This window comes from Canis lupus, chromosome 13 (genome assembly GCF_011100685.1).
Source record: "Canis lupus familiaris isolate Mischka breed German Shepherd chromosome 13, alternate assembly UU_Cfam_GSD_1.0, whole genome shotgun sequence".
Lineage (NCBI taxonomy): Eukaryota > Metazoa > Chordata > Mammalia > Carnivora > Canidae > Canis > Canis lupus.
This window is the reverse complement of record NC_049234.1, coordinates 63240453-63524438: the sequence shown is the minus strand read 5'-3', so window position 1 is coordinate 63524438 and position 283986 is coordinate 63240453. Positions and strand designations below refer to the sequence as shown.

At 38.7% G+C, this 283986-nt stretch overlaps 5 protein-coding genes across 11 annotated transcripts in view; 1 reads left to right on the top strand and 4 right to left on the bottom strand.

Annotated features, from left to right (window-relative positions):
- Positions 1-35589: 35589 nt before the first annotated feature.
- On the bottom strand, positions 35590-38901 carry CXCL8 (C-X-C motif chemokine ligand 8). The gene is given in 4 exon segments (NM_001003200.1): positions 35590-36730; positions 37165-37248; positions 37528-37663; positions 38832-38901. Coding segments are annotated over 4 exon segments (306 nt in total). The 5' UTR covers positions 38896-38901; the 3' UTR covers positions 35590-36708.
- A 90301-nt stretch (positions 38902-129202) lies between these two features.
- On the top strand, positions 129203-174329 carry RASSF6 (Ras association domain family member 6). 4 transcript variants are annotated; one of them, XM_038556314.1, is made up of 12 exons: positions 129203-129426; positions 140933-141031; positions 151775-151837; positions 153019-153097; positions 157381-157520; positions 162771-162868; positions 164549-164733; positions 167447-167548; positions 167883-167934; positions 172674-172792; positions 172897-172994; positions 173098-174329. In XM_038556314.1, exons 2-12 carry the CDS (start codon positions 140973-140975, stop codon positions 173171-173173), a joined length of 1071 nt encoding a protein of 356 aa, XP_038412242.1. In that variant the 5' UTR covers positions 129203-129426; positions 140933-140972; the 3' UTR covers positions 173174-174329. The 4 variants fall into 4 exon arrangements, with proteins under 4 accessions (XP_038412242.1, XP_038412244.1, XP_038412243.1 ...); XM_038556315.1 differs by lacking the exon at positions 129203-129426 and adding an exon at positions 129433-129633 and having other exon boundaries at positions 140931-141031; XM_038556316.1 differs by lacking the exon at positions 151775-151837 and having other exon boundaries at positions 129205-129426.
- Positions 174330-175967: 1638 nt separating this feature from the next.
- On the bottom strand, positions 175968-229292 carry LOC482194 (alpha-fetoprotein-like). 4 transcript variants are annotated; one of them, XM_038556311.1, is made up of 14 exons: positions 229179-229292; positions 227794-227845; positions 227508-227649; positions 225676-225887; positions 220852-220984; positions 217938-218035; positions 216774-216903; positions 207022-207236; positions 205419-205551; positions 203715-203812; positions 201178-201316; positions 198323-198549; positions 189168-189300; positions 175968-180554 (listed from the first exon to the last, which is right to left on the bottom strand). In XM_038556311.1, exons 1-14 carry the CDS (start codon positions 229261-229263, stop codon positions 180507-180509), a joined length of 1845 nt encoding a protein of 614 aa, XP_038412239.1. In that variant the 5' UTR covers positions 229264-229292; the 3' UTR covers positions 175968-180506. The 4 variants fall into 4 exon arrangements, 3 of the variants coding, with proteins under 3 accessions (XP_038412239.1, XP_038412240.1, XP_038412241.1); XM_038556312.1 differs by having other exon boundaries at positions 227508-227662; positions 229179-229265; XR_005369090.1 differs by lacking the exon at positions 175968-180554 and adding an exon at positions 193322-193379.
- Positions 229293-238985: 9693 nt separating this feature from the next.
- Positions 238986-261883, bottom strand: AFM (afamin). Its single transcript, XM_038556310.1, has 15 exons — positions 261695-261883; positions 257886-257934; positions 257445-257577; positions 256531-256742; positions 255413-255545; positions 254510-254607; positions 253590-253719; positions 250693-250907; positions 247043-247175; positions 244354-244451; positions 243196-243328; positions 242191-242414; positions 241230-241362; positions 239962-240023; positions 238986-239152 (listed from the first exon to the last, which is right to left on the bottom strand). Exons 1-14 carry the CDS (start codon positions 261780-261782, stop codon positions 239988-239990), a joined length of 1815 nt encoding a protein of 604 aa, XP_038412238.1. The 5' UTR covers positions 261783-261883; the 3' UTR covers positions 238986-239152; positions 239962-239987.
- An 8868-nt stretch (positions 261884-270751) lies between these two features.
- Positions 270752-283986, bottom strand: part of AFP (alpha fetoprotein) — a 20787-nt gene continuing 7552 nt past the window's right edge. Inside the window, 9 exon segments of the mRNA NM_001003027.1 lie at positions 270752-270843; positions 271366-271420; positions 272692-272824; positions 273927-274150; positions 276866-277004; positions 277588-277685; positions 278213-278345; positions 279935-280149; positions 282085-282214. Of these exon segments, the coding sequence (NP_001003027.1) occupies positions 271376-271420; positions 272692-272824; positions 273927-274150; positions 276866-277004; positions 277588-277685; positions 278213-278345; positions 279935-280149; positions 282085-282214 (1117 nt within the window). The 3' untranslated portion in view covers positions 270752-270843; positions 271366-271375.

Sequence of the window (283986 nt, the reverse complement as noted above, 5' to 3'; positions counted from 1 at the left end):
ACAGTACTTAAAATTGTATCCTAGGGACACCTGGGTGGCTCAGTGGTTGAGTGTCTGCCTTCACTTAGGGCGTGACCCCAGGGTCCTGGGGTCATAGGGAGCCTGCTTCTCCCTCTGCTTGTGTCTCTGCCTCTCTCTCTGTGGGTCTCTCATGAATAAATAAATAAAATCTTTCCAAAAAAAAAAAAAAAAAAAAAAAAAACGACTGTATCCTAGGTGACAAAATTGGTTACCATTACAGGTTAACAATTCTAAAACCACAAGATTAAGTAAAAAGATAGTGGGCACTGTCTTTGTGCTGGAGTTTTCCAGACTGGTACATGATCTTGAAATCATACAAATAACATCATGAATATTACAGAAGATGGTGTATGTAAAGAATTAAACCCTATTAATGAGGGAGCTAAAGGTAAGCTGAACCCTCTACAACACCCCACCTCCTGAGTAGTTATGTGTGACATACCTCAGGCACTCCTGGCTGCCCTAAAGCTAAGGGAAGGAAAAACAAGTTACAGTCCTGCAAGATCTGAGTCTCCCTCAGTTTACAGATATCTTAGTGATTTATAAGAAAAAAGCATTCTTATCAATAACTTAACTTCCAGAAGGAAATGTAGATAAAATTAAATGTCCTTATAACCTGCAGCCCATTGACGAATACTTGAGGCAGGCAGAGTATAATGTTCTTCTAGGAAGCTCCCAACTGCCTTTATGTTAATGCTTTACTAGAGGGAAAAACAACTTGACAATGGCAAGGCCTCCAATATCTTGTATATCCTCTTTAGTATATAAAAGTTTTTTGAAAACCTCCCTTTTTCCTTACCTCCCCCAATTCCAAGTGTATAATCAATTGCTCCTCACTACACCAGTGTAGCTCTTTCTGCCCATGAGTCCTGTCCCCATGCTTTAATAAAACCACCATTTTGCATGAAAGGAGTCTCAAGAATTCTTTCTTGGCCATTGGCTCTGGACCTCACCCCACCAAACTTCACCTCCATTTCAAAACTACATCACTATTGTGCAGTTAGCCCACAGTAGCTACTCAGTAAGAGTGGAGTAATTGGTGTTTTGGGTTTTTAAAAATCATTTTCCCAGTGCTACAAGTTTACTGCTTAACATTTGTCTTTTTTTTTTTTTTTAAGATTTTATGTATTTATTCATGAGAGACACAGAGAAAGATGCAGAGACATAGGCAGAGGGAGAAGTAGGCTTCCTGCAGGGAGCCCCACATGGACTCAGCCCTGGAGATCCAGGATCACGCCCTGAGCTGAAAGCAGAAGCTCAATCACTGAGCCACCCAGGTGCCCCTAATGTATGAAATTTAATACTCTAGATGTAAAGAAAATGTGTACATTGGCCGCCTAATGGCCACTTGGAAATACTGTGAACAAAGGTCATTTGGGTGCCAGAAAAAAACCTTCTGATCATTTAGCACATGAAATTTCTGATGATATTACAAGTTAATTACTCATAGATTTGTCAAAGGGGTCTGAAAATTTAGGAAAGGAATGAGTCATCCAAATCAAATGAATGTAATGCCTGTTGATGTGGGAAACAAAGGCAGAAGAAAAATTGATAAATTTCCTTACTACATATAGCCCATTGACAAGTCCTTGAGTCAAGAGAGTGAAATTCCTCTAGGGACTAAACTGCCTTGATCTTAATACTTTGCTAAGGGCAAAGGCAATCTTAGACTGACCCCTGTAAGTCTACTATAAAAATTCCTTTAGAAATTTCCTTTATCTCTAAATCCCCCAAGATACATGTTGGCAATCATTCCCCAAGCATTGGCCCACCAATATGGCCATCAGCTTTGAACCCTAATGTCTTTCCTACATCACCTATGAACTTCATGGTAAATGAACTTCATGGTAATGAAATGTGTGGCAATACAGATAATGTGATAAATGCTATATTTCTTGTTTATATAGTTACAATCTATAAAACAAATTATTAATTGTAAAATTAATGTAATGACAATTCTTTTATAAAACTATATGTAAAAAAAAACAAAAAAAAATAAAACTATATGTAAGTTGTTAGGTGGGAAGTTAGAGATAAGCAAGGGGAGAAGGCTTGTGGATCCACATGGTAGAATTAAAAACATTAGTGAGAACTCATGTTTAGCTTAATATAGATATAGATGGTTACACACAGAGTTAGTTATTTATAGGTTCGTGTATTTACATTGGTTAGTATTCACAAATACGTTTTCTCACTTTGTCAGGTGAATGGATCAATAACCAACAATGCCTTGAGAATAATGAGATTATCAGATTATCTAGTGTTCAAATCTTAGTTTCTGATACCGTTCCCCCCCACCACCCCCCGCACCAAAAAAAAAAAAAAAAAAAAGAAGAAGAACCAAGAATCCTTGAGAAAATGGTTGATTCTAAGGTTGGAGCACAACATGTATTATGTGATCCTGGAGCATCTTGTAGTTCCAGAAAATAAGAAAGTCTTAAAAGGAGATGGTTGGGTGGCTCAGCAGTTGAGCATCTGCCTTCTGCTCAAGGTGTGATCCTGGGGTTCGGGGATCGAGTCCCATATTGGGCTCCTTGCGTGGAGCATGCTTCCCCCTCTGCCTCTCTCTCTGGGTCTCTTATGAATAAGTAAATATTTTTTTTTTTTTTAAAGAAAGTCTTAAAAGGAAACACACAATGATGGGGTATAACAAAATGACACGGAAGCTATGAAAGTGTTCCCAATGGCCAAAGCTGGAACAATTTGAGCAATAAAATAAAGCAATGTTGGATTTTAGACCAAAGTATAAAGTAAATATTCACGAGTTCATACTGCTATAAATAAATGATTGAATTAATAAATAAATAAGAGAGACTAAACAAATCTTCCCTGCAGAAGAATTCCAAATAATTTATGTAGATACTCTATCTTCAAGGAGGCTCAGCATAAGCATGAGCTGTATATAGTGACTTCTTTCTACAGTGTACAGAATACAAAGGACAAAAATAAATCTTTACAGAAGAGAAGCCTAACAGACTACTTCAGCCAGATGACCAAGGTTAACATCAATAGCGATGTCATGTTGATATGATAAAGTTGACATGATACACTTGATATAATGTGAGGAGAAATATTACTTTTGTGGGCTTCCTCCCCCAAACCAATAATTCCACTATTTTCATGAGAAAATATCAGACAAATTCTATTTGAGAGACATTCTGCAAAATGTCTGACCAATACTTCTCAAAACTGACAAGGTCATCAAAAACAAGGGAAGTCTGAAGAAATTGTCACAACCAAGAGTTGTCCTAGAAAACTTGACAACTAAATGTAATGTGATAATCAAGATAGGATCCTGAGACAGGGAAAGTTGAATGAGGGAGGAAAAGGATAAGATAAGAACTAGTAAGGAATAGAAAAGGAAAAGTGCATTGAATCTCAAGATAATCCAAAATCTGTACCTATTCTGCATCAATTATTAATTAATTTCATCTATTTGTTCTGAAGCTTTGATCATCTGAAGCTATTTTGAGCTGATTATCTTTATTAAGGAAATATGACAAACAGAAGAGATACCTGAAGTGAATATTTAAATTATAAGAATACTACTTTGGGACTTCTAATGAGTTTTTTGGTTGGAAGAATTTTACAGGAATTATGGAGTAATATTTTATTCCCATAAAACTGTGAGTGGCTTGGTAGATTTCTTGCTTTTCTCTCACAGGTAAGTATATGAAAAGTCAACTTATTAAAGTGTGAATATTTTCCCAAACTTATGGAAAGAATTCAGAGTTGTGCTTTTTAAGAAAGTCATTGTAGAGGTGACATTAGCAAAATAACAGCCTAGGAGACCCCAGCTTCAGTCTCCCCACGAAGACCAATAATTAGGTAGATAGTCACAAACCAAACATCTCTGGGAGAGCTCCTTAGTCCTCTTAAGAAATTGCAGCAAAACAAAAAATCTGAGAATACCACACACAAAAAGGAAGGAAGACAGTTTCATTTTGCCTGCACTATCCCACCCCCCCCAAGCCAGCATTGCTCAGTGCTAACAGGGAACTCTCAGAAAAGTTCGCCTTACCAGGAAAGTAAGAACACAGTGGATGAACAACTTCTCTAGCCTTGAGGGGCCTTGTAACAAAGGATTCATTTCACTTTCACCCAACCCAGACCAGCAAAATTGAAACATGTAGAGATGGCAAGGAACAAGGAAGAAAAGCAGGGGCTACCAGTAGCCACAGAGACAGCAATCACACTTCACATTGGCCTGTTCAGCAGACAAATCCAGCATCTTTTGCCACTGAAAAAAAACAAAGGCCAGCATTCCTGCCATAGACTACCTGCTGCAGATTTCACTAGCTTTTACCCCACAGGCATTCATATTCACTAATGTCTATCACCTAAATTCCTCCCTGATTTCCCCCCAGCTGCCCCACTAGAGCCAGGAACCACACTGGCAGTAAGTACAGGTCTCTTCTGTTGTAGTTTGCAAGATACTGGATGAGATCCCTCTGACTGACTCCACCATGTACCCTCTCATCAGCTGTGTTACTTGTGTGCTGCTGGCTTGACATCTGTCATCAAACTCCACTGCCATGTGCATAGCTAGGGAGAGACTGTGCTGTCAGAGGAGAACACACCAATGGCTAGGGCCTTTAGATGTTTCTGAGCTTGGATCAAGCCCTATCTTCTATCATTGCATATGATCATACACAGTGATCAAGCAGGATTTATCCCTGAAGTGCAAGAATGGTTCACCATATTCAAGTCAACAAATGACTCTATACTATATTAATGGAAAGAGAGGTAAAAATCATATGATCATCCCAGTAGATGGGTAAAACACAACGGACAAAATATAACATCTTTCATGATAAAAAAAAAAAGATAAAACAAACTGAGTGTGGAAGGAAGATATCTTAACATGATAAAGGCCGTATTTGATAAGCACTCAGCAAACATCATACCTAATGGTGGAAGGTTGAAAGCGATTTTCCTAACATTAGGAACAAGACAAAGGTGCCCACTCTCACCAGTTCTATTTCTTCTATTTCACTGAAGTCCTAGACAGAGAAGTCAGATAAGAAAAAGAAATAAAAGACATTCAATCAGAAAAGAAGTAAAATTTTCTTTGTTTGTAGATGCTATGGTCTTATCTATAGGAAATTCTAGACACCACCAAAGAACTCTTAGAAGTAATAAGCAAATTCAGTAAAGTTATGGGATACAAAGTCAGCACACAGAAATCAGTTGTGTTTTTATACATTAATAAAGAAATATCTAAATAAGAAAGAAAACAATCCTATTCTATTAGCATCAAAAAGAATAAAATACTTGGGAATAAACTTAATCAGGAAGGTGAAAGATCTGTATAGAAAATGCTGAGACTTCAAAGAAAGAGATTAGAGAAGACACAAACAAATGGAAAGAGATCTTGTGTTCATGGATTAGGTGAATTAATATTGCTAAAATGTCCATACTATCCAAAGCCATCCACAGATTCAATGCAATCCCTATCAAAATTCCAATGGCATTTTTCATAGAAATAGAAAAAAATCTTAAAATTTTTATGGAGCCTCGAAGATCCTTAAATAGTCAAAGCAATCCTAGAAAGAAAAATAAAACAGGAGGCATCACACCTTCTGATTTCAAACTATACTACAAAGCTATAAGAATATAGCTTTATACTATAAGAACAGTATGATAGTGGCATAAAATAGACCAATAGAACAGACCGATGGAATGAGAGCCCTCTCAGAATCTAGAGTCCAGAAATAAACCCTTGGATATACAGTCACTGAATATTTGAAAAGGGAGCCAAGAATACTCTATGGAGGAAAAGTAGTCTCTTCAATAAATGGTGTTAGGAAAACTGGAAAACCACAGGCAAAAGGATGAAATTGGACCCTATCTTATGCTGCTCACAAAAACTTACTCAAAATGGATTAAAGAGTTAAACATAAGAGCTGAAACCATAAAACTTCTGGAAGATAATAGAAGAAAGCTCCTTGACATTTGTCTTGGCCATGATATTTTGGAGATGACACCAAAAGCAAAAGCAACAAAAGCGACAGTTAAGTGGGACTATATCAATATAAAAAGCGTCTGCACAGCAAAGGAAATTATCAAGAAACAGAATAGGTGACCTACAGAATGGGAGAAAATATTTGCAAATCATGTATCTGATAATGGGTCAATGTCCAATACATATATAAAAAAACTCATATAACTCAATAAAAAAATAAACAATGTAATTAAAGTAGGCCAACAACTTGAATAGACATTTTTGCAAAGACGTACAAATGACTAAAAAGTAAGTGAAAAAGTATTTAACATCATTAATTATCAAGGAAAAACAAATCATGACCATAATGAAATATCACCTCACACTTGTTAGTATGGTTACCATTAAAAAGGGATAGTCTAAAAAAAAAAGAAAGGGGATAGTCTCCCACAAACGGTGTTGCGAAAACTGGACAGCAACACACAGAAGAATGAAACTGGACCATTTTCTTACACCATACACAAAAATAAATTCAAAATGGATGAAAGACCTAAATGTGAGACAGGAAACCATCGAAATCCTAGAAGGGAACACAGGCAGCAACCTCTCTGACCTTGGCCATAGCAACTTCTTACTAGACACATCTCCAGAGACAAGGGAAACAAAAACAAAAAAGTTCATTTTTGTAATAGTTCAATTATAACTTTGTCAAGACAAAAAGCTTCTGCACAGTGAAGGAAACAATCAACAAAACTAAAAGGCAACCTATGGAATGGGAGAAGATATTTGCAAATAACTTATCTGAAAAAAGGTTAGAATCCAAAATCTATAAAGAACTTATCAAACTCCACACCCCAAAAATAAATAATTCAGTTAGGAAATGAGCATAAGACATGAATAGACGTTTTTCCAAAAAAGACATCCAGATGGCTAACAGACACATGAAAAGATGTTCAACATCACTCGTCATCAAGGAAATACAAATCAAAACCATAATAATACCTCACACCTGTCAGAATGGGTAAAATTAACAACACAGGAAACAACAGATGTTGGCGAGGATGTGGAGAACAGGAAACCTTGCACTGTTGGTGGGAATGCAAACTGATGCAGCCACTGTGGAGAACAGTATGGAGGTTCCTCAGAAAATTGAAAATAGAGCTGCCCTATGACCCAGCAATTACACTACTAGGTATTCACCCAAAGGATACAAAACTAGATTCAAAGGCCCAAGTGCACCTTCGTGTTTACAGCATCATTATCTACAAGAGCCAAACTAAGGAGAGAGCCCAAATGTCCATCGACTGATGAATGGATAAAGAAGATGTGAAATATATACAGTGGAATATCATTCAGCCATCAAAAAGAATGAAATCTTGCCATTTGAAATGACGTGGACGAGCCAGTGTATTATGCTCTGTGAAATGAATAAGTCAAAAAGACAAATGCCACCATATGATTTCACTTACATGTGGACTTTAAGAAATGAAACAGAAGAACGTAGGCGGGGAAAAAAAGAGAGGCAAACCATAAAAACAGACTCTTAACTACAGAGAAGAAACTGAAGGTCGCTGGAGGGGAGGTGGGAAGGGGGATGGGTTAAATAGGTGATGGGGATTAAGGAGGACACTTGTGATGAGCACTGGGTGTTGTATGTAAGTGATGAATCACTAAATTCTATACCTGAGATCAATTTTACCATATATGTTAAAGTAGAATTTAAATAAAAACTTGGAAAAGAAAGAAAAAAGGAGATAACATGTTGCCAAGGCTGGAGAAAAGGGAACTGTTTTGCTTTGTTTATGGGAATGTAAATTGTTGCATCCACAGGGGAAAACAATATAAAACTTCCTCACAAAACTAGTAAAACTACCCTGTGATCCAGTAATCTCACTTCTGGGTATGTATCTGAAGGAAATGAGAACAGAATCTCATCTAGATATTACACTCTCATGTTCATCACAAGATTATTCACAATAGCCAAAATATGGGAACAGCTAAAGTGTCTGACTATGGGTGAATAAATAAAAATGCTATGGTGTATGCATATAATATGGAATATTATTCAGCCATAAGAAAGAAGGAAATCTTTCCATTTGCAACAACATGTATGGTACTTGAGGGCAGTGTGTTAAGTCGGATAAGGAAAGACAAATACTGTATGATATCACTCGTATGTGGAATCCAAAAAAGCAGAGAATACGATGGTGGTTATCAGGGGCTGGGCATGAGGCAAATGAGAGGATGTTGGTCAAAGGTACAAACTTCTAGTTACAAGATGAATAATTTTTGGAGGTGTGATAGAGCATGGTGATTATAGTTTTGTTTTTTTTATTTTTAAGATTTTATTTATTTACTTGAGAGAGCACAAGCAGAGGGAAGGACAGAGGGAGAGAACAAGCAGACTTCTGCTGAATGGGAACCCTGACTTGGGGCTTGATCCCAGGAACCTGAGATCATGACCTGAGCCAAAGTCAGATACTTAATAGACTGAGCCATTCAGGGACTCTTATTATAGTTATTAATACTGTGTTATATTCTTGAAAATTGCTAAGAGAGTAGATCTAATAGAGTAAATGCTATAGTAAATTTTCTCAGTACAAAAAAGAAATAGTTATTACATGATGCGATGAAACTATTAGCTAATGCTATGATGGTAATCATTTTGCAATATAATCAGTAGATCAACAGCATTTACACCTTAAACTGACACTATACTATATGTTGATTATATCTCAATAAAATTGGAAAAAAATAAGAAACTCAATGTACTAGGGCCAGTAAGTTATGAAGAGAAGGTCAAATAATTTGGGTTCAAATCATCTCTGCCTCTAACTTGCATGTGTAACCTTGGACAAGTCATGTTACCAAGGGCCTCCTGACTTCAGCTCTTCCCCATATTTCTACTTGGAATAAGATGAGTGACCTGGAGCTTTTCATGGTTAAGTAGTTTGCTGAAGGTTACCAAACACTGATTGAGACAGGATTTAAATTCAGAAAGTCTACTCCCAGGGGCTGAGTTCTCAAACAACAACCAAAGAACCTTTGCGGAAAATCAATGGCCAGTTGATTTTCCGCAAAGCTGCCAAGATAGTTCCCTGGGGGAAAGATAGTCTTTTTAATAAATGGTTCTGGAACAAGTTAATATCCACATGGAATAAAATGAATCTTGATCTTTGTTTCACATCAAACACAAAAATTAACTTAAAATGTATCATATATCTAAACATAGAAAACTATCAGATTTCTGGAAGAAAACACATGAGAAAATTTTGTGACCTTGCAAAGGGTTTTCTTGCAAGATAGTAAAAGTACTAGCCATAAACGAAAAAAAATTGTTGAATTTGACTTCACCAAAATGAAAACCAGCTGCTTTTCAAACAACACTGTTAAGAAAGTGAAGTCAAGTCACAAAAAGGGAAAAGATATTTGCAACACATATATCTGACAAGATTCATTCGTAATATATAATAATCATTCATAATATATAACAACTCATACAGCTCAAAAACAGAGAAACAAAGCAGTTAATAATAAGTAGGGAAAAGTTTTAAACAGGTACTTTATTTAAAAAAAGTGTGTTGATTGGCCAATAAGCATATGAGAAACTGCTCGGGATCATTCATGGTTAGAGTTTTGTCAAAACTCGTCAAACACTACACTATAAAAAGATGCTTTTATTGTACACGAGATAAACCTGGGTATGTCTACTCTTTGTACCCTTATTGAAACAGAATGGCAGCTCCTGGAGTTTTTCACAAATGGGAAACATGATGTCATCTTCATGCCAAAATTGTAGGTCTTAGATCTGGAGAAGAAAGCCAACACCCTTTGAAGCCAGGAATATTGTCCCGACTCCATCTGGGGCCCTGATTGGAATTCCAGCAGCTTTTCGGACACAGCCCTCCTATGGGCGATGCTGTGGCATTCCTCTGTTGATTCATTCAGTCGCTTGTAAAATATGGGGCACGTTCTATCACTCTGCTTCATCATCTGCTATTTCTGAGGCTCAGATGACGCCAAACCCATCTGAAATTTTTATTCCAGCAAGTGAGTATCAGCAAATTGTATGAAAAATTTCAAAGACAATGAACGCAGAGCCTTTTCTTCTGAAAAACATAATCTGCTTTTTTTTTTTTTTTTAAGATTTATTTATTGAGAGAGAGAGAGAGAGGCAGAGACACAGGCAGAGGGAGAAGCAGGCTCCATGCACCGGGAGCCCTGTCTCCAGGATCACACCCCGGGCTGCAGGCAGTGCTAAACCGCTGTGCCACTGGGGCTGCCCTAAATAAAATAATTTTAAAAGGCTCTTAACTTGTCATATTTTAAATAACACAATTTATGAGTGGGAAACAATCTGAAAAGCCCAGAAGATGAAGACTAATTTTAAAAAGTATTAGTGACTGTACATATTATTAAAATGCAATTTTATAAATTAAAATATGGAAAAGTGAAAAAAATGTCATCATTTATGACATTTTTTCCTTAAGCTTAAAATATTTTTCAGAAGAAAAGGTTTTATTTGTTTTGGCTCAAATGCATTATATACTTAAAATTACCTATAATCAAAAAGTGATGTTTTTAGTGTTCCTCTAGGGATTGAAAACATTGTCAAATGTTGTGGTTTTACAATGATTTACCAGAGTAGTTGACAAAATCAGCTACATCCAGCTTCTATATGTAAAATATATGCTTGATATATTTGGAAATAATTGGAAAATAATTGCCAGAAGCATTTCTTTGGATTAGAAGAACTTCAAATAATACAACTTGGATATCATTTTTTATATTTGCAAAATCATACATTTTCATTGAGGTGGCCACTCTAAGTTTTAAAACAATTCTGAGATTTTTGCAAGTAAGTAGAAACAGTGCATTAAGTATTAATCCCAGAAGAGTATCATGCACGTTTTCAGAATTTTTCCATTCTGCTCTGAACACCCTTGCACCAAGTGAGGGGTGAGATGGCATAGTTTTAAGGCCCACATGGCAGACTCCAATGACTTGGTGATCTTTATAACATTTCACCAGAAGTTGTGTCAGCATCAAAATGTTTTGACTTTTTCCTACAGCCCTGCCAAAGAAAATAATTTCCTTTTAGAACCTCCAGCTTAGAATCTAGGTCAATGGAAGGCTTTATCTAAACCAGCCAAATTTTCTTTTTCAGAATGAAACCACAGAAGTAAATATAATTTGAGATTACGAATTCCCATAACAAGGAAGAAGGAAGTTTGTCAGATAAAACCTCTAAGGGATTTTTGATGAAAGAAATATTTAAATCCCCTTCTTTTTCCCATTACAAGAAAAAAAAATCCACAAATATTGTCTTTTAACAGTTGATTTTAAAGCTTTTTTTTTTTTAAAGATTTTATTTATTTACTCATGAGTGACACAGAGAGAGAGTGAGGCAGAGACATAGACAGAGGGAGAAGCAGGCTCCCTGCAGGGAGCCTGATGTGGGACTCAATCCGGGCCTCCAGGATCACACCCTGGGCAGAAGGCAGGCACTAAACCTTAGGCAACCACCTAAGAATCCGGATTTTAAAACCTTTTAAACAAAAAGTAAAATGCATATGCACATGGCACTTACCTATCTATCCACTTCTAAGACTAAGCAATATAACGTATTATTATACTTGCTTTTTTTTTTTAACAGATTTTATTTATTTATTCATGAGAGACACACAGAGAGAGGCAGAGACACAGGCAGAGGGAGAAGCAGGCTCCATGCAGGGAGCCTGATGTGGGACTTGATCCCAAAACCTGGAGATCACGACCTGAGCCAAAGGCAGAGGCTGAACACTGAGCCACTCAGTTCCCCTATACTTACATTTTTATTTTTTTTATTTTTTTTTAATATTTTATTTATTTATTCATGACAGACACACAGAGAGGGAAAGAGAGGCAGAGACACAGGCAGGGGGAGAAGCAGGCTCCATGCAGGGAGCCCGACGTGGGACTCCATCCAGGGTCTCCTGGATCCGGCCCTGGGCTGAAGACGGCACTAAACCGCTGCGCCACCGGGGCTGCCCCAATATACTTACATTTTTAAAGAAAAAATAATATAGATACTAAAGTCCTATTGAACATTCCTTTTCCCCCTTCAACGCCCAAATCCTAGAATGATAGTGTTATTCTCATTAATGTTCTAAATCTTTGCTTTGCATGCAAAGTTTCTTTCTTTTCTTTTCTTTTTTTAAAGATTTTATTTATTTATCAATGAGAAGCAGAGCAAGAGGCTGAGACACAAGCAGAGGGAGAAGCAGGTCCCTGCAAGGAGCCTGATGCAGGACTTGATGCCAAGACCCCAGGATCAGGCCCTGAGCCAAAAGCAGACGCTCAAACAGTGAGTCACCCAGGTGCCCCAGTATGCAACATTTCTATAACTAATAGGTACAATACCATTATTTGGTGGCTTAACATTTACGTGAATAGTATACCGAAAGTACCATTTTTTAAAATCCAAAGTATGTTTTAAAGTCTTACTGATATTAACCTAAGTAGGCTGAGTTGTTTCATGTTAACTTTGTATCATGGCACTGTTCATCAATTCAACTACTGAGGGACAGGCATTTCTGCATCTTGCTATTACCAAGAGCTTTTCTTTCTTTTTTTTTTTTTTTTAAGATTTATTTACTTATTTATTTATTCATTCATTCATTCATGATACACACATAGAGAGAGAGAGAGAGAGAGAGAGGCAGAGACACAGGTGGAGGGAGAAGCAGGCTCCATGCACCGGGGGCCCGTCTTGGGACTCGATCCCGGGACCCCAGGATCGCGCCCTGGGCCAAAGGCAGGTGCTAAACCCCTGAGCCACCCAGGGATCCCCCAGCAAGAGCTTTTCATGAGCATCTTTATACAAGACTTTTCTTTTTTTTTTTTTTTTTTTTTTATACAAGACTTTTCATGTACACGACTGAGAATTTCTCTACGACAGACACTTAAAAGGGATAAAGTGCAGAGTAACATGTACATTTCTTCAACTGCAACCAGGTATTGCCAAGCTGTTTCCCAGGTACTTATGTGCATTTTTATATTTCCTCTAGCCATGTCCAAGTTCCCATTTCCCCTGTAAACACACCAAACGTCAGTGTCATCAGATTACCAATTGTTGGATATGAGATACTATCTCACTGTATTTTAAATTTTATTTTCTTTGAAAACTAATGAAACTAAGTATCTATTAAGTTCTGAAAATCACCTACTCATGTTCTTGTTAATTCTTCTATTGGATTGTTTTTCTGGGTCTTTCAATATACAGCAGTTTATAATATATTCAGGACACCAATTGCAGAAGACTGAGATTCTCATTGTTTAAAATTAATCTGTTAGGCCATTTATATGTGCCAATTTAATTCCAATTTCACTGGGTCTCAGTAGAACAGTTTTATATTTATTTTACACCTATCCTGAGTCTAAAGCCTCACTCCTTGATACTGTATGCAAATTCTCTTATGTATACAAATTCTTTAATATTCTTTGATCTGTTTCTCTATATATCTATTTGTCTCATGGAGACCAATACAGCATCATGTTTAAGAGGACAAAGCAGGCTCTGAGTCAGATTGACACTTTCTAGATTTTAATCTCAGATCTGTACTTACCAGCCATTTAACAATGAGTACATCATATAACTTCTTTGTGTCTCAGTATTTTCATCTGTTGAATGTAGAAAATAATAGTACTTACCTCATCGAGTTATAATATAGATAGAACACTTAGCAACCTGCCTGGCTCAGAGTAACACTCTATGTTAGCTATGATTACCATTCTATAAATATTTTTAAATTACAATGTTATTGACAACTTTTAAAACTTTAGTTTGATATAAATTATACTTAATAGAGTATCAAAAAGTAATCAAAAGTAAATGCCTATAGCCTCAAAGTAGCTCTTTCCTTTAGATATTTAAATATTTAATTACTGTGCTGTTTTTGACATATGACCACAAATTCTTTGATAGTCCTGTTCCAGGAGATGGAACTTAATATCCTTCCCCTTAAATATGGGATGGACTTAGTGACTCCTTTCTAACAAAGAGGATGCTAAGGAAAACACTTTACAGTGGAGCAACCTGGATAATAACACTTTAAACAGGTAATCAAAGTTAACATTATCAGTAATAAATAATGTAGATAGCATGTGCCCCAATATTAAGCAATAAGAAGGGCACTTACGTGATGGTTTTCACAAAAATTCACAAGTCCAGTCTATTCATGAGCAAACATTAGGTAAATTCAAACTGAGAGATATTCTACAAAATATCTGACCAATACTCATCAAAGTGTCAAGGTCATAAAAGACTGGGAAATGATCACAGATTGGAGGATTCCATGGAGACATGACAGCTAAATGTAGTATAGTATCCTGGCTTGAATCCCGAAACAGAAAAAAAAGTGGAAAAAAAGATTGTAGTTTAGTTCATAGTGTTTTACTAATGTTAATTTCTTAGTCTTGATAATATACCACAGTTATAAAAGATATTAACATTAGAGGAAGCTAAGTGGAGGTGTATGAGATGATTGTAGGATCTTTGCAACTCTTCTGCAAATCTAAAATTGTTTTAAGGTAAAAAGTTTAAGAAATGAATACCCATATAATTTTGCTACAGTTATGATGAACCAAGACCATTTATAATTAGACAAAAATATATAGATAGCTTATACAATGAGATTATATATCTTTATTTTCTTTGCTTGGGGGCCCAATATATTTATAATTAAATTTACTGGGTGTATGTTTCAATGATCTGTAACACAATATGAATTGTCTAGAAAGATGTATCCTTTGGAGGATAATTAACATTTAGTTAGATTTAATTCTAGGTGATGAGAGAGTGTACGGACAGACAGAAGTGGATTTTTTTCTACATTCTGTTTAAATATTATCTATGCCCCCAAATGCCCCATACACATTAAAATTAACTTAAGTATTAGTTTAATTTTCTTTCATTCCTGGCTGTTAGGATACTAGAACTTTTAATTTCTTCAAAGATGTTTACATAAATACATATAATCTATTACTTTGGAGTTGTATTAGTCCAAACTAACAAAAATCAATTAAAGAATCCAGAAAATCTGAGTTAATTTAACAGCAAAGTAAAAATTACATGGATACCAGGATATTTAACAGAATTTTAAAAATCTACCTAGAAAATTTAAGTGGAATAATTTTTATAGGGCCATATAATTTGCAATCTTATCTGAGATTCATAGAAACCAATTTTATCTATCTATCTATCTATCTATCTATCTATCTATCTATCATCTATCTATCATCTATCTATCTATCTATCATCTATTTATTTATTTTTAAAAGATTTTATTTATTTGAGAGAGAGAGCTTGAGCAGAGGGAGGAGCAGGGGAAAAGCAGACTCCGTGCTGAGCAGCAACCCCGATGCAGGGCTGGATCACAGGATCCCAGGATCATGACTTAAGCCAAAGGCAGATGTTTAACTGGCTAAGCCACTCAAGCACCCCCATAGAAATCAATTTTAAAAGACTTTAATCATTGACAAATAATTTAGTTACAAACCTATGCTTATATTCATATACTTTCAATGTCAATTTGGGTAATGATGAATTACATAAGGAAATAAAAGAAATTTAGAAAATTTTTACCATTTTGGTCTTTGTGCAAAATTCAGAATTTTTCACTAATTAAAGTTTCATATTTGTAACCAGATTTTGAATAGTTGTAATTCACTATCATCATAGGAATAAGAACATATATTCAAATATTTTAAACCTAAACCTGTAAAATAATTGAATCAGCTAAATATGTTGTCTTAATTAAAATTAGTGGAGAAAAATCAACTACACTTTATTTTTTTTGGTTTAAAATTTCTAGTAATAAAAGATTCTCAAATGGAAAGGATTTTCAGTTTGTAATCTTAAGATTAATTTTTCTTAAAAGTGTGGCAATTGGAACGGGCTTCTTTCAGGCTCCCTTATTTCTAGCTAGCAAGGGCTTCAAGCGAAAGAAAAATCTTTCTGTTTTTTATTTTATTTTATTTTATTTATTTGAGAGAGAGAAAGCATGAGTTGGGGTTGGGCTTTGGGGCAAGTGTAGAAGGAGAAGAGGAGCAGACTCATCACTGAGCATAGAGCCCTAGTGGGATTGGGTTGGGGACAGGGCTGAGATCATGACCTGGGCTGAAGTCAGATACTTAACGGAGTCACCCATGTATCCCTCTTTCTGGTTTTAATATGTAAAACTTTTAGCCTTTTAATGAGTACTATTTTTGACATGATATCAGTTTTAATATATCTGTTTATTGTCTCTGATTAAGCTTACATTAAACAAGCTACTGTTTCTAAGTCAGATCTTTTTCTACCTTTTTCTCATTAGAATGCTTCTTTCAGTATAACACCTTTTCTTATAGATAAGAAAAGAAGTTATACCTAAAACTAGGATTATTAGTTTAAAATAGAATTCATTCTAACAATCCTGATTTGTTTTCCATATTTATATTTATTCACATTTGTCTTTACTAAATTTCATGTGTTATTTTATTTTTTAAAGATTTTATTTTTTTATTTTTTAAATTTTTTATTTATTTATGATAGTCACACACACAGAGAGAGAGAGAGAGGCAGAGACATAGGCAGAGGGAGAAGCAGGCTCCATGCACCGGGAGCCCAATGTGGGACTCGATCCCAGGACAAACCCAGGATTACATCCTGAGCCAAAGGGAGACGCTCAATCACTGAGCCATCCAGGCATCCCCAAAAAGTAAAAGTATTTAAAAGCCATTATCTTTAGCCAATATCCAAGTGAGCAAACTGTCAAAAGCGGGGAGAAAGAAATCATAATGAGGAAAACAGTGCAGACATGGCCTAACTCAGCTGGAGATGCAAACATAAGGACGCAGAGATCCTCAGCTCATGTATATGCCACAAATCACAAGGTTTCTCAGAAAGACCACAAGAAGTAAAACTGCCTTCCCTAATAATTGTTAGCCTACTCAGGGAGCATTCCCTTTTTGATTTTAGCCAATTATCGTACGTTAGAAAAAAAGAAAACACGAGATTTTATTTTGAAAGTTGTTTGAGTTTTTTTCTCTTGTAGCTATGACTTTGCCTTTGTAGAAACAAACTTTATAGGCAATGGTGTGCTAGCTGATCCTGGCTCTTAAGAGCAGATTTTCAGTTAATCAGAAATTTTACCAGCCAGTTGTGAAAACATTGGTAGCTTGAAAAGAGCTACGATGAAAGTATTTACACCTTAGAAATTGGCAAATGCTACAAAATAGGGCTCTTATTGTGAAGAGCTTTTGCCAGCACACTACTGTCACAGTTTTTGTCTTCCTCTGGTGGTGGTCGTGGAAGTGTGCCTCTCAGATCTCCAACTGCAAGGAGCCTAATGGACTCCGGCCCTAAAAACCTACCATTGCTTTTGTCTTAATGCCAGCATTCTTAATACCGACAATAAATCAGGGGGCCAGGATGCTAAGGTAGATCCCCTTCCTAGAAGATGTAGATTCCCTCTGACAGGTCACTTTTGTGGAGGCCGAGAAAATTAAGGCCATTCCACCTTAAGTTCAGCGTTAGCACAAGTACAGCCATCCCAGGCCCCTGTGAGTAAGAGCTGAACTTCACATTACTTCAGTTACAGGAAGAAAACAGCTTACAGCTTAACGCTAGAAAGCCCCATATTAGAATGAGAACAGAGCTCAACACCCGTGGTAGAAAGTCCCATATCAGAATGGGAACAGAGCTCAATGCCCTTGAAGGCCCCATATCAGAATGTGAACAGAACTTGAGGAATTGCTCCCCCCCTTCTGGAGGTCCCCGAGACCAGCCCTTAAAACTAAGCTGAAACCCACCTGGGTCCAAGTCCCTGCTCCGCTGTGTCGTGTCGGGTGCACTTGCACCCAACTCGAGCTTGTAAATCAACCCTCATGTGCTTGCATCGGTGTCGGCTCCTTGGGGGTTTCTCAGATACATAATCTTGGGCACAACAACTTTGCCTTTACAATTCCCGGATGACCTTACCAAACTTCCCTTTGAACTGCACTGCAGTCCAAAATGCCACCATCCAACTTTTCACCCCTACCATGACCCTAGCTCAGACCTGCACCACGGTCTGATGCCTCTCACAGTCATCTCCGGCTCCCTCCCCATTGTCACTCACAGGCATCTACTCTAGTAAATCTCTTGCATGTCCAAACCTGACATCTGCTCTTTAGAAGATTTGGACTAACTCGCACCTACACAAATGCATCTTGAGCTGCACCCTAGCAATTATTCATTGCTAATTCAGAGATATTAATAGATGAAATATGAACTGATGAGATATGAACAGATGAATCCATATTTCATTATCACCAGTCTATTTTTCCACATGCAATCCTATCCTCTAGGTCCATATTCCATGATGAAGTCTTCCAGTTCATTCAAATTCTACTTTTCTACCTTACACAGAATATTTACTCATTTTTTAAACAGATTTCTATTGAAGTATAACACACATACTAGAAAGTGCACGTTTTAGACTCACTGAATTTTAACAAACTGAACTAGCTTCCAGATAAAGAAGCCGAATATTACCAGTACCCCAGAATCTTCTTTCATGTTCCTTTCTAATCACATCCTGTGTCCCAGGGATTACCATGATTCTGAATTCTGAAAGCGTACTTTGCTTTTTTACCTTTTTTTTCTTCATCACATAATATGTAAGTTTTTGTGTCTGGCTTTTTAAACTCAACAATACACTTGTGAGATCCGTCCATATATAATTGTGTATAACTAGAGAGTATTCTCAATGTTGAATGCTGTAGAATATTCTACTATGTAAATATATCATAATTGATTTATACATGCTATTGCTGATAGACTTTTCTGTAATTTTCAATTTAACACCACAACAAAACAGTACTGCTATGTACATTCTCTTTTTTGTAAGTTTTTATTTAAATTCCAGTTAGTTGACCTACAGTATAATGTTAGTTTCAAGTGTGCAATATATTGATTCAGCACTTCCATTCAACACTCTATGCTTATCACAGCAAGTGCACTCCTTAAGCCTCATAATCTGTTTAACCCATCCCCCAACCTACTGCCCCTCTGGTGACCATCAATTTGTCAATAGTTAAGAGTCTGTTTCTTGGTTAGCCCTCCCGCCCCCTCTCTGCCCTTTACTCATTTGTTTTGTTTCTTAGATTCCACATATGAATGAAGTCATTTGTCTCTCTCTGACTGACTTGTTTCACTTAGCATAATACATTCTAGCTCCATCCATGTTATTGGTTTTTTAAAAAAGATTTTATTTATTTCTTCATGGGAGACACAGAGATAGAGAGGCAGAGACACAGGCAGAGGGAGAAGCATCTCCCTCTGGGAAGCCTGATGCAGAACTGGATCCTAGGACCCTGGGATCACAACCTAAGCCAAAGGCAGACACTTCACCCACTGAGCCACACAGGTGCTCCTCCATCCATGTCATTGTAAATGGCAAGATTTCATTCTTTTTTATGACTGAGGAATATTTCATTATATATCTCATATCTTCCATTATATATATATATATATATATATATATATATATATATATATATAAAATGTATATATATGAAATATAATGTTGGGCTGGCTGAGAGACATGGGCCCCCCAAATGGTGGACATCTCAGATTGGGTCAAAATGGCTGATCTTCCTGCCAAAGCAGCCATGACCACCACATCATCTCCAGTAAATCAAAGCCTAGACGAGAAACTGAAACTTTCCAGCCAGGGACCACCCCCCATCGTCTGTACTATCCCTACCCCCAGCCAATCACCTAGGGACACGGTGTTCCCTTGTCTAATTTGGCAAGGGACCCACCTGGATCCAGACCCTGAACCAATAAGGCTTAAAAACCCCACACTCCCCAACCCCAGTGCGACTTCCCTGACTCGGGCCACCTCTCCCAGTCATGGAACCTCGCCCAGGAGCACTCTCCATTAAAAGCACTCTCGAACCTATTGCCTGGCTCTACTGTTTTTTTTTTTTTTTTTTTTTTTTTTCTCCACCGTTCATTTTGGAAAAAATCTAACATATACTACATCTTCTAAATTCAACATCAAAGGAATAACAGGCATTGGTGAGGATGTTGAGAAAAGAGAACCTTCTTGCACTGTTAGAGGGAACACAAACTGGTGCAACCACACTGGAAAACAGTATGGAGTTTCCTTAAAAAGATAAAATGATAACTCCCTATAATCCGGCAATTGCACTACTAGGTATTTACCCAAAGAGCACAAAAATACTAATTCAAAGAGATATATGCACCCTGATGTTTATAGCAGCATTACCTATAATAACTAAGTTATGGAAACAGCCCAAGTGTCCATAGACTAGTGAGTGGATAAAGAAGTGGTATACTTATTGATGAAATATTACTCAGCTATGTACCCTCTATTACATGTCTTTTAAGGAATATGTACACATGTACACTTATATTGAGTTTATATTTACATTGAGTTTGCCTAAGAAAAGATTTACTGGGTTATAAGCAATGTGTATGTCAGCTTAAATAGATGCTGCCAGTTTTCCAAACTATAGCATTTATACTCCTATCAGAAGAGATTAAGAATTCTTATCGTTCCACATCCTGATCTACTCTTAAATATTGTCTTTTTATTTTAGCCTTTCTGATGGGTGCTTCATCGTTCATCTGCAGTTGTGTTAGTACTTAGATGGATCTCTAATTGTTTTGTTTCTGAACCATTACATCACAAAGAATTATTACTATTGATTTTTATTTTACTTCTTTATTACATCTACTTGTTCTTTGAATCAGAAATGTTTGCTAATCTTGTATCTTTCTGATATGAATAGAATAATATTTGTCTTCCATTTCTCCCCAAGCTTTTCTTAGTCATTGATAAATATGTAGCACTTTATTTATGGATTGGTGATGCAAATTTTAGGAACTACAATTGGTACCTGAATGTGTTCCTTGGAAAAGCTCTACTAAGACAGGTCCTTATACTTATCAAATTGCTACTACACACAGGGGTGGCAGAAATGCTGGATTTCTCCTACTGTTCTGCCCCGAGGCTTATCAAGATAAAAGGCCTGTCCAAGTGTTTCCCAATTCTGTTGGCTTTGCAAGGGCAAGTGGTCTCTCTTTCCTTTCTAACCAGACCCCATAAGATTTTTGCTATCCTAGAATGTAGAATTTAGTCATTTATACAGTAAAAGTACCTAACTTTGTTTCCAAAGGGATACAAATTTATTTTTTCAAACAAATCAGATATCAATAGTACTTTTATTTGGAAGCATGGATATTATCATCCCTGGCAGTAATTTTATCTTCAGAATTGAAAGACTCTCAGAAATAGGTTTCTGAAATCTCTTAAGCATGCCAGTTCTGCTTTTACTTAGTATCCAACTGATCTCTAATTCTATATGCCTTGATTTTTATTTTTTATTTTTGTTGTTGTTGTTTTTTAAAGATTTTATTTATTTATTCATGATAGACACACACAGAGAGAGGCAGAGGGAGAAGCAGGCTCCATGCAGGGAGCCTGATGTGGGACTCGATCCCGGGACTCCAGGATCATGCCTGAACCGAAGGCAGGTGCCAAACCGCTGAGCCACCTAGGGATCCCTATGCCTTGATTTTTAAACTGATGAATGCAAATTCTGCATTCTGGCCAGAGCTAGCAAAATAATAATTATATATATTATAGAATATTATATATAATTAAATATATATAAATTATATAATAATATAATTATATAATAATCATATATATAACTGAGCCTTGAAAACAAAAACAAGTTATACAATAAACATGTTATACAATCATCAGAAACACCTACACTTCCTTAGGAAGTGATTGTATAACTTGTTTTCAAGGCTTAAGGCAATACGTATACTAATACATTACTACAGATTACATTCTTCTCCCATCCAGATATATTTTTAACCACAGTCATCTTTATTACTGGAGTAAATGCAAACTACTTGCTTGGAGAAGATTTTTGCAACCATACTGGAGGAATTATTTTAGCAGGCTGACACATGTCACTCTTTTCAAGCAAGGACCGATGAATTTGCAACTTTCAGAGTTTCATTTCTTCAGATTGTTTTCCCTGGAATAAGTGACTTGATGATTATTAACAGCCCTTCCAGCTCTGCATTTTCATGATTCAGTGCTTGGCAAAATTTCAAAAGAATGCAAACATATATCTTGTTTATTTCATATATTTTATAGTCCTTAAAACATTTGGCCATGTGATGGGCTCTTAATATATTTATTTTAGTTTTTGTTTTTGAGAAAAAAATTATTAATGCCTAACAATTGAAGAATGAGAGACTAAAAATTGTCTTTAAAAATAACATTTAGGGGAACCTTGGCAGCTTAGTCAGTTGAACGTCTCTTGATCTCAGCTTAGTTCTTGATCTCAGGGTCGTGGGTTGGAGCCCTATGTTGGGCTCCACATTGGGCATACACCTATTAAAAAAAAAAAAAAACGTTTAAAGCTCTAGTAAAAGGAAACAAACTTTTAAAGTGATGGGAGTTGTAATAGATAATAATCATCACCACCATCACCCCACTACTACTGTAAAATATGATCTTGACCTATCTAACACATTAGCATTTCTAGTAATCATACCAATTCCTACTGATAATTCATCATAGTCAATTCAAGTTCTTTTCCACAGTTAATAGCTATAGTTTATTCAGTATGATTATGCTGCAGTTAAGTTAAATACTAATCCTTTCAGTTGATCTTAATGCAATGTCCTCAGATAATGGAGATCAAGGAGAAAGAGAGGAAAACATAATGAAAGCAAAGTATTTTATTTGCCAGAATTCCTCATAAAAATAAAATTGTAATTTTTGAAAAAATACTGTAATGGCAAGTAAGGAGAAAGGCAGATTTCCTAAAGGGTGATAAATGTGATCTGAAATGTGAGAAAACAGAAGGACTTGAGAGTAGAAAGAGAAAGAGAGTGAAGAATAATTAGTAAGATACAAAAGACCATAGGATTTTCAATGGGCCTCTTTCCTCCCCAACTAGTATTTCTTTTAAAGGTTTTGCTTAATTGATTTATTTCTTTGAGAGAGAAAGCATGCAGAAGGGCATAGTGGAAGAGAGAGGGATAAGCAGGCTCCATGCTGAGTCTGACGGGCCCTCAATCTCGGGACACTGAGATCATGACCTAAGCTGAAATTGTGAGTCCGGTGCTTAACCTACCAAGCCACCCAGATGCTCCTCCTCCTCAACTAGTATTATGATAGATTTCTAAATGCATAGACTGTCTAGAATTAGTCTCGTTTGGAGATGTAATCTAATGAAGATTTGGGATTTGCACCTGTTGATCATAGAAGAATGAGTAAATTCTGGAATCTCACAGGATTTGTACAGCAGGATTCTGGATTCTTACAAAGCCTTGGACATGGTGCTCAGGTCAAGTTCAATCAAATCCCCAAGGGAAGGAGGGCTCCAGCTGACATCTGTGTTATAAAGTAGTGACAAAAGTACTAATACGTAGAGATGGAACTTATCTATGAGGATTCAGAGTTGCAGAGAATTTGCCAATTCCTGTAGGATATAGCACATTTGACTGTACCTCTGTCAGATGATAATAGCAATGATTACTACATTTTCTACCCAATACTTAAGGAAAATAAGTGTGGTTTACTCACTCATATCTATTACCCAAAGTTTCCATCACAGAAATGAACACGTTTGATAATGTATTCTTATGAAATTAATTTAAGAGAGCCTGACAAAAATCTTGTGATATAATGGAAAAAGAAGATTGATTTTGGGACTGGAAGACCTAAATCCAAATCATGGCTCAAGGTAGCCTTAAGCAAGTTCCTTAAATGTTCTGAATTTTAGTCTTACTAATTGCAAAATGAGATTATATTACCTTTCTCAAAGTCTTGTACTAAAATGAAAGAATATAAAAGTACCAATTAAATAATAGGCGTATTAATGCAACATGTGTGTGTGTAAAAAATATATTTTATTGCCAGGTCTTCAAAGATTATAGGCCTTTTACATTAAAATTTGGTAGAGTAAGGATTATTTTTCTAAAATTTAGAACAATTTTTTGCTTAATATTGTATGGCCATGGGCCCCTGTGAAAAGAGTTTCCATTAAGCATTTTTGTGAGATTTTAATTATAGTTTTTAGTATATCTATGTGTAAATTCTAGTGACAATGCTCTATCTCTGAATGTCAAAATAACTATAAATACATTTAGTTCTTTTTCTATATAAAATGAAATATGACTATTGTTATCTTTCAGAAGAGAAAATAGGTCTTTACATTAAAAGTAAGGAAACATTTTATTAAAAATGTCTTGTCACTATTTGTTGTAATATAGTGCTTTTATAAAATATCTGTCATTATTTACTCACTATTTTCACAAAAATTCGGAGTTTAGAAATAATTTTACTGTTGCTATTAGCGTTATAACCCCTTGGTGACTGTGACCTCCATAAGCTTCTAGAGGAAGCTTAATATAGCAAGGAGACAAACTAGTCAGCATTGCAGAATTTTGGGAAGTTTGAAAGGCCTCATGATGACTGTTGCACCATGGAGTTAGGAAATGGTACATACCAAGCCCAACTCAAAACTTTAAGTTTTTTCAAATCTTTATGTAGAATAAAATCCATTTTTCCATGGCAGTATTCTTTCATACTCTCCTCCATACCATAACAACCCATCCCAGTGATTGCTGGCAGGGGAATTTCCAGAGAGAGAGAGAGGGAAAAAAAAAATTGAGCCTCCTCAGAGAGCTCATTCAGTAATTGTTTTTCTTATGAGTTCTTGGTCCCTGTAACATAAAACAAGCACCCACAAGCGAGACAACAAGCCTCAGATGGATCCAAGAACTAATTGTATTTTGGCTCTCAAGATCTTGCTTTCTTGTAAAGATATGCCTTTTTTAGAGTTTAGAACATCAGATAATACAAGTCATACAGATCAAATTGTGGAAATATCTAATGCTACAAAAGTTTTTTTTTTGATTATTTTATTTTTTTCATTTTTATTTTATTTATGATAGTCACAGAGAGAGAGAGAGAGGCAGAGACACAGGCAGAGGGAGAAGCAGGCTCCATGCACTGGGAGCCCGATGTGGGATTCGATCCCGGGTCTCCGGGATCACGCCCTGGGTCAAAGGCATGTGCCAAACCGCTGCGCCACCCAGGGATCCCTAATGCTACAAAAGTTTTAACACATATGATACAAAAAGCACAGGCAACAGAAGAAAAAAGCTAGATAAATTTAACTTCATAAAAATTAAACATTTTTGCACATCGAGCAGACACTATCAACAGAGTGAAAGGTAACCCATAGAATAGGAGAGAATATTTGCAAATCAATACCTGACAAGGGATTAATATCTACGTTAAATAAAGAACTCCTACAACTCAACAATTAAAAAACCCAAATGACTCAGTTTAAAAAGGATTCAGATAGACATTTCTTCAAAGAAGATATACAGTGCTAATAACCACATGTAAAAATGTCCAACACTACTAATTGTTAGTAATGGAAATTCAAATAGGAATAGTATAATAATAGGAATAAGAATATTGAAATCAAATTATTTTGAGATACCATTTCATATCCATTGGGATGGGTAATATCTTTAAAAAGGAAGAGAAACTAACAAGTACTGACAAGAATATGGAAAAATCAGAAATCTTGTGCATTCTTGGAGGGAATGTAAAATGGTGCAGCTGCTATGGAAAACAGCATGGTGTTTGCTCAAAAAATAGAATCGCCATATGATCCAGAAATTTCACTTCAGGGTATATACTTCAAAGAATTGAAAGCAGGGGCTTGAACAGATACTTGTACGCTAATGTTCATATTTTTCACAATTCACATTCATAGCATTATTCACAACTGCCAAAAGGTAAAAACAACCCAAATGTCCATTGATGGTTAAATGGTTAAACAAAATGTGATCTATATGCATAAGGGAATACTATTCAACTTCAAAAATGTAAGAAATTCTGGGATGCCTGGGTGGCTCAGCAGTTGGGCATCTGCCTTTGGCTCAAGGCGTGATCCCAGTCCTGGGATTGAGTCCCGCACCAGGCTCCCTGGGGGGTGCCTGCTTCTCCCTCTGCCTGTTTCTGCCTCTCTCTGTGTCTCTCATGATTAAATGAATAAAATATTTAAAAAAATGAAAATAAAAATGTAAGAAATTCTGACACATGATACAACATGGATAAACTTTGAAGACATTATGCTAAGTGAAATAAGACAATGACAGAAGGACAAAAATTATGTAGTTCCACTTATGGTAGGTACCTAGAGTGATCAGGTTCATAGCTACAGAAAAACAGGAATGGTAGTTGACAGGAACTGGAGGAAAGGGGGTATGGTAATAAGAGTTATTGTCTAATGGGTACAGATTTACAGTTTGGGAATATGAAAAAGTTCTGGAGATGCATAGTGTGATAGTTGTACAATGATGTGAATATACCACTAATATGCCACTAAACTGTGAACCTAAGAATTGCTAAAATGGCATACTTTGTTGTGATATTTTATCACAATAAAGAATCATAACACAATAGGAAATGCCAGTGATCCTTATAGATGAATGATAGATGATAGATAGATGGGATAGCTAGCTAGCTAGATGATAGATAGAACAAATAGATAATGGATGGAAACTTTTGAGAATTATTTAAAGAATTTTTAACTTGAGTAAAAGTGGTAAAGAAATACAGATAGAGCAGGCTTGACTTCAGACTTAGATGCTTAAGTTGGGAATCCAGTATAGCTTGTCCAAATTTCATTCATTATTCTTAACCTATCTCTATTCAACATATAAGACTTCTAGAATATCTCTGTCTTAGGCTGCCAAGTTCCTTGTTTTTAGAGCTAAATAAAAGGATCCCAAGGTTATATTAGAATTAAGCTGGAGGACATTCTGAATAGTCAGAGGCAAACACAGTGCAAGGGGCAGGTACAGATAACAGTCAAGGAGGGGAGCCAAAGGTCAGTACTGGAAATCTAATCTCAGTTATTACATCTAAAGACCAAGTTGGGGGGATAGTTAGGAGGAAAAAGAAATGATCAGAATCTGGGGTTGCCAAAACAGAGTGCAAGGCAATAAAATACTACATGGTTCAAGAAAAAGCCATTAGCTTTACTTTTACAGAATGCTAGCCAAGTCTTACTAAGTTGTAGATCAGTCCAAAGAAAGCCTTACTAAGAGGAACTTTGTTTTCATATTTTATTCTCTATGTCCAGATCTCATATTTACTGCATTTTTTTTCCATCTCCATATGTCTCTCTTTCTATCTTCTGGTTTCATTTCTTTCATCATCACAATTCAGATTATACTAGGATCTTATCAACATTGGACAAGGAAGAAGAGTAGGAAGTTAAAATTGCGTGGAGAACAGATGGTGGCTGAGAAGTGCACTTGAGCTCAGACAGGACTGGAGACAACTAAATAACTGCAGCAACAAAGTCTCAGTCAAGGCACTTCTATGGTTTATCCTGTGTCCAAAGAACAGTAGGATCTCAGACAGTCAGTAGTATCAGAAGGTCCAATGAAGTGGGCAGGAAATTCCAAGTGATGGCTCAGTTTGTTCTGGGACTGAGAAGATGTCCAGATGTAGTAAGATTTCTATTAGGGGGATGGGGACAGGAAGATGAAGAATTGTCTCTAGACTCGAAGGGTGGAATTGCTTGGAACTAGACCAGGCAATGTTTCATGTCTGAGATTAAAGCAAGAGGAGAGGACAGAGGTAAATGGTAGAGTAGCTACAGAGAAAACTCACAGTAATGCATACACAAGTAAAGAAGTCCTGTTTTTTGACCAAGGCCAGTACAGAACACAGATACAAGGAGATATTAATTCAAAGACTAATTAGGACAAATTATTGGGAACATGGTTAGATAGAAGATTGTGGGAGCTAATGGCCTATTGATTGGTTTGCTGAAACCTGCTCCTGAGAATAGTGCTTCTACGTTTATTCATCCTGTCAGTGTAAACTTAAGAACCAGGGAAAACTGCATGCAGTTCAGGCTTAGCCAATCTGTTGAGCCAGGGTGAAAAGGAGACCGTCATTAACACTTGATTTCTTTCCTCCCTTATTTCTCTTTTGTTGCTGCGTTTCTTTTTAATTGGATAAAGTGAAGAAGAATAATTAGACTTTTAAGTCATGTTTATTGAGTGGCATTTTTTTTTTCATATATCTCAACTCTGCTGTTCCAAAGCAAAACAAAATGAAACTACAACCCTAAAATTACTGTGTTCTAATATATGTGGTCCTAGCATAGATCTAATCTAAGGCAAGTAGACATAAATGAAACTCTGGAATTCATAATAGAGGAGTATCTGTAGTGCCAGATTTTACTATTAGGTAAAAAATTTATTTGAGATTTTAGTTTTTTAATCAGTCAGTTCTTATACAAACTAGCAGCCAGAAGAGTTTGGCTTAGCAAGTTCTGTGTTTTAAGAGAATTTAAATTATTATGTTTCCAGGCAGACCATGTGTTTCCCAGTTCACCACAATATCTATGACCTCCTGCTGATGATACTTAGCTGTTATTTACGTTTTTCTAACCTGTTTGGTCACAGAATATGATTATTATTTTTAAAGAAGAACCTTGATATATTTTGAGAAATATATTTAGTGATTTGGCAAGTTTTCAAAGCCCAGCATAATTTTAGTAGCAAACCTCAAGAAAGGAAAGACAAAGCTGTACAGATGTGATTAATGATAAGCTTAGCTCTATCTCTGCCTAAGGGACATACTCCCTACAGACCAGTTTCATAGTCCATGTACCAAGTTTACTGTTATTGGCAGAAAACTACAAGTTACTACATGATGTAGGTTATTTATTTACTTTGTTCCCATCTCCCTACTTATTTTTTAAAATAGACTTATTTTTTAAAAAACAGTTTTTGATTTATAGAAAAATTGAGATAATACTATAGAGAGTTTCCATATGTCCTATACCCAGTTTCTCCAATTATTAACATCTTACATTAGTGGGGTACCAATACTGTGACATTATTGTTATGGACTGAACGTTCTGTCCCCCACCACCAAATTTATATGTTGAAATTCTAACCCCCAAAGTAATGGTATTTAGAGGCAAGTCCTTTAGGATGAAATTAGGCCATGAGAGTAGAAGCCTCTTGAAAGGGATTAGTGCTCTCATGAGAAGACATGAGAGTGATGTGGGATGACAAAGCAGGACTCAGAAGACTTCGAGTGAGGAAAGAATCCTTAATAGAACCCAGGCTGGCTGACATGAATTTCCAACCTCCAGAACTGCGAGAAATAAAGTCTGTTGTTTACAAGCCACCCAGTCTATGGTACTTTTTTTATAGCAACCTAAATTGACTAAGACAATATTAACTGAAGCCCATACTTTATTCAGATTTTCATGGGTTTTACCTAACGTTCTTTTTCTGTTCCAAAATTAATCCAGGATACATTACACTTAGTTGTCTTTTAGACTCATTTTAGATATAGCAGTTTCTCAGAACTTCCTTGTTTAAGATAACCTTGACAGTTTTGAGGAGCACCGGTCAGAAATACTATAGACTGTCTCTCTACTGGAATTTATCTCATGCTTTCCTTATGATTAGAATGAGATCATGGGTTTTCAGGAGGAAGACCAGGGGGGTGAGGTGCCATTTTCATTACCTCATTGCATTCTATCAATATAATTTGTCACTGTTGATGTTTGACATAACATTTTTCAGGTTTCTCTGCTGTAAAGTCACTCTTCCTCCCCTTCCATAAGGTACTCTTTTGGGGGTGAAGTCATTATGCCCAGCCCACACCCAGGAGTACATAGTTACATTTCATCTCCTTGAGAAAGGAGTATCTGTGTAAATTATTTGGAATTCTTCTGCATGGGAGATTTGTCTCTTCTCCATTTATTTATTCACTCAACCATTTATTTACATCAGTATGGACTCATGACTATTTTTGTTATGTTTGGGGTTTACAATATTTATTTTGTTCTCAATTTGTTCAAACTTTGGGCATAGTTCCAGCTTTCAGTTGGCTCCTGTTCTTCTTTGACATGCCCTCATGGGTTTTTTTGGAGGGAGGCACTTCCTTACTTCCTAGAGCTGGATGCTTAAGACTTCTTGTATAGTCTTGACCCAGTCCCCTGACCAAACATTTCTCAAAAAAATCCTTGCTTCATTTTATTGGAAAATGGTGTGCTTGTTGCTACTGGAGTGTCGTCACATCTAGGTCCTATCAGTAGATGAAAGAAGGAAATATATCTGTATTTACTAACCTCTTTATAAGTATTTCCTTTTTTAAATTTTTTCTTTATTTGTTCATGAGAGACACACAGAGAGAGGCAGAGACATAGGCAGAGGGAGAAGCAGGCTCCCTGCAGGGAGCCTGCTGTGGGACTTGATCCCAGGACTCTGGGATCATGCCCTGAGCCAAAGGCAGATGCTCAACCACTGTGCCACCCAGGTGCACGTCTTTATAAGTCTTTATTTATGCATCCATCTATATCTATACTAAGCTAACTATGAATTCATATTGATATCTCTAATTCTAATCCATCACTACATAGACAATTTTAATCTCTTCCTCTTGCTTATCTGAGAGCAGCTACTCCAACAGTGAGGACTGGCTTTCAACATGCATTCATTTATTTAGCTGTTCAATTACATTTTTCAGTTATATATGTAGCAGCATCAAATTGTCAATCCATATTCTCTTATACCACAGATTTTTTTCAAGAGTCAAAATTTCAAACTTAAATCTGTAAGAACTAATGTATTATATTTAAGGCAAGTATAAAAATGGCATTCATTCTAATCCTAATAAATGCTACACAGAGCATACCATATTTAAATCAGAGTTCATCTATTTTTGTTCACTATAAAATCTGATCAAAATTTTAAGTGATTGGGGAAGGTATGGATTGAAACATAAAACACATAGCTTACATAAAATCTATGCAATATTACTTGTACTTCTCTTTTGAGATTAAAGAAAATGATAGTAACCTGGGAGAGTGAAAAGAAACCGTCAGGAAAAAATTTAGTAATAGAAAAGGACTTATAAATAGAAGTCAGCGTCCATTTCACATCAGAGTAGAGGCCTCATTCAAGCTTTGCAGGAGGATTCCATAAACAAGAGATTTTTTTTAAACATCCAAATATATTTTAAATAGAATCAGTAATAACAAACTTTAAGACAAGTTTCAAATGAGCTGTTTACTAAATGTGACTGGTGTATAGTCAGAAAAGAATAAAACTAGTGTAGAAAGTCAGTAGCAGGCTAACTCACATAAGTCATACTCAGGCTGCTGAAGACCAGTAGAGACCTGAGCAGAAACAGGTTGTCGCTTTAATAAAACATGTCTCTATATGGGATTCCTACAAGGGGCATAGTGAAAACCTTTGGAAGCATAAGGAAAAAGTAAATCCTGGCAGAGGTATCTCTTAGCTTGCTTTCCCATAAGCATTTAATTTAGGGAAACACTAAAAATATAGATGTGAAGGTATTTTGAACAGCAGGGGATAAATGGCAGATTAATTTAAGAAGCAGACAGTGAAAAGAACCGCATCATATCATGATAAAAACATGAGCAAAATTGTGCCCTATGAAATCGAATTGCTAGATACATTAAGATAGGCCTTCAGCCCCAGCACCATGATTTTTTACAAAGCTGTTGGAACATTCCTCTAGATAGGTCTGAAGCAGACTTTACGTGGAAATATCTGCAAATATTTTCCCCGTCGTAGTTTTCCAATATACTCTTAAGTCTATCAGCTTACTAAATGATGTTGGAAAGTCTTGTAACAATAATATTTATCTAACTTGATTTTTATTTATGGGAATGCAAAAAGTGTAGAAAGTCCTCTTTCTTAACTCACTGGGAGTTGGGTTCTTTGACCCTTAAGTAATCTTTTGGAGAATTCCTGATTGCTCCATGTGTAAATCTTGTGGGAACAAACAGCCTGGTATTTACTGTGTTACATCAAAAATTTCCCTATCTGTTGTCTGTGATGTCTGCAAATTCAGCTGATGGTTACTAAATGTCGGGCAATTGCTGGCTTCTGTTTTTTTTTTTTTTTTTTTTTAAGTGAGTAATGGAGAAATTATTGCTTTTTAAGCTTTTTTTCGTTATGCAGGGTTAATGCAGTCTTAAGCAATTTTTGTTTGCTGTATTACTACCACAAGCCAAAAGCAAAATGGTTTTCCATCTTTTTTTCTGAAGTTTTCAAACCTAGCCTGGATGGCAAAACAAATGTATTATAGTAAGAAATTATTTTCTGCTGATTTGCCAAAATCTTGATAATAAAAGATTTTGCTTAGGTAACCTTAACCTATGAATCTATGTCTTGGTCCATTTCTAGCAAACAAATAAATAGCAGTTATGAAAATTATTTGTATGTTGTACATATGATGTATTATGCATTATAGTATTTTACATTTAATGCAGTTTTAAGGTGAGCACTTTATTATTATCTCTCTATCCCTTTTTATTTTGCGCATGTGTATTTGTATTTTTACATTTATGTTTCTACTTGGTAAAATTGGATTTTTAAATTGTATTCCATACGAATGGATTAAAGTTATAGAGTAATAGATTGCAAGTTCAAGTTTGTGTCAAAGTCTGTGTCTATATAAATAAAACCCATGTCTAGGGATCCCTGGGCGGCTCAGCGGTTTAGCACCTGCCTTCTGACCACCGCGTGATCCTGGAGTCCCGAGGTCCAGCACCACGTCGGGCTCCCTGCATGGAGCCTGCTTCTCCCTCTGCCTGTGTCCCTGCCTCTCTCTCTCTTTATGTCTCTCATGAATAAATAAATAAAATCTTTTAAAAATTGTTTAAAAAAAACAAAAAAGCAAAACAAAACCCATGACTACACACATAATTTTACTAATATCACTTCTGCAAAATAAAACAAAAATTTTCAGTTCAGCAAATTGACTGGCTTTTCCTTTTCTCTCGCTCTTGCTCTCTCATGATTCTCTTATTCTTTTACATTGTTCCTTTTTGGCTTGTTTACATGATGCCTAATCTCTAGTTTGATCTATGAATTGCCTTTTTGATAGAATACTTTGCTGTCCTATAGCACTGACAACATAAACGAGAAAGTGGGGGAAAATCTGTTAGCACATTTTAAAGGCGCTAAGGATGAAAATAAGTAGATTTTTAAGGAAATAGTCATTGTTAAGATTTACCAGATTGGTGCAGTTGTTTTCACCTGGCTTCCAATGTTAGACACTGATCATATTAACAATGTGTAATTATCACAGGAAAAGGTTTTGTATAAAGTTGGGAGTTCTTTGATGTTTCAAATTATCTACTTATTTATCAAAATCTTGAGAATAAAAGATTCTGCTTAGGTAACTTTAACCTATGAATCTATTTCTTGATGCATTTTTAGCAAAAACAAACAACAACAACAACAAAAATCCCGTATCTTAACATAGCAATTACGAAAACTAGTCAGTTTTGCTTGTTGAATGTACTATGTGTGTATTTTATAATTAATGCAATTTTAAGGTGAACACTGTTATTGTCTCTAATAAAAATAATAATACAAATGGCAATAAAAATCCCCCAAGATCAGACTGTTCTTTTTTATGGCTTCTCACTTCCTTTCGGGAGGAGACCCAAGAAGAATAGCCTATTAGCTTCACAATTTAAAATGAGGGTAACTGGAATCTACCAGAAGTTTTCAATCCCAAATCTAAGCCCATTAGTGAGTCCATAGTCCATTTAACATAGCTTGATCTATTAATATTTGTTCTCCTTCATGCCAAACTCTAGCCACACTGAAATTATTTCACTTCTCGATTTGTGTCATGCGCTTGCCTGCAAATTACTTCTCCCCTGATGTCTAGACCACCCTTTCTCACACATCCTTCTTCCCTTTGTGGGCTAACTCCTACTCATCCTTCAGACTCTCGTTTACATTTTCTCAGTGAAGCCGAGTCTAGTTAGGTAAGATAACTCTTTGCTACCTGCTTATGAACAATCCTGTATCTTTCCTATGAACATTTTGTTAAAATTACTTGTTTGCTCTCTGTTTTGTTCATTATGTATAAGATCCACAAGATGGGAGACTGCAAAGAGTAGTAAGACAAGGGAACTTGAATCTGAAGAGGAGAATGTGGAAATGAAACTTAGGCAGAACTCTGAGGAAGAAGACACCCTATATAACAGGGTCTGAGAAGAAATATAGGCAGGAAGAACTCACCTTGAGAGGGAAACAATGATTTTAGGAACAGTGAGTACCAGGGTTGAATTTCCAGTTGGTTCCTGCTTGTGCTTTATTCATAAATCTTTCATTAATGTTATTGGGCTGCACATTTTTGTGCTAAAGCATATTGGGAATTAGAGGAGAGAAAGAATTAGCTTTGTGTTCCGCACCACAGATAATGTAGACCCATAGAGGAAATGGCACCTACAGGTACCTGAGTAGTTATAAGGAGCTACATGACATTGGAAAAGCAGGTTGCAATATGAACCAATGAGTGAGAAAAATAGGAGAGGACTCTCTTCCTCTCAACTTTGTAGAGCTTTAAAAGAAAGTGGACTTAAAATAACTAAAAGCATTAGGAAATGAGCTGGGAGGTGGATTAAAGTGAATCAGAGTTCTAAGATCCATCTTTCTTGACCAGAAATGTAAAGTTAGGCATTGATAAGTTGGATTTCTTGAAACTATGAGTTGTTATTCTTCTTCACGTGGTACGTTTTTAGCCATTGTCACTTCAAATGTTCCTAACCCTTTCCTCTCTCCTCTGCCTGGAAAAATCCAACTAGATATAGTAAGACCTTATCCCTAAATCTCCCATGTCTTCTCATTGTTTTTCTCTATTCATTACATCTATATCTCTCTGATGTGAACTCCAGATAAAGTTCTTTGGTTTTAGTTCCTGGATCTCTGATTTTTTTTTTTTTTTCAGCAGTGTCTACTCTGTTATAAAACTTCTCCACTGAGTATTTTAGTCAAATTATTGCATTTTTACTTTTAAGAGTTTTGTTTGACTTATTTATAAATATACTTGGTCTTTAATCATATTTAAAATTCCTTATCTCATAGGTGTCAGTTTTACTCCCCAATTAGTTGAGAAGTGCCTTATAATGAGTATCAGCTTCCCTCTTTCACAGAGTGCTCAGATGTACTAAGCTGTACAAATACCTGGGTTGGTTAATTAAAAATCGTAAGTCACTCTTATTAGCAAAATGGAATACAATTGGGGAGTTGAGAAAATTTCCATCACTCTATGGAAAGGACTACTGTTTGTAACCCATCTCTGAAAAAAATTTGTTTTTTTACAAAGGTTTATAATTTTCCACATAATATAAAAAACACTAAAGAGAAGCATTTTTGTTTGTTTATTAGACTTTATTTACTTATTTGAGAGAGACAGAGAGAGAACAGGAGAGGGGATAGAGACCAAGGGAGAGTGAGAATCCCAAGCAGCCTCCATGCCAAGTGTGGAAATCTATGCAGGGCTGGGTCTCAGGATTCTGAGATCGTGGCCTGAGCTGAAACCAAGAGTCAGACACTTAACTGACTAAGCCACCCAGGAACCCCAAGCATCTATGCTTTTCAACTCAAAATATTATTTTTAAAGTAAAAAAATAAATCAATAACTACCAAAGAAAGACAAACACCTGATGACTTTGACAATAAGTTTTATTTTAAATATTTTACATTTTTATTTCCATAGCATCAAAAATAGGAGGAAAAAAAAATCTCTTGGGGAAACATATAAAAGCATCTTAAAGTCAAAAAAGTCAGTGTTTAAGAACACAATAAGTAAAATTATAAGAATCTATTTGTATATTATAAATATACAAATTTTAACTGGCAAGAAATTACTTCATTAATATTGCTTGTCGAGTTTTTGCTCTTTGGAGAAACAATTCTAACTCAGGGTTCTGATCATTCAACCCAGCATTGAACAAGGCTGTCAGTGAATAGACAAGACTAGGAGTATCAAAAGTAGGATTGTGGTTCAATTGAAATTTCAGATAAATAATAATATAATAAAAAATTATTGTTTGAAATAAAAATTAAATGAGTATCTCATTTTTAATTTTGCTAAATCTAGCAACCTTGTTCAAAATAGTTCTTTAATATAACATCACTAAATACCAAAATAAATATAAATTCACTACCATCATTATATTAACTTATCAACAATGCTTCCTTTCCTATTTTTCCAAATTTATGCACAGATATTCCCATATTTGTTTCTTAAATAAATACATAAATAATAAATAGGCAAACAAGTTTCACTTGAACATAATTTAGACAACATGAGAAAAAGTTAAAGTGCTTCCATTGTCCTCATATTTCTGTGAGGTAGGATGCTTGCTGACACCTTTTCTCCAGTTGAGGAATAAAGAAGAGACCAAGGCAAGGTTGAAAAGGGACTCATGCATCCTGGCCTGTAGGTGAGGTGGAAAGATGTAACAACAACAAAATATATCCAGGATTTCCAGCTACATTTGAATTTACAGCAAACAATGAATAATATGTTTAATGTAAGTGTGCCTAGACATTGAATAGGGCAACATATATGAGACTTTAGAAAAAAACTATTCATTGTTTTACTTAATATTCAAATCTAAAAAAAAAAATATTCAAATCTAACTGGGCATACTGTATTTTTATCTGGCAATCCTACACCAGGTCTACACGGGATATGAAGTACTGAAATAGATTTTTTTGAAGTCTCATTGGCATCTTTCCTGAGGAATTCTTGGAAACCACAGAGAATGTGTTTGTTGTTTCACGGATCTTGTTTCTCAGCCCTGAAAATAAATAAAATAAAACAAATTTTAATTAAATGTCTAATAAGGAGGAAAGTATCATTCTTGAAAATATATATACTATGGAAATAAATAATCTCAGATATTCATGTGTTAGAAATACTCTAATTTTCAATTATGAGTAGAAAGATAAATTATCATCTAAACCAGAACACTTCTGAGAATGAAAGGGAACCATATCACTGATACAGGGCACAGGCATAAGCCCAGACTTCACTGGACAAACTGACATGTATGGTCTTCCCAGTTATGAGTACAACAAACTCACTATTGCTACTATTTTTTTGTTTTTTAATTAAAGAGGCAAATTTCCAAAAGAGTAGACTTCCAGCAGCAAGAGGAAATTTATAGGCTAACATTTAGACTATATGTCTCAGGGTAAATGAAGAATCTAAAGTTAAAAAAAAAAAACTTACTTCTTTAGAAATATCTGCACAACCTTTTGTACCCATTTTTCCTTGGGGTCCAGGCACACCTCATTTCCATTGAAAAGCTTTACACTGAAATAAAAGAGATATGACTAAATCAGTATTTAGCAGGTTTCAGACATCCCTTTGCCCTTCAAGTTGTAGTTCCTGTAGTATAACCATAAAATGTGGGTCCAAGACATTTTTAACTATGGTGAATGGAAGGTACCATATTTAAATGTCATAGAGACAAAGAATCTTTCCTTTCTGTTCTGCCCACTATTGTATTCCTACACCTAGAATTTTGTTGGATATTTCCACCTTCCTCAATTATGGATTTGCCGAAGTAAAATATCTTTTGAAAGTACTTACATGATTTCTGAGTTTTCACAATGTGGGCCACTGTCAATCACTCTCAGTTCTTTAATATATTTGGGATGGAAAGGTGTGGAGTGTGTTTTTATACACTGGCATCGAAGTTCTGAACTGACTCTTGACAGAACTGCAGCTGTGAAAAAATAATAAAAGCTAGGATTAATTTCATCACAAACATGACTCTGCTGGTCACTTACTTTCTCTCCTTAATTCCAAGTTGATAATTTGGTAACTGTATGTTTGGTAAACATCACATCTTTAGTAAACTAATTCTTGAAGGAGAAGGCTGGATATTCTCCTAGCCCCTAAATTCAGTTAAAAAAAAAATGCTGTCATTAATGACAACATTGATTGACTTCCTGCATAAGACTTGGAGTTGACTTTGTGAAATGTTGACATCCTTATGGTACTTTTTTTTCTACTTGATATTGTGTAATCTTCTATGATACCACAATGCTATTTATAGGATATAACCTAAAATTCAGTAACAGAAAAATTGCCTTTGGAAAGAATTAATAGCAATAGAAATTGCACAAAGATGTCTCAGATCTTAGCAAAATCTTTAATGCTTAGCAGAAAAAAGAAAAATGTAAGAACTCTAAGCTATAAACATTTCTAACTGTATTTCTTTCATGGGAGGGATTCCAAGAAGATTTACAATTTGTTAGGGTGTTGTCTTTAAACCAAACAGGAAATGATAGTTGTCTGAAGTTCGTCAATAAAACAGTACATGTAGTAAAATTACCTGAGTTATCTGCTCAATATTAATAAATAATATGAGTAATTGTGGCCCTAATAAGATATACTCTAGGGCGCTCAGTTGGTTAAGCATCTCACACCTGATTTAGGCTCAGGTCATGATCTCAGGGTGGTTAGATTGGGCCCCACATTGGGCTCCACACTCAGCTGGGAGTCTGCTTGAAATTCTCTCTCTCTCTCTCTCTCTCTCTCTCTCTCCGTCTCTACCCCCCCACCTTTCTCTCACTCTCTAAAAATAAATAAATATATCTTTTTAAAAAGATACGCTCTATAGATTTATATTAATGCATTTATATGTAAACATCCTATAGAGCACGGAAAATAGGAACAAGATGTCTATATTAATTAAACTTTATACTTTTCTAAGTGTTGTAGAGATAAAATCTAAACAAAGCTTCAATTTAATGTTAAGTGACTGCAAATATTATTTCCTTTACTTGAATAAAAAGGATATTTGTTATTAAAGCATTAAGGGTAATCTTGCTATCTGAGGATCACATTCAGACACAGGAAAACTCTGTAAACCAGAAAAGTCTGCTTACCTTCACAGAGAGCTGCAGAAAGGACAAAAGCTGCCAAGAGAGCAACAGCCAGCTTGGAAGTCATGTTTACACAAGGTGCCTTCGTTCTGGTTTCTTTCTGGCTCTTGTCCCAGACGCTTGTGAGCTCTGCTGTCCCAAAGGACTTCTGTTGGATGGAGAGCTTCTGTGGCATTTTATATTATTCAGAGCAGCAGAGAATATGCAGCCTCATTCTTCAATTATGTCAGAGGAAATTCCACAATATGCAACCAACCTCCTGCCCTTTGAGGGCAGAAGTGAGTCATCATCAAATTTGTCTCATCAGAATTTTGGCATGTTCGAAGTTCTATTTGATCTTTAACATGATTTAATTCATTTTATTTAAAACATATGTGTTTTAAAACATGTTTAAAAATATTTGTTAAATATTCAAGCTTCTTTGATACATTATCAGTTGTACTTTTCCATGTATAAATAAATTTATTGTTGTACTATCTGACGGTTGTTAGAGTAAGGTCATTTATGATTACTTTTTTAGGGCAAGGTCATTTCTTTAGGTAAATTACATGTGTTGCAATGATAGAGAAGGCAATCTTGTCAACCACTTTTATTGAAGACAGATAAGTGGCTCTAATAGATTAATTTCAACAAGGGCATAAGGACAGAATATTCCATAAGCAGTGTGAGCAAAATGTTGAAGAATGAGAAAATGGAGAAAAACAGCACATTCTACATAAAGACATTGCTCAAGGACAGGTGAATGAAGATATGTCTATGCTCCAGGAAGTGGTTCCCTAGGACTACTTGGTTGGGGTGGGATGAAGTGGTATTTAATGGGAAAGTAAGCAGTGTATGTGTAGTAGATAAAAGCATCTAGGTTCAAACTCTGGTTCAGCCACCTAATTTTTGTATGACTTTTAAACTTCCTGAGTTAAAGCTTCTGTATCTACAAAATGAGTTTAATAATACCCCCCATCTCTTAAGGTTAATATCTGTAAACTTCCTGGCTTAATTTTTAAACTGGTAAATTCTCACCTATTCCAAATGCTATAACTTATATTTCTCATTTTTATCAGATATTGATTTCCATGCTGCAAGGATAGTCAATCACTAATTATTTCCTGAAAATCTCATTTGCTGTAGAGGCATTCTTGATAAAAGATCAGTTTCTGAAATACCAGTTAAGCCAGCTTACATCCTGCAATGTAACAATATAATGAAATAGAAACATCATCAGTTATAGTTATAGTATGCTAAAATTAAAGTTCCAAATAAAAATGTGACTGCATTAGCATGCAAGTTGCCCTTTCAGGTAACTGGTTGTATATGTTTTTCCCTTTTGCATTTTCTATCACCGAAGTGGGTAACTGGTTCAAGTTGCCCTTTCAAATGAAAATCTAGAATATGGAGAGTTTCAAAATCTGTAGAATTCCAGAACACTTGAGGAAGTAACTCATTTAAACATTGATATAAGATTTAAATTAAATTCTTTGACAAAAAATGATTGAAAATTAGGGCAGGAGTAACAATTTTCAGAATCTGAGCATTTGTGGTTTGGGGAGAAAAGTTTCTTTGCTGAAAGATTTGTGTGGTGGCCACAGCTTAACTTTTTATATATCACTTAAATTTTCTTGATGTCAGGGACTATGTGCACGGGTGTAGTAATTATCCTCACAGCAATGCCTTAGGTGATCATGTTCATTTATGAACATTTACAGATGAGGAAACATAACAATGTCTCCAAGTTCGTATATCTAAGTAACAATGGTGATGGTTCAAAAACTTACTTTTATTAACCCTACTCTAAAAGCATTCACAAAGGGGACTAGAAAGAACTTCTCATGAGGATACTATGATACAAAGACATCTTTTTATGACTCAGTGAAGATTGTGAAGTTTCTTATTCTCTCCTTGGATCCTCAGAGATTAGTTTGAGGTTTTTTTGTTTTTTTGTTTTTTTTTTTTTTTTTTTTCAGATAGAAAACACTGAGAGAAGGACTAAGACTCTGTTCACCTCTGGGCAATTACACAATTTATAAATAATTCGGTTGATTCACATCTTATTTCCTAGGAAGCTCAATAAAGCAGTAGCTTGTCCACACTAGTGTATGGGGAGACAAATGTCATGTTTGAGTCTTTTACAAAGAGGTTATACAGTTTCTTAGTAGAGGCATACATCATTTTACTGTGCTTTGTTTTATTGCACTTTGCAGGTATTGCGTTTTTTATAAACAGATTTGTGGCAACCCTTTGATGAGCAAGTCTATAGCTATTGTCTAACAACATTTACTCACTTTGCATCTTTGTGTCACATTTTGGTAATTCTGACAATATTTCAGATGTTTTCATTAGTATCATATTTACTATGGTGATCTGTGATCACTCATCTTTGATGTCACTATTGTAATTGTTTTGGAATGCCACAAACTACACTCATAGAAGATGACAAACTTAATCAATAAAGGTATGTATTCTGACTGCTGCACCCACCAGCTGTTTCCCATGTTTCTCTCTCTTCTCAGGACTCTCTATTCTCTGAGACACAACAATATTTAAATTAGGCTAATTAATAATACTACAATGACCTTTAAATATTCACGTGAAAAGAAGGTTGCACATCTCTCATTTTATTTTATCAAAAACAAGAAATGATTAAGATTAGTAAAGAAGACATGTCAAAAGCCAAGACAGGCCTAAAACTAGGCTTCTTAGGCTAAACAGCCAAGTTGTAATGTAAAGTAAAAGCTCTTGAAGATATTTAGAAATGCTACTCCAGTGAACACAGGAATGATAAGAAGGAAAACAGCCTTATTACTGATATGGAGAGAGTTCAAGGGATCTGGATGACCTATCAAACCAGTCACAACATTCACTTAAGCCAAAGGGTAATCCAGAGCAAGGCTTTAACTCTCTTCAATTCCATGATGGCTGAGAGAGGTACGTAAGCTGCAGAAAGAAAAGTTTGGAGCTAGCAGTAGTTGATTCATGAGATTTGAGGAAAGAAGGAATCTCCACAACATCAAAGGGCAAGTTGAAGCAGGAAGTGCTGATGAAGAAATTGCAGGAAGTGATCCAGAAGATCTAGCTAAGATTATTCATGAAGGTGACTACACTAAGTAACAGATTTTCAGTGTAGACAAAATAGCCTTCCATTGGAAGAGATGCCATCTAGGGCTTTCATAGTGGAAGAGGAAAAGTCAATGCCTGGCTTCAAAGCTTCAAAAGACAGGCTGATTTGCTTGTTAGGTGCTAACAGAGCTGATGACCTTAAGTTGAAGACAATGCTTATTTGCCATCTCAAAAAGCCTAGGGTTTTTAAGAATTATGCCAAATATACTCTGTCTGTGGTGTCTAAAAGGAACAGGGAAGCCTGGATGACAGCACATTTATTTACAACATGGCTTACTGAATTTTTCAAGGCCACTATCTAATGCTCAGAAAAAAAAAGATTCCTTTCAAAATATTACTGCTAATTGACAAAGAAACTTGTCCCCCAAAAGCTCTGATGGAGATGTACAATGAGATTAGTGTTGTTTGCATGCCTGCTTAACATAACACAGCATCCATTCTGTAGCCCATAGATCAAGGATTAATTTCAACTTTCAAGGCATATTATTCAAGAAATACATTTCATAAGGCTATAGCTGCCATAGATAATGATTCCTCTGATGGATCTGAGCAAAGTAAATTGAAAACCTTCTGGAAAGGATTCATCATCATTTTAGATGCCATTAGGGACAATTGTGATTAATGGGAAGAGTTCAAAATATTAATATTTTCACAAGAATTCAAAGAAGTTGAATCCAACCCTCATGGATGACTTTGAGGAGTTAAGACTTTAGTGGAGGCAGCAACTGCAGATGTAGTGGAAATAGCAAGAGAATGAGAATTAGAAGTGGAGTCTGAAGATATGATTGAATTGCTGCAATTTCATTGATAAAACTTGAATGGATAAGGAGTTAGTTCTTATGGATGAACAAAGAAAGTGGTTTCTTGAGATGGAATCCACATCTGGCAAAGATGCTATGGTGAATGATAAAATGATTTGGAATACTACATAAACTTAGTTGATAGCAGCATCAGGGTTTGAGAAGAATGTTTCCAGCTCTGAAAGAAGTTCTACTGTGGGTAAAATGCTATCAAACAGTACTTCATGCTACAGAGAAATTGTTCATAAAAGAATCAACCAATGTGGCAAACTTCATTGTTGTCTTATTTTAAGAGACTGTGACAGCCACCTCAGTCTTCAGCAAACACCACCCTGACTGGTCAACAGAGCAACTTGGAGGCAGGACCCTCCATCAGTAAAAAGATTATAACTCACTGAAAGTTCAGATGATGATTAGCATTTTTTAGCAATAAAGTATTTGTAATTAAGGTATGTATATTTTTCTTTAGCCATAATGTTACAGCACATTGAATAGACTGACATGTAGTGTAAACATAGCTTTTATAGGCACTGGAAAACCAAAACATTTATTTGACTTGCATTATTGCGGTGATCTGGAACCAAACTCAAAATATCTTTGAGGTATTCCTGTAATTGTGTTTCTTTTTCTTCCTTCAAATAACCTAAGACTTGAGGAATAAGTAGTACAGGAGCTACATTGCCTTTTGTAGGAAAGTAAGTGTTTATATATAATACAGTTCTTATTGTTTTTAACTCTACTTAATTTCAGGAACGTGATTGTTCATCTATTCATTTAATATACATTGGTTATTTGCTAATGCTAGATACTGTAGTGGGAGATGTAAATACTATGTAAATAAGATACAGTCTCTGACTTAAAGGAGTTTCCAGTCTAGTGCAGATTATGGATAGTCATACAAACAAGTACAATACAGTGATGGGGAGCAAGTAAGCAGGACCTCTGATGCAGTTTTGATGAATAGAGATTTTCTGAAGAAATGACCTCAAAACTGACCTAATGTTGGTGTTGAGAAGACGAGTGGGGTGGGGAAAAGGAATGACTAAATTGCCAGTGGAGGGAATAGCAAGTACAAGGTAATGGGATGTAAAAGAATGTGGCCACTGGGTTTCAGATATTATAGAGCACAGTATGAAAAACAGAATCTGAAGTGAGGAGTGGAAAAAGTTGGGGCCAGACATGTTAGCAAGACCTACATATTATTTTTTAAAAAGATTTTATTTATTTATCCATGAGAGACACAGAGAGAGAGAGAGAGAGACATAGGCAGAGAGAAAAGCAGGCTCCATGCAGGGAGCCCGATATGGGACTCGATCCCGGGACTCCAGGACCATGCCCGGGGCCGAAGGCAGGTGCTAAACCACTGAGCCACCCTCCCCCTGGGCGTGGCTCAGATCTACATCTTAAAGAAAATTCCCAGTCTCTGCTTCAGTCATGATGGTTTGTCCAGTGAAGACATATTCTCACAAGGCCAGATTCTGACATGACTGAACCAGTTCATTATGATTGGGACCCGATCACACTAGTGACACCGCCAAGATGATCAGAGTTCCAAGGATTTGCAGATACTCTTCTACTTTTCCCTCATGGTTGCCTTCGTACTTCTGCTGAATCTTTCTTATAGAAGGACCTCATTTCCCTCCGTTCCATGTCCTTATCTCATTCCTTAGATTATCTCATTCCACATCTCCTTACCCTCATTCCTTCATTGTCTAAGAACATCATCCTTAGATGTTGAGCTAACAAGTTCTCTTTAACCTAGATACTCACTTTTTTTTAAATGGAGGATTTATTTATAAGGTGAAATGACCTCTTTGCAAATGTTGTTCATCTCTCACAATGTAACCTTGATGCATTATGTCCTTGGATTCCTCTCTCCATCAAAAAGATGGACAAAGACAAAGTGACTAGAGGCGGAATAATTGGGGCCTTGTTTCATCTCTGTGAAGGAATCCTTGTGAGGCATTTCATAATAACTAGGACTAAGTGAGGTTAAGTAGGGGGAAACGGGATAATTAGCATGTTTGAGGAAATGCCACTTTGAAATAGAGCAGAGAGAAAATTTTAGCTGAATAACAAAGCTGCACACAATTACAAATGTTTTGTTACCCTCTAGGGATGAATGCAGAGTTCTTGGATCTATCAACCATTGAGCTGTTCATTTAAGTTTCAACCAGTTCCTGAGACATAAGAAGTACTTAACAAAGAGAGAAGAGTATCCAGAGAGCTTCACCATAGCCATGGGACCAAGTCTATCATTCAAGAAAGAGTAAAGTTCAAAAAAGCACCAATATGGGGATCCCTGGGTGGCTCAGCGGTTAAGCGTCTGCCTTCGGCCCAGGGTGTGATCCTGGAATCCTGGAATCCTGGAATCCTGGAATCCTGGAATCCTGGAATCCTGGGATCAAGTCCCACATCGGGCTCTCTGCATGAGGCCTGCTTCTCCCTCTGCCTGTGTCTCTGCCTTTCTCTTTCTCTCTGTCTCTCATGAATAAATAAAATCTTAAAAAAAAAAAGCAGCCAATATAAAGATGGGTATTTAATTTTCTGCATTGATACATAACTTCTTTCATCAAACTCCCCATGGGAAAGGTGAGTATCTTTTTGGTATATTAAATCATCTAAGTCCTTCTGCCCCCACAGCAAATAGGTATTTTAGGGTAGGGGCTATTTTTAACTATTCCCCAAAGTTGGATTTACATAATAAAGCAGAATGTGGTGGGGAAACATGGGCTTTGAAGTGATATGAATCTGGGCTTGAATCTTGTCCCACAGTTATTAAGGAAGAGACCTTGAGCGAGCTGACGCTATGCTGGTGTTGCTGCTGCTAGTATTTGAGCTACTTTCCCAATCCTGATAGCAAAGTCTTAACTGGCACCTGGAATTTTTTCTCCATTTGAGAAAATTAGTTTAAGCTTAGCAGTCCTCAAGATTAAGAGAACCTTCGACAGATGCTAAACATATATCATGGAATTGACTTACAATGTTATTAATGCTAAATCATAAATATAAAATATCTAGCCCCAGAATTTTTTTTAAAAGATTTTATTTATTTATTCATGAGAGAGAGAGAGAGAGAGAGAGAAAGAGGCAGAGACACAGGCAGAGGGAGAAGCAGGCTCCATGCAGGGAGCCCAACGCAGACTCGATCCCGGGTCTCCAGGATTAGGCCCTGGGCTGAAGGCAGGCGCTAAACCGCTGAGCCACTCAAGATGCCCTACCCCCTGAAATTTTAATCAGTGAAACTCAGCCGAAAGATGTAAAACACGTTCTTACTTTTGACAGATCATAAACACGTATATTTACCTTGTTAATAGCATAACTTATCTGCTCTAATGCCTCAAGGACATTTCAGCTCCATTTCCAAGTTCAAATATCTCCAGTTTACAATTTGTAAAAATGCTAAGTTAAGTTGGCTCATGCTGCTAAAAGTGTTCTCTACCTTGAGATAAAAGGCATTTTCCAGTCTTGACAAGTTGGAGAATCAAACAGCTAAACGCATTGGTTTTGGGCAATGGCAAGTCAGAATAACTAAATTTTAAATGTATGCAGCATAGGTGTTGGATTAAGACAAACCTACCTTCAGGCCTAGTTCCCCACTTAGCAGCTTAACAACCATGAGGAGTTTTTTAACCTCTGAGTGTCAGTTTGTTCATCTCTAAAATGATCTTAACATCAGTTCCAGAGAGTTAAATGAGGAAATAACTAAATTATGCCAAGAGTGGTGCCGGGCACATAGGAGATACTCAGTAAATGTCAGTTTTCTTCCCCTCTGATCTGTCACATGAACCACACTTTGCCTGGAGTGGGAGAACCACATTGCTTTGTAAAAGTTTGCCAATCAGGGGCACCTGGGTGGCTCCATTGGTTAAGCATCTGCCTTTGGCTCAGGTCATGTCCAGGTGATGTGATGACCCCACATCAAGCCTGCATCAAGTCCTAACCTGGCTCCTTGCTCAACAGGTTGCCTGCTTTTCCCTCTCCCTCTACCACTCCCCTTGCTTGTTCTCTTTCTCTCTCTCAAATAAATAAATAAATAAATAAATAAATAAATAAATAAATATTTTAAAAATAAAAGTTCACTAATCAAAAAGTAAAGATACATCAACACAACAAATCTCTTCAAGCTTCTATCTGGCTGCTTTTTTTCCCTTCCACTTGTAGAACTTTGTTTATACCTAATGATTAAATTTATTTGTTTGTGTGTTTTAAAAAAGTACTGTTGACACACACAAAAACTGAGTACAGTTTCAGTTCTATCTCCCAAATCCATGGAGATTTTGAGAGGATGTTTAAAGAATGGGATTGGAGGGAGAGGCTGGTTGTAGAAATAGGCATTTATAATGAACTTGGGATATCTGTCTTAAATATGGGAAAAAATCAAATGAAAATATCTACTTGTAGTCGTTTCTTTGTTAAACCTATAAAACAAAAGTTTGTACACATATTCTCTTTAGAAAATAGATTTATACTAAATTTATATAGATTTGTGCTAAATTTATATAATTTATAAAATAGATTTATATAAACCATACTAGATTTATACTAAAACCACTTAGAGATTATTTACTTCAATGTTCGCAGTAAAATATATCTTCAAAATAACAACAATTATATATTATTTGTCACTAGAGTTTCTTTCGTGTGAAGTAAAGCCCATAGGAAATGAAATCACTTGGCAGAAAAGGAAGTTGCTATGTTAGAAATGACTGGACTTATGCATGTGTTTATGTCTGGAGGTAAACAAGAGTCACAGAAACAACTGAGTCAAGTAACAGAAGAAAAAAAAGTTGTGAAAATGTTGAAGCAAGGTGATATGATTTCTTAAGGATAGTTTTCTTCTTTTCTCAAAAGTTCTTTTATTATTTTTATCGTTTGCTTGTTCCAGACGTGATACTTTAAAAAGCTGTGTTGAGAATGAAACTCAGCAAGTGGTTTAAGAAAGTAGCTTAAGCAGAAAACAAGTCTTATGTTGTAATTCCTTTATTTTGTTTCTCACAACTCTCCTTAAAGTTTTGATTGTCTTAAAGTGTTGCCTTTCATAACATGAGCTTCACCTTAACTAGTTCTTTTCCCAACCTTGGCATTGGGGATTGCTGAAATATTTAAGACACCATTTGTCACCATTTGTACACCATGTTGGTAGATTTTGTTAAAATGAAGAACACTCAACCCATTTGTGTAATTGTTTGTTTTTATATCTCACTCACTTGACTGGAAATTCCACGAGGTCAGAGGCCACATCTATCTTATTTATACTGTGTGCCAGCACCTGGCTCAGTACTTGCAATTAACAGGTGCCCTGGAAACATTTCTTGGGTGAAAGTACAATTCCCAGAACCTTCCCCAACAGGAGCAATATCAACAAAAGGAAGAAAAAATGTTTATCTTTGTCTATTGTTTTATTCACATGAACCCAGAAGAATCTAACATGGAAACTACAGTTTTAGTCCATGCTGTCTTTTAGTGGCAGATAAAACAATAACCAGCTCAACCAGGCAGCGATTTCCTCCCTGGGTGAATTAGCCTTCTAAACTCTTTTAGTATGCTTCCGGACTGGGGCGAGAGGCAAAATACAACAGGCAGGGTAAGAAATGGAGAGCAGCGCACAGGGAATTCCAGTGACCTCGTGGACTTTCCGCATTGAGGGAGGAGAGCTCCACTGCTTCCTTCTGCCCATTGCCTGTCTTCTGCGGACTGGAGAGTCCAGAAGACTACACACAATCTTTCCAGAGGTCAGCAAGTGAACATGAATGGTGTCTCACAGGTTTAGTCTACTTAACTTTAAATGTGCTAAGACTAAACAGATTAGCTTTCTTTTTAGGTATTACCTCAGTGGTTCCTAACTTTTACTTTTTAATTTTAACCAGTTAATCCTTTGAACATATAATGAAAGCTATATGCCCTTTGCTTACCTAAACCCAAAGGTACAAAGTTGTACATTAAGTTTCAGGAAGTTTACTGACCATCGAAAACTCCTAAGGAGTAAGATCAATGAAGAGTAAATTGAAGGTATAACACTTGGACGATAGTTGATGAATCTCAAGTTTACTATTTCTAGATCATGTCAACTGAAAGATAAACAGTATTTTCTGAATGCTGCTTGCTGTCTCTAGATATCTCCCGGACAGAGATTTAAGAACAAAAATTCCTGAAGTTCAAAAGAGAAGGTGGAGATGGATTAAAACAAGAATGAGGAGGGGGACACCTGAGTGGCTCACCGGTTGAATGTCTGCCTTTGGCTCAGGACCTGATTCCAGGTCCGGGAATCGAGTCCCACATCAGGCTCCCTGCGAGGAGCCTGCTGCCCCCTCTGCCTATGTTTCTGCCTCTTTCTGTGTGTCTCTATGAATAAATAAATAAAATCTTTAGAACAAACAAACAATACAAGAATGAGCAGGAGGAAGAAAATCTTCATATTATATGAATTCAAGGTATGAATGACCTTTGGTTTTTTTACTGTCCATGGGAGTAAACTCCAAATCCATCAAAAAAAGATGAAAACTGAGCAGTACTTTCAAATGACGCAACCTCCTTAGATAATCTGCTAAAAGACAATGTCAGTGGCAAAACGTGTCTGAGGTGGGGGGTAAAATTTTAATCCTTTCACGATTTCCTTCAACTTGCCCAAGAGATATGTAATTCAAGAAAAAAAAAAAGATTGTGATGGTTTAACATAAAAAGAAAACAAAGTTGGGAAATAATTCAGATTGTGTATGGGCTCAGAGATGTGGCCACATCTCTCAGAATTCTCCAAAATGATGCAAAAGAAAGATATAAAACTTCTTTTATCAACTCTACTTAATCTGGTGCCCTATGTTGTCTGATTTCTAGATGTAAGCCCCTTTTGTTTCTAGGTAGTATATTTTCCTATGTAGCAAAATTTCCTATTTGCCACATCTAGAGTGTTCTTTTTCCTGACTGTATCACATGACTCAAGAAAAATAAATCCTTCCATGTGGTCCCCAAAACAGAAAAGAAGAAATCACCACCCACAAAATCTAGTTGAGTTTTTGGAACTTAGGAAAAGCTGTCCACTCCAAATCTGTTGGATGAACTTTCTGTGCACTTCTCTTTCCACAGTGGTGGAAATGCACCTGGAAAACACCACTAGCACCATCTCCTACAAAGCTGGAGATAAAAGCAAAATGGACAGGAAAGAGGAGAAATAACACACCCAGCCAGAGATAGCAAGACATGGAAGAAACCCAAAGAGAAATGAAGCAGGTATTGGAAAGCCAAGTTTAATGAGAAAAATTAAAATGGCACATTTCTTCTCTGGACTTAATGTACTTACACCTCAGCAATGAGTGCAGAGTCTTAACACAAGAAGTAATTGCACTAACAGGATCTTGCTAGGTGAGTCAGAGGTTTTATTTGTTATAACATTCATAATAACTTACATTTTGATCTCATTTATTCTCATTTAACCAATGAGGTAACAGACTCAGAGAGATTAAGGAATTTACGGATGGTCACCTGGCAAGTAGCAGATAGGGTTGGGGTTTGAACCTAAACAGAGACTCTGTTTTGCCTCAGGAAGTTTCTCTCACATGTCTTTGAGTCTCAAGACTTGGTTTGGAGCACACTTCGGTTCTTTCTCCCATCATCTGCTGCCTGAGAACATTTAGAAGGTTGGAAAAGATGGTCTCAGTCTTGATTCAGTGTAGGGAGAGGACAACATAATTTGATAGGACTAGTTCCTCTTCCTGTCGAGGCCTCAGGTTTTTCATTTGTACAATGAGGGAATTTGCCTATACTGTCCTTTCTGTCTGATGTATTATTCTAAGAAGCACAGAATATATAGAATAGATGGAGAACTTCCTCTGGGAAATTTGACCACTTATGTCAGGAGAGGATACTTGCCCAAACCTCAGATTCAGCAAAACTTTAATTAGTACTGCCCTTAAATGTAGCTAACTAATAAGTATCATTTTCAAGGCTCTCATCATCTGAGAAGAAAAGAACTTTAATGTGAATGGATTTAATGAAGAAAGAACCCAGAATCAGAAGTCAGGAGGATGATGTGAGTTACCATCCAATGCTTGTCCACCACCCATTCCCACCCAGAATGAGAGGAGATGCTTCCTGTATGTGAACTTCTTTTCCTGACAACCATTTCCTCTAACTTGGTTTCCTTATGACTTAGATAAGTTGCAACTGTTGGCTCTTTATTGTGAAACAACTAATGTGGTTGGGGTTGGAAAAATTGTTCAGAGAAATCAAGCCTACATGGTTTGCTGGAAAGCAAAACCATCAAACTTTAGGAATATCATTTGAAAAATACAGGTCAAGAGGCTTCACTTTTCCATTTTCATGTATTCAACAAATATTTACAGAGCACTTTCTATATTTCAAGCACTTTTGTAGTTGCTTGGGAAATGTTAGTGATTGAGAAATCAAAATGGCTACCCTTGAGGAGTATCTTAGGTGGATAAATGTTACAGAAAAAAAACATCAAAGCATGGTAAGGGGATTAAGGGGTCAGATGGATAGGAGTGTGAGAAAATTATAGCACTGGGGAGTTGGGAGCCTCCTAGAGAGGTTGAAGTTGAACTAAGAATTGAAGGCTATAGGAACTGACTAAGTGGCTACCTGGGTAAGTATTCTTTTTTATTTTTTTTTTAAAGATTTTATTTTTTGATTCATGAGAGACATAGAGAGAGAGAGAGAGAGGCAGAGACATAGGTAGAGGGAGAAGCACGTTCCACACGGGGAGGCCCGATGTGGGACTCGATCCCAGGTCTCCAGGATCACACCCTGGGCTGAAGGTGGTGCTAAACCGCTGAGCCACCCGGGCTGCCCCTGGGTAAGTATTTAAGCAAAAAGACAACCAGCGATAACAGTTGTGAGAATGGCTGTGCGTGTGAGGGGCAATGAGAAGGCTGGTGCGGTTGGAGCAGAGAGGGAATGAGTAGGACAAGAGGACAGAGAGTTAGGGGCCAGATCAAATAGGCTTTGTAGGTCATTATAGGGATTTCGGCTTTTACTTTGAGTGGAGAGTCATTTCAAGGTCTAAAGCAAATCAGTGACATGATGACACTCCAGCTGCTAGGGGGAAAAAGAATTCATAGTGGAGACAAAGGCAAATCGAGATGACCACTTACGGGTTATTGTGGAATACAAGAGAGAGATGATAATGTTTATGCCAGACCATGATGGTAACAGCAGAAGTGGTAACTAGTGGTCAGTTTCTGGCTATTTATTTATTTATTTATTTATTTATTTATTTATTTACTTATTTATTTTTGTTTCTGGCTATTTTAAAGATAGCACAAAATCCTGAAGGACTGGGTAGGAAATGTGAGAAAAAAACTGATTGGTCATGAAAAATTTAAGTGTATGCAATTGGAAGGATGGCTTCTCTATGAACTTAGACACTTGAGAAAGTGTTTAAACTAACGTTGCAGAATTATTGGGAAATGAGTCAATTGTTGTTTAATAGAGCTCTTTCAACTATATCCTGAATAGAGCTCCTTAATTACATTCTATAGTTGCATGAAGTGGTGGCTAATGGCTGGTGGTGCAAGAAGACCAAGAGAGGAAGGGAGATAAGGAAGTGAGCGGTAGATTGATATCTGTGTTCCAGTCACTGTGCTAGGTTTTTTATATATAAAAATTGTATCTGTGTAAGCTGTAAAACCTGATGATTTGATATACACATAGATAGTGAAATGATTACTATAGCCAAGCTAATTATCTCCTACCATTTTTTTTTTTTTTGGTGTGTGATGAAATTACCCAAATTCTACTATCTTAGCAAATTTCCAATATTCAATACGGTATTATTAACTATAGTCACCATGGTGTACATTATATCTTTAGACCCTATACACCCTATATATCTGCAACTTTGTACCATTTGACTAATACCTCCTACCTTCCTACCACCTCTTCACCACCGTTCTACTCTGCTTCTGTGCATTCAGCTTTTTAAGATTCCACATATAAGAGAGATTATGCAGTTGTTCTTCTTTCTGTGTCTGGCTTATTTCATTTAGAATAATATCCTCCACGTTTATCCATGTTGTTGCAAATGGCAAGATATCCTTCTTTTTTTATTTTTTTTAAAGATTTTATTTATTTCTTTGAGAGAGAGAGAGCAAGCCTGAGAGAGAGAGCATGAACATGGGGTCGAGGGAGGGACAGAGGGAGAGGAAGAAGCCGACTCCTGGCTGAGCAGGAAGCCCAACACAGGGCTCCATCCCAGGACCTCAGGATCATGACCTGAGCCATCCAGGTACCCCAAGATACCCTTCTTTTTTTTTTTGATACCCTTCTTTTTTATATTCCATATCACAATTTCTTTTTTTCTTCCAATTTTATTGAGATATAATTGGCATATAACATTGTATAAGTTTAAGGTATACAATGTGTTGATTGCCCCATTCAACCATGAATGGACACTTGATTTTTTTCCCCATATTTTGGCTATTGTGAATAATCCTGCAGTGAACATGGGAATGCAGATATCTCTTCAAGGCACTTATTTCATTTTTTGGGTGGTATATGCCCAGAAATGGGATTGCCGAATCAGCTGGTAGTTCTATTTTCAGTTTTTTGAGGAACCTTCATACTGTTTTCCATAGTGGCTACATCAATTAATATCACCAGTACTGTACAAAGATTTCCTTTTCTCCACACCCTGGCCAACATTTGTTATATTTTAGTTTTTTTTTTTTATTTATAATAGTCATACTAACAGGTGTGAGATGATATTTCACTATGGTTTTGATTTCTATTTTTATGATAATTAGTGATGTTGAACATCTTTTCATATACCTGTTGGCCAAGTATATGTCTTCTTTGGAAAAATGTTAATTCAAGTCTTTTGCCCAGTTTTATTTAAAAAAAAAAATGAGAAAGAGTCAAAGATAGCAAGAGAGAGCACCAATGGGGAGGAGAGGGAGAAGCAGACTCCTCACTGAGTTGGGAGCCTGACACGGGGCTCAATCCCAGAACCCTGGGATCATGACTGGAGCCCTAGGCATATGCTTAACCAACTGAGACACCCAGGCGCCCCAAGTCTTTTGCCCATTTTAAAATCAGGTCGGGTTTTCTCTTTTGTTTTATTTTGTGCTATTGAGTTGTATGAGTTCCTTATGTATTTTGCACATTAACTCCTTATCACTTACTCGTCTGAAAATATCTTCTTCCAATTTGTAGGTTGCCTTTTCATTTTATTAATTGTTTCTTTTGCTGTGCAGAGGCATTTTGCTTTATTGTAATCCCACTTGTTTATTTTTGCTTTTGTTGCCTCCACTTTTGGTGTCATCTCCTAAAATTCATGACCGAGGCCAATGTCAAGAGCTTTTTCCCGATAACTTCTTCCAGAAGTGTTGTAGTTTTAGGTCTTACATTTAAGTCTTTAATTCATTTTCAGTTAATTTTTTATATGGTATAATATATGGGTCCAGTTTCATTATTTTGTATGTGGATATCCAGTTTTCTCAGCAGCATTTATTGAAAAGATTATGGTTTCTCCATTGTGTATTTTTGGCACCCTTGTTGAAAATTAGTTGGTCATGTACACTCGGTTTTATTTCTGAGCTCTCTATTCTGTTCCATTGTTCTATGTGTCTATTTTTATGCTATTACTGTACAATTTTGGTTACTATGGCTTTCTAATATAATTTGAAATAAAGAAGTGTGATATTCCCAACTCTGTTGTTTGATCTCAAGGCTGTTCTGGCTATTTGGATTCTTTGATGGCTCCATAAGAATTTTAGAATTGTAATTTTCTATTTCTACAAGAAATGCCATTGGAATTTTGATAGGGTTTGTGTTGGATCTGTCTATAGCTTTGAGTGTAGTAGGTTCTTTACATAAGTTAACTCATTTGTTTTCACCACAAATTTAAGTGTTTGGTGCTGTTATCTCCATTTACCAATGAGAAAACTGAGACTTAAAGAGTAAAAATGGTGCACATATCGCTAGCAAACACCTGGATTCAAATCTGAATTCAGTTCTGAACCCTGAAGCCTGGGCTCTTTCCTCTCGATAGAATGAGGTTCAGGCTGGATATAGAGAGTTTATATCATGGTCTCCTAAGTCCTAAAACTGTATTTCAAAAGATCATTTTAAGCTTAGAAATGAAAGGAAAAGCTTCTGGTAGATGGAAAGTTGCTTACAAGAGCAATGTGTGTCCCATCACCACCGCCTCCATTAAACCTGTTCAGTAACATCTGTAGTTTGTAAACAGTTTGTCAAAGGGGTGGGGAAGAGGGGCAGGAGTATAGTTGCCCAGGATCTTGCATTCACAAAAAGTGTTAAAGCTTGTCTTTGATATTATCATTTAATTAAGTTATACCCTCAGTCACAGAGATATATTGATAGAATATTTAATATTCAACTTTGAACTGTTTATCCCATCATGGACACAGTCTGAATGCACTACACAGTAGGACATATGTACATATTTTTAGATTTAGTTCCTCTTTCCTTTTGTAGAAAGACCACAGCACTACTTTGGGATTCAATTATTTCATTTTTATTTTTTATTTAAAAAAGTTTTTTTAAAGAATTTATTTATTTATTCGAGAGAGAAGACAAGCAGTGAGGATGGGCAGAGGGAGAGAGAGAGAGCAAGAAGCTGACTCCCTGATGAGCAGGAAGCCCCATGAAATGAGGCACTCAATCCCAGGATCCAGAGATCATGACCTGAGCCAAAGGCAGACACTTAACTAACTGAGCTACTCAGTCACCTCTATTTTTATTTTTTATTCTCCTTATTCTCTTTATTTATTTATTTATTTTAAATTCCAGTATATGTAACTGCATTATAATAAAACTAATATTCTATCAGTTTCAGATGTACAGTATAGTGCTTCAGCAATTCTATGTATTACTCAGTGTTCATCATAGTAAGTGTACCCTTAATCCCCTTCATATATTTCAAGAAGTGCTTTTTTTAAAATAACACCAATATATTGCAATCTTAACATAAATATATTGCAATATATTTATGCAGTCTTAAAAGTGTAATTTATTAAACATAGGCGATGAGTTTATTTTAAGAAGTCTTATAATCTTGTTATAACACTTTTTTTTTCTTCTTCCTCTTCTCCCCCTTACTATCTTTAATACACTGCATTTAATATACTGAATTCCAGATTTAGTGTCTTGGGCTTATTTTGACTTCTCTGGGGCTTTGTGAGGGAATCCTGTAGCACAGCAAAGCCTTATCTACCTCCACAAATATACCATGGCAAGGGAAAAAGAATTCTGAGAAAATAAGATATTTTATCTTTCCTATGATAAATAAGTGTTCCAGATGCAGGGTTTAAGCTGTGCACTAATTCCATTCTGGGTGCTTTTGGAATCCCGCAACCCAGTAAGGGAATGTGTAGTAAGCTACTGCAGGTTGCCCTCAATCATATCTACGTGACAACATAAAAAGTGTTCTAAATGGAAAAGGCTAACACAAACAATCTTTAATGTTCAGTATGTTCCAATACAAGCCCCACCCTGGGTCAGAAAGCAGCAATACCACACTCCTGTCTACAAAAAATTTGCCAAAAGGTGGGGCTTGGGAAAGTTTCAGGAAATGCAGCCAGGATTGTAGGCAAGCACGTAGCCTTCTATTCTTCATATTTCTCATTTCTCTGGAACTATATTGGTTCACCTGTTCATTTCCTATGTGCGTGTGTGCGTGCATGCACTGTTCATGTACACATCTGGGCTTGGCATCTGTTCTAGCTACTTTCTTCCAGTTTCATCTTCATCAGATTTCCACACTTCTTGGAAATTTGGCCTTTCAGATGTCTCTTTTTCCATTGACAGTGTTGGTGTGAAGTTTGTTCTGAGTCACCTCCATTCTGAAACACGATGAGGACCAAGGTGTAGCCTCCACAACAGTGGCTGGTCAGTGTGTGTGGCTATGGACTGTGTGTGTAGGTGGGAGTTGGGGAAGGGGCAGTCTGTCCATCCATCTGTTTAGAGAGAGGAAGGAGTGAGAGGAGGAGAAAGGAGTGAGAAAGAAAGAAATGAGCAGGGGTGTTAGGATACATGTTCTTCTCTCCAAAAAGCAACATTTCCTTCACACCAAGGACGGTTAAAACGGTCACATCAAAATATCTTTGGAATATGTACCAATGTAATGTATAACAGTACTTTTATTTATTTATTTATTTATTCATTTATTTATTTATTTATTTATTCATGAGAGACACACAGAGAGAGAGAGAGAGAGAGAGAGAGAGGCAGAGACACAGGCAGGGGGAGAAGCAGGCTCCATGCAGGAGCCCGATGTGGGACTCGATCCCATGTCTCCAGGATCATGCCCTGGGCTGCAGGCGGTGCCAAACCGCTGCGCCACCGGGGCCACCCTATAACAGTACTTAAAAAAAAAAAAAAAAAAAACACTGCAATGAAATACACATAACATACAATTCGCCATCTTAACTTTTTTTTTTTTAAAGATTTTATTTATTTATTCATGAGAGACACACCAAACCGCTGAGCCCCCCGGGCTGCCCCATCTTAACTATTTTTTTTTTTTTCATCTTAACTATTTTTAAGGGTACAGTTCAGTGATGTCAAGAAGTACATTCTCATTGTGGGGCTGCCATCAATATTGCCCCTCTTCTGGACTGTTAGCACTGACTTTTGAGGATAAATGACCTTACCTTAAATTGAGACTCTGACACTTAATGGAATCACTTTTGTCTGAGGCTTCTGTCTGTCTCACCTATAAATTTTTTTTAAGCAAACTTACAGGATTGTTGTGAGGATTAAATAATTAATGTTTGTAAAAGTTTACTATAGTGATAGATGATAGTATCCTTTTGTTTTTGTTTTTGAGAGAGAGAGTGCTCACAAATACCTGTGTGAGGGGGTGGAGGGGTAAAGGGAGAGAGAGAATCTTAAGCAGGCCCCACATCCAGTGAGGAGCCCGATGCAGGGCTCAGTCTCACAACCCTGAGATCATGACCTGAGCTGAAATTAAGTCGACACTCAACCGGCTGAACCAGCCAGGTGCCCCTAAATGATATTCTTACTGTTATTATTATGACTTCCTGGAATTCTAGCCACTTGTTACTTCTCTGTGAATGAGATGATCCCAAAGCTTTCTACAATCGTCTACTGACATCTTGTCCCTCACTCCTAGATCTTTGGCAAACATTCCCTGTTGCTCCACAGATTTTTTACATCATCATTATTATTATTATTATTATTATTATTATTTTAGAACTGTGGGTCATTTCCTATAGCAGGGAAATGGGCCCAGAGGGGGGAAAGAAAAAGAAAAAAAGTAGCTGCCAAAGCAATCAAAGAACAGTTGTTAGCACAACTCTGTTCCAATACATTCAAATTATCAAATTATCTCAACAACTAGAGCAGCAAATGCTCTGAAACAGTGGGGCGGGGCCAAGGTCTGGGCAGCCAGTTCCTAGCACAGCTTTGGCAGGGCAACCTCCATCCAAAAAGTCAGACTCAAAGACTGTGCCTTGGTTTCCAAGACACAGTATGCATGCCTCACTGAGGATAAAAGTCCTGCTCCAGTGGACCCGAACTCTTCAAACTCCTCTCTGGCTCTGTCTGTGTCCTCTCCCACCCTCAGGTTCAGTCTTTCCATTCTTGGCTCTTGAGCCTAGTGCAAGCTCTATTTGGGACATCCTTTCTCCACCAACCCCTTCCCCCCCCCCCCTTTTTTTTTTTTTTTTTTTTTGCTCAACAAACTTATTGATCCTTTGCAAGGTCTGGGCAGAAGCATTCTCTTTCCCTTGCATTCAGTCTGCCCCCGTCTGGGTTCCAGTCTCCTGATCTACCCTCCCCTAAATCTGCGGGCCTACCTGCACATTAGAATCACCTGGAAAGTTTGTTGATACACAAATCACAAGACTCTACTTTCAGACTATCTATTTCAGAAGACTTAGGAGGCCCAAGAATTTGCATTTCTACGGGTTCCTAGATGAGGTTGATGCTGTTTTTCTAGGGAACAGAATTTAAGGCCTACTGCCGTAGTCTAATATACTGTATCTAAGTAATTTTGTTTGTTTCTCCCTTCTGGACAGTGACTTCTGTATAACAGGGTGTAAGCAGAGTCCCAAGACTATAGTACATAGTGAAGGCATAAAAACATTTCCTGATACAGGAGCCCTTCCAGGCTCAGCAGTCACACAGTAACCATGACCATCCACAGTCCACTTCCTCTGTAGGCTCCATTATGAGAGATTTCTGAAGCATGACTCAATATATATTTCTGTCCAATCCCTCTAACTGACATGCTGCAGGAGTCATGGTATGAGTCCATTGACCACGTGTGGGATTTCCCAAGGATTTTGGAAATCTCCCTTCAAATCCCCTTGCTTCAGTGAATTTTCCATCACATGTGCCTCAAAGATAAGAACAATAAAACACTGTTTTCCTGTGGATAAATCACCAATTGTGTAAATGTCTGTCATTGACTTTGCTATTAGGAGCCACAAAAAGAGAGGGGAAGCTACACAAGGTTTATCTTAAAATTTTGGTAAAATATTTTCCATATATAAATTATTTATATTTCTGGTAAAGGATAGGGAGCAAGAAAGGCAGAATTCTATGTCAAGGAAAATATAGTGTTATGGAAAGAAAAGCCCCTTTGAATGTGACCTAATGGTAGTTTTTCATGGGACTAATTCTCTTCCACCTACTACTCTACTATCCATATCTGCTTTCATACAGATGACATGACAATTTAAAATCTAAATCTACCAAATTCGGGGGAAAAAATGGCTTGTTCAACTTCCGTTAAACACTTGAAGCTGGGAACCAAAGTGCTGCTTCCCAAAAGTGTTCTGGTTTCATTTTCACATATGAAACATGTAGGAGTTAAGATAGTCTTTTAAACTGTGCCGATAATTTCTATTAAGAAATTGCTAATAATTTCTACAGTGGTAGCTGATTAAACTTATCCTGGCTCTGTATTTTCCAAGACCTCTGTAAAAGAAATTTCAGTTTCCTCAAGCGAGGTTAGAAGTCAGCTTTTCTGTCTAGTACTAAAAAAGATGAAGCAAGGCAATAGGAGTGATCCAGCTCCCTCATTACATATTTTATTTTTATTTTTTTTGCAAATGTTGCCCAGTTCCTTATGGGGTCACCCAATTCAATTTCTTTTATTTCTTTATTAATATCATAATTACCAGGTCACCAATTACTTAATACTTAGTACATGAACACATGTGCAAGGAGCTAAGTTCAAAATGAATGATTCCAGTTCATACCTCATGAATGATCAACAGTTAACTTACAGATACTTAGTCAGAAAAAAAATATAGTGAACAACACTATCTTTCAAGTGTTGACTGTATTTCAAGTCATTTTTACCTATGAACAAGTCATAGCTTTTAACGGTAACTAAGGTTGACAAATGGAGGCATAAACACAGGAGAGATTGTGGGTGTTAAGTTGCATGCTTTCATACCTCCAAGCACCGGACCGGAGCATGCTAGACCTCGGGATTACACATGTTTATACCAGATTCTACAAGAAGCCCTTAGACAAAGCTGGGCATCTCCCTGGGGTGTTAGTTTAACGGTATGTTGAAATATTAGTTTTATGGTGCACTAAAATAATCAAGAAAAAACTATTCGGTAGGAAGTGCTGTTTAAATCTTTACATTAAAACAAATGCTTTCAAAAGAATTGTACCCTTGTATGGGCCATCGGGCTTCTACTGGTGGTCCCCCGTCCCTAGGCCCCAAATGCTCTCCTATGCCATTAGAGGTACTCTGGTTGCAAGAGTGAGAAGTGTCGGTGTACCATGATTTCTGCTGACTTCTACTCACTCCTGTCAGCTCTGCTGTGTCTAACAATATGTTGCTGATAAGTGTGTGTTTATATTTTGTCTCCTGCTAGAGGAGGCACTCTGTGAGGACACACACAGTGTCGTTTAAATCTACCCCTTTCACTGTGCTCAGCACATGGCTTACTGCACTACAAACAGAGTAAGACCCATTAACTCCGGGGCAGATGTTACTTTGGGAATATTCCAGTACAGAACTGATGACAAGAAAATTGTGGAGGAGTTGCTGTCAAAGTTCTCTCACCCAGAGAATACACTGTTAGAGAATACAGAGAAAACACCCAGAGAATACGAAGTTCTCAAACCACCCACTTCCGCACTCTGCTTCCAGGGCCCAAGACCCTCATTGTCTTTTCTCCCTTCCCCTTTCCAAAACTCCTCTTCTGATTTGTCTTTTATGACATCACATAAATGATTAATAAAACCTGGAGTGTTTCCCCCAAGAGAAAAATACATATTTGAAGAGGGAACAAATTTTTAGACCAAAGAAAATGGCAGGCATCAGTCATTCATTGGAGAGAAATTATTTTTGTCATGGAGCATTCCCAGTTCTCTTAACTCAGAGACAATTACATATTCCGATGACTTATACGGCCAGACTTGAAGTAATCCTTTGCTGGATCACATGAGTCAGACTGAACTTACTTTTTCATGGAAAAAAAAAAAAGAGAGAGAAAAAGATTTTCAAAGTCCAAAATAAGCAGTCTGTAACAGATAGCACTGTAGAAACCTTTGGGATTAATTACATCAATGTAAGCCTTATGGCAGATAAAGTTCCATTCTCTGATATTTAAAGAAAGCCTCTTTATCCTGATGAGTCTCATTTTCCTTGTCTATTAAATGAGTATCTTAGGCAGTTATAACAGAGATTATTTAACAGTGTATTCTCTGGGTGCCAGGAACTTTCCTTAGTGCTTTCCATGAAGTAAAGTCATTTAATTCTTGCATCAACCCTAAAAAGTAGCTACTATTATTTTTTTTATTTAAATTGAATTTGCCAACATACCATACATCATGAGTTTCAGATGTAGTTTTCAGTAATTCATCAGTACTATTATTTTTTTAAGATTTTATTTATTTATTCATGAAAAACAAAGAGAGAGGCAGAGACATGGACAGAGGGAGAAGCAGTCTCCTTGCTGGAAGCCCAATGCAGGACTCGATCCCCAGACTGGGATCATATCCTTAGCCAAGGCAGCTCAACCACTGAGCCACCCAGGGGTCCAATAGTATTCTCTTTTTTTTTTTTTTTAAGTTTTAAAGTTTTAAGTTTTTAAGTTTTATTTATTTGTTTGAGAGAGAGTGAGCACGGGGAGGGGCAGAGAGAGAGAGGGAGAGAGGACAGTCTCCTTGCTGAGCCCGGAGCCTGACTCAGGGCTGGAGACCACAACTCATGTCTCTGAGTTCATGGCCTGAGCTGAAACCAAGAGTTGGAGGCTTAGCCAACTGAGCCACCCAGGAGCCCCAGAAGTTGGTACTGTTATTATCCTCAGTTTACAGATGAGGACACTGAGGCAGAAGAGGTTATACAGCTTATCCAAGGTCCCACCTGGACTAATGGCAGAGCAAGATTCAAACTCTGATATCAAATTCCAGAGCCTACATTCTTGCCACCTCCCATTAACTACAAAGCTCTTCTAGAACTAAGAATCTGTGACTCTTTTTTTTTTTTAAAGATTTTATTTATTTATTCATGAGACACAGAGAGAAAGAGAGAGAGAGAGAGAGGCAGAGACACAGGCAGAGGGAGAAACAGGCTCCATGCAGGGAGCCCGATGTGGGACTCGATCCCCCTTCTCCAGGATCACACCCTGGGCTGAAGGCAGCGCTAAAACACTTAGCCACCCGGGCTGCCTGTGAATCTTTTCCATTCACCCTTGCTACCTGTCTAATGTCACAGCAAAAGCTTATAAAGGGTCATAACAAAGAATCTTCACGATATGAAACACCTGCATAATGAAGAAATTACCATGATCATATGTGCCTTGTTTGTCCAACTTTCTCAGTCTATAGTAATGATTTGAGAAAGAGTTATCTGAACCTCTTTGTTTTCAGGCTATTTCAAAGTTGTATAGTATGTGGATCGTGGAGGAATACAAAGGCCACTAATATATAATCATTGATGTCAAAATTTTTTTCCCCTTCTTTGTTGATGTTGGTGGAATGGATGAGTTTGTTGCACGTAATCCCAGTGCACATGCAGGTTGGCAACTGCCAGGGTACTCAAGGTCATACCTAGAATTGGAGAGCTGTAAGTGTCCTTGGAAGTTATCTAGCCCAAATTCTACATTACAAATTAGATCTAGTTTTCACTTGGGAAGACTTTTCATAAGTCCTTCATTGGTGCTTCTGAAATGTATTTTCAGAATAGATTCACATTAGCAGGCCCCATCTTGTTTGAGCACCGTCCTTGAAGGAAAAAATGATCAACATTCTCTAAACAGAAACCAATTTGGGGAAACATTTGGGGAAACTGAAAAAAGAGTGCCAAAAATATTTCATGGGAGACTTGAAGTATTTCTGTTTAGCAATAACATTCTTACCTAGCTTCCTCAACTTGGGTTAGCCTGATCCCACTATTGATAGCATATGTTTATCTTTGCAGCTACCAAGTCTGCCAAACCCATCAACTACCCACATCTTCTTCCTACTTTTGAACCATGTACTCTCAGTGACACTGAAACTTTGAGCAATCCTGCACACAGGATTGGGAGGATATCATTTCCCAAGCCGTGAAATATGTGTCAAAGACAATCTCTTACATTAGCCCCATTCTCATATGAAATAATTGTACCACTCAATTTCTCACTTATGATTCCCCAATGAATAATGGCCCTTCCTTAGTAACTCCCTGGGTGGTTCTTCTAAAATATTTAAGCTAAGAAAAGTTTATACTATGATACTTACCCACCTTCCACATTCTAGTGTTTAGGCCTAGGTTTAACTTATAAAATAAAAACGTGAACATGGACTTACTTTACCTTCATGCAGCCCTAATTCAGATAAACTGTGGTCAGATAAATCTGGCTTCCATCCCTAAGTCTGAAGGTATAACCTTCAGCAAGTTGTTAAATAAAGGAGTTTCTAGTTCCTCCTGTGCAAATTCGGGCTAATTATAACTACCTTGAAGAATTAACCAATATAATGGGTGTATGAAGAGTAATCAACACACAATAGACATTCAATAAATAGTACAATTGTTATCACTACCATTTGCTGAAAGAATTACTCAGAGTTGTTTATTGTGAAGACCTAAATTAGCTTCCAATAGGTCGAGAGTAGCAATGAGCTATGTCAAACATTCTAATTATTTGAAAGTATGAATATTTGTAGTTTGTAGGGAAGTTGATAAGGAAGACAACCTGACATGGAGGACAACATCCTATCTCACATGTTATTGGCACTGCCATAAGACAGCATTTCTTCTAATGATTTAGGAAGCTGTATCATGTATGAGAACATAAATGCTGTCATTTAGATATTCCAACCATTCCACCAGGGTTCTGACCCAGAAAATGTAAGAAGTTATGACTACTCTTTCATGTCATGAGTCTAACTTTATATATTAGTAATACAAGACTATAGTTTTCTTAGTTCTGTTCTTTTTTCTTTTTCTTTTTTTTTTTAATTTCAACACTTAGCTTATCATTTTCATGTGTGCTATCTTATTTAATCCTAACAACTGTAAGATTGGCATTATTACTCCCCATCAGCATTGTCAGCTACTTACTGGCTGTCAGCTATCAGAGGAAGGAAGTGTTCTGTATAAACACTGCAGACAAAGGCATTTTTTCTGGCAATGGGGCAGCTATGAGTTGTTATCAGCCAGCACTTCTAGCAGCTGAGGGATAGGTGCATGGCCTGGGAGAAAGGGGATAGGGATGGGCACCAGCAGGATCTACTATAATCCCATTTTGCAGGGGGAAAATGAGAATCAGAACATTTACATGACTTTACTATGCTCACATATCTGATAATGGAAAGCCAGATCCCAAATCAAACTGCCTGATTCCAAGTCAGGTTCTTTTTCTACCATACCACAGCTGGTTTACTGAAGGATCCTGGAGGGGCAGTTATGAACTTATATGAATCTATTATGAAGTGGTAAGTTAGGAGAATGACTTAAGTGCATTACTCACTGTAAAAAGTAGTAGTTCCTTTAGATTTCCCTACAGTAGCCCTTATCAACTTCAGCTATTATCCCCTTTACTTTTGTTTTATGGGAATTAGAAAAATCCATGGACATTCTGTCCATGTAATGCATGATTGTATGCACCTTGATCTCAAGTCTTCTCAGAAATTCATTCCATGGGATGCCTGGGTGGCTCAGCGGTTGAACGCCTGCCTTCAGCCCAGGGTGTGATCCTGGAGTCCCGGGATCGAGTCCCACGTCGGGCTCCCTGCATGGAGCCTGCTTCTCCCTCTGCCTGTGTCTCTGCCTCTCTGTCTCTCTCTGTGTCTCTCATGAATAAATAAAGAAAATATATTTTTTTAAAAAAAGAAATTCATTCCAGACTTGAGTCTTGTTCCTTGTCTGACCTGATAGAGTAGTTTTTCATTTCCTTGGAATAAAATTCAAGTTTGAAGTCTGACCACAGAAAGCCTGATGTTCAACAAGTCTGTTCTTGTATGCTTTATGTCTTATAGATTAGTTTGGATGACATCCACAGTGAGCACTTGAACTGTGACCTCTATAAGGCATCACAATGATTGAATGGCCAGCACCTAAATTCAGTAAATTAAGGATGCTATTTTGTCTAAGGCATTACACAGGCATAGGCTTGCAAGGAAATCCTTACTCTCATACAATTTCACATTTAAGACAAAAGTGGAGAAATGCCTGAGATATAGAAAACACTGGAGCTAAGAGGAAAGAAGTTTATTCTAATTGAGAGGATTGGGAAAGGTTTCTTGGAAAGGAATGCAAATAAATTAAATTTTGAATATTGAAGAAAATTTGAAAGACAAATATTTCCTTCCCAAAATCAAAGGTGAGAACTGAAATCAGGAACTAAAGCAAGCAGATAAATAATTGGAACCAAGATCTAACAACACTAAGTTCAGAAATACAATAAGGGTCAGATTTAGGACCCAGAGGATAAACAAATCTAAAATCAAAACCAAAACCTGGAGTCACAACTAAAGACTGATAGATAACCAAAACAAAACCCAGAAAAATGACTAAAGCAAAATGAAAACTGAAGATAATATGGAAAGTTTGACACAGAGTCTTTTATTGAAAGAGTTTTCTAGAACTTAAGTTACCTTGGCATCATCTGGTCCAAAGTCACCTTGAGGCTTCTAATCGGGACCTGACCACAACCACTTTTAGGGATGGTGGCTTATGAAGACTTTCTGTCCAAGAATCGCTTTGGAGGAGCAAAACATCTTACTTGCTCACATTCCTAGAACAAGTCCACCGATCAGAGAACAAGATCCTCTTAGCCCAGTCTGGGTTCTGGAAAGTGCAAAAAGAAAAAGTCATCTTCTCTGATATCTTAGGTCTAATATCACAAGTTAGCAATGGCCCATAACATCATAGGGTTTTTCCTCCTTCCTTCTTTTTTCTCTCCCTCCCTCCCTATCTTCCTTCCTCTCTCCCTGTCTTGTTTCCTCCCTCTCTCTCTCCCTGTCTCCCTCACCCCTCACCTTTCTTTTTTTCTTCCTTTTTAACTGTCCCTTATCATCTCTTTTGTGCCTAGTGGCCTCGGTATTATCACATTGAAACTAATCTCAACTACTTGAGTGTCCTAATTTGTAGTAAAAAAAAAAGAGGAGATATGGGGGAAAAGAGTAAGAAGGGAGATACTTAGGGTCAAATCTGAAAGCATTCCTTTCAGAGAGCCAAGGAGTCAGGACACCTTACGCATAATGTAGCTGAAGTCAAGATTCAGGGCTCTCCAGGTGAAGCAGGAGAAAGAGAGAGGAGTGGGAAATAGTATTTCCAAGTGCCTATTTGAACCATTATTTTGCATGGATCATCTCCCTTTAATCCTCTTCATGTTGTAAGTTGGTAAGTTTCCAAAAGTAAATTTACTCAGAATGAAGAACATGCTTCCTTTAACTATATGAATCCAACCTGAAGTGTAGCTCAGTTTGGTATTTTGGACCAAGTAGAGGATCTTTACTGACCTTTCTTTACTTCCAGATAAATTAAGAATCTTTGCTCTGGGGCACCTGGATGGCTCAGTTGGTTAAGCATTTGCCTTCTGCTCAGGTCATGATCCCAGAGTCCTGGGATAGAACCCCATATCATATTCCCTGTAAAGAGGGGAACCTGCTTCTCCCTCTTCCTCTCCCTCTGCCACTCTCTTGCGCTCTCTCTCTCTCTCTCTTAAATAAATAAATGAAATCTTAAAAAAAAATCTCTGCTCTTATGAGATTAAAAATCTAATTTGTTTGATTTTTACACAACTGAATAGCAGATATAGCCTAATTCATGAATGGAGAAGGAATAAGAAGTATATCATATGTTTCTGTTTTTATTGGACTATTTCCCCTAACTGATATCACAGTTCTAAGAAAACCACTGGTATAACAAAGTATAACCATATACAGTCCCTGGGGATGAAAACCATTACTGATAGTATTGCTTCTTCAACATTGAGGGATACTAATTTCATATAAAGATCTAAACAGTTTAGCTTTTGCTTATCCACTGTTTAGAACATTTAATTCAACAAAGATTTGAGTATTTGAGTATTTCAAGATGTTATTGAAGTAGCTAGAGTTTCACAAGACTGTTTTCAAAACATTTCGCATACAGATTCAAGATAACATTAAGGGGCACCTGGGTGGCTCATTTGGTTCTTCTGGATGAGGTGATGATCTGGATGAGGTGATGATCAATCGGGCTCTGTGCTCAGCAGGGAGGCTGCCTGAGGTTTCTCTCTCCCTGTTCCTCTGCCCCTCCCCTGCTCACCCACTCTCTCAAATAAATAAATAAGTAAAATATTTTTAAAAAGATAACAATAAATAAAAATATATTAGATAATCAGATTCTGAACACAATTTTTTTACATTAACTGTCCCATTGACTTAGCCAGTTTTCTATTAATTGAAGAGCTTTCTTTTTTTGACATCTCTTGTTTTCTTTGAGTAAAATCTATCTTAACATAATATTTCTTGGGTGCTTAGCCCTAAGAAGTTATTCATTACACAAAAAAGATGATGAGAAATTCATCCAGTGGAACTCATCACAAGACCTTCATGAGTACCTTTACTTTAGCACTTGACATTGGTTTAGTCCATTTTCATCATTGCTATTCATCAAATATCTTTTTTGATAAACTGATTGTGTAAAAACTAATTATTAATAGTGATAATATAGGCCACGTACTAGGAAGTCTCTTGGGATCAAACAGTGAATGAGATAAACACAGTTCCTACTCTCACAGAGTATACAGTCCGGGGGGCTCAACAGTTCCCTTCCCTGCTAGTTGAAGATTCTGAATTTCTAAGTATGTAGTTCTACATTTTCCTGAGCAATTATTCACATCTCTCTATCCCCTGGTCTAAATTGGTGATATTAAAAGCAGTCTATGTGGGCATCTCTTCAACCTATGATAGAATTGAGAGGTGGCAGGCCTGTGAAATCAAGCAGACCTCATTCATACAGCAAATGTTTATTGTGTACTAACTGTAAACTAGTTGGTGAGGGTTACAAATTTGGCAACCGCAGACATGTTTTAGATCTCTCTGAAGATGACACATAGCAAGTATACTCCATGATAGTCTGGGATCGCCTGCTCACAGGCGTTGTGAGCAGGCATCATAAGCCCAAAGCTGAGATCTGGTACTCTTGGCTGTGCCTCCCAAAATGTTTCCTGTCATCTGGTAATGTGATTGGGAGAAAGTCATTTGGCTTTCTTTATCTTCAACTAAGAAGTAACGAATTTGGGTCAGAAAAAAGAGAAAATTCTGATTCTGCATTTACTTAGCCGCATCATTCCAAAACTTTGATGAGTTAAAGACACCACTTGGCACAAATGCCCATCTCCATCCTTTGGTCATTTCACTTTTTAGTGTAAATAATACAGCTTCTCCCTTAGGATAAATGTTTCTTAGCATTTGGAGAAAACACTTAGATGGCAGGCCTCAGCCTATACCTCTCATGGCAGGTATCACCACAGCAGATACATGCAGGCACTCTATTTCCACTGTTTGGGAAGAACCATTTTCAATCTACAGGGTTAATGTGTTGAGGAAGATGTACTTATAAAGCACCAAGTAGAGTATCACACAGAGTAATCATGGAGATTGTCTTATTTTATTCCATTTTCCTTTCATCTCTCCCTCCTTTTAGCTGTCCCTTAATGCATAAAATGAATTATCCTTAAAAAGTCATTTAGGAAGCAAAATTCTATAAATCAAATCTGATTCTTCACTGTTATAATTTATTAAAGTATAAATTTTATAGGTAAAAGAATTTGTCTTACTTAAGATTTTATGAAATACCTCTCATTTTAAGTTTCACTGTCTTTGGAGATATAAAGCCATGCTTTCTATTAGCAGATAAAATATCTTCATGAAATTATGAATGGGATTAAATTTTACTTTGGGAAGTCCCAAGTAGATTCTTTTTTAATTGAATAAAGCATTAGCTAAAGTCTTTGCCAGGCATTGTGATAGGTATTATGCTATGTTGTACGAATATTGTTTTTATTTAATTCAAACCAGTTCTGTTTGACTCTTTTTTTGTTTGTTTGACTCTTAATAGTTTCTGATCCTGAGCTATCAGGCTTTGATATTTATTTATTTATTTGTTCTACTTGGCATCAAGTAGCTCCAGACTTGAGTATCTAACTGTCTATTTGATTATCTCCTTTGGGAAGTGATAGGAACCTCAAACATAACTTGTACAAAATGAAAAATGATCATTTTCATCAGCAGACCAACAGTTCTGATAACTAGGAACTTGGTTTCCCTCTTGGAAATGTCAGGATTCCTGTTCTGGGAAAAGGAAAAGACAGATCAGAGCTCCTTTCTCACAGAGCCAGGTGAAGTGGTCCTTCCCTTGCACTCTCGCATCAAGCTCAAGGCTGTATGTGTCACATACCCTATTTCTCCATGCTTTAAGGCAATGATGGACAAATTAAATTTAATATGGAAATTAAATTCTAGGAAGAAAAGGTCTATGAATTATAGAGTTTATTGAGTTATAATTTTCAGCAGTGCTTGGAAAACCTTCCTCTTTGTATGACTATGACCATATGGGACATTCTATTTCCATTCTTTTTAAGATCTCAGATGAAAAAGAACAAAGTCATCAATGGAAAACCTGGAAAACTGATAAAAGCTTGATATGCATGTATGTATTTTTGAATTATACAGAAAATTGCACACATATTTAGTTCATTTTAATTAAATTAATAATCCAGAAGAATAGAATAGAATTATGGTTAAGAATATATGGCTTTTGGAGATTCAAATTTGAATCCCAGCTCTACTATCAGTTTGTGATCTTGAATGAGTTATTTAACCTCTCTGCATTCAGTAGCTACTCCATAAAATTGAAATAAAAAGACTACTTGTCCAACAGTGTTGTTGTAAGGAAGATTCAGTGTGTTAACAAAGGTGCTCTGAAAGTATTCTTATTATGGGGCACCTGGGTGGCTCAGTTGGTTATGAGTCTGACCCTTGGTTTTGGCTCAGGTTCATGATCTCAGGGTCCTGTGATCCAGCCAGATGCTCAGTGTGGAGTCTACCTGAGATTCTTTCTCCTCCCCCCACCCCGCACCCTTCTTCCTCCTATTCTTGCACTCTTGCTCTCTCTCTCTCTCAAGTAAATTAATTAATTAAATATTTTAAAAAGAAATCTATCATTATTATTATTGACCGTGATCTCCACTTATAACAATGTGACTGGAAATTTGTCTCAGTGCCAAAATGGAGAGGCTGCTTAAAACTTACAGGATAGTACTGAAGAACACATGTCTACAGTCAATTAACACTGGGTTGAACACTCAAACCACCAAACATTACCACAGATTATTGTTTTATGGACCTGTGGCACATTTCATTCTTTCTACATCTTCTTTCTCAGTCTAAAACATATGGCAGGGCATCCCAGGTGGTTCAGTGGTTTAGTGCCGCCTTCAGCCCAGGGTATGATCCTGAAGACCCGGGATCGAGTCCTGATTCAGGCTCCCTGCATGGAGCCTGCTTCTCCCTCTGCCTGTGTCTCTGCCTCTCTCTCTGTGTCTCATGAATAAATAAATAAATAAGATCTTTAAAAAATATATATGGTAAAGAATTTGGTTAGGAAAGAATTAAGTTAATATCCTAAAGCCTTCAGATAGAACTTAGTGCAAAATTAATGCTGAATAATTGGAAGAATTCATTTTTACCACAGATAAATGAAATTAAATTACCAGGTGGAAATTAAAAAATTTAGTACAAAAAAGTAGCTAATATATGCAGACTTGCATTCCTTTCTCCTGGGGCTCCTGGCACTTCCATTTCTTACAAGTCTGCTCTGTCATTCCATACTAAATGAGGCCAGTTGCCCAACGAACCGATCACAAGTGGAGTTCAAAAACTCTTGATAGTTTCTAAGTGTGGTCCATAGACCACTTCATCAAATTTGGCAGGGGGTGATTGTTTAAAACAAGCAGGAACTCGAGCCCACCCTCTGTCTGCTGTGTCCAAAAGAGGGCAGTGGATTGGGAGGTGTCTACATTTTGAGTAATTTCTCATGTGTGTTGTGGTATTCATTCAAGTTAGAAAGTCACTATTGTGAATTGTGACAAGGTGTTCTTCAAACTTTGGAAACAAAACAAAACAAAACCTCCTGATATTCTGAGCAGATTGTTCCTCAAATCTCATCAGAGAACTCATTTCCTTTTTTACAATGACGCAAACCCCATTCAGAGTCCTGGCAAGAAAACAGAATGTTCTTGTATTGGTTACTGGTGTCATACTTATTCACCTAAACATGGGGATGTACATTTTGGGATAAACTTAAGCAATGACAGAAGTTAGAAAGACCAGACCTTCGTCAGAGTGGACCCAATCCTTAGAAATGTTGCCTAATATACATTTTTTTCATCATCATTCCTCTGTTGATATCCTGAGTCAGGAAGAGAAGCAGCAGAGCATTACCTAGCAGTTCAGGCATCTGTTCCTGGGCTGACCTTTACCTCTCCGTTCGCTCCTTTTCTTCACCTCTCAAGGAAGTAGAACTCCAGACCCCAGTCTATCTGGAAAGACTGAGATAAATGTAAAGCCCTTAGTCAGCACAGGGCCACATAACAAATACCATTATGTGATACTTATTATTATAAAAGTTGTCTGAAATCCAACTAATCTTCTTAGATAAATAATCCACCAATTTTTGTTGAACTATAATCTAAATAAATGCAATGTTCCAAACTAAATCTTTAATCCTCCACTGAAGTGTTCTATTGTACTTTCCCACTTTCGGAAAGAATGATGGTAAATTTCCTATCAGAAGAATATTTTTTAAAAAAGATAAATGATCCATGTAAATTTTTATACTTTCAAAAAGTCTCCTCTGACCAAAAGATGCTATCATTCTTTCTTTTAGGAAAATTGCATTTTGGTAAAAACACGTATGTAGTAGGTTCTTTGATGGTATTATTTATTGGATAAGAACAGACACTTAGCTCAGTTAAAACATGAGTTATAAAGTCAAATTGTTCAGAACTAGAGTCTCCCAGCCACTCAGCTCATGGCCTATGGGACTTTCGATACCTCTCTCAGTCTCAGTTATTTATCTATAAAATAAACTAATGATGTCTTTTCATAAGATTGGTATAAAAAGTAAGTAACTGGAACCACATAAAGGTCAGTACATTGCCTAGCCCAAAGCCGATTCTCAATGTAAATTTGACTTTTCACCCTCTTTGTAACCTTTGCTCTACCATAGTCTCAAAATTCAATAGTCTGACATGATACACATATTTATAATGACTCAGAGTAACAATTTAGAGTTTGTGAATTGTTTGCATTTAGACCATTGGAAACTGAAGTCCTGGGAACCTTATTGTATTTGCAAGGTTGCTGAAGTGCGGAGCTGAGAAATCAGGGCTCAGATCCCCAGGCCTGGAACCCAGCAGACAGCCCACTTCCCCTTCCCTCCTTCAGGGGCTCTTAGGTAGCCAGTACCAGAGTGATCTATTCTTTACTAAGCAGTTTTCATAGAATGTACCCTATGTCTGCGAATTATTACTCTGGCTTAGGAAATTTCAAGTAGAAACACTTAAAGTAAGATTTTAAATCACAAGAGGAAGTCATATGTGCTTTCCTTACTTTCCCGAAGAGGATTTTCCACATAGTTCAGGTGACTCAGCTCCGTTGCTGCAGACATCTGGCCTATCCTGAGTGCTGTGAAGCATCATGGTATTTGAACTCTGATGAGGTCTCTCAAAGGAATTAACCAAGCCTCTGCTAAAATGTAAGTTCTCACAGTGTAGGGAATTAGGTCGGTTTGTTGGCATGGGTGTTGTAATTGTCTAGATTAGTACCTGGTACATAGTGGTGTATCAGGTACTAATGTAACTCAATATACATTGTTTTAATGAGGGAATTCTCCTTCATATGAATGGATTCTGACTATAACTTCCCATGAAATCCCAGACAGCCACGATGTGGTGCTCATCTCAACTGCTCTTAAGCTTTGAATAATTGACCAGGAGTTGTCATGATGTCTTTCCAGCACAACTGTAAACTGTTCTAGGGCAAGGGCTGGATCTTGCCTCTTGGGGAAAGAATACTTAGCATGGCATGTATTGAATACACAAATAATTTCTCTTTGAGGAATTACTTTTGTCTAAATAATCAAGTCACTTGTATAGACACAATTCCTTTCTAGAAGAATTCAGACAATTTGGTCCACATGCAGTGCCATAGGTAATATTTTCTTTAAAAAATCTAGAATGCTGGTATCCTAATCTGTAATCTAGTCAGCAGAATGCTGAGGTGGAGGGTCAGAGAACTCTTTCAGCCAGGTTAGGGGGAGGCCTCTCCACAGAGAACCACCTGCCAGTGACTTCACTGCTGGAATCTCCTCCTGGTTTCCCTAACTCCTTCTTTATTTATATTTCAGGAGGTAATTAATGTTTTTCAAAGCAGCATTTGTATACAGAAATATTCATAGAAACTCTGACAGTATCACCCCTAAGTAGGGAAAAAATAGTAATTAATGTATAACAAACTTCCCGTTTTGGGTAAACTCCTGTTTTAGCTTTTTGTAGTTGTTCCTCTGATGATTGCCTTTCTAGCAGGCCTTCTAAGTAGCCCACATTCCTACTATGATTATTGTGGCCACAACTTCAGAACAGGGCAGCTAACCCCAGACCTGTGCTCATACAACCAGAAAGCTTTAGCCTGGAAAGGCAACAGATGCCAAACATGCACAAACATTTCTAGGACAGCATTGCAGCTAACCACTTTGAGTGGAAATGACCTCATTGTACTCTGTGGCTACTAAAGGTCGTAACCATAATGTAAATAGTGTTTTTCTTTTTCTTTTTCTTTTTTTTTTTAAGATTTTATTCATTTATTTCAGAGACAGAGTGAGAGCATGGGGGAGGGGAGGTTTGCAGAGACAGAAACAGACTCTTTACTGAGCAGGGAGCCCAACATGGGGTTCGATCCCAGGATCCTAGGATCATGACCTGAGCCAAAGGCAGATGCTTAACAGACTGAGCAACCCAGGTTCCCCCAAACAGTGTTTTTCTTGCAATCTATTCTCCAGTAAATGTGAAATCCAAGAGAGTAGGATATTTGTAGGTGTAGGTAGCACCTAGGTCTTTGATTAGCACATGGTAAGCCGTAATAGTACATGGTGCAGAGCTTATATCCTTTTTTTGGATTGAGTGCACTTTATTGTGGTCCTTATAATAATGCTAACATAGTGGATGTCATGGTATAATTAACAGTGCCCAGAAGTGGAAATCAGGGACCTGACTACCACCAACAAGCGACTTTGAATGAGCAACCTCTCTGAACCTCTCCTTGCTCATCACAAAATTAAGAGTTGGGGTAGGTTATTTTTTAGGCCCTTCATATTTATAAAATGTTCTCTCTCTCCATCTTCATCTGGGATAATTAAGCACCTTCCACCAGGGCAAGGAGACTTTCTTTGGTCATCTCTTGGAACGGTGTTCCCAGGGGAAATGGGGGTGGGAATAATAAAAGTGGAACCAAGGCTAGTCACTGAGAATTTGTACTTGGAATCTACACAAGGTAATTTGGGGCTACAGAATGCTTCACCAGTTCAGGACATTTAGGAAGAGATATTTAATCTATGAGAAATAAGTTCTGATCTTTTAACACTCCATTTCTAGGCCTTTGGTTGGCATCAAAGAACATCTTCACCACTTAGTCCAATGAGGGCAAACTCTTAGGACAAACATCCTCCACCACAAGAGCTACCTGGACATATAAAACTAGACAACTGAAAGCTAAGGGAGAAAATGGAGCCACCCAGTAGAAAACAGTGCAGGTGGACGACAGAGTCCCCAAGGGACAATATGTTCATACTGGGGAGAGGTAGAACTCAGGGGCTGTACATGATGTCTGGAAACACTTGCAGACCAACAATTAATCCTACAGGATCAAGAGACTATAATTCCTCTATCAAAGAATACTTACTCTTTCTGGATATTTATTTTATTTCAGTGAAACTTCTTTCTGATATATTAATGACTACTGCATTTTCACTTTAGGGAATCAGTGTACATATCCTATTAGTCAAGAGGAGACCAGGTTTTGTTTTGTTTTGTTTTGTTTTGTTTTGTTTTGTTTTGTTTGAGTGGGAGTTGGAATAAAGATGTGGTTTCACCCTCAAGGGCCAGGCACCTCTACTCCCAGGATTAGATGGTAATTACTATTCCTTTAACGAAACCTAACTACTCTGAGGTGGGAGAGGGTAGGAGACAAAGAATTAGAATGTCAGTGAAACTGCCTAGTGCTGTCTCCCTGCTCCAGAGCCTCCCACTCCTAGACCTGCTTGTAGGGCCTTGGCCTTTCTGTGAAATAAACACCCCTTAGCCCTAACTTGTAGGAAAATTCAAAGAGCTAGACTCTAAAATAAACTAATATAAGCTATAGTCTAGATGAAGAAAAAAGAAAAAGAAACACTTGGCAAAAAGAAATTGCCTTCAAGAAATTATTTTCCATGTTGTATTTGCATAAATTTGTCATGGGCTTACCATTTCAAAAGAAGGGGTAAACAGTCTGACCTTGAGTCTGCTGGCATCCTGTTGCTCTTTGCAGCCAAGGTCAGACTATGTCACCTCTTACTTCATTTCTGCTCCTCTTCAGGCTCTCAAAGCTGGCACACGATCATATTTAAAATCGTATGCAGTATGAGTGAGCAGCCTGAATTGTGCAACATTTCGTTTGGCTAATATTTCAGTTTCTTGAGTCATAGCCTGACAAGCAGCTACCCAGCATGAAGCAGCATTTCCTGAGTCAGTGCACACTAGAAAGAAGTTAGGGATGAAGGTTACACACAGCAGACACTCTTGGGACCACCATCGGACTCCTTATTTTACAACGTAGATTCCTCTCCACTTAATTCAATGACATTCACGCCTATAAATTTATAATAAACGTCAGACCTTTGGAAACATATCCCAAGACACAAGATGAACAGCACTGGGTATTCAGTCTCCTCTTGCCCTAATGGTGAAAGTTCCCCACCAGGAAACGACAGTAGCTGTCCGCTTATTAATTCGTGAGCTATTTGATGTCTCTGACGTGCTAAGTGCCAGTTGGGAAATGAATTTCCCGCCACTGAAATTCCAATGCTTTAGAAACCTTTCAAGGAATAAATATAATTTTGTTCTCTACATTAACAGCAATAATTTTTTTTCTTAAAACTAAAAAAATTAAGAGACTTAACAAATGTCAGCCTGCTGAATTAGGTTCCTAAACCATCAAACAGTGGGTCTACTTCATGTTGCATCATTTTCTAAAGATCCATTGAGGATTCATGAAATGCAAGACCATGATTCTCAATTTTTCCTAATTATGGCCCGTTGTTCTGTTATTATAACATGACATAATTAAAATGTTCTTTCACTAATTGTTAAAGAACTTTTACTTGAAAGGAATATATGTTTGTACCCTGGAATATATGTATGTGTCATCTGGAAGCCTTAAGCATTGAAGCTATATCCCAGTGCCTTCCAGGAAAGTTTTCCTCCAATTCATTATGCACTTACTGGGTTCAAAATATCATACTATGAAACGTGACAGAGGAAAAAATATAAATATAAAGAAATTTTTTTTCAAAAAGATAACAAAATGTAGAATAATCATAATAACTACTCAGTTTTGAAACTCAGGTTTTCATTTCTTCTAGAATTCCTTTCTATAATTCTTCCTGCAAATTTAACATTCTCTGTAGAGTGTTATACATGATATGCCACACTCTTTCTCTGCCTTGACTACTCATTATAACTTATAGGTATACTCCGTAAAGAGAGAGCCCACGTGTACTCCTTTCTTTCAGCCCTAGGGTCTAATCCAGAGCCTGAATAAGGCCTGGCACCATCCTCACCTACTGACCTGTCTATCTCTTCATTTATAGTGTGAGCTCCTTGATAGAAAAAACTGTTTTAGCGGCACTTGGGTGGCTCAGCGAGTTAAATGCCTGCTTTCGGCATAAAAACTGCTATATCATAGCTTTCAGAGTCCTTCTTAGAAATTTAATGTTTAACATATGCTTATAGAGTTGGTAAACTGAATATACGTGGAGCCTCTAGAACTGTTGCAATTGAAGACATGCAGGAATAGCACAGTCCTTATCCCACGTGGCTTAAATGTTGGTCTGACAAATAGCTTAAAAAAATTACAAAGAAAATATAAGTTCGGAATAGCTTGGGAGTCCAAAGTAGCTTCTGGGCCCTATTCCACTCCTTAGTGATACATTTCTCTTATTGTTGCAAGGTTGCAGTTGTTGATCTTTGGTTCACCCAAGTGGTCATCTCCTTAGAGTTGGGGTGAGGGACCTTATACTCCTTCCTCCTGCCATTTTTCCTTTCCCAGTCCTGTTGTCCTTGTATATTCCTTCTCAGAACTTATAGTGGCTCCTTTCTTTTTGGCCTCATTTTTAGCCCTTCAGCTCCAACTCCTCCCTGCCCAATCACAGAGGAGTAAAGGGAGACCAAGAGCTATGCTGGAGGGAAGTGGTACCAGCAAGATAATTAAATCCTTCACATTACTCAAACTGACAATCTTGTCATCTGCCTTCCTTAGTCATCTCAGCCAATATGAACTTAATCTCAGGAGCGAAAAAAAAAGAAGTTAAAAAACTCATCCTGCTACGTATGAGTTATGTTTCAGATAAGTTGACTTTGAGGTGCTAAAGGCATGTAGGAGAGAAAAGTGTCCAAGCAGATTAAAACATGAGCCTCAAAGCTCCAGATGGAGGTGGGTGGTTCAGCTCTCCATGGCTCTATAGCAGGGGAGATCAGAAGCAACACCTCTCTGTCTAGACCACTAGGAAGGACTCCAGAGGTCTTTGTTTAAAAACAGATAACTTAGAAAGACTTCTGCAAAATTTCATGGTTAATGACTGAAAAACATATTAACACTCATACACAGAATTCTGTGACCCTTGCCTCTGGCAGCTCTTTCACAGGGCTCTCCCATGCAGTCGATTCCTCTGCCACTATGGTTTTCTGTATTCCCTCTTACTTAAAAAAATTGTGAGAATTGTCATATTCATAGAATAAATGAATAAGAATATATAACTATAGTTTAAAACATTATTATAAATCATCTCTCTGTACCTTCATTTCACCTGACCGGGAATTGGTTTCGGGTATGGCATGTGTTAGGAGCCTATCATAGGCGGACCTCCCTGGGAAACAATCTTTGAGCTGGTGAGTTGCATACTTGTGGTTTATTGGAGAATGCTCTTAGGAAAAACACCCAGAAGAAAGTGAAGGAAGCAGAGTTGGACAGAGGGAGGGCTTGAATTTGAATTTGAATGGAGTAGTAGATGTATCAGAGCCTTCAGAAGATCCCATGGGGAGCTATGGAGCTGCGATAACCTTCTTAAATGCCTCAATTGATAGATTTGTACCCAACACCCACCAGTCTTTGAATATGGGCTTCCCTCAGCAAGAGAGGTACAGCCTTGAGCAAGGTAGCTTTCTTAGGCCAAGGGAAATTCCTGAGGAGGGATTCTGCTATGAGCTGTCAGCTCGCAATACTCCTGGCAGCTGGAGAATTAGTCCTACTACCCCGAAAAGGAGATCTGAGAAGGCATGCCAGCATCCAATACAGAGTCAATCTAATTTTCTCAAATACAAATACTCAGTTGTCCTAGCACCTTTCTCCACTGCATGCCCTATGTATGCAATACTGCCTTTTTTGTACTAAATGTTCACAAAGGAGTCTATTTCTGAGGGTTTTTTTTTTTTCAATTCTGTTTCCTTGGTCAATTATCTAACTATGATAGAGTGATATCAACACATGTATTGACCAGTGGAACTGGAACAAGAAAAGATTTGAACTATAAATTATTAAGACTTTCTATGTTTTTCTTAGCTGCTAGACCATCTCTCTCTCCCTCTTTGCTGTACATGAAATATCCACACATATCTTTTTCATCTGGGATGCACAGTTTACTACTCATCCTTCAAGACTAAGGTGAAATATGATTTCCCCTCAGAATCTCCCATTAGCCTCAGGTCCTTCTTCCCTTGTGATTCTTCAGAACCTCAAGAGCTGTCTCATAAGCTGTGTAAGGTTCAAATTTTGACTTAAGTCCTATTGCTGTATGATCTCAAACTAGCTATTTAATGTCTACATGTTTTTGTTTCCTCATGATTTTTGAGCATTCATTTTTAAAGATTTTATATATTTATTTGAGAGAAGAGAGAGAGAGCACCAATTGTGGGGAAAGGGGCAGAGGAAGAGGGAGTAGACTCCCTGCTGACCAGGAAGTCCAACTCAGGGCTCCATCCCAGGACCCTGCTGCCATGACCTGAGCTGAAGGCAGACGCTTAACCAACTGAGCTACCCAAGCACCCTTGAATTATTTTTATTTTCCATTCTATGTGATGAGTTTAAGCACTTGTAGGTATACAGATTGTTCATCTTTGTATCCTTGTCTCCTGGCACACAGTTTCAGTGTATGGACACCACAGAAATTCCAGATAGTATGGTTCATAATCTAGAATCCAAGAGGCACATGGGCCCACCAGAAAGAATGGTCAAGGATATTAATACACAAGTCACTTCTTTCTGGCAATAAAACTCCAAGACTGGAGAAATTAGTTTAAAACTGTGAAACTAGTAATATTTTCTTTAATTCTAAGCTCCATATCCTACTTCTTCCTTTCCCATAGTAAAGGATGCCCCATTCACCACTATCACTGCCCTGCACAGCACCATAGATTTCCATGTAGGTTAGGAGAAACTGACAGACTGAAGAATAAGAAGGAGAATGAGGGGGAGAGGGAAAATGGGAGAAGGAGAAGAAAAGGAGAAAGGGGAAGAGAAGGAAAAATAAGAAGGGGAGTGGGAAAAAAGAAGGAGGATAAAGAGGGGGAGAAGAAACGGAAGAAGAAGCAGCAGCAGGAAGAGGGGGAAGAGAAAAATAGGAAGGAGAATAATCAACAACAACAACAGGAGGAGGAGGAGAAATAAGAAGAACATACAGAATACGGCAATATGTTTATATACCATTCCCAATAAAGCAAACTTTTAAAGATGTTTAATAGGATATCACAAAAAAATAAATAGGATATCACTAAATATTCTAGTTTGATATCTGTGAATCACTTTTCTAAATGTCGGAGCTATCCCAATGAGAAAGAATAAGTAAGTCCCAGAAATCAGATGAACTATCTAGAGGATATACCACTTAGGACAACGAAGGATTATGCCAAAAGCAAAAAATTCTGCTTTTACCCTAGAAGTTCAGGAAGTAAGTTTCTATTGAGCCACACAGAGTGGGTACAGTAGAAAACAAACTTACTAGAGTAAAATGGAACCAACAAAGTTTCTTCTTATTTCTGGACATTTCCTCAGGAAAGTGGATGTGAAATTAAACCAGTAAATTTGGATTCCAGAGCCTTATTCCTTGCCTAGACCGTAGAAAGAGGAGCCAGATGGCAAGTGACAGGGCTGTCTTCAAGGTAGGTAATGGGGCTCAAAAATGAGTAGAGTCAAAGAAACTTAAGAGCCAGAGAGTTTTTAGGGCCTATTTACAAAGGGTAAAAGATTTTTTTCTTTGTTATAAGGTTTGTATTGTGAGATCCATGAATTAGGAGGTTTTTCTTTCCCAGAACTACCTTTGTCTTCATTCTAAGTACCAATACACTGAGATCACATACAACTCAGTGAAGCGGAAACCTCTGTCCTTTTTTGGGGTATAATCTTTTGGGTAGTCTGTTACTTAGGTGATGGTATGACTAGGCTCAGAAGCTCAGGAATGTTAGTAGATCAGTAAGGCATTTGGAAAGTAGGCCATATGGGCTGCAGACATGCACGAACAGATCTCGGTTTGTTTGCTGTTGTTTCTTCCAGTTGAGAGAGAGAGAGAGAGAGAGAGTATTGTTACCATGTGCAACTGGTTGCCACTGTTAATTTTGGTGGCGAACCTCTAACTAGAAAAGATATTGCACTAATTAGGTACATAACCGTGAGGACTAAGAATATCTGAGGATTCCAAAGGGTTCTGTATTTGTGGCTATCCCTCGGCACATGTATGACTGAGTAATAAGTAGGTCAGGGCCAAGGTTGGTCAGCATGGCAATGGGCTTTTCAAGGGTGTGGGATGCTTATGGGATTATATGTTTTAATTCCCTGTACCCCTTTGTAGTCTCTTGCCTTGGGGGAGCTCTAGATTTATTGGATCTAAAGGAGATGTCTAAAGACTTCTTATTTTCTTTTGCATAAGAGTCTAAAGTAATTGAGATTATCCCAGCCATCCTGCTAGAGGAGAAGAAAGAGGAGAATGTCTTTAAAAAGAAAGAGGCCTGAGAAGGGGAGAGAAATTACATTATCCAAGACTAGGAAAGGCAATACGATCTGAATTTCTGCTAGGAATGAAAAGCCTGAACTTCTCTCAGATGCCCAGAAAGGACACAGGACGTTGGGACAACGGTTATATCTCATATCTAGGAAAGTTAGACACAAGATCTGGAGTTTCCATCTTGGCAAAGATTTTTGTGCTCCAGGCATGGTTTCTTGATCTGTGCTCCAAGCTTAAAGCTTTCTGTGCTCCAAGCATGCAGCTCTGCAGTTAAACAAGCCATGCAGGCTTGGAAAATGGGTCTTTCAGGGATTGCAAGACCAGAGGAATGTTCTTTAAATATTCTCTTTTGCATGTGTCTTCTAGGATCATAGTATATCTGGGAGACGGGTGGTGAAAATTAAGAAGCCCCATTAATGGCTGAAATTAAATCTCATGAAACTCTGGGGGAATAAAGAATATGGTCAGATTTATATTCTTTACTTTTTTTTTTAAGGAATGTGAATTTTCCCACATACTTAAGTTTGTAGTGTAAGATTCATACTTGCTACACAAGGCTTGACAGTAACAAAAGGCCCTGGGTAAACAGCATTAAGTGTTTGAGAAATAGTAGATAATAGATGGGCTCCTCTTAGAAGGGTAGGTTGGGAACCCAGAATTTAAATTTATTCTACTGATTTTGCTATTAGTCCTAATGTTAAATGCAAAAGGTATAAAACAGAGCTACTGACTGCTTCTTATCTCACAGAGCTTTATCTACGTGTGTTTTTATGACTCAAACAATGCAAGAGAGGGAAAGCTGTCTGCATGTGAGTGTGTCAGGAAAGGGTTACATTCCAGATACATATAAGAAAACAGAGAGGAGCTCTGTACAAGTCAAAGATTTTCAAATAACTTATTTATATAGAATAATGTTGATTTAAACAAGATATTATCATCAAAGGATGTGGGTCTTCCTTGGTAATGTCTCCTCTGGGTACTACTCTTACAGTAAGTAGCACAATTCTTCAAAAGGGAATCTACAGTTGGCTGTCTTAACTTTTGTTTCTCTTTTGAGCTCAATTAAGACTTTCATCTTCACTATCCTATATAAAATTTTTTGTCAAAGACACCAAAGACCTGTTACTAATCCCAACTGCCAAACAGTCCTGGCCTTAATCAACCAGAAACCCTGAACACGAGTGATCTGAAGTATGTTTCTTCATTTAATTTCCAAGACATCTCTCTCTCTTGATTCCCTTTCTACTTCTGGGCTACCCTCCTCAATGTCCATGAAGAGATCTACTTCGTTAACTTCAGGACTCCATCTTCTAACTTCTTTTTTCTCTCTGGATCCATTGCCTTAATAATCTCATGCAGTTTCTTTGCTTTAGATACCATCTTTACACTGACAAATCCAGAATTTCTATCTCCAGACTAGACTTCTTTCTTGACTCCATATTCCTTTATCTAATTGCTTCTTTGCATTCACCATTTGAATGCCTAAAAGGCATCTCAGATGCAGCATTCCCAAAATTAAACTCCTGACACACAGCCTGTTTCTCCTTAAGCCTTCCCATTTCAGTAAATAGCTAATCTGTTCTTTAAACTGCTCAAGCATATAACTAGAATTCAGCCACTTCTTAATTCATCTTCTGCTACCACTAAAACACCACCATCATCTGTCTCTCTCCTGAAGTATTGCCAAAGCCTCCCACTCAGTCTAATTGGTCTACCTATTTTTCTTTTAATCCTACACTCAATTTTCAATTGGAACATATTCATTCTGAATGAGTGAATGAATGAAAAGCTTGTATTAAAATACAAATCTTATCATGTTACTTCTCAGCACAGTATTTTCAGTGGTTCCCCATGTAAGATAACAGTCAGACGTTCTTGTTGTGGCTTTCAAGCCCTTGTGTTACCTCTTCCTGTGTGGCATGTCTCTAACCTCATCCTCTGCCACTTCTAACCTTTGCCCTACACGTTGTGCTGCAACCTTCTGAGGCTGGGCTTCTCACAGGCACGGACACATTTCAAGCACGCTCCCTCAGGCTCCTCTGCCTTCCATGATCTTTCTTGCTTCCTTTTGTTCTCTTTGTAACTGCAAAAACTTCAGGGAAGTCTCCTGACTACCCTAAGAAACAGGCACCCCTTAGCACTCTCTATTCCCTTCACCTCCCCTTGGTATTTAAATTAACAATTTGCTCATTCTGCCAACACCCTTCTTTTTTTTTTTTCTTTTTTCTTTTTTTTCTTTCTAGATTTCCTTTATTTATTCATGAGAGACATATATAGAGAGAGGCAGAGACATAGGCAGAGGGAGAAACAGGCTCCATGCAGGGAGCCTGACATGGACTCCAGGATCACGCCCTGGGCCAAAGGCGGTGCTAAACCTCTGAGCCACCTGGGCTTCCCTGCCAACACTCTTCTGTTTCTAAATTAAGCAGTGAAATCATGAAGATTAAATAAACATTTTACAAAGAAACAGCAAATAAAGCTGTCAAAGAAGTGTCATACTATATTATTTTCTCCATTCCCTCTCTTCTTTTATTACCTACAAATCAGCCTGTTCTGTTATTACTTATTCTAACATTGTTTTTTATTCTAGTGTCCACACCCTGACTCCAGGGCTCTCACCTCTGTGTACTTCTTATATGGAATTGCTTCTGAACTACTCTCAAATATGAACTTACTCATTATAAGCAGGTACAAGCTTCTGCTGGCTTCACTATGTCTTCTAGTGTATCTATGCCAGAACATTATATAAAACACATTATTAAATCATACATTGATTTCTCTTTTTTTCTGCCTTATATTATGGATAGGATATTGAGTTCCACTAAATTATGTTTGCAAAGAGATTATACTGCTTCTGCATTTCATTTTTGGACAGTGGGGAATAGTATAAGGTATTTAGTATAATAAGAAAGAGTTTATATCTATATGGTTGTAGACACTTAACCTAATCCCACTCCCTCATTTAACAGATGTGGAAACAGAAGCAAAGACTCCCAAAGACCATGATGCTGGTTGGCACAGGGCAAATGTACAATGACTTTCATTCATTCTTTTCCCATAAAACATTGCTTCAAAATGGTTCCAATTCTAAAATAATTTAACAGAAATACCTGTTAAATCACCCTTCTTACCTAAGAATTTTTCTTTTAAAGGGAAATTTTAACCCTAATTGGATTATCTGAAATCACTTCAACACTTCATCTTTTTTACAGAAGTCCATCATTTAAGAGACGTGGCCTCTTATAAAAAAATAAAGAATACAAGTTTGTAAATGTAACCTTTCAAAGAGCCATCATGCACAATTATATTATTATGCTGTTGGTTTTAAGTATAAGTTTCTATTGATTGTTCGGTGAAGTCACCCCAAGTCACTCTTGTATTTCAGTACCAAATACACACAAAACGCTTATGTTGTAAGAATGTCTTTAATTCCATGGAATCATTCAATATTCAAACGTGAAATCAAACATTGCACAGAGGTCTGCCGAATAGCAGCTTTTCAAATTTAACATGTAAATATGAAATTTCTGGCAGACAAAAGTAACAAACTAATTCCCAGATTGTGAATTAAAATCTATTTTGCTTATAAAAATGGTTTTAAGGCCCTACATCATGTGCAATACATGGCAGTCAGCTTTGAAACCAGAATTTGTCTTGGATGACCTCAAAGTTATCTTAGAGGGCAGCCTGGGTGGCTCAGCGGTTTAGCGCTGCCTTCAGTCCAGGGCCTTCCTAGAGACCCGGGATTGAGTCCCACGTCGGGCTCCCTGCATGGAACCTGCTTCTCCCTCTGCCTGTGTCTCTGCCTCTCTCTTTCTCTATCTCTTATGAATAAACAGATAAAATCTTTAAAAAAAAAAGTTATCTTAGAGCTTCACTTCATGTAAATCTATAATTTTTTTTATTATTATCAACTAGATTGTGTGCTATGTCTGCGATCAGATACAAGTGTTTCCCACAAATATGGTCAGCAATATTTATGTTTCTGCCATAGCATGAACCACAGTGCTCTACATTAAAGTTACTTGGATATGTGCCTGGCCTCGTTGCAACACTCATGTTTATTAAGCAAATGTGTTTTGAGCACCTGCTAGATACTAGGTGCCAGGAATATGGATATAAGTATGATGGTTTTTGATTCTGCCATCACGGAATTGTCTGCTCCTAAAGAAGAGAAATCCATGTCTTTCATCTGTGTTCACCCATATGATGGCTCGGTAAGATGCTTTGCACAACATATGTTTATAAAGTTGAGCAAAAGAGAATAACAAGTTAAGAAGGAAATAAACATGCCTTTGATAGCAGGATCCGGAATACAGATGGGGAGGAGGCAAGATGGTGGAAGACTAGGGGTCCTTACTTCATCTGGTCCCCTCAAATTAGGTAGGTAACTTTCAAACCATCCTGAGCACCTGTGAGTTCAACCTGAGATGTAAAGAAAGAACAGCTGGAATCCTACAGATAGCAGGATCCAGCAGCTTAGCCCAGCCTGGAAGCCCAAAGGCTTTGGATCTCTTTTGTCTTCTGTATTTCAGTTTCTCATACTTTTTACAAAAATAATGTTCTGAATAGGAGTGGGAGATTCTCCTTCCTTCTTTGAGGGCTATCAAAAGAGGCAGAAAAATGTTTCCGTTTTAGACCATTAACACTCTGGCTTGAACCAAGTCAAAAACATTATCTAAATAAACCTGTCTACACCAAAACACTCTAGATCCTCATTTGTACTGATTACCGCTCAAAAACACTGGATCAGGAGTGTGTTTCTTTTCCTCCCAAGGATGATTGATGATAAGAGCACACAAATCAACCAATGTAAAACATCAGGATGTAATTTAAAAGTCATCTCTGGTTTCTCCTCCAGAATGAAATCCTCCCACTTCCTTAATCTCATTCAAATAAAGTCCAAACATGAGCATTCCTTTTCACCTCCTGCTGGTGGTCACTCCCAGGAGATGAGCTCAGAAGCCTATCATCCTTTTCTCCCTTTGAGCCCTCTAAATTGGCTTCAACAGGAGTTCAGAGGTTAGGGGCATCCCATACCTCTCTAGACCCTCACTCGAGTGCTTTGGGTCCAGCCAGCCCATCCTTTCATTGCCCCTCAATTCTTGACATTTACTCAGGAAAACAGCCTGTTTGACCTCTACTTTCTCACAACATATTTGGAATCCTCACCACCTATGTAGTGGTAGTAAAACTGCTCTCAGTCAGCATTTGAGAAACTTACACTTCCAGAGATCTGTGAGTATTCATAATGATTAAAATAGGTAGGCAGATCTAGGGAGGCGTGTCGGCAGATCTAGGTCTTCTCTTTTCCTTTTTTCTTTCCATGTGCCCACTCAGGAGTACTTGATCCTGCGGCCTGCTCCCTTCTTCCTGAAACTCTTTCTTCCCTTGGACTCCCTGACATTACACAATTTCAAATCTATATTTTCTCTATGGTCATACCACATCAGTTTATTTTGTAGTCTCTTTAATTCCATGTTTTAATATATTGTTATTTCTCTCTCTTGTCTTTCTTCTTTCATTAGAATTCTCCTTATCCAAGTTACTACTGATTTGCTAATCACTCCCAATCTGTATTTTTAACCTAGATCTCTCTCCTGAAGGGCTAAGCCATTTGGATGCTTCTGGTTCACACCAGCTGAGTAAATCCAAAACTAACTCATCATCTCCTTCTTGACTCTGGATCTCCTCTTCTCTTGTTTGTGACTAGAACCACCAATTCCTTAGTTGTCCAAGCAATTGGAATCTCTCTTTGACTTGTCTGTCTCTCTTATCCCTCCACATCCTATCAATAACTAAGACTTCTCCACTGACATCTCACCAATCCATAAGCTTGCCTGGATTCCCTCTCCTAGGTTACTAGAAAATCTTATTTCTTGACTAAGTCTTGCTTCATTTAGTCCACTCTTCCCACTGCAGGCAGAGATGATGTTTCTAAAACACAAAGCTAATTATGCTATTTCTCATCTTAAAATTCTAGGATGGGTTTTCCATTGCTATTAGGATAAAGACCAAATTTAACATGGGAGCTATAATGCCCTCCATTCATGAGCCCCTACAGCATTCTCCATAGTCTTCTCCACACTGTTTGCTTATACTTTAAGATCCAGCCACACTGAATTTCCCTGAGTTCTTAAAAGTGATACGTTCTCTGTTACATTGGACTTCTATACAAGCTTGTCTCTCTTCTGGGAACACTCTCCCTTCACCCACATAGGAAAATTTTACACATAAGTTTTTATGTATAAAAAAATTTTATGTTACTTATATCTCAGTTTTGGGTCACAGGTAATTTAAATGTTTTGTATTTTCCTTTTTTTCTATTTTATTTTTTAAATGTTCATTTAAAATACAATGAACGTGTATTAGTTTTGTAATTCAAAACTCAACAATTAACATATGCATACTTATGAGCCAGTAATTCCATTCTATATATGCAACAAAAATGCAAATATATTTTTTTCTACCAAAGATCCAATTACTTGTGATAGAATTGTTGCCCTTTCAAATTAATTAAACGCAAATATATTATAATTTTTTAAATGATAGTTACTATTAGGTGAAGTGTACAGTGGACCACTCCATACTATCTTTGCAATTCCTATTAATCGATTCAAAATAAAAAATTAAAAATATAATAGTCATTGACATTAATATTATACAGTAACTATAAATAACATTCCTCTGACAACTAAAATTCAATTGGCAACTGAATGTATGAAACACAATGAATCATTGATAAGACCTATTTTCCATGTTACTTTATGATTAAAAAAGTATTCCTGTAAATGAGTCATTTGAATTAGTTTTATTTATACAAATATAAATATCAAAGAGATATTCTACAAATGTAGAACCATTGTTCAATAAAACTTTGTATTTTCCTTTCCTGGTTCCTAAAACTCAGTAAATCCAAAAGTTCATAGATTAGAGAGACTTAATGTTAAAACTAGAATGAAAAATAAATGAAGAAAAGTATGATAGAGTTTCAATGATAAATGAGGATTGCAAAACATAGAATGTAGAGTCAATTGCTATTTTTCTTTTTCTGGGAAGTGCCTCATCTCAGCCCCCCAGAAAGATGGTACGTGGAAGGCATGGGAGAGGAAAAGGGAGTGAGCTTCTCAGGAGCACATGGCAGAGCCAAGACTGGATTGCCAAGTGTGGCCATCAACAACAACTACCACAACAGGAAGCACCCTCTCCTCCATGCTTCTGTGTCCACTTCCTGTCTTCACACGTCTTCATCTTGCCCAGCTCTTCCCATCTGATTGACCCATCAGTCATGCAAATGAAAAACTTAAAATTTCCCCCAGGATCCTATGGCCAGAACAGAGCTACTGATACTCCCTCCACAAACTAGCTCAATCATAAGTTTATCATAATTTTACAAATGGTACATTACTCACCTAGTAGCTCAAGTAAAAACTCAAAAACTTACCCCTGATTTCTTTATTTTTGGCTGCATTGCCATTTAAACCATCAATAAGATATCTTTTATATCCAAAACGCTTTTTAAATACCTGCATTTCCCCATCTTCACGTCTACTACCTGGGTCCAAACATCTCTTACCTGGATAAAACAGCTGGGGTGATCATTTAAGAAACAAGTCCAATCAAATTATTGCTTTGTTTAAAAACTTCCAATGACTTCCCACTGTAACTAGAATAAAATACTGACTCTTTATCGTGGCTCCTCAGTGGCCCATCTCTTCTCAGGCGGTATCACTCTGTCCCAGCTGCCTGTGCCTTTTCCTGATCCTCAAACAAGCCAAGTTCAGTATTATTTTAGGGTCTTGCACTCTCCCTGGAAAACTCTGTCCCCAGAGGTGTGCATTGCTCAAGTCAGAGCTCAAATATCATTGCCATCTAACTGAGGCTTATTTTGAACCCCCAAACTAAATTAATCCTCTCAATGTGAAATAATTATTGTGTTCAACTATTCATTATTTATTATTATGCCAATTTTCAATCCCATGTAAGTTCTAGGTGAGCAGAGATCACTGATATTGGGGGGTCTAGAGTAGTCTGACACATGGTAGCCTCTTTAAAAGAACGTGTTGGCAAACTTTTGGCCCATTTTTCTCCTCCATCGTCTTTCATCAAGATGACTAAAATATAATGGAAAAAGAGAATAATAAAAAAAAAGAAATTGTAGGGACCAAGAGCGGGCCACCCAAAATGTGCCACTTTGGCAAAGTGATTACTTTAAATGAAAGTTAAGAGACAGCTTATTTGCAAGAAAGGCACTCAGACAGAACATGCTCCCTAAAAGTAGGAAATAAATACGTCATGAAATGTACACTCCCTATGCCAACAGGGAGACAGATACTTATCACCAGAGATAGGAAATTTAGAGCTAAAGGCTATATAAACAAACCTTGTTACCTTTAACTAATCTATGACATTAGCCCAAATTGTGCTTAGAACTGCTTACTAATTGGAGCTCCCAAAGTTAAGTTTTCTTTGGACCTGTCAATTCCTCTTTTTTTGTCTCTTTGTATAAAAAGTATAAAAACTGCCTGCCTTGGTCATTTCATTAGGTCTTAAGGTCATTTTTGGCCCTCTGTGTGCATGTAATATAACTCTGGTTTTTCCTCGTGTTACTCTGTCTTATGTAAATCTAACTCTTAGTCTAGCTATAAGAACTTTGGACAGAAGAAAATTTCTTCCTCCTCTTTAAGATCAAGAAATAACAACATCAAGGGAAATAGAACAATTCCTCCAGATTGTTCAACACAAAATGAAAAAAAAAAAAAAGAGATAGACAAGCTCTATCTAGGATAGATACCTATGCAAACTGTGTGCAGGCAGAGTCCAGTGGAGTTTCTCTTGACTTTGGTTAGTACACCATAATAGCAATACTTCTGCTTGCTTTTATTTTAGTGAACATTATTTTCCACCATAGGTTCTGGGTAGAGTAATCATTGTGTTTCAAAGATATTAGTATACTATCCTTGAGTAAGAAAAAAATGAAATCAAAACACTGTCACTCTGTAACGACTGCCACACGGCTCCGCATCCCCCAGTTGTCATAAGTCTCTTTCCATCTGAGGCATCAAAACCTTTTTTTTTTTTTTATTTTAAAAGAGAGTGAGGGAGAAGGAGAGGTGGAGATTTGTATAATCATCCATTGAATTTTGCATATAAAATAGCCACATATATATATATATATGTGACCAAGACGCATTGAACAGCTGGGGGATTTGTCACTAAGTTATGACCCACAGGTCTAGGAAAAACCTACCTGTTACCTGCAGAATTCCAGGTTTCTTGCAGTGTATTTTATCTCTATTCTTGCTGCTTGAGGACAGGGAAGACGCTTCCATGATATGAACCAATAATGGGAAGCCATGAGAAGCAGAATGTTGTCATAGAAAAAAACCCTCACCTCAGAACCAGGAACCTCAGGATTTGATTTCTCAGGACCTCATATCCCAGAATGCAAAATAAGCATGGACATCTTTTAGGTTTCATTAAACTCTAACGGAATAAAAATAAAAATAATTAGTCATTGCAGTAAAGCTTTCCTTAGGCAATCAATGATTAAGATTATATCTGCACTGAGATAGCAGGAGAATAATAATGAAGACATTGTATTATTAAGGAGAATCATTAACAAAATAATCCCTAAAGAAACTGGGTTTTTTTTTGGGGAGGGGAATACTTACTAAAAATGTCATCTGCCAAGGATGATTTCAACACAAAGAACAGTAAATCTGTCTAGATTAGGTGTGTTCTAGATGACGTGTTTCCAGTTCAGTTCAATTAGTATTTATTGAGATTCTAATTTTCTAATTTCCAATTCTAATAAAAAACCTTAGCTTGACCTAAACATCACAAATACTCTCACCATTGAGAATTTGTACTTTGTAGGTTGTTGTTTTTTTTTTTTTTTTCACAAGTAGGAACGGGTTTCCATCATTGTTGAAGAAGATACATTGAGTATTTATTTATTTATTTATTTATTTATTTATTTATTTGCAGGGTGAGTGGGGGACAAGGGTGGTGGGGCGGGGGAAATGGTGAGAAAAGACACAGCCTGTAGACAACCTAAACTTTCCCAGTTGTAACCTTGGAGTCAAGAGCTTTGCCTTCATCAAATCCTCACTATCTTTAATGTTTGGATGTGAAGAAAGCCTTGGAGAAGCAGAGCTGGTTCATAGAGAGAGACTCTTTGCACCAAGGTCAGAGCAACTGAAAGAAAAAATAATGTGGAAAGTAAGCATCTATGAGGAGCCTGCAGCCAGTGACATGGCCAGAGCCCAGAGAACATGTTCAAGTCTGAGAGTCTGAAACCTGGGCTAGCACAGAGAGCTCCTGGCAATTAGGTTAATGGGAGAAACAGCAGTTTCTCAGCGTACATGATGTGTGCAAATGACGGTGCTCCCTTTTTAATTCCACCCAGGTTTCCATCTAGTACCCGGGGTGCTGCTCTCTCTACCAGTCCCTGGCTAGTCCAACAGTACTGCTACCAGATACTACCACATAGGTGGAAATGAGTGCCCAATTCCTTGTGTTACCAGGTCATTAATGCACACAGAATGGCTGAAAGGCCTTTGCACTTGCTGCCCTCCCCAAAGATATACATATATATGCCTTGCTCGCTCTCACATCCTCCAAGTGTCAGCTCAAATGTGGCACTATCAAAGAGGCCTCCCTTCTCCTCAGACGAGATCGGGCGCGTTCAGGGTGGTATGGCCGTAGACCTCCCTTCTCCTCATTTGAAATGCCATTCCCCTACTGATCTCTATCCACTCATATATTTTTTTTCATAGCCCTGATAACCCCCTGACATATATTTTCATGTAAATATATTCATTTGTTTCTATGCTTTATAGGTGTCCATGACTAGAAAGTAAGCTCCATGAGAGTAGAGATTCCATGTGCCCATTGCTGAATCCTAGTACCTATAACAATGTGAGTCTCAGTGTAGGTGCCTAACAGACACTTGTGGACTGCATTAATTAAATGCAATCATACATTTGATCATCCTCAGAACAAGTCAAACCCCTGGGCAGGTAGAAAACGAAATTGTCAAAGCCGTTTCCTACCACCTGTTTTTCCAAGTTTAGCTCTTCCAAAGGCTTGATGATGGCTTCCTCTCAAGAGAGGAATTAACAGATCATGGGCAGTGTGGAAGCTCATTTGTTGCTTATTTTCTAGATATGACCATAAAACTATAATTTCCCTAGAGGAAATACTTACAATGCATGTTTTAAACACTCATTTGTTCTGATAACAAAGCAGTGGCTCAAGTTTAAGGATAGGACCCTAGTGGGGATGTAGATGATACATAAGGTAACCTATATTTACCCCCACCTTTTAAAAATATTCCTAGCCTTGGTTTGGTTGATTTGGTTTAACTGGTCAGACTCAGGAATTCTTTGAGCTTTAAAAACACTAAAAAAAAAAAAAAAAAAAGGTCTAGCAATGCTATAGACACTTTTCTCTTTCTTAGTCTTTGTGGGAGGACACACACACACACACACACACACACACACACGTGCAGTATAATTTCTTAGCTTGACATATCCTAAAGAGAATAAAGAGAGAGGAGGAAGGAGATGTTTACTTTCTCTTTCTCTCTTGGTTTTGGATGGCAAGTCACTAACATTTTGGGGACATTTATAAGTTTTAGCATCTTGAGTGAACCTAGATAAAGAACATCCTTGAAGGAGGTTTCACGTGATATTTTATTGAGTTCCTGCTTTGTATCAGAAAGTATGATCGATTCAGATGACTCAAAGCCATTATTTCCACTTCCACCCCCAGTTTCTAGACAGCCCATTGGGCTTGTCTGTTTGAATGTCCATGGACATTTTAAGAACTCTCTGAATTAAAGGATAGTGGGACTGCACGTACTTACTGAGTCTCTGTGTTAAATAATGCTGACGCCAAGCAAAACAACTTAGCTTCTTGATCCAGGAAATATCTTTACTGAAAGCTAAGACTATGAGCCAATTGGACAGCTTATTTATCGAGGTTTGTGCCTTGCTGTGCCCACTGATCCCTACCACCCTCCTCCTCCTCTTTGCAAAACTCACCTTAAAATTCCCTAGCCAAGGCCCTGAAATGCTACAGCTTCCCTCCCTTAACATTTTGAGATATCACTAAAATTATGCACCATTCTAATAAACTTAGCATTGCTTGATCAACAAGTTTTTCTGTAACCTTTTGGGGTTACAGAAATCTAAGTACAATTGTCTGAATCTGACCTCATTATTTCCTTCCCAAACATATTGTTTCTCCTTTGATGACATGTTAGAAGCAGAATTATCTTTACCTATGTTTCCTCACCCCCAATAAATAATCAATTCCAAAGTCAATAATTTTGTCTTCAAAAACTTTTCAATTTTCCTCTTTCAATTTATTGCGCTGTCATCTTACTTTTTTCCTTCCCCACCCTGAGTATTCTAGGTAATTAATTCCACCTACCTGGTTGGAATGCCTGCAGACTGGCATCATGTATGCTGTTTAAATCTCACCAATGCTAAAATTCACATCTCCCAAAGAGGGGGTTTAGGAGCCTTCCACCCCTTCCCTTTTCCTCACAGATCAGGAAGCAAGATTTGTCAAGCTCTCTTTCCTATCTAACAAAAGATCCCCTTTTATACTACAGTACCATCCCCTTGCCCTTACTCGCATGGTTACTGTTACTGTTGCTTGTTAACTTGGTTGTTACACAAGGAATTTTCCTTGGACTATTCTGGAAAAAATGAGTTTGAAGCCATGAAGATGATTTAGAAAGGAGATAATTTTGAAGGAGAATGCTTTGCCTGTCCAGAGTCCAACATTCCTTCAGAGAAAGGAGCAGGTTCTTATCCTACAAATTCCATGGTTGTAGCCTCAGGAATGAAAAAGAGATGGTATTATTAATTTACAGTTCCAGGTACACCCCATTATCTCATGGGCCACAAATTTTAACATTTTTTGCCAAATAATTGACATCCTTTGATTGTCTTCTTTTGTTTCCCAAACTGGCTAAATGCTAAGTCAATGGTTCAAAGCTGAAGTATGTGGGTCTTGACTTGCAGGGTTCTCAGAGCAACTGAGAAGGATGTCTTCAGTTGTTTACCTATGGAGGTCGGCCTGCCACAGGGCTTTCTCATGGAAGAAAATGTGAATTTTCCAGGTCAGGAAAACTCAGAATTATAGACTTACAACATGAGCTTCCTATATGCTGGAAAATGTGCGTATAGACCCCAGTTACCATATAAGGAACTTCTTGCTGCCCTTAATGCTTTCATGGGTCAATGATACCTTTAGCTGCATCAAGAGGTCAGCAACATAGCCTACCACAAGGCAATGATGAAGTTTTGGACTTTTGCTTTTGGGCCCCCATCCAGGTCGGCAGATGACCACTAAAGAGGAAATGAGATGAAGTTACTTGAGGGTGTGGAAACTAACTCAAAAATTCAAAACTGAACTGACCCTTTTCAAAGATAACAGTTTACATTTATTAAATATAAGCAAAACCATAGTTATAAAACCCCATGAGGTAGATATCATTATTATATTAATTCTACTGATGAAGAAAGAACAGTGTAGGTACGGAGAGTTTAAATAACTTACCTAGGTGGTAGAGCTTGAATTTGACCTCAGCCTGCGCATGTCATCAATTTTACCAGGACTCTCAAAATGTGCTCTACAGGAAAACAGCCTTACAAGATCATCCATAAAATTGTTTTTAGCGTCACTTAGGTATCTTCATTCCTGGCAATTTACTACAAACATCATCAATAAAAGCTCTGAAAAGACAAAGACTTGGTTTTTTCTTTCTTTCTTTTTTTTTTTTTTTTGAAAAGACTTGTTTAATTTAGTATTATATTAACTTTCACAAACTTGCTAAAGCACAACATACTTTTCTGCATAACTACCACTAACAACACTCTAGTAAGCAAAAAGAAACACCATAGGATACTAGAGGATAGAATCTGAGATTCTCTTCACGTCCTTTCTAGATTCGGACACAGCATATCACAAAGAGATTTGTTCCATATTTCCCAAGCGAGTTAAAAAATAGAAATTCTTGTACATGAATCTCAACATTTCTGGCACATCTGTGTGTGTGTGTGTGTGTGTGTGTGTGTGTGTGTGTGTGTGTGCGTGCTTAGTCTTTAGCTTTTACTGGTAGATGATCCAGGACAGGCTTATCTAAGTCCAGTGTGTAAGATCACTAACTAAAGTGCAGGCCATGAGTTGTACCGTCTCTGCGGTTTCCTAAAAATGAAAAAATAAAATTACAATGTACCAAGACCAGCTGGCTGCCCTCTGAGGTCAGCCAGAATTTCTATAGGTAGGTGACTGTGAAAAGATCATCTGGTGAATTCATAAAAGGAAACAGTCATCCAGAAATAAAGAAAAGGGAAAAGTTCAACAGAAGCTAACATCTCCCCTTCCAAAAAAATATATGCAGTCTATAGGACTCATAGGGACAAAGATTTTCAGACACGAAGTCCATATATATCTGACATTGTATAGTGTGCAGAGCATAGCCTGGCTCTGAACAGATGACATAGCTCTCTTTAATTTCCTTACCTGAAAATGAGATAAGGAAAGTGCCATTCCGAAAAGTTGTTATGATTAAGCAAGATAACGCGTGTGAAGCGCTTCACGCAGTGCCAGCGCATAGTAAATGCTCATTCAAGTTGGCTATTATGAAGACAGTAGGAGGATTTCTACAGAAACTTGGCCTAAGGCAAGTTACTTCCTCTTTCTAGGAGCCTACTTTCCCGTGTTGACAGTTCTCTCAATAGTTCCTTGGCATACCAAAAAACAAAGAGGTGGGAGAGAAAGGGACCTCATTGGATGGAAACTGTAAGAAGGTGTTCCTGGTCTCAGTCTGACTCACAGCTTCTGACAGAAACAGGATGAGTATCCACTTCCAGGACCTCTGGTCTTACCAGTATTAAAATCATTTCTTGAAACACAAATTAGAGTTCCCTGACTAGAGCGGGACTTGCTACTAATCAGGAAGAACCTTTTTTAAATCATTTTGTTGTTCACCAATGCAGGGTTAAGCTGGGAAGTATCTTCAAATGATACTAAAAAAGAACTAAAATGTATTGAGCTCTTACCATAAATTTTCTGGGCTAAGCACTTTGTAAACTTTCTTAAATTTGATACTCATAGTAAACTAATGATTCAGGCACTATTTTTATGTCAATTGTCTGAATAAGGAAATAGATCCTTAGACTGATCAAGGAACCAGCCTGAGGTCACAACCAAGGTAAGTGCTTTCATCTGATCCCAAGGAGTCCATTTCCAGTGCCAATCCATTTAATGACTCTGCGGCGTTGCCTACCTGGGCCGAACCCACTGCCCTGCTGAGACGATCCATTCTAAGTCACCTACGAGAAGCTGTAATGTAGATGCAGCTCTTCATTGATCAGAGAATTGACCAAAATGTTATCTTTTAGACTAGGACGAACTGCCATCATGTTTTGTCAAAATTTTGTCCACCACTGCGTGGTTTGCAATCATCAGAAACTCTTGTGTTACCTGAATAATGCTAACTGGATATTTCTCTGGTTAAAAAACATACTAATTGCATATGACCTGTTCATGAATCTTCCTAATCTCTAAGTAGCAATTGGTCCTCAATATCACAACCTCTATCTTCAGTTAAGCCATTAGCAATCCCAGCATACAAACCTCCTAAGATGAAAGACAATAGTGAGGCCTACGTACGCATCCTAAAGTCATATGGACGTTGAGTGGAGAGATTATGTGAGAAAGACCATTTTGTCATCAGATTATTGCACACAAAATGAAACCAATCCTAGAATTTAACTCTTCTGAAACTAAGAGCCTTGTGACTGAACTGGTTGGTTATTTGTTTTGGTATTGTGAAGGGCTTGCCTTTCAAAAGATTTTTTTTTTTTAATTTTTTAAAACAGTCCATTTTTTTTCTTTGTTTGACCGTATATAGTACTTTTGCTTTGGGTATATACAGAAACTAATAAAGAAAGTCCTAGTCCTTAAATATTGTTTTAACTTGAAAATAAATTATAAGAAAGATATTTAAGAAAATCTAAAACAAAAATATTGATGCAAAATGGTGATTATAATCTAGTCACTCTACAGATTATTTTGGCACAAATTTTGTGGAGCTAACCAATTTTCTAAATTGATGCCACGGGTGTACGGGCTGCTTGCAAATCGCAAATGCTGCTGTATGTCTGAATTGGAAGGGACACAAATGACGATAATCTTACTTCCTTACCTAATATTTTCTCTGTGGCAGACAATATTCTCATTTAATCTTCATTAAAGCCTTATAACAAAAGTGAGAAAAGTGAGCCAAAGAGGCCAGGAGAGGCCAAGAGAGGTTCAGTGACTCACTTGAGGTCACATAGCTTGCAAGTGGCAGAGCTGGGATTTAAACTGAGAAAATGAGGCTTCAGAGTATGGGGTCTTCACAACCATACTCTGACTCTATGTTATTCCCAAGATGTGAGCTTCAGTCACAATTCATAGGGGCTCTTGGTGAGGAAGGTCATGTTCTAGCTTTCCATTCAGAAAAGTCTGCAAGAGCTACCCAGACTGGGAGTGACTGGAAAAGCACAAACTGACTGGCGTAGCCAGGGCCTGCTACAAAGGCCAGCCCCACAGGACTGCCTCCTACTGAGAGACACTAGGTCAGGAGGACCGCCTCGAAATGCTGATGGGTGCAGTGCCCCTCTGGCCTGCTGCACTATGTTTCAAGAGGGAAAAAGGGTCTCTGCCATATATGAATTCCCCTGAAGATTTCCCCTATAGAATGTGGATTGTCACATCAGGTGACTAATAGGGACCAAGGAGAGAGAAGTCATAGATGAATGCCCTCCAGAAAATCATGTTCTAAAGGTCTTTATCGGCAGCTACTCTTCTTCTTTTTTTTTTTTTTTAAGATTTAATTTTTTTATTCATGAGAGAGAGAGAGGGGGGCAGACACACAGAGGGAGAAGCAGGCCCCATGCAGGGAGCCCGATGCGGGACTCCATCCTGGGACTCCAGGATCACGCCCGGGGCTGAAGGCAGGCGCCCAATCGCTGAGCCACCCAGGGATCCCGGCAGCTACTCTTCGTTCTCATTTCCCCCTCAGACTTTCTTCAGGTGTATGTATTTAATTTTCAAGAAAGTTTTAGCATTTTTTTAAAGATGTTTATTTTTTAAAGTAATCTCTATACCCAATGTGGGGCAGAAACTCACAACCCTGAGTTGTGAGATCAAGTATCATATGCTCTACTGACTGAGCCAGCCCAGCACCCCAAGAAAGCTTTAGTAACACATAGGTTCCGTCTTTATCAAACTGAGAAATGAATTGACTGTCAAAGTTAATCCATCGGCTCTTACAAACCAGCCAAACAAGTTAGGGTGAATCCTGCACACTCATGCCTTCCTCTGATTCAGACATACTTGTTAGTGAGGCGGAGGTTGCAATGAGCTGACTCCCGGCACTACTGATATCCTTTAGCTATGGACTCTGGGACTGAGAGACACTAACAAGCTTGGTTCAGACAGGACTTTGTGCTACAAAAACAACTTAATCCCATATCTACTATATATATGCCGAGCAACAACAAATCCTGACTTAATTGACAATGCTAACCCCTTTTGGTGCATTCACAGCAAACGGGAAGGCCATCTCCAAACTGCTTGAAGTATGGTAAGAGGAAATTAGAAGTGCTTGTTGATGCTAAAACAAGAAGCTTGTGTTATAGCTTTGCCAAGTAACTTGTATGAAATCATGTGTTTTGAGATTATTTTCAACACAACATTTACTTAAAGTCTATCATGAGCCAGGAAATGTGTCAGCTTTTTGAAACACAAAGATAAATAAGACATGGCCACATCTAGTGCCAAACATGTAATGCAGCAGTGGAAGCAGTAATGTCCATGATATATTAATACAGAGGAGCAAAATTTGTCTTCTTTCCTTTTTGAGGTAAACTTAATTTGATGCTATCTTAGAGTCTAGTTATAAATAGTTTGTCTTCTTAGTTTTGGACTTTGAGCAGAGGAGCAAAGGTTCCCAATTGCTAGGCAAAGACTTTTTTACAAGTTTTTTTGAGGGTGACAAAATAAGAATCACTCTTCTTACTAGAAACAGAATTTACATAATGCAAACTAAGACATTCTCATGTAAATAAATAAACCAATCTGGGGCTCACAAGCCTATTGACATTCCCCCATGGGTCAATGTCTAAATGCAGAGATCCTTTGAACAGGGAAAAACATTTACCAATACTGTGATAGAGACTAATAGTTGTCAATCCAATAGACTGTTCCCTTTTCTCCTGCTGAGAAAATCCTGATTTGACTATCTGTTCTCCACAATGTGACAGTGTGAATTCTGTCCCCGCCCCCCCCCCCCTCCCCAGAGATGAACTATGACTGTTCTAAATCCATTTTCCTTTGCTAGTCATTGGTTTAGGGGTTGACCTGTGACCTATTTCTGGCCAGTTGGATGATAGAGCAATATACAAGAAAGGCCCCTGGAAAGGACTTTCTTCTCTAATAAGATAGAAGGATATGATAAATATGTTCTCTTTCTACTAAGGGCATTGTCCTGTGCAAGTATGATGTTTGGAGATACCACCCCCATCTTATAACTATGATGAAAGACATCGTCAATGTGATAGGATCGCAAGAGCCTTGATAACATGGTCAATCTGCTGACTCATTCTCAAAACCAACCATTTCATGACTTTCTGTTATATGAAACCATAACAAACAATTACTTATAAATGAACAAAGTACATTTTCCCAGGCTTAAAGATAAATAAGAGGAGATATATCAAACATAGATATATCTGATTCAAAAGCCTGATTGGCCTGGTCCTCTATGGCCGGGCTAAAGAAGTAAAACACTAAGAAAGTAAGGAATGAATATTAAATATCCTGGTTCTTTCCCTTTACACAGTGGATATACTTGTAGCATATACTGGGCAAGTACCAGATTTGTTCAGGAATTATTGCTTTCTTTGCCCTAAGTTAAGGTCAGCTGTAGAGCAGATAATACAATTCTGACTGGTGAAATTTAGTTAAATCATTCAGAACAAGACAGTTTGGTTTAAAACTGCTTTAGTGTTTCTAATCTATATGTTAGAAGTATCAACTATTTTTTTAAAGATTTTATTTACTTATTCATGAGAGACACAGAGAGAGGCAGAGAGAGAAGCAGAGACAGGAAAAGCAGGCTCCACGCAAGGAGCCCAAAATGGGACTCCATCCTGGGACTCCGGGATCACATCCTGAGCCATAGGCAGACGCTCAACAGCTGAGCCACCCAGGCGTCCTGAAGTATCAACAATTTTTGATAGTTTTCAGTCTAAACAAATATTCCCTGAATAAGCATTCTTTTTGACTTTTAGTTGTGCACAAATTATCTTCTTTAAAAACTTCCCAGAACAACCAAATAAATTTCTGAAGGTGTCCATATTAGGTCAAAGACTTAAACAATTTCTTTTTTCTGATAAAATTATGAGTCATTTGGTACTGAAAACAGAGGCATATGTGTCTCACAAGTCAAAATTAATTTAAGAAGGCCAGAGCAATTTGGAACACTCCTGGAGAAAGAATAACATTCTACTGTCATGGATAAAAATGTCAGTAGCCTCAGGAGAAGAAGCAATTCCTAGGAGAAGTGCAAATCAAAACCACGAATGAGACATCATCTCATGCTTGTCAGAATGGCCATATCAAAAAGGCTAGAGGTGACAGGTGTTGGTGAAGATGTGGAGAAAAGGAAACCCTCATGTACTGTTGGTGGGAATGTAAATTGATACAGTCACTGTGGAAAACACCATGGAGTTAAAATTTTAAATAGAACTACCATAGGGTCCACCAATTCCACTTCTTTTTCTGAAGGAAACAAAAACACTAACTCAAAAAGAGATACGCACTGCCATGCTAATTGCAGCATTATTTATGATAGCTAAGATAAGGAAACAGCCCAAGTGTCTACCAATAGATGAGTGGATAAAGAAAATGTGGGAGGTGTGTGTGTGTGTATAGTATATATATAATAATTATTTATGCAAATGAATAAAGTGTGTGTATATATAAACAAATATATATAATGAAGTATAATTCAGCCATCAAAAAGGATGAAATCCTGCCATTTGCAATGACATGGATGGACTTTGAGGGCATTATACTAAGTGAAAAAAGACAGAGAAAGACAAATACTGCATAATATCACTTATACGGGGAACCCCAAGAAAATCAAATTCATAGAAAAAGAGAATAGATTTGTGATTACCTAAGGCAGTGGGTTAGAAGATAGAGAAACGGAGTAAAGGTGGTCAAAAGATACAAACTTCCATTTATAAGATAAATATGTCCTGGAGTATAAGGTACAATATGATGACTATAGTTAACGATGCCGTGTGATAGATTGAAATGTGCTAAGAGAGCAAATCCTAAAAGTTCTCCTTACAAGGAAAAAAATTACATGAGGTGCTGTTAGCTGAACATTGTGGTATCATTTTGCAATATATGTACATCAAGTCACTATGCTGAACACCTTAAAATTTACATGGTGTTGTGTCAATTATATTTCAATAAAACTGAAAGGGAAAAAAAGCAATTCCTGGGACAGAGAATGATCTTCTATAAAAGGCTCCCCTCGCCCCCCAAACTGGGCAGTGGTAGGAAGAGAGAGGGGAATAAGGATCTTAGAGCCTTGCCACTCAAAGTGCAGTCCAGGAGCCAGTAGCAATGGCAACGCCCAGGAACATGTTGGAAATGCAGGAGCTCAGGCCCCATCCTAGACCTAGAGGATCAGAAGCTGTGAGTTAATAAGTTAATAAGAGGCCCAGGTGATTTGTATGCACCTCACAGTTTGAGAAGCGATGGCTTAGAGCAGTGATCCTCCACCTTGGCAGCACTTTGAATTTTCTCCAGAGCTTTAAAAAACACTACCAGCTAGGCACAAACCTCAGAACTTCTGAGTTAGCTGTTCTGGGGTACAGGTCGTGGGTGCACTGAGGTTTTTAAAAGTTCTCTGGTGATTACAGTATGCAGCCAAGGCTGAGACCACGGATTTAGTGAGCTGATGGTGGCAGCTTCAGCATATTTGTTTGTCCTCCTCAGTGATGCTAGGGAGTAGGTAAGTTTCTCAGTTTTAGACCTGAGGCCATGAGATCCCGCGCCAGGAGAGAGCTTTGTCCTCAGATGTGGGACATCAACAAGAAGTCAGGGAACTCTAGTGCAGTCGTGCTTTAGTTCAGGTAATAGATCTTTCCTTACAGCTGTACATGTTCAATGAGTCTTTAAAAAGAAGAATAATCTTTGCACTCTTCCTATCATACACTGTACTAGACAATTATGTCTATTCTTCTAACCATCCCATAAACTGTACAAAGAAGGTATTATTGTCCTTCTCTCACAGATTTGGAAACTGAGGCTCAGAGATATTAAGGTACTCACCAAGTTTGTGCATCTGATAAACAGTGCTGTCAGGGTTTGAGGGACAGATCCTTCTGTCTCCCAAGCTGACGCTTTCCCTTGAGCTAATTGCTTTCATATGAACACAAACCATATTTCAGATTCACCAAGTTTATCACTTCTGAAAATACACAAGATAAATCATTTTTTTTAAAGATGTATTTATTTGTGATAGACATAGAGAGAGAGAGAGGCAGAGACACAGGAGGAGGGAGAAGCAGGCTCCATGCCAGGAGCCCGACGCGGGACTCGATCCCGGGACTCCAGGATTGCGCCCTGGGCCAAAGGCAGGTGCCAAACCGCTGAGCCACCCAGGGATCCCCAAGATAAATCATTTTGAAAAGCAAAGAGTTATTTGATGCAATCACTCCTAATTTACCTACTTTATATATTACAAAGTTTACATAGATTTCCCAAAGGATATATATATATATATATATATATATATATTCTAAGCTCCGATTTTATCCCTCACCTGGGTGCGATTTAAAACAAATAGCTAGGCTTACTTCCTCTCCTTTCTCCTGGCCTGCACTCTCCCCCACCTCACCTCCTAGCCTCAATGAAAATGAGAGTTGCAGGCCAAAAGAAAATCGCTTCATTATTGCCATGTAAGTATATTTAGCTTCCTAATTACTTGAGCTAAAGGAGGTAAGGAAGGAATAATCAAAACTTTATTGCCCTGGATGGGCTTAGCAGGCCTTAATGTGATCATTTTCCTAACAAGAAACTATAGAGGCCCAGTAAGATAACCCTGGTACCCTATTCTCAACCACGTAAGAATAATATCTAGCCTGTGAAGGAAACTCCCCATCAGAAACACCTGGTCAGGCTTGTTTTTAAACATTTGTGCCACTATATGCCACAAGGCATCGCTTCAGTATCAGAGCACTCACTCTCTATCTCAGGGTCAAAGAGCGGACTCTGCCTAAAATGAATTCAGTAACTGACAAAAATGATCTGGGAGGGGAAGAGAAGCTTCCAAAATATGTTGGGCAGCACACAGATGCCTAAGCAGATAAAAAGGATGTCTTTAAGGGTCCATCAAATGGCTACTTTATGTGCAAATATATTGTCTCCGGTACTTAGAAATCAACATGTGCTATGCTAAGTGCTCTGTGTGCATCCTCGTTGAGTTCTCGTAGCAGCTCTCAAGAGCGAATGTACTGATTGCATTTTGCAAATGAAGATGCTGAGGCAGGCAGAGTTTGGGTGACTTTCCTAAAACCGGACTGCTTGCAACTGTGTTAGACCTAGGAATTGAATGGCTGCAACCGAAGTCCAGAGCCCATGTTTCGTAGCCCAATCTTGCCACCTACAGGTAAAATGGGATAACACTTCATATAGGGATAAGGTTTAAAACAGAAAGCCCTGGATAGGCCAGGCAGACCGGCATCTCTTTTCTCGCTTCCCCTTACCCAACAGAACTCTGATTTCCTTTAAGGAAATACCTGTAGTGACCATGCATTAATCATGATGTTTCAGTGGACTACCCATTTCGGGCTCCAAGTGGTGATCAGTTGTTTGGTTCTCGTACTTCTTGCGGCAACCGTCACTGTACTTTGGTTTAATCTGCATGAAGAACTGGAAATATCATGTGATATTGAGAGAAATGCCACCTTCTACCCTGGAAATGAACAGGTAGCAGTCTCTGCTGATAGACGTCTTTTTGACCAGGGAGTCACATCCTGGCTAATAATAAAGCCAGAATTAAGAGATAGAGACAAGACCTTGACCAAAACATGTCTGATGCTGGATCTCCCTTTGGTTTTCAGTTACTTGAGCTAATTAATTTGTATTATTAAGTCTCATTGACTCAGGTGTTCTGCAACAAAAGCTCTTAGCTGTCATGTAGAAACCAATAGTGTATACTTTGGTGCTTGAAATGACTTCAAATGAGGGATTTACTTTCTACACAGTATAGTTTTTTTTAAAAAATATTTTATTTATTCATGAAAGACACACAGAGAGAGGCAGAGACACAGGGTCCCTGTGGAAAGCCTGATATGGGACTGGATCCCAGGACCCCGGAATCGTGACCTGAGCCAAAGGCAGATGCTTAACCACAAAGCCGCCCAGGTGCCCCTACACAGTATAGTTTTAGTGAGAGCTTCATTGTAGACCTCTCCCTGGAGATAAAAGAATTATCTCTAGACCAAAGCAGTGATTAGGTGATTGCTACGCAGCTCATCTAGACTTAGTAACTTGAAATTCATCATGATAGGTTCATAAAAATTAAGACATTCACACTGAGTCAATTATATTACTATTCACCAACTTGTGTAACGGTGTGAAACACAATGTATCTCAAACTCAAGGAAAACAAGCCTTGTTTTCTGAGAATTAGGAGGAAATGTTATCAGGCATACGTGGCTTTTAGTCGAAGAACAGGAAATGATGTTGAGAAATAAAACATGACCAAACTGATTTTCCCGTTTTATTCAAAACCATTTCCGCCATGAGGTTTTCCTTAGGACTTCAAAGAATTACACATATGGAACATGACTCAGTCTCTCCACTGACCTGACTTATTGACAGTTGCAAAATTTGGCCTCCTCATATTGGATCTGATACCCTACCATAGCCCTTACATGCAAAACAGACCCTTCTCCAAACTACATCCTATGTACCTCTCTGCCTGGTTCCTGTCTCACCAGTGTTTCTCCTTACCCTCAGGTAGTTGGATCCATTCTGCTCAAGTCAGGAGGAAGCCGCAAAATTTCAAAATGCCATTGCAACCAAACGACAAGTGCATCAGCCAAACACAAACTGAATTGTCATCTCTCCATAAGCTGTTCTATGATAAACTTTTTTAAAGGGAGAAATACATAAAACACGTATATATGCATACACATGCACATGCACACATATTGAAATATTTGGGGAGAAGGAAGACTGCCAAACATTTAACAACATTGCTGTGGACCTATTACTTTTCTGAAGAAAAGTGTACTGAAAGTTGAGGAAATCGGGAGAGAAAACTTCATGTAAGTTAAAGAAGTAAACCTGGACATAGATTAAAGTTAATCAATCTTCGCCTTCAAAGTTCTAGAAAATGTTTAAGTTGAAATTACTAAGAGGTGAAGTAAAGAGGTTCTCCTGCCCCTCATCCCCCAGGACAGCACTGTAGTTGAACAAGTGGTTTGTGTCGCTCGTTGTGTGAGAGAGAAAGCACACGGCGGGGAGGGGTGTCTTACTAACACATATATGTTTCTATCTCCTTACCCCTATGACCTCCTTACCCCATGACCTAATCCTTTTCAAAAGGATTAGGCTGTTTTGTTGTAGCATATATCAAAATATGTTTCCAGATAGCCCATGCTATATGGTAGAAATGTAGAAATGTCTATGTAGAAATGTTTACAAAGCATGGGCTAATTGGAATTTTTTTTTTATTTTACAGAAACATATTTTTTAAAAATTACATACCTAAGATGTTATCCTCAAATTATCTGTAGTAATTAACATTTAATAGCATCCTAATTTCAAACAACAACAAATTCCAAATATATTTGCTTTTAAATTTTTGAGATTGTCTATTAAGCCATAACTTAAATGATCATTACTGGAGCTATAATAGCCCCTCCCCATTGGAGCTGTCCTGCTTTTAGTTAAATGGGTCTTTATAGTCCCACGTAATCAGTCATTGAATGTGGGCAGGGTCTAGAAAGGTGTGACCTTGGGGGAGGAGACTCCCCAGCCGAGGCAAATGCTGAAGGATCCTGAACTACACTCTGCAGGACTCTGATAGCCGGGGCGGTGAAGGAAGGTCTGGGGGCCTAGCTCATGTGCGCTGCAGCCTACTCCGGTTCTGCCAGGATCAACTTCTCCACCTATGCACAGGAAGCAGCTCTTCCAGGATCTTAGGGGTCTCTCTTCTGGAAGCGATGTGAGAGAGGAAATTAAGTGGGAGGAACTATAGTCTCTGTACCTGCAAATGATCTTGGAATTTCAAGTGATGTGCATTGTCTCCCTTCTCCATTACCCCCTGTAGATCTCCCTTCTCTTTAGTCAGCAGCTCTGCTTGACCTTGGGGCTTCCGGGTGACATGGTCCAGAAGCTTGTCCTTGAAGAGCCTAAAGCCCTGATCACTGTGACCTTCTCAAGTCAGGATGGCTACACTTGTCGATTTACTGTCCAAACTGTCCAAAGAGTGCCAGGAGTTACCTAAGTGCGTCACCTGAATTTGATCTGCTGGTATGGGGTCCACGTAATTCCATGTCCAATCAGAGGACACACTTTCCTCGGAGGAGAAGAATGAGTCAGCCCCTGACTGCGAGTTCTACTAGTACTTAACACAGGGCCTGGCACCCAGAAAGCTGCCATCGCCCTCAGCGATGTGCAAGGCAGGAAAAGGAGTTTACTGTGCAGATGAAATGACTTAGTGAGTGGGCGCGTGCGTGCGTGTGCGTGTGTGTGTTTCATTTGAGCCTCAAGCATGCTGGAGGGTCAATAAATATGAATTGAATGAGCTGTAATTATGCGTGTACATTTTGTGAAATAAGGAATGTTAATCACTAACATCGTCCTTGCTATCTCCAAGCAGAGGAGCAGGGCCTGTCCAACCGCGGAGAAGACGTGGCTTCTGTTAGAGAACACAGATTCTCCTCTATCTGTTATATTCTATTACACATTCTATTTTTGTATTTCTACGACGTTGATCCTTCTTAGAGTTTCCCACACTCCTGTATCTGCCACTGCAGTCGGCTGACGCTGCTGGAGAAAAGGCTCATTACTGTTCTTCCTTTATTCATCACAAATCAAATCGACAGAATGCGTTGAAGACCATCTGTTGTATAGGCCACACGATTAGTTAGCTCAGATGGGCCTCTGAATCCGTAACCTCTGCTGCCCAATAAAGCAGTCGCCTGATCTCAGCTCCTTTCCTTTCTAAACCGGGGCAAAGTTACTCGATGGAAACGGAATCGTGTCGTGGGGTACGGATTTGTACGGTGTGTGGTAGGGTTGTCTTAGAGACAATGCTATTTGCTATCATGTTTTTTAAATCGATCCCCATGATGGATGCCCCTAATTGTCATCTTTAATATCAGTGGCTGAAATGGAAACACGACAAAGCATAATTCGTCTCAAGGGCTTCTTCAGACTCTGATTCAGACTCAGGAAGGCACAGCGAGCGCGGTACAGACCAAGGCGAGCCTTGTGGACCGTCGCCTCTTCAGGGCCCAGAACACTGCTTAGACGGGGAGGGCGTCCAAGGACAGATTTCAATGAACCTCACATGGTCCTCCTCCATGTATATTATTATCTGGGTGAACTTGGGGACATTATTTAATTGAATATTTCTGAAAGTAGGTCCCCTGATGACCCACAGTTGAATCACCTGGGTGTTTATTTACATGTTACTTTTAAATCCGCCTTCAACCTGGTACACCACACCTGTGAGTTAGCAGAGAATCCCAATGTGTGTATTAAATCTACTCCTGGTCTGTTTTCTCCCTTTCTTCACTTGAGGAACTAATAAACTAAATCAGTTCTTCGGTACTGATGCATCTATGGAGTCATCACCACTTGCAAGGGGTTGGAAATGTCAGTCCTCATGGCTGCAGAAGCAAGGCCCAGCTGGGAAGAGTGAGGCTGAGCTTATTTCCATCCATCACATCTAGCCCCTCTGCCACCAGCAGCAGCCGTGGCTATGAGGGCCGGGGAGCCTGGACCAGAGTCCAGCAGCAAGGATGGAGGAGGGGGTTTGTACCCAGCCAGGGGAGAAAGTAGCAGCAAACAGCCTTCCAAGCTCGATTTCACAGTCTGATCCCTGAGCCAGCCACACAGCGTCACCTGGGAACTTGTTGGAAATGCAAGTTCTCAGAATTCACCAAGAACTCACGGAATCAGAAGCTCTGGGCCTGGGGCCCAGCAGTCTGTGTTCTAACAAGTCTCAGACACTGAAGTCTGAGAACCACTGCCCCAAGTGCTGCAGAACCTGGACAACCTGAGTCTCTGTCCTGATTCCCTAAGGTCCAAGGCTTTTGGGTGTGCACCTGCTGCAAGGTTGGGCCTCTCCTTCATGAATCAAACACGCTCCTTAGTAAAAAGATTTTTCTTCCTGGCAAATCTCACAGGCCCTTAAATAATTATTAAAAAGACCTGTACACACATAAGTGTGTGTTTATTCTGACGCCACTTAAGAGCAGCAAAAAGAAAGATATTATCACCATTTTGTCAATAGTTTCCATAATTAAATTAAACATGTGAAGAGGGCTTGGCTTTGTTAAGATTCAGGGGAAATAATTCTTTTAAAATTCTCTTGTCAGAGCATATTGTCTACTAGGCTAAAAGTTTCTTCTCAAATACGATATTGGCCTGAGATGTTCAAATTCCTGGACAGTGACAATGCAGCATAAACTCAAGGTAAGCCATGCTGTCTCACCTGGGGAAATGTGTGCCAGGTAGAGGGAACAGCAATTGCAAACACACGGAGTGGCCACCAGGAGGCCAATGTCACCAGTCAAAAACCGGGTGATGTAGAGAGAGGACAGGAAAGTGGCCAGTTGTGTAATGGAGAGCCAGGCTACACAGATGCCTGGGAGCCATTGTCAGGACATCTCCTCCGAGTGAAGTAAGGAGCCATTTGAGCTTTATAAGGCAGCATGAATGGTCAGAGCTAAAAAACGGGCTCTAAAAGGACCACTTTGACTATGGTGCTAAGAATAGGCTATGTGGGAGTAGCAGAATGGAAGCAAGAGACCACTTACTGGGTTTTCCAAAATTCATGAGTGAAACAACGATGCCTCCAACCAGATGGCAAGCAGAGGTGCTAATAATTGGAACATTCTAGATATATTCTGAAGATAGAAGAAATAGAGGTTTTGCCCATGGATTGGATGGTGGAAAAGGGAGAGGGGTTGGGGCTGTCTCTGTGTTTTATGGTCTTAATAATTGAAGGTTAGATTTGCCATTTACTGGGATGGAAAAATTGCAATTGGGGTGGGCGCTGGGCAGCGGTCTGCTTCCAAACATTAGGTTTGAGTTACATATTGGAACTGCAGAGGAGATGTTGAGTTGGCAGTGGATTTAAGAGTCTGGAGTGGAGGGGCAGAGTTAGTCTGGAGAGATGACTTTAGAAGTCAGCCATATATATCGACAATAGCTGTTTCCTGAGGAAGAAGAGAACAGTTTTATAAAACCAGCTTATAACTTACACAAGGTTGTTCAGGGCTGCTTTATTCATAACCGTTAAAAACTGGAAAAAGCTCAGGTGTCCAGTACTAGGAGAATAGATAAACAAGCTGTGGTATATGCAATGGCATATTAGTCATAAAAAGTATATTTACTTCTGAAAATGGCCACTACCTGAATGAAGCTCATGGAAATGATGGCGTATAAAAGAGGTAGGACACAAAAAATACACACTTTATGATTCCATAACAAGTAGGACATGAAAAATACACACTAAAAAAAAAGAAAAACAAACAAACAAAAAAAAAGAAAAAGAAAAATACACACTGTATGATTCCATCTGCATGGAACAGGCAAAACCAATGTGTATGGGGGAGAATCCGAACAGTGACTGCCTCTGAAGGGTTACCCCTGCAGGAATCAACTGGGAGGGCATATGAGAGATCTCTGGTGTGATGCTGACTTCAGTTTCCTGATAAAAGTTTGGGTTGCACTGGTACATGCATTCATCTAAACTCATCCAATGGAACGTGTAAGAGTTGTGCATTTCACCGTATGTGAATTACATCTCAAAAAAGAAACAATGTTTGCTCATATGCAAATACTGAACTCCAGCTAATAACATTTGTGATATGCATACGAAGGTGGTTAGGGGTGAAATAAGCTGATTTCTATAACTTACTTTGAAATACATACAAAAAAGATGATAATGAAGAATGGATGGATGGATACATTCATCGGCAATTTTAAAAACAAGTAAAGTTAAAGTGTTAATTGCAGAATTAATGTGGTGAATATATGGGTATTCCTTGTAAACTCTTTTTCTTTACACTGAAAATCTGTCATGAAAATTTTGAAATTGAAAATTATGAAACTGCTGAAAAAAGAATCAGTCTACTACGGGTTCAAAACATTGGTTACTTTTATACCCTTAAACTTCCATCTAAACTTACTAGAATTCAAGTCCCATGGGAGCAAAGCTTCTATCTTCCTACAGACTGTTCTGTGACAGACACCTGTCAGCACACTGGGACACACCAAACACATGTTCAGACAGAGCCACAGTTGACTTGTTGGGGTTTTGTATTGGGGAAGAAGAGTTTGTCAATAAACTGGAGGAAGTACAGGAAAAAAGCAAAAGACCCTACTGCTCGGGACATTTAAAAAAATTTTTTTTTATTGGAGTTCAGATTGCCAACATATAGCATAACGCCCAGTGCTCATCCCGCCAAGTGTCCCCCTCGGTGCCCATCACCCCGTCACCCCAGCCCCCCGCCCACTTCCTTTTCCACTACCCCTTGTTTGTTTCCCAGAGTTAGGAGTCTCTCATGTTCTCTCTTTCTGATATTTTCACTCATTTTCTCTCCTTTCCCCTTTATTCCCTTTCACTATTTTTATATTCCCCAAATAAATGAGACCATATAATGTTTGTCCTTCTCCCATTGGCTTATTTCACTCAGCATAATACCCTCCAGTTCCATCCACGTTGAAGCACATGGTGGGTATTTGTCGTTTCTAATGGCTGAGGAATATTCCATTGTCTACATAGACCACAGCTTCTTTATGCATCATCTTTCGATGGACACCGAGGCTCCTTCCGCAGTTTGGCTATTGTGGGCATTGCTGCTGTGAACATCGGGGTGCAGGTGTCCCGGCGTTTCACTGCATCTGTATCTTTGGGGTAAATACCCAACAGTGCAATTGCTGGGTCCTAGGGCAGGTCTATTTTTAACTCTTTGAGGAACCTCCACACGGTTTTCCAGAGTGGCTGCACCAGTTCACATTCCCACCAACAGTGCAAGAGGGTTTGAGGACTTTTTTTTTTTAAGATTTTATTTATTTATTCATGAGAGACACACAGAGAGAGGCAGAGACACAGGCAGAGGGAGAAGCAGGCTCCATGCAGGGAGCTCAATGTGGGACTCGATCCCGGGACTCCAGGATCATGCCCTGAGCCAAAGGCAGATGCTCAACTGCTGAGCCACCCAGGTGCTCCCCTCAGGACATTTTAAATATTTCTCCTCACTCTCTCGTGTGCTTGAGCTCCAAGGACAAGTGGGATGTAATTCTTATCTTAGCTCCTCTATAGGGAAGGTGTTTTTCCTTTGACTTCATTTAGTAGTTTTAAAACATCTTTGCTTTTCTGCAGTTTAACTATGGATTTTGTCATTTATCCTGCTTGGTGTGCTCTGGGTTTCCTGGCTCTATGGTTTGGTGTCTGACAATAATTTGGGGAATTTTTTGAATGATCCTTCTTCAAATATTTCTCCTATTCTCTCTCTTTCCTCTTCTTCCAGTATTCCTATTAGGTGTCCTGTCCCCACAATTCTTAGATACCATGTTCTGTCTTTGTCAGTCTTTTTCTCTCTTTACTTTTCAGTTTCGGATGTTTCTGTTGGTTGGCATATTCACAAGCTCAGAGGTTTTTTCCTCAGCCATGCACAGTTCACCTACAAGCCCATCAAAGGCTTTGTTCATTTTCTTGCAGTGTGTTTGGTCTCTAGCATTTCTTTTGTATTCCAGCTTAGAATTCCCATCTCTCTGCTTAGCTTACTTGGCCCACCTATTCTTGCCTGCTGCCTACTTGGCGCACTGGCTATTCACATACCCAGGTTTCACTCCAGAGGCTCTATCAGGTCTTCACAGTCAATGTCAGGCAACGTATTAGTCACCGTCTTTAAAAATTTCTGTTCTCATGACTCAAATATTCCTGCCATATCCATTTCTGTTCTGGTGCTTGTTCTGATGCAGTCCCTTCAAATTCTTTGTTTTGCCTTTTAGTATGTCTTATGGTTTCTTTCTTGATAACCAGACATTGTGTGTTGACTGAAAGGAACTGAGGTAAACAGCCCTTTACTAAATGTGGTGGTGAGGTGTGAGGGGAGAGAAAGTGTTCTCCAGCCTATGACTGAGTCTACTCTTTCAGTGAGCTTGGGTCTCTGGGCTGTGAACCTCACACATGCTCCTCAGTCGTCCTTCCCCCCAGGAGGGACAGGATAAGTAGAGGCGTCTGCAGCTGGGTATTTTCCTTCCTCACATGGAAAGCCACAGGTGGCTGAAGTTGGGTATTTCCCTTCCTTCGGGTCCACTAGGCTTTAGTCAGCTCGCTCCCCGGAGGGCAGGCCTTGTGAAGAACAGAGTGCCGGGGTGTATTCTAAAGCGGAACCCCTCCACACCTTCCACCCCAGCACAAGAAGCACGAGCGAATTGTTCCCTGGGATTTAGCCTGAGGATCCGGTAGGGCTCCTGGAGGTAAAGCTCACCAAAGACTGGTTCCCCCTGGAGTTTTTAACTCTCACTTGTCCACATGAGCCTCCAGCAATTCAGCAACTTCAGGTCAGGTTTTCTTATCCCAGCACCGGTTTCCCCCAGAGGTTTCTGCTCTTGGTTTCTCTTCTGGTAAGTCGTGGTCTCTCTCCTGGAGAAATAGGTTTCTCCAGTTTGAGGGGAAGCAATTTGCCCTGTTACTTCCCCTCTCTGATGGATTTAGGATTTTTTTGGTCAGTTCAGGTTTTTACTTACGGTTTAGCAGAGTGGTGACTGCCAAGCTCCTTACATACCAGACAGGAAACCAGAAGTCTTTACTGTGTTCCTTAGATTCACAACTGATCTGGTGAAGAGGCTGCTTGTGGCAGCTGAGGGGTTTGCCTTTGCAGGAGGGATTCTCTGAGGCCTGGACCTGAAAGAACAAGGTAGGCCAGTGGCAGTGGCAAGAGGAGCAAGAATCCTCTCCTCATGCATGCATGCGCTACTTTGGCCCCTCAAGACAAAACACCCAGGTTTAGACAACAGCCTGGGTCCTAGCGGAAACCCCGTGGCAGTGAAAGTGGTGTGGCTTTGAGTGGTTGTGGAAGGGGGTCAAAGGCAAGAATATAGGACAACGGGACTAAAATCCCTGGGGAGATTCAGAAGCCCTTACTTAGAAGGGATTTTGCTGGGGCTGAGTTCTGGTGCCATTTAGTTAGAAAACAAATGGCAGTGAAATATGGGGCAAGCCATTTACCCCACGTTGAGCCACATTTCACTGCCTTGTGAGTGTCCACACCTCCTCTTACAGTGTTTCTAGGTTAAGTCAAATGATTGGACCAAAGACAGTTAGGAATATGGCAACTCTTTAGTGACAGCAAAGAAAAGGGTTTCAAATTTGCAATGTAAAGAGCCATAAATACATCAGATAAAGTTGACCCTTGAACAGTACGGGCATTAGAAGCACTGACCCCTGCTCTTTTGAAAATCCTCATGCCACTTTCGACTCCCCCCAAAGCTTAACTACTATAGCCTACTGTTGACCAGGAGCCTTACCAATGAAACAGTCAGCTAACACGTTTCATAAGCTACATGTATTAGATTCATCTGTATTCTTTCAATAAAGTAAGCTACAGAAAAGAAAATATTATCTGGAAAAGCATAGGGAAGACAAAATACATCTACAGTGCTGTACCATATTTATTGGAAAGACCCCATCTGCACCCGCAAGTGGATCCCCACAATTCAAATCCACGCTGTTCAAGGGTCAACTGTAGTAACATGTGTAAAAAAGGAGAAGCTGGTGATTTGTGTTCAGGAACTGCAGTTTCGACATCAGGAGCTCACCATCATGGGTTCCTGTGGCCTCAAGTTCCCCAACTTTATAAAATAATGGCAACAAAACCAGACTCCAAGTGAGAGTTAGACAGGAACCAGGGAACCCTCTGCCTGTAAAATTGCGATCCGCATGTGAGCCTCTACTTTTCAGGTTCCAGGAAACTGTACCAGTAGGAGCCCGAAGCTGGAAAAGCTGACCCACTGCGTCTTGGGACAGCTGGTGTGGAATTCCGAAGGGGATGCTGATGCATTCATCCCTTCTTGTGCGCGGAAAGCCCATAAACACATCTTGAGTTCCAGCCTAGAGGAGTTCAGCCTTCTGTAAGCAAAGCTGGTCACAGGACATCCGTCTGGATGCACGATGCTCAACTGCCTGCAAATGATGGGAGCGTCTGAACACCCATCCCGGCGCTCTATGCTCTATCTTTCACTTTTTCCCAGGCCTTCATCTTCCCGGGGTGGATGCCAGGGGACGGGGGCAGCCTGTAAGGTTAATGTGCTTGGTGTTCACACATGAAATTAAGAAGAAGAGCCACCCAGAGAGTAGCTCTTTTCTACCTCATGCCCTGGCTTTCAGGAAACAACACTAGTCCCCAGAAAGATGCTGCGGAGATTACAACATTCCTGCTTTTGTCTACTGCTTTCAATAGCTACAGTATTTGAACACTCATCCAGCCCAAAGCTCTTTTAATTGTATACAGCACCCTAAGAAGGTCATACACACCCTGACATTAAGAATATAAAAACTGGGATCCCTGGGTGGCGCAGCGGTTTGGCGCCTGCCTTTGGCCCAGGGCGCGATCCTGGAGATCCGGGATCGAATCCCATGTCGGGCTCCCTGCATGGAGCCTGCTTCTCCCTCTGCCTGTGTCTCTGCCTCTCTCTCTCTCTCTCTCTCTGTGACTATCATAAATAAAAATTTAAAAAAAAATAAATAAAAATAAATTTTTTTAAAAAAAGAATATAAAAACCTGCGTGTGTGTGTGTGTGTGTGTGTGTGTTTATATGTGTATATGAGAACATGTGTTATACTTTGGAAGGCAGAGGAGGAAAAACTGGCAACTACCTCAAGCATTAAATCAGTAGCGAACATCACCTACAACAGCCAAGACATGGAAATAACTCAAGTTCATGGATAATTGCACACACAGGTTGTGGTATGTCTACAGACAAGAAATTCTGCCTTCTGTGATAATGTGGATGGAACCTGAGGGCATTCGGCTCAGTGAAATAAGCCAGAGAGAGGAAGACAAATACCATGATCTCATAAACAAACAGACAAACCAAACTCATAGCAAAAGGGATCAGCTTAGTGGTTACCTGGGACGCCTGGGTGGCTCAGCTGTTGAGCGCTGCCTTTGGCTCAGAGTGTGATCCCCACCCATATGGGGATCGGATCAAGTCCCCACATCAGGCTCCCTTCGGGGAAACTGCTTCTCCCTCTGCCTGTGTCTCTGCCTCTCTCTCTGTGCCTCTCATGAATAAATAAATAAAATCTTATAAAAAGAAAAAGATTAGTAGTTAACCAGGGGTGAGGGATAGGGGAGGAGCAGAGGAAGGTGGTCTAAAGGTACAAACCTCCACTTATAAGATAAACAAGTACCAGGGAAGAAAACCTACAACATGGCAACCATAGCTCACACACGAAAACTTAAGAGCATAAACCATAAGAGTTCCCATCCCAAAGACAAAAGGTTTTCTTGTTTTGCTTTCTCTTTTTATTGCTTTCTCTAAGAGATGATGGCTGTTAACTAACATATGTGGTGGTCATCTCACAAAATATGCAATGGTAGGTAAACAATATGCAGTGCACCTTAAACATATACAGTGACTGGTCTCAACTGTACCTTGATAAAACTGGGGGGAAGTGTCGCTGACACGTGCCCATACTTACTCTGGGCCAGGAGCTCTTCTAATGGCTTTGCACATCCTCTCTATTTACCCATTTTTATCCTCACAACAACCTCCTGAGACACATATTACTATTTTCATCATTATTCCTTTTCTGGGGGTGGGGAGGCTAAGGCACAGAGACATCAGTAGTGGGGAGGGGTTGGGATCCAGGCTGTTAGTGCTATGACCCTGGCCTGCAGGGGCTTGCTCCCTAGGATCCATATAGAACTCCCTGCACCTCTAGCAATTTTTGGGTGGTGTCTTTCAGGTTTTCTATGTAAAGTATCATGTCGCCTGCGAATAGTGAAGGTTTTACTTCTTCATTGACAGTTTGGATGCCTTTTATTTCCTTTTGTAATCTGATTGCTGAGGCTAAGACTTCCAGTACTGTGTTGAGTAACAGTGGAGAGAATGGACATCCCTGTGTTGTCCCTGACTTAGGAGAAAAGCGCCCAGCTTTCCCCTCCACTGAATATGGTGTTCACTGTGGGTTTTTCATATGTGACCTTTACTATGTTGAGGAATGTTCCCTCTAAACCTACTCTGTTGAGAGTTTTATCATGAATGGATGTTGTACTTTGTCAAATGCTTTTTCTGCATCTATTGAAATGAGCATATGGTTCTCTCCTTTCTTTTATTAATGCGTTGTATCATGCTGATTGATTTACAAATATTGAACCACCCTTGCAACCCAGGAATGAATCCCCCTTGATTGTGGTGAGTGATTTTTTAAAATGTGTTGTTGAACTTGGTCTGATAATATTTTACTGAGAATTTTTGCACCCATGTTCATCAGGGATATTGGGCTGTAGTTCTCTTTTTTAGTGGAGTCTTTATCTAGTTTTGGTATCAGAGTAATGCTGGCCTCATAGAACAAACTTAGAAGTTTCATTTCTTATCTATTTTTCAGAATAATTTGAGGAGAATAGATATTAACTCTTTTCTAAATGTTTGGTACAAGTAGCCTGAGAAGCCATCTGGCCCTGGGCTTTGTTTGTTATTTTTTTGTCTTTAAGATTTTATTTATTTACTTATGTTAGAGAGAGAGAAAGGAAGAGAGCTCAAGAGCTGAGGAAGGGTAAGGGCAAAGGGAGAGAGAGGCAGAGAATCTCAGGCTGACTCCATGCTGAGCAGGGAGCCTAATACGGGGCTCAAGCTCATGACCTTGAGATCATGACCTGAGCCAAACCAACCAAGGTTTAGATGCTCAGTTGATTGAGCCTCTATTGGGAGTTTTTTGATTACCAGTTCAATTTCTTTGCTGGTTATCAGTCTGTTCAAGTTTTTTCTTCCTGTTTCAGTTTTGGTAGTTTACATGTTTTTAGGAATTTATCCATTTCTACTCTATGATCCAGCAATTGCACTACTAGGTATTTACCCAAAGAATACAAAAATCCTAGTTTGAAGGGATACATCTACTTCAATGTTTATAGCAGCATTATCCACAATCCTCAAATTATGGAAATAGCCCAAGTGTCCATTGATTGATGAACGGATAAAGAAGATGTGATGTATATATACATAGTGGAGTATTACTTGGCCATAAAAAGAATAAAATCTTGCCATTTTCAATGATGTGGATGGAGCTAGAGAGTATTATACTAAGCAAAATAAGTCAGTCAGAGAAAGATAAGTACCATGATTTCACTCATATGTGGAGTTTAAGAAATAAAACAAATGATCACAGAGGAAAAAAGAAAAAGAGAGGTAAACCAAGAAATGGACTCTTAACAGATGAAACTGATGGTCATCAGAGAGGAGGTGGGTGGGGGGATGGGTTAAATAAGTGATGGGGATCGAGGAGGGCACTTTTTCATGAGGAGCACTGGGTGATGTATGGAAGTGTTGAATCACTATATTGTACACCTGAAATTAATATTACATTGCATATTAAATAACTGAAATTTGAAACTAACTACATAGCACTGTATTCTCCAGACTACCTAATTCTGCAATTCGATTTAATTCCCCAATACCACTTTTTCTGCAGTACCTTCCTTGTTCAGATCTTTGCTTGCAGGAACATGTTGGGAGCTTGGAACCTTTGCCTGCAGGACAGGGAAATGACAGATTAGGGAAATGGAATGTCACGTTTTAAGACATGTCTAGGAAAAAAAATTAGAACATTGAGTTTCTTTGATTCCTTTCTCTTTCCTTTCAACAATGCCTTTCTGACGTTTCTCTTCTCATTGACAGGCATCTAATAGTCCAAGACCAAAAGAAAACACCCATATTTTCTCCATAAACTAGAAGTCTTCTGGGCTTTGCAAGAACTGGGATGCATTTGTCTATCAGTGGTCAGTTGTAAAGGATGAGCACAACTAAAATGTTAGAGAAGGTCTGATCTAATGTTACATAATTGAAGAAATGTCTTCATCTTTGCAGCAATCATGTAGCTATGATTGCAGCCACCATTTAATGAATAGCCACTAGTGGTTGGGCAGTATCAGATGCTGTCACTACTATAAGATAACCTTATTGCCCCCAGTTTACAGATGAGGAAGCTAGGGCTTCTCTAGGCCTCCCCTGGCTGTCTTCATTCCAGCTACACTGAATTTTTCTGTCTTTTCATTTTCCTTTCTCCTTTCTGTCGAAAGTCTTTTGCAGATGTTGTTACTTCTGATTATATACTATTTCCCCCACCCTCTAACTTGTAATGCGGTTCAGAATTGATCTCAGTGTGTAATCATATATTCACCTGTGTCATTTTTAAATAATGTCTGTCTCCCATATGATACTCTGAAGTTCATTAGAGTGGGGATGTTAGGTGTCTTTGCTCATTACCAGATCCTAAGAAAATAGTGCAATACCAGAGACATGGTAGGCATTCAATAATACAGGTTGCATTAATTAATTTACCCAAATTAGCAGGGCTAAGAGTCAAACTGAGTTCTGCCTGGCTCCAAAGCCTGAACTGTCTCTATTGTGCCCTGTGCTTCTAATATATTCATGGCACTTTAGGAAAATAAATAAGGTTTGTTTTTTTGTTTTTTTTTTTTTTTTTTTTTTTTTTTTACTGAGAGAGAGAGAGAGAGAGAGAGAGAGAGAGAGAGAGAGAGAGGCAGAGACACAGGCAGAGGGAGAAGCAGGCTCCATGCAGGGAGCCCGACGTGAGACTGGATCCTGGGTCTCCAGGATCACACCTGGGCTGCAGGCTGCGCTAAACTGCTGCGCCACCAGGGGTGCCCAAGGAAAATAAATAAGCCTTAACATTAATAACTTACATGGAGACGCCAAGAGAGCGGAGCCTGGCAGACAACAGGACAATCACTTTGGCAAAAGGTAGGCCTTGGTATGAATGACATTGCAAAAAGCCTTTCAACCTTTGAATTTGTGGGGACCTATCTACCTGTCTTCTGTCATAGTTATCTGTCCATCTGTATATCTAGAAATCTGTGGTTTGCGTTTCCACCACTCTTCTTACTCTTTGCCCATCCCCACTGAATTTTAGTGGCTGTTGGTCTATATTTGTCACTTAGATGGGTAGACAGATCAATGTGATAAAGATATGGATGATATAGATGATACAGGTATAGATATGTGTGCATGTCCATCCTTTTGGAACAGACTAAAATGGATACTTGAGTCACAATGGAAAAACAAAACTTCCAACTATGATTGTTTTTTTCTGAAATTTTTTTTCACTGTTCACAGTCTATTTTTATTTTTCCTTTAGTTCCATCCCTCAATTATAACTCATAACTTCAGTCTTGGAAGTGTTAGTTTCTTGCCTTTGAGATCTTTGCCCTCTCCTGTTTACACCTCAGGAAACACCAATATGGTTTTCATTTATTAAACAACTATTATGTGCAAGGCACACAATACTTCTTCACTTATATGCTCCTGTGCAATAGGATTCCCATCTAAGGTCTCTATCAGAGGTTCTCATTTTGCAGAGTAGGAAAGTAGGGCTCCAAAAGGCCAGCTAACTTCCCAAGGTCACACTTCCAGTATGAAGCAGAACCAGAATTCAAATCACATCTGGTCCCAATTGCTTTGTGTTCTTTCTGCCACACTGAAAAATGGCTAGAACATTTGAACCCAACATTGGAAGCCACATATGGAAGAATGAAATTGGGCCATTTTCTTACACCACACACAAGGATAAACTCAAAATGGATGAAAGACCTAAATGTGAGACAGGAATCCATCAAAGTCCCTAGAGGAGAACACAGACAGCAACCTCTTCGGCCTCTGCCATAGCAACTTCTTGCTAGACACATCTTCAAAGGCAAGGGAAACAAACAAACAAACAAAAAACTATTGGGGACTTTATCAAGATTAAAAGCTTCTGCATAGCAAAGGAAACAGTCAACAAAACTAAAAGACAGCCTACTGAATGGGAGGAGATATTTGCAAATGACATACCAGATAAAGGGCTAGCATCGAAGATCTACAAAGAACTTATCAAACTCAACACCCAAAAGACAAATAATCCACTCAAAAAATGGGCAGAAGACATGAACAGACATGTCGTCCAAAGAAGACATACAAATGGCCAACAGATACATGAAAAGATGTTCCACATCACTCGGCATCAGGGAAATACGAATCAAAACCACAAGGAGATACCACCTCACACCAGTCAGAATGGCTAAAATTAACAAGAGGAAACAAAAAATGTTGGTGAGAATGCAGAGAAAGAGGAACTTTCTTTTTTTTTTTTTTTAATTTTTTATTTATTTATGATAGTCACAGAGAGAGAGAGAGAGAGAGGCAGAGACACAGGCAGAGGGAGAAGCAGGCTCCATGCACCGGGAGCCCGACGTGGGATTCGATCCCGAGTCTCCAGGATCGCGCCCTGGGCCAAAGGCAGGCGCCAAACTGCTGCGCCACCCAGGGATCCCGAAAGAGGAACTTTCTTACATCATTGGTGGGAATGCAAGCTGGTGTCTCCACTCTGGAAAATGGTATGAAGGTTCCTCAAGACGTTAAAAATAGAATTACCCTATGACCCAGCAATTACACTAATAGGGATTTACTCCAAAGGTACAAATGTAGTGATCTGAAGGGGCACCTGCACCCCAAAGTCCATAGCAGCAATGTCCAGAAGAGTCAAACTGTGGAAAGAGCCAAGGTGTCCGTTGACAGATGAATGGATAAAGTAGATGTGGTCTACGTATACAGTGGAATATTACTCAACCATCATAAAGGATGAATACCCACCATTACATTGACATGGATGGATGTACTGAGTGAAATAAGTGAAATAAGTTAGTCAGAGAAAGACCACTATATGGTTTCACTCATATGTGGAATATAAGAAACAGCACAGAGGATCGTAGGGGAAGGGAGGGAAAACTGAATGGGAAGAAATCAGAGAGGGAGACAAACCGTGAGAGACTTCTAACTCTGGGAAACAAATTGAGGGTTGAAGGAGGGGAGGTAGGTTGGGGGAAGGGGTAACTGGGTGACGGGCACTGAGGAGGGCACATGATGTGATGAGCACTGGGTGTTCTAAGCAACTGATAAACCATTGAACACTAGATCTGAAACTAAATATGTACTTCATGTTGGCTATTTGGATTTAAATTAAAAAAAAAGAAGTAATAAAGCCAGTCTTCCCAGTGGCAGAGGCTGCTTGAACCACATGAATACAATAAGGGTAATGACAGGCTGTACTTACCTTTCCCCTCATTGTCTCAAACTTTCTCTCCCCACTTGCTTCCTCTCTTCACTTGCTCCTGCATAAGGGAAACCAAGAGTACTCGACTAGTCACCTGGAAAATGTCTAAAACATTAATTCTACATTAGAATTAGAAAGATGAAAGATGTAAAAAGAAAAACAAGAAGTGAATTATCATTTATTGAGTGCCTTCTTTATGCCAAGTGCTTTACAAATGGTGACCCATTTACAGCAATGCATAGAATGTTCTTCACATTTTGTAGGTGAGGTACACTTGAGCAGGATAAGAAACTAAATCTCAACTTTTCATTGAGTCATTTCTTTTCCCTAAAAACTTGTTCTGGTCAATTTCATGGATGCATGTTTAAATCACTGATTACTCCCAAAATTTAATACTCTAGGTCCCACCTGTCCCTTTTTTCCCAACCAGCAATTCTCAACTTTTTCATTTAGTGGAACTTCTTTACATTTCTCAAAATTATTGACAACCTCAAAGAATTTTGCTTATGTAGATTATATTTATCAATGTTTACTATGTTAGAAATTAAAACTGAGAAAAAATTTAAATTTATTAGTGTATTTAAAAATATAATTCACTACATGTTAATTATATTTTATGAAAATAGCTATATTTTCCAAAACAAAAAAAAGATGTGCTGAAGAGAATATCATTGTTTTGCAGTTTGCAAATCTCCTTAACATCTAGCATAATAGGGACGCCTGGGCGGCTCAGCAGTGAGTGCCCGCCTTCAGCCCAAGGTGTGATCCTGGAGTCCCAGGATGGAGTCCCGCATCGGGCTCCTTGCATGGAGCCTGCTTTTCACTCTGCCTATGTCTGTGCCTCTCTCTCGCTGTGTCTCTCATGAATAAATAAATAAATATCTTAAAAATATGTATCTAGTGTAATAGAAATCGCCTGGGTTCTCATATCTGTTTCTGCCTTTAGTCTGTTTTAATATTGACAAAAACTGGCGTTGTACACATATATAGTTAGAAAGAGGAGTATTTTTCTTTTTTCTTTTATTATTTATTTATTTATTTATTTATTTATTTATTTATTTAGTATATATACTTTTAAAGATTTTATTTACTTATTCAATGAAAGACACAGAGAAAGAAAGGCAGAGATGTAGGCAGAGTGAGAAGCAGACTCCAGGCAGGGAGCCTGATGTGGGACTCAATCCTGAGACTGTGGATCACGCCCTGAGCCAGGGGCAGGTGTCAACCACTGAGCCACCCAGGCGTCCCAATTTTGTATATTTTTTTTATTGGAGTTCGATTTGCCAACATATAGTATAACACCCAGTGCTCATCCCGTCAGGTGCCCCCCTCAGTGCCCGTCACCCAGTCACCCCATCCCCCTGCCCGCCTCCCCTTCCCTTGTTCGTTTCCCAGAGTTAGGAGTCTCTCATGTTCTGTCACCCTCTCTGATTTTTCTAACTCATTTTTTCTCCTTTTCTCATTAATCCCTTTCACTATTTTTTATATTCCCTGTATGTATGAATGAAACCATATAATGTTTATTCTTCTCTGATTGACTTACTTCACTCAGCATAATACCCTCCAGTTCCATCCACGTTGAGGCAAATGGTGGGTATTTGTCGTTTCTAATGGCTGAGGAATATTCCCTTGTATACATAGACCACATCCTCTTTATCCATTCACCTTGCGATGGACACCAAGGCTAAGAGGAGTATTTCAATAGCTGCTCCTTTTTATCCTAACTAATAAACGGACTCTACTCGGAAGATACATAATTACATCACTCAAGTGTTTAACTTTGCTCCACAAATATGTTATGATCTACTTGATGTCACAAGAGTTCTCAGGAGGGATCCCTTAGTGCAAACAGGATGTACACCAGGAACTGCATGCTCTGGGTGTAGCCAACAAAAGCCCAACCATCTCCTATGTTCTGAAACTATACAAGCACCTGTGTTTAGAATATGTGACCTGTATGTAGCTGGAGTTCTTAAAGGTGGGATAGAAAGCAATTGTGATCCTTCTAAGAAAAACAATAGTTAACAGTTTATAACATTTTAAGTCTGCCATTAAGTGTCAAGACTTTTGAATGAAAACTAAAAACCAAAAAAACAAAACAAAACAAAACAAAACATACACACATGCTTAGTTATTTCCACAATGACTACTGAGCCAAGTGTGTGCTGTAAGCAATAGGATGGTTTAAATAATGTGAAAAGATGGCAGCTATCAAAACTGTGGTTCCTTTAGCAATAATGCAGACAAGGATCAAGAACACATCACTTAGTCTGGATCAATGAAAATTGTGTTATTTGTTTAACACTCATATGTCCATGATTTCCTAGGAAATTCCTAAAGCCATGAGTTCTGTCCAGAAATCAGACCAAATATTCCATTTTTTAATAAGAAATAGGATCAGTATTAAATACTCCATTAAAGGATGTCCAGGCTATGACTTGGCTTTCTTTCTTTCTTTTTTTTTTTTTAAGAAGTTATTTATTTTGGAGAGAAAGAGTGTGCATGCATGCATGAGAGCGGAGAGAAGGACAGGGAGAGAGGGATAGAGAGAATTGCAAACAGACTCCTTGCCTAGTGTGGACCCTGGTGAGGGGCTTGATCTCAGGACACTGAGATCGTGGCCTGAGCCAAAATAAATCCAATGCTCAACTGACCTGAGCCACCCAGGTGCCCCATGACTTGACTTTCAGTTTCTTTCAACTGCTTACACTGAGATTTAAGAACATTGACTTTAACTGCTTATAAGCTATTGTCACTTGGAATTAAACTTTTTATATGTTGTTGTTATTGTTGCTATTATTATCGCTATTGCTAGCACATTATCCGTCTTTTTCCAAAACTTGAAGAGTGTGGAGTGGGTGTGTGCATGTGTTGGAAGAAAAGGAATGAAGAAGCAGAATGGTATAAAAATCAAATTGGCTAACCACCATATTTAGAAAAAAAGCAATCATTGTCAAATTCTGTTGGATTTCTTTATGTTTTATACACAATTACAATATTAGAAGGCAGTAACACTTGGGGTGGGAGAACAATTATTCCTTATTTCATTTGAAAAGGATTCTCCATTCATTTAAAAAGTATGTTTATTTGTTAAAAACAAACAAACAAACAAAAATTGTGAGGCTCCCACTTCTTAAAATTTATCAAAACACTTTTATACTTGGGTTTCTTTCTGTCACTGAATTTTGAAAGTATGTGTGCTTTTAAGTCTCCTCTCTCCTGTGGCAGAGAAGACTGAACAGAGTCTATGTTATTGTTGAAGATTGTACCTCTTTGAGGGCAGAGACTGCCTTATGCATACTTATGTGGCCATGATTACATCCGCCTGGAGCGCAGCAATTTTTCAATGTCTAAGTGGAAGTCTCTCCACTGGCCATTACACTGTTAAAAAATGATCTATATTTAGATAAGAAATTTTCTCTTAGAGAGGAAGTGTGCTTAGAAATGGAAATTATTTTTGTCATTTCTCAATATTACTTTTCGTTGTTCAGATTGTAAACGTAGTTGTGTGGCTTTTATGACAAATCATAACCTGATTCAAAAGTTACGCTGCAGCCCTACAATGTAACAAGAGACAGGGAACCTTTTTCAAAACTCATCAACTATGGAAGCTTTTTAAATGACCTGTACATCAATGACAGCAATGCTTTCATGAAAGTTTTGGAAGAATTTTAAAAGGGAATTTCTTACTCCTTATCTCATTTTTCCCAATTAAGAGAAATTTTGGGTTTTTTACATCAAAGTTCTAAAGTCTTTTTTTTTAAATAAATTTATTTTTTATTGGTGTTCAATTTGCCAACATATAGAATAACACCCAGTGCTCATCCCATCAAGTGCCCCCCTCAGTGAGTTCTAAAGTCTTTGTTTTCATAGGAAATAAATTATATGTTCCTAAATCTAAACATGAATTCTCGGAGAAGAATTCATGTTATAATTGTTGTAATTCACTAAGATCTTGAAGTTAAAATTTTCCAATTGAAAAATATATTTAGGGGATCCCTGGGTGGCGCAGTGGTTTGGCGTCTGCCTTTGGCCCAGGGCACGATCCTGGAGACCTGGGATCGAATCCCACGTCGGGCTCCCGGTGCATGGAGCCTGCTTCTCCCTCTGCCTGTGTCTCTGCCTCTCTCTCTCTCTCTCTGTGTGTGTGACTATCATAAATATTTATTTATTTATTTATTTATTTACTTACTTACTTACTTACTTATTTTAAGCTTTCCATGTTGGAAAAGTAACTTATTGTGTTGCCTCCTTGTGTATGGCTGGCTTCCTTAACAAGGCAATCCAATTAGGTTTTTATTGGGAGTGCCCTCAATGTTTAGAGTTACTTTGCTTCCTTTTCTACTTCACTTAGTGCCTAGCATAGGCAAGTACAACTTCAGAAACAAAATGAGGTGTACGGCCACGAAACAAACTGATAGTAAATTGGGTCCCACAGCATTAGAATCAGGCAATTTCTTGTTCTTCGTGTATTTTCCTCAAGTTACAATCATCTCTATGCATTTTTCAGGGGTGATTTAGTGGTCTGTGGAAATCACCTAATCAGATGACAACCCACATCTCTTTTTGCCTCCTTTTCTGTTCTATTGCTATGGGTCGCTGTATCCCTGTAGCAAAATTGCAGTAGGAACACATTGTAATCCAAGTATTTGTCTCAACTTCCAATTAATGAGATATTGGTCTGCATGCATATATTTGTGTGTGTATTACAAAAACACACCAGATGTATCCATTAGTTTGTGCTCTAAAACATCCTACCTCAAAACTTAGTGGCTTAACACAACCACCATTGATATCACTGATGGTTCTGTGGGTTGCCAATGTGGGCTGGGCTCAGCTGGACAGTGTTTCTGCTGTTCTCAGCTGGGCTCATCCGTGGTTCTTTATAGTCAGCTGCAGATGAGTTTAGTGGCTCTGCCTTTAGGCTGTCAGTTATGGTAACGGGAACAACTGGGCCAAGGGTCTCTCATCATTTGACAGGCTAGCCTGGCCTTGTCCATACTGTGATTCTGGGCTTGAAGAGCAACAAAGGTGAAGCCTCAGGGCCCAGCTGATTTTCAAGCCTCTGCTTGTGTCACTTGGAACAGACCCATCGATCAAAGCAAGTCACAGGTCCAAACCCAGAACCCTCATAGGAAAGTCCTTCCAAGCAATACTGGGAACAAAACAGAGCTATTCCTGCAGTCGCTGTAGCACTCATTAGAATACCCTACAAGAAGGCATTAGCAAACAACAGAAAACAAAACAAAACAAAACAAAAATCTCCCTTTAGGAACCTTTCTCTCCTCCACCTGAAGTCAACTGCTAACATGGATTAAGCCTGGGGCCTAGGACAAATTGCCAAAGACAATGGTTAATGGTGAAATCACTAAATATAAAACATCAAGGGAAAAGTAACAATATTTTAGTAAATACCCATAGAGAAACCATGTCAATGAAGGCATTCACCGATTGTTTATGGTAACTATATTTGGGGGCTGGGATTATAGGTGAAATTTGCTCCTATTCATCTGTGTTTTTAAATTTTTCCACATTGCGCATGTGTAATTACGTGTTTTTCATATTACAAAATAAAAATGACATACTTACAAAAGAGTAAGTACTCAAAAATAAAAGGAGTCACTGAGCCTCTGATTGGAAACCAGAAGTCAGATAAAGGCTTCAAGGATGCTTGTGATAAAAAAATGAAAAATAAAGTTGCCCTCATACCGATAATAAGCAAATGATCCCCACAGAGTGGAGATGGTGGAGGCAGAGCATAAGTTTAAGTTTAAGGAGACAAAGCCTGGGGGCTAGAGATGCTGCAGGTCCTGGTAGTCCTCATTCAAAGGCTAGTCCATGCAGCAGGGGGTCATGGGGCCGACTAATCAAGTTAACACCTACAAGTAATCTCAAAATACACTGTCCTCATATATGAGGTTGTAGAAGCTTTGATTGTGATTTAATAAGCTCATTGGCTTGAGTCTGCTCAGTTTATTAAAATAACCTTCCACAATGATAAAGATGATCACTCCTCCACACACAAGTGAAATAGATAAACCACCATAAGACCTCTTGAACATGCAGAATCCTTAAAACACCATATTTATGAAACAGGTAACCTGCAAATCTATAATAATGGTCAGTCCCGTCTTTGACATTTGAACTCAAAAGACACCAGAGGTCAATTCTGCCTGCTGAACTCATTGTTGAAATTATACTGAATTTCTTTTGTGGGGGCTCTGAGGTTTACACTTGTAAGAATAATTGATTTCTTAAAAATTACCAATGGCTGCTTTACGAGAGAAACAGGTAAATGAGCAATGACACAAAAAAGCGTTTGTGTGAGTGCATGCGTGTGTGCACGCCCACCCAAACAGGAGTGCTTCGTATTCCCGCAGCGTCTGTCGTTTGAGGGTCTCTACGTCCTTGGTGCCCTTTTTGAAACTGGAGGTATTGAGGAGAAGCAAAGTCTCCAAGTTCAATTCAGTAGGTCAACGACTAAATTATTATCTAATTCCTCTTCTGCACCTCATTACAATAGTTCTTAAGCTTTGATGGTACCAGGTTCTTCTTTGGAGTGTGTGTGTGTGTGTGTGTGTGTGTGTGTGTGTGCACGCATACAGGTGCCTGTAGCCTACCCCAGATCCGCTAGATCGGAGTCTCTTGGGTGCTTAGGCCAAGAGGTATGCAGGTTTAGCAAGTCGCATAGTGGTTCTGGGGTGCCCTGAGATGTGAGAACCACTGCTCTGGGTGGAAAGGTGCCGGCAGGGAAAGGAGGCTGCGTTGGAACAAAGGAGAGAAAATAAGACGTTTCCAATTCAAAGAGCACATTTTTAAGAGAAAGAAGTGTGAATCACGACATTCTTTCCCAGGTGGTGTCATTTCTTATGGGCCACTCATTTCTCATGTGGGGAGATTAGGGTGGAGGTGAGTTAGAGTCCATCGGATTCAGCAGGTACAGTCCACTCCATTCTCAGGATGTGTGTCAGGGAGCAGAGGCCGTTCCTATCAGCTACTCCCAGGAGAGAAAGTAAACACTCCCAACATGCACTGAGGCACAGGGAGTGGCTCAGGTCTCTAACACTTCCCTGCCCTGGCCAGGGGGGTAAGAATCAACAGCCTGGGCCCTGGCCTGGCCTGGGCCCGCAGAGCCTCCGGGGGTCTGGTCGGTGCTGGGCTCCAGCTCCCTGCAGGTGCACGAGCCCCGCCTTCCCGACCTGGGACCTGGCCGAGCAGGACGACACTCCCCGGAGCGAGTTCAGCTCAACGACTCAGGTACAGAGGCTTGTCCTGGTCACAGCGTGACTAGCAGGTGAAACCGGGGCCAGGGCAGAGCACGCCTCCAATCCGCCCCTGAGGTCGCGGTGAGGGCAGGTGTTAGAAGGCAGAAGCCAGGGGCAGCCAAGCTGGATGTGCGCGGGCACACATCGCACCAGAGGTTGCTTTTCCTTTTGATTGTTTTCAAAATGCGCATTCCTGACCCAGGTGAGCTTGTGGGGAAAGAGGGAACGGCATGGGGGTGAGTGTGGCCACAGAAGCCCTTCCCCCTTCCTCAGGGGAAGTAGCTCAACTAGCTGCACCTGGGATTGCACTTGCCTTCACCAAGGTACTGGCTCCTGCGTGACATCCCCCTTTTTCCTTGAATCATCGGATTTGAAATGTCTTTTGTGGGAAGGTTCTGCTAAACTTGTATTTATTTCCACAAAGCAACAGAGACATATCCCCCTAAAAATTGAAAAGGATTTCTGATGTACTTTAAGACTTCACAGACATTAAACTACTATGAGTAATTAAATGGGAGTCCGTGAGTTAAGGACGCAAGTTCAAATCCTGGCTTTGCCACTTACTCGTTTATCCCTTAGCAAGCTACTTCACCTAAACAAGCCTCAGTGCTCATCTGTAGAACAAGCACCAGAACAGGATATGCCAAGGGGGCTTTGATGGGAATTGAACACTTAGCAAGCGTTCTCTAAGTGCTACCTCCAGTTAGCTTTAGGAGAGAAGCAGCTCTGCCAAAAGGGCCAGATCAGGGAGGGTGAGCTAAGCTGGGGAGACCGGACAGTGTGGAGGTGGTAAAGGTAGACTGGTCTCCAGGGAGTGGGTCTAGGATGTGAGCAGATGGCAAATGGGCAAAACATTGTCTTTGAATGGCAGTGAAATGATCTGGCTTCTTGCTGCTTTTTGACAAGTACCTGGTAATAAAAGCAAAATTATTTGTTACTCAATCGCTTTTACTTTGGAAAAGTAACATTCACATTGACTTATTATTTCTTTTTTTTTTTTAATTTTTATTTATTTATGATAGTCACAGAGAGAGAGAGAGAGAGGCAGAGACACAGGCAGAGGGAGAAGCAGGCTCCATGCAGGGAGCCTGATGTGGGATTCAATCCTGGGTCTCCAGGATCGCGCCCTGGGCCAAAGGCAGGCGCCAAACCGCTGCGCCACCCAGGGATCCCTGACTTATTATTTCTAAACAGAAAATACAAGTTCGTAGTAGGAGAGTTACACACAACCACACATTGTGGCATTTAGTTTTATAGGACAGACTGCCCTTGAACAACTTTCAAAAAATAGACTGTGAGGTCCATGACCCTATGCTGTAGTACCCATGTTGTATGGTTTGTACTGAAGTGTTACAGACTTTCATTTGTGTTTATGGACAAGAAACATGCAAGAGTGATACCTGTGTTTTGTCGGTCTTTACCTCTGAACTTAAATTATAGGGAAGCGAACTTACTTTATCAATCTGTATTTAAAGGGCACGTTCGTTAATGTTGCTGTTAGTTTGATTAATGTTGATAACTTGGAGGAGGGGACAAACTTAGAAGTTGTGACTAGCGAAGTATTTTCATTGACATTTTATCTTATTATTCCGATAATAAACATTTAAATGGTTTGCAGTTGATCCTAGCTTAACATCATCATCGTTTTAATGGATTCTTGTTTCAAACTGCAGATTTGAAATTCTCCAATGTAGTTATGATTGGCTACTAACTAGAGAATTGTGCATAGAATTCTAAAGCCAATGAAACTGAACTTTCCTATTTAACTGTCCTCTGGGGTTTGATTGTGTTTAGTGTTTATAGCTAAAAACTCATAAAATAATCTAATCCACTTAGAATAAATTATAGGACCAGTATTCAGTAATTGTTTTCCAAAGAGGAAATATTCCTTCCTGCCAAATAGATACGGTTGGAACTTCCTAAACCAAGTTATTTGATTTACTGTTTCTCGATGGTGTATGTCTACACAACAAACAGTAGCCCCAATTGAGATTAATCTACTTAACCATATTTGAGATTAGCTTGAGATTAATTTATCTAATCGCATAACTGTGTTAAGTCTTCCTAGTTAAACTCTTATTTTATTTATTTTTTAAATTTTACTTATTTATTCATGAGGGACACAGAGAGAGAGATAGAGGCAGAGACACAGGCAGAGGGAGAAGCAGGCTCCATGCAGGGAGCCCGACGTGGGACTCGATCCCGGGTCTCCAGGATCCCGCTCTGGACTGAAGGCGGCTCTAAGCCACTGAGCCACCAGGGCTGCCCAAACTCTTATTTTAGCATTCATATATGTCTCTACTATTTCTAATACCTATAACGTTTCACAGTAAACCATCAAATTATTTGGTCCATGGAGCAAGAAATAACCAACACTGATTAATAAAAAGTTAACTTCCCAATTATCTTGGAAACTATCCCAACTATTGGAAATAGTATAACACATATGTAATATGTTTTTTAACATGTAATTCAGAATTTCATATTTGATACTTGTTTTACTTTTAACTTCCTTAAATAAGAAGCATCCTATACTTTAATTGAAATAGAAATCTAATGTTAACCATCAATTTCCTTGTACAGATTCACTGAAGATAGGGAATTTAGGATTATTAGAGATACATGGGCCTCCTATAAAAGTTTGATTTTTTTATCTTGCCCATATGCAATGCCAAGGATGGAGCCAGAGAGCATTACCTTAAGTAAAATAAGTCAGAGAAAGACAAATACCATATGATTTCATTCATATGTGGTAAAAAATATAAGAAACAAAACAAACAAAGAGGGGAAAAGAGAGAGAAAAGCAAACCAAGCAACAGACTTTTAACTCTAGTGAATGAACTGATGGTCACCAAAGGGGATGTGGGTGGGGGTTGGGTGAAATAGGGGATGCGGCCGAAGGAGCGCACTTGCTGTGATGAGCACTGGGTGTTGCATGGAAGTGTTCAATCACTATATTGTACACTTGAAATTGTATATCAACTATACTGGAATTAATATTTTTTAAAAAGGTTTAGATTTTGTTTTATTTTTTTTTAAGGTTTAGATTTAAAAAAAAAATTCAAATGTTGGTCAATCAAAAATACAACCTGTGAGAAGGAACTTCTGAATATTCTCTCTTTGCTCTAAAGTCTAGTGTTAGAGAGGGTTAGGTTTTGTTGCAGAAATTCATCTATGGGGCACCTGGGTGGCTCAGTTGGTGAAGCGTCTGCTCCAGCTCAGGTCCTGATTCCAGGGTCCTGCGATCAAGGCCCGCATTGAGCTCCCTGCTCAACGGGGGAGTCTGCCTCTCCCTCTCTCTCTGCCTCTGCTTATGGTCTATCTCCCGCTCATACTTTGTCTCTCTCAAATATATAAAATCTTAAAAAAAAAAAAGAAAGAAATTCATCTGTCTTTCAAAGCTATCAGATATAGTGATTTCATCACTTCATAACTTCAAGTAGTAGACAAATGCTACTGCTTTCAGTGACTGAATGTGAAGATGTCTCCTTTTCAAGTGATGACCATGTAACCTCAGCCACCGAGATGACTGAAGGGCCACTTCTCCGCCATCGTCCAAGAGTCTAGTAGATGGGGCTCAAGAGCTCATTCTGCAGCCAACAGAAAAACGATTCACACTCCCTGTGAAGTCAAGCTTAGAGTTTCCTCTTGGAAACTAGATGAAGCAGAGAATCCTTGAGCCATACCACAGCAGCAGTTCCAGAAGATTCCTTTGGCAGACAGAGCAGCTCCCTTCCGGCCCGAGCAGTGACAAGATACTTTGAATCCTGAGGTGGCTTAAAGCTCATGTGCTTCTGCTAATAAGGCTCCAGGCCCCTGAGGACACTGAGAGGAAAATGGAGCCAGGGCGTTCTTGCCCTGTCACTAGGCAGTAGAACAGGAAGGGTTGGCATTTCACATGAATTCCACCGGGACCAATGGGAATGAATGTTCATATAGCCGTTCGGGTGGTTGATACATATCCTGTTTAGTGCTGCTTTCAACTCAAGTGCTATAAGACATTTTTATTTGCATCTGGAAACAAGCATTTCCTAATTGCAACACATATCACTTAATAAAGTGATAGTTTTAATATACCAGCTTCCCACGGTGGTCTTTGTGAGTGAAGCAAATTCTTTAGAAAAATGTGGGGCCAGATGTTTCCCAGAAACCATGCTTCTCTGGATTCTTTTCCTGTTTTATTAAGAGTTGGATAATGGATGCAATTAAAGATTTTTTTCTCATTTCCTTGAAATCATATAATTATCTACTGTTCTCAACTTTGAGGTTCCTGGTCAGAGCGTAGAGGGAACTGCTTTATTTTGGAGCTGAAAACATGTTTGTAACTTTCCATTGCTTCTTCAGGTCAAAGCAATAATTTTTTAAAACTCCATATGTACATCCCTGAATATAATCTTACTTCATAATTTAAATACACATTTGCTATTCCAATGTTACTTTCCATTTTTTAGTAACTTTTATGGTGTGTGTTATTTTTTTTTTAAGACTTTATTTATGTGTAACAGAGAGAGAAAGAGAGGCAGAGACACAGGCAGAGGGAGAAGCAGGCTCCATGCTGGGAGCCTGATGTGGGACTTGATCCCGGGACTCCAGGATCACGCCCTGGGCCAAAGGCAGGTGCCAAACCACTGAGCCACCCAAGGATCCCCTATGGTGTGTGTTATTAAGATAAGTTCATTGTATATGATTTAGAGAGAACATACAAAATCAAAACAAAAATAATTATCACTCATACTATCATGGCTCACAGTTTTGTGGTTAATATTTTAATATACCTCCCTACATATTGAACATATTCATCCTATCTGTTTTTACCTATATACTTGCACTCATACGCTCACTCTAGGAGGTACAAAAAGGAAATAAGCAATAATCCCGTTCTAAAGGAAGAGTTACATTAAATAAAGTAAAATAGAGATAGAGAGCAGTGAGTAATGGGAAAGCTGCAGATATTTTGCTGGGAAAGTTCAGAGGCAGGAGAAACTCTCTCTGGCTGGGGAATCTGGGGAAGTTAGCATCTATATTTCTCTAGGTCATGTAAACGGAGGACTGTTGCCACCTCACACACCCAGTGGCCCTGAGGACTAAGGGGCTGCACATATACCTAGAAGCCACACTTCTGTGACTAGCATCAGCCCCAGAGGAGGAACTCGTGAAACATTTGTTGATTACATAAAGGAGCAGACCAAGTTTCCTCTTTTAAACAAGTAACCATTTAATCCATGATAGGGCACAGGAAGGTAATCTAAGTGACTGGCCCAGTTGAGTTCACTGAGGCTGGGATTCGCGTCTCCCATCCTCTGGCCTCATTTCGATAACTGGCCGGTCCAGGCTAGCCAACGTCTAGGCAGGATACAGAGCAGGGGCCGGCAAAGCATGGGTGCTTCCTGCTGCTGTCAGAAGCCTCTCAGGCTCCTGATCTCCTCTGCCTGTTCAGACCCAGTCTACTTTCCTGTGTCCGCCCTGCCCTGTTGAGCCACCGAAGCCCGTCTGAGCTTAGACCTACGTAGAACTTCCAAGACTGTTTATGTCTCCAGGACTTGATTGCTGACCTGTCTAATTTCCTATCTCACGAGCTCTGTTCTGGCTGGACAAAATGAAGAAATAAATAACCAAACTTATTAAATAATGATCTTATTTTTTGTACAGCCTGAGTCGATAAACTCTCACCCCGGGACCAGAGAGTTTATATAATTCACTCTCCCAGTTAAGTACATAGATTTGTAACAACTACCTTCCTCCTCAAGGCATAGTTTATTTTGTTCTACCAAACTAGTTGTGAAAATGTCCAGTGTAAGACCTCTAGGCTTCTAGAATTATCATTTCCCCTTTTTTCATAAATCCTCATCTCTGCTAATCATGACCTCCGTTATCCTTCTCATAAGTCTTTTGAGGAAACTAACTCTGATGCTTGAATCATCAAGTCTCTATAATTTAGAAGATATTCACAAAGGTCCTACCAGATTTTTAAATGGCTATAGATTATGGTTAATAGAGAGGGGAAACTGTTTGAATTCACAGATCTATTTCTCACCTTGACAATTAATAATAAAAGTGAGACTTTGACCAAGTTGCATTTTTACTTTTCAGATATTTGGACTGTTTGTACTGTTAATATTATTTCCTGTTCAATTAGCATATATTGCCCACGAACAAAAATTTATCCTGTTTTTATTTTGTTCCATAAATTCCACTTAACTGTCTTCCTTCCTGAGGTCAGAGAATAATGGAAGGGCTTTTGAAATCCTTTAATCGCATCTGAGATCTTCCGACTTGCTTCAGCAAAGCTCCTGGGTTTGACAATATAATTCCACAGCAGTTATTTGGTATCTTTAGTGATACCTCAGCTATTTTTTTTTATAAAGGCAAATAGGGAGCTAACCAGGAAGCTCCTGCAATGGTTCTTCAGCCCATTACCAACCTCCATTGGTGCTTCTTCAGTTCAGTATATACCCAACTTCTAGTGTTAGTAAAACTATCATGTTAACTATGGAGTCAAGAAAATTTTATGGCTAACAATTAATCCTTCAGGCCACATGTGCAACTTTACATTTAGTCAGCCACCCGGCAAACATTAATGGAATTCCTTCCATGTCCCAGGCAAAATTCTAAGAGCTGGATGAACACAGGTAAATGCAAAAAGCCCTGGTCCGAAAGAAGCTCATTTTGTGGTTGGGGAAGACAGACACATACAGATAAGATCCTTTCAGACACTGTTAGATACCTAAATAGAAATCATGTGGTAGTGGCTGAGACTTGCTTAGGGAAAGCCTCTGAGAGAAGAGATACTTGGCCTGAGACCGGCATGATGGGAAACAGACGTGAAAATCTAAGGGCAGGGCGCTCCAAGTTGGAGAGGCAATAAGTATAAATCCCTAAAATGGGAATGAGCTTAAGAAGTGACTGAAAACCAGCAAAAAAGGCCAACCCAGAGAAAATGTAATCAGTGGGAAAAATAAGGGAATGAACACTCAAGAGACTGACGGGATTTTGTGGGTCATCATAAGGAGGCTATATTTTATTCTAGTTCATTCTTGGAAGTCATTGAAAGTTTTTAATCATGAGATGATGATGTCTGTTTCAGTCTTGAAAGTGATCATCCTCAGTGCTGTGTGGGCGATAGAATACTAGTCACAGTGTGGATGCTGGAAAACTAGCCATGAGACTGATGCAAAAATCCAGGAGAAAGATGATGATGGCTTGGCTCAGGGTGGTCACATTGGAAAGAGAACCTTGTGAGGTTCGGGTGATATATTGGAGGTACAACCAGCAGGATTTACTTTTGGATTGGACGCTGGTTATAATGAGAGAGGAAAAATAAAATCTTAGTTATAGCGCCTCATTGGATAAATGGAAAATAATTGGGGAGAAGGGGATTCTGTAGATGAAAGAATGTCAGTGGCCCTGTCTTGGACATGTTGATTGATGTGGAGATGCCTGCTAGACATTCAAGTAGAAACTAAGTAGATAGTGACATGAGTCCGGAGCTCAGCAGGGAGGTTGGGCTGGAGATGGATTCGATTACCTGGAATAAAGTATAGACCCAGAAGAGGACATGGCTGAGGTTAGACTAGAACAAGCCAGCATTCCATGATTGCACAGAGGATTCCAGAGAGGAAACTAAAATATTGAGATTTGTGAAACAGAAAACAAAAACAAAAACAAACAAACCAACCCAAAAACCAAGGTAAGGTTGTTATGGTTAGAAGCCTCAAGAAAAGAAAGAGTTTCAAGAGCAGGAAACAATCAACTTTGCCAAATGCTGCTAAGAGGCCGAGAAAATGAGAGAAAACGAACCATTTGGCAAGCCATGGGCCACTGGAATGCGGGAGGGGAGGTACAAGGAAGGGCAAATTTAAAAGAGAGGTGGTAAATAACTGGAAGAAGGTAGTGTTTGCACAATGAGGTCACCCCTGGGGAATTCTCAATAGGGGGCGACAATAACCCTTTCTGAGGGTGATTAGTATGACAACATGGAGGGGCGAAACTCAGGTTAAGAGCAAAGGCCGTATGACCAAACAGTCCAGAACAATTTTTCTATGAATGACTAACTGGGATTTGTTGGACTCATGGAACATGCTACCTTTTTGTACCAAGGCAGCCTAAAATATCCATGTAACTTCTGACCTGTGCAGAGTTAATTTGCCTGGTTGGCTAAGCTTCTGTCCCTTCCAGCGTCAGTCCTCCATTAGACTCCCTTCCAATGAGGAGCTATCAAAGAGGATGACATCCCCAACTGGAGGAGCACCATTCTTTGAACAAGAGGGTATGAGTAAAAAAAGAACTAAGGTATGAATCAAGAAACAATGCAAGGTGGAAAGCAGAAAATGGCATCACAGCAGGTGCAGATAATCGGCTATAGGGAGATTTGATAAGGTCCCACTTGAGCAGAGATGAGGAGGAAGCAGAAATCTGGACATCAGCCTCTGGTGATGAGGGTCCTCTCGTGTGAGGTAACTAATTGGTGAGAAGAGACTCAGTGGTTTGAGATCCATTAGACCGGTCGGTAGTCCTGGTATTTGAGAAAAACTTCAATTTTCAGTTTGGAGAACGTAGGTGTTGGTGGAATTGCAGAAAATCTGAATGTCAGTTGCTTAGAATGAGATCCTCGGGAAGGTTTGTGAACAAGAAGATGATGTGATGGTCAGAATAGTAAAAGCACAAAGGGAAATTAGTCAAGCACTCAGCTTCGAGGCTATTATGATCTGCCTGGTGAGATGTACTCATAGCTTTCAAATAGATTATATAATTTCAAATAATGGGCTCTAAGGAGAAATATGCATCAGGGATTTTGTGAAAATAGCTTTCTTTTCTTTTTCCTTTTACCTTCCTTTGGGCAGTGGGTGAGGGATTGCTATTCTCCTGGAGAAAGAGGACATGAAATGTTTTCCAAACACCTTCCTCCAACCAAACTAAGCTGACTTGGTAAAAGGAGAAAGTGCCTCCCCCTCTCTTTTAAAATAAAAAGTTGAACTTTTCTCTCTAGCCTAAATTTTTATTCTGGCTACCTACCCTATAATTCTATAGGCTTGAAGCAATAGTAATTAAATATTTAATTTCAGCGAAATGGAAGGACTAGAAAATATTATACTTAAAAAATCTCTGGTCGCACCCTAATGCCATTTAGGTGAAGACATAAAAGAGGATGTTATTCATGTCTAACCATGATTTCCAGAGCCTGCAGGAAACTTGAAGAATGTTACATCACACCTAATCAACACTTGCGAGTCAGAGCTTGATTTTAGCTGCCTGGAAACCTAAAAATTGTGTTTGCAGGACTGGGGCAGGGTTCAGCCCATTTGAGTTGAGTGGCTATAATAGAAGAAATGTGTTCCCTTGCACAGAATCATATAGGAGGGAACTCAGTCTAGAGATACTGCAAAAATAGACTTACCAAGTCGGCCAGTCCTTTCTTGCCTTGGGCCATTCATTGTGGGGTTTTTCGGTTTACATAGTACATTTTCCTCTTTTTTGCACATCTCCAAACATTGCCCTAGGATTTCTTCTCTCCTTTAGCTATTTTGTATTCCCATGTTGCCAAAAACATTTCAGTGATTATAAAATGCCTTTTGGGGTTGGGGGGTTGTAGAAGCCTTTGGGAATTTAATATCTTCTTAAAGAAAATAACACTGAGCTGCTAAGCAGAAGTTCAGAATTGACTAAAAAAATTTTCACAAGTCTCTGGAAATTTCCTTTAAAAACATGGTAAGACATCTAAAAATTTTTTTCATAAAATTCCGGAATTTTTACTATAAAATATAAAACCAGCAAGGCTTCAGAAACATTATTCCAGCCAGGCAAAGTTCCTCATGCAGTTTTTTTTTTTCTTCTTTTTATACTTCTCAATAAAAAGTAAGCTTTGCACCAAGAAACAGCACTTTCAAACATTCCAAGCACATCTGTGCATTTATAGAAATATAGAACAGGAAGGTAACTGTTGCATCACTAAAACCTGGTCATATAAGAACTGTGGATAAATTGAAAAATGGGGAAAAAAATCCTTAAAGCATATTCCAAATAAAAAAAATTCAGAAAAAGGATTTCTAACAGGAGTTATGCCAAATTGGATACATGTATCCAGCCATACTGGATACATTCATGACCAAAAGCATAGCTAACAGGGCCATCAACTATAAAGTGATTTTCAACACGATTTTGATCCAGGGATCCACCTAAAAATTTGCAAATCATTTGCGTTTATCATGGGCCAGCATTATGGTTTATATTGTACTTTGTTAGAAATATCACTTTATCTTGTTGCCTTTCTCTCTCTGCATCTCTCCATTGCATAGCTTTCAATCTCTCAAACTGATTACCAAGGGGAAGACTGTATGTCAAGTTATATATTTCTGGTTCATCTAGTATTTTTTTCATATGCCCTCTTTATGCCCATTTTCTTTTAGAGATTGTTATAATTAAATTGTATGTTCCTCTCCCTTTACTACTTATTTTCCCTAAGTTACATGAAGAATATAATTTTCAATTTTCAATTTAAAATCAAATTTAAAATTTGATATATTTCAAATGAAATATATCATGAGAAATAAAATGGATTTTTCTCAAAAGCATGTATTGAGCAATAAAAACAGAGGAAAATACCTAAACATCTTATACTGGGGGAGTGAAGGAAGGTGAGAGCAGAGAAAGGAACACACTATTACTTGGTCTCCAACAAGTCACTTTGTGAACAATTACGAAAAAAGAGGTTTAGAGGCTGCCATTTGGAAATTCGCTCTGAGAGAGTTCAACTTTGAAATCTGAGCTTAGTTTCATACCATTGAACATTTTGGAGGGCATCTCCTTTATCTTATTAATTCCCTTAGATAGAGAAAAAGTCTTTGAAAAATATCTCAGAAGAGACCAATAGATAGGAAATCAAAAATTTTAATCTGTGTAACTTTTCTGAAATGCAAAAACAATGTTAGTGCAAAGAAGAAAGTAGAGGTTTTAAAAAGACATTCAGACTTTCTTCAAATGATGTGTGCCACTACTTACTAAGTGTCAGAAATACAGGTTAAGAATACCCATACCTTGCTGGGATGGTCTGAGGATTACATTAGATGATACCATAAAGTGGTTCACATATGGAGTGTAAGATCTGTGGCACATGGTAAAATAAAATCCTTCTCCTTCCTTCCCTTCCCAACCCAACCCTCATGCCCATGGATGAAACACAGCTTAAAAACTTGCCCGAAGTGGGGGCACCTGGGGAGCTCAGTGGCTGGGCATCTGCCTTTGGCTCAGGGCGTGACCCCAGGGTCCTGGGTTCCAGTCCCACATCGGGTTCCCCGCAGGGAGCCTTTGCCTGCCTTTGCCTGTGTCTCTGCCTCTCTGTGTGTGTGTCTCATGAATAAATAAATAAAACGTTAAAAAAAAAAAAAACTTGCCCGAAATACTTTGACACACCAGGGACATGACAAAATATTTCAGTTTAAGTCAGGAACTTATTTCTGAATGCATCACAGGAATATACCATTAATGATATTCTAATGTCTTAGGGTAAACTCAGATGACGTCAAAGAAGGGGAAAAGACGACTATGATGGCTCACCAGCACTCATCGTGGATCTTCGTCAATGACAGGACATTCGTTACGGGGTAACTATGCGCCTGTGTTATGTGTCATTCTCCTCTGCCCACTCGCTGGATTCTGCCCTGCACCTGTCATTCCAAGCACCATGTGCGACCCACAAGATCAATAATATCAATAACATCAATGTTGATTCGTAACACTGGAGATATTGGATAGGAATTTTTTTCTTAAAGATTTTATTTATTTATTCGTGAGAGACACAGAAAGAGAGACAGAGACACAGGCAGAGGGAGAAGCAGGCTCCCTGCAGGGAGCCCCATGCGGGACTCGATCCCAGGACCCCGGGGTCACGCCCTGGGCCAAAGGCAGATGCTCAACCACTGAGCCACCCAGGCGCCCTTGAGTAGGAATTTGAATAAATATGGCCCTAAAGACTGCCAACCTATAACCTCTCCTGGAACAATCACTCATATTTCCTAAATAGTTGTCTAATTTCACTAAATGCTAAATTTCTATTTTAACAGTTGGCAGAATTTTCAGGAACAGCCTTAAGTAAAGGATCTAAGGCTCCTCAAAAATAATATACCCAAAGAATCCGTCCAGGGCTCTCCTGTCCTCTTCTCTCCCTCCCTTGCTCCTCAGGACACACTTCATTTTCACCATGTCCCCACCTTGATGTTCGGTGACGCAACATATGGAAGGAACATCCACAGTTGTTTGCATGTACACAGCAAATAGCATCCTACATTGGTTGGAAGATAACAGAGGAGGGATTTGAAAACTCTAAGGGTAGGGCTGAGCACTGAACTGGCTGAGCTGGGGCAGAGGTGGATGAGGAGAAAGATGCAACCGTTCAATAAAAACCCAAGTAGCCCTAGAACAGGACCCACGTCTCACCAGGAAAAGGAAGAAAGCCAAAGAAATAATGGTGGAAGGAAGTGGATGTAAATGGAGCTGAACTGGGCCATGGGAAAGCAGGGAGAACAAATGTGGTCAAAAATGGAATTAAAGGGCAGCCCGGGTGGCTCAGCGGTTTAGCGCCGCCTTCAGCCCAGGGCATGATCCTGGAGACGCGGGATCGAGTCCCATGTTGGGCTCCCGGCATGGAGCCTGCTTCTCCCTCTGCCTGTGTCTCTGCCTCTCTCTCTCATGAATAAATAAATAAAATCTTTTTAAAAAATGGAGTTAAAGTCACAATTGGAGGACAAATACGAAATATGAGAGGTGAGGAGAAGATGTAAAGGAGACAGTGGATCCATACATTCATTCCTCAAGCACTTATTAATGGCTCCCTGCAGACAGGCTTCTGCCACGCAACACCCCTAGCCTCATGGGCTTGCCTCCTGGAGGATACAGTCTCTGTAAGGTAAGCGAGGAGCCACATACACTATTAGACACTGGAAAGAATGAAGAATAAAAATAAAGCAGAAAGGGACTAATGAGTGCTAGGGCTGGACAGCAGGGAGTCATGATGTCCTAGCAGAAGGCCAGCGGGGAGGCCTCACTGAGCCTTAGAAGGAAAGGCTGGAGGAGGTGAGCGAGCAAGCTGTGCAGGCTGCTGACTGGTAGCAAAGGGGGCACAGCAGGTTCATAGCCCTGAGGCAGGTCCCTGTCTCCAGGAGTGGAGGCAGCCAGTGTGGGGACGTGAAGGAGGAAGGACAGCAGACCCTGAGGCTCCCGACACTGTGGGCCGGAGCGTGCAGGATCCCACAGGCTGTTGTGAGACTTCAGCTCTCCCATTTGTGGCAGGAAAAGCCGTTGAAGGATATGGAGCACATGCGTGGGTCAGTCTGGCTGCTGTTTTGAGAGCAGACTGAAGGGGCACCCGGGGGGTTCAGTGGTTGAGCGCCTGCCTTTGGCTCAGGGCATGATCCCAGGACCCACGTCGGGCTCCCTGCATGGAGCCTGCTTCTCCCTCTGCCTCTGTCTCTGCCTCTCTCTGTGTGTCTCTCATGAGTAAATGAATAAACTCTTAAAAAAAAAAAAAAAAAAGCATGTCGAAGAGGGGGACAAGAGGGGAAGCAGAGAAATTACCAAGGAGCTGATAGTTGAGGGTCGAGATGGTGCCTTGGGCCAAGGTGACAATAATGGAGGCTAAAGAAAAGGGCAAATTCTGCATATATTTTGATGGAAGAGACAATGAAACCACATTTTGGGGGAGAAGGGTCTGGGATGCTATGACCCTTATTTCATGTCATATTTTGAATTGATCAAATTGAGGACTGATCATTTACCTTCTGTAACCCAGGACCCCTTTCAGACCCTGGTTTCCACATACTAATAGGAGCTCCAGACGGTAAAATAAAATATTATGACATTTACACAAACACCAGACTTGACGACAGCACTTCTCACTGCGGCCCATGGGCCGCCCACCTCCCTATCAGACCATCTGTTACCGGTGCAGATCCTGGGCTCCGCTCCACATAGATCAGGTCATTGGGATGCACACTTAAGTCTAAGAATCACTGCTCAGAGGAGGAAAGGAGGAAAGTGTGAGAACCTCTGACCGCCTGAAATAAACAAAACCCTGGGGAAAATTTTAAAAACAGTCGCCGGAAATTCTGAGAGTACCACTGACCACCTGTGATATCAACATGTCACAGGTCTGACAAACACCTCCGTTCACTTATCCACTGGACAAATGTCATTCAGCTCCCACTCCATCCAAGGCTTGTTCCAGGGAACAAGACAGAAACTGTGAACTTATTAAGGGAGTTTTATTTCCCTCCACGGAAATGCAGGGAAGTAGTGGACATTAATAGGAAAATAGAATCTGCTTAGGGGAAAATTTGGCTTCAGCAAATTTCATGAGAGCGACATATGATCAATAAAATAAGAGGTCATGGTATTAAGAGCACAGCAGCAGTGTGACATTTGAGTCTTACCACTGAGTGAGAATTCTCTGGGTTTAAAAATTTCCCTGGGTGAAGGGTGTTGGCATAAGCCAGCTTCATGCTCAAACGCCTGAGTCTCCAGTTGCCGTTTCATTGCCTGAGGTCATCACTGCTCTGCTGCTTCACATGGTAAATATTCTAAGTGAGCTGAGTTTAAAAACACGGTTCCATCTGGTTGCTTTCAAAGTACTTTCATTTCAGGTCCTAGTCTGAAATCAGGGTGCTTTGGAGGTGAGTAAATGCTGACCATATACTTGAAACAGGTTCAAATCGGTGTGAGAACGCAGATCAGATTTCATTCTCGGAATCTGGTCGACTTTTTCTCCTACTTGGGAACCTACTATAGACCCTTGCAGGCCGTAGGTCTTCCAGCAGCGGCCCACAAGGCATGTGTCCTCAGTAAATAACTTTAATTAGCATGATGTAATACATTTTAGCCGAAAGTGCATTATTCCAAACAGTGTCTTTTTCCAAGCATGTTGGCCAGGCACCTTTACTAAAACAAAGGAATCAGCCTCCTGTACCTCTGAGAATACATTTAGCACAAAGAGCCAGTGTTCCAGAGGCTGCTCCTACCTGGCCAGTAGAGCCAGAGGGCAATGTCTGCCCAGTTTCCATGGCCAGGGTCTTCTCTTGGTCAAAGGCATTGGCGCAAACACTGCGTGCCCCAGCATGCTCGGCAGGTAGGCTTGGGAAGAAGACGCCACTCTTTTGAAGGCCACTGGACTCTTGTCTTTAATAATGGATAAGAGAGCCCTCTCTGGCATATTTCTTTTTTTTTTTTTTTAAGTTTTCAGTAGCTTTTATTTTATTTTTTGTATATTTTTTATTGGAGTTCAATTTGCCAACATATAGTATAGCACCCAGTGCTCATCCCATCCAGTGCCCGTCACCCAGTCACCCCATCCCCCCTACCCACCTCCCCTTCCACCTTCATTTGTTCATTTCCCAGAGTTAGGAGTCTCTCATGTTTTGTCTCCCTCTCTGATCCCCGCCCCCCCCTTTTTCTCTCCTTTCCCCTATAATCCCTCTCACTATTTTTTATATTCCCCATATGAGTGAAACCATTTGGTGATTGTCCTTCTCCGATTGACTTACTGACTTATGTCACTCAGCATAATACCCTCCAGTTCCATCCACATCGAAGCTCAGGAACATGGCTCCAAGGGTCACTGACCACCTGCTGTGATTCACTCTGCGAACTATCCCAACGGTCCAAGAGCCTGTTGCCACCCAGCCCTGTGGCAAGTCCAAATGGCTCCACCTCCAAAATCCAAACACTCCTCTCCAAGCCACCATCATGTCTCCTGATGGGCTGCCTGCTCCTACTCCCTGCCCCAGTAACCATGGCCCCCCAGCACCCAGGATGGCCCCTGACCATGTAAGGCACAGCCTCCTGCTTGAAGCCTCTACGTTTCCTTCTAGAGACTCCTTACTATCAGGAGGCTCTAAGGTCCGACGTGATCCGGCCCAGAGGAACTTTAGAACCTCATTTTGAACAGCTCTTCCCTTCTTTGTCCCCTTCAAACATGCCAAGCGTAGCTTTGTATGCAGGGCCGTGCATCTGTTGCTTGGGATGCATTCCCTGACTCCTCATGCGGCTGGCTCCTTCCCATGAGTGTGTGTTTAGTGTGTCAGTCCTCCCGAGGGCCCTCACTGGCGCGTCCTCTGCCGTGCACTGCGTCAGATGATCCTGTTATCTCAGAGCGCTCCTCCCTAAGTAAAAATAGCAAATCTCTTATTTTGCTCTTTCGTTTTCTTCTGCCTTCCTCCTATAGAAGTAAGTCCTGGTAGCAGGGACCTCACTAGCTGCATATGCTGCAGTCCCCCTAGCGTCCATTACAGTGTCTGTTACGTAGTAACCCCACACAATTTTGCTGGTTATTCATGAGTATGGCAATGGCCAACCTCGGAGACCTGAACCAGGACCTTAGTGTTTGCCAGATGCTACCCTTAAGTACTGTTCTGCATCTAGGGGCAAAGTGACTACACCAGGGCTTACCTTTAATGTACGCGCACATTTCCTTGGTATCTTGGTTAAAATACAGATTTTAATTTCTAACAAGCTGCCCCCCGGGTGTTCAGCAATGCTGGGATAGGAGTCGCTTTTAAATCTCGTGATAGACATAATAACAGCTCCCAGAGATGACTACATCCTAATCCCCTGAAGCTGTGAATATTTTTACGTTGCGTGGCAAAAAGTAACTCAGATTACTAATTGACTGATCTTAATATAGAGAGATTACCTAGATGGGCCCGATGTCATCGCAAGAGTCTTTAAATAGGGGAGAGGAGGGGAGCTCTACGAGGAGTCTGTGTCAGAGCAAGGCTGCAGCAAATGGTCATTGCTGCTTTGAGATGAAAAGGGGCCCAGAGCAGAGGAATGTGGGCAGGCTCTGGGAAGAAAGCAAACAGGTGAACAGTTTCCTGGTTCACAGCCCTCACACGATTCACGAATCAGTACTGTTCTCTCCAATACACTCTGCTGCAACAAGAAAACAGACTATTTCATCAAAGTGGTAGTTTCAAGTCCTTACTTTGGGCTTGGAATAGAAATACAAAAATCAGTGTTGGTTTGTCAGTAGTATTAGGGCTGTGAAGCAGAGACCATATCTTCCTGTGTTTCAGGCCAGAGAAGAAGATTATAGGGCATATGACTTCCTTCATTCTTTCTTCCCTGTCCGCGAACTGCTCGGGCTGCCCCTAGGAATTCAGCGTTGCACGTGATAACAGAAAACAGGGGCTGGTGTGGAAGCAGGCTCATTGCCACTGCCAACCGGAATAACAGGTTGTGGATTTTTTAAAGCTTTTTCATAAAAGTCTTTAAAAACCCAAGCATAGAGGAAAAGGGAATAGATAAATATCTTCCCTCATCTGAGGTTGTTGGAAAACACGTAACTTGTTAAAATATCAAATACTGAGAGTTACCCTTATAAAGAGATTCTCTTAAAAATCAGATGTCAGATCTAGAGCACACATGCCTGTTTTCTTCAGAAGCACTGGCCTTTTAACAAGGGATGTACTCCTTTGCTTCTCCCCCCCCTTTTTTTTAATCCCTTCTTTTATGTCTTATCAACATCTAGTGACATGGTTCTGTGCAGCTAAAGCCCTTCTCTCCAGTGGTAGAGTTCATCATCGAGAAAATACTTGGGGGGTTTTTGTTTTGTATCCACCAATTAGCCATCGCTTCAAGTTTCTTTTTAATACTACAAAATTATCCTTTAGTTTTTCATCCTTTTGCTGTTATCTGAATTCTAGGGGTTGAGGACCCGAGAGAAGCTGACAATTCTATCCACTCATGGCTCTGGCCCACTTTTTACAGGGGTCATCGGCAAAAGATAAATGCCTGGAAAATACAAAAGTCCAAAATGGCCAAAAGCAGCTGAGGGTTGATTGTGGTGGAGGAGAGGCAAGTCTGGTTATGCACCACCTTATTGATTCCTTATTGATTAGATTTCTTGTGGAGTTCATGCAACTCCCACATCCTTTTTATTATTGGTTGTCAGCAGTGAAGAGGGAGTTGGGTCTTAGGATAGAACTGTTTGGAAGAACAAAGCAAACAAATCACAGGCACTGTCACCTGACCACGAGCAATGATTATGGATACGTTAGCAGAATTACTAGAAATGTTAGAAATCATTCCTTTTCTTTTCTTTTCAAGGTTTTATCCCTTTATTTGACAGAGAGAGAGAGAGAGAGAGCACAAGCAGGGGGACTGCAGAGGGAGAGGGAGAAGCAGACTTCACGCTGAGCAGGGAGCCCAACTCTGGGCTCCATCTCAGGGTCCTGCCATCATGTCCCAAGCTGAAGGCAGACGCCCCACCAACTGACCCCCGGGCACCCTGAAACCCTTCCTTTTCAAAAAGGGCAACAGCCTTCAAAGGAAGTCAGGAGAGGGGGCAAATTCGGAGCTTCTTGATCATTTAGGGCTTGCATTTTTACTGCAGTCAAGACAGCCCTCCTCCTCCCAACTGGGCTGTTTTCAAACTGTGGAACCAAATCCTTTCATTTGCAATGGAAATGTGAATAACCTACTTTGCAAGCTGAGAAAGGTCTCTATGCAAAGGTTGAAGGGTAGTCTTTCTTCATTTGAGCCTGGAGAGGAAGCCAAAAGCAAAACAACCCGAAGCTGTACTGGCTTACAGAAGAGCAGCTGCAGAAGTTTGCCTTTTTTTTAAAAAAAAATTATATATATATGTGTATATATATATATTTTATTGGAGTTCAATTTGCCAGCATATAGCATAACACCCAGGGCTCATCCCGCCAAGTGTCCCCCTCAGTGCCCGTCACCCAGTCACCTCAACCCCCTGCCCTCCTCCCTTTCCATTACCCCTTGTTCGCTTTCCAGAGTTAGGAGTCTCTCATGTTCTGTCTCCCTCACTGATATTTTTACTCATTTTCTCTCCTTTCCCCTTTAATCTCTTTCACTATTTTTTATATTCCCCAAATGAATGAGACCATATAATTTTTGTCCTTCTCCGATTGACTTACTTCACTCAGCATAATACCCTCCAGGTCCATCCACGTGGAGGCAAATGGTGGGTATTTGTCTTTTCTAATGGCTGAGGAATATTCCATTGTATACATAGACCACAGCTTCTTTATCCATTCATCTTTCGATGGACACCGAGGCTCCTTCCACAGTTTGGCTATTGTGGACACTGCTGCTAGAAACATCGGGGTGCAGGTGTCCCGGCGTTTCATTGCATCTGTATCTTTGGGGTAAATCCCCAACAGTGCAATTGCGGGGTCGTAGGGCAGGTCTATTTTTAACTCTTTGAGGAACCTCCACACAGTTTTCCAGAGTGGCTGTGGAGAAAGGGGAATCCTCTTGCACTGTTGGTGGGAATGTGAACTGGTACAGACACTCTAGAAGTTTCCCATTTTAATTCCAGGATTCAAGCTGGCAGTAATGAAGGATAAAGTGAGTTGAGAGAACTCTGCTACTGCTTGCGGGCATCACGCAGACGTCAGGAATATGATATGATGGTTTGTCTTGGCAAATGGCTTAATGATAAGGCTCTACTTACTGTTTTCTGGTGTCCTATTTCCTGTTTCCACCATTCCAAAAACTTACAGGAGTTTATGTTTTTGTGGAAGTAAATCTATGACATCATAATAATCGTATTATGCACTTACTGTATAAAGTTTGGGAAATAGACAGAACTACAACTCCTAAAATAAATCACAATCTGGATTCCCAGCAAAGAGTCCCAGCTGGGTCGCCTTCACATGTTTAATTCATAGTTATTTTATTAAAAACATATTACATTTTAAAGTCAGTTTTTTTTTTTAAGATTTTATTTATTTATTCATGAGAGACACAGAGAGAGAGAGAGGCAGAGACACAGGCAGAGGGAGCCCGACCTGGGCCTCGATCCCGGGACCCTGGGGTCACGCCCTGGGCCGAAGGCAGGTGCTAAACCACTGGGCCACCGGGGTGCCCCTTAAATTCAGGTTTTTAACCTGACATGAAATTGTTGATCTCGATGCTAAAATGTAACATCGTGAAAAAAATCCACGTGTGTTGAGCGGAGAACTGAATGTAGGACACGGCAACTTAGCATTTGTATCCTGTCTCAGGTTTTCATCTCTTTGGGGATGTTCTCTCAGGCGTCGTGGGTTCCTGCTCCGAAGCACGCAGCTGTGGACCTCAGGCCATTCCTGATGCTGCTGTCACGATGCGGTTCAGCGGCGGCTGGGCTGGGGCCTGGCGGGTCCAGCAGGTCCCCGCGCCCCTGGGAGGCACCACCGTGGCCAGAGCTGCCCCCGCCGTGCCTTAGCCCGGTTGTATTTTTCTCTGGTTTATTTCGCATCCTAAGGCCGCCTCGCGAGTTTGTACTGGGTTCCCCTGTGCAACGGTATTGCTGGTTTGCCTTTATTGGGTCCAAACTGTAAGAAGCACTTAGCAAAGAGGGGGACAAGGTTTTTGGTTTCTGGGGAAGGGTTAGGATATCCATTTAATCACACTGCAAATCGCCACTACCGCAGGAGCCAGACCTCTTGCTACAACTAATATCTGACATCCATCCGTCTGTGGCTGCAAGGCTAACTCCATTCCATCCATCATGCCGTCCCATGCCCATGACTATTACAGTTTTACAAGATCAAATAAAAATTGTTTCTTCCGGCCAGCTAAGTAGCATGATAAGATTGAGGAACTCCTCTCTTGCTAGGTCCATTATTCACGGCAGACGTCAGTGTGTGGGTAATTCCCATCTGCTGAGCAGCTGCAATTCAGGCCACAAAGTACAAAGTACGCCTAAGCATTTTACAGTGAGCTCTGGATCTAATATTGCTCATAAAACCAAGCTGGGAGCCTTAAAGGAACAGAAGCCCGGAGCCCTCCTCTGCATCCTTCCCCATGCAGCGTCTCTCCGGCTAGCACCCTCCCCGAGCCGCGGGCAACTCTCGGCCGTCAGCTGCTGCCAGGATCTGATCTGCGCCCTGCCGGTGCACGGGGCCAGCTTCTGTCCCGGGAAGCTTATTATTCTATCCCTTCATTTGGGTAGTCCAGTTTGCACGGAAGTTTGCCATTCCTCAGTTTTCTAAAAACACTGTCCATATGGGGGCACCTGGGTGGCTCACTCAGGTAAGTGTCTGCCCCTTCAGCTCAGGTCCTGAGCTCGGGGTCTGGGATAGAGCCCCCCCCCACTTGGGCTCCCTGCCCAGTAGGGAATCTGCTTCTCCCTCTGCTTCTGTCCCTCCTCCACACTAGTGCATTCTCTCTCTCTCTCTCTCTCTCTCTCTCAAATAAGTAAATACATCTTTAAAACACTATCCATATTATATACTGTTTGATTTTTTCAAATCTTGTTGTATATCACATGCAGCATTTCATGTTCCAAAAAAGAAGCTCTCAGAAAATCCTTTTGTTATGTATCAAACAGAGTGTGTGGGGTCTTTGAACCTATGTCTACTTCTTGGGTATCCTTGTGGCTCCCGGACATCACAGATTTGTGGACTGAGAAGATTGGATGTGAAATCCATTGCTTATTATCCATTTTATAGTTTTGTTAGGGCGGCTGAATAGCTGCTTAGCGGTCTGATCTAGGCTGGGTGAGGAACATCTTGGTGGCTGAGAGCACAGGGGCACAGATGTTTGTTTCCTTTTTGGGGGGGAGGAAGGTGCATATATAACATTTAAGTGGATCCAAGAAATCTGTTACAATAAGCATTGACAGGGCACGTTGTATATTAAATCACTGTCCCCTTTCCTGACTGCCTAGATGACGCTTTGTGATTACCTTCAGATGTATCTGAATCATGTAATCCCTATACGTATTTTAAGTCCCTTTGAGACTTCACTCCTTTCTGTACATGCAGGACCCTTGAGCATCTTTCCATGGTGCACAGCCTTGCCCCTGCGCCTCATCTCAGTACTGTTGCAGGAGTCCCACCCTCCTCTCTCTGCTTCCATCTTGTCCTAAAATCTGTGTCTTGTCAGTCCCCTAGTGGCCCTTAGCATCATGTCTTTCTTTTGCCTAGAAAGAAAGCTACTTTGTTCAGTAGCTGCCTCCTGCCTGCGGGGTGAACTTTAAGCTTGTTAAAATGGTTCACAAGGTTCCTGCCTGCTTCTTTAGCTCACTGCGCACCACTCTCCATTTACATGTTCAACTCTTAGATCCTGACACTCAGCTTTCTCCACAAAAACTATAGAAATAGCTCCATGTCCTTGTGAAAGTTATCTCTGCCTGGTAAGTTCCTCACACTCTTCACATTTGATCCCCCCCCCCCAAGTTCACGGTAGGCAGTGTCTGTTGTCCACACTCTCACCTGTCCTCAGGTTCAACTGTGTGAATGCATGAGTGCATGGCCATTCGCTATTAGAAGCCGCAGTTTGAACCAGTTTGAACCAGATATGGGCGATCATCTTGACAGTCCCTCTTCATGTCCTTGTGTCTTCAGGGCCAACAAGTCAGATCTACACATTACAGGCTGTTTTATGACCAGCGACCAATGTTTCATCAGGTACACAAAAAAATCACCTTCAAAAGCTTCTTTGGCAGGGTACACACTTCTCCAGGCAGATAGAATATAGTGCAAACAAAACATACAAGCACGTTTATTCTCGCGGAGCTATGGTCTGGTGAGAGAGACCAAATACAAGACAAATAAGTATGCACAAGGTTAGAGGTGAAGAACGGGCAGAGGTAAGAAAGCAGAATATGAATGTTGGGAGAAAGCAGCGCTTTAGATTGAGTGGTCAGGAAGGACTTCTTGAGAAGGTGAATTCTGGGTAAGGAGTTAAAGAAAATGTGTGAAAGCGTGACAGCGTGGGGGATGGGGATGGAGGTCTTTCTGGACATAGGGATCAGTGCAAAGGCCCTGAGGTGAGAACGTGCCTGACATATTAAAGGAATATCAAGGAGGCCAGTGGTTAAAGTGTAGTGAGTGAAGGAAAGAATGGAAGGAAATGAGATCAAAGGGAAACAGAAGACCAGCTCACATCTGGCCTTTTAAGTCACTGGAAGCATGTTGGCTTTTAGTCCAAATAATGAAAAGATATTGGAGAATTTGGAGCTGAGGAGAGAAATGATCAGGTTTGCATTAAAATAACACCTGCTATTACAACAGGCTAGAGATACAGGGAGGCTTTTAGGAGACTGTTGCAGTAATCCAGGTGAAAGATGGACCAGTAGGTTAGCTAGGGAAGGCAAGGATCTTAGGCTATGGGCGCACCGGGGAAAGGACAGAGGAGGGGCAGTAACCAGTATTCCTACTGCCAGAGCCTACCTGTCACAAAGGAAAAGTAACTCAGAAGCAGTGGCCATTTCTGAACTGTTACTATACCCCAGGTAGGAAACACAGTGTCAGGCACATACTAGATGCTTAACTGAGGCTGATTAATGTTGGAAAACCAAGAAGAAATGTGATACCAAATCCCTGTTTGGTGGCCGTCTCCTGTCACAGAACAGACTCCCACAACTTTGCCCTCAGTCATTTTACCTTCTTTCATTATTTATTTATGACCAATATTTGTTGCTGTCCCCAAAAGACTTCTGTTTTCAATGGCCCACATTAAGTGAAAATGACAGCACCGTAAAGATTCCATTGAACCATTTCTATATCGTACCTGTACGAACTAAATGCACTATTTCTGCCTTTTACTGTTAGAGAGCCTCATTATAACCAAATGTAATTTTTTTTAGGGAACAACTTAATTCTTTATTGAAGAACTATAATATTTTTTATGGGAACCAGAAAAATCTGCATATTTTATATGGACAGGTAAGCCCATCAAAGAAATGCAATACAGTTTGATTCACAGGAAGAAATTCCATAAAGGTATGGAGGATTCAGGATGAGTTCGAGTCCATAATCTAGCGGCACAAGTGGTCTGGAAAAACTGGCAAATCTTTGACTTGATCATGATTTTCATTTTTAGACCAAATCACAAAATCCTAGTCCTGGAACATGTGACTTCTTAAGCAGTATTGGGGACAGGAAAGTATTTAAAAATAATTTTAATGACCTATTTACTTTCTATTTTTAAAAGTGTATAAGTATCTTTTGAACAGCAAGTCCACCAGAAATCTATCATAATACTTTTTGCCAAATGTACTAGAACATATAGAGAAGGTCGTGTCATCCCATGGTGACATTATTTGTAATGGAGAGAATTTGAAGATATCTTCAGTCTATCCCAATGAGAGATAGCTCAAAGAAATATGGCATAGTCTGTAACATAGTTTGATTTGGTTGCTAAGATGAATCAGTTAAATTCCAATGGATGTGTACTACGTTATAACAACAAATTTTAAAATGTGAAAGAAACAATTCAGAAAAGTCCTGACGCTACAAAGCATTTTTTGGGAGTGCAAATTGTTGGGAGTGCAGGCTGTTGTACAATCCGGGCTTCGATTTTTCATTTCTTCCTCTTCGTCTCCTAGTAATCCTGTTTCCCACAAGCCTCTCCACTCAGTCTTGTGTTCTAATGGAGCTAACTTCACATCTTTACGATATCTTCCTGGTCCCAGGGAACATTAGACATTTCTACCTCTGATTTAAATCTTCAAATCTGATGGTACAGCATTGACTTTAGGCCAGTGCAATTTGGCTTAAAATTGCTTTAGAAGGAAACTTGCAAACTACTCTGGTCTTTACTAGTGAGGTTAAATGATTTCATTCAACTGAATATTTGTTACCTTCCCAAATGTGATAGATAGGAGAAGGAAGTAACTAATCTCTTTATGAAGAAATGGGCATAATTTTAAATTATTTCAATATTGTCCTATATCTAAGATCTCTAATGTATATAACTGTAAAGAAAATTTAAGAAAAGACCAAAACTTTAAAAAAGATTGTTTATATTTTGCTTCAAGTTTCTGTAAAGTTCATAATGTTAAGTTTTTTCCTTTAGGAAAATATTTGAATTTTGATGTTATGAACATATAATTTGAGCCATATTCTTTCCAATTCTAGGAACAGTGTTCAATTTATAATACAAAAGTCATTTAATTTTTTAAAATACATGAATAAAGTGCACAGTGAGACTATCAAATTGTTTAATCTTTCCATCTTTACTCACTGGTCAATAAAGTTAGAATTCAGAATTTTCAAAATATCCTTGGTTACAATAACAAACACTGTTAAAAGGGGCAGTATGGAGGATAAAATGCAGCTTTCTTAATCTCTGATTAATTAAGCTAATATATTTTTTAAAAAATTTATCTATTTACTTAACAGAGAGAGGGTGCGCAAGTAGGCAGGGCAGCAGGCAGAGGGAGAGGGAGAAGCAGACCCCTGTTGAGCAGAGAGCCCGATGTGGGGCTCGATCCCTGGACCCTGGGATCATGACCTGAGCTGAAGGCAGAGTCTGCCTAACCAATTGAGCTACCCAGGTGCCCCTAATTGAGCAAATACTGATTGTCTCCTGTGTGCAAGACACCATTCTAGAAGCTGCAGATAAAGCAATGAAGAAATTGGACAGAATGCCTTTATGCTGCTTACATTATAGCAGACAGATAAGAAACAAAATATACAATATATCAAATGGTAATAAAGGTGGTGGGCAATAGTAAAGCAGGGAAGAGGGCTCAGGGATCTCAGTGGGGTGAGGGAAGAGGAGCATTCAATCAGAGACTCTGAGAGATGTGAAGAAGCAAACCTTGCAGAAGTCTGTGGGATGCACATTCCAGGCGGAGACAGCCTGAATAAGGGGACGGAGCCTGACTAGTGTAATTGAAGGAGAGCAGGGAAGTCAGGAGAGCAGGAATCTTGTGAGAAAGGGGAATTAGTAGCCATTGCAGCTGGAGACATAACTGTGAAGGGAAAGCACCAGAGTTTGTGGGTCTTGTAGATCATTGTGAAGACCTTAGCATGTATGTGCAATGAGATGGAAAACCACAGGGAAGTTTTGAGTAGAACAGTGACATTACCTAAAAGGATTCATTTTAAAAGAATCTCCCAATTATTAATAAAATTAAAAATAAATAAATAAATAAATAAATAAATAAATAAATAAATGGATCTCCCTAGCTATGCAGAGTATAGGAAAGGACAAGAGAAGAATGAGAAAGAAAATTCTTACAATAATCCCAGCAAACATTGGCAATGGCATGGACCAAAATCATGGTAGTGGATACAGTGAGTGTGGTCACATTAGGGATATATTTTTAAGGTGGAGCTAATAGGATTTGCTAATGAGTTGGGTGTTGAGAACAAAAGAAAGATTAAAGGTGGCTCTAAAATTCCTGGCCTGAGCAACTGGAAGGATAAGGGTGTTATTTACCAAGATGGAAGAGTTGGGGAGGAAAATATTCATGGGAGAAAGACCAAGAGGTAATTAGGAACACACTAAGTTTGATGGAAGGTAGGCAATTGGATGGCTGGAGTTCAGTGGGAAGGTTTGGGCTAGAAATATAAAGTTGGAAGCTATTAGTTTAGAGATAGCATTTAAGGATCCTTGAGATCACCAAGGATACTGGTGTACATCTGAAAGAAAAGAGGCCTAAGGATTTAGACAACAAGATTAAATAAGTATAAACAAGACTTCTGTGATAATTTATTTAGTTGACCTCTAAAGAGACACTTTGTAAAAAATAAAAATACAAATAAAAATAAAAATAAAAAAATAGACACTGTGCAATTAGAGAGTATTCTGATATTCCTTACATGAGAAAACCTTACATTGTCTGATAGCAATTGGAGTATTTTTTCTTGAAAGCAAGAATTAGGTAATCTCAGAAGAGCAGTTACTCTTTGAATTTTTGCTGTAAGGGATTAATTGAAGTGTAATTAAGCAAAGAAGGGATGCTATACAGCAATAACTAAAATGTAGGACCTGCGTCATGTACTGCCCTTCCAGAGACCAAATTATGTTTGGTTGTTGAAAACAACTGATTGGTAACCTGACTTCTCAGTAATCTGAAACATGACCTCAAAAGTGGGAGAAAGAACACAACTTTGTTTCTGTCAGCCAAAGAAATAATAAGCAATAATATTATTGAGCACTTATTAACTGTCAGGCCCTATGAATTAGGGGTTATTGTGATGTCCATTCTTCAGAAGCATCAGGTTTAAGGGTGTCCAGCATCTCATCCAAAGTCACACAGCTGGGAAGTGGCAGATCCAGGGTTCAAACACGGTTCGGTCTGATTCCAGAGTCTGGAGTTTTCATTACACTCCCAAATAAAAATCGAGTCATTTACATTCTCTAATAATTGATTGGATGTCGTAGTACTTATTGGATGGTTGGAATATGACTCTCCTTAGTTTCTATATTTTTTGAAATTTCCATAATGACAATACATTACCCTAATAACAGAAAGGCTTTTACATAGAGAAGGGAAACATTGATTAGAAAATAAATTTTATGGAAATATGCTTTGGTACTAATATTTACATCCACAGAATAAATAAATGTCTATAACCCATGCTTGCATGGAATTTCCTTCCTATGTTGTATTTTCAACTTAAAAGGTAGTCAAATGTTTTTGATTTTTTCAAATAAAGAATTTCTGTTATACAATTTATACTGTGTTTTCATATATTTTTCCCTCATTCTGCATAATAATTCCTTGAGCTAAAATTTGTTGCTCAGAAATGAGGAAACAGCCACTAAGTCTCTGAAGAGCTGTTCCTCTGATTTCTAGTTTAGTTAGAGTGCTTACTTCTGCTTTAATCTGAAGATAACAGAATTAAACTTCCAGTTCAGTGAAGAATCATGGAGTTCAGAAAGCATTTGAACATGCTATGCCCTCTGGTGGGCATGTCATTACCATTATGACTTACTTTGTTGATTATAGGTGTTTCCAAAAATGAATTATTTTGCATTTGAACATGCTATGCCCTCTGGTGGGCATGTCATTACCATCATGACTTACTTTGTTGATTATAGGTGTTTCCAAAAATGAATTATTTTGAGGATAAATTGAAAAGCCAAACAATCCCACTGGGGAATTTATTTATTAAGATGCCTTACAGACCTGATTTCTACATTTTCAGTTAAAAGATTTACCTTCTATAAATGACACAAAAACCATGTATGAGATGATTGGTTTCTTCCCCAGACAGAAGAGGGCGAACTAATTGTTGAAGGAATGTTGGACATTTCCTGGGGAGTAAAACGGCCTATACAACTGAAAATCCAAGATGAGAAGCAAATCCCTTCTTTCACTATGTTGAGATCACCAGATGTCTTTTCCAAAAGGTAAGCTGCCTTTCGTGTTTTAACTCCTTAGTGGAGCATCCTCATATTTACATACCTTTCTTGTGTGGATTCTTAGAGATGGGAGCGCTAATGCTTATAACACAATCTCATCTGATCCCCAGCAACTCTGTGAAGTAGGTGTTCAGAACCGGGGGCTCCGAGAGGTTAGGCAATTTGTGCAAAATCTCCAAATACCATGTAGCAGAACCGGACTGGACCTCAGGTCTGCCTGTCTGCTGTGTTGCTTCTCTCCTGAAGGCTGCGTTCCTTTGTTAGAAAAGACAAAATGTAAAGGCAAGATTCCATTAGCCCTGACCTGGACACCAAAAGGGGAGAGAAAATTTGAATTTCTCCTTTCCTTGGAACAGAGGGCTCTTCCTGAGGGGAGACTTCTGGAAAGCAGATTTAATGATGCTCCACCTAATTGTCCTGATCCCGTGCAACAGGGCACAACAAAATGCACGTGAAGCTCGTAACTGCACAAGACCGTTCTCTGCGTGGGTTTATGCATCAGAACCCCAAATACAAAGGCTGGGCTGATTTTTTTCTTTATCCTTTGCAATTTTTAGAAAAACGAATATTCCCAGGGAGAATCATACATGTAATTTTTTTTCTTTTTCTCTTCTTCTCTACCTTCCCTCCTTTTTAATCCTCAACTTTCCAGCTTGTCTCCCTACTACGTATATAGAGGCACCAAGGTTTGTCCTCACTCATCCTGCCATCTATATATAACTAGATGGGCTGGAGTTCTAGGAAGAGAGGATGAAGAGAGAGCCCAGGACCTTTTCCTCAATCTGATCTTTGGCCATAGGCAAGGAAAACCCAATATCACCTTGAAGGAAGCCCCATTTTTCCTATGGAAAGAACACTGATGCCCCACTGTGATTTATTTGCACCTTGCCAATTCTCTCAAACACGATGCTCCAGCAGTTCTGAACATTTTGTAATTCCCTACAGGTACCATGCAGTCTCTTACTTTCCTGACTCCTGGAAAGTCTACCTGCTTTTCAACATCCATTTGCCTCACTCCCTTCAATCAATCTTTTAAGATTCTGGTCAGGTAACACATTCTCCAGAAAGTCTTTTCTGACCCTTCTGTCTGCACCAGGGGCATTGACAACTTTTCTAGAATCACTTTTATTTATTTATTTATTTATTTTTTTTTAGAATCACTTTTAAAATGCACCATCAATTGGTTTTTTATGCCCCTATCTCCTCCTCTGGCCCGAGGGCTTTCTCGGGCTATGAACACACTTTATTCATCTGTTATGGTGGTGCTGGCATGAAGAAGAGACTCAAAATACAGTTTTGAATTAAGTCCCCACAAGCCTGGTAGTTACATTAACCTATGCTCTGTTGTGAAAACTGTCTCCATCTACCATTCTGACTAGTCTCCCATCCAGGCTAAGGGTTGCCAGCAGGGAAAGGGTCCTGTGTCTATGCAAGAACAGAAGGGAGACCACAGACTTAGGCTCTGATGAAGCCCTGAATGCCTCATCTTCAGGTACCAGATGACTGATGGGCTGATGATTCTAAATGACTAGGAGCATCCTGTAAGAGGAGAAATTACCCCTGGGCTCTGCTCTTAGATCACTGTACAAGACATGAATTTGGCAGAATTAGCTATCATTATTCATATTGCCTAAAAACTCATTGCAAAGTTCTCTGAGCAGCCAGCTGCTTTTGATACATTTTAATTATTTGAGTCATGAAAACTTAATAAGTATGGAACATTAAGGGAAGATGTCAAGGAGATGCAGTAAGGTACTTGTATTATCACATGAAACCTTTTTAAAAATAGCTACCCCAAGGTATTTTGGAGTTTTCAAATTAAAATTCAAAACACTTGCTCCTAAAAATCCTCAATTTGGGCATAACTTTCAAGAGACCAGGTGGACAAAGTAATATTGATGCCTCTCCGTACACTGTGGCAGGTTAAATTTAATATTCTCATGACATGCCTTCCATGGACACCAACTGCATTTTTAATTATTTATCAGAAAGACCATTGCTGTGAACCGAACAGGAACTATCTCCTTTAGTTTAGAGTTGAGAAAGAATTCCCTAGAGAACTCTGCCTGCCCTTGACCACAGTAGTGAGACTTACTAGAGCATTCGAACGAAGCAAAGGGCACACTTGTGGTGTATCAGATCTTACTGAAGGTTAGGAATTATCAGAAAGAGGTCCTACCCTCTCACACTCAAGAGCAAAGTTAGATTCAGTTGTGGTTAACTAGGCAAGAATCCTTCCTGGAAACCAGCTGAACACTCAGCAGGAAGGGACAGCATGATTTGGAATGGCTGTTCCTTGGCCTCTGGTTCCCTAGTGGGGTGCTTGGCCACCTGAGGGTCCTATTCTTTGTTTCAGTCCAATTCTAGACATTGTCATTCTGGTTACCACCCTTAAGATGGCATTCACTTGAATTCTGAGCTTTGAAGGAAATCCAATGAAGAAAGAGCCTATTCCCTCACTCTCACTTCTCAAGTCCCCTTTCTCATAAGGGTTCCTTGGTGCAGAACTTGTACCTCGGCTCCCACAGGGTCACAGATGTGGTATCTTCAGTGGGTGGATGTGGAGCAAAAGACAAGGAAGTTGTGTACTCAGCTGCAGGAAGGGCTGCAATCTTGTCTTTCTGTTCACCCATGGAGACAATCATCAGTTTGTCATGCTAATTTGCTTTAATGATCTTCCAAATGAGTCACCCTGAGTCAGCTTAAAGGGAGTGGTAGAAGCTTAAATATAAATCAGTCTGTTTGAACTGTGACCACTTGTGGCCCTTTATGGAAACAATTCTTTGGGCAGTACTTTGATCTTTCATATATGGTCCAAGTCCTTTGTTTCGAAAATCTTTCAAAACATTTTTTTTAAAAAAAACCCAAGCCTTACTGAGATTACATTTGCTTGCACAAGTTTTGATTTCAGTCTTTAATCTTTCTAAAATCTGTGTTTGCACATTTTATACAGGTCGTGACAGAATGACATAAACAACAGAAGCTGGACAAGTGTACATTTGAATAACATTCATAGTGTGGTTTTTTTCTTACAACACAGGTAGAAAAATGACCACATTCCATTTGTCTATCAAATTACTACTTCCTTTTTATTTTGCAGCTCGTCAGAAAAGTTCCCCACGATTTAAATTTACTGATAGTATATATGGTGAAGCATGGTCAGAGCAATGCTAACAGTCCCATGCTTGGGCAAGTTAAGCTATTTGATATTGCATTAAGTTCCATCCAGTTTCTTTGAACAGCTCTGGGTAACTGTCCTCAAGTGTAGTCCTGTGCACAGTTGTACGTGGGTGATTCTTCGAATTACACAATCCAGAGCTCAAAACTGGTGCTTTCTACTATGATGGGTAGAGAGGAGGAAGGGCCAAAGATTCATATACTGAGCCATGTTTGTTCCCCGTGATACCACTGAACCATAAGGAAGTGAGGACAAGTGCCAAGTCTGCCGAGATAACCGAGGATTTATACAATACTGATTGGGCACTCCTGGGCACTCTCATCTTCCCCCATGTGAAATAGCATTAGGCTGCCTTCCCATTTGAGTTTCTGCTTTTCATTGGTATTGAGCCTTCCCCATTGCTAACTCTCTTTCTATGATAATAACATCTGCCTCCTTGTGATAATTAATCTCTTGTAGATTAGGGAAGATGGGTAGTTTTGTCTACCTTAAGAATAACTTGATTCTGAGTCAGGATCTGAATAGGTCTCCTTTGAGTTCATTATTACTTATAGTTGTTGGACTTTTCTGACACTCAACTATCTATATTCTGGAGAGTAAGGCTTATGAAAAAATTAACTAACAAAAACATTAGAATTATCTTATTTACACTAAGACGTTATTTAGATCCTTTTTTAAATTTTTTTTTAATTTTTATTTTATTTTTTATTTATGATAGGCACACAGTGAGAGAGAGAGAGAGAGAGAGAGGCAGAGACACAGGCAGAGAGAGAAGCAGGCTCCATGCACTGGGAGCCCGACGTGGGATTCGATCCTGGGTCTCCAGGATCGCGCCCTGGGCCAAAGGCAGGCGCTAAACCGCTGCGCCACCCAGGGATCCCTTAGATCCTTATTTACATTATTAAGCTCAAATGATATAAAGGTCGCAAAAAGACACCAAAAGAATTCAAAGATCAAGGGGGAAAAATCACGTTTGTCATGTTCACCACCACTAGTCTTAATAAGCATTTTTTTGTTATTGTTGCCACCAGTGGAATTTGGATAGAATTAGTGCTACAAATGCTACATTTGGATAGAGTATATGCCACCACTTACCGGTTTTTGTCTTTATGCTAGAGATTTTTAGTAAGAATAAAACCAGTCCGAGTAATAAAAGTATCCATTAAACTAGAGAGACTCAGGAATATCTTAGCTCCCTAGTGGTTCCTTGCCTATCATGAAACGGATACAGGTGATCATGATGAGGATGACAATGAAAATGAGGATGATTTTGATAACTTTTAACACATATTGCAAGTTTACTGTGCATATCAGGCACTGTTTGAAGAATTTTACACAAAATAACTCATTTAATCTTCTCAGCAACCCTATCCAACCTCCTATAATTAACATCCCCATTTTATAGATAAGGACACGGGAGAAGGCACAGAGAAGATAAGTCACTAGATAAATAAAGTAAAAGTGACTCAGCCCAGCTGGTAAAAATAAGTAGTTGCCCAGTTTTATGTATTCTAATCACTAAGATGCATTGAAGATTGTTAGTATCCTGTATATAAATCATAATGTTTTAGGAAAAAAGTTTCTCATATACTTTCCTCCTTCGTAAATTGCATTCACAGTAGTAAAGAGCCTTAAAGATAAGCACCACATCTTACTGAGAGCCATTCTACCTAAAAATGCTTTGAATACAATGGGAACTCAAAGCCTGTTGGAAGAAGGAACACTTTTATATCTTAACTCTCCTAAGAGCATTGCGAGATATCTGTGTGAACAATGGATTATTTTGGTTTCTCCTAATTCCATTTGCATACACATTTTACAGAAGCTGTACGATCTTGTGTTTCAGGGTATAACTGAATTGTCAATTTTGCTTCAAGTGAGGACAGAAGTATATAAAGCACACGATGACCATCCTGGTGTAAATAGAATTTTAATAAATGAAATCATTATAATTTGGACTATGCCTACCTGTGGAGGCTCTCCATGCTATATTAATGCTATAAATCTGAAAACCATTATGAATAGAACTGATGTAATTTACATGATTCACTACTTTTCAGGGGAATGACACGCTGGGGGGAGTTTGACGATCTTTACCATATTAGTGATCTGGATAGGACCCAGATTCCAGAGCCTGAAGCAACAGTTTCCCAAGGAGGTAAGTATCAAACTCTTATTAATGGAGAGACCTCTTTTTTAATGTAAAGCATGAATCCTAAAAGTTTCTCTGATATTTAGCATTTTGCGCACCACTATTTAATAAAACTTTTATATTAAAAAAAACTCTTAGGATCATATTAAGTCACTACAATGCTCATATGATATTTAAGAACTTTACTATATAAAAATATGATGATTTTTATTTATTTTTCAAGATTTATTTATTTATTTGAGAGAGAGAGCATGATGGGGAGGGGCAGAGGGAGAGAAAGAAGGAGAGAAAGATGTCGAGGAGACATCCCACTGATCACAGTGCCCCACACAGGGCTCCACCTCATGACTCTAGATCATGACCTGAGTGGAAACCAAGAATCAGATGCTCAACCAACTGCACCACTCAGGCGCCCTACAGCTATTTTCAAAATTACACCAACTCACTTAGATTTATTAGATTAGGGAAAGCTAATGAATTGAATAAATCTGTATATGTAAAATTCTTCAGTATTTTCCCTAGGGATTAGGATCATTTATTATACTCAGTAGTTTTTTATGTTAGACCAATCCCCTCAGACTGAATTCTACATCTTTTTAGAAGGTGAATGTTTTAGTTAGTTAATAAGTCTTTACATAACACCATTTCCCCCAAAAAAGAGGCAGATATACTGAAATCAGTATATTTGATAGAGTCATTTCAACCATTTCTTTTAAAAAGAGAAATCAACTTAAACATCAAATAAGTTCATATCGAACTCACACAAACCAATGGTAAATGGCAGCTCCTATGACACGTGACATCGGTAGCCACAGTGATGATGTGAAGGTAGTAATATTAGTAGCTACCATTTACTGAGACTCTGCTAAGTGTCAGCCATGATATTGTGTATCTTACATAGATATGGGGAACCAAGAAGGGAGGAGCTGGTGACTGAGGCTGGGGGCAGAGTTTATGTTTCTGGGGTCGTCCTATTACAAAGCTGATTTCAGACTTTTCTCGTCAACATTATCTTATTAATCTACCAACAACTTCCAATGTTTATTTTTTCCAAGCCTTTCTCAACGCAGTTTTTTCTTCTGTCTCCATAAAAACCCACATTCAATAACTAACATAATGTTCCTTCCAAGATTCCCCTATCTTTGATGGCTCTTGGCATCTTTTATATAAAGGTCCTTCTAGTTAGCCTGTTGAAAACATTTCTCTAAACTCAGGGGAGGGATCCCTGGGTGGTGCAGTGGTTTGGTGCCTGCCTTTGGCCCAGGGCACGATCCTGGAGACCCGGGATCGAATCCCACAGTCCGGCTCCCGGTGCATGGAGCCTGGCTTCTCCCTCTGCCTATGTCTCTGCCTCTCTCTCTCTGTGTGTGACTATCATAAAAAATAAAAAAATAAATAAACTCAGGGGAATCCTAATTTCTTGGTATCGAAGATACCATAAAAATCTATTTGTATCCAAGCACCAGTGCTAGAGGAAGATAAAATATCTCAAGACTATTGGATGATACTCTAATTAATTAGGAAATTTTTTAAAATCCCAAAGTAAAACGGAACACTATTTCCTACTGTTTGAAAACATTATAGTTCACTGCCTAGCTATATATTTTCCTATTAAATACATATACAAATCCACCCAAGGAGGTAGGCGGCTAATGATATGGCCCTTATAATCTTTATTCTTCCCAGATTATTTATCTTATCACAGTAGCACTCTGAAGCCTTATGCAGAAGAAGAGCCAGAATCCCCATTGCTCTATCGAACCATGAGTGAAGCAACCCTGGTGAGAAAAAGGATGAAGTCTCCAATGATGGACAGAAAAGAGAGACAGAAGCATAGGGCCTCTATTAATGGGCACTTCTATAACCATGAAGTGAGTCATAATTCCATTAATGTCATTTAAATGATGTCTGTTTTCCTAACAATACCACTCAACTCAACTTACAATTAAAAATAGTAATAAAATAGTAGTAGTGTATCTAACATTTATTGGGTACTCACTATGTGTTAGGTATTAAACTGTTTTAAGTTGGATTCTGATTATCTCATTAATCACTGAAACAATCCTTTGAAATAGGTACCATTATTTTCCCTGCCTGTGTTCACTGAGGCTCCAGAAGTTAAGTAATTTGTCTTAGGTCACAGTACTTTTAAGTAGCAGCTCTGAACTTGAAGCCAGCTTTGTCTGACTCCAGAACCCAAGTATTAGCCGACGTGATGGATGAGCCCTATCTAAGGGTCTGGTTCTGTGCCAAGCACTATAAAGATGGCTCAGTTAATGCCTCTGCCCACATGGAGCTCGGGTCTCGGGCAAGGAAACCAGTACATCAACAAATGGCATTAGAATAATGTAAGGGCTGCAATAGAGAATGGTTCAAAGTACATTTGAACATTAACATTTAAATAAAGAAAAAAAAAACAGCTACAGACCTTTTATTCCAATGAATCAAATTTCTCATCTCACAGCGTTCCTTTCCGGGTCTTGAACATATAGATGTATTTTTTTATGTAAGCGTAGTTATACTTTGGATATAATTTGTATTCTAATTTTTCACTTAATGTTTTAAATTTATGTGTTCCTTTCCACAGTTTTTGTAAGACATTTCACTTTGTTGATGGTGGGAAATAGATCAGAACTGAAGTTTTTCATGTCATGTATTTCAGCAATTATTCATTCATTTAATAAATACTTAAAAAGCACTTATTCTGTGCCAGGTACCATCCTAAGCCCTTTAATACAAAATGTTAACTCATTCATCTGAAGCTTTTTTGCCTTGTTCTTTCTTCTACCCTTGGGAACATATCCAAGGTGCGCCTTTGGAGACTGGTGGGGAGAAACCTCCCTTGTGAATTCTCTGTTCAAATTCAACATTTTTCGGGCTCAAGAATTTCCCCTTAGCCATTGACAGTCCCGCATAGATGTGCAACTACCAATTGCCCTGGTTTTTATTCCTTATAATTATGCTGTGTCATCATCTTGTGGGGGTTGTTGGTGTTAAAGAAGGCTGTAAAGACCTCACTGTTCCAAATGAACAGCCGCCAGCGGGGCCCCCCTGTGCTAAGAATGAAATTGATGAGAAGTTGGCCGCAGAGTATCCTGGTTAAATGCTGGACGGCTGCAGCTTGACACCCTGATTTCAAATTCTTGATGACCGAAGTTAAAAAAAAATACCTCCATCTCTTAGCTTTCGTTCTTTTATCCTTCCTACTTTGCAGGTTGATGGGACTAAATGGAATGAGGTGAGCTAAGCACTGAGCACAGTGTCTGGCACAAAGAAAAACTCAATTTACATTAGTTTCATTTTTGTTGGTTAAAAGAGATCAAGCTGGAACCACACATATGTCATACAGATGCCATTCGCTGCAATTTAATAACTAGCAGAAAACAGAACAAACCCTCAAGCCCCAAAGCACTCCATCGGTGAACGTGCTGCAAGAGGCATCTAGGAGTTTAAGTCGATATAGTCATAAGATGTGTTTTTATGTCACAGAACCCCATGATAACACCAATATTGTTAGGATATGAATAACAGCCATATTAGAGACTTAGATTATGATATTTGTACATAAGTTATGACTATTGACGACCTGTGGTATGCTTCTACCCGTGCAATAAGAAACCATTTTATTCCATTGTGTGTTTTGGCCAAGTAAAACTCTGAAAAACATGATTCCAAGTTCATTGTATGTTGGCACTTTGGAAGGGCTCTTGGAGATCATCTAGTCCCACTCTCTTATTTTACAAATGAAATCCTCGAGGCTTCTTAAGGCCTCAATGTTAAGTGAACTAACAAAGTTGGAGTTAGGAGACTCTATGATCTAGGGCTCTGAGTCTTAATCTAGTGCTGTTGCCAAACTCCATAAATATTTTTCATATAAACAACATAATCATGTATGTAACATACTCTCGCCCTAGTACTAGATGAACACATGGGTCTACAGGACTCCATGGAACTCATAAGCACCAGTCAGATGTTTCACAGAGTGACTCATTAATGCCTCACAATGTGCACAAACACTGAATTTTCTCACACTTAGCAAGAATTTATCCCAGAAATCCTCCATATATCTGCTTCAAAAAGTTATCTCCATACCCATATTTCTATTCACACAGATGTTGTGCATATATGCACTTTGATATTTACTCACTGATTTCCCAATAAAAGGCTCATCTAACAATCCACTGAGCCACCCCAGAGCCCACCCATCTCCATGTCTGCTGAACCGAACTCATTTCTAGAGTCTTGGAACACTATTCATGTTACTTTGCATTTGTGTTTAGTCATAGTTAATTTAATTTAAAATCTTGAACCACATTGAACAATGAGATGGTTATCTAGTGAAAATGTTTCGAACATCCTCAAATGATGTTTTACCCGACTTACTCTAGAAACAAACAATGTAAAGCTGCTTAAAAGGATACATAATATCCCAACAACAAAGAAAGCAAGCACAAAAGAACAAAAGTTTTAAACTGGTGATTTGGGATTTTTTTTTTTTTTCACATAAGAGGGTAAGAAGGCCAGGTTCAACATATTGATTCTTGTTAGTTTGATGTAATGTTAAGAACTTTGTTTTCTTCCCAGACATCGATTTTCACTCCAGCCTTTGGGTCAGAAACTAAGGTCAGAATAAATAGTAATATGAGGACTGAAGAAGTAATAGAGCAACTTCTCCAAAAATTTAAGGTAATCTTTATCACAAAACTGAGCTAGAACTGTATTGGATATAATTTAACTGCAGATACATAAATGCACTCTTCTGAAGAAGACCTATCAACATATGATCTAAATTAAGTTGTTCACTTCTGAAGAATTCTTTCTTAAGTATAACATCTCTTTGTAAATGAGCCTTGAGAAATTACTTTAGCCCTAGTGAGCAGAGCTGTTTTCATGTCTAAAAGTGCAAACTGAGAGTGAGGAAACAGATTATTTGGGTCAGGTTAGTTTAGAAAACATCTGACAATGACCAATCAGTCAAATATGAAAGAATTCATGTACGTTTATTTTTTTGCATTGACAGATTGAAAACAGTGCCCAAGATTTTGCACTTTACATTACTTTTGCAACAGGTGGTAAGTTTGATCACTCTTTTTATATGATTCCAGGAGGTTGTAGTTTTATGTCCACGGGGGAGGCAGAAGACAGTTAAACCTCATTCTGTGGAAGAAAGGGAAAGAAAAGAGCAAGATGGAAACGAGGGAGGGTGTTTTAGAAGATTATTCATATCTCAATTTCAGAGGAAGGATAACTTAAGAATAAGGTATCCTAGAAGAGCTTATAATACAGAAGAGTTCATCTGCTATTTGGCCAGACATTAAATTACCTGAATGGTGGTCAGACCTGGGAGAGTCTGTGGAAAGTTCCCAAGGATTGTTATGCACTGAAGTTGTTGACTTCTATACCTCTTTCTTTTTGACTTTCCCTTCTCATTCTAGCTCTTACTGGAGCCATCAATGCAAACCATCTCTCTCTGATCTTGTTATTACCGCTTTCTTAGCACTGTGTCTGCGGCATTGCAGGAGTGTTCTTTCTCCCTCAGTAGAGAAAAATATGCACAACTTGGTGGTCAGGAGCAAAAGTTTGGCAGCTGGACATTGGGAAGAGGCTACACATGGGGTGCTGGGAGCAGGGATAAAAGAGAGATTAGAGAAAAAGCTAAAGAAATACTAAAATGAAATTTTTAAAAACCCTAAAGCTGAAAAAATTACTTTAAATTGTAGAAATATTTCCGGCTAAAGAGTCAGAGTGTTTGAACAGGAAATTGAACAGAATAAAATAATACTGGGACACCTGGGTGGCTCAGCTGTTGAGCGCCTGCCTTTGGCCCAGGGCGTGATCCTGCAGACCCAGGATCGAGTCCCACATCAGACTCCCTGCATGGAGCCTGCTTCTCCCTCTGCCTGTGTCTCTGCCTCTCTCTCTCTCGAATAATAAAATCTTAAAAATAAATAAAAACAAATAAATTAAAATTAAAATTAAAAAAAGAATAAAATAATACATTTTGATGCCAGGACAAAAATGTAAATGAAAAAAAAATGAAAGTTGGATCTTTAAAAGTATATAAAATTAAAGTCCTTATAAATTGAAGCTTTGAAAATAAGAAATATATGAATTTTAAAAATTCTAAGGGTGTGTATATATATATTCATATTTTACTTGTTTAGGAAAAACTAAGAAGTATAAAATAAAAAGCAGAAAGGGACTCTATAAAAATGTAAAAGATACAAAACTATCAGATAAAAGGTTAATACCTATAATAATAGAGTTCTTGCAAAATGGTAACAAAAAGACAATGCAATGAAAACAGAAACCACAATGCGATATCAGCTCCCATTTAGCAGATTGGCAACGTTTCAGAAGGATTCTACCTATGCCTGGTGTGGTGAAAGGTAAAAGGGTATTTTCATGCAATTCTGGTGAAAATGTAACTGCTTTTACTTTTTTGGAACTTATTCTAATATTATTAACATTATTATTAACATACAGGATATGTATCCTTTAACTCAGCGATCCCACTGGTGAGAATCTATTCCACAAAAACGAAAGGACTAATACCTACAGATTTATGTGCAAGGCTATTTATAATGACAACAAATTAAAGACAAAGTCACCCATTATAGGAGAATGATTGCATAAGTGGTTGTTAAGCAGCCATCAAATGGAGTTGTTAGATGTATACAAGTTAAATGGAGGGAATTCCATAATATCTATTCTGTGAAAAATGCAACATGCCTAAAAATGTACATAATATGATCCCATCTTTGTAAAAGAATTACAAATCCCATTTAAATATGTGTTATATAAGATCCTATGACCAGAGAGAAAGGTATTAAATGATAGATACTGAGTCATGAGCATCAATTACCCAACTAGGAGGTTGGGGGGATTCAGAGAAGAGGATGGAAAAAGGAGAAACACAGAAGCAAAAAAATAAATCATTTAAAAAAAACATGTCTTAACTCCTAGAATCCTCTTCTGACCTCTACACGCTACAATAAAAATAGCAAGTTTCACACGACCTCCTTTATGTATTGTGCTTGTGTCTGTGCATAAAGACACATAGGAAGGGCTGGCCACACGAAGGGTAATAAGGCTGATATCTCAGAGTTCTGGGATTCCAGGTGATTTTTACTTTCTGCTTTGTGCTTGTCTCCGTAGTTTCAATTTACAATAGCATGTGCGGTTTTTAAAAACTTTATTAAAGAATCATTGGGAATAATTGACAAATATAATTGTATATATTTAAAGTATACAATATGATGATTTGATACACATTTACGTTATGCAATGATTACCAAGATCAAGATAATTAACACATCCATTACATTACATAGTTAAAGCTTTTCATGTGTGTGTGAGATGCTCCAGATCTACTCTCAGCGACTTTTGAATGTACAATATCATGTTATTAACTCTAGTCAACAAGCTGGACATTAGATCCTCAGAACTTATTCTACAAATAACTGAAAATTTGTACCTTTGTTATCATCTTTTCCCTTCCTGACAGCATGAGTTGTTGCTTTTTATAATCAGATAAAATGTCTATTTTCACTGCAAAAATGTAGTTCTTTAAAATTTTACCGGAAAAATCATGTTTTATTTCAATTTTTGTGTCAAAATTCTAATACATAAAATCCAGAAGATAATCATAACTACCACCTTTTAGGGATCAGGGACAGAGAAAAGAATGGAATCAATAGCACCTGTTTAGGTATTAATCTGGAAAATACAGGTGCATTTAATACCTTGTATCAGCTAACTCATGATCAAGTGTTTTTCAACTTCTAGTCCATTTCAGAATTACCTGATAAGTGCATTAAAATAAAGATTCCCAAACTATCCAGATCCAGGAACAGTCTGGGAATATGTATTTCTGATAATTATCCCAGAAACAAAGTTATGAAGCAAGAAACCTTGCTCTGTGATATCAAGAATGTAACACACTGAGGATGCAAAACCAAGTTAATGTAAGATGTAGAGGTCAGAAGAGGATTCTAGTGGGTGAATAAGATAAGCTGAATTATTGGGTTTCTCCTTTGCTTCAGAAATGTAGAGGAATTAAAGCAATGAACTCTAATTCTATAGAAGCAAGAATGGACAATATTACTTTAATTGTGCTCTAGATCCTCTCCTAACTTTTTCCTGGGGCAAGCCCCTGGGGATGAGAACAGTTCTGATTCTCGGAACTTTGGTAGCCCAGGGTAATTGATTTCATTGGTGACAATGTAGAAAGGACTCATTGGTCTACCTTTTGCCCCTTTCAGTCTATGTCAACATAGCAGACAGATTATTCTTTAACGATGTAAGTCAGACTATGTCACATCACTTCTCAAATCCTACGGTGGTGTTTCTTCCCACAGTAAAGCCAGAGTCTTTATGCTGGTCCCACTACATGTTTTCTTCAACTTTTAATAACCCTTCCATCATCTTCATGTTAGCCACCCTGGTCTCTTGTTGCTTTTGGATAGCACTAGGTGTGCACTGAGTTGGAGGGTGCCTGGCTTATTTACTTACTCTGTTTGGAACACATTCTTCCCCCAAATAGCTCCCTGGTTCCATCCCTCAACTCCTTCAGTCTTTATTCATATGTTATGTCTTCAGTGAGGCCTTTTGAAGCCACCCCATCAATCATTGCATACTTGTGCCCTATGCATACCTATTTACACATACACATTCTTTCTACCCCTTTCCTTGCTTTATGTTTCTTCTGAATGTTTGTCACCAATATATGACATGTTTTATTGATCTATCTTCCTTAGCATCTGTGTCTTCCACAGAATGGAATGTAAGGTCCACAGGGGAAGTGATTTTATTCTGTTTTATAAGGTGCCCAGCACAGAAAACAATGCCTGAAACATAGTAGGAACTCATGGATGTAAAGGCAATGTGTTCAGTTCATGCTTCATTCTGATAAAAATGAAATCATGGATGTGAAACTATTTTGACAGAAAGCTGGAAGTGCTTTGGTGGGTGGGAAATTTGTAACTTTAGGAAATTTGAAGTTCTAGGAATACACCAGATTGGAAGTTATTTTCTTTCTCATTTCATTATTATGGCCCTCAGATAAATGAAATAATAAAAATATCTGTGATGTGAAACATGAGTATATGTTTAAGAAAGACCCAAGGATTGCATTGGAATGAGAAACAGAGGAATCATTGAAGATAATTACAAAATTTTGGACCTGAACAACTGGGAATATGGAAATACAGTAACTGAACTAGGAAAGAATCAATAAAAATTTGTTGAATGAATGAAAAATTATTAAGAATTTTTTGGGGGCAGCCCCAGTGGCCCAGTGGTTTAGTGTTGCCTTCAGCCTGGGGTGTGATCCTGGAGACCTGGGATCGAGTCCCATGTCGGGCTCCCTGCATGGAGCCTGCTTCTCCCTTGGTCTGTGTCTCTGCCTCTCTCTCTGTGTCTCTCGTGAATAAATAAGTAAAATCATTAAAAAAAAAAAAAGAATTTTATGGGACTGTTACTTGATAAAAGCATAAATGGGCCTGGGGATATATCTGAACATCCAAATCAAAGGTAAGGATGAATTCTATGAGATACAAATCAAATTTAAGAGATAGCAAGAGAAAGAAGTCCATTTGTACTTTTTTTTGGAAAGGTTTCAATTTTAATTTACTCATTTGAATGAGTGCCTCCTGTTGTATGTTCTGTTCATGCTTCATTCTGATAAAATGAATAATTTTTCGGTCTTCTTCCAACGTGAGCTAGAGAGAAAGTGAATGGATGACTTACATTTCTTCTCTTTCTCTAGGATGGACTCCTGACTATAGATGATTCTTGTTTTCCTTTGCAGAGCGGAAACGGCTAAAGGAGACAGATGTCCCACTACTGCATAGGCTCCTACAGGGACCTTCCAAAGAGAATGCTCGCATTTTCCTCATGGATAAAGATGCAGAAGAAATTAGCAGTGATGTATGGATATTGTTACCCTGAATCTGTCTTTGCTTCCTCTTGACTTAGCACCTTTCACAGAATCTGCTTTCTTTTTTGTCTCATTTTGTGTTTTCCTTTTCCAGGTGGCTCAGTACATTAACTTTCATTTTTCTCTCCTGGAATCCATCCTTCAAAGATTAAATGAAGAAGAAAAGAAAGAGATCCAAAGAACAATAGCCAAGTAAGTCAGGAGCATGCATGCTGGGCACCCATTCCTTTAAGAGGTCCAGTGCACTAAAATGTGTTCAATTTTTAATAACTCTTTTTCTCCTTCTCATTTTCAGATTCAGTACAGAAAAGGCTATTATACTGAAATGTCTTCAAAGTAAACGGGCAGTAAAAACTGAAACAACGGTTTAGCAGTACAGCCTGCAATTGCTGAAACACTTCAACAAAATCAGAGGGATATTACGATTTGATGAGTGCATCCATTCGATACTCGAGTTCATACAAATACATATGAACTTGAATTTGTAGGCAATTTAATGTTGAAGAAGCCTGTCTGTCTTTGAAGTGATGAGGTTAACGAGGGTTCATAGCTGCACTGAAAGGGGCTTGAATTTAGTTCCAGTAACTGGAACAAGCTTGGATACTGTGTATTCCAAATACTTTAAAACACTCAAAGAACTCGAATCTAAATGGTGTCTTCAGATGTCAAGTACCCTAAACCTCTGTTAGCTTGAACTGTCAGGAGAACTAAAACATCATCAACTGATTATCAGACGTGATTCGGACGTAAAAGCAGCCAGCTCTGCAAATAAAGAGGCATATTCTTACCCTACCAAGGAACTGCATGGTAAGAGTGTTTCACAGCTCCCTGAAAGCTCTAGCATCTTTGAGAAATCCAGGACTGTCTCTTTATAGTCCATGACTTTGGGCCATTTGTAGCATCAGAGCTAGTGGTCCTTTGGGTTGGAAAAGATCATGGACTCTTAAGAAATCCGAACTGGCAATTTTCTCAACCTGAACCTCCTTTCCCCCACTCTTTCTACTCATGACTTCCAAAGTATTCTTGAGCATTTTTTTTTTAAGTCGGTTGAATTAGTTTTATTTTTCCAAACAAGTCTACCACAGACACCTCATATATTTAATCAGCTAGGACAAGATTTGGCCCACAGAAACCGTTTGTTGCCGAATGAAAACAAAGGATAATGCAAAACTTGTAGCTGATGGTAGGCAAGGAATCGGGAGCTCTGCTCTTTTTATCCAAGACAACTCATTCCACGGTATGAGTTACTTAAAAGTCTGCTAAAACCAATTGGAAAACAAACAAAAAATAAAACCACTGAGAATGCCGCAAGTATCATCTATGATTTTATTTATGAACTCCATGTTAGATTGGAGTTTTATGCAACACTGTTCCATTCTCTAAGCTGCTTTCATTTGTATTCCTCAAAAGCGTTGTATTAAATTGTTTGGATACATTGCATGTACTAAGGGATAAGGGTTGTATTGTAATAAACCCAAGTTGGAAGACTAATAATTATCAAAATAAAAATGCAAAATATTTTTAAGACCAAGGTATTACTTCCTAGTGTCACTGAAACCAAAACCTAAACTGGATGAAAGTAAAAGTGTGTTATGATCGGTAAGTCCTAGGAAAGGAAATCTTTTGAGGAAAATAGAGGCTTGCTTCATTATCTCTCCAGCTATCAGTTAATAAGAAAATGGTCTCATCTTGCCAAAATTGGGCAAATGAAATAGTTAAAATTCAGTGTGCTTACAAAAAAAATTAAGTAGTGTCAGGTACCTGCCATAAATGACAGATTAATCATTAATACAAAGTCTACAAGATGTGTAAGAAAAATACCAAGATGTGGATAGGAAAAAAAAAAAAAACACATAAAAATTAAAATCACAGGAGAGGAAATTCCAATAGCTACCAAGTGCGGGAGGGGGACTTGTATCTTATCGGTGATCAACCTCACTGTTTTGTGTCCTTATTAATAAGGAGACAGAAACACAGTAATTTAAGCAGAGGTTTAATATAAAGAATTAAGCTGTGATGATAGGTGAATTGTAAGAAAGAGAGTGCTAAAGGGTACACCAAGGCTGGGGAAGAGTACCCCAAAAAGGGCAAGTTTGGAATCAGAGGTTTGAAGTTCCCTGGAGAGGCTGTGGGTGCAGCCCATGGGTGGTGGAGCAGTTTGCTGGTTGCCAGCACCACAGTCGTAGGTCGGACGAGAACACCCTTTGGGGGAAGTGGGCAAGTGTGCAGAGGGCCTTGGGGATTCTCTGAAGGCCCCGGGCCCAGATCACAGAGTGTCTGTGTCCGGAGGTCTGCCGGAAGTCTGGGGACACAAAGAAAGCATAGAGGGTACTGCTGCAGGTGTGCCTGGACTAGGGGCTCAAGGGACCCTTTGCAGGAACCCAGGATAACTCTGTGCATGAACTGGGCAAAGGGTCTTCGAGACTGTGTGGCGCAGAGTCTGGGCAAGTGGCTTCCTAGAAGGCCATGCCGGGGTGGGGTTGGGCCAGGGCTCTCTGTAAGCAAGCCCTGAATTGAGAGGCTGGAGTGGGGAGCAGTGATTTGGCACCAGGGCACAGACCTGTACTCAGCTCCAGGCTGTCACCGCAAGTGGGGAAGGGGTTGAGGGAACAAATGGGAAAGAGAGCTGCACCCTACAGGCAATCAGCCCTGGAGAAAGCACCCTGGGCAAAGCAGTGGAGGGAAGCCCAGGCCCAGAAGTCTTGGCCATCAGCCGGGAATCAGGAGACCAGACTTTCTCCTACAGTGTTTCTTCACCGCCCTCTGCTGACGAAGCATGACATCACGCAAAATGCAAAGGAAAAAACCTTTAAAGGTTCCACAACCATTTTTACAGAACCAACAGTGAATTTGGAGCTGAGAGTCAATAAAATACCTGAGATGTCAATAAAATAAATAAAATAAATAATAAAATAAATAAAATAAAATAAAAATAAAATAAAATAAAATAATAAAATAAAATAAAATAAAGGAAAATGCACTTTTTGGTCTATTAGCAAAGATTAAGAGTGATATTAAATACTCAACAAATTACAATGAGATGGTCACTCAGACTACTGGTAGAAATAGGAATGGATATTAACTTTTCTTGAAAGCAACTCAGTAGTAAGTTCATCCTATAATTTAACTTACAGGATCTTATATTGAAATAATGAGCCATACAAAGACATTATGAAAGATATTTATTATATTGCTGTTGTGGTAAAAGAAAGTAAATAGCTTAAATGATCAAAAATAGGAAAAAATAATTAAAGAAGGAAAAGAACATTTACTCATAGAAATGGTATGCAGCCACTAGAATTATGTTTCCAAATGAACTTTAAATATAGAAGAAAATTCTTATGTATCTAAGTAAGAATATACATACAAAAATTCAAAATATCTCTTAGCCGTAAAATATGTGTGTGTGTGTGTGTATACACTAATATTTGTGTCGACACACAAACCAGAAAACATTAAATGTGGTTATATATGGGCTATAGAATTATGGGTAAATCATTTATTTTCCCATGCTTATTAAATATTCTATAATAAACCCATGTTACTTTTAAATTAGGAAATGGAAAAGTTATGATCAGAGAGTTACCAATGTGGGACCTGGATGGCTCAGTTGGTTAAGGGTCTGACTCTGTTTCGGCTCAGGTCATGATCTCAGGGTCGTAAGATTGAGCCCCACATTGGGCTCTGCACTCAGTGCAGTCAGCTTGAGATTCTTTTCCCTTCCCTCTCCCTTTCCCTCTGCTCTTCCCCATGCTCATGCTTTCTCTGTCTCTAAAAGAAATAAATAAAATCTTTTAAAAATACAGAAGTTACCAACAAAAAGTAGCAAGAACATGCAAGCAAGAACAGAGTTCCAGTAGATGCAGAAATATCAAATTTTTAAATAAGACATTAACTTCACTTCCATGGTAGTTTTAAAATATATTCATAAAGACATTGGGCCTAGAAGTCACCTTGCATATGGCCCAGACCTAGTGACTCAATCCTAAGGAATAGAAGAAAGCAGAAGTGACAGTGTGTGATTCTGGGTCTAGGTCATATAACACTGTGGCATCCTCCTTGCTTACTCTCTTGGATCACGGGCTCTGGGGGAAGCCAACTGCCATGAGGGGGGCAGCACTGGAGAAAGGCCTGCATGATGGGAACAGAGACCTTTGCCAAAGTCAGCAACAACTGAGGGCTCCCGTCCGAAGCCAGATGAGTGGGCCGTGTACTGGCCCCCATTAAGCCTTCAGAGAACAGCCCTAACAGTTTGATTACAACCTCGTGAGAGACCCTGAGCCAGAAAATCTAGCTAACCCACTCCTGGGTTCCTGATCCTCAGAAAACATATGAGAAAAGAAATGTTTCTTGTAGTATGCTGCTAAATTTTAGGGTAATTTGTTACATAGCAATAGGTAACAGACAAAAATCTGTTCAGAGGCATCTTTGCATAATGTAAAAATATTAACTTTTGTCATAAAACTCTTTATCCTTGTTCTAGGTGGCTCAAATATTTCACTACCAGTTACATATTAGTTCAAATTCAATCCCAGATCATGTTATACTTATTAATGGTAGAGGACTTTTTGCATTCATCTTTGTATACTTCACTGTGCCTAATATTGTCTTGTGTATAGGATGTGCTTGATATAAATCAGTTGAATAAAAGACTTAGTGACTTAGTGAATCAATGAGTAAAAGAATGAGTGAATGAGTTCCATGAAATATTTTTTTCTAAAAACCTCCTGTATATAAACCTCCTTTTCACAAATCTGACTCAGTAGCTAAAGAAATATAGAATCTTTACTGGTTTCCCTGAATTTGGTGGTATATTTTATTATCTCTTGGCTATATGAAATATGCAAATATATTATCTCTTGGCTACCTGAAATATATAAATACATTATCTTGGCTATATGAAACAGTAAGGCAGTGTTGCTATGGAATTTTGTTTAGGGCTGTTCACACTGGTTTCAGGAAATGAAGGAGAAAGAAGCCCATTTTCAAGGCAGTTGATGAGGTGGAAAAGATGGCAGGTGTAACTGTTACGTTGCTCTATATCTACGTGTGAAAGGAAAGAAAGGAATAAGAGGCAAGTAGAACAAAACCCTCAATGGCATCCATTGGTCTTTTAAATAATAATAGCTAACACCTATTAGGCTGAGCCATCTGAAATTGTCAATTTAACCTACAAAAGCAGCAATTTCATATTACTCACACTAATAATACTTGCCATTTGCCCAGTATGTTTTAAGGTTTATATATATCAGCTGATTTAGTGTTTATTATAGTCCCACGAAGAAATTACCCTTTCAACCCAATTTTATAGATGAAGAAGAGAGCAAGCCATGGAGAGGTTAGGACATTTGCTAAAGTCTTTAGCAGAAGAGCTAGGTAAGATTTGAATTATGCTCCAGAGTTCTCTCTCTTAACTGCTATAATTTAGGATCTCACCCTAAACTATATTCCCTCAATCTGGCTTTCCTTATGTGTCCTCATTTGTAAAATGGGAATAGAAGTACCTACTTCAGTGGACAGTTGTGCAAGTTATAGGACGAATACTTGACACATAAAAGGTATCTTAGCTGCACTCCGCTTATTTGGACATGTTCTTATACATTAGCAAATTAGCTTCCAAAAGACATTTGTTAAGTTTCTATTGTATTTCATACATTGCTAGGTGCTACAGAGCATAATATGAACATACTAGAATCAGATAACTAATGAATTTATACAAGAGACAAACACATAAGGAATTATAACACTGGGCAGATTTCAAACTTCTGGTGTCACAAGAGCAGAGCTGACTGGTAATGTGATGCACAGGAGTCTAAGATCACATACTGTCCTAGAGACCAGGGAAAGTCACGGAAGAAGTGGCCCTGGTCAAAGACTAGAAACTGGGCAGGGTTTGAACAGATAGAGATGTGGTGGTGTGTGAGGTGTTTTAGGGGATGGTGAGTGATTTGGTTTGGCTAGTTTTAAGACAAAAATTCAGTAGTTGGGGGCAACAAGATCTCAACAAGGATAAGGATACGATGGTGAGTCGGGGCAGAACTCAAATCTAGACCATCCATCTCCAGCAACTGGGCTCTTCACCAGTGCATTAGGGCTACTTTGTCATGTCAAAGAACATCATTATCTGAAAACTCAATGCCAGAGAAATCCTCCTGAAGCACTCATTGCAAATTGTGGTGATATTCTTTTCACAGTGTTGAGAAGACTTTCTGTGAATAGTTAACCAAATATCGAGGTTGTCTCCAGTTAACCATTGACTCTGCAGCTAAAGCCTCAGCCTTGAAAAAAAATAAATAAATAAATAAAGCCTCAGCCTTGGAAGAAGTCCTCACATGTTCATTCAATTTCACATTCTCTACTGTCCATTGATTCTTTCTCTCATATCTCTTTTCCCTAATATATATTTGTAAACTCCTTTTTGTATGTGTGCTCTCTTCTTAAATTTTTAAATTCACCTCCAACCTCCTCAACCCATTTTTCCCGTCCCTCCACCTTTTATCTTTACCCTGTATATGTGATGCTGACAATGGAACCCAGGAGCCCTTAAATTTATTAACTTGAGCTTTGAATTCTAGTTCCAAACCACCTGTAAATACTAGGGCAAGCTACTTAACCTCTTTGCACTCATTGTGTTGGTCTGTAGAATGAGAAGGTTAATAATAGTACCTGCCTCATTAGATTATTATGAGTTATGAGGGTCAAATAAGTCTTTACAGGGAAAAACTTACAATAATATCTGGCACACAGCACCATGCTAATTGCTATTACTGCAGCCAGTGACAATAACAAGCCAGAAGTTAAGTCTAGTTACATGTCTTAGGACATTGGCTGTTACAAAAGCAGACTTACCTAGCATGTAGGAGACCATGCACGGCCAATAGGACCTATTCCTCACCTCAGTCATGACCTTTTGGAGCTTTTCTATTAACACAACGACTCTTGGCAAACAGAATGTTAAATATTTTCTTGATTTCATAATGTGTTCAATGCCATAGGGATGAGGCAAAGTCCTGATTTGTTCAAGACTAACTGATATGAAAGAAAGAAAGAGAGAGAAAAAGAAGAAGAGACATATGTTTTCACCAAGCTGCACCAGAAGGTAAACTTTATGAAGATAGGGATTTTGTTCTGTTCTGTTTGGTCACAAGCTCCTAGAACAGTGCCTTGTACCCAGCGGATACCCACTAAAAATCTATTGGATGAATAAATGTTGTAAGTGGTTCCAAATACCTTCCCAGTCCCATACTTCTTAAAAAAAAAGTCAAAGCAGTTCTAAAGGTAACTTATTCTAAAGCACATTCAATTCAGTTAACCAATAAGCATTTTCTGCAGTGCTATCGACAGAAGCTTCAGAGCTGCACTGGGGTCTTTTTCACTCTAGAAACCCAGAAGCCAGCTCCCAGCCAGATGTGGCAGCCCATTGCATCTACCTGAGGTTTTGAAAGGTCCCTTGATTTCCTATTTCTGGTGTTGCTTTTGAGAAGCTGAGAGCTTATGAGAGAAAGGAAGCAGGTAAGCTGGTTGTATGAGGATTACAATACAGAGATTTCTCTGCTAAGTAGAAAAGGATTCAGTGAAGCCCAGGCTAGTATCCTGAGTAACATTGAGTAGCTGAAAAATGATGCTGCTGATTTGTAGTTTCATTACTCGTGAAAAACAAAAGGCAGATCTCAGCAAAGACTCTATATTGACATTTTTCTGGGATCATTTGCCTCCCAAGAGAGACTGGCACTTTTCAATCAGTTTGGATCCCTGGGGGGAAAAAAGCAAATAAGTACATCTGTAAGAAAGAGAAAAACAAAACAAAACAAAACAAAACACCTGAACATCTATGATCCCCAAATAGAAAATCTTTAAGACTTACCTGTTATATGCCTGAAAGTGGCTTTAACATGCCCGTGGGTTAAGGTCTTAGGATTTCTCATGGCCTAGTCTTTGACCTTAAGGATTTAACTAACTGCAATACCTCTTCTACTCCCAGGACCTCAGATTTAGAATTTTAAAAAGTTGATTTTCCTCACAAAAATATGGGACCCTTTTGCTACAGGGTAAAAACGGACAATCTATATCAGTTTCTCTTTGCATTTTAAAACTTCCCAAGGCTAATCCCACACTAAATCATTGTATAATCAAGTGCAAGAACTCAAGAGGAACAAGACCACTAACATTGATCAGAGTGTCTCTACTGCCTTCATATATATTGGTGTTGGCCTCTATGTTAAGCCCATCAGTTTCCCCCAATTTTTACCATATAGTCTTTATTCAAGTAAAAGGCATTTGTGGAAGCCCACAGAGATCAGTGAAAGTTATTTCATCTTTAGTGAAGTGGGAATGGGAGCCCCTGAACTCCACCGCTAAGATTAGCACATACACATACACATGCACACACACATACACACACACACCCTAGGTGATGGATGACTTGCACTCCTAAGGGCTCCTAGCACCCTGTGGGACATGGTTAGAAGTCTATTAATTTAGTCCTTCTTCCAACCCTCAAACAGTACCACATCTAAATAATCTAGAGACTGGAATCTTTTTAAGTTTGCTTTTAAAAATAGCTGTGAACTTTAAACTATCCTTGTTTTTTTGGTCACCCATGACTTTTAAGAGTCCATCTTCATGGAAAGTTTTCCAATAAGCTTAACCTCAAGACCCTCACACTTAATCTTGTTCATTGGCTCTGAACCTAACACTAGTAGTGTAAGTCATATTTCTCCACATCCGTCCTTCCTGGCTTTATTTATTCCATAATTCCTCAGTAAGTTTCTAATTTGTAATGATAACAAATGTGAGGGCAAGGGGGAAGTTTCTGGTAAAGGTGGGGTAGAAGAAAGGCATCTGAGGAACAACTATAATAATGAGAAATGTCCTGCATGAAATAAGGGATGATAACTCTATATCTTGAGGCAAAGTCCAAGCAAGACTTTGAACTAGAAAACATGAACTCACATGATGGAATGCAGAGAGCACAGAAAAGAAAGAGGAAACATTTTCCTTACACTGACCCCAAATTAGTCACTCTGATTTCTTATAATCCTGGACATGTTGATAGACTGTTGCCATGTCACCCATCCTAAGATTTTGGAATAAATATTACCGATTTCTCCATATCCCTTTGACATGCTTTTCAATACTTCTTTCATTCTAGATACTCTCTGGACATAACAATTCACCACTGTCCTTATAAAATGTATTGTCTCTCATCTCTTCCAAAATCCCTGTGCAATAATGGTAAAATTATTATATAAAAAAAGAAGAAAGCCTTATTGATACTAAAAAGAAAAAAAGCAATGTAACAAATATTGATGAACTGCTAGAAAAAGAAAAAAGAGAAAGTCATCAGTATGACACTGACCAATATTTCAAAGTACAAAAATAGGAGCTCAGAATAATAAAATGGTGATATGTCATAGCAGTAAAAGAGCAGAAAGTCACTGATTTCTTAGTTGCTTATGCTTCTTGTCTGCTGCCCAGCCTGCTTTTCAAACATCCTAAAGATTCCGGCAGCCACCACTATCCTTTCAATAAACTGATCTTTACTTAGCCAGAATTTGACCCCATGATTTACACCTAAAGAATCCCTATTCAGCAAAAGCGCTGTGCAAATAAATAAACAAAATAATATTTTAAAATGCAAGGTCTCAGAAAGTTTATCTCCCAAGTGCCCATTTGGAAATAACACAAACATACATGTGCACGTATATGTTAAGAATGTAGCCCATGGGCAGCCCGGGTGGCTCAGAGGTTTAGCGTCGCCTTCAGCCCAGGGCATGATCCTGGAGACCTGGGATTGAGTCCAGAGTCGGGCTCCCTGCATGGAGCCTGCTGCTCTCTCTGACTGTGTCTCTGCCTCTCTCTCTGTGTCTCTCATGAATAAATAAATAAAATCTTAAAAAAGAAAAAGAAAAAGAATGTAGCCCAGCACAGGATACAAAATCAATGTCCATAATCAGTGGCATTTCTGTACACTAACAATGAGACTGAGGAAAGAGAAATTAAGGAGTCAATCCCATTTACAATTGCACCCAAAAGCATAAGATACCTAGGAATAAACCTAACCAAAGAGGTAAAGGATCTATACCCTAAAAACTATAGAACACTTCTGAAAGAAATGGAGGAAGACACAAAGAGATGGAAAAATATTCCATGCTCATGGATTGGCAGAATTAATATTGTGAAAATGTCCATGTTACCCAGGGCAATGTACACGTTCAATGCAATCCCTATCAAAATACCATGGACTTTCTTCAGAGAGTTGGAACAAATCATCTTAAGATTTGTGTGGAATCAGAAGGACCCCGAATAGCAGGGGAATATTAAAAAAGAAAACCAGAGCCAGGGGCATCACAATGCCAGATTTCAGGTTGTACTACAAAGCTGTGGTCATCAAGACAGTGTGGTCCTGGCACAAAGACAGACACATAGATCAATGGAGCAGAATAGAGAACCCAGAAATGGGCCCTCAACTCTATGGTCAACTAATATTCGACAAAGCACGAAAGACTATCCACTGGATAAAGGACAGTCTCTTCAATAAATGGTGCTGGGAAAATTGGACATACACATGCAGAAGAATGAAACTAGACCACTCTCTTGCACCAGACACAAAGATAAACTCAAAATGGATGAAAGATCTAAATGTGAGACAAGAGTCCATCACAATCCTAGAGGAGAACACAGGCAACACCTTTTTTGAACTCAGCCACAGCAACTTCTTGCAAGATACATCCATGAAGGCAAAAGAAACAAAAGCAAAAATGAACTATTGGGACTTCATCAAGATAAGAAGCTTTTGCACAGCAAAGGATACAGTCAACAAAACTCAAAGACAACCTACAGAATGGGAGAAGATATTTGCAAATGACGTATCAGATAAAGGGCTAGTTTCCAAGATCTATAAAGAACTTATTAAACTCAACACCAAAGAAACAAACAATCCAATCATGAAATGGGCAAAAGACATGAAGAGAAATCTCACAGAGGAAGACATAGACATGGCCAACACGCACATGAGAAAATGCTCCGCATCACTGGCCATCAGGGAAATACAAATCAAAACCACAATGAGATCCCACCTCACACCAGTGAGAATGGGGAAAATTAACAAGACAGGAAACAACAAATTTTGGAGAGGATGAGGAGAAAAGGGAACCCTCTTACACTGTTGGTGGGAATGTGAACTGGTGCAGCCACTCTGGAAAACTGTGTGGAGGCTCCTCAAAGAGTTAAAAATAGACCTGCCCTACGACCCGGCAATTGCACTGTTGGGGATTTACCCCAAAGATTCAGATGCAGTGAAACACCAGGACACCTGCACCCAATGTTTCTAGCAGCAATGTCCACAACAGCCAAACTGTGGAAGGAGCCTCGGTGTCCAACGAAAGATGAATGGATAAAGAAGCTGTGGTCTATGTATACAATGGAATATTCCTCAGCCATTGGAAACGACAAATACCCACCATTTGCTTCGACGTGGATGGAACTGGAGGGTATTATGCTGAGTGAAGTAAATTAATTGGAGAAGGACAAACATTATATGGTGTCATTCATTTGGGGAATATAAAAATAGTGAAAGGGAATAAAGAGGAAAGGAGAGAAAATGAGTGAAAATATCAGAAAGAGAGACAGAACATAAGAGACTCCTAACTCTGGGAAACGAACAAGGGGTAGTGGAAGGGGAGATGGGCGGGGGGTTGGGGTGACTGGGTGACAGGCACTGAGGGGGGCACTTGGTGGGATGAGCACGGGGTATTATGCTCTAATTTGGCAAATTGAACCCCAATAAAAAAAGAATGTAGCCCAGCAAAACATAAAATGCTCCAAGAAAAAAACATAGTATTTTAGAAATAATTCAATTTACCCAGGATCACATTAAAATGAGATCCTATGTGGACAGCCATGAATCAGTCCTAGAAATAACTAGATCCAATTGGAAGATTAAGCCAGAGGACTTTTTGAAATTTACTTTTAAAATAACAGAATATTCTATTACAAAAACTGCATTATTAAGAGCCTGAAACAGTTTAGTGGTGTGATGAAAGTAGATGCTTTATTTGCCAACACAGGAAAAGAAAGACAATTGGTAACTCTCAAAAACAGAAGGATATACTAGGAAATTATAGTCCAAATGTCCCAAAATGAATAAAAGTGGCATGATTTTCTGTAGCTTAGTAGGTAAGAAAGAGATTTTAATGGTAAATCATACCGTTGGTCAATCCATTTGTGGTATTGATGTAAATAATATTGCAGATAAACACACAATTAAATAGACTATTTAATGGTTTCCAGTTTTTAGCATCAACTTATGAACAAAGCATAAAAACCTTATATTTAATAAGCAGATAAATAAACTTAGACAATGTAGAAGTAATGGTATATACAGCTTTAAAAACAAAAGCTGGCAAGGAAGTCAAAGGAAGTTTAGACATATTAACTATGTTTTGGAAAAATCAATAGATGTTGACTGGAATTAAAGGGCCAAGGAATATAACATATAACTAATAAGAGAACTAAAAACACTCAAACAGATTAAGACGGCATTCACAGATAGGGTTCTTGATGTTAGTGTAAGTGCACTATATTCATTACGTGATTTTAATATTTTAAGAAACTATTAAAGTGATGCTGGTGTGGCTCAGTCAGTTACGTGTCAGCCTTTGGCTCAGGTCATGATCCCGGCGGCCTGAGATCCAGCCCCGTGTCAGGCTCCCCGCTCAGTGCGGCGTCTGTTTCTCCCTCTCCCTCTGCCTCTCTGCCCTGCTCATACTCTCTCTCTCATTCTTGCTCTTTGAAATCAATAAATAAAATATTTTAAAAATAAAAAATAAATAAAACAATGATGGTTATCACTAGGAGAACTAAAAGTGAAAACCTAACATTGGTTACCTTTTGGGAATGGGAAACGTACCCTGCTGTTCTGCTTGAGTTTTTACCATATTCATGTATTACTTCTATAATTTTCAAAGCTTGTGTAATGTGTTATAAGAAACTAAACATAGTAACTAAGAATGACCTGATTTACATAGGTTGGGGTTATCACGTTGCTTAATCTGATCTTTGTCTTTTTCTTTGGAAACACATCCGAGATTGCAGCAGCTCTGGGTCAGTAGACCCATCCAGTTGTTAAGTTCAGGCTATTTAACCAGCAGATCTTTTCACATGAACCTGTGTTAAATCATGTCTAAAAGTAGAACCTTGCTTTTTTTTCCCATTGCTAAATTTCACGTTATTATTTTCAAAGCATTGTTTCAACCTGCACACATTTCTGCTAATTCATGTTTAATTTCCTCTGTAGTATATTCTATTGGCTGATAGAGAAATATCACAGGCTATAATTATCGTTGCCACTGACCTGGCAAAGAGAATTTCTCCTTGGACCTGAATTTTCTCCTTGAACCTGCTGATGTCTACAATTTGTGTTATTATTTCATGAAATGTGAGATGCTTCTTCTTTGGATGATCCGAATTCACCCTGTATAGCTGAGTTTCTTCTTTTTTTCTCCTTTTATATATTTCGGTTTTACTCTTGCCCGCATTCCAACATTGACTTTAGTTCACCCTTTTTCTCCTTAGAATTTGGCTTGCTTCTCAAAATATGTTTTCCATCTTGTCTAAAATGCTTTATCCTCCCAATAGCCAAAGCAGGAAAGGCAGTCTTCAAACCTGCCCACTTTCTCTTTTAATAGGCAGAACAGGTTCACGTAAGTGACTATTATAATCTCAGAAACAAAAACAAAGAAAATGCCTGTAGGTCCCTGGAGCAGTTAGTCTTTTATAGCTAACTTGGAACATGCCCAGACTGCCAGTTGACTGAGTCTTTTCACTTCTGGGGTCTTGGTTGCATGGGGGTTCCTGGGGTATCTAGGTATTCCTCTGCACTATAGTCAAACCTAGACTCCTTTCATAAACACAGAAGCACAAAGACAAGAATTCTTGACGATAAGATTCTAAAATAGTTTGATCACCTATTCCCACATTTTTTGCTACACTATAAGATTATTTTTTAAATATTCTAGTCTTATCTTTATATTCAATACCTTCAAATTCTTTCCCTTTCTTTCATAAATGTTATTTTCCAATTGTTTCATTATTTCTGCTGCCATCTTTGGTACCAGCTTTACACTGAGAGTTGGGCCTATGAAAATATGAGGAGGGAGTTGGGGAAGAGTTTATGATTAGCCGCTTGCACCTTAGCAATGTGATTCTTAAAGTGGTCCTCAAACCAGCCAGCATCAGCAGCACCTAGGAACTTGTTAGAAGCGCAAATTATCACACCCCACCCCAGAATTACTGATTCAAGTGGTGAAATTGTAGGTGGGAAATTCTGAATTTGTTTTAATAAGCTCCGGAATTGATTCTGATGCACACTATAATTTCAGAAACACTGCCTTAGAATAAGCATACAAGGGAAAACTTGACCAAACTTTAGAGATAATGCATAATTACAGATAATAAGCATTTTTATTATCTGTAATTAATTCTGGCAAATTTTAATTAACATGATACATTCTTCAGAGAGCTGCTTCTTCTTCCTCTTTTTAAGATTTCACTTATTTATTCATGAGAGACACACAGAGAAAGGCAGAGACACAGGCAGAGGGAGAAGGCTCCCTGCCGGGAGCCTGATGCAGGACTCAATCCCAGGACCCTGGGATCAAGACCACAGCCAAAGGCAGACGCTCAACCACTGAGCTACCCAGGTGCCCCTCCAGAGACCTTCTATTTTCTCCTTTAATTTGGGGGAGAAATCCTAAAAGAAAATAGGGAAGGAAGGGGAAGGAAGGGGAAGATAGTTGGGCTTTTCAACCACTAAGTTAAAGATTGCTGTTAGGTAAAAAGCATGGGAAAAAAGCACACAGAAATCTTCCTGTCACGCTGTTCACCAATAATATTTTGAGCAAGTAGTATTCTTATTCAGGAGCAAGATATAAGCACAGGCCCTTCTTCAAAGTGTTGATCTATGTGGCTATGGGGTTGTTACCCAGGTGGAGACATGTTTTCTGAATGCTTTACAAAAAGCAAGAAGGCTTTAAAATAAACAACTAGACTCTAGCATAAGTGATGACTTTGATTGTGTATCAGCTAGTCTGGGAATCAGTAAAACTTTTCTGTAAGCAGCCTGAGAGTCATTTGGGGCTTTGCAGTTCAATACAGTCCCTGTCACAGCCATTCAGTTTGGCAATTACTTAATTCAGCTGTTGTGGACAGAAAGGCAGCAGTAGACAATATGCAAATAAATGGGCATGACTGTATGTCAATGCAACCTTATTTATATAAACAGGAAGTAGAGTCCAGCAGCCTGAGGGCTGCAGTTTGCCTAACCTTGACTAGACTACAGGTATATGATTTTTAACATAAACACATGTCCAGTTTAGCTAAATAGGTAAAAAAGAGCCATGAAGGTAATTAAGGCATTCATGAAAATTATTTCCTGTGAAAACATTTCCCTGGGCCACCACTAGACTTAACCCTGGTCCAAACCATCCCCAGCCACTTTTCTCTATAAAGGCTGCTTTATTATTTTTTTTCTTAACTACATTTTTGCATTCCTCTACTCAGATACTATAATCTACTATATCTGAGTTTCTGCTCTTCAAGTCATGTCTCTGGGAGAGCAGTTCGTCCTGGGGTCCCTGTGTGAATTTACATGGATTTTCTGTGCCACATCCTATCATGATATTCTTAGGAATTGAAGTCCTACAACTTAAAATGAAATCACTTACTTGTCAACTACATGCAATTAAATTAATTACAGAAAACAATCTGTGGGTAGTCAGTGTGGTGGGTGAGCATAGATAGATACTCTTCATTGCTCTTTCCTCTCTATGTTCTTCAATCCCCATTCTTTTTTTTTTTTTTTCAACCCCTGTTCTAATGATCTTTTGGCCACTGAGGATATAAAACCCTTTTCACTGGTCCCTTCATTAAGCCCCACTCCATTCGATGACTATTCCTAACTGTGACCCCATAAATTTCTAGAACAAAACTACAGTTTTCCCAAAGGTTTTTAAACTGTTATTTCTTTAAAATTTCACTACATTTCCAAGGACACCATTTCTCTACAATTACCAAAGTCTTCGGTTCATCCTTCCTCCTCGCACCCCCAATCCTGTACATCTTCCACTCCATCTGGTGTTATGACTCTGGTATTCATCTCTATCTGTGTCAAACCCTGCTATTTTCCTCAACTAAACATAAATATTAACATATCTGAAACCCAAATATAATTGATTACACCAAGCCATCCAGACTATGATTTTCTTCTCATTCACTCACAATGGGAATGGAGAACGTATTGGTGTTTTAATTTCAGTATATCCTAAGTACCCTGAGAGAACAGAGAAGGAAATAGAGATACCAGACCTCTTCTCGGAAACACATTTCACTCGACTCTGCTTGGCAGCACGTCTCCACCAGGTGGGCAAAATCTGCAATAATTGATTGGAACTGCATCTCTGTCGCGTATGGTTTCTGCTTCACGAGATTGCTGAGGAGCCTGCATCAGAAAGGAATGGCAGGAAACACAAGTAGTCCCTGAGTCTAGAAGGCCACCTGGCATACCTGCCTTACTGATTTAAAGCTGGACACCCCCCATGCCTCCTGGTTGCTCCCACTCTGCAGCTGGGAAGCCCTGAAAATGCCATGATGTGTCCCCAGATTTCACACTGCCCATCTCCATCTCCGTGTTTTATCCAACACACTTTAATTCCAGCACATCTCTTTTACATAGTTCATATATTGAATTTAATTATTTTATACAATTATTACTAGGGTAAATATTTTTGTTTTCTATTTTTATTGCATTGGATGATAGATAAATTATACAGTAAATTAAATATATTTTCTTTAATAATTTGTTATGAACATTTATTCTGAACAACTGACTTCCAAATAAATATTACAAGTATAACACACCTGGAAGTTGAGGGTCCTACAGGCGTTATTAATGATAGGTCAGTAAACTAACTTGAAACTATAGTGGCTTGAGCATCATCATCTCTGATTTCTTTCACCGGAGTTTCCCCTAGAACTGTAGTTTCAACCACTTTGAATATTCAAAAATGTGACCTGGTTTCTGTCTCTCTAATTAATAATACAGTATTCCTGGGGATCCCTGGGTGGCTCAGCAGTTTAGCGCCTGCCTTTGGCCCAGGGCATGATCCTGGAGTCCCAGGATCGAGTCCCACATTGGGCTCCCTGCGTGGGCCCTGCTTCTCCCTCTGCCTGTGTCTCTGCCTCTCTATGTGTCTCTCATGAATAAATAAATAAAATCTTTAAAAAAATAGTATTCCAAATCTTCCAGTGTTATCTTCTCTCTCTCTCTTTACTGTTTAGACCAAGACAGATTTAACCAATACATTAATCAGCATTTTACTGTTCAACCAAAAACCTTTGCATATTCTTCATTTTCAAGTCACATTGATAATACCCAGTGGCCTTATTTCCACCTTGAATGGGTGTAAAATAAAATATCTCAAGGCTCTAAGTAGTTACTTCTTTATTTTTTTTTTAAGATTTTATTTATTTATTCATGAGAGACACACACAGAGAGAGAGAAAGGCAGAGGGAGAAGCAGGCCCCATGCAGGGAGCCCGATGTGGGACTCAATCCTGGGACCCCAGGATCACACCCTGAGCCCAAGGCAGGTGCTAAACCGCTGAGCCATCCAGGGATCCCCTAAGTAGCTACTTCTATGACAATTTAAACCAGAGGTCCAGTAAAATTGCAGACAGTAAATATTTTAGGCTTTGCCCGCAGAGAGGCAAAATGAAGGATATTATAGAAGTATAATGTCGTAAATGTATTGTATCTCGAGACAGAACACTCCAAACCTCTGCTTGTCTGGGGTGGGCTGCCCCTGTGGCAGGCGCAGTTTGTGTCCAGTTGCCATCAGCAGGCGAAGATAGAGAAGAGGGACCAGCCACTGAGGGAGAAGGTATGCCCTGGGGTCAGTGTCACTCTCCGCAGCAGCAGACACGCCCTCCTCTGCTCCTGGCTGTCTCAATGTGGGCAGCTGGTCTGAGCCACTTTCTGAGTCATTTGACTTCTGGACTAAGATGACACGATGACACCACCTTTTGCTGCCCATAAATGGCCAACAGCAAAGTCCTCAATATATAGGTGGCATCAGCTCAGGCACTTGGCAGCAGAGATCACGGTCACCCGTAGGGAAGGCAGGCATGGGAGCGACCTGGAGTCATGGGTGAAGCACACTGGGCCCTCTGAAGCTCTGAGCCTTGCCCAGTGAAGCAGTGCCTCAGAACCTAAAAATCAGCCACACCCAGCTGTCTACAGCATGCTGATCTCATTAAACAACAAAACAAGACATCCAACTTAACATGGTAGCCCACTGGACATGCCTCTTTGAACTTGCCATTTCAACTCTACCCTCTCCCACCACCCGCAATGCTCACACCCCTACGCTGCCTTGAGGATAGACAAAGCTAAACAACAGAATGACTAAAAATATTAGCAAAGCACAAGCTAATGATTTCTTTTCAGAAACTGCCTCAAAAAAAAAAAAAAAACCTAAAAAAAAAAAAAAAAAAAGAGGGCTGGTTTGAAGAACACATAATTGCTGCCCCTTGGCTGCCAGACAGAGCTGAAAGAAGCAAAGAGATTTTAACTGCCTCCATGTTTGCCTCTAATTTTATGTCCTAGGAATATAGGAGAGAAAATCAGATATGGGAACAAAGACTCATGTGCAAAAATGCTCATTGTCACAATGTATAATGGGTAGAGATTGAAAACAATTTTCACGTCCAATAATTAGGAATGGCTAAATTCATTATGGTACCCAGATGGTGGAATATTACATTGCCATTGAATGTGATTTTGAAGAAAAATTGGTGACCAAAATGTATACGTTATAATTTTTAAAAGCTATATTAGAAAATAATGGCAAAAGCCAACATCATTTGAGTGTACTGATATTTAATGTGATCCAGGCAATGTGCTGAGAATTTATAAATATTATGCCATGTAATACTGTCTTCTACCTTTTTAATAAGGCTCTATGTCATCTCCATTTTACATTAGTAATGGTGATTTCAGACCTCCTGGGAATATTATAGTTCAGGGCGTATATAGCAAACCAGTGAGGTCAGTCTTCCTCCTAGAATGCCTGAGGATTGGGAACCACTCGGGAGGACTCCTCCTGAGACAGAAATCAGCCTCACAGACTTCCATCGGATAAGAAAGGTCAGCGGAAGACAAGAATGACTCCTTGGTTCCCCAACTGAGCCTTCATTAGACTCATTTCTGAGTTATATAGGACCAGGATGACTTAGAAAATTTGCCGAAAGAGAACTTTCACTTGAGTCCTGCCAACCATGGAGACGCACACAAACTGCACTGCCCTAGTACCCCCTGAAAGTGTATGATCTTGGGGTCAGGGGAAAGGGACTATTTCCTTTTTAGGACAAAACATAATGCAGCTTTGTCATTTCAAGGGATCCGGTCTGCAGCTGAGCAGGAGAGAGCAGCACCTGGAGGGCATGAGTGTTCCCAGCAGCCCAGGAGTGGTGCCAGGGAAAGCATGCTTGGGGAATTACAGAGGGTGAAGGGAGTTTCATAAGCTCTCCCCTAAGGACTCTAGGGATAATTGCTGGAACTGAAATTTTTGCATAAGCAGGTAGTCACAAGACTGTGCAAAAATAGTATTATTAAATATTAGAACCATTGACTAACAGGCAAAGGGCAACCGTGGGAGTGTGCACTGGTGTACATATGTGACATGGCATTGTATACATGTGGACAGGTATGTGACATTGTGCTTGTATACATATGTGACATCATATACAAATGTGACAACTACACCGATGTTTATAATGGGCACCTCTGCCGTGTTGGAGTAAAAGGGTCATGATTTCCTTCTCTCTTCTTTATATTCTCAATTTTCCGCAATGATTATGCATTACTGTAATAATAACATAAATTGATGTTTTAAAAGGAAATAGAATAGTATAAGGATTACTTTTTCTTTTCAACTGTTCTGTACATATTTAATCTTCTGATTAGACATAAACTTGATCCCACTTGAAAAAAAATGCTGTACTTGTTTTTAAGTGTCTCTATGTAATTTAAGTCTGCATGGTTCTATATATCATCAAACCAGTCTCTACTATCTTTGAATAATAATTATCTGTCTTTAAGAGACTGATTAGTAAAAGTGAGAAACACAGGCTATTTCCCTTTGGAATTTGGCGAATTTTATCTTAGAAAATATTTTCCTACAAAAACAATATTACTCCTGATGCTGAAATTCACTGTCCAATCCATGAAAGCATAGGATTGCTTAAGTCCCAGGCAATAGAAACTGTCATGGGTAACCTACACTGTGGGAATACCCTGTTTCCAAACATCGTTTGGGGCTTTTTACGGTCTGGCTTAGGGGATTCAGCACCGAAAGGGCAGGAGCTGACATGGGAAGGGGACAGAGTTTACTACCACAAAATCTGGACTTTTCTTTCCTTCTACTGTCATAAAAAGGGCACAAATTTTGAAGTCAAACTTACTTTGGTTCAATGAGTTCGTGTGAGGGTGGAGAAGATACTTATCCTCTCTGACCTTTATCTATGAAAAGAAAATGTGAACACCTACATTGCAAGGTATTTGTAAGGACCAAAAATAAGATATTAAAAGATTGAGAGTATAGTAATTGGCATTCTTAAGGCGACAAATAATGGCAAAGATAATAGTAATGGTGAATAGTTAATAATGGCACAACTTGGGACACCTGGGTGGTCAGCAGTTGAGCGCCTGCCTTCGGCCCAGGGCGTGATCCTGAGGTCCGGGGATGGAGTCCCTGATGGGGCTCCCCGCAGGGAGCCTGCTTCTCCCTCTGCCTGTGTCTCTGCCTCTCTCTCTCTCTCTTTCTCTCTCCTCTCTCTCATGAATAAATAAATATTAAAAATAAAATAATGACACAACTTGCTTCCATTTCAAATTGTCAGTTGCTTCCAACCACAGTCTCCTTCTTCTCTGACTCCCACAATAAATAGTACCTTGTCACAGCTTTTCTCCTACTTATTTATTTACTCATTCAGTCAATAATTGATGAGCATCTTTACAATTTCCCTAAGGATTTGAGCTGTAGATTCAACAGTAATAGAGAAACCTAATGGGAGAGGCAGGAAAGCTCCCCTGTCTATAGTCTCCTCTTTTCTCACTTATAAGTGGGGTCCAAATGCCTTCATGGCTTGGCCTCTCCCTAACCCTCTAGGCCCACCCCAGAAGTGTCTCTCCCTTCTCTCACTTATACCTCAGTCACACTGAATCACTCTGCTCTCCTTTTCTCCCTGCTGGGTGGGCTGGTGGCCAAATGCACTTCCCCAGAGGGACCAGTAGGGAGAAGACGAGCAAGACTGCTGGGTTTCCAGAACATCAGTGAGCAGCTGCTTATTTAAACCAGGAGAAATACCCCAATTGTACTGGAATAGGCAAGTGAAAATAGGCACTTCCCATTATGAGAAAACAGATGATCTGGAAGTGAGATTCAGAGCTGGGGTATCAGGAGCCATGTTATCTCTCCTTGGAACTCCAGATACAAAGACAGTCATTTCTACAACTGGGGTCTCTGCCACTTAGAAGCTTGACTTCCTCCCCCAAAAACTGTCAAACACTTGTGATCTGCTTGCAGGTGATTTACCTCCCCTGCCCACTTCCTCCTTCCACCACCCTGATCTCTCTGCCTACCAACCTGACTGCTGTTATTTAAAAATAGTTCTCTTAATTCTATTTTATAGCTTAAAAATTTTAATTTGCCTTTTAAAAACTTAAATCCCATTTTCAATTCAAAACCATCAACTTGTTTTCAGTTTTTCATTTCTATGATATTAATCTTTTATTTTCATTACATTTACCCACATTTCACTTAAAGTACATTCTAGTCATTCTAGTCTTTATTCTAGTCTAAAGTACATAGAGAGAAAAGTCTTCACATTTCAACTCAATATTTTTAATTGGATTTTTAATCATTTTGCTTTGAACTTCCATTTCCTTTTGATTGTCTCTGTCTTTTTACATGATCTCAACTTCTACCTTCTTTTCTAATTGCTGAAGTTTTCTTTTTCTTCCAGGAGCCCCTTCACTGTTTTCTTTCTTTGCTTGTCTTTGCGTTTATGCTGTGAAAGTCAGCCCGAATTACAAATGGATGAAAGTGGTAGAGACCCCTGGCCACTATCCCAGGAAGTAACAGGGATTTTTTTTTTTTTTTTCCAGTTTGGCCCTTGACTCCCAATATGGATTCTCCCAGAATATTCCAGAAATGTCTACATTAACTGTCTCTATGCTACTGCTTTCTCCATACAGAGAATATAGTGAATTCACTAGGACAAGGATAATTCCTAATATTTCATGCTTTTTATTTTTTAGCCCTTAGCTAGGGGCTCAGCGTTTGTTTGTTTGTTTGTTTGTTTGTTTGTTTGTTTGTTTGTTTTGAGAGAGAGAGAGAGAGTGCCAATGCATGTGAACAGGAGGGGAGGGGCAGAAGGAGAGGGAGAGAGAATCTTAAGCAGGCTCCACACTCAGCACAGAGCCCTACTGAGGGTTTGATCTCACAAGCCTGAGATCACGACCTGAGTTGAAATCAAGAGATGGACACTTAACCTACTGAGACCCCAAGTGCCCCAAGAACTCAGTGTTTTAAAAATTATAACCAATATTATAAGCCCTTGATTAGGGCACACTAGAAGCTGTATGTTGATAGTTAAAGCATATGTGCCTTGAGCCAGGTAGCTTGGGTGAAAATTCTACCTCAACGACCTATTTACCTGTTGTGTGATCTAATACCAAGTCTTCTTGCCTTCTGAGCCTTGGTTTCCTTACAATTAAAATGGCATACAATGTTATCTACCTCATAAATTTGTGGTATTTGGTGAGTTGCCATATATAGAGCAGTACCTAGCTATGCCTGGAGAACTTCCTCAAGAGAAAGCAAACCTGCACAATAGAAGTGACAGAGACCTCATTTTCCTATGTTCTCACATTAAGCCTGAGCTAACGAAAGAATGGCTAGCTAAATGTTAACGATGGTCCTTGGGTGTTTATTGGGAAGTGTCAACATCTAGTTTGTGGTTGGCTCACCTTGGGACTGCAGAAAGGATTCCAAGGGTCAGTTGGCTTAAGAATTGCAAGTGCTATGGTAAAACAGAGCAAGCAACAGCCTGTGCTTGCTGCCCACGAGTAAATGGATGTTCCAGAGGCAACAAAAACTTTGCCTCACTTGGAAAGATGATATTGTTGGATGAGTAATATTGAGATCCTGCAAGTGGATATTGTAGAGTAAATAAATTAATTACAAATATAGTAGGCTACCAATTCTAACGATCCTGGGGGAGAAAGAACAATGAGGACTAGAGCTCACTTGCTTTCTCCTAAGGACAGGCTCAGGGGCACTATAAGGAATCACCCCACCATTGGGGGTTGGAGCACTTTCAATGCATGCTGCTGATTCAGGGAAAACCAAATTTCACCCTTTGGCTTTTCCTAGAACAGTCACCTTTGGTCAACTCCAGATGGGGCCTCTAACATCATACTCATCAGAAGCAGAATTCATTCCAGGGGAAAATGCCTGGACCATGGGAGTATCTTGGCTCCAAGCTCAGGAGCAGAATAGGGATAAAAAGATGGGTGATTTGATGCCACTAAGAAAGGCAGTCCTTAGGTCTGCAGCAGCAAACAAGTAGCCTCTTTTCTAAGACCTGACAATAAGTGTTCCGTTCAATCCATCTATGCAGGAGTGGAGAGAATTGGAAAAAAGGCCAACAACCATCTGTGAGATCTTAATCACCTCATGCTCTCAGTGGCAAAGGGCAAATCAGCTGCCTACAGTTGGGTGTGCTGATTTGCTACTTCTACAGCCAAGCCCCTGATGCCTCAGTCACCTCAGCCTCAGTCAGAGTCTGAAATCTGAGCCTCTCAGGTCATCTGTCATCATACTGACATTTGTACATTCCTAATCTGACCCATCTACTGCTCTCCTGATCCTCTGTCTCTTTTGTAACTTGAGGCTTTCTCAAGGAAACGTCCCTATATCCACAGCTTCTCTTCTGAAGCTTCTCTTCCTCCGTCTTGCTCTACATGAAAACATGAGGCTCCCCAGAGGACACAGCTTCCCCCAGGACCTTCCAAGAGGAGCTCTTTTTGCTTGAACTCCACTTACCTTAGTATCTAAGTCTCCTACTGCTTCCAGCTTCTCTTCTCTGCATCCTCTTTTATTTTTTTATTTTTTTAAAGATTTTATTTATTTATTCATAGACACACAGAGAGAGGCAGAGGCACAGGCAGAGGGAGAAGCAGGCTCCATGCAGGGAGCCCGACGTGGGACTCGATTCCGGGTCTCCAGGATCACACCCCAGGATGCAGGCGGCGCCAAACTGCTGTGCCACCGAGGCTGCCCTCTGCATCCTCTTTTAAAAAAGCCATAGCTCCTTTGAGTACATATTATCAAACTCTAACATTTTTCATCCCTACTTATTCCTGCCACATAGAGAGAGTCTTATTCTCCCTCAATTCTGATGACTTCAGACCCAGTTAATCACCTCTCTTTCCACCATTTATAATTTTCTGTAGTTTTGACAACTGCTTTAATGATCCACATGTGGCAGATTGATTATAAAAAATAGACCCATTGTCCATCTTTCTCTGTATTCATGACCTTTACAATGTGACTTTCCAACTCTTTCTATCAAGAAATGAAGTCTTTTTCTATACCCCTTTCATCTGGGCTGGCCCTATCCTACCTTACATGCAGGGTCTCAAACGTGGGCCTCAAGAGACCTCCACACATCCACCTTCTCCCGGCTATCGTGAAGAAGCCTGGGTTAGCCTGCTGGGAGCAAAAAGATCGCGTGCAGCAGAGACAAAGCATCCTAGACAAGGCCATCTTAGGCCAACCAGCTCCCAGCTCACTTAGCAGCTGACTCTTGAGCAAGCCCAGCTGAGAATGGTTGAGGCTGGCCCAGGTCAACAGACTCTCCAGTCAACCTACATACTCCATTACTGACTTCATCCAGAAGCCCTTTTCACATAGATTGCATATTGGGAAACTCTGCTTAAATGTCTGGACATTGTATTCTACTGGCAACATTTCTGACCACTAGGCTTCAGTATTGGTAACGGCAACCAAATCAGAATAACACTTTGCAAAATAATAACATATTCATAAAATTGTCTAATTTATAAATGTTTTCATATGCATTATATATGTGTATGTAATATACACACACACTTACAAATGTTCCAAATTTCCCATTTTAGGAAAAATACGTTAGTATACTTCTCTGTCAATATTTTCTGATCAATAGACTTCAAAAAATGTTCTAATTGAGGAAACAACCCACGATAGCCATATTGCAAAACTGCAGAATATTCTCAATTCTAGTTGACCTTCAATGTAACATTTAACTGATCCATTCATTGCATAATACTTATATCTGGGCCCAGTTTACAGTTCTCTATACCGGATCCCTTGTTGGCAGAACAAATTAATGAACAAATTAAACAAAGATTCTTACTTTTGTTTTTCAGTTTGGAATTCCTCCTCCTGAGCTTTGCACAAGTTCTCTTTAAGGCTGATGACTTGGTCACAGGATAAAGGAGGAGAAATGTAAGTTCCATCAACTTGCAGATCATCAAAGCATGGCTTCCTGAAGGCATATGAGTCATCACAGCAGTGGCCCACAGCAGCATTGATAGGCTCTGCCTCATGTCTTCTGCATAAAGCTCCAAGAATTAGTTTTGCCTTTCTCAGAAGAGAATTAAAATAAGAGCCATAAGGTTTGGTAATTATTTTTTTTCTTTTTTTTTTTTTTACTCCACAGAGAATAAGACTCCTAAGCATTCTCAAATTCTGGTTTCTACTAATTTGGCCTAGATTTCACTGTTTGAGAAAAAGTAGGAGTGTCAGATGCAGTCTGGTTCCCAGACTTATCCCCCCTCTTCCTCTCAATAAGCTGAGTTCACTTGGATTCCACCTCTACGTTCCTTCCCAGTCCAGCTTATAGACCAGTGTTGACTTAAGGTAGGAGTTTCTTATGCTTTTTTAAATTAAAATCAAGGGATCCCTGGGTGGCGCAGTGGTTTAGCGCCTGTCTTTGGCCCAGGGCGCGATCCTGGAGACCCGGGATCGAGTCCCACGTCCGGCTCCTGGTGCATGGAGCCCGCTTCTCCCTCTGCCTGTGTCTCTGCCTCTCTCTCTCTCTCTCTCTCTGTGACTATAATAAATAAATAAATAAATAAATAAATAAATAAATAAATAAATAAATAAAATAAAATAAATTAAAAGCAAGCCTCAAGTCAACAGTACTATTAATTTGATTCAAATGTAAAATTGATGAGTGGAGTTCAAATTAAAAAGCTCAAATCCAATTTGTTTCTATTTCTTTAATGAATACCTGTAACCACCACTGAACTTGGCATATGGTAGGTGCTTGATGAGTATTTATTGAATGAATGAATGAATGAATGAATGAATGAATGATGTAAGAAATTCTTGGATCCTATTTCAGTTATCTCTTTCATTTCCTTGTCTTCTTCTAGAACTGTCATCTTGCCTTGCTCCTTGTGTGTCTGATTCTTATCCTGATGCTGTCTGCAAGCCTGCCTATATGCCTTTCCAAGTATGACTACCCAAATTCCTGATCATTTATATATTTGGGGATAAAATAATTGAGACCAGTTAGCATCAACATTTCATGTATGAGTTTGTCATTTTTAAATGTACCAAAGAGATCACTTAAAAATAAGGTTTTAGGGGCAGCCCGGGTGGCTCAGAGGTTTACCACCAACTTCAGACCAGGTCGTGATCTGGAGACCCGGGATCGAATCCCATGTCGGGCTCCCTGCATGTAGCCTACTTCTCCCTCTGCCTGTGTCTCTGTCTCCCTCTCTGTGTCTCTCATGAATAAATAAATAAAATTTTGAAAGAAAAATAAGGTTTTAGGAACACATAAGTGTAATTGAAAGAGTTCCTCAAGAAAGGCATGACTAGATTTTAAAAATTTATAGTAAAATAAAAGGGAGAGAGAGCTAGGTGATTAAATTTTTTTAAAATCTGCAATCAAAATATTTTATTTTATCAGAAGAAAGACAAATTTAGCAGAAAGATGTTCTATCAAGAACATAAGGCAGAGAAATCTGTCACCAAACAAGAATTCAGTAGTGTTAAAAGAATACCACTTGAGAGAGATCTGGAAACTACATCTTGGAGAAATGAGCATACAGGGGTCTGGAGGGATGTTCTCCGTTGTGAGGAAGACATAATTTCTCATTCTTCAGGATAGCCTCGAAGAAATATCCCTTAAGACTATCCGTTCCCTTCTTCTAATTCCATTTGCACAACTAACCATATTCTAATTCAACTTCCTAAGTATTTTGATTCAGGAAGAAGTGTCCTCTAGTTATTAGGCCCAATTATTGTGCCATTGGAAAGACATTTCTCATTGTAAATGGACACACTGGTGTTATTCTAATAAATTTAACACTTGTGAGTTTGATGTGAGATAATAGAAAATATAAATATTTGATTTTTGACCTCAGTCAGCAAGCCGTGATCAGAAGCTTGGATTTTCAGCACCACCCTCCCATTCTTAAGAGAGGGGAGAGGGGCTGGCAATGGAGTTAATAATTGATTATGTATACATAAGGAAGCTTTTATAAAATCCCAACAGTATGGGTGTTGGAGAGCTCCCAGGTAGGTGAACCCATCCATATACTAAGAGAATGACACACCCTAACTCTGCAGGAACAGAAGCTTCTGTACTCAGGATGGTCCCAGACCTCACCTTATGTATCTCTTCATTTGGAAGTTCACCTATTTCCTTTACCATATGCTTTACTTATCTGGTAAATTTAAGCAAGTGTTCCTCTGAGTTTTATGAACTGCTCTAACAAATTAATCAGAACTGAGGATGTGGTCATGGGAATCTTAGATTTATAGCTGATCAGTCAGAATCATAGGGAGCAACCTGAACTTGCGGTTGTTATCTGAAGCGGGATGGGAGCAGTCTTATAGGACTGAGCCCTTAACCTGTGGGATCTGACACTATCATCAGGTAGATAGTGTCAGAATGAGTTAAACTGTAGGACAGCCAGCTGGTGTCACAGAGAATTGCAAATCCAAGAATTAGACCCTGGGGTATGATCCAAGCAAAGACTCATTGAGTCTGACACCACCACCATTAAGGAAGTAACCATCTTACCTCTGCTGCTAATCAAGACAATTGGCATGAGCTGGCCTAAAAGAAATTCTTCTGGGGATGGGAATATTAAGCTCTATTGAGAGATCACAGAAGCATCCAAAAACATGAGATTGATTACTGGAGATTAGGACTTCAAGAACAGGCAAACATGAAGTCATGGATGTACTTACCAAGTCCTCCATGCAGGCAAATTGTTGCTCATCTCTAAGAGGGCAACATTTGGTGGCAGCAGCTGCCATATTCTTCGTGAACATAACCAACTCTTGTGCAGATAGTTGTGGGGCCTTCTTAGTATAAAGGATTATGAGCCTGAAAGAATAATTTTCTCTTACTCCTGGCAATGACTATTTGCCTAAAATGAAGAATTCTAGAGTTTCCTCATTATTTGACAATCTCTAGCTTAAGTTGAACAAAGCATTAAACAGGGTTTAAATAGTTTTAGTCCTTATTCTAATGGCCCGATTACTTATTCAGTATACCTGGAATCCTCTTCACACATCACACATTACTATGATCCTTTTGGGAAGAAGTACTTATCACAGACACTATGAGAGCTAATATGTATGGCTACAAAATCAGACTTAGTAAATAGCTTCAGAAATAAATGTATACACGGCCATTAAAGCTCGTGTTGGTAGTCTATAAAGTGTAGGAATAGGGGGACAGCAACAATCAGCAAATAGGCTCTACTTTCATGGGGCTCACACCCTAATGGGTGAGATAGCAGGTACGCTCAATGTAGTGACTGTAGGCACTGACGGTACACAGAGAATGGCATCTAATCTGATCCCAGGGAGGTCGGGCAGGCCTCCTGGAGGAAATGGCATGTGAGCTAAGATCTAACAATAACATAAAGTGAGTCAGGTGAAGGGGAGTGAAAGTGGGAATGTGATTGTGTTTTGGCTTTGTGGGTTTTTTTTGTTTTGTTTGTTTTTTTTTTGCGGAGGGGGTTAGTGACGGGGGACTGGAGACAGGCAAAGGAAGAAAGCTTAGTTACAGATTCAGATTTGCATTGTTCTTAAAATATTTGTAGTTGCCATTTAAAAAAACGAATGAAAATGGGCAAGTTGTGATGTGAGGGAAAAAGCAGTTGAAGGCCATTCCAGAAATCCAGGTGAGAGATAGTGATAGCCTGCACTGAGAGTGGTTCTGGAAATAGAGGGATATGAGACAGATTTTAAGGAGAAAGTCTCTACTGACCTGGTTTGAAGACAACAAACAATCAGAATCAATCATTACATTTATATTATAGTGGAGTTGGGGAAAGAATTTAGCTGTAGCATCCAATGAACAGGAAACCTAATCCAGTGGTTCTCAGAGTGTAACTAATGGACTAGCAGTATCAGCAGCCCTGGGGACTTACTAGAAATGCAAATTCTCAGGCCCCATCCCAGACTTACTGAAAAAGAAACTCTGGGGACAGGGCTGTGTTTTAACAAGTCCTCCAGGTAATTCTGATGTACTCTAAATTTTGAGAACCATAGACCTAATCCTTAAACTAGACAGTAGCAACTGAACACAATATAGAAGTAATAAGCCAAATATTCTATTTGAGAAAATAATTTTTCTGGACCCATTATTCTGGACATTAATTTTATTTATGTATTTATTTGTTATTTTAAAATATCACTTAATTCCTGCACAATTTTTGTATTAGTTTAAATACACTAGGTTTTGTAACAATAACAAAAACCTCAACCTTGTTGCATGGCTTCAGACCACAAAGGTTTATTTCTTACTCAAGCCACATGTCTGGTGCAATTTGGCATGGTGGTTCTGCTTATCTGGATCATTGTGGAACCAAAGCAGATAGATGAGCTACCATCTCAAATGTATCTGGCTATTGTGTAAGAAGAAAAGGAGAAAATAGGAAAGTCTGCATTGGTTGTTAAAGCTTCTGCTCCCCAAATTTTAGCATTTCATTAGCCAAATCAAGTCATGTTGTGAGAAATATGTATTTTTTTAATGGACACAATATTTCGCAGATCTTTCAATCAGGAGGTTGAGTTTATTTCTCTACCTCTTGGCTCAGTTTGGCCATATGACTTACTTTGGCTGATGGGACAATAGCAGATGTAATGTAAGTAGAGTCTTAATTTTAAGCTCAATTTATGGGACACTATTCAAATTGATTTTTTCTCAACACTCTTCTTCTAAATAGACTATTACAGTAAGACTCTAAAGATGACTAAAAACTGGTTTTTGGTTTTTAGCATATTAATCTTTGAAAGACAACAGACTTACCAGTCTCTCTGCACACAAGGGATTCGGGTATTCTCTCTGGCAAATAGTTATGGTATCTATTCATCTCTACCCTCCATGGTGAAAATACTAAATTTACTATATGACATGACTTGAAACTGACAAAGCAACCCTAAAACTGCAGGTGAAACCCCAAAATAAATGTCCAGTTGGGAGGGAGAAGACCCCAAAGAGAGTACAGGAAGGCAGCCAGGGCCTGCTTGGTTCCCTAACCTCTGGATATTGACCAGAATCCAGAAACCGGCCTAGAAAGCCACATAAAACACTTGAGACTATGTGGACGTTTGTATCATCAAGACAAAGATAGCTAGGTTAATTTTGGACTCATTTAATTTTTTCTTTGGCCTCTGAGATTTTAAGGTTGGATGTAGACTCAGCAACTCTCAGCATCAGGAGTTAACAAAAACTCACAAGTATAAATCTGGACAATATCTTGAAAGCATACCTGTCATGGAAGTAAGCGTCTCCTAATTTCTCATGTAAATCACAATGATTTTTTACACGCTCGTGGCTTTCACGAATCACTCTTTGGAACATCTCTTTCTGGAAAATAAAGACATTCAGTGATTATCACTGTAACAGCGTATCTTGAGGTAAGATTGCAAAACCGTCTTCTGTAAAAGTTCAATGTAACTGTTTTCCTAAACCCAGGGCTTTATTTACTTAGTGATCTCGCAAGTCTTGAAAAACATGTTTTTGTAAAACAGGAATGGCCATGTACTTTGTGGAGAAAAGAAGCACCACAAGAGTGATATTTAGTTTCTGGTGATATAAACTCATGTGTGGGTTGAAATGGTGTATTTTACAAGCATAATGCACATCATTCATCAAGCCAAAAAGAGATCCTTAAAAGTAGTTTACAGGCCTAGTTTGGTCAGAGTGTGTGGTTATAATACAGCCTTTTTACATAAATAGCTTAGATACAAAGATACAGATATAGGCATAGAAATACAGATACATATTAAAAAGTCACAGTTTAATAAAAACATGTAACAGCCTCCTATTTAGTAAAACACCTCACAAATACACATTGAAGCAAAGCAAATGGAATTCTCAGAACTAACTGCTAGTTCAAAGAGTGCTTCAACCACACACATAAAGTTCCACTGGGAAAATACAAGTGACCTTTCAGGCTTAGCTCTTCACTAAGAGGATCAGTTATCATAACTTAAAAGACCCAGTCTATCTGATCTTACTAACCAGTGTTTGTTACAGCGAAAATGTTAGCAGATTTGCAAACTGTTTGCCTGAACTTTACCCTTAGCCTTGTCCTTACTGCCTGTGTGATGTTGGGCAAGTCTTTCAAGCCTTCTAAAACTCTATACTCTCATCTATAAAATGCAGTTAATAATTCTGGCATTTCCCATGTAACTGGGCTGGTGTTAGGATAAAATGGGACACTGGTTGTAAAGTTACTTTGTGAACTCTAAACATCCATGTCCCTGAAGGTGCTATTATCAATAATGACTATTGCGGAGGTCTACTGGGGCTGCCAAGAGTGCTCACTTACAGGGGAATAAATTACCTTCATTGATTCTTCTCTCTGGGAACAGAAAGGTGGTAGATGAACCTGCTTGAGCGCAGACAGGATAAGAGATGCCTTCAATCCTCTACCACCACCCCACCCTCTGTGAATATGTAAACCATTGCTTAGAATAACAAAAGCCAGAACCACCTGGCTCCTGGTAATCCAAGGATAAGTGATCTTCTGGTCAGATAGGTAAGGTCACCTGCTTTTCTTCATGTCACATGCATCACAGAGCTGCTGCCTGTGAACAATATGATTTCTGGCCTGAAACAGGGACAGTTTCTAGGACTGCTTAATGGAAATAGTCAACCTTTCCCTACCCTAATATCCTGTGCTTTTTTGTTTCCTGCTACAGTGCCAAGCAGACACCCATTAAAAGAGAAGATCGCACAGAGAAGTTTTCATGAATCATAGAATCTATATGACAATGACTCATGTACAGAGTTGTATGATGATGTGGCCTTTGGTTTAGATGGAAATCATACTTCTTGTGCAGTGTTGGCACTTAGCAAGAATACGCACAATTATTTTACAAAATATGGCACTACTAATAGCACTGGAATTTTTCCTATGTTGGTAATGGCTAATGAGCAACAAGTTAAAAAATAAAAAGGAATTTACCCCATGGCTATAGCATTCCAGAGGATTTTCTAATTTACAGCATTTTGCCAATAAATTCTGATATACTGTATCCACTCTTAAAATCACCGGAACTGCCAATTCTGAATGTCTTCTTGAATATTCATAAAGAAACCTGTACCCACATAAACCATATTAGAAACAGTAAAATTCAAAAGCCATGAGTTTTCTTTCAAAAGCCAATCATTATTATGAAATTTATCCAATATTTTAACTGATTTTAGGCATTTGGAAACCTTGGGAGGATGGCAGGGAGGTTTTATTGACTACATTTTGAGATAAGGAAATGGAATCAATAAACCTACATGATTTTTCCGAAGTCAGACAGGAGTGGTGTCCGATTCAGAACTTGAAATTAAAACAATCTGATTAGGGGATAGTTCCTGGCTCAGGGTCACTACTTACTTTTATGAGAAATTAATATCCAGTGTTTGGATGAGAGTACATCATCTTCAATCATCTTTGAGGCAAGATTATAAAAGTTTTAGATATTTTTTGATAGAAAGTACTAGCTAAGTATTAAATTGCCATCTTCCCCTCTTTTCTAGATAAGCTTTCAAGCTTGAGTAGTCCAAGCATAATCTACACATTCTTCTGGGTTACAAGAAATTTGGACCCTAGAATATTTACAAAGGAATCACAGAAAAATAAAAGACATCTTGGAAGGGATCTTATCCAACCACCTGAGTTAGTAGTTGGAACACAAGAGCCTAAGGAAATTAAGTGGCTTGACCTACATTCCAAAGTTTATGCACAACAAAGCTAGACTTGGAACTCTAGTCTCCTAACTCATGGCTGAATGTGATTTCCACTAGGAAGTTGTACCTATCGACTTCTCTGGTACCAAATGCAAATTTAGGAATGAGTGGGTTCAGGCAGTGCCATTTACTTTTATAAGCCGTATCAAATGTATTTTCAGAAATATAGTTAAAATCATCCTACAAAGAGCTTTGAGGAAAATTCAGATTCTTATGCTTTGTTGGAGTTTAATTGCTCCAAATAATGCTTCACAAAATGACTTAGGAAATACTTCAATCACACAGCAATATTGTTTTAATATTACATACCGAAATCAGTTTGTCTTGCACAAATTAATATGCATTTCTGAATGGACACTGGAGATGTTAATATTCCATCTCTCTAGTCTTTTAAGTGCCACACCATGGCTTTGGTAGTAGTTATTAAATTAATTAGAATAGAAGAGCTCTCCAGGCACACCAATCTGAAGCCCTTACCTAGGGGTGAGTACCTTAGGGCAAAGTTTGCAAACGCTTGACCCATACTGTGTTAAAAAATTCCTGTATTCGTTGTCAACGTTTAAAGATCAAGCAATTTCCAGCTTCTTTCAAAATACAGTAGACCTAACCACTCAAAGCCTTCATTCATATATGCTAATGAGTGGCTGGAACTGTATAGGTAGCTGCCATGTTAGACTCCATCAAGCATCTCCTCTTGATCACAGTTCCCATGTAGTCACTCATTTACATCATGGGCTAGCCTCTGATCATTCAAGTCTTCAATCTTTCCCATAAAAATCCATAAATATAATATTCCCTTACTAAGACTTTACAAAAATCTGTATTACTCTTGCAAGAAGTCGTCTTGCTTGTCGGAAAATTGTTTGCATACAAATCGATCTTCTGTAAATCTGCTGAGGGGCAAGGATGGAAGATCAGGTTTATCATCATTTTCTGAGTTGATAATGCATTCCCCTTGGAACGGCACAGGCAGAGCACAGCATGGAGCAATTTTACTGGATGGGATTGACTGTGAAGAACAGGTATAGTTCATAAGCTGGCTCTATAAAACATAAAAAGGAGCAGTTATTCTTGATGACTTCATTCTGAACTTATTTATCTTTATTGCTATTACTAGAAAGCCAGAGAAAAACTTGGCATCATGTGTTGCTTTATCCTTGGCAAACTGAGAGACCAAAAGGTCATTTATAGTGACTTGTTCTAAAAAAGAAGGTTTCTCTATTTGACCTTACTTAAGTGTCAACAAGCTCTTTAAACATCTCTTAAACAACTTAGGGGAGACAGATGATATTATTGTTTCCATGGTTAGCTCCACAAAATACAAATGAAGGTTTTATTGTCTTGCTATTGTTGCTATTGTTTTAGGATTCCAGCTTAGAATACGTTTTGTCCCTATAATTTACCACATATATTGCTATAATATTACTATTAAGCTTACATATTTAACATATTTATTTAAATAATAATACACAAATAATTATGTACATGTGTGTATGAATAAGTTAATCTCTAAACTTAAACTCACAATATAATTAGAGTCAAATAAGTAAACAACAATCATAATGCAGTATAATGGAAGTTGTAAGAGAAGCACATATGTGACACTCTGGAAGGAAAAAGATTGGAAATCCAGACTGGATGGAGGTCAGAGTGTAGATATTAAACAATTTGAGTCCTGAAAGACAAATAAAAGTTGCTTGGAAACTAATGAAGAGGAATAATATTCCAAAATTGTTCATCTTCATACATAAAAAATCCTGGAAGTGAGAGAATATGAAGTATTTGGGGAAATGATATATAAGATATTTGGGGGTTATTGAGAAAATGTAGTTGAGAAATGATGGGGCTTACTGGAAAACAGTTTGGAGCTTCCTCAGAAAGTTAAAAATAGAACTACCTTATGATCCAGAAACTGCACTACTAGATACTTACTTAAATACAAAAATACTAATTCAAAGGGACACATGCACCCCTATGTTCACAGCAGCAGTATTTACCATAGCCAAATTATGGAAGCAGCCCAAGTGTCCATTGACTGATGACTGGATAAAGAAGATGTAGTATATAAATACAATGGAATAATACTCAGCCATCAAAAGAATGAAATCTTGCCATTTGCAAGACAGGGATGGAGTTAGAGTGTATTATGCTAAGCGAAATCAATCAGAAAAAGACAACATATGATTTCACTCACCAGTGGAATTTAGAAAATGAAACAGATGAATATAGGCTGGAAAAAGAGGCAAACCATGAAACAAACTCTTAATGATAGAGAACAAACTGAAGGTTGCTAGAAGGGAGATGGGCAGGGGATGGGGTAGATGGGTGATGGGCATGAAGGAGGCACTTGTGATGGGCACTGGGTGTTGTATATAAGTGATGAACCACTGAATTCTACTCTTGAAACCACGGGCCAGCCATCTTGGACTATATGTGTAAAATAAGAAAGAAAAAAGGCCAAGAACAGACTACTGGCAATACAAATTTTTAAAGGGTAGTAGAAGAGGGGGAAGAAAAGAAACAAGAGCTTTAAATGATACACTGGACCAGATGGATTTCACAGATATTTACAGAACTTTACATCCAAATGCAACTGAATACCCATTCTTCTCAAGTGCACATGGAACTTTCTCCAGAATAGACCACATACTGGGTCACAAATCATGTCTTAACTGATACCAAAAGATTAGGATTGTCCCCTGCATATTTTCAGACCATAATGCTTTGAAACCTGAACTCAATCTCAAGAAGAAATTTGGAAGAAATTCAAACCCGTGGAGGTTAAAGACCATCCTGCTAAAAGATGAAAGGATCAATCAGGAAATTAGAGAAGAATTAAAAAGATTCATGAAAACTAATGAGAATGAAGATACAAATGTTAAAAATCTTTGGGATACAGCAAAAGCAGTCCTGAGAGGGAAATACATTGCAATACAAGCATCCCTCAAAAAACTGGAAAAAAATCAAATACAAAAGCTAACCTTGCACCTAAAGGAGCTGGAGAAAGAACAGCAAATAAAACCTACACCCAGCAGAAGAAGAGAGTTAATAAAGATTCGAGCAGAAATCAATGAAATTGAGACCAGAAGAACTGTGGAACAGATCAACAAAACCAGGAGTTGGTTCTTTGAAAGAACTAATAAGATAGAGAAATCATTAGACAGCTTTGTTAAAAACAAAAGAGAAAAGACTCAAATTAATAAAATCATGAATGAAAAAGGGGAAATCACCACCAATACCAAGGAAATACAAACGATTTTATTCTTTATTTTATTTTTATTTTTTTACAAATGATTTTAAAAACATATATGAGCAGCTATACGCCAATAAATTAGGCAATCTAGAAGAAATGGACGGATTTCTGGAAAACCATAAGCTACCAAAACTGGAACAAGAAGAAACAGAAAACCTGAACAGGCCGATAACCAGGGAGGAAATTGAAACAGTCATCAAAAAATTTCCAAGACACAAAAGTCCAGGGCCAGATGGCTTCCCAGGGGAATTCCATCAAACGTTTAAAGAAGCAGTAATACCTATTCTACTAAAGCTGTTCGAAAAGATAGAAAGAGATGGAGTACTTCCAAACTTGTTCTATGAGGCCAGCATCACCTTCATTCCAAAACCAGACAAAGACCCAACCAAAAAGGAGAATTATAGACCAATATACTTGATGAACACAGATGCAAAAACTCTCAACAAGATACTAGCCAATAGGATCCAACAGTACATTAAGAAGATTATTCACCATGACCAAGTGGGATTTATCCCCGGGATGGAAGGCTGGTTCAACATTCGTAAAGCCATTAGTGATCATATCAACAAGAGAAAAATCAAGAACCATATTATCCTCTCAATAGATGCAGAGAAAGCATTTAACAAAATACAGCATCCATTCCTGATCAAAACTCTTCAGAGTGTAGGGATAGAGGGAACATTCCTCAGCATCTTAAAAGCCATCTATGAAAAGCCCACGGCAAATATCATTCTCAATGGGGAAGCACTAGGAGCCTTTCCCCTAAGATCAGGAACAAGACAGGGATGTCCACTCTCACCACTGCTATTCAACATAGTACTAGAAACCCTAGCCTCAGCAATCAGGCAACAAAAAGAAATACAAGGCAAAGAAGAAGTCAAACTCTCCCTCTTTGCAGATGAAATGATACTGTACATTGAAAATCCAAAAGACTCCACCATAAGATTGCTAGAACTCATACAGGAATTCTGCAGTGTGGCAGGATACAAAATCAATGCCCAGAAATCAATGGCATTTCTGTACACAAGCAATGAGACTGAAGAAAGAGAAATTAAGGACTCCGTTCCAATTACAATTGCACCCAAAAGCATAAGATACCTAGGAATAAACCTAACCAAAGAGGTAAAGGATCTATACCTTAAAAACTACAGAACACTTCTGAAAGAAATGGAGGAAGACACAAAGAGATGGAAAAATATTCCATGCTCATGGATTGGAAGAATTAATATGGTGAAAATGTCAAGGCTACCCAGGGAAATTTACACATCCCTATCAAAATACCATGGACTTTCTTCAGAGAGTTGGAACAAATCATCTTAAGATTTGTGTGGAATCAGAAAAGACCCCGAATAGCAGGGGAATATTGAAAAAGAAAACCAGAGCCGGGGGCATCACAATGCCAGATTTCAGGTTGTACTACAAAGCTGTGGTCATCAAGACAGTGTGGTCCTGGCACAAAGACAGACACATAGATCAATGGAGCAGAATAGAGAACCCAGAAATGGGCCCTCAACTCTATGGTCAACTAACATTTGAAAAAGCAGGAAAGACTATCCACTGGAAGAAAGACAGTCTCTTCAATAAATGGTGCTGGGAAAATTGGACAGCCACATGCAGAAGAATAAAATTAGACCATTCTCTTATACTATACAGAAAGATAAACTCAAAATGGATGAAAGATCTAAATGTAAGGCAAGATTCCATCAAAATCCTAGAGGAGAACACAGGCAACACCCTTTTTGAACTTGGCCACAGCAACTTCTTGCAAGATACATCTATGAAGGCAAGGGAACCTAAAGCAAAAATGAATTATTGGGACTTCATCAAGATAAAAAGCTTCTGCACAGCAAAAGAAACAGTCCACAAAACTCAAAGACAACCTACAGAATGGGAGAAGAGATTTGCAAATGACGTATCAGATAAAGGGCTAGTTTCCAAGATGTATAAGGAACTTATTAAACTCAACAGCAAAGAAACAAACAATCCAACCATGAAATGGGCAGAAGACATGAACAGAAATTTCACAGAGGAAGACAGAGACATGGCCAACAAGCACATGAGAAAATAAATGCTCCCCATCACTTGCCATCAGGGAAATACAAATCAAAACCACAATGAGATACCACCTCCCACCAGTGAGAATGGGGAACATTAACAAGACAGGAAACAACAAATTTTGGAGAGGATGTGGATAACGGGGAACATTCTTGCACTGATGGTAGGAATGTGAACTGGTGCATCCACTCTGGAAAATTGTGTGGAGGTTCCTCAAAGAGTTAAAAATAGATCTGCCCTACGACCAGCAATTGAACTGCTGGGGATTTACCCCAAAGATACAGAGGCAGAGAAAAACCGAGACACCTGCACCCCAACATTTATAGCAGCAATGTCCACAATAGCCAAACTGTGGAAGGAGCCTCGGTGTCCATGGAAAGATGAATGGATAAAGAAGATGTGGTCTATGTATACAATGGAATATTCCTCAGCCATTAGAAATGACAAATACCCACCATTCGTTTCAACGTGGAGGGACCTGCAGGGTATTATGCTGAGTGAAGTAAGTCAATCGGAGAAGGACAAACATTATATGTTCTCATTCGTTTGGGGAATATAAAAAATAGTGAAAGGGAATATAAGGGGAAAGGAGAGAAATGAGTGAAAATATCAGAACATGAGAGACTCCTAACTCTGGGAAATGAACAAGGGGTAGTGGAAAGGGAGGTGGGTGGGGGTATGGGGGGTGACGGGCACTGAGGGGGGCACTTGGCGGATGAGCACTGGGTGATATGCTATATGTTGGCAAATTGAACTCCAATAAAAAAAAAAAGAGGGGGAAGAAAATTGATGAAAGAAACTGTAAGAATACAGTCTTTCTCCCTATCATCTTCTGCAATCATCACTGGAAAAATAAACCAGTACAGTGATTGACAGCTCTGGGTCTGAAGTCAGACTTCTTGATTTCTAGTCTTGACTGCTATCTTCCAACTGAGTGACCTAGGCAAGGTACTTAGCCTTTTCTCCTTCAATTTCCTCATCTATAAAATGGGGTTAAAATAATACTTGCTAAGATTATGGGAATTAAATGGATTAATAATTATTAGGAAGAAAAAAAAGAGCCTGGCACAGGTAAAGTACTAAAAAAGTGTTTTCTGAATAAGAGTGAAGTGCTTAGAATTAGCAGTTGGCACAAAGAAATTGTTTTTTTAAAAGTCTGTACTATAGCAATTATTATACAACCCCAAAATGTTGGTCCAATAGTGCTTTGAAGTCAAAGAACGAGAGAGAACTCGGCAATGTAAAATTGAATTATGTTGACTGAGTGATTAGGTAGAGTTAACATTAAAAATTAACATCTACAATACAGATTACTTGCTTTTTGAATTGATGTGATGTTGTGAAGTATCATGTAATGTTATAAGCAGTGATAAGTATAGAAAACTTTCTAGGACATACAGTTCAAAGGTAATAAATAACCCATGTATCATTCCTAAAAGCATTGGGAGTAATACTCTAATAAAAAGACAATTAAATCAATATGAAAAATAAACAGTAGAAAAGGTGCACTTATCATGATGAGCATTGGGTAATGCACAGAATTGCTGTATCACTACACTGTATACCTGGAACTAATATGACACTATGTTGACTATCTTGGAATTAACATTCTTAAAATGAATAAATAAATAAACAAACTGGAAAATAGTGTGTCAAAGAAATGATGTTCAACTGAAATCATTCTTGTTAACAATGTTATTGAAAAAGAATGAGTACAGAAAAAGTAAGAAGTCAATCCAAACAACTGAACTAAAAACAGCTACACAAACCTGAGAAGGCTAATAAAATTAAAAGCAGAAACCTAGCAGAATTAGTAAATAAGTCCAAAAACTTTCCCTGGGAGAAGACCAGTACATTAGGTAGGACCTTTGCAAAGCTAAATAAAGGCGAAAATGCAACTACATGGAGAAAAGAACTATAATTATATGCTTGATGTTTTTAGTTATCCAATAGCAATATTATGTAGAACCCAATACCTCAGTGAGAAGATGCTCATAAAGGAAACTTTATTTTAAAAATGTATATTATAAAACCTGACCGAAAAATGGTACATTTGATTGATGCTCATTAGTCACAACAGTTATAAATTCACTGAATTTGAGAATACGAACTCATCAGCTCTAAGGGGAATCCAAGACTAGTTTCCTATAAGCCTCTGTCACATTTTTGTTGTCAACAGATCAAGATATAGCCTTGTTTTATGTGTGTTTCTATTTAAATACCCCTTATTTAATATGTATTGATGATTTGTTAATGTTGAACTAATACATCTAACACATTAGCTTGTCCTTAAGGTACATCATGACTTTTTTTGTGTTTTGGAACCCCAGTCAGCACTTCAGCACTTACTATGCTTGAGGGCCATTTCAAACAGCTAAATCACACATACGCACACACACACACACACACAAATGTGAAAAATGTGGCACTAGACTGCAGAAAGGACACTTATTTACAGTATGAGAGCTAAAACAAGAAGGCATTCCCTAGGGCTGTTGACTCAGTAGTCCCCCCCAGCCAGGATTATGGGCATCACACAACTCCAATTCTTCGCGGCTCTGAGCACACACCGGTCAGCCTGCAGATGACCATAAAAGTGCTGAGTGCTGATTTGGGGCTTACAAATGAATTTTGACAAATAGGTGAATTCACAAGTGCGTGAATAAGTAGTGAGGATCGACTGAAAAATGTCAAAATAAATCTATAGCAAAAGAAATGGAAAAGCTGTCACCCAGGTTTCTGTCTCCAGTCCTGCTCCAGTTTCATGGACAAGTTCTTCACAAAGCAGGTAATTCTCAATACTATGAAGTTATTTCAGAGATTTTGAAAGGAAAAACAGTGTAATTTTTGGAAGTTAGCATAACTGAATACCAAAACTACCAAATACTGGAAGTTCTAGACCAATTTTATGTAAACAGAAATGCAAAAATTTGAAAATTATATATATGTAAAATCCAGAAATATAACAAAATTAAATTGATTTAAGCAACCTAAAGATGGTTAAAAATTAAGAAATCTTTAAATATAATTCACCAATGGATAAGTTAAATGGAAATCAAATGATCATCCTAAGAAAACAAAACATTTACTAATGTTCAGAAATCAAACTAATTAAAACAAAACAACCTCAGGATGCCTGGGTGGCTCAGTTGGTTAAGCGTGGAACTCTTGATTTTGGCTCAGGTCATGATCTCAGGGCCATGAGATGGAGCCCTTCATTGGGCTCTGTGCTTAGTGTGGAGTCTGCTCTAGATTGTCTCCCCTCACACGCATTACCCACCCCCACCCCCATCCCTACCCTGTTGCTCATGCACATGCACATTCTCTCTCTCAAATACATAAATAAAATCTTTTAAAAAACTCAAACCTCTAAAATAAGAGTGAAAAATCCCTTAACATGTAAACAATACCATTGTCAAGCCAGTAACTTTAAACCTGTTTCCTTAAAGTCTGGACCAAGACAGGAATACTAGAACCATTTATAGTTATCTATATTGTTTGTGAATACTAGCCAATACAATGAAATCATTGAAGATTGTTCTGGCATTCCTGACATGATGTAGAACCAGAAATGGAGTTACTGGTTTGGCATAGGTATTATTTATGTTTTTTTTTTAATTTATTTTTATTGGTGTTCAATTTACTAACATATCAGAATAATCCCCAGTGCCCGTCACCCATTCACTCCCACCCCCCCCCTCCTCCCCTTCTACCACTCCTAGTTCGTTTCCCAGAGTTAGCAGTCTTTACGCTCTGTCTCCCTTTCTGATATTTCCCACACATTTCTTCTCCCTTCCCTTATATTCCCTTTCACTATTATTTATATTCCCCAAATGAATGAGAACATATAATGTGTGTCCTTCTCCGATTGACTTACTTCACTCAGCATAATACCCTCCAGTTCCATCCACGTTGAAGCAAATGGTGGGTATTTGTCGTTTCTAATGGCTGAGGAATATTCCATTGTATACATAGACCACAGCTTCTTTATCCACTCATCTTTCGATGGACACCGAGGCTCCTTATTTATGTTTTAAAGGATATTAGAGATTTTGTTTTATTTTCTTTAACTATGATTGCGTCTGTCAGGCCTCCACTTTCTTTTAACTCTACTCCCAAGTTCACCCAACCTTCATGCAAATAACATTCTAATTGCCTGTCCTGAAAAGCCAGGACTCCTTCTAAGTATGCAAGGTAGTGTTTCTTCCAGCACTAGTTGGGATTACTGCCATACAGAAAGTAACTCAAGAACAACATTATATTGTCTATCTCCAAGATGAAAGTAGCAGTGGCTCCTGTCACCTTTCCCAGCAGTAGGGCTGAATGTGGCACTGATTTGACAACCACAATGGTACCAAAGGATACGTGTGGTCTGACCCCGGCTCCATTCCATTCCATTCACAAAGTAAATAGTTGAGGCTGCAGAATCCAAGGGATTCTACTGAGTGTCTATGCAATGGCTTTCTATTTTAATTTCCACTGTTACTCACATCCTTTAATCTTTCATGGAATGGGACTAAAATAGTTGAAGGTGGGGGCTCCTGTCCATAAGAGTCATAGATATCCCCATGAAATTAGGATTCTAGCTTCTCTTTGTTCCTGGGTTTTATTTATCATGATGAAAATTAATCAATGTTCTAATTTGCAGAAAGAATAAGAACAGGACTTGTAATCTGTGATTTACTAAAGCCTCGTTGAATTTTTGACAGTTAAAATTTTTCCTTCTCTGGCATTTGAAGACTTTACACTTGGATGAGGGGCGGGCGAATTCTATGGTGTCCGTGCCCCCAAACCCCAGACCGACCTCTTTGTCTTCATGCTTCTTTTATCCTCCAGGCTGATATGGCCTGGGCCCTCAGTTGCAATTCTTGGGATTCAAAGATGAATGAAATACAAACCCTATTTCGAAGGAAATTAAAGGTCAGCTCTAAAAATTAAAGAGTAACAGAATAAAGTGAAGAAGGACAGGATAAGTAAGGAGGAAAGGAAGTGGGGGAGGAAGAGATGGAGGAGTAGAAGGAGAAAAGTAGGGAAGGAAGGAAGAAAAAAATCATTGCCTGACTTGGGATGAGAGAAGAGGGGAGACACTACTGTCAACTCTACTGGTAATATTGAGAAGTGCTCATTACTTCATTTTAGATTCATTACATATCATGGTCACCTTTTTTTAAGAGTTGTAAGGTTTGTTGTTATTGTTTCGAATTTTAGAGTTTTTAGAATTGTAAGTTTTTTAAAGCCTGAAGTGAATTTTAAGAAAGGAGAGGCTCTCACCCTGCCAAGTACACATGCGACTACATCTCCTTCACAACATGTCTGATGCAGATTTTTAATATACACGGCCAGTCTGGCAATTTCAGAAAAGTTAGTTTTTGGTTGTTTTTTAGTCAGCAGAACCAATTCCCTGAAAAGAAAAATAAGTACATTTTAGACCATATTTTGAGTTCAATCCTTTCTAAAATTAGTTCTAGTTCATTGAGTAACCAAAATAATAGAAACACATTTGCAAATGTAGGATGAAGAGAGTATATTTTAAATATATACTTTTAAATGCCTTCTATTTCTTCAGTGATAGCACTCAGAGCCACACAAAGATCTAAATCATAAAACAAACACCATTCAATTCATAATCATGCAAAACATAGTCATTTTCATCATTGAAGTTATCACTTAAAGAAGCTGAGTTGCTTAGATGCATAACTTGGAAATTTATCTGACCTGAATTTCCAAGTAAAATTCTTCATCATAAAGACAATGATTACAAGAGTCTTGGGTCTCCCTTGCCTCTCCCTATTGACAGCTGAGCAACATCCCCAAAATGTCTCTGGCAAGAGGAAAAATGAGACTGCCTTGTAAGGAGAACTAAGCTCCCGTGCAGCCCAATGCTGTCCCAGATTGGGAAAGGAGGTGATATAAGGGAAGATACATCTCTTCACAGGTAAACTTGGACAGAAATACAATCTGGACCAGGAAATAGGCACACTGAGTAAAACAAATTCTCCTCACCCCACACTCTTCCATCAAAACACCTACAAAACACCACTAAATTTTCTGTTCTGCATTTCACTGGAGCCAAAATCTTTCCTATCTTCTCAGAGGAAAGAAAATATTTTGTCTTCCAGCCTTTATCATGTGGAACAATTAAGTGCCTGCATCTTCATGTACAGAATCTTTTGTGCACTAAAGGCAGAGGCTAAGGGATCTGACCAGATGGAAGAAACTGAGGCAGGAGATAGTGGGTAGAGAGAAGGATTGGGCGGTCTCAAGCCCAGCTCTCTGTGTCCTATCAAATGGGCAAATAGCATATGTGTAGAGAAAGGAAACAAGTTTGCATTGAGAGACATTATTAAATAAAAGAAAAATAATTTTTCACATGAGTTTGATCAAATGGGGTAATCCAAAAGCAATAAAATTCATGTATCTCAATCAGTAACTTACACTGCTTTTGCTACTTTATGGTTGAATTTAATTCCAATTTCACATAAATGGTGATGCCTCCAAGATAGTTCTCTAATGTATTTTCTGATGGGTTCTAGCTGTAATTAGAAAAACAACTCATCACAGAAATGTGGTAGTAACAGAAAAAGCCACTCGTGTAATCAGTAAACAAGAAAGGAAAGTACAAGTTGTTTATCTCCTCAGAATTAGAAAGTCCTTATTGCCTTATTTAAAAGAGATCAAATGTGGTTGGTTGGTTGGTTGGTTTTATAAAATAGTATCTTACTTCCCAGAAATCACTTGTTCTAGAACCTCAAACATTTGGAATGAAAAGAAGACATGAAATTAAGCAAACAAAAGTCCAGAGAGCCAAAGGAATACATTTCAATTAGGTCTTATACTTGTATCTTGTTTTTATTCAAGTTCCTAGCTCTGTCATCTTAGACATGTCTCCTACTGCTTATCTAAAATATATGCTCCAGTTTCGCAATATACATTAATGAAGTCCCCCTCCCCCACAAATATGTTCATAGTTTTTAACCCAGGATTTTTACTTTTGAAACTATTGCAAATAAATTCTTCTACATAAATAAAAACATAATTATGCAAAAAGAAGAGCATGCATATTTTGTTATGATGGTAAAATTTTGGAAACAAATAAAATGTGTCTCAACATTGTGATGGTAAAGTAAATAATGGCACATTAATTTTGACAAAATTTATACTTCTACTAAAAAGAAAGTTTAAGTCTTCAGTATGATCACAACGTACAAAAGAAAATCTGTGGATAGAGAAATGAACAAAAGGAAAAATCTAAAATTGGTATCTCTATGTGTTGGAAATATTAGCAATATTTTTAAATTTCAGAACAGCTCTATATTTTCACTTAAACATTATAATGACCAGTTGGCTAACTGTACCTTAGAGTACTATTTTTAAGAACAAATTAAAAAAATATACACAAAAGTAATATTCAAACCACAAAACTGGCACAATAATCATAATTTAATAATTATTATTAAATATAACTAATTATATTTTTAATCAATTATAAATATAATTATTACTTTAATCCTTATTTTGTTGTATTCTACCCATTTAAAATCTAGTACAAATAAGATTGTCTACTTCTCCAAGAGTCTGTGAAGACTTAATTCATAAACCATATTCTCTGATCATAGACTTAATTTTTACACACTTGGTTATGTCATTTTCCCTGAGAAGAAGCCAGAACCATTAGGAATAGACATCCTGGTATCAGCAATACTGTAAAGATCATAAAGTAGGATAGAGGAGGGAAGAACTCTAAGGTAACTTTATAGGTGCATGTTATACATGAAGGAAACTTCTCCACTGAGAAGGATTAAAATTAAGAAAACTTTGTAACTTAAAAGAGTAAGCACAAGTTACTTAAAAAAAAAAAAACTTAACCTCTACAAAAACGTTCATTCTTTAGAAATGTGAAGTAATAAGACATAAGTGTGCATGATCATTTGTTTTTCTGTTTTTAATTAATATAAACCAAAAAGCAAAAAAACTGTCCTGCTTAGGAATTCAAAATTGACTTCTGAAGGAGTCACTAGGGAACAAACAGAGAGGGAGATAATAAATTTATATAATAAATATATTTATATATAAAGTATATAATATAAATTAAAGCTATATATTATAATGATATCATTAATATTATCTTTAACGATAATAGCTATAATTATTGAGTACTTAGCATATGACAGAAACTCTTTAGATATATTATTTAATTTCTTACAGAAAGCAGACAAAGAGGAGCTCAATATGAAAAATAGGTTTAGAGAAATAGAGAAATAGGGGTTTTGAAGAATATGAAATAAATTTACACTGAGAAGATCAAAGAAAACAGTAAGAACAAAGTGGTCCTGTATTTAATCTTGAGAATTCATCAAAATGATTATCAAACTACTACTCATTTCAGTACAACCTTTGGAAAATCCATCTGGTGCCCTCTCTAGTAAAGATGGTCATTTTATGTTAATATTTAAATCCTGAAACGAGCATGCATGAAAAGTACTTTTATCATAGAACTAATCACTGATTCATATCCATTCAATGAAAGAGAAAGGCTACATGGTTAAAATTAAGTGTGGTAGATTGTATTTTCCAAAGATTGCTGCAGGGATATCTTCTATTCCTTGCTCTTCTTACAATGAGACTTTGACAGTCTTCCCAATCAAAAGGTACAGTATATATACTGTCCCCTTCAAACTGGTAAGGTTTTATGGTGTTTCAACTAATAGTGTATGACAGAAGTAACTTCTGAGACTAGTTCATTAAAGGCCATTCGACTTCTGCTTTAGCCACTATTATATGCGTTCTTGAAGTCTTTGGCCATGTAAGCAATCCATCTGCCCTGAAGCTACCATGCTGCGAGGAATCCCAAACTAACCAAGACCACGTGGAGAGGCCCTGAGATTCTGGGAGAAGAAAGAGATCTTGAACTAGCCCCTAGGTGATTCAGGCCCCCGGAGTCCTAATTTCAGCCCTTGTCTGACTGCAACCACAAGAAAGATCATGAGCCAGAACTGCTCAGATGAACCCTTCCTGGACTCCCGACCCACAGAAATCATGAGAGATAATAAAATGATCCTTGGTTTTGAGTCAATAAATTTTGGGGTATTTTGATATGCAACAATAGTAACTTGAATATTAAATATTTATGACAAAGTAGTGTCTATGCTAATTCACACTTTTCAAATTTTAATAACAATATGAATTGCTTCAGTATCTCTTTACAATGGAGTCTTATTTCGTATGTCTGGAGAAGAGCTTCAGATTCTGCATTTCCAATGAGACGCCAGGTAATGCGTACGTTGCTGGTACACAGTCCACACACCGCAGAACAAGGCTCTAAATAACAGTTGACATATGAATATTTTACCTTCATCTGGAAGCATTCAGTTTTATTTTCTTCTTGGCAACATGAGTGAATAGCTGTTTCATAGCAAGCAGACATTGTCAGAATAGTGGGTCCATACAAGAATGGATACTTTCTAGACATTTCATAAATGTACCTGTAATTTGGCAAATACAAAGTCGTGTAATTTAGAATCCAAGAACATGTGCCAACACAGTTTCTGCATTTAGTTTTGTCGACCTGAAACTTCTAGAATTTCATGATGAAAGAGATAAGATAGCACTATACTATGTAAAGACATCATCACGTGTTCACGTCACTCTGGACAGATCACTATGAAATTAGACATTCACAGAATGCCCAGAAAGTGACCAACTGTGACTTCCAGGCTGGTGGGGAAAGAAAAAGTAATTAAAACTTGTCATTTTTATATAAATGGAAGAAGTGGAAGATAGAAAGTTCAGTAGGCCAAAATGAATTGTAAATGCAGGATTGTACATCTGGTGCAGGAGGATTAAATTTAGAAGCTATTAGTGGGGTGAGGGGAGTCTCTCAAGATCATCCAGAAGTTCTTTCTAGACTAGGAAATGCCAGTCCTCCAAGATGTGTCCCTCAGTATTTTGGTTTGTTACTAAGCCCCCATCTTTATTTCCCTCTCTAGTTCATTTATCCCTCACACACAGAGCCTGGGCATCAGGTCTGCCTTTCACTTATAATGCATGTCTCCTCCTATTTTTGCAAAGTTTGCTTAAAGACCCCACAGACACAAATGCAAAACTACTGAACAAGAGGACATTATAGGCATGCGGGGTGCCTGGGTGGCTCAGTCAGTTAGGCATCTGTCTTCCACTCGGGTCCTGATATTATGGTGCTGGGGTCTAGCCCCTATGTCATGCTCCCTGCTCAGCACAGAGTCTGCCTGGCCTTCTCTCTCTTACTCTCCCTTTCCTTCTGTCCCTCCCTCTAAACGCTCATACTGTCTTTCTAATTAAAAACAAAAACAAAAACCCAGATGACATTACAGGCAAAAACTGGCTTAATGCTCACACAAATCCATTTTCTTTTTCCGTGTGCACAGGGAGACTCCTTTTCCAGACTCCCTTGCAGTTAGGTCAAGAACATGTAACTGAATTCTGGAGGATGAAATGTGAATGAATGTGCTCCACAATGCTTTGAGGTGTGGCTGGTAATGTCTCAGCACAGTTCCCTGCTCTCGCTCTCTTTTTTTTTTTTTCCCTGCTCTCTTTTTTTCTATTTCGATGACCTTGGAAACACATGCTCCAGATAATATAGAGCTGGAAACACTTGCATTCCTGGGTTACCCGTGGGAGGAGAACTGTCAGCAGCTGAGCCAAGATAGAGAGAGATGAGATGTCAAGTGTCAGGATAGCCAATTAAAACGAAATGAAAGTAACACTCAAGACTCATACTGATTATTATAATACTATTCTTAATGCAAGTTTAAGATGTAGTGTCTGTAGAGTTGGCCTATATCACCAGAAAAATGGTGACACCAGAAAATCAGGTTTTCAACATTGAAAGGATAATGGAGGAAGCGATAGAATAGGAACTTGGTTCTTGTTTTAACATCCATCCACCACCAGTTCCTTGGATAATACATAAATCTATATCCCTGCTCCTTTGGGATCTAACTCCAAGTCCTTTTGGGATCCTAGAGAAAAATACAGCTGCAGAAGCCAATGAAGTCAAATGAAAAATTGCTACCATTGCCCTCCCTGAAATGATTGAAAAAGCAATGGTATCTCATGACAAATATCCAAGGAAATGCTTAAAATATTTTATAGAAATCCCTTAGTGCTGCAGGGTCTAGAAAACAATAACCGAAGGAGGTGGCTAGAGTTTCTGGGGTCAGGGACTATATCCATATGTGACTTCATCAGAAGAGTATTTGTTACTGCCCTCTGCCCAGATACGAATCCTGGGGCCCTAATAAAGACAAGATTTGCAGGAGACCTGAAGCGCTAACCAAACGTCAACAGACACCTTATCTAACAACTGGTGTGTAGCAATTCTGTGGTAACATTTCCTTTCGGTTAAAGGTAGAAAATCATTTTTTGTGTGTGGGTGGATGACCGAGGCAGTTGCCAGTAGAGTTGTTTACCAAATATTTCCAGCTCCCCTCCTTTCAGGCAAATGGTAGGATTGCACATTTCTGCCTCCTGTGAGATGAGGTATGACAATGTGACTTGCTGGTTAATGATGTGTGAGTAAAAATGATGAGTGCTGTTTCTAAACAAGCTTAAGAAGCAATACATGATTTACTATTATCCCCTTCCTTTGCCATAGTAATCAAGGAAGTAAGTGTTGAGATGGTATCTTTGTCAACCTAAGTCCCTAAGTGACTATGATAAGCAGACTGCCTACCAATTTTCATTGGACAGATAGCATGAGTGAAAAAAAATTCTGTTTTTTTGTTATACTGAGCTGCTGAAAATTAGAGATTATTTGCTACCACACTAAAGTTAGCTTACCCTGTAAAAGTATTATTACTTTTGCTTTTTAAAAACCTATAAAGAAAAAAGTCATCCGCAAACTATGGAGGTGGAAAAATAGGCCAAATAATAGAACCAAACATCATTCATTAACAATACTTAGAAAAGTAGGTCTGTGATCCTCCCTCCCCCCATCCCCCCAAAAAATTCCTCTTCACTCTCACTAAGCGGCCCCAAAGCCCTGGAAGTTTAGTCAATGGGCTTCTATCAGCAGAGTCTCTCAAGCCCAACCTATAGAAACAGAACGACAGAACTGGTATTATCAACATACAGCTGCCTCCTAACATAAGGAATTGTATTCCTTGAGAACTGAAGCCTTGTGTTTCTCTTGTCAATACCAAATTTCACCAAAGCCATTCAATACCTCTGCTCTTTATTGTCTATGCCGAATTAAGAGTTCATTTTTGTACTATGGTAACTTAGTTCCCTTGGAAGATACTCAATATGAGCCAATTCTAATTTTAAATCTCCAAAGACAAAGTTTAACTCAATATAAGGAAAAGCTTTCTACTAATTAGAGACATTAAAAAAATGGAATGTCCCTATAGTAAGATATCATAGGGTCACACTTAATTAGAAGTGGGTTTCTACAGTCAGATATTCAATAGAAGCTTATAATAAATTAAAACTGTCATCGAAAATTCCTTAGATAATCCAAAGATACAGTAACGATGGTTTTGTGTATCTGTATACTATGCCGTCTTTTGAAAAATCTGAAATAGCTGACTTTTCCTCCCAGCTCTGATATATGGTTACTGTTTCCTTGGTTGAGAATTAAATGAAGTTGTTGCCTTATAATTATGAGACAAGTAATTAGAAAATTATTTTTCCTCTCAGTATTTATAGTTGTCTGCATATTAAGATTAGCGTTTAAAATAACTCCTTATATTGACTTCATTGTAAATATTCAAGAAGAGATTAGATTCACTGTCTGAGTATAGGTTAGATTTTGTAATCTCTGAATGTTCAACCCAAACCTGATTTTATAATTCTCTCTTAGAATGGAAGCATCATAGTAAATAGGTAGCTGGGTCCTGTTTTGGTTCCCATTCAGTTGCCCCTAATGCCAGACAGGTTGTAACCTGCCCAACCCCCAGTCTCTTAGTCCTTTCTTTTTCTTTTTTCTTTTTTGGTAAGATTTATTTATTTGAGAGAGAGAGAGATTGGGGGGAGGGAGGGAGAGAATGAGCTTGCGCGCTCTCTCTCTCTCTCTCTCTCTCAAGCAGCGGGGAAGGGTAGAGTCTTAAGCAGACCCCATCCTGACTGCAGAGCTGTATGCAGGGCTTATTCTCGAGACCCTGAGAACATGATCCTAGCTGAAATAAAAAGTTGAATGCTTAATCGACTGAGACACCTAGGGATCTAGTCCTTTCTACCTAAGGATGCAGGTCCAATTAATTTCTTCTTCAAGGCTCAGTAATTCTGTACCCAAATAAGTGAATTAAAGTAGTTTATGTAATTCGGCATCAAGTCACTCTGCTCATTTATCTCTGATCAAAAGTTTCATGTCTAAAATCTGAAATCAAATCATCACCATGCTCCTTGCCCTCTAGAACAAGCATCAGATCTTTGCCTTATTCCCATTATCTGAGCCTGTCTTGATAAGACAGCCAGAATTGCATTCCTTGAGAACTGAAGTCTTGTGTTTCTCTTGTCATTTCTACCTCTCTAGGCATTGGTTACCTACCTCTAAACCCAGGCACTTGCTCATACCCCACTCTTAACAGATAGACCTCTTTGCTCATTAGGAAAACGAAATAAGAACTCCCCTACGCATCTGCTATAATGCTATCCACTCTAGGTGGGAATTATAAAATGAGAGTTTATGAGCAGAAAACTCATCTCTGTCTAATCTGCAATTGCCACTTACTCCTAGTTCTCACCAAGCCTATCAGATACCCTCTCTGCTATCCCTTGATGGATCTTCCAAATGCCAGCCCCTTGCCAGAGCTATCACCCACTCTCTGTCCCTAGTACTCTCTGTGTATTATGCTCTGCTTACTTGCTGTACCTTTCAACATCATTTGCTATGGGTCTGACTAATTTAACCTAAGGAGATGGGTCTTTCACATTGTCCTAGTCATTTTTAAAATTATCTTTAAAAATGTTTTTGTCCTAGTCATTTGTAATGTTCTACATACAGATGTTTCTATGCCCTGTCTGGTTTCACTAAGGTTGTAACTGTCATTCTGAGGGAGAAAATATATATATTGTAGCTCAAAATTTTACTCTAATTCCAAGTAATAAAGCATTGTGTTCTCAGAGGCCCATATATATAAAAAAAGATCTGTCTTCAAAATTTGAAAACACTCTTCTTCAGAGAGAAATGGCTTACCTCTCCTTCACTGACACTTGATTCTCTTTGTGCGTCTCACAGATCTGCTCAGGATTTGGAATTTGGAATACATCACTGTCATCTGCATCATCTTTTTTGTATAATAGGAAGCACTTGAGTCTTGCTTTGTTATTTATATTGCAACAGTCAGAAAACTCCTGTCTCTCAGCCTTTCCTTGGTTATTACAAATGTGTTCCAGAAAAGTAGTCATCTGCAGGAGGAAATAATAATGTAAAGGGGAAGCAGGTGTGATCTACACTCTTAGGAAAGGTAAAGGATTATTATAAGAAAAGTCCCCTGAGCATATGATCATATACTCTGTATTTAGTAATCCCTGGACATAGCTCTCTAGAGCAGAAGTTTTTTTATGTTTTTAAGTCTAAATTTCCACATGTTAGACATGGGCTAAATGGAATTTATCATTCTTTCATTTCCAAAATAATTGTGATTTTGAATATGTTTTCATATAGTCATTAAAAGGCATTAAACAGAAGCCAAAATTTCAGAGCCCAGCAAAATCAAAGTATTTCTTGTAACTATCCACCAAGAAAGAAAAAGATGGTAGTTTTCTTTCCTTGCTTCCTAATTGTTTTTAGTTTGGTTTCCATGGGAAGTTATTTTAAGAATTGAACTCTGAGACAGTATGTATTCAGTGTCAAATGTTCAAATGAAAATGTAATAATTCAGTTACTTTTCAAATACCTTTGAGTGGCAGTAAATGTGTGGGATGCTACAAACTTCAAACAATACATGCCCAGATTTAGGGGATAAAGGTTAAAAAAAAAAAAGGCCATCTTTTGAAGTAGAATTAAAAAGGAATCACTATTAAAATAAGTGAGACTAGTCACTAGGAGAACTTCATTTCAAATGTGTTTCTAGGGGCACCTGGTGCAGTCAGTTAAGCAGCTAACTCTGGATTTCAGCTAAGGTCATGGTGTTTAAAAATAAAATAAAATGTGTTTCTAATAAGACTGATGATTTTTTTTAAAGATTTTATTTATGTATTCATGAGTGACACAGATAGAGAGAGAGGAAGAGACACAGGCAGAGAGAGAAGCAGGCTCCATGCAGGAAGCCTGATGTGGGACTTGATCCCAAGACTCCAGGATCACACCCTGGTCCAAAGGCAGACGCTCAACCGCTGAGCCACCCAGGTGTCCTAAGACTGATGGTTTTCTATGTCTACTAAGAGTCTAGTAAGTAGGTGGGTAGGTTTTAGCCCCAAGAAGGTGGGTTAAAAAAAAAAAAACTTACCGACAAAAAAGAAAACTATTAATTTGTAATTTAAAATGTTTGGCATGATATAAGTGATCCAAAAAATATGTGGATTGTACAAATATGTTAGTGTTCATCAAAATTTGCTCATCACAAGATAGATATACTTTATGAGACAGTAGTAATCCCCAAGATTTTTTGCTGGCTAAGAAAAAGGCCTATAATAATATTCACTTCTTTCTTATTTTTCAAGTACTTTTAAAAACTTTTTAAAATTAGTACTTTGATTTCCCAGGGACCTTTATATGAGGATGTCAGACAACAATATTCCAGTGAGAGAGGCAAAGCAACCAACTTAAACGAACAAATTGGCATTCTAGGTTATAATTCATTCTCTTGAGTGTTTGGGTTCTCTGAGTCTGAGCCCTCAGAGATGAAGTGAAAAACTGTAGATTTATAAACCTACAAAGATTATATTTTGAGTGTGATTGATATACATATTGTTTCCCTTAAAATTTCATACCTAATTATTCAACATCCCACTTCATGATAACACCTTTTGGTTGGAATTTTAGTTTAAAAAAAAAGAGAGAAAGGCAAAACATGATTTACCTACCAATTGGTGAGCGCATTCTGACGGTGATTCATGTGGCTTGAGAATCTTGCACTTGTCTGTTAGATCTACCAACTCTTCAACTATGGTTTGTACTTCTTCATAAGTTAACTTCTGAAGAAACTGAGCAACCATAATGCTGGTGCTGAAACATACAACTTGTAAGAGTGTTAAAGATAAAATCAAACTCTTCCTCCATTATTGTTAGATCAAATAACAATGCCCCTCTCCCCCTTCCGAAATAATCGTGATTTCAAATTTCAGATAAGAGAATATTGATAAGACTCACATGTCTCTTAAGTTCTCCTGCAGATAATTCTGGCTATTAATGTGGCGCAAGGCTGAAAAAAAAAAAAAAAAAAACGAGATTTTTTTTTTTTTTTGCATTAAGAGGATATTTTCAAAATTGAAATCTCCCTTTATAATTCTGAAATCCATATTTATTCACTTATAAACTTCCAGACCTATTTTATTTGCCATCAAAATTAAAATGAATTGCTAGAATATACCTTCACCTGTGTTTCAACTGCATTCTGTAAATAACTTATTTCTATTCAAATGTACTGTGTACTTGAAATCTGTCATTTGCTTACAAATGAGTTGCATGTACTTGTGTTGACACATCTGAATTAATTAACATGATTTGGCTATTTGGCTATTTAACTCTTTGTATTAGAAGCTACTAGCGTATCCAAGGAATATTAAGAAAATTAAACATTGGGAGCAAACGTATAAATATTAGCACTTTGCCAGGCTTCATTTGGCAAAGACAGCATCTCAAGCATCTTGGATTTACTATCAACTTTATCTTTCTTATCACCTCCACTTACAAGTTCTCTATTAAAAACAATATCTTCTCAGGACACCTGGGTGGCTCAGCGGTTGAGCGTCTGCCTTTGGCTCAGGTCGTGATCCCAGGATCCTGGGATCGAGTCTTGCATCCAGCTCCCTGCATGGAGCCTGCTTCTCCCTTTGCCTGTGTCTCTGCCTCTCTCTATGTGACTCTTGTGAATAAATAAATAAAATCTTTAAAAAAACTCAACAAAACAATATCTTCTTATACTAATGGTTTCTTAAGAGCTGAACAGCTTTCTGTTAAATAAAGAAACATTATTATCGCTATTAATACAAAAGCTTTGGAGTCCGTTACTCTGAGTTCAACTTCTAGCTCTTATATTGAGTGTGGCCTTGGGAAAATTGTGTAAGCTCTCAAAATTTCTATTTCTCTACCTAGAAAACAGAAATAAACTCTACCACATTGGATAGTTATTAGGATTCAATGGAAACATAGATGTGAAGCTCCAAGCCCAGCACCTTGCACAGAATAGGTACTGAAAAAAGTGGGTCATAATATTTTTCTTGCTACTATGAACACAGTTGCTTTATCCAAAATTGTTTATCCAATTTCAAACACAAATTTGAAATGTATAGATCCCTCACCCAGAGTGCAAGCTAAGCTAAAACGAGATCTTTCTGTGTGTGTTGCCTCAATATATTCGCTCTCTTTCACATCCCTTCCACAAATTAATTTCTAGCAATTTCCAATGACTCTGTTGACAGTGATGAGCACTGAAGAATATAAGCCTTTTCTTACATTTAAGTATATATTTTAGGAAGTCATCATGCCTTATCTCCTGGCACATGGCATGTATAGATTGTAAATAGGATCCCTACCTGCAGCTAGTAAACTTCTCTGAAGAGTTTGACATTGAACGTAGCTGAAGAAAACAAGAAAACATATAGGTCTAAAAATCTTCATTGTTCCAGATGAACCTTTAAAGAAGGTGCTCTATCATCTGAAAGAACTGAGGAATCCCTTTATACTCTTTTCAAGTAATTACTATTAATAATTAACCTTTTCCTGGTGAATATTTTTTCTAGACCAATACAACCCTGATAAAATTGAAGAAATTCATGGCAATGAAGAAATATTGCTAATGGATGGCATTCATTAATGAATACTGGATTTTAAAATGAGTCATGTCAATCTACTTGTTTTTTCAAGATTATACCATGTAGGCCTTGTAGTAATCAATAAGCACCTTTGGTAAATATTTCATTTCCTGGGAATGCCTGTTGACATGTACAAAGTTCTGAAGTGGCAGGAGGGAAGGTAAACATGTACTACCACAGATTCAAATAAATGGTTAAAGCCCTGGTTCCAGTGCTGGGCACATTTTCAAGTCCCTGGAGATAGTGGGGAGCATAGGCCTTGGGAGCAAACCCAAGGAAATGGGACCTAACTTATTGAGTGTTCATTGTGAATCTGGTGATTTTTATGACTTTATACAGATAACAGAATTCTTATTCCTTGAAAAAGAAAATGGGACTCAAGATTATCTAGGCCTGCCTGCCATACTAGGTAACCACCTAAAAGCAGCACCTGGAAGACTCAAGTTCTGGAAATGGCCAAGAACACATCATGCAGTCCGTCTAAGGGCCATGGAGCTGTTGACAGCTCTGGCAAGGGTGAACCAAGACAACTGCTTAGGCAGGCTCTTAGCCCAGTAGCTGTATGAGATTGAGAACATCATGACACCCAAGGGCAGGCACAAGTACCACGTGAATCTACTGGACTAGTGAAGATGTCAAGAAGTGACAGTGCAGATGAAGCACATCCTGGTGCTGAAGGTGCTCTATGAGAAATGGGAGGTAGCAATGAGATTGGGCCTTTTCTTCTATCAGTTCAAGGAGTGAACTTATTCAATGTCCCAGGACAGGCAACCAGAAATCACTTCCGAGTGCATGCAGCTCTTGAGGCTTATATCTGAGGAGACCCAGAGAACTTGCATTTTCCCTTGCCAAGTCAGGGCCTGCCCATAGGACTGAGAAGCCAGCCAAAGAAGCACCTGGGAGCCTCAAGCTCTGGGGAAGCTTGAGAACACATCATGCAGCCTGTCTATAGGGTACAAGTAAAGGAGTCTGGACTACTTTGCAAGTACGACACTTTGTTGGGCTGCAGGAATATCCTTCACTCAGAGACACCCAGGAGCCATGATTACTGGCAGAGCAGACAAATCTGGAATCCTTGCAAGGGCTGATTCTAGTATGCTGACTATAGTATCCTCAACAAGAGACACTTGGGAGTCTTACTTGTTACAGAGGCCTGGGACTTCAGAAAATAGGCAGACCTGGAGGATTTGGATTGACCTGCCATGTTGGAAACAGGAAGAAACAGAAAATTTGAACAGACCAATTACCAACAATGAAATTGAATCAGTAATCAAAAAATCCCAACAAACAAAAGTCCAGGGCCAGAAGGCTTCACAGGCAAATTCTACCAAACATTTAAAGAAGAGTTAATCTATTCTATTTAGAAGAGTTAATCTATTCTTCTATTTAAAGCAGGAGAGCTAAGTTCTTGTCTCACAAAGATTGAATCTTGTGGACAAAGGAGAGTGAGCAAAGCAATAGTATTTTATTAAGCAAGGATACAGAAAAAGCTCTCAGGAGTGGGAGGGGTCCTGACAGGGTTACCAACATGGATCTCCACTGACAGTCTTTTATTTAGAACTGACCAGGGAGTTTGTGACCTTAACATTCTTGTGACAACTTGGCTTGAATAAGGACTGATAATAACATTTTTAATGGCTTCCTTCTATTTTTTTAATAAATTTATTTTTTATTGGTGTTCAATTTACCAACATACAGAATAACACCCAGTGCTCATCCCGTCAAGTGCCCCCCTTCAGTGCCCGTCACCCACTCACCCCCACCCCCCGCCCTCCTCCCTTTCCACCACCCCTAGTTGGTTTCCCAGAGTTAGGAGTCTTCATGTTCTGTCTCCCTTTCTGATATTTCCCATACATTTCTTCTCCCTTCCCTTATATTCCCTTTCACTATTATTTATATTTCCCAAATGAAGGAGAACATATAATGTTTATCCTTCTCCGACTGACTTACTTCACTCAGCATAATACCCTCCAGTTCCATCCACGTTGAAGCAAATGGTGGGTATTTGTTGTCTCTAATGGCTGAGGAATATTCCATTGTATACATAGACCACATCTTCTTTATCCATTCATCTTTCGATGGACACTGAGGCTCCTTCCACAGTTTGGCTATTGTGGACATTGCTGCTAGAAACATCGGGGTGCAGGTGTCCCGGTGTTTCATTGCATCTGCATCTTTGGGGTAAATCCCCAGCAGGGCAATTGCTGGGTCGTAGGGCAGGTCTATTTTTAACTCTTTGAGGAACCTCCATACAGTTTTCCGGAGTGGCTGCACCAGTTCACATTCCCACCAACAGTGCAAGAGGGTTCCCTTTTCTCCACATCTTCTCCAACATTTGTTGTTTCCTGTCTTGTTAATTTTCCCCATTCTCACTGGTGTGAGGTGGGATCTCATTGTGGTTTTGATTTGTATTTCCCTGATGGCCACTGATGCGGAGCATTTTCTCATGTGCGTGTTGGCCATGTCTATGTCTTCCTCTGTGAGATTTCTCTTCATGTCTTTTGCCCATTTCATGATGGGATTATTTGTTTCTTTGCTGTTGAGTTTAATAAGTTCTTTATAGATCTTGGAAACTAGCCCTTTATCTGATACGTCATTTGCAAATATCTTCTCCCATTCTGTAGGTTGTCTTTTAGTTTTGTTGACTGTATCCTTTGCTGTGCAGAAGCTTTTTATCTTGATGAAGTCCCAATAGTTCATTTTTGCTTTTGTTTCTTTTGCCTTCGTGGATGTATCTTGCAAGAAGTTACTGTGGCCGAGTTCAAAAAGGGTGTTGCCTGTGTTCTCCTCTAGGATTGTGATGGACTCTTGTCTCACATTTAGATCTTTCATCCATTTTGAGTTTATCTTTGTGTATGGTGCAAGAGAGTGGTCTAGTTTCATTCTTCTGCATGTGGATGTCCAATTTTCCCAGCACCATTTATTGAAGAGACTGTCTTTCTTCCAATGGATAGTCTTTCCTCCTTTATCGAATATTAGTTGACCATAAAGTTCAGGGTCCACTTCTGGGTTCTCTATTCTGTTCCATTGATCTATGTGTCTGTGTTTGTGCCAGTACCACACTGTCTTGATGACCATAGCTTTGTAGTACAACCTGAAATCTGGCATTGTGATGCCTCAGATATGGTTTTCAAAAATTCTCAACAAGATACTAGCCAATAGGATCCAACAGTACATTAAGAAAATTATTCACCATGACCAAGTAGGATTTATCCCCGGGACACAAGGCTGGTTCAACACCCGTAAAACAATCAATGTGATTCATCATATCAGCAAGAGAAAAACCAAGAACCATATGATCCTCTCATTAGATGCAGAGAAAGCATTTGACAAAATACAGCATCCATTGCTGATCAAAACACTTCCGAGTGTAGGGATAGAGGGAACATTCCTCGACATCTTAAAAGCCATCTATGAAAAGCCCACAGCAAATATTCACAATGGGGAAGCACTGGGAGCCTTTCCCCTTAGATCAGGAACAAGACAGGGATGTCCACTCTCACCACTGCTATTCAACATAGTACTGGAAGTCCTGGCCTCAGCAATCAGACAACAAAAAGACATTAAAGGCATTCAAATTGGCAAAGAAGAAGTCCACTCTCCCTCTTTGCTGATGACATGATACTCTACATAGAAAACCCAAAAGTCTCCACCCCAAGATTGCTAGAACTCATACAGCAATTCGGTAGCGTGGCAGGATACAAAATCAATGCCCAGAAGTCAGTGGCATTTCTATACACTAACAATGAGACTGAAGAAAGAGAAATTAAGGAGTCAATCCCATTTACAATTGCACCCAAAAACATAAGATACCTAGGAATAAACCTAACCAAAGAGGTAAAGGATCTATACCCTAAAAACTACAGAACACTTCTGAAAGAAATTGAGGAGGACACAAAGAGATGGAAAAATATTCCACGCTCATGGATTGGCAGAATTAATATTGTGAAAATGTCAATGTTACCCAGGGCAATGTACACGTTTAATGCAATCCCTATCAAAATACCATGGACTTTCTTCAGAGAGTTAGAACAAATTATTTTAAGATTTGTGTGGAATCAGAAAAGACCCCGAATAGTCAGGGGAATTTTAAAAAAGAAATCCTTCTATTTTGCGATCTGTTTATTCTTTGTTGATCACAATGTGACTGCCATAAAAGGGCCCCACCTCAGATGCCTGAGGCAAGGTGGTCTGATTTGTTCACATATCTCTGGTTTCTTTGCACCTTGGCATTTCTGGGATTGACCCCAGCATTGAGCATTCTGTTCAGTGGGGAGTCTGCTTCTCCCTCTGCCTCTGCTTCTCCCCTTGGCTCATACTCTCTGTCTCTCTCTCTTGCTCTCTCTCTCTCTGTTTTACAAAACTGTAGCAATAAAAGCAGTATGGTACTGGCAAAAAATAGACACAATGTTCAATGGAACATAATAGAAAACCCAGAAATAAACCCATAATTGTGTGGTCAATTAATCTTCTACAAAGGAGGAAAAATTATGCAATAGGAAAAAAAGATTCTCTTTAACAAATGATGTTGGGAAAACTGGACAGATACATGCGAAAGAATGAAACTAGACAACTCTCTTACATTATACACAAAAATAAACTCAAAATGGATTATAGACCTAAATGTGAGATCCGAAACCATAAAAATCCTAGAAGAGAGCACAGGCAGTAATTTCTTTGACATTGGCCATAGCAATATTTTACTAGGTATGTCTCCTGAGGCAAGGGAAATAAAAGCAAAAGTAAACTATTGGGACTACATCACAATAAAAAGCTTTGGCACAGTGAAGGAAGCAATCAATAGAACTAAAAGGAAACTACTGACTGGGAGAAGATATTTGCAAATGACATATCTGATAAAGGGTTAGTGTCCAAAATATGTAAAGAACTGATGCTACTCAACACCCAATAAAACAAACAATCCAATTTAAAAATGAGCAGAAGACATAAACAGACATTTCTTTAAAGAAGATATCCTGATGGCCAATAGACACATGAAAAGATGCTCAATATCACTCATCATCAGGGAAATAAAAATCAAAACCACAATGAGAACTCACCTTATATCTGTCAGAATAGCTAAAATAAAAAACACAAGAAACAACAGATATTGGTGAGGATGTAGAGAAAGACAAACTCATATACCGCTGGCGGGAATGCAAACTGGTGCAACCAACCTTATATCTGTCAGAATAGCTAAAATAAAAAACACAAGAAACAACAAATATTTGTGAGGATGTAGAGAAAGACAAACTCATATGCTGCTGGCAGGAATGCAAACTGGTGCAACCACTGTGGACAATGGTATGGAGGTTCCTCAAAAAATTAAACATAGAAATACACTGTGCTCCGGTAATCACACAATTGAGTATGCATTCAAAAAGTACAAAAACACTAATTCAAAGGGATAAATGCATCCCTCTGTTTACTGGAGCATTATTTACAATAGCCAAATTATGGAAGCAGCCCAAGTTCCATGGACTGATGAATGGATAAAGAAGAAATGGTATACATATGCAATGGAATATTCAGCCACAAAAAGAATGAAATCTTACCACATGGATGGAGCTAAGGAGTATAATGCTGAGCAAAACAAGTCAGAGAAAGACAAATAACATATGATTTCACTTCATGTGGAATTAAATGAACAAAACAACAGCAAAGAAAAAAATAAGAGGAAGAGACATAGCAAGAAACAGAGTTTAGAGGACAAACAGTTAACAGAGGGGAGGTGGGTGAGGGATGCATGAAATAGGTGAAGGGGATTAAGGGTACACTACTGTACTCTTAACTGTGTACAATAAGCATAGAGTAATGTATAGAATTGCTGAATCACTATATTGTATACCTGAAACTAATATAACACTGCATGTTAGCAATACTGGAATCAAAACAAAAAGCTTAATTTAAAAAAAATGATCAATAGCAACAATAGACTCAAGAGCATGTAATTTGCTCATAGACTCACAGGTAGAAATTCAGGTCTGTCTGACTTTGGAGCCCACACCATCCAAGAGCTAGTATTGAAAACTAAGCTGTCGACATTCCTGAACTATTGTCACCTTTGCCTAACATCCAGATTGGGGGTTTAGGGGAGGAAACAGGTACTTACTGGTCAAATAAAAAGTCTAAGAAAAATGTGAAGTCCAAAAGTTTTGGAAATGGAAGATCACCAGTTACTACTTTAACAATTCCTGTCCTGAGTTTCCTTGTTTATATCTGGAGGATTTGGACCAAATAATATCTAAGACTGGCAGTCCATCACTTGATTATACTACCCATGTGTTCTTATTTCTGGTTTCCTAGAGAATAATAATAATAATAATAACCACAGATCTGTTCTTATTTAGGTTTGGGACACATCGGCTAATGCTAAAGAATATGGATGATGTGTGTGGAAAACTAGAGTCAGAAAAGGAAGAATTCTCTTTGGCAGGTTTCATCATCCTTCTCAGGGTCTTCTAAAGAGCGCTAATTCTCAGCATCTCTTCTGCTGTGCCCCTGAGATCTTCCTCCGAGCCTTATGGAAACATCAGAACTGGACCTATTATTACACTAGGAATGGCTAATCCTTTGGGTGAGTGCCCCAGAAGGTCACCTACTGCAGACATGACTAACTGATCACTGCCCTCTTTGTCTCTGCACCTTGGCTCAGCTTTAGCATTCACTGTGCAGTGCCACAAGAGAACCAGTATTAATTGATTGGGGCTGACACTTAAAAAAACAAACAAACAAACAAAAAACAGAAAAACTGTTGCATGTGTGTTAAACTAATTCCTCTTTTTTATAAAGAAAAAATTGGACAAAATTTACATCGTATTTGAATTCTCATCTCAGAGCAAGAGATTCTGAAAACAAAAGATCGTGTTAGGTCCTTTATCAGTGGCTAATGGAATTTCAGGCCAGAGGAAAAACAAGCAGCGAGGATTATCTAAACAAAAGCAAGGGGATGAGTTTTGTGGTAAGACTTGAAAGGTAGCACAGAATTTGTTCCATAAGAGAGTGAGATGTTTACACTGACATTTTTTTTTGTATATTTTTTTATTGGAGTTCAGTTTACCAACATACAGCATAACACCCAGTGCTCATCCCGTCAAGTGCCCCCCTCAGTGCCTGTCACCCAGTCACACTGACTTTTAAGATTAAAAATGGAAAGCATACAAGAGACAGTGACAATTTTTAATGAATATTATTTCACAGTAAACCTAATTCTTATATGAGTCATAGAAACAAGAGTTTGAAGGAACCTTAGAAAGACCAGGACTGGATCTCCAGATCCCACAGAAAACCTGGGTGAGGATTGCTTGCAGTCTGGGTACTCATTGCTGTACCATGAGGCTTACCCCACTTAGAATCACCTCTAGTACTAGAAAATTCTTCATGCACTGAGTACTGGTGTGTTCTAGTCATCGGTTTGGGTTCTGTCTGAGCAGAGAACATGTGATTTGCCCTCATTCCAAATCCTCTCTTCTCTAGACAAAATACATCTTTTGAATAAACCATTCCTCTCCCTCCTTTCCCCACATCACACCAGTTACCAGCTTTTTATTAGTATGTTCTCCGGCACAACAGCAGAGAGCTATATGGCAGTTTCCTCTGTGAGTATAGAGTCTTGTGATGACAAGCTCCTGGGACTCTGGTTTCACATCTGCTGTGTTCAGCACGGTATGGGACACATAGCAGAATCCACTAGTAGGGGATGGGACACACAGCAGAATCCACCAGCAGGTGGAAAATTGAATTAGCAAACTGTGCTCTGATTCACTTCTGTTTGCTATACTTATTATCCATTATCTAAGTAAAACTTTCTTCCTGTTCTCCTCATTAGTAAATGGAAGTTTGGAAAATGGCAAAAGGAAAAATAACTTCATGAAATAAACATCTATTGTCTGCTGGCCCTTGTATTAGGTACTTTATATAGTCATTTGATACAGTTCGCTAAAGCCTTTGTGATGTGATGTGGATATTATTCTTCCATGTTACACAAAAATATGGAGGTCTTGGATTGTAGGGAAATTGTCTGAGGATGTACAGCAAGTTAGTGGCAGTAGGAATGGGGTGCCCTCCCCTTCCTCTCCCCCTACACCTTCAGCTTAGATTGAGTGCCGATCAATGCAGTCCCACAGCAGGGACTTTTTCTATCCGTATGACATCATATGTGATTGCTTGTTTACTATCCTTCTCCCCTGCCACGGGGAACCATCTCTAACCAGCTCACGTTTGTATGCACAATGTCTGACAAACAGTAGGAGTCGAATAAATACTTGTTGATGAAATAAATAAAAATCCCAAAGACTACACTGTAATTGCTATGCCGAAAGGACTCTGTGACTATTCTCAAGTATTATTTCTTAAAGGTCATCACCTTCAGTTTCAGACATTGAAACACTAAAAACTTTAAAAGTTTAAAGAACAGTTGGGATAATCAGGCCACGAGCCCATGACCAACCCTCATTTCCTGGCTGCCCAGTTCCCCACACTCCCTCTCCTTAGACATCACTGACAAGCACTTACATCTCCAACATTAGCGGCAATTACGGCTTGGAATAGTAAGAGAAAGAGCCATTGTCACTGATGCCTTGGGTGCTCCTCCCTTTCTATGAATGACAGATTTTATAAGTCATTCAACATGGCCACACCTAGGAGGTAGGGTGTACAGAGGTCAAGAATCTTGTTCAGGGATTAGAGGACTCAAATTCAAACCTTGGTTCTGCCAATTACCAGTTGTATGACATTGAACAGATTAGTTTAACTCCCCAAGACTCAAGTAGTCTGTTTGTAAAGTGGAAATTAAAATGATAACTACTTCAGGGGTGCCTGAGTGTCTTATTTAAGCATCTGACTCTTGGTTTTGGCTTAGGTGTTGACCGCAGGTTTGTGAGATCAAGCCTCGGGTTGGGCTATGTGCTCGGCGGGGAGTCTGCTTGAGGATTCTCTTTCTCCCTCTCCCTCTGCCCCTCCCACTTGTGCTCTCTCATTCTCTCTCTAAAATAAACAAATAAATCTTTTTTAAAAATGATATCTATGGGATCCCTGGGTGGCGCAGCAGTTTGGCGCCTGCCTTTGGCCCAGGGCGTGATCCTGGAGACCCGGGATCGAGTCCCACGTCGGGCTCCCGGTGCATGGAGCCTGCTTCTCCCTCTGCCTGTGTCTCTGCCTCTCTCTCTCTCTGTGACTATCATAAAAAAAAAAATAAATAAATAAAAAAAATTTTAAAAAAATGATATCTATTCCATAGAGTTGTTAGGATTCCATGAGATAATGCATGGAAAGGACTTAGGCCAGTGTTTCAGTGCCAGCTGGTAATGCTAGAAGCAGCAGCAGCAGGAAGGCTGCCTGCCCTCAGCTCCACATGTCCTTTCCACCCAGTAGCAGCAAGAACAGCGTCTGTGAGGATCCCACCCATACCATTGCTGTTCCCTGCCTTCCTTCGAGCCATGTACGTTTGCCAGTGGGCTGAGGATGCTGATGGAATGGATGTGTCTTGATTGATTAATTTGGTTATCGAGTTGACACAGTACATCAGTCTTTGAGAAATAACTTTATGATTTCATTGTTTATTGCTCACTACAAGAACATGATTTCAGATAGAGGTTACAGAAGAATCTTCTCACTGGGTTCTTCTCAGAAAATAAAATCCACCACAGGACAGACAGGAAGCAGGTAAGTCAGGGTTCCTCTCTGTTCCCTAAAACCTGGGGAAAAAACATAGTGTCTTATGCAGCACAAGAATGTGAAATAATGTAATTTGGGTGATGAGAAGTCTTGTATACAGAAAACTGTGAGTGATAAGGATGCTGGCTTCTCATAGACTCAAACCTACTCTCTGTGGCCTCTCTTCCTAGACACTGAACGTCATTTTGTTCCTAAAGTTTGTATATGAGGGGATCCCTGGGTGGCGCAGCGGTTTGGCGCCTGCCTTTGGCCCAGGGCACGATCCTGGAGACCCGGGATCGAATCCCACGTCGGGCTCCAGGTGCATGGAGCCTGCTTCTCCCTCTGCCTGTGTCTCTGCCTCTCTCTCTCTCTCCCTGTATGACTATCATAAATAAATAAATTTTTAAAAAAAGTTTGTATATGAGTCTTACATAAGCTGAAGAGAAGAGTGCATCCTTTATATAACTGTGAAATCACAAAGGTATTGATTTTCATTTATGTAAGTACTGCTGCAGCAAGACTCTTAGGACAGGTTTGCTGTCGGTATTTGCAGAAACAGTTGCCTCTCCATTCTGGTCCAGACAGCTGAGCTCAGTAGCAGAAAGACAGAGGACTGGGTACCTTTTGGCTAATCGGCAAAGCTGCTTGAATAGTGAGAGAAGTGCTACCACAAACACACCACAAAGAGCGGTAGACACCCAGAAAGATGTTAGAAGACCAAGATGGGCCTACGAGGCACCAGGCACATGGGATGAACCAGAAATAGACATGGAAGCACCAGAACGGAAAAGCCCAGGTGACCACACAGGTTTTTCATTTGGCATTTGACTTAGAGGGCAGGTATTACCTTTGGTGGGTTTTACTTTGTACTTCTCAAGCAGCCTGGCTTTTGGCTACCACCTTGGGGCCCTGAGAGGGGGAAAAAAGAAACAAAAACACATAGAAAAAATTGAGACATTATTATTCGAATTTGGAGAAGTATGTTGCCTTGAATTTTGGAAAGAAAAAATAAGGCGTCCTATATTGTACAGGAAGACAATGAAGACCCTCTCTTCAAGGCCCTTTTATGAACTTCCGATGAATTCATCCCTCCTTTCCATGGCCTCAACGTACACACTCACTCAGGTAAATGCTAGATCTTGATTAATAACCTCTAATTACATTAAACATATGTTTTAAAAGCCAATAATTTGAAACACACACACACACACACACGCACACAACTCCTCACAGATTAAGCGCTCATTTGGAAAAAGTAGAGGGCTCTCGGCCAGAACGAAAGCTGTGCGTGGGTATACGTGTCTGTGGCCACGCAGGGAAGGATATGAGTGGCATGAATTTGCATGTGTGCAAATTGTGAGTCTGAGAGGGAGTGAGAGTCGCTAGGAAAGAAATAGTGAGAAAGGAAGTTGGGAATCGGTGAGGAGGCACTTCCAAGCAGCCCGCCGTCGGGGCGGCACTCATGGGTGCCCGAGAATCCCAGACCACCACAAGTCGGTGAGAGACTCCAGTCACTGGAGCGAGAACAAGCAGGGAGTGTGGCTCCTCTCGTCCCCCTGGCTACACTCATCAGCGCCCCCCCACCCCCAAACTCCTCACTTCCCACACCTGTCTGCTCACCTGAGGGATGCTGGGACAAGGCCTTGGAAGGTAAGACAGCCGCCCACCAGGAGACTGCACATACTGATACGTGATACCCTTCCTGCTCCCCTCCCTTTAGGGCTGATAAGGATTTCCTTTGCAAATCAGTTTGGCTGTTCGTTTTATTAAGCTAATGAGTGATTCAAAATGGAGAGTAAGGCCCAGTGGTAATACTCGAGGATAATTATCACCATCCTCATTTACAGATGGTGAAGTACAGGTCAGTTTAAGGTATATGACCAAAAGTACTGGAATTAGAACCGGGTGCCCCTGACATCTTCTCTCGCACCACGTCGTCACCAGGTAGACGGTGCCAAGGGCCTTCCACAGAAGCACCTGCATGTCAGCCTCGTAGGAGCTGTGCTCTCAGAGGCCTCAGAGACCTCGCAGGGGGGAAGCAGGATCCTACTGGGAGTTGTATTTTATGTAACCAGGAATACCAGCTGAACTTCAGTGGAAGAGAAATAGAAGTACCTCTTCGTTAAAGCAGGCTTCCGGCCCCTCGGCTTTGCAGCACGTCACCACCACGTTAGAGAAATCTGCAAGCAGTGACCGCAGCTCCTCCTCTGTAAGTTCAGGCTTTCGCTTCACCAGATTGACAAGAAACCTGTGACCCAGAGGTACCAAATAGAATTAATTAAAGACTTCTTTCTTAAGTCCCTCTTCTCCAAAGTGCTGGTCACAATATCACACGTCTTGAGGGTCTTGATTTGGGTGATTATAAAAAGTTAAAATATTCCATTTTGAAGGGGTCTCCTAAAGCTTTCCTATTGGACTTGTGGGCTGGATTTCATGGTAACATTCTCTGGAGGGTTATATAATTATAAGCAAAATGATGTAAAAAATATTGATATATATTAGGTGTTCCTTATGTACAGTATTGTAGATTATGTGATTAGTTTTGATCTTTCTAGAAGATTTATTTTCAAAACAACCTCTATTCCTTTTTTCTCAGTAGCTGAATGCTATTTCCACTCTACTCGATACAGACACTACCTGAATCAAAAAAAAAAGGCTTATTCTTTAGCATTTATAACATTGCCTGATTGAGAAGATGAAAATAAAATTCTTGTCCCTTTTAGGTCTCTCATGTTTTCAAACATTAAGCAAATATCTATGACATTCTCTCAAGAAAGTCCAGTTCATTATGAACCTACTTATGAGCCTTTTTGCTGGTTGCCCTAACTCACTTTTCCAAATCACAGTGTACTAGACACTCCACATCTAGCAAAAGAAGAGACTATCTAGGTTTTGGCTTAAAAACAACAGCAATAAATAGCCTCCAGTGTTTTTCTGGATTGGAGAGATTGGGCAATTTGAGGGAAGGAACAGGATTATAACACCAAAACCACATATGCATTACAGTACATCTTCTCATTAATACATTACATGCCTTCAGGATGAAAGAAAGGTGGATGAAAAAGAATGCTTATACCTGTCTTTCTTTCTTTGGAGCTCCTCATTATGAGCCTGACATAAGTCTGTGTGAAAGGTAAATAAATCCTGAGACGTAGATGGAGGCACATATGTTTTATCAGCTTCCAGTCCCTCAAAGCAGGGCCTTCTGAAGGCAAAGTTGGTCTTACAACAGTGGTCCACATCAGGATTGATGTTCCGATTTTCATTTATTCCACATAACTCTCCAAGAACTAAATCCACCTGTGCCAATGAAAGTTGGAATTCAGATATGACTTTAAAACTTGAATAGGGTTTTGAAATATGGCTAGAGAAACATATTGTTCTATGGTAACTGTTAACTGTACTCAGAAAAACCCATGCTTTTGTAAACGTGATACTACATCCAAAGCAAAGTAGAAACTTGCATTATAATAAAATTTCAAGCCATTGCAATCCAAATCCCTATATATTAATTTCTTGTTAGTGTAATCATTCTGAAACAGTATGCTATTTCTGTCATTTGCCCTAACAATTTACAAATAACAAATAAGTAATAAGAAGATGTAAGAGGGGTGCCTAGGTGGCTCAGTTCATTGAGTGATGGACTCTTGACTTTGGCTCAGAGCATGATCTCAAGGTACTGGGATGGAGCCTTGCATCAGGCTCTGCACTCAGGATGGAGTCTCCTTGTCCCTCTCCCTCTGCTTCTCCACCAGCTTGCTCTCTCTTGTTTTCTCTCGCTCTCTCTCAATAAAATAAAATAAAATAAAATAAAATAAAATAAAATAAAATAAAATAAATTTAAAAAATAGAAGTAAGATGATTTGGAGAACCCCAAGAAAATAAGACAATCCCTTTCGCTTCTTAGGATTGTGATGTGGTGAGCCCCGCCCCCCCAAATTTTGACATTCCTTGCTTAACAGTGTGGAAAACAATGAAGAAAGGCGTATAACTTAACTGCATAACTGCTATGGATCAATGAGCGTGGCAGATGTCTTTTTTTTTTTTTTAAGGAATAGTTAGGCTCATGGACCATACTCACCAAATTATCAACGCAGGCAAACTCTTCACTCAATGTGCAGCAGGTGGTCAAAGCCGCCACCATTTCTTTGCCAAGAAAGGTCAGTTCCTCAGTGGAGAGCTGGGGGGCTATCTTTGTGAGCTTGACAATGTAGCTGAAAGAACATTTGTCTCTGGTTCTAAACAGAAACAGATACCTACTTTCCCTTGTCTAGCTACTTTAAACCCTAACTCTTCAAGGCTAGGAACGGCCAAAGTAAGGACATGAACCTCAGCTTTCTCATGAAATGGCAGAGAACTCTTCCTCACTCCCTACTTCCCCATACCCTGCCTCCTAGATTCTGCATTTTTGGCTTCCTCCTAATTTCATGGTAATCTCAGAAATTCTCAGGTTTGCTCATCCTGTCTTACCTGCAGGTACAGGAGCTCCCTGGCAGCAATACCTTAGTTGGTATGTAAAATCCTGCTTGAAATTGCTTGCATAGTTAGTAAATATTTTAAAGGGAGAATTTAATTAATAGATACATGTTGGAAAAGGATAATCTGAGATAAAGAAAACTGATATCTTTAACAGGCTTAGTTTTACCAGCCGGATTACAGAAAGAGTGAAATCATATTTTTCAAACTGCATTTTGATTCAAAGATGTTTGGTTTAAATACACACTATATTAGCCTGGTCATTAATTAAGAAAATCCAGAATAAACTGTATTATTCATTAATGCTCACAAAAGCACTAAAAGAAAATAAATATCAAAGTGTTAAACAAATCCAGAATTATTTCTATGAACTTGGCAAGGTGAGTTCAAATTCTGGGCAAACCATCTTTACTTGAGAAATTATAACGACCTGAATTTTTCTCTCTACCAAGCCTTTCCAAATGGGGCAGAATCCAGAGATTCTGGTTTGGGATTGAGAAAAGCAAGTAAAAACCAAGGCACTAGAGAATCAATTTCCTAGAATCTTGTATTTCTTTCATTTCTAGCCTCATTCCTGTTAAAGGCTGAATATGCATTCCATTAATATGCAAGGCTAATGTGCATTCTTGACTTTTGTATTTTTATTCTTTCCCAATCTATAGATTTACCATAACTGAAGGACAGAGCTGAATTTTTGACACTTTGTGGCACTCTTTATTTTATCCTGGTCACAAGTGTTAAACAACTTGTGCAAACAACTTACTAGTATTTCAGGTCATCTTTCCCCAAATTCTGGAAATGTTCACATTCTCGCTGTACGATCTTGAGGCTTTTCTCAGTTGTTTCATTGAATTTGTATTCCTAAAAATAAGAGCAATCATAGTTATGAACATCTTATCTAAAATTTAATCATAAGCTTCATGTCAACTTGTCAAATAGTTTTATTTGCACAGTATTTTCAAACTATCATTACATATATTGCTTACTAAATTGAGAGTAGATTTTTTATGAGTGTGTAAAAATTTAAATTTTTTCAGCTCTAAACATAGATGTGGCTCTTACTAAAATTTGAAGATCCAAATTTTTCATCATCCTCTTGTACATTTTTTAGAGCTTTCCAGCTTATGAAGTACAAGTCAAATGTTATGTTGACAATGATCATACTTGATAATCACTTTCAAGTGCCAGGACAGTCTTTCATTTTTACATAAAGGAAATCAGGCTTATGAAGTCAGATGACTTGCCTAGAATGACCCAGCTAGTAAGTATTGCTATAGAACACTTTTAATTACAGAATAAATTTAGTAATTCATCTTTATTTTAGATCTTCGTTTTCATCAGTTAGAATTGGAACTTAAAAACTCAAATAATTGTATTGAAATATTTGACAAACTGTCTCCTTTAGCATGAAATTGGAGATCTACTGCGTGGCCACCAGAGAGAAAAAGTACACACCAGTGGACGGATGCTGTGAGGCAAACTGTGCCTCCACATGAAAAACGAATTTTCTAACACGTTAGTGATTCATTTAAAGGTCAGGAACAGATTCCTTTTAGGGACAGTGGTGGAGCTAGACTGGAAGTCAGGTCCTCTTCACTGTTCAAATATGGATGAATGTAAACTGGCTTTTATAGCAAGCGGATACAATTTTTTAAATAAAGCAAAAGCAGCACATATCAAATGAATGAGAAACAAATCAGAAATGTCAAATAATGAATTTCTCTAATACTTAAGGAATACACATGAATCGATACTAAAACACACTAATTTCAATAGGAAAATGGATAACAGGCATGAGCAACCTGTTCACAAGAAATTTATAAGTACACTAGCTAAAATCATGTGGGAAAAACCTAACTTTATTTAAAAATCAAATAAATGCTTAAAACATAGTCACTATTTTTTACATATAAATCTAGCAGTTAATTTCCTAGGGTGGTGAAGGCAGAGGTGAAGTATTTTCTTTTTCTTTTTTTCTTTAAGATTTTATTTATGAGAGAAAGAGAGCACGTACAAGCGTACAAATGGAGCGGGGGGAGAGGGAGAAGCAGACTTGCTGCTGAGCAGGAAGCCCAATGTGGGGCTGGATCTGAGGACCCTGAGATCATGGCCTGAGCTGAAGGCAGACGCTTAACAAACTGAGCCACCCAGGTGCCCCTGATGTATTTTCAAGCACTGTTGTTGGACTGTATGCAAATAAAACTTTCTAAAAAGTAACTTGGGCATTTGTATCAAGTGCTGTTTTTTTTTTTTTTTTAAGTCTATATGCTTTGACCTAATAATTTCCCTGGGAAATTATTAAAGTCAATCTTAGGAAAATAATCATAAATATTAATAGAGATGAATGGAATGAGATACTCACTTAGGGTCACTTATAAAATTAAAAACCTAACTAAATGTTCACAATGTCCAACACACAGTAGAACATTTAAATAAATCATGATGATGAGATTTGATCATTTAAAATAAAGTACAAGGGCAGCCTGGGTGGCTCAGCAGTTTAGTGCCACCTTCAGTCCAGGGCGTGATCCTGGGGTCCTGGGATCGAGTCCCACATCAGGCTCTCAGCATGGAGCCTGTTTCTCCCTCTGCCTGTGTCTCTGCCTCTCTCTCTCTCTGTGCCTCTCATAAATAAATAAATAAAATCTTAAAAAATAAAATAAAGTACATTTTGAAGTCTGTTTAATGACATAAAAAGTTCTCTATGATAGTAACTAAAAAAATAGATCCAGAGGCACCTATGTGGTTCAATCAGTTAGGCAGTCAACTCTGGATTTCAGTTCAGGTCATGATCTCAGAGGCCTGGGATTGAGCCCGGCATCAGACTCCCAGCAGAGCGAAGTGTCTGCTTGAGGATTGTCTCTCTCCTTCTCCCTCTGCCCCTCCCCCTGCTGTAAATAAATAAATAAATAAATAATAAATAAATAAATAAATAAATTTAAAAACTAGATCCCAAAATTTCTTAAGAGATTGTTATTCTAATCTTATTGTTAGGCACACACACATGTGCATATATGCCTAGAAAAGATGCAAGACAATCTTAATTATAGCTATTTCTCAGTGACAGTATCAGAGCTTTTATTTTTATCTTTGCAACTTTTTTGGCACTTTCCTAATCAGCTTTGATAATCATTTATTACTTTATAATCATAGAAAATCGAATATGGCTCAATAAAATGCCGAGTACACGAATCTAGCTCTAAATGTGAAATATTGAATGGGAAGAGGGTTTTTTGCGTCAACACACAGCATTAGTAGTGCAGGACAGTGTGCAGAAACCTAACATCATTTCAATCTGCCCAAGAATCAGCCCCACTGTATTTAAAGTAGACTCAGATGGGTCAATCACATTTTCTACCCCCTAAACTGTAGTAAAGCTTTGATACCAATTTTGAAGTGTTTGTTGTGTGGCTGTGTTTTTAGTTCTGTGAGCCCAGAACGGTGGAACCTACCGCACGGCGGTAACAGTCGGGAGGGTTTTCTGTATGGCAACACTCTTTCAGAAGCTCCTCATACACCCCGGCAATTCTTAAAAGCTCCGGCGTAGACAGCTCTGGATGTCTCCTTGCGTGTTCATAAAGAAACCTGTGATGTGTAAAATGTTTCATACGTTAGACCTTAGGGAAAGAACAAAATATTAAATCCTGCAACCTTTTAAAGTAATCAGGGGTTGTGATACTGACTCTGCTTTCAAATGCTAACTCCTTCCTCCGGTTTGCTCAGGGAGTGATTTCAGGGGCTACTGTGACTACAGGACATCATTTTGCAAAGGTTCTCTTCCACGGTATATTTTAAGCTAACAGTGCTTTTACTTGAGAGGACAGAATGATTAGGGTTATTCTGAGTTCATTATTAGGGGATTTGATGCGTAAAACATCAGAAATGGTGCATCATGCCATCAATCATTTAGAAAATACATATTGAGTCTAATTCTGTTGGAAACTGCATTCAGACATCCCACTTGAGATGGTGGAAGTATGGCTTCCTCCCCACTCCAGGGCCACCTTGGTGAGAGATTGGGAAGCAGCTGTGCCCATGACTTCATCCCATCACTTGTCAAATATGGGAGTAACCCTGGAGCTCTAAGTCACTGACAGGGGTTTCTATGGCCCCAGTGAGAGCCTCCAAGGGTCCAGGCAGTGTGATGCGGGGCAGAAATGGCAAAGCGAAAGGAAAGAGGCTAACACTTATTAAGCCCTTAGTAGGTGCTAGCACTGGATCAAGCTCCGGGCATAAGAGATACAGAAATACTTCCGAGCCTCTGGAAACACTTTTCTTATTTAAGTTCACTTAGTCCTCAAGATCAGTACTATTTTACAGCTGAGAAAAGGAAGTCCCAGACCAGGTAAGCACCTTGCTGTTAATGGAAACGTAACATGTGAGCCTGAGTCTCCTGGGATGCCTACTTCATTCTTTTCTAAGCCAAGTTGACTCTCCTTGCAGGAGAGGGGTGTCTCCTCTAAGCACCTCAGCTGTGCTCTTTACAATCTTCTTCGTAAAAAAGAATCTTATCTATTCCATTCAAAATAAGTTAAGATGGCCTTCTATGTTTGGTGAGAGCAATACCTCACAAAAGTTCCTCAATTTCAGGGAACTCTACATCCCCTTTTGTTTTGCAGCCTTCGATTCTCCTGATTAACCTTACTTTTTCTGACATCATCTCTTCTGCTTCTCCACCTGCTTTCTCAATATTATTGTTGGGATATATCCTTAGACCCTAAAGCAGCAGTGTTTACCCTTCAGAGAATCAAGGACTCTTCTTAATATCTAATGAAAGCCATGGACTTTCTACAGTAATAAAATCACACCAAAAAAAAAAAAAAAAAAAAACACCATCGAAAGGCTGTAAACAAAAAAATTCCTAGAAGCCTCCCCTAGCCTGGAAGATCCATTGAGGTCTTATGTCAAATGTTTACACCCAGAAAGACTGAATCTTAAACATCCCTTTCTGGCTTAGCGTGCTCACTGTTGCTCTGTGATTTCTCCTTAAACACTATGTTGTAATAAGATGGTGATGATGATGATGACGCTGATAAATTGCTTCCATTTGGGGAGCACATGTGCTAGGTACGAGGGAAACACACTACCTCTAACACTTTGTTAAGCTTAATCTGAGTTAATGCCCACAACTCATGAGAAGCAAAAGAGCACAACGGTTACAAGAACAAGAGTCTGCAGCCAGACTGCTCACGTTTGATTCCTGGCTCCACCACATATTATCTGTGCGACTTGGGAACAAATTACTTAACCTCTGTGCTTCAGTCTCCTCACCTGTAAAATGAGGATATTAAAAGTATTCTAACCTGAGAGAGTTGTTTTGAAAGTTAAAACTGGTTAGTGGATGAGAAGCACTTAAAATTTGGTAAGTTTTCAATAACCCGTGTCTTCCAGAGCCCCAGGTTCACATATAAAACTGTCTCGTGGTATTTGATACCACCTTGTTGGACCTGGAGGGCATCATGCCAAATGAAATAAGTCGGTCTGAGAAAGACAAATACCATATGATTCCACTATAAGTAGAATCTTAAAAAAAAAAAAAGACCCAAAACAGAAAAACTACAAACAGATGAATAAACAAAGAGCAGAATTAGCCTATAAAGACACAGAACCAACTGATGGCTGCCAGAGTGGGGGGAGGGAGGATGGGCAAAGCAAGTGAAAGGGAGTGGGAGATACAGGCTTCCAGTTATGGAATGAATAAGTCACAAGAATAAAAGGCACACAATAGGGAATCCAGTGAATGGTATTGTGATAGTGATCCTGGGACCAGATGGTAGCTACACTTGGTGGTGAACCTATTATAATGCATGAACTTGTCAAACCGTTATGCTGTGCACCTGAAACTAATGAACATTGTGTGTCAACTATACTCAAGTAAAAAGAATTGTCTTGTGACTTCCCAATTGGTTAGTTCATGAGTATCTCAAAATCAGCGTGGTCAGATTCAAACATATTCTCTTTCCCACAAAACCTTCGACCCATACTTCCCATCTCATTGAATCTGAAAACTACTTACCCAACCACCTAAGCCCCAAACTGGGATTCATTCCAGATGAAGTTTCTAAAAAACAAAAGTGATTTTGTCCTTCCTTATTCTTCAGGGAAAGCCCTTCAGTGGCTTCTCATTACTTAGCCTGCGGTGTGATCTGACCACATATACTTCTCACTACCTTCCTCTGTCACTGCAAATACCCTATACGAAGCCACAAGTACATCCAGTGGTTTTATACTTCTATCCATGATCTGTCTCTTCTGTCTGGATAACCAAAATGGCTTTGAGCACCTCTTCCCTATCAAGCCTTTCCAGGTTTCCCAGGTATACTTGACCACTTCCTCCTCTGTCTTTCCATTAGAGATTACATAGTGCCATCAGAAATAAAAGAACGTGTCTCGCACTCATTTATTTCTCAAGTCTGTCTCTTCCCACATCACATTCCCTTGTTGATGAAAGCTTACTGAGGATAAAGGCCATGTCTAATGTATAATGCCTGGATTATATTTCATTACCAATAAAGTGGGAATGAATGAATATTCTCATATGAATTTTATGTATGATGATGTAAAACAGAGAGAGGCTAACTTGTTCAAGTGATGCAACCAAGACTCAAATCTGGTCTCTTTAGCTCCAAGTCCACTAGTTTTCCTTGAACGACTGCGGAGTGGCAGAGCATGGCAATTCAGCTTGCAACTTCCTAGGCCAGACTTCCTCTGGTCAAATCCTTACTCTGCCAGCTTTTAGCTGTGAACCTTCAACAAGTTATTTAGCTGCTCTGTACCTTTGTTTACTCATCTGAAAAAATGGGGGAAATCATACTGGTTTCACATGCCTGTTGTGAGAATTAAAACAGATCATTCACATTAAGTATTGAGCCCATTGTCTGGCACATATCAAGTACTCAATAAATGTTAGCCGTCCCTAAATAACACAGTTGCATCTTCTTAAAATCACGTGAAAATGCCATTATCTGTTGCTGTGATTTTTTAAAATTATGTGATACCCAATGATTTAAATGGTTCCCATTCCTTTCACCCAAATTAGCCAAAATAGATCAAATCATAAGTTTCTGTTTGCCTTATAAATTTCAGTATAGACTTATGTTACTCAGCCATGAAGATCGTTTGATTAGCATCTCGTTCTTCACACACATTTTCGCTTTCAGTAAATTTTGCTTCTCTTAGACCTAAGTCCTTTGGTCTATCATCTTTATTTGAGGAAATGATGCACTCGCCACGCTCTGGCATTTTCTTTTCACAGCACTCTCTGATTTTGCTGGAGATGGAATCTTGTTTGGAACAAATATGGTTCATAACCTTGCTCTGTATGACAGAAGAATGAAAAATTACTTTAGTTTCCTCATTTCTTCAGGGCTGGATTTTCCTACATGATAAATGGTTGCATGCAAAGCCCACCATGCTCCTCACATCTAGAATTGCCTCATCAGATGATTTGATCATAGTATTTAAATTTTGTATTAATGTAATACACATGAATTTTTCACATGAATGCAGGTTTTATTTCTGGGGATTTAAAATGATATAATTACAAAAATAGATACTTATAAATTCACATTTTATTGTAAAATATTAATTTTTAAAATACTTCTCTGATATATTGTAATTTTAAATTCTAAATGTTGTTTCATGCTCCTTCAATGAAGGCCACCCAAGACATGTGACTAGAATATCTAGAATCCTAGACGTCTTCTCTCATGTCCTGAAACTATGCCAAGCACACAGCAGAAACTCAATAAGTATTTGATGAGTGAATGAAAAAATGATAAACAAATGAACTACTATGGCAACTTCCAGATGAAGACTTCTCAAACAAAAAAAAGCTATCCTACTCATCGTTATGAGTTTCCTATGGTTACTGTTCATTTGAAGCTGTTCAAATTGTCAAATAATATACAAAACAAAAACCCTTACTGTACCCGCTCTCTACACTTCATCTCAATTCTCACCCCATGAAATTGTGGGAATAAAAAAAAAAAATTGTGGGAATAAGGGAGAAGGTGAAGTTTCCTTATTTACACGTTAGTTGGATACTTTTTAATAAGTTGATCTGGCCCCTAATCTCTCCTCCAGACTTTCCGATATCAGTCTGCACATTCTCCCTCCTTTCTGTTCCACTTTCACGTGTACTCTGCTGAGTTCCAGAAAATATCAAGCTATTCCAGGCCCCTCTGACTTTGCCCAAGCTGTTCTTCCTCCTCCTCTGGTGAACACTGAAGGCAGAGAATGGGATAAAGCTCTCTGGGTTGAAGTAAAAAAAAACAACAAAACAAAAAAACAAACCGGGGTTGGGGTTGTTGGCACCATGTTTCCAACAAGCCATATAGAACCAGGAAGCCAGTCCTTGCAAATATCTACACACTTTACTGAAAGCCATCACTGTTCTGGCAGCACATCTCTTTAACGTCTGGGATTCACTTCTGTTTTGAACAAACTGCAGTCTAACTTCCCTTATTTCTCCATGAAGGCATTAAAAGAAGACATATTAAGGGACATAATATGATCTCTTAGCTTCAGCTACAAACTTCACCAAAAAAATCTTCAGTTATATTCTATTTCAGTATATAATAGTTAATATTATAAACCCACATTTCCATAATCAAACAATAAAAAATAGCGTGTGAGATTGCTTTTAATTGGAGTCTGATTAAGCACAAAATAATAATAATTCTGTTGTCTACTGCTTGAAATAAAATATATGTATCTTCATATTGTAAGATTCAAGTTAATTAACATACAGTTTCACTGTGAACTTAAAATAGTAAAACTAATTAAAGGTTGCTAAGAAAAACCCTCATTTCAACTAAGAAAGTAGGGTATATTTTCTTTTCTTTTTTTTTTAAGATTTTTTTTTTTTTTTTTAAAGAGAGAAAGAGAGCAGGAGCCAAGGGAGAGAGAGACAAGGACACTCCCTACTAAGTGGGAAGCCTGAGGCGGTGCTTGATTCCAGGACTCTGAGATGAGATCTGAGCTGACATCAAGAGTTGAACAGGGGGATCCCTGGGTGGCTCAGCGGTTTGGTGCCTGCCTTTGGCCCAGGGCGCGATCCTGGAGACCCGGGATCAAGTCCCACGTTGGGCTCCCTGCATGGAGCCTGCTTCTCCCTCTGCCTGTGTCTCTGCCTCTCTCTCTCTCTATGTCTATCATAAATAAATAAAAATAAGTTTTCAAACAACAACAACAACAAAAAGAGTTGAACAGTTAACGGACTGAGCCACCCAGGCACCTCGGAAGGTGAGATATTTTTAATGAAATTGTGTTCCTTTTGTATGCATTAACAACTTAAACCATCAACAATATATTTAACAGCATATACCCTTAGAAAGTCACTTTAAAGAATAACATAGGAGTTACTTTAACATCACTTATTTGACAAGAACTACTTTACAGTGGTAAAAATCATTCTCTGAGCTTGACTATTTAATTTTTAATATCTCTAAAAGAAGATGTGCAATATTAAAGAAAACTTCAATCTGCTTTAAATGAATGTCCACAAATTCTAAATCCTTAAAATTTTAGGTCAAGGACATTTACCATATGAAACAGAATCTGTTGAGTAATCTAACAACAATCTCATGTATAAAAAACCCCAAAGTTTTATTTGAGCTTTTTGTTAATATTTTTTAATTTATTTTATGTCATTATTTGACATTTTATTACCATTTTAAAATATTTATTTTTATTTATTTATTTATTTATTTTAGAGAAAGAGAGCAGAGAGAGGGGCAGAAAGAGGGAGAGAGGGAGAGAGAATCCTCAAGCTGACTCCCTGCTGAGCACAAAACCCAACTCAGGCCTGGATCCCTCAACCCTGAGATCATAATCTGAACTAAAACCAAGGAGGCAGTTTAGCTGACCGAACCACCCACCCCCCCCTTATTAACATTCTTATTTCATGTGGTAAAGTAGTCACATATCAGGGCAACTTCAGGATAAAAAAATGGCTGCCCCAAATCACTATTTTCACTTGTTTTAGAGAATATTTACCCTGTCACGGATGCACTGCACAGCATCCCCTTCACAGCATCCATTGTACTTGGAAGAAACATCTTCTAGGAGGGAGGTAAGTTCCTTAAATTCAATCTTGGGAAATTTTTGACTAAGTATAGCAACATTTCTGGAAAAAGAATTGATAAAGCACTAAAACAATTTGGATAGCAAGTAAGACAAGAGGGAATTCTTTGCTGATACAGTTTAAGTAGCTGCAATAAGAATTGGTACCCTCGTTTTATTCACAGATATCTTTACCAAACGGCTGTTTATATGTGGCACAGCCTGCAGGGTCACTCAGAAACTCCTAGGCTGATATTTTGAGTCCTAGACCAGGAACAGGATAAGAAGGGCTGAGATATATGGTCCCTTCCATAATTTTTATAGCAAAACACGTTTTGTCAGGACCACAGCTTCCTGTTTTGAGCTCATAGCAGGCATAGATAATCCATCCCAGAACTCTTTCCTGCTGATCTGTTTGAGATTTTGGAATTTTTCTCAAGACATTGCAATAGCACCATTACTAATTGGTCAGGGTGAGCACTGGAGATGAAATTTATCCTTATAAAGTTGTTTCCTGGTCACCAAATTCAAAGATGGATGGATACATCCCATTTTAAGCCTAGCTGAAAAAAAATAAAAATAATAAAGCCTAGCTGAGAACTCTCAGACCAATTCAGATTCCCAACTAACCAAAGAGTAGCTCAGAAGTAACCCTCTTTCTCTCTAGGGTCTCTCCCTCTCCCAGCTCTTCTCTTATCTGACCTAATGTCCCAGTTCTGAGCTACCCGAGTGGACTGAGAATCATCTCAACACCTCTGAAGAAAAGTAAAAATAAAAAGTCATCAACAAGTTAACAAAAACAGGACACAGAAGAGAAAATATAAGCAAAGACAAGACATATATTTGAAACTCACATGGATTCTAAGACTTGCAGGCCAAATTTCATAAGTGCCCCACAGACGTTTTTTTGAAAAGAAGATGATGCTTTTAAATACTGTATGACAAGTTCTGCCTGAAGGAGAAAAAGAAAATTCTATTGAAGCAAGAGCAAAATGTCACTATTCTCTTATTTCATAACTATGTATCAACCAAGTTTTCCAAAATTTGCTCAGAAACAGAAGGTCTTTTCGTTTTTTTTATCCTAATAAGTTTATATATCAAAAGAAATATGCGGGACGCCTGGGTGGCTCAGCGGTTGAGTGTCTGCCTTGGGCTCAGGGCGTGAATCTGGAGTCCCTGGATGGAGTCCCACGTCGGGCTCCCTGCATGGAGCCTGCTTCTCCTTCTGCCTGTGTCTCTGCCTCTCTCTCTCTCTCTCTCTTTCTGTGTGTGTGTATGTGTGTGTGTGTGTGTGTGTGTGTGTGTTATGAATAAATAAATAAAATCTTTTAAAGAAAAGAAATATGCATTTGTGGCACATTATAGAAGTTAGGCCAGTCTTCCTGATGACTGAATCATGCTTGGTGGAAAGATGAGGATTAAATTTTATGGGTAGCCAAAAGAGGGCTTCCCCCAGAATAAAAGGTAAAATGCCATCTTTACGCTAGATATTCACTCACTAGGGCTTTCTTCCAATTTCCAAGGAAGACAATGCTAGAAGAAAGACCCTGGAAATAGGCAATTGTCTTTCAAGGGTCTCAGGTAGTAAGAAATTTAGATCAGCAGCAGGTGGACAAAGGATCGAAAAAAACCAGTGAAAGTGGCAAGAAAAGGACTACTAAATGGTAAACAACCCTTTGCTATAATTTAACTTTAAGTAAGGATCTGCAGTTTGGGGTGATCCCTTATCATTTTAATGAAATAAATGCAATACTCACCTTTGTTCGAAAGCAGTTAGCTTTGTCTTGTTCTTCACAACATGTTTTAGTCATCTCCTCAAAACGAGCAGCAACAGTCAGAAGTGTAGGGGCAAAAACAAAGGGGTTCCTTCTGGAAACTTCATAGATATAACTATAAAAGAAAAAGGACAGAAGAGGGGAAAAGGGTAAAAACAGGAAAGAAAGGAAGAAAATGGTAGACAAAGGGTGAGAAGACAGGGAAAGGAAAGATAGGAAAAGACAAGAAGATCAAGTTGTAAAACTCAGAGGAAAGACTTTCCATTATGGAAGCCTTCAAAATAAGGCAACATTATCTACTCTCTAATAGAGTTTTATCAATTAACTTGCCAACTCCCAAATCAGAGTGAAGATGACAGTTTTCATCCTGAACACTGAACTATGGCTGCTCCAGTGGTCAGCAGCTATCCCTTCCACATGAAAGGAAGAGCTACCAATGCACACTCCAACTGAGATTCCAGGATTTTATTTGCTTTCATTCAAATACACTTGTAATTTAAGTTTCAATGAGCACACCAGCTTTCCAGAAAAAGTCTGTGCTTCTGCAATTACTGCACTACTGAAAACAGATTTTTTTTTTTCTGAAAACAGATTTTTGGTAAACATCCATTGATTTAATGTTTACCCTCAGTAAAAGCTGCACGTTCCTAGGGCACCTGGGTGGCTCAGTCGGTTAAGCATCTGCTCTTGGCACAGGTCATGATCTCAGGGTTCTGGGATTGAGCCCCACATCATCAGGCTCCCTGTTCAGCACAGAGTCTGCTCCTCCCTCTCTCACTCAAATAAATAAATAAAGTCTTTAAAAAAAGAAAGAGCTGCACCTTCCCTTTGGGAAAACTAGATTATTTCCTCCAGTAACCATTTGGCACCGTTAGGGCCTTCTACGTTAGAAAATAAATATGTATCTTTATTAAGAGGATCTTGAAAGTCGATTTCATACCTTGTTCATCCTCAATGCTGAGCACAGAATGTGACTCACAATACACATTACATGAATTAATCCATCAATGAAACCAGCTATGTTCCTTTGGATTAGATTTTGGACTCAGGCTAAGAATAATTCTTCAATTAGATAATTCTTCCACTAAAAGAAAACTTACTTGTTTAGAAAGGATTCTCTGTTACTTTTATAAGTCTGGCATTTCTCTTCAGGATCCAGGGTAGGAAGAGGAGGCAGAAATCCGGCATCAGCTTTCTTATTATGGAAGAAGCAAAGTTTTCTTTCCAAGTCAACCTTACTGCAGCAGTGTGAAAAATTATGCTTTTGTGGCAGTCCCTCCAGAGCACATATATTTTCCAGTAGAACATCATTCTGGACAACAAGAAAAGTAAAAGACATCTTTTATTCGTTGTAAAGTTTTACAACCTTCTGAGATGACACAATGAACACAACGAGTGATGAGTGTCCCCCTTTGGGAAAGAGATTCTAATTTTCCCAGTATTGTCAACAAAGCATTGGTACCCACACCTGTGACAACCATCCCACACTTTGGAAAATGTTTTCTACTCTATCCTGGGGCCCTTCAACCTCTTACTCCTTTGCTACTTACATTTCCCTAATATAACAGCTTTTATCCTTTTCTCTCAAGGTGATAGGGTCAGAGTGTGAATGTGTTGATAAAGTATTAGCAGTAATGTTTAGTAGTAGCCTTCAAGAAATGCAGATGGTGACGCTATTTGGCAGAGGCTAAGAAAAAGCTGTGTGAAAATAGAGTATATATTGAGAAAGCAGCTAAGGATGGTACCTCTGTCCTTCTGTGCACGTTGTCAGACTATCTGCTACGTCCCTGCCTGTATGCATATGGCATGGACCATAATCTCATAGCCAATTCCTCTGGGGCAACAGAATACAGAATTGCATGTATCCAAGGAGAGGACCTTATCCTAAATTCCAAATTCAGGCAAAATTAAAAATGAGGGAGCATAGAACATCTCTTTTTTTATATTTCAAGCCAAAAATTCTCTGTTTAACAAATATGCTTATTTGTTTAAGAAACGCAAACAATTTACTTACAGCTAATTTTGAACACACTGGGAGTGTCATGTCAACCAAGCATTTATCTCTATATTCTGTCATGGCTTTTACCAACATTTCTACTTCTTCAAAGGAGGCCTCCTGAACATATTGAGCAAATACGATGATAGTGCTGCAACAGTCCACACAGAGTACACCATGATCACCTGTGGAATTTCCACTTCTGTCCAACAAAAACTCATAGAAACATTCACTTGCTGACCAGTCTCAGGAAGTTATCAAAGTGTGAGGGCTATACACTTTGCAATTTCTTGGCAATTCAGCTGTCTCATCTGAATATTATGAGTAATGCTGTATTTACTTTTTAAATATAGCTTCCATTTAATTGAATTACTTTTGAGAAGCATTAACATTTCTGGAATATATCAAATAAGCTCATGTAAACACCATTATCATCAAAAATAGTTTAGAGAAACTCACATATATCCAACATTCTCTTCTATAAATTTCTGCGTGAAAATGACATCATCTGAAAAGCAACGATGTTTAAGTTAGTATGTATCTCAGTATTTTAACATTTTCCCACAAAATAACTATATGTGACATCTACATTTACAAGTGTAAAATAGAAAACTAATTATAGAAAATAATTTGGCATACTTAACAAGAAGGAGAAAAGTCATATGAACCAAATTTGAGATCTTAATCATAGCTTACAATGTACTCAAGAGAAATTCATTAAGTTGAATTGACTTAAATTAATTTCAAATTGACCAGACTTTAGATTTGCCATTGATGGCTTCTTAGTCACAAATGTCAAATCAAGCACCATTTCCATGCTAAGTATTTATCAGGTATTACTAGAAAAATAATATGAAAGTTAACTGATATATGATGTAATGCTACTACAGGGCCCAACAAGATAGGCCATAGTGTGCTAGTAGCTGGTATCATTTATAATGCTAGCCAGACACAGATATTTAGATGGACTTTGGACTAGTCTAAAATCATTGATTCCCTCCCAAATAGTATATCTTAATCACAGCACACTTATATTTGTCTGTATAGACTACTTTTATGGAGTCCTTACTTTTGCAAGGTATTGTGCTGGAGAATAAAAGGCAATCAGTGATAATGAAGACATCTCCCCTGGACCTCAGGTTTCTAGGTACTCTCATAGTGCAAGTAACTTATAAATATGACTATAATCCAATTTAGAATGTATCGTGACATCCTAAAGTAATGTAAGTAAGTATATGACAGGAATGCTTCATGATCCCTGGGTGAGAAAATCAGAAAAGGATGATAGCGAGAGTGGCATATGAATTGAGTCTGAAAAAAAAATGTACAAGATATCAGCTAGCAGAGAAATCAGGAGGCTCATCTCTCTATGTGGCAAGAATATTGTAAGTGAAATCACAAAGGTAAGAAATCTTGGGATGTATTTGAAGAAAGTCAATTAATCTCCTTTCATGAGAGCGTGGGTCATAAAGAATGGACACTTGGATTCATATTATAGAGGTCTTGCATATAAAGCCTAAGAGTTTGGGCTTCAATTAGAAGCCATAAAGACCCATTGGAAATATTTATATAGGATAGAAATATGATTATTTTTTAAATGGAAGTATAATTAACATACAGTGTTATATTAGTTTCAGATGTACAGCATATTGCTTTGATAATTCTATATATTATTTAATGCTCACCACAATAAATATAGTCACTATCTGCCATTCATATAACATTACAATATTATTGACTATATTCCCTATGCTGTGATTTTCATCTCCATGACTTCTTATTTTATAACTGGAAGTTTATATCTCTTACTCCCATTTATTTCACCCATTCCTTTACCCACCTTCCTTTTGGCAACCACCAGTTTGTTCTCTGTTATTTGAGTCTGGGCTTTTTGTTTGTTTTGTATTTTAGATTCCACATATAAGTGAAATGACATGGTATTTGTCTTTCTCAGTCTGACTAATTTCACATAGGATAATACCCTAAAGTTCCACCCATGTTGTTACAAATGGCAAAATCTCATTCTTTTTTATGGCTGAGTAATATTCCATTATATATATACACCATATCTTATTTTTCCATTCATCTTTTGAGGGATATTTGGGTTGCTTCTATATCTTGGCTATTGCAAATAATGCTGCAATAAACATAGGGATATATATATATATCTTCAAATTAGTGTTTTCATTTTCTTTGGGTAAATCCTCAGTAGCGGCATTACTGGATCATATGGTATTTTTAATTTTTCAAGGAATCTCCATACTGCTTTTCACAAGGCTGCACCAATTTACATTCCCATCAGTAGTGTACAGGTGTTCATTTTTCTCCACATCCTCACCAATGCTTGTCATTTCTTATCTAACTTATATGAACCACAAATGACTCTGAATCACCAAAGCAATCTTGAGAAAGAAGAAAACTGGAAGTATCACAATCCAGAATTCAAGATATATTACAGAGTTATAAATCAAAATAGTATGATACTGGCACAAAAATAGACCTACAGATCAATGGAACAGAATAGAAAACCCAAAAATAAACTCACATTTCTATGGTCACATATAATATGTGACAAAGAAGGTAAGAATATACAATACGGAAAAGATAATCTCTTCAATAAATGGCGCTGGAAAAACTGGACAGCTACATGCAAGAAAATGAAACTGGACCATTTTCTAACACCATACACAAAAATAAACTCAAATGTATTAAAGACCTAAAGGTGAGACCTGAAACTATAAAACCTCTAGGACAAAACACAGGCAATAATCTTTTTGACATCAGGCTTAGCAGCATTTTTCTAGGTGTGTCTCCTGAGGCAAGGGAAGCAAAAGCAAAAATAAATTATTGAGACTATGTCAAAATAAAAAGCTTTTACACAGAGAAGTAAACCATCAACAAGATTAAAAGGCAACCTACTGAATGGGAGAAGATATTTGCAAATGATATTAAGGAGTTAATATCCAAAATAAATAAAGAGCTTAAACAACTCAATACAAAAACAAAACAAACAAAAAACCACACACACAAACAAAAAACAAAAAACCCCAAGGAATCCAAGTAAAAAATGGACAGAGGATCTGAATAGATATTTTTTCCAAAGAAGACATACATATGGTAAACAGATATATGAAAAGATGCTCAACATCACTAATCATCAGGGAAACACAAATCAAAACCACAATGAGGTATCACATAATATGATCATTTTATCTGCTACAAAATACCAGCCAGGTAGTGGTATATCTAATATGCAGGGATTAGAAATAGACACAGAGCCTGACAAAGAGAAAGTGACAATAACTATTTGCCAAATAGATAGGTGGGAGAATGAATGGATGAATAGAAAAAAAGCAAGAAGCCCATTAGGAGACCTTTCCAATTGTTCTATTAAGAAATCAGCAAGGCATGAATTTTTTTAGAAGTACTGGGAATGCAAAGCACAGATGCAAAATATATTGAAGAGACAAAAATCAACAGGATTTTTGAAGAAGTCACTACAAAGGGCAAAGGAGAAGAACTCAGAAATGACCATTCTTTAAGCCCGGTGACTGGTCTCACTAGCAGGCACTGTGGGGAGTATGAAATTAAGTCCGACACAATCCACATCTTCAGGGCCGCTGCAATGCTCATGGCACTTTTGCACAAGTTACAAAAAAGTCCTTCATCCATGCCAGAGCAATTACAAAAAGACATCATCTCTTCTAGACAGACGAAATTCAAAATGTTCCCCCTTTGGGAATTAAAAATGTATGTCACCCTTTCCCCCAGGATGACACTGCCTTGGCCAGATTCACAAGTGTGTACAAACTTGAGGACATTTATTTATAAACTGTCCGGTTGGAAGAAGCCGGGACCTGCGTACACTAAAGATGTTTGTCACCTAGTTGGGAGATACTTTAGACAACCAAAGATTATAGAAAAATCCCATCTCACATTTAATATTCCCCTGTTACCATACACCACATACATTTGCAAGAAATGCTAATATTTTCAAATCCAAATTATATATTGCAACAACACTTTCTAAATTGCCATTAAGCTGGTGATCATTTGCTGGGTGTTATAACTACTATCTCTGTCTATAGATTGGGTAACATGACCACAAAACAAAATCTGGGAAGGTTAGTTCAGCATATGTGACCAGTATATTTAAACTCATGGGGGGGGGGGGAGTGAAAAATTAAATGGAATTAAAACAAGATTAAAAAATTAGAAATTATCCCAACATAGTCATTCCTTACCTATTATACAAGTAAATTTCTTACCTAAGTCTTGAGGCTGTGTGGGCAGTGTTAGAGATTCAGGCACAAAGAACAGGAAAATAACAAAACCTGTAAGTTTCAACTGTTTCATTTTTTTTTTTTAAGAAATCACATTCACAAAAGAAAGTAATGTAACTGAGAAAGATCAAGTTTTTATATTATTCTTTGACACTATTAGTAAAAAAGTAACCTGTCTAACCTATTTCTCATATACCTCACGTTTGATTTTTATTTGATCACACTGCAGATTTTTTTGCTAATTATTAACTAGGAAAAAATTATCTCTGTGTTTTACTGGAAAAATCTATTGAGTTAGAAAAAAAAAGTCCACAGGTTAAGTATGCACAATACCTAATCAAATAGACAACTGAAAAAAAAATCTTAAACCATTGCAAATGCTGAAGGAAAAGGGACTAAAATAATTCGTCAAAGAGGGAGGACAACTAGAAAGATGCTAACTTTCATTAGAAATCAAAGGAAATTAAATTTTTAAAAGTATAATTTTTATATACCTGACACAATTAGAAAAAAGAAAATAATTAAGATGTCTAATTTTGGAAAGCATATAATAAAACAAGTCTCACATTATCAAAGCTTTTGGAAAAAAGTTTATAATAAATAAATAAATAAATATAATAAATATATATTTATATATAAATAATAAATATATATTTATATACAAATAATAAATATATATAATAAATATAATAAATAAATAAAATAAAATAAAAAGTTTATAATAAAGATCAATAATCTTGAAAATATTCATATTGTTTGAGCCAATCACTCAAATTCTGAGAATCTACACTAAGAAATGATCCTAAATATGGAAATATTTGTAAGTACATGGTAAACAGGAAGTCCATTTTTTAGTTATGCCCACTAAAAGGGCCTGAAAACAATAGCAACCCACTAGTAAGGAGCACATTTTGGGTTCTAAACAGTCTTCTCTAGTACAAGGATCCTGAACTTTTTTTTTTTAATTTTTATTTATTTATGATAGTCACAGAGAGAAAGAGGCAGAGACACAGGCAGAGGGAGAAGCAGGCCCCATGCAGGGAGCCCGACGCGGGATTCCATCCCGGGTCTCCAGGATCACACCCTGGGCCAAAGGCAGGCGCCAAACCGCTGCGCCACCCAGGGATCCCGGATCCTGAACTTCTTAGAGAAATGAATAATTCCAGAGTTGGGACATGAAAGATAGAAGATGAGCTGAGAACATGTCGCCAGAAACTAAGAAAGTGCTCAAAAATTGACGGGGTCATATGCCAAATGGTTAAAGCCAATAGGACAATTTGACATTATGAATAGTAGGAATGCATTATGACCCATTATGTTTTTGAGAGAGAGTTTTTGGATCTATACCAATCCAAAATTAAAGCAAAAGTAAGGAAAGGAAAGTTCTTCTCTACAGAAGAATGCCAACTAAAAACAAAGCATCACTCTTTGAAACACCATAGTATACACTAAACAGTGATATAGTCTCTATGTGGGTTACTATTGGTGTCTATAACTACTGAATCTAAAGAATATATAATGACCGGGGAAATATTTACTACATAATATTTGGAGAAAGAGTAGAATCTAAAATTGTTTACGTTATGTGTAGAAAGTGGTAATGTAAACAGACCTATTAAACCAGAAGAAAGGGAGAGAGAGAGAAGGAGGAGCATGTAATGAGCCATGAAGAGAGAGGAAGATACAACAGTTTCAAATAGCTGTCCTTATGCTGAGGTAATTCCAAATCGATCAGACATCCTAATGTAAAAAGGAAAAACAAGCAAACATAAAAGTACTAGAAGAAACACAAGTGAAGTGGGAACATTTTTTTTTCTGACTATGATGTAAAATCCAGGAACAGTCATAAGTTCAACTACATAAAAAGAAATTTAGGGCAGCCCAGGTGGCTCAGCGGTTAGTGCTGCCTTCAGGCCAGGGTGTAATCTGGAGACCCGGGATCGAGTCCCACGTCAGGCATCCATGCATGGAGCCTGCTTCTCCCTCTGCCTGTGTCTCTGCCTCTCTCTCTCTCTCTCTCTCTCTCTTTCTCTCTGTCTCTCATGAATAAATAAATAAATCTTTAAAAAAAAAAAGAAAAGAAAAAAGAAAGAAATTTAAAGACTTTACATGGAAAACTCCTGCAGGCAAAGTTGAAAACACAGAGGGAAAACCAATAAGGTAACTGTCATCTATATCATACAAAGAACTCTGGAAATTCGAGGACGCAAAAAGAAACCAACAATCTGATAGAAAAATAGTAAAATGATCTAAGTCAATAGTACATAAGAGGAAAAAAAAACCCCATGGGTTCTAAACATAAAAAAAGATTTTCCTCATAAGAGAAATGCACATCTAAACAACACCACAGCAGCATTTCTCACCTATATGATTGGCAAAAATCTACAAGTTTGGCAATATTCTGTGCAGGTAAAACAGTGGGGAAATAGTTCTTGTCATCCATCACTGGTGGGAGTGCAAAATGGTGGCATAAGGCCGATGGAGGAGAATTTGGCAGTATCTAAAAATATGTGCATTTGTCCTCTGAGGCAATAGACTTTCTAGAAGGCACCTATCCTAAGAATACACTGCCAATATTCCTAAATGACCGAAGCACTAGGTTATTCGTAATGGCACTATTTGTAATAGCAAAAGGTTGGAAAGAATTCAAATACCCAGAATAGAAGGTCAGGTAATAAGCTATAGCTTATCCACACAAAGAAATTCTATGAAATTGTTTAAAATCATTGAAGAAAGAATTTATGCATCATATGGAGTTATCACCAAGATTATATTCTTAAGTGCAAAAGGCAAGGTATAGAACAATATAAGAAATATGTAACCTCTCATATAATAAAGATGGAATAGTATAATAGGAATATATTTATGCATGTTTGCTTAGATATTAAAAATAAAGAACAGAATGATTAAGAGAATTAAGGAAAGCTGCTATCTACCTGAGAAAGGGGAAAATGGAGACTAGGATAGAAGGAATGTTAGTTCTATTATAACAAAAATGCCATAAATTGCTAAACAAAATGCCATAAACAACAGAATTTTATTTCTCACACTTCTGGAAGCCGGGGTCTGCAACAGGGCACCAGTGTGGTGGGGTTTTGGGGAAAGCCTCTTGCAGACTGCTGACTTCCCATGGTATCCTCGTACTGCAGAAAGAGGGGGTCAGGGTAATGCTGGCCTCATGGACTGGGTTGGAAAACACTCCCTTCTCTTCATTTTCTGGAAATGTTGTGTAGAATTAGTATTATTTCTTCTTGATACGTCCAGTAGAATTCACCAGTGAAGCCTAAAGTTTTCTCTGTGGAATGACCTTAACTACATTTCCTTTGCTTTACTAGATCTATCACTAATCAGATTATCTCATTTTTCTTGACTGAGCTTTATTAATTTGGTGGTTAATGGCATTTGCCCACTTCCTCTAAGTTGTCGAATGTATTGGCAAAATATTTGTCAAAATAGCCCCTTATCATTTTAATTTTTAAGGAAATATCTCCTCTCCCATTCCTGAGATAGGTAATTTGTCTGTTCTCTTTTTACCTCCAAAAAATCTGGCGAGAAGTTTATCAATATTATTCACCTTCTCAAAGAACCAGCATGAGGTTTCATTTATGTTTTTGTGCTTTCTCTTTTGTTGATTTCTGTTTTGACCTTTATTATGTCCTTTCTCCAATTTATTTTGTTTTAATTTGCTCCTTTTTGTTGTTGTTATTGTTGTTGTTGTTTCTGAAGGTGGAAGCTGGGTTTACTATTTGAGATCTTCCTTTTTTCTAATATATGTGCTATAAATTCCCTGTAAGCTTGTTTTACTCATATCCCACAAATTCTGATATGTTGCTTATTTTCATTCAGTTCAAAAAATTTTTTAAATTTTTTATTTATTTATTTGACAGAGAGAGCAAGGGTAGCAGCAGGCAGGGGAGAAGGAGAAACAGGCTCCCTTGTTGTGCAAAGAGCTCAATGTAGGGCTCAATCCCAGAACCCTGGGATCATGACCTGAGCAGAAGGCAGACGTTTAACCAGGTACCCCCAAATATTTTTAAATGCCCATTGTTTCCCCTTTCATATATGAACTCTTTAGAAGTGTATTATTTAATTCATGAGCTTTTTGGATTTCCAGAGATCTTACTATTACTCATTACCAACTTAATTCCATATTATCAAGCAATTCTCTTGAATCTCCCTTAACTCTTTGAAGTGGCATCACAGGGAGAAGACAAATTCATTATATGGAATCCATCAGGGGATCCCTGGGTGGCCCAGCAGTTTGGCCGCCTGCATTTGGCCCAGGGCGTGATCCTGGAGTCCCGGGATCGAGTCCCACATTGGGCTCCCTGCATGGAACCTGCTGCTCCCTCTTCCTGGGTCTTTGCTCCCCCCTCTCTCTGTCTCTCATGAATAAATAAATAAAATCTTAAAAAAAAAGAAAAAGAAATACACCAGCGCTGGTGCAATTGAAGAGTGGCAGGGAAGAAGCTGGAAGAGCTTATTCAGGCTGGTCTATATCCACCTGTTTTCAATATTTTGTCATCCCAACAGTTTAGTCCTATCCTGATATAGTGTTGTGAACGCCAAGCAATCAGGGCACCTGCTTCTGATTTATGGTAATGGGACAAGTGATGATCTTTGCAATTTAGTGTACAGACAAGATCACAAGTTAAAATCTATCCCCTCCCCAAACCCTCTTACATTGCTGATGGGAACCAAACTGGTGCAGCCACTCTGGAAAACAGGGTGGAGGTTCCTCAAAAAGTGAAAAATAGGGCAGCCCGGATGCCTCAGCGGTGGGCGTGATCCTGGAGACCCGGCATCGAGTCCCATGGAGTCCCACATCAGGTTCCCTGCATGAAGCCTGCTTGTGTCTCTGCCTCTCTCTCTCTCTCTCTCTCTCTCAATCTCTCTCTGTGTGTGTCATGAATAAATAAATAAAATCTTTTTTTAAAAAAAGTGAAAAATAGAACCACCCTATGATCCAGCAATTATACTACTGGGTATTTACCCAAAGGATACATAAATACTGATCCAAAGGGTTACATGTACCCCAACGTTTATAGCAGCATTATCAACAGTAGCCAATCATGTATGGAAAGAGCCCAAATGTTCATTGACTGGCAAATGGGTAAAAAAAAGCTATAATACATATGTATGAATATATAGAATATATATATAGAGAAATATTACTCCACCATAAAAAAGAATGAAATCTTTCCATTTGGAATGACGTGGGTAGAGCTAAAGAGTATAATGCTAAGTGAAATAAGTCAATCAGAGAAAGACAAATATCACGGTTTCACAGATATGTGGAATTTAAGAAACAAAACAAATGAACATGAAGAGAAAAAAAGAGATAAGCAGACTCAACTATCAAGAACAAACTGATGGTCACCAGAGGGTAAGTGGGGGTGGTGGTGAATGAACAATATGATGGTCGGGATTTGGGAAGGCACTTGTGGTGAGCACTGGGGGATGTATGGAAGTGTTGAATCACTAATTTCTATACCTGGAACTAATATTACACTGTATGTCAACTAACTGGAATTTCAATAAAAATGTAAAGAAAATAAATAAAATCTCTCCTCCATCCCCCCACCATCACCTACCCACCCTCTTTTTTTATTTTTAAAGATTTTATTTATTTATTTATTTATTTATTTATTTATTTATTTATGTATTTGACAGAGAGAGAAAGAGAGCATGAGTAGGGAGAGCTACAGAGGAAGAGAGGGAAGTAGACTCTCCATGGAGCAGGGAACCCCATGCAGGGCTTGATCCCGGGACTCTTAGCTAACTTAGCCACCCAGGTGCCACCCTATCCACCCTCTTAAAGCCAGCTGCCCTAAACTGCTACATTCACCAGATCTTAAGAATCTTCAACTTCCTCAGAGGTTTCTCATATTTTTATATTAATTTATCAGGTCTATGTTTCTCTTTCTTCCCAGTGTGACCTTTAGAAGATGGAGCTAGCAACCACTCTAGTTCACCGTGTTATTTAAAACAAAAAATACACCCCATGGCATGTGGGATTCACATATTCAACAAATATTTATAGAATGCTTTATGTTCCAGACACTGTTCTGTATGTTGAGGATAACAAGTGAATCAAACAGACAAAAAATCCCTCTCTTCAGGGGCTTATACTAGTGGGGATAGACAGAAAATAAACAAACAAGGAAAATCTGGTGTATGTCAGATGGTAATAAGTGGTGCGGAAGATAGGTAAAGGGATGCAACTTAAAATAGGTCAGTCAAGGAAGCCAGCAGGTGATAATGAATAGAAGCCAGGGGAAGTGATGGAGAAAGCCCCACATATCTAAGGGTAGTTTTCCAAGCAAGAAGAATCACAGGTCAAAACTCTGAGCAGGAAATGAATTGGTAACTTGAAGAATAGCCTGAACAAAAAGACCCAATGGAAAGGGGAAAGAAAGGGGGCTAGGAAGATATCATTATGTAGGGTCAGTGAACAGACTTTGTACTTTACTCTGAAAGATATGGGAAGCCGTTTGAGGTTTTGAGTGGAAAAGTGCTGAATGTACTTATGTGTAAAGGATCATTTCAGTTACTAATACTGAGACTAGAGCTGGGGGTGGGTGAAGGGTATTTAAAAGGAAACCGTTTAGGAAGATATTGCAAAATCCACGTATTATTATTTTGGCTTGTACTAAGGGTATGGAGAAAGAGTAAAATTCTGGATTACTCTGAAGGTAGAACCAATAGGCATTGCTCATAGGTTGAATGTAGGGGTGATATGGAAAAAGAAACCATAGATATCTCTAGGGCTTCTGGCTTAAGCTACAAGAAGGATGGCAAGACGGAAGGAGACACAAGTTTGAGACAGGACAGAGTTCAGTTTGGAATGTGTTATGTTTAAGTTGTTTCTGCAATATCAACATGAAGATGTCAAGGAGAAAGTAACACATGAGCCTGGAAGGAAAGGAAGAAATCTAGGGTGGAGATAAAATACGTCAACATCTAGATGGCATTAATGCACAAAGTCTAGGTGAGATCACCTAGGGAGGGAATTTAGATTCAGGAGAGTTGCTTTGGGACGCTCCAACATTCAGAGGTCAAAGAGTTACAGGAAATGCAATGAGGACTAAGGAGATGCAGCCAATAAGATCAGAATAAAATGTAGATGCCAAGTAAGTAAATGTTTCAAGGAGAAAGAAGTGATCAAGTGTGTCATATTAAGCTAAGAGAAGCTGGGTAAACTGAGGACTGAGACTTGACCACGGCATTTTGCATCATGGAAGTCATTATAACCTTGGCTATGCCACTTTCTACTTTACTGTTTGTCTAACTTGTTTTTTCAAAGAAGTAGAAATGCTCTAAAATTTCCAATTTGCTATTGTATTTGTGATACTTTGTCCTTGTGTTTCCAATCATTTCTTTTCTTTATATATGTCAGCGAAATGTAATTTGGCTCATAAATTTCCCTAATAGTTTTATCTTCATTAAATTTTCCTCTTAATAGTAAACAAATATATTTTTCCCTGTTTAATGCTTTTAAATTGAATTCTGCTTCATCTCATTGTGATTTCTGATCTAAAGGTATTGTAACACCGAAATCAGACAAGGTCCACAGATGTTACAACAGAATTGCAAGAAAAATGTAGAGTACAAAGCAATTGAGTTAGAACAGAAAGCTCATTTTATTGCTCTGGAGCAATTGTTTTCTCCTGGAGCAGAGGCCAAACCATGAATGTGATTTTTAGATTTCTATTCAAAGCTAATATGATAAACAGCCTCCCTGCTGATGGGCTAATCTTTTTGCACCACTTGCTGACCTTGCCCCTCTGCTTTCTCTTGCATGTACTCCCCATACCCCATATCTCGTGAGTTATCTTCCTAAAAGCTAACCATGGTGACTCTTCTCTGCTTAGATGTCATTTTGGTCCCCTGGTACTTACACAATATTGCCCAAACCCTTTGGAATAAAACTCATGGGAGTCTTCTCAGTCCTACAGTTTCCATGTCTTGCTTCATCTCCTGTATCTATACCCTTCCTACCCACCAGTACTGCCCTAAAACCATTCATCATGTTTGGTCAAAAGCTGTTTTCCTGTTTAATGAATTGGACTTCTCCTTTACGTGAACTGATGAATGCCCATTCATCTTCTGAGGCTCTTCTTAAAAGTCTGTCTCTTCAGTGTGAGCATTTCCCCAGGCAGAATTGCCCTCTTCTACTCATTGATTGGCACCACAATTTGTTGCCACTTCTATAGTGATTATAATCTTGTTGAGTTGCTATTAATTGCTTCCTTCTCTTCCTTCTACCTGGAGGACAGTGACTGCACCCAGAAAGGGACCTGGCACCCAGTGAGTGTTCAAGAAATACTTGTGAAATAAGAAAAATCAACTGCTAAAAATGTAAATTATATTTAATCAAAACAACTACAATAAACACTTACATTAAAAATATCTATGACCAATAGGGAACTGAACAAGATTGAGAAAAAAAGTAGATGTTAAATTTTGAGTAGCATCATTCTTGATGGATCCCATAAAAGCATAATAATTTCTTTTTTTTCATCTCTAGTGTATCTGTTAGAATACGTAAGTGGTCATTTAGTGAACAATACTCTGGCATCACAGTACTTAACTTGAACATTTTTATTAGTGCACCAAGAAATCTAACCTTAATTTTTTAAAGATTTTATTTATTTATTCATGAGAAACACAGAGAGAGAGAGAGAGAGAGGCAGAGACACAGGCAGAGAGAGAAGCAGGCTCTATGCAGGGAGCCCAATGTGAGACTCAATTCCATGACTCCAGGATCATCCCCTGGGCCGAAGGCAGACACGCAACCACTGAGCCACCCAGGTGTCCTGAAATCTAGCCTTTAGGGTAGACTCCATCCTTGAGTGGCTTTAATCTCCTACAACAACCAACACCCAGTGCTTTTATATCAGAATCTGCTTCAGACAATGGTACACATAACTATTTTTAAAGGTTATCTATAAACGTTCATAAATAAGCAGGCTAAGAAAAAGGAAAATTTGGAGATACTTTATTTATACGATAGAGAAATCTCACATTAAAGTCTTCATCATTTCATTAATTCACAAAAAGCACTATCTCAGAATTAAAGGAAAAGATTCACACCAAACCATAAAGACTTGTTCTGGCTTCTTTTCTTCCCCCTGTAACACAAACAAAAATATATTATGTAGTAATTCAATGAATGGGTGCAGAAGGGGACTGGTTCTATTATTTTACATCAGAGAAAAACGAAATAGATGGGAAGGACTTCTGATGGTGCTCTCTGAAACTTTAGAAATAATCTAAGAGAATTTTGAGGTTGCTGATTCACTGATTTACCATTGTGGACACAGTTTTGTTCTAGTGTTTTTAAAATAAACTTTTTGTTGAATTGTAGTTTGTTTTTAAGAGAAGCATATTTTTTTAAAGATTTTATTTATTCATAGACACAGAGAGAGAGAGAGGCAGAGACACAGGCAGAGGGAAAGGGAGAAGCAGGCTCCACACAGGGAGCCCGACGTGGCACTCGATCCCGGGTCTCCAGGATCACACCCCAGGCTGCAGGTGGTGCCAAACCGCTGCACCACCGGGGCTGCCCAAGACAAGCATTTAATGGTAGGTCTTAGGATCGCTATTTTGGGAGAATGACCATTATATTTACCCTTGTCTGAATTTTTTGTTACCTGAAGTGATTTAAACTCCCAAAGCAGCACGAGTTTTTGAAATCAATTTTGGACCCTGAAAATTAAAAACAAGTAAGAATCATTAGATGAAGAGATGGATGACTGTGTCAGTTATACAGTTAACCCTCCACTGTGTAGGGGTGAATTCTGGTACATCTCTGATGCCAACATGCTGGGCAATGGAAGTCAGAGAAAAAAAAAATCCACTCAAACCTACAGTAGAGATAGTTTGTTCTTATATCAATCTCCAAGCTGTTACCAATCTTCACCCCATTCCTCATCTTCCTCCACAAGTCAACCATAGAAATTGGAAGGTTTGCAAGAAAGTACAGCCATTGTGTGTTAATGGTCTCTACTTTTTTTTTTTAATTATTTATTCATGAGAGACACAGAGAAAGAGGCCGAGACACAGACCAAGGGAGAAGCAGGCTCCCTACAGGGAGCCTAATGTAGGACTTGATCCCAGAACCCTGGAATCATGCCCTGAGCCAAAGAAAGACGCTCAACCGCTGAGCCACCAGGCGTCCCTAATGGTCTCTACATCTAAATGAATGTCTTCTCACATCAAGGGACATTTATCTTTTTTGTATCATATTTATCAGAAATGATTTACATCAAACCTATTTTATCAGTTTTGTTTTATCTGATTTGCTCATCTGTGTTCCACCCTCTTCCACTAAAGACAGACACATACCAATTAATTGTGTACTTGGCGAAAAGGCTGAATTATAGGATATCTTTTAAAATTATAATGACGTTATATTCAAATATATCTAGTTACATAACTAAGACTTACAAAATGTAGCAAGTTACAAATCTACTAAATACAAAACTACTAAATACTACAAAACTACTAAATAACAAGATTAAGATAATTCCTAATTACTACTCTGTTGGAATACCAAGGCATGCCCCTAAAGGAGTTCAAGAATAGTTTTTATAAATATCTTCCCATATCTTGTTTGCACAATTAATTTGTTATTAAATCCTTTTAATCCATTTAGCTAAATTGATCAGTTTTAGGCCAGAAACTGTCTAAATTATCATCAATTAATTATATATTCACTTTATAGTTTCCTCTACCAGGAAATAAATTAAATTTACTAATTCTCTTAACACATTAAAAAATCATTCTTCTTCCTAATATTTAGTGGGAAAATTGGGATTATTTCTTAAATGTCATAAAATCCTTCAATCTATTTCTAAATACGTTGAAATCTCTCTGGCATTATTTTAAAGTTATAGATGTGTGGAATATTCTATTCATTTTTCATTACAGAAAATTTCCTCCCAAAGATTTTCAGTGTGAAAATGAGCTGCATGTACCTCTTCCTCAAAGCAGGCTTCCTGCTCTTGGCCTTGGCAGCACTTTTCCAGTAGACCAGAGAAATCTGCAATGACGGCCTCAAGTTGCTCTTCTGTTATTTGTGGCTTTTGCTTCACAAGGTTAATGAGAAATCTATAAAACAAAAGAGAAGTCTGTTATACAGAGGTTTTTTTCTAAAGCCTCCCTAGTGGAGAATTTTTAAAGCCCTCGCACTCCTCCCCCCAAGCCCTCACTGCATCAACCCATCACCAGACTTACAACATATACTCTGTAGAATGCCTTCATCAGAAATACTGAAGCTAGAAATAGATGCTCCACGGGTCGGGATTAGTGCAGATCATAGATTTTATAGTTCTACCATACTTACATGTTGGAAGACACAATCTTTTTCTTACTTGCCTAGAATATTGTCTCCAGTTCTCCACTCTAAAGTGTGTCCTCTCCATTCTCAAATGCCCAGATTTCCAAACTCCTGCCATCCGTAATTATCGCACTCTTACCTGCGCGTTGGCCCCACCAATCACCTGCACTACTCATTTAGCAACACTTTCATGCTGGAATTCATGTTGATGGGGGAATAGGGAAGACTTGCCAGAGGAGGCAGTATTCTTATTGTACCTTGGAACCCGACACAGGTTGTGACAGAGGAAAAGGGAGGAATAGGTTTTTCGAAATGAAGGAAGACCATTTCTAAAGCAAGTGAGTATTAAAATGTATGGGAATTTGGAGAATATAGGTTCCATTGACTTGGATTACCATCACCGTTACAGAATGTCTCCCACAATGAATTGTGCATTCCTACCTCATATCACGCACACTTCTTGGCTGAATCAATTACGGTTATTCTCTTCGAAAAGTAAATAGTGTGAAAAAAGATTCAATGGTGTTTTCCCAGTGTTTTGGAATGAAAGTACTTAAACTTACTACAAAGACATATCCTAATTCTCCAAAATAGATAGTCCACTTTCCCTCGGTCCCAACACGTAACACGACAATAGTTACAGTGGAACTATCTTTACAAACCAAAACTTGACTGCCCTAGTGTGTCTTTCCAAACCTGGGTTCCATGAGGCTGTGAAGACACTGAGACAAAACTATGTTAAAAGCCACTTGAAGTGCTTTGGGGCAATAGCATTCTACTAACGAGCCCAAGGTTGTTGGGTGTAGGGTAGAAACCTCAGCTACTATTTAGTGTTGCTGGTGTTCTCCATGCCAGAAAATAACAATTTCTTACTGTTGCTTCATTGTTTGTAGTGCTACACCCTGAGCCTGGCACAAATCCTTATGGAAGATGAACTTGTCAGCAGAGAAGGGTGAAGGGATATATGTTTCATCCACCACTAAGCTGCTGAAACACGGCCTCCTGTTGGCATATGAAGAACTGCAGCACTGGCCGACACCAGGATTTATAGGAGTCTCCTCATGCCTGATGCATAATTGTCCAATAATAAGATCAGCCTGGTTGGGAGAATGAGAAAGAAGGAAGCAAGGAGATTCAGCATTAGCCACTAAGTTGATTCAGGTTTCCAGAAAACTGTTGTGACTTTTAATGCCCAGTAATTTATAATCACTATTGCAGAAGAATTTGCTATCTCTGTAGGGTCATGTGTTGCTACATTGTGGATTCCTTTTTTATCCACTTGTTTGGAATAGACCTCACCATTTAGTGGCAGATACTCCATAGTGTGTTGATAGTCCTTGCAGCTAGTTGTGTCGGCTATTTGAAAACACTTCCACTTACATACATACTTTCAAAGGAGAAGAAATTATCTGCCCTGACCTAGGAAATCAATACATGGTTTAAAATTTTCACGTATTTCTAGTTGAGCTTTCCACTGTATTTTGGGGATCCAGAGAATCACTTTCTGAAGGTTAGAACAGCGTAAGCCTAGCATGTTCGTATATATACACACACGCACACGTGCATGCACACAGCTAATATATAATCCTAATTGAAAAGAAATAAGGCCGAGGAGTCTGGGTGGCCAGTCAGTGAAGTGTCCAACTCTTGATTTAGGCTCAGGTCATGATCTCACAGTCGTGGGATTGGCCCGGTCTCATGCTCCGTGCTCAGTGGGGAATCTGCTAGAGATTCTCTCTCCCTCTCCCTCTCACCTTCTCCCTACTCTCTCTCTCTCTCTCCTTCTAAAATAAGTAAATAATTCTTAAAAAGAAAAAAAGAAAAGAAATAAGGCTAAAGCATGTGTGTGTGCGGGTGTGTGTGCATGTGTGTGTCTTTGAAGGCTTTCCTGGTGTAGAATCCTCCTACCATCCACACTCAGAAATATTTCTTAAATACATACCAATAAGTTGTAATAAGGGCCAACATGTTTTGTGTGCATACTATGTATCAGGCTGGTGCTGAATGAGTTACAAGGATTACAAGGATTACTTCATTTAAGACAGTCATCCTATGTGGGCGGTACAATTCTTATTCCCAAATGTCAGATGAAAAAGCTCAAGCCCAGAGATATAACTAGCTTTCCAGAGTGACACCGCTAACAAGTGGTGAAAGTGGGATGGGGATGTAGGCAGGAGGCCTCCAGAACCTACATTCCTGATCTGTTACAACATCCTGTGTCCCTGCTGCCTCGCAACGTGTGGAATATAAAATGATAATGATGATGCTGAATCACAGGCATTCTTTCGCTCCTAACTCGTGGTGGAAAATTCCAAGACATAAGACTAGCCAGCAAATAAGCCCTCAGCACCAAAGAGAGGGAAAGGGCAACAATGAATGTATAATTTTGTTCACTGTTGTGACTTTAAGGGAAAAAAGCATGAAAAAAATTCAGCCTGTAATCTTATGTATGAGACTAGTGACATGAGAAAGTGAAGATGATTGAAATAACTAGGAAGTCATTTTATTATTCAGAAGGACTTAGCCTGTTCTATATTCTTTACCTTGTTAAAGGGGGGGAAACGTCCCTAATATCATAAGATTATACTATGAAAGGCAAAAAATATTAGTATGGCTGAAAATAAAATGACTGATTTTCATCTCTCAAAAGTGAAGCTTTCTATTTTTTAAAATTCAATTAACATTTTTTGTTCACTGTGTCCATTAGATCAAACTCAGTGCTCCCGGGTACACAGCAGAGTAACTGAGACACGTGTGTATACTAGAGTCGGTGGGCTAATAGCACCGCGGCAGTGGAGGCTTGTGTGACCAGCGAGGAAATTCTGAGGCAGGTATGGCACTGGGTGCTGGAGCTCGGGCTCCGGGGAGCATGTGCATTCAGATATCAGCCCTACCATTTACTACCTGGAAGACATCCATCCTAACGTAACTTCTTGGAGCCTCATTTTCTCTATCTATAAAATGAAGATGGTAATGGAGCATTTCAAGAGAGAGTATTATAATAGCTAAATGATAATACTTTTTTTTTAAAAAAAAAAAGTGCAGTTTGGGTCTTTAGCACAATCTTGAACAATTGCTATGTTGTTATTAGGGAGAAGTGATGGTCTCCACGTTGGTTCAGGAAAGGCGGCTGGTAAGATGCAGAGCATCAAGGTGTGGGTGAGTTTGAAGTACAACAGACTCACTCCTTGGTTTTTCTTTTCTTTCTTTCTTTAACATTATTTAACATTAACATTAACATTAATGTTTCTTGGGATCCCTGGGTGGCGCAGCGGTTTGGCGCCTGCCTTTGGCCCAGGGCGCGATCCTGGAGACCCGGGATCGAATCCCACGTCGGGCTCCTGGTGCATGGAGCCTGCTTCTCCCTCTGCCTGTGTCTCTGCCTCTCTCTCTCTCTCTCTCTCTGTGTGACTATCATAAATAAATAAAAATTTATTAAAAAAAAAGACCTTAATAATTACTTTAAAAAAAAAACATTAATGTTTCTTTTTTTAACATTATTTAGTGAACAAAAAGAAGAAATCGTGAAATGAATGATGTGTTGGTTATTCTATCCTTCCCATACACAGAGCTTGCTCAGACTGTGTTAGACACGTTGGCTGTGCTCCCACCAGCCGTTCTAGAAGGAGGAAAGACTGGCCATGTGCCAGCAGTCCAGAGCCAAGTTCATGCCCTCTCCACCTGTAGCAAATTGAGCAAGTCTAGGAAAGCCATCTCCATAGTGGTTTTTACCATTTCCCCCAAACGGGAATTAAGGGACTATTTCAAGTAAAACAGGGCAGGAACAGAAGGGGACCACATAAAACACTCACCGCTCCCTCGCCACAGGCCAGTTGTCTGTCCTCACTGAGTTGGCAACAAGTGGCTGCTGCGGTCGCCATTTTCCTGGTGAAGGCCATCAGCTCAGGTGGGGTCAGCTGAGGGGCTTTCTTTGTGTAAGCAACAAGGAACCTGAAAGAAGCATTTTTCACCCAATCTTACTGAGTCATTTAGGAGCTTCTGGACTCCTCACTCCTTCTCAGAGACCCCTTTTTGGTACTGGAAGCCATGAAGTCAGCTCATTTGTTTAATCCACATGGTACTTGGACCACCTTCCACGATGTGTGTTCTCTGACAACCACCTCCCGTGCTTCTATTATATCGACATGACACAACGAAAACAAACCCTGGAGGGTAGGCTGACTTCAATTCCTAAACTCGAAGCTTCACTGATTTTAATTTTGATCAATTCGGTATTTCCACTCTGACACACTGTAACAGAATAAATGTCTTTCCTGCGACAATCTACATGATCTGGGGAACCCCAGCCAGTACCAAAGATCAGACTCTCCCAAGCCATTCCTCTCCCTTCCTAAAAGAGGGAGACGGGGATGCCTACTTTCACCCAAGGAAAATTGGGTGATCAGATTACACTGATTTTCGATCTGAAATAGGGGCTGAAATTAGAGCAGCGTGGGGTGACTAGTTTAGGTTGATAATTCCCTCACCAGTCCATCATTTTAAATCACTAAAAATGCTGTTTTAAAAAACATACGCATTTTGTAAGTAATATTCTCCTAGTTTCTGGAAGAGGCCACAGCTTCGCTTTGCCAGTGCTTGACTTTCTTGGATGTATTTCTCTAATTCTTCTTCCTGAAAATACAAGCATTATTATGTACTTTTTTCTCTTCCTGGACACAAAACCTTGTGTGTAGAAATTAATCGATAATGTATTATCCTATTACACTAATCTTAGGAAAAACACAATTTTTAGAGGTTTTTTATATAAGAGGTAGTAAAGTGTGAATGGTGAGAATTAAAGCAAATGGACTTTGGGGAGATTACATTTAAAATTTTGTGCATCACAAAGTTATTTGATGACAGAATTCAATCTTTGTATAAAGGATTACAGTTCTTTCTGTATGAATTCTGGCTTCTCTGAGCTATTAAAAATGAATATTACTTTTCTTCTATGTGTCAAGGAACGTTTAGTTAACATTTTCACTTCTAAATAGGCCACTAGTTGTCGACTACTAGTTAATAACAAATTACTATGTAGATGACTACTTATTAGATGTAACTAGCTAGCTACTAGTTAATAGCTAGATGCCTTCAAACAAACAGCATTTTTAATGGATAATATCCATGCAGTTTTTCAGACTCTCCCTTTTTCAGTTTACCCCTTTATCCTGGCATTCAAGAGGGTTTTCAGACTGAGAGCACTTCTCCAATAACTCCTGGTATCCTTTAGCGACTCTTAGAACGACTGGGACAGCAAGTTTTGTATGTCTTCTCGAATATTCATAAGTAAATCTGAAATATGTATAAAAAAGCATGTTAATGAAATAAGAGACAATTCATTCCTGCGTTACATGCCATGCAAAAGTTAACATTCAAATCCGTAAACCTGGAAATCAAATTATGACTTAAACTATATGCATGGTAAAACCATTAACACAAATCACAATCCCTCCAATCGTTCTAAAACAATATTTTGTTTTCTTTTGCACTCTTCACCTGGGTTTTTCAGTTATGAGCTTGCCAGTCATTCATTCAACAAATGTTTTTCCAGGGCCCTGCTCTACGCAAGCATTTCTTTAAGCAGTAAGGATTCAATATGTATAAGATAAAATGCCTGACCTCTCAAAAGCATACATTAACAAGAAATAGGTCATCAAATTCAGGTGGTGATAAATCAGTGAGAAATAAAGGAAGATAGAATAGAGGGGGAAAAGTGACTCCTGATTGACAGCATTGGTTAAGAAATGTCTCTTTGGGCAGCTCTTTTGGAACAGAACCTGGGTGAAGGAAGTTACCCAAGGATCCAAGGGAGGATCATTCCCAGCTGAGAAAATTTCTACTGCAAAGAAATTTCCTAAGTAAAGAACTGCTTCTATTAAATAAACAATTCGTGTTGGATGCGTGGATGGGTATATTTAAAGATAATTCTTGGATTTTCTAATTGTGTTTCCAAGATGTAAGTCATATTTAGTTCTGCCACCGATAAATTTTCAATGCAGGTTTCTTCAATCTGGACTTTGTTCTTGTGTGCATGATTTTATTTAGCAGTGCAAACAGTGTATGAATGTCCAACCTGGAAGCAATGGTAGAGTGATATCCTTAGGGAATATTAAAAAGAAAACTAGGCCATTATTTTCATTCTTACATTAGAAGCAGACCCTTACATTTATAAAGACCCTTGCAGATCATTAAGCGTAATATCCTAAGAGTTGCAAAAATCCCCCCTCTGATGGTGTCCGTAGTTATACACTGCACTATAAAGGAAAATATATTAACTGGACTGCTTGCTTTCCTGAAAGGCAAATAGAATGAAAACACGTCCTATCAATTATACTGATACAATGAACTACTATCCTGCAAGTATCTCTTACAGATGTATTGATTTTCTACAAAAATAAAACATACGTTAAATAAATAGCCAACAAACTGTTCTAAAAAAAAAAAGCCTTTCTATCTACCACTATCTATTGAGTAACGCTTTGGGGGAAGTTCTTAAAACATGCATAATGAAAAAGCACATCCTTAACCATGAACCCTTCTTATCACAAAATATTCATATCTTTTGGGAAGCTCAGTGGTGGTCTTCTTATGAGCAATCCATACAAAGATGACAATGCTTCTGATCCCAGAGAAATCAATAGAAAATAAAATATAACTTCATTTAATAACAGCAATAGTGAAAGCCTTGGCAGTATAAGATAGATCCCATTTCCTTAATCTCTACTTACCTGCTTAAATAATTTGGGCTCAGAACATTCTAGCATCACCCTCACGTACTGAGCTCAAAAACCGTAGCCATCATTTCCCATTTCAGCCACACAAAGCTGTCAGCCGCATCCTAATCTTTACTTATGTGAACATACATTTGCAGAGTGTGTTACCTTGCCATGAAAAGGTCTTTTTCCCTTGAAGAAAATTGGTTGAAATCTCTCTCTCCTAAAAACCTATTTAGATTTGGAGATAAGCCTTCAGGTTTGCCATCATTTTCTGCATGAATTATGCATTGACCAAGTTCAAGTATGGGCAGCTTGCAGCAGTCTGCTATTTTGCTTGACAAAATATCTTGTTGAGAGCATATGTAGGACATAATTTTTTCCTGTTAATAGGAAAAATTAAGAATGACTGTAAAGGTTTATTTTTTTAACGCAGGACCTCAGGGCCAGTTCTAGGGAGGACAGGAAGGAGGGAAGGAGGGACGGAGAGAGGATACAAGGGTGGGAGGGAGGGTAGAGGGAGAGAGGGGAGATAAGGGGGAGATAAGGAAGGAATGGAGAAAAGACATTTTACCTTGTCTCCCATCTTAGTGCTTCCTCCCTACTTTGCCTTTCCTCACTCCTTTTCCCCTACCCCCGTTTGTTCATTTCTTCTTTTCATAGTTGTCAGCTAAAACCTATTTCACTGGATTAGAAAGATTTTAAAAACAAAAGAGAGATATACTCTTCAAACCAAATGGCCCGCACTTTGGTATATATGTTTCTATTACTGTTGAAATTGCTTCTGGACAACATTTGGTGTTGATGTCCTAATACAGAGAGCAAACTTTCCTCTCCTTTTTCAGGACGATGTGCAGTGACTCGCTATGACCTCCAGAGGGCAGGCTCTAGATAATGAAATGGAGGCTCCTCCAAGAGGATAGAATGAAGCAGAGCTTGTACATCCCCCGCAAGGGACTAAAACTTCTATGCCTTCTGACTAGGGACAAATAGCAAGCATTATTCAGCCATTAAAATCAATTTACATACCATACAGAAGTTAATTTTTCCACTTTAAAGGAAAAGGGTATTTATGAGCTCCAAAAATTGAAAAATAATTTTTCAATGCCTATAGAAATTAGTAAAATTGTCAATTAAAACCAGGAAAACTAGCTTCAAAGAAAAACAAAATGTTCTAATTATGGTCCCTACTATGCAAGCAGAAACTTCTTAGAGGAAAAAGAAGTGACATAGGAAACCTGTCTTTGGGAATCTTCCTTGGCTCCTCACATCAGGCTCTCTGCCTGTGCTCGGAGACTGTCACCCTCAGGCCTGTCTTACAGCCTCAGCTTCTGGCTGACTTCCAGGACTCTTTCAGCCAAACTGCCAAGGGACTGGCTCAAATAAGCATTTTCCAAAAGGAAAATTTGGAAACCACATTCAAGCCCAGATTTTCTAGCCATTTGAATACCTAAGAGCGATGACTTTAAGCCTTCTTGGAGAAGAAAGTATATCACCAGGAACTGGAGAGGGAGCAACTGGGGATAGATAAGCCTCTTGAAGGGTATCTAGGAAGTCTAAGGTTGGCCCAAAATAGATGAATGCCACAATGCTTAAATGGTGACTATGACATGTTTGAGGATTCTGTACTGGAGGGTGTTTTGGTTTTGGTTGTTAATTCTCCTAGAGCTCTTTATTCACAGCTCTCTTTGGCATGGTTAGCTTTGTACCTTGTAGAACGGCTTCTTGTATTATCTTTGTTGTTTCTTGTGTTATTTTGTCGTATTCATATAATAGATATCTCTATATGATACAGACAGCAGAGCCCCTTCCGTGTTTCAGGCATCATGCTGTCAGCCCTCGGAGATAACAGTAAACGGGACATAGTCCCTACGTGTCTCATCTCCATCAGACTGTGAACTCCTTGAGCCTAACTGGTGCCTTCATAACAAGTGTTCTTCACAGTGTCTAGCACACAGAGAGTAGTCGATATATATTTGTTAAATTAAATAATAAATGGGTAGAAAAACAAATTTGTTAAAAGTAAAAGAGTCTGCCCACCCCACCCCCCCATCCTAGATCCTATGTAGAGTTCTCAATTTCCTTCAGAAAAGAGAATGAGTGAGCACTGGTCTCACAAAAGGGAAGCACCTTTTAAGTGAAAGGTAAGCTCCACAAAAGATGGCTTCAGTCTTACTATCAAGAAGTCTGTGACTTTACTCAGCCAGCTAGGTGCCTCCCCTGTGAACAACCCAGACAGCCTTCTCCCATTTAGAATGAGTATAAAAGAGAGAAAACAAAGTGGGATTATCTCTTTTTTACGAAGCAAGACTCTTTACCCCATCCTGCAGACACTCCAGCACATTTCCTCTGCAACATTCTTCATGGATGTGGGCCACATCCAGGACCAGTTTCTGAATTTCAGTAAAATTGGCTTTGGAGAACTTTTGACTCAGTTTAGTAACCGTTCTAAAGGGGGGGAAGGAAATAGAAGTCAGTCCTGGTTATCTACCAACATTAAATAATATTTAGAGGTATTGGTATAGTTGCTGCTCCCAAGAGAAAGAACTGAAGTGCTCTTACTGTCTAAAAAGAGAAAGTTATAAGTCTTGTGAATTCCAGCCCAATCTTTGAAGGCAATAGCTCTCCAGATTGACCTGTCCCCACAAATAGGTTGGACATGATTGATTTGTCTTCAAAACCTTTCCGGCGAATTGGGATAAAATCTATCTCTTTTGCTGCTCATCCGTGATGCTGGGTGTTTGGAAACACCGTAGTGAGTGGGTGGGAAAAAATTAAAAGGACAAGCAATTAAGAAATAGAAAATTTCATAAGAATAATAATCATTTCTTACTTGGGAGAAAAAAATACTTCTGGGAATATAGGGAGGGGTGTGTATGTGCAAATCAAATGAGGTGAGGCAAGAGAGTAGAGCAGACTAAACATCTTGGTCAGCATGCCAAGCCATGTAGTGTGGCCCAAAATGGAAATAAGAAGTAAAAATTCTTGTATCTTCTACCTGTTTCCTTAAATTTTAAGAGATGTCTAGATGAGATCACTACTAGAGCAACTGGTGTTACCATTCCTGATAAGGGTAGATTTTCTTTATGAATTTCTAACATTTAAGTTTAATCACTTATGTATAGTAAATGATAAATACAGTCATTATTATAATATTTTAATTTATATTTTATTAGCAAGATAAACTCAAAGCAGTTCATGAATCAATCTAAGTTTCTTTTTCTTTTAAAGATTTTATTTATTTATTCATGAGAGACAGAGAGAGAGAGAGAGAGAGAGAGAGGCAGAGACACAAGCGAGGGAGAAGCAGGCTCCATGCAGGGAGCCCGACGTGGGACTCGATCCCGGGTCTCCAGGATCAGGCCCTGGGCTAAAGGCAGCGCTAAACCACTGAGCCACCCAGGCTGCCTTCAATCTAAGTTTCTAATAGAGTTGTAAGGTAGTTAAAGCAAAATCTGACCTATTCCAAGAAACAAAATTCAGTCTTGAAACTAAGTTAATGATTAAAAACCTTAACCTAGATCTCCACTGTGTAAAATATTTTTAAATGTGTAATTTAACAAACAAACAAATAAATGAACCTTGGGTGCATGTACTTAACACTCTTCAATTAGCATTTCCGATATTTTCCTACACTAGAAATGTCTCATCATAAACGTTGAAAAGCATTTTAAACCAGTTACATAGTTTAACATTTTCTAGTAGCCACATTACAAGGTAAAAAGGAAAAAAGTTAAATTCACCTTAATAGTATTTTTTGCCCCCAACATATCAAAAATAATACCATTTCAACATATGACTTCATTCATATGTGGAATCTAAGAAAATAAAACAAATGAATAGACAAACAGAAAGCAGAATCAGACCTATTAATACAGAGAACAAACTGATGGTTGTTAGAGAAAAAGGGGGTTGGAGCGTGAGCAAAATGGGTGTAGGGGAGTGGACGATATGAGCATTTGGTTCTGGAATGAGTAAACCATGGGAATCAAAGGCCAGCACAGGGAGTAGAGTCAACGATATTGTAACAGCATCCTGTGCTGACAGATGGCAGCTACGTCTGTGATGAGCACAGCGTACGGAATAAAGAAGTTGAATCACTACGTTGTGCACCTGAAACTAACATAGCATTGTGTGTCAACCATACACAAATTAAGAAATTCTTTTAAAAAATTATTTCAATGTGCAATTAACATAAAAGCCTACTAAGAAGATATGGT

What these genes read in the sequence shown, in the direction of transcription:
- RASSF6 (XM_038556314.1), top strand. Translation starts at nt 140,973, where the DNA reads ATGATGGCTCACCAGCACTCATCGTGGATCTTCGTCAATGACAGGACA. An exon ending in GACAGGACATTCGTTACGGG is followed by an intron (nt 141,032 to 151,774) that starts GTAACTATGCGC and finishes TTGTGTCTTCAG; the next exon opens with GGCCAACAAGTCAGATCTAC. An exon ending in TGCATATTTTATATGGACAG is followed by an intron (nt 153,098 to 157,380) that starts GTAAGCCCATCA and finishes TTTCTTCCCCAG; the next exon opens with ACAGAAGAGGGCGAACTAAT.
- LOC482194 (XM_038556311.1), bottom strand. Translation starts at nt 229,263, where the DNA reads ATGAAGATTTTTAGACCTATATGTTTTCTTGTTTTCTTCAGCTACGTT. An exon ending in CAGGAGAACTTAAGAGACAT is followed by an intron (nt 227,650 to 227,793) that starts GTGAGTCTTATC and finishes TGTATGTTTCAG; the next exon opens with CACCAGCATTATGGTTGCTC. An exon ending in TGGAATGCTATAGCCATGGG is followed by an intron (nt 203,813 to 205,418) that starts GTAAATTCCTTT and finishes TTTATTTTCCAG; the next exon opens with AAAGAGATGTTCCAAAGAGT.
- AFM (XM_038556310.1), bottom strand. Translation starts at nt 261,782, where the DNA reads ATGAAACAGTTGAAACTTACAGGTTTTGTTATTTTCCTGTTCTTTGTG. An exon ending in CAAACGATCTTCATGGCTGA is followed by an intron (nt 247,176 to 250,692) that starts GTAACATAAGTC and finishes TACACATCACAG; the next exon opens with GTTTCTTTATGAACACGCAA. An exon ending in TTGCCTGCGTTGATAATTTG is followed by an intron (nt 242,415 to 243,195) that starts GTGAGTATGGTC and finishes TCATTGGCACAG; the next exon opens with GTGGATTTAGTTCTTGGAGA.